General features: G+C 42.3%; 1 protein-coding gene across 2 annotated transcripts; it reads right to left on the minus strand.

The window, feature by feature from the left end:
* Window positions 1-5,423: 5,423 nt before the first annotated feature.
* Window positions 5,424-239,130, minus strand: LOC124554809 (regulator of nonsense transcripts 2-like). Of its 2 annotated transcripts, XM_047128466.1 has the most exons (23): window positions 239,015-239,068; window positions 237,579-237,624; window positions 228,305-228,432; window positions 192,840-194,127; window positions 183,985-184,146; window positions 179,510-179,740; window positions 170,136-170,331; window positions 137,385-137,530; window positions 133,896-134,079; window positions 128,317-128,489; window positions 110,037-110,124; window positions 97,366-97,525; window positions 97,102-97,249; window positions 87,862-88,080; window positions 81,930-82,259; window positions 81,684-81,842; window positions 67,487-67,666; window positions 53,834-54,215; window positions 52,609-52,748; window positions 52,345-52,525; window positions 48,857-48,996; window positions 48,646-48,738; window positions 5,424-8,194 (listed from the first exon to the last, which is right to left on the minus strand). In XM_047128466.1, the coding sequence occupies exons 4-23, from the start codon at window positions 194,028-194,030 to the stop codon at window positions 8,084-8,086; spliced, it is 4,614 nt and encodes a 1,537-aa protein (XP_046984422.1). In that variant the 5' UTR covers window positions 194,031-194,127; window positions 228,305-228,432; window positions 237,579-237,624; window positions 239,015-239,068; the 3' UTR covers window positions 5,424-8,083. The 2 variants fall into 2 exon arrangements, with proteins under 2 accessions (XP_046984422.1, XP_046984421.1); XM_047128465.1 differs by lacking the exon at window positions 237,579-237,624 and having other exon boundaries at window positions 239,015-239,130.
* Between the last annotated feature and the right edge of the window lie 22,384 nt (window positions 239,131-261,514).

Below are 261,514 nucleotides of genomic sequence, written 5' to 3' on the forward strand. Positions count from 1 at the left end.
TACATGCAAACACAGTAACCTAATTATCTTTGAAGAACAGTGAACTATACTTGTGATAAATTACACTCGTTAATGAGTTGCAAGTATGTTTTGTTTGTGAGAGTGAAGTAAAGATTTAATTTCACAGAGCACAATGTTGTATCTAGGAACATGCTCAGCTGTGGCTTGTCAGTTCAGTGGCTTTAAGTATAGAGGGCAAGTCAAGTTGCATGCTGGGTTTTTAGGGAGAAACAGTTGTTTTGGTCTCAACAAGATGGCAGACTGTCCTGATCTCTGGCTTCAACTAATGCCTGTTCTAAAAAAACACTTAAATATTTCTGACATGCAAGGATATAATTGTCCTCTTAGGTTCCTGCCTAAGCAGCAAAATACAGGGGTTGGACAAAAATATGGAAACACTATGAGAAATGAATGCTTGAACATAAATACAGATACTAGCCAAGCTTGCTGGTTGCACTGTTGAATTTGACCATGAACGGCACCTGTACAATGTCCACAAAATGTTGCACGTGGCAGTTGTGGCTAGAACTGAGTCCTGTGTAGTTGCAGCACATTGTATCGCAGGTAAGTGACTTCGAACAGAAGCATATTGTTGGCAGTTGTATGGTGGGTACTTCTGCAACCATGGTAGCTGAAGTGTTTGGTGTTTCAAGAATCACCATATCAAACATTTATACTGTATACAGGGAAAGCAGAAAAACATTATCTGCTGAGTCACAACAAGAATGAAATTTTGTGTTGAGTGGTAATGACATACTGTCATTGAAGAGGATTGTGACTAAAAATAAGACGACAACAGCTGCAAAAGTCGCTGGAGAACTGAATATTGCACTCTTAAATCCTTTCCGGGATCTCCATAGGCTGGGAATTTCAGGGAAAGCTGGAATTCCAAAACCGAGCATCAGTGATGCAAATGCTTGTAACAGGAAGACATGGGGCTGAAGCCATAAAACCTGGTCTATGACGCAATGGAAGAAAGTAACATGGTTAGCCGAGTCTTGCTGCACACTATTTCCAACTTCTGTTTGAGTTTACATCACAAGGGCGAAACATGATGGGAGTTCACTGATGATTTGGGCAGCCACACCATGTTATTCAATGGGTACTCTGCAAGGTTGTATTACTGCCAAGAATTATGTTACCGTTTTGGATGATCTGGTAAATATCATGCTATAATGTTTGTTTCTCAGTGATTATACAGAGTTCCAAGATGACAAGGTCCCTGTTCACACAGCCTGGATCGTGCACAAACTGGAATTGTTGCATCTCCCCTGGCCACTACTGTCACCGGATCTCAATATTACTGATCCTTTGCAGTCTACTTTGATTTTGCAGGAAGAGTGGCTTAAAATTCCCTTGAAAACCGCAAAGGACCTGTTTTTATCCAGCCCGACAAGACTTCAAGCTGTTTTGAATGCCCTAAATTGTATTATGCATGATAATGTGTTGTGCTTTTGGTGTTTCCATATTTTTGTCCACAACTTTATCTGTGGCAAGCGAGAATATAGATGTCACTGCTGCTCACTTTACTGGCAGCAATTTAAGCTGCCATATGGATGTTGGTGTTGTCATTCAGGTTCTGGCATGAGTAAAGAATCCAATAAGAAGAAGAAGCATTCATGTTGGATTTGGAAGTGGATTTTATGCAGATATAACACTGTGGCATCAAAGTCACAATGACTGTATCACTCAAAAATGAAGACCCATTTGTTAATTACTTCCCAATAATTAGAGATGCAGTCCTGACTCGAGAGAAACAAGAATTGACACTTTTATATTTGACATCTGGCAATTACACATCATCTTTCCAATATTTGCATCACATTCTCAAAAGTAAAATCTCTAATTTCTTGTAGGCTGCTATTTACGATGCACAAGAGACTAATTTCAAAGCTAGTATTTTAATTCTTGCATTCCACATTAGTTAAATAAGATCAAATATTACTCTATATCGAATTTGGGAGTTGCACTTGATGCAAGCGCACTAAAGACACTGCAATATAATTGTTTCTGATTTTCTTTATTAAAAGCTACACTCAAGCTGAAATTATACTGCCACTAGAAAGCTTATTATTCCCTTTCTCAAACATGCTGGGCAAGTGTTTACAGAGTACTAAAGTTGTTAACACTAGAATCTTAATTTACTGCCAGTACTGCATTAATTTTCTGCAACTGTAGAATTAAGTAACTGGCTGTTAAGCCACAAACCAAAATTTCATTAATTAATAATATTCACTTATTCACATAGAAATCTTATCCATACATCATATAATAAAATCATCCTATAATTTCACCACATAAATTAATCATTATGTGCTCATAACTGCAATGGCAAAATCTTTAACTATCAGAATCCTTGAAAGTACGAAGTTAATATTATATTATTGTCCTCCTTTTTCTTGTGCCTGGATGTCCCCTGGTTGCCACCTCATTACACAATGTGTGTACCCCAACAGTCTGCGTGTAGTGCTGTTCTTGTGAAAGGGAGAGAAAGTTTTCTAAATGTCTGGAAATCTTGAAGCTGAGGTGAGACTTGAGTACCAGCGCAGTATTCATCTAGGGCTATGTGGGAAACCGGCTAAAAACCACATCCAAGCTGGCCACTAAACCAGTTCTCATTGTTAATCCACCAGACAGGTCTGATCCAGTGCTGGCACTCCTCCCAACCTAGAAGTGGCACTGTAACACGCATGGCTATCTGGATGGGTTAATATGAGGCTGCTTCAAATATAAACACTACCTGTGCTGTGTACTGTGCAAGCAGTTCTGAGAAGGATAATGAAGTGGGTGGTTGAACATCAGCATGTTAGTGGAGTTTAGTTTGCTGCAGCACGCTATTCTGGCCTCAGTACAGACATGAGCGAACGAAAGTTTCCTTCATCTGTTGCACAACACATCATCATTAAGTTTTTAGCCCATGAAGACGTTAAATTCTTGGAGATTTAAACTTGTTTAAAGGAACATTTTTGGGATGCTACATTGTCCCAGAATCAAGTATTTACTACATCTACACGATTACTCTGCTATTCACAATAAAGATGCCTCTCTACCGTTCCACTCTTGAACGGTGCGCAGGAAAAACGAGCACTTAAATTTTTCTGTGGGAGCACCGATTTCTCTTATTTTATCATGATGATCATTTCTCCATATGCAGGTGGGTGCCAACAGAATATTTTCCCAAATGAAGGAGGGAACTGGCGATTGAAATCTAATGAGAAGATCCCGTCAGAAAGAAAAGCGCCTTTGTTTTAATGACTGTCATTCCAATTCACATATAATGTCTGAGGCACTATCTCCCCTATTTCACGATAATACAAAACGAGCTGCCCTCCTTTGGACTTTTTCGATATCATCCATCAATCCCACCTGATACGGATCCCACACCGCACAGCAATACTCCAGGATGGGGGGACAAGTGTGGTGTAAGCAGTCTCTTTAGTAGACATGTTGCACCTTCTAAGTGTTCTGCCAATGAATTACAGTCTTCGGTTTGCTCTACCCACAACAGTATCTGTGAGATCGTTCCAATTTAGGTAATTTGTAATTGTAATCCCTAAGTATTTAGCTGAATTTACAGCCTTCAGATATGTGTGACTTACCGCGTAATCAAAATTTAGCTGATTTCTTTTAGTCCTCATGTGAATAACTTCACAGTTTTCCTTATTCAGGGTCAATTGCCACTTTTTGCTCCATACAGATATCTTATCTAAATCATTTTGCAAGTTGTTTTGATCATCTGATGACTTTACAAGAAGGTAAATGACAGCACCATCTGCAAACAATCTAACGTGGCTACTGAGATTGTGTTTTATGTCGTTAATATAGATCAGGAACAATATAGGGCCTATAACACTTCGTTGGGGAACGCCAGATATTACTTCTGTTCTACTCGATGGCTTTCCATCTATTACTATGAACTGTGGCCTTTCTCATAAGAAATCACGAATCCAGTCGCACAACTGAGGCGATACTCCATAGGCATGCAATTTGGTTACAAGATGCTTGTGAGGAACGGTGTTGAAATCCTTCTGGAAATCCAGAAGTATGGAATCTATTTGAGATCCCCCGTCGATAGCACTTATTACTTCATGATGAATCCGTGCTATATGTCAATAAATCGTTTTCTTCGAGGTACTTCATATTGTTCAAATACAGTATATGTTCCAAAACCCTACTGCAAGTTGACGTTAGTGATATAGGCCTGTAATTCAGCGGATTACTCCTATTCCCCTTTTTGGTATTGGTGTGACTTGAGCAATTTTCCAGTCTTTAGGTATGGATCTTTCTGTGAGTGAGTAGTTGTATAGAATTGCTAAATATGGAGCTATTGTATCAGCATACTCTGAAAGGGACCTGACTAGTATACGATCTGGACCAGAGGCCTTGCCTTTATTAAGTGATTTAAGCTGTTTTGCTACACCAAGGATACCTACTTCTATGTTTCTCATCTTGGCAGTTGTTCTTGATTGGAATTCAGGAATATTTACTTCGTCATCTTTTGTGAAGGAGTTATGGAAAACCCTGTTTAATAACTCTGCTTCAAGGCCACTGTCATCAGTGACTTCACCATTGTTATCGGGCAGACAGGCTACATATTTTAAGAGCAGTTGAGAAAGTATAGAAAATTAATGTCATGCTCGATACACAAGGTCAAGTATCACAGGTGATAACACCTATACTGTTTGAGAACTTACTGAAGGTGATTGCCAGTGCATTGTTGAACAAACTGCAGCAGAACAGGGTATCAGCGTTAGGTGTACTCATAAAATTATCAGTTAACAGCCTGGCTTTAAAAAAATTAGTGCTCAACGGGTTCTGAAATTGTTAACGGAACAGCAAAAATAGGTCATGTTGGATATCTGAGAGAGACTTCTGAACCAATTCTGGCAAGAAGTGGAGGATTTTTTGAAGTAAATTATCATGTGCATGAGACATGGATTGATCATTACACTCCAGAATCCCACATGGTGAGTAAGGGGGGATGTTCAAGCTTCCAAATCAATGGAAAAAGTGTGTAGAACATTCAGTAGGCCATGCAGGAAAAAAACCGAAGGTTTCAGATGTGTAAACACTTAATCAATAAATGTATATTGCCATTTATATTTGAATCAGCCTCATAATATATTCCTGTTAAAACACACAATGTTGGCATACACAATGGAACATACCATTTACAATAAAAAAACACATACATAATGCTGTCAAGAGTTGTTTGTTACCACACTATGAAATCATTCTACAGATCTTTTTATTGTCATGATAAAAGTGAACTTAGCGTACATTATAAAATGATAACTTTCTTCAGTGGAAGTACAGCAATAACATTACTTTTATCAAATTTTCACAAAAATCTCACTTGTACTTTAAAGAAAATGCAGGATTTTTTCTAAATACACACAAAAGAAAGTAATAAGTATTTTCAGTAGGCTGGGATATAATTTATTTTATTTACAACAATAAGAACACATTTGGCAGGCAAATAAAAGCTAGTACAGCTCAGACCAAGTCAAATACAGCAATGGTAAGCATATAAAGGGGGTACACTCCATGATTTTACCAGAATATATAGTTTTTAAATGTTGTATTCCCAATGATAATTCAGTTTACACTTCATACTAACATCCCTGTGTTGCAGATGACATGGTTATGGCCCATACATCATTTGAACAATTCTTTTATTGAAATGGCATGGAACAAATGAGTTTACAGGATATGTATACATGATTGGTGTTAAGATAAATGAACAATTTTTTTAGTCCTACTCATACAATTACATTTAAAAACAAAGTTTTTTATTTTTCTTTCTTTTTTTATTGGCTACCAGTTTTTAAGTAAAAATTCATCAATGGAATGGAAAGAGTTATTCAGGGGAAATTATTTTAAGTTTTCTGACTTATTGCTTTAGACCTGTGGTTGATTTCTGTTAGCGGGCACAAGGCACACAATGTAAAGAAATGTGAAGTACATATGTAACATAAACAGCAACAAAATATGATGTAATGTATTCCAATCATACATACAATCTATGCGTGTATATTTCTGAAATAATAAAAGGAAAACCTACAGAGGATCACTGTGGTGAAACGTATGGGTATTAAACAAAATTGTTGTGTTCTTACAAAAAAGGCAGTCCCCCCTCCTTTAATTAATTGTTATTTTTCTACAGGCACATGAAAAGAGCTTAAAATTTCATTTTGATAGCATTGAAGTAGCAATAGAGTAACAGAGTCAGCAAATATTAACAATGAAAGGTACTAAATTGAATGAATAGCAGCATGTTACTTTTGAAGAAAATTATTAGATGAGGAGAAAGGAACACAGTGTCTAGCAGTTATGTATTATTCCTACTGAAAATTCAACAACTCATACCAAAAATAAATATCTGATGCTAACAATAAAAATGGAGATCACATGCCAACAGATGAAGCGACCACAGGAAATTTAATGACAATAATACAGTTACCTGTTCCATCAACACTCAAATGTCAAACAATGTGAAATATCTGCTATGACTGGTCACAATGAGCTACAAACAGTTCAAGAAGCTATGAATTCAGATTAATGAAAACAATGAACAGAAGTGATGAACTGATACATAACAGTACTGCAAGGCAACCAGAATTGAGGTTTAGAAGACCTCTCTTTAGAAAGAGAGAGAGATGATGATGATGATGATGATGATGATGATGATGATGATGATGATGATGGTCTCTGAATCAAAACCTTGGAAGGTCAATGCCAGAAATAAAAGTCAGTAAACAAATTGAAGAAATAATAATAATAATTGTAAGAAATAGTAAGAATGGTCAGCACGCATTTGTGCCAAAACAGAATGGATCTGCGATTGCAGTACCACCAATAAATTGTACTGTATTGTCATGCTTCTTGCTTGTAAAATAGCATGCCGAGTGCAAAACAACTTTCACAGTAACAGGTGTCTATGATATTGAACAGAACTTGTACAAATTTAATAAAGATGAGAGGTCCAACTCACACACAACAGAGGAGCACAATCTTTAAGGGAAATAGTGTATTTGTCAACAACCGGGTAGGGCTTACAGTCAGCCAATTGAAAGACATTAAGGTGAACACACAGGCTATAATCATTATAAAATCATTGCATACACTACTTGTTATAATTTAGAGGGGGCTCCAAAAACCAGACATATAATGGATGGACCAAGAACCAAACATATACTTTCCAGCAACATTCACTGTATACATGCATATCATAATCCAATGAAGAAAAGGCAGGAAGATGAGATATTATTAATCTAATTAATGAAGACAATTAATACCAAAATTATAAGAGTTTCCCACCAGGGCATAAAAGCTACACACTTAATATCAGATTGGTCAATACTGTATCTAGCATTTGCTCATTATGATAATCTGTTTTCAACAACCACTGAAATTTTCTGCACTTTTCAGGACTTCATACCCTTTCTGGTATTCAATGTGTTTTTGTTCCCACATCACTCTCTCGCAATCTTATATTCATAAGTGAGCATAATTCAGACCTGACATAGCATTTCTACTGGCTCCTGTTATATTTTGTTGCAGCCGACTAACATAAAAAATTATTTTTTCTAATTTATACATTTATTCACAAATAAATTAAATCATTTTGAAGAAGTCACTGTTTCAGATAAACTTGCATTTAAAGCCACAGAAAATAGATAAGTCAGCATAATCAGTACTTTTTTTTACTTTTTAAAACAGTCTTTTTATTGCACTACAACCAAAAGGTATTTACAGTGTCATGCATTAAACAGTTAATTCTGCATGTAACCAGAACAAACAGGATCAGCAGAATCTTTTCCACCACTCATATAGCAACAAACTCCATATTCCTGCATACATACAGATCGTCACTTATTACAATAACATAAAAGAGCTCTCAAATGTATACAATATTTATAAAATAATATGAAACAAATGAGCCACAGATATGTAAAGAATAAGAAACAGGAAGATACACAACCACCTTGCAATGTAGATTTACGAACAAGACTTTGATCTTACAAACACACGGCGATTCTGTAAACCAAGTTGCATCCACTACTTAGTTTCCAAACACTTCTCATCTTACTTTCTTTGGACCAAATATGAGATCAGCATCTGGTGCACCTTTTGGGTGCTGATATTTATGTCTTCGTTCACGGTTGAGGTTCATGAAGGCTGGACGTTGTGCCTGAAGCAGAAAGTGCAGTTATAAAACAAAATTTCAAAATAATAACCAGCACATTACATTTGAGATCTACAAGAAGCATAACGGAAAATTCTGTTGCCATGCTAATAGTGTGTCTATAGTTAAATGGATAGTCTGAAATGCACTTCGGTGGGGTGTTACTTTGTCCTTCCTCTTTATTTTCCATTGTTTGTACTTCTGACAGTGAAAGTGATACAAATTTTCACACAAATTAATACACAGGGTAAGACAGCTAAGACAGACCACCTCACTGACAGGAAATTTAATTCAAATAACAAAGTATAAATAGAACAGACCTCAAGGACAGAGAATAGTCCAGAATACATGAACAATACAAACATACGATATATCAAGAACCTTTCTGAAATGATAAATACTAAATAACAAATAATTGCTGGTGGTCTGATTTGAACTGGCAACCTGGAGCATGCCACCCAGTGGGTTAATCGCTACAATATAAATTGCATGCAGCACAGCTCGTGGCATTGCTCCCTCTCCTGGAGAAACAGAGACCCACTGTTCTAGATCTTGTCAACGGTCCTCTGTATGGCAGCACTGGTGGATCCTTGCATTCTAGCCATGTTGTCACTCATTGTACGAGAAGCCCCATAATCAATCTGCACTTCCGGAAGACTGTAGTAGGACTTCATATGGAGGACACAGATAACTTCCTTTTATGTCTCTGCACTTCTGTCTTCTTGATGATGGACCATAATACTCAACTTCATATGTGACGTCTGACAAGTGACGAAGGATATGTTACTGCTCAAAGCAATGATTTAGTAACTTCTCTGATGATTCCACTTTCTTAACAGGCATAAAAATTCATACCTAGTCTCCCAGGCTCTACCTCATTGTCTGGTGATTGATGATACAGTGTTCTTGGTCCTCATCCTGGGTGTCCACTGTACTTATGCAAGCCAGCTGTCTTGCTACTTCGATCCTGGTGATGAAGAGTTTCATGTAGTCATCCTGAGTGCCATGTGCTTGAAATGGGAACAATGCATCTACTGTCATTTTGGCCTTGTGTCCTTGGAGCATAAACAATGACGAGAAGCATGTAGTTTCTTGCTTAGCTGTGTTGTATGACAATGTCATGAAAGGCAGTATCTTATCACAGTCTCTCTATTCAGCATCAACATACATTGGGAGCATATCTGCCAATGTCTTATTATGGCATTCTGTGAGAGTCCATTTGACTAAGGTGGTAGGCAAATTTAAGATGCTGAAAAGGTGATAGCTTATGCTCTCACAGTACTCTCCAAGACTGAGATGACTGCAGTTGTTTGGCCCATCAACAACTATTTGGTTGACAACCTAGGCATCATTTTGAAATCAGACTGTGAGCAGTGATGATGACTGTATGAAAATCCGTTTAACAGAGACACCAGCTATGCCCTTAACAATGCATGGAAGCACGCACCTGTTAAAAAAAGAGCCCAGAGGAAGACTTCCTGTAGATCCCTGCCTGATACGAGTGATGGCGCTGCAAGGGACTCTGAATACAGAGTGCAGCCATAATCTATGGACATAGAGGGCAACATCTCCGTACATGCCATTTCCATTATGTAATTCAGCTACTTGGATGCCATCCTCGGCATGAAAGTGGTAGCCTTGCGAGTTTCATGACAGTCAGACTTAGCCCCTGACCATGACAATTGAGGCACTCATTGAAAGATTGGGATTTTATCTGGATTTGACATGGCAAGTAAGCAGACCTTTTTACCCAATTTCTGGAAGGTTCTCGAAAAGTCATATTCATATTTTCTCAAATATTTGATGTTCATGGAAATAACAGCACTCTCCATGCAGGATTCCTGTTTTGTCTGTACACTGGTGTGATTTCCGTGCTAAGTATTCTATTTCACTAAAGATATGGCTTTCAGATTTGGATCTGATTACGGCTATGACATGACACAACACTGTTCAGTAGAGGTGCCTTGTACTTAAAAGCCTCTTCATCACCATCACTCAAATTAGGTAACATAAAAGCTGTCACCTGCATTGTCTGGAATCACAATAAAAACAGTACATCATTCCCAAGGTCCATATATTCAGGAGAACAATGGATTCCAAGCCATTCATTACATGCTCCACTGTCTTTATTTCTTGGGTGGCAAAGAGGTTCGTTTTTTAATTCAGGCAGTAGCCTGCAGTCTGAACATACTTCAACATGGTTGTCAGGCAGCTTAGATATTCTTCAAATGTGTTCAGGGGAGGAGGGAGGGGGGATAGTTCATGAATTCTAAGAGGATGACAAGATATCAATTTATATAAACACAATCAACAATGTAACACAGGAATTAGCCAAATTTTTCAAGGAATGAGAAAACTCTTCAATTTAAACTTGAAAATTCATGGATTACTACTAAGATTTTTTAATTCTTGTGGTAGCTTATTGAAAATGGATGCAGCAAAATACTGCACGTCTTTCTGCACGAGAGACAAGGATGTGTGATCCAAATGAAGACTGAATTTTTGCCGAGTATAAACTGAGTGAAAGCTGCTAATTCTTGGGAATGGGAAACTGTAAAAACTGAGTCTTACTGTCATTTAGCATTAGTTTATTTTCTGCACGCCACGAACTTATATCTTGAATCGCATTATTTGTGTTGCACACAACATCCTTTACTAGCAAGCCAGTGTCATCAGCAAACAGAAATATTTTAGAATTACCTGTAATACCAGAAGACATATCACTTACATACATAAATATGCAACAGGTTGGCCCCAGCGCTGATTCTCCCCCCCCCCCCCCCCCCAATTTAACCGTGCTCCACTTGGACCCACATTTGGACCCACACTGTGTACAGAATGACCTTTTGCTGTCTGTTCTTTAAAGTAAGAGATGAACCAACTGTTGTGAGCTACTCCTCGTATTCCATAATGCTCCAACTTCTGGAGCAGTATTTTGTGATCAACACAATAAAATATGTTACTTAAATAAATAAATAAAAAAATATGCCTAGCATTCAAAACCTCTTATTTAATCCATCCAATAACTTACAGAGAAAAGAGAATATAGTATTTTCAGTTATAAAACCATTTCTAAAACCAAACACTACATTTCACTGCATATTACGTGAAATGAAATGACCAATTACAGCCTTTTCAATAAATTTACCAAACACTGATGGCAGAGGAATACATCTAAAATTGTCTACATTATCCCTTTCTCCCCTTTATGAAGCAGCTTTACTACCAAATATTTTAACTGTTCAGGAAACTGACCATTCCTAAAGGAAAAATTAAGGCTAAGTACAGGGCTAGCATGTGCAGCACAGCACTTTAGTATTCTGCTAGATACTCCATGATATCCATGAGAGTCCTTAGTCTTCAGTGATTCAATTATTGACTCACATCTCCACCTTGTCAGCATCATGGAGGGGTATTTCAGATGTAAGCCTAGGAAAGCCATTTTTCAAAAGAATTATATGATTCCCTGTAGAAACTAAGTTTTTATGTCATTCAGATAGCAAAGATACGCCACCCACATACTGTGTCAATGCAAGTTGCCCATCATAAGTTTGAAGGTGACTGGAGCATTATGTAGTCTCAATGGCATAACTTTTAACTCAGAGGCTGTCCAAAGTTATGAAGGCAGTCTTTCCCTCATCGACCTGGATTTTCCAATAGCCTGTCTGCATGTTCTCAGTTGAGAAATACCTTTTTCCTTTCCAGCAGCGTAGCATGTCGTCAATGTGCTGCAATGGGCAGACATCTTTTTTTGTGATTTTGTTTAGTCGACAATAGTCAATGCACAAAAGCTACCATACCACTGGGCGATTTGACAACCACACTGTTGAATTTGAGGTTGGCGTATCTGCGTGGCAACGTCCTTCAGGGAGTCAGATGTAGCAAGAACAGTATTGTAACTGCCAGATGGTAGAACACAAGGTTTGTGACTAGCCAATAACTTGTGAGCGATTCGGCAAGGCACTTTTTCCTTTACCCACATCTTCTGGACAGCCCGCTAATCAAGTTGCATGGGACAATCTCGAGAGGAGGCAGTATGGTTGCCGTTTAAGTTGTTACAGTGAGGAGTAGGAGGTGGACAATCGCCCTTGTGAGCATCCCCACCACATGTTACACATTTGGCCACGTGTCAACAGGACATTTGAGTGTGGTTGAAACAAGGACACTGGTAGCAGCACACTGGGTTTGGAATGTACAGTAGTACTGTGATAACTTCATAGCCTGCTTTGACCTCGGACAGAAGCACCACTGTATCAAAAATGAGAAAAAGAGTGCATGTGGGCACTAAGGATGCATCTATCTTTTTTCATCACCCGACGGACTGCAATGAGAGCCTGATGAGGTACGTTCAGATTTCTGCCCCCATCACCCATCGAGCAGCCTAGTGTAAATAGCACCACGGGAAGAATTCATGGTTCTATGGGCCTTGACACGAAAAGGACTGCCATGGAGAAGCAAAGCGGCATGCAGTAGTTGTGCTTCAAGTCAAAAGTAATCTCCAAAAGCAAAGTGCCATTACGTAAACAAGAGCAGGATTTCACAGGGCCGGCAATTGCATCAACAACTTTCTGAATAACAAACGGATTTAGCATTGCAAAGGACTAACTGTTCAGTCTGTGACACCACGAAAAACTGTGGTGCAGTTGTGAATGTCTTTGAATTGAGAGTTTTATTCCATTTACGTTCGCTACAAGTTGACTACGAAGAAGATAATTGGCTCATTGTGAGAAAATCCCCATGATTTCCAGCATCTCCGATAGCACGCAGCTTCCAACTGGCGACTCCCCTCAGAGGGCGGCTCGCCCACCTTAGGTGATTGCTCACACCTCAGGCCATAACTCCAGAACATTGGCAATTTGGGAAAAGTAGCAGCTCAGGAAATCACCCCTCCCTGGGCCTGACCTGTACCGGGGATACGTGCGAACCCTAACTGTCAACCCAGGTTGGGAATTACGCATTACCCAGTTACCTGTTGCCCATAAGACGTGTGGGCCAGCCTTCAGGAGTGCACAGGGAGGAAGAAGAAAAAGACTAACCTCAAATGCCGAAACGGAGGGAGGATAGGAGAAAGTGAATGAAGAAAGAAAAAAGAATGAATAACAGTGGAAAATATTCTGATACTGACTACTGAAAATGCAGAATACAGTTCCAAAAACAGCCACACATTTACCCCAATGGAGGGGACAAAGAACAGCAAGAGGATAGGCATGCAGTACTGAAGGGAAAAGATGCTGCAAAGGCTGGAGCCTCGTGGTAGCCAAGCATGAACATGCGAAAGAGCGGCGAGCCCTCTGCGGGGAGGGGGGTTATCACCATTATGACTGAAATGGGCACATGACAAATGGCAGTGTACTTTGCTGCAGTGGCAGAGCAGTCTGCATGGTCTGATGAATACTGATACCTTGTTCATCATGCCGATGGGAGTGTGCAAATCCGTTGTCTTCCAGGGGAACAGGCCCTTGCCACCTGTACTCCAGGATGGCAGTGGCTCCATTATGCTATGGGGAACATTAGTGTGGGCATCCATGGGTCTACTGGATTTCACACAAAGCACCATGACAGCAGACTACGCACACGCCTTCATGACAACCATGTTTCCTGATGGCAGTGACATTTTTCGACAAGATAATGCACCATGTCAAAAAGTCAGGAGTGTGATGGAGTGGTGTGAGGAAGACAGTGGCGAGTTCCAATTGATGTGCTGGTCCCCAACTCTCCAGATCTGAACCGAATCGAACACATCTCGGATGTGGTTGAACGTCAGTGTTCTTGCCCCCTCCCCTTCCCATGGCCCTTCTCCATGGAATTTACGGGAATTAGGTGGCTTGCGTGTGCAGATATGGTGCGCAAGTTGAGGAATCTACAGCCTACATGGTCGCAGAACTGTCTGAGCCTCTGATTCAGACCCTCTGCTTGGCTCTGTACCAGAGGTCCGCAATCGGTCCTGTTGACTATGCTGCAAATGGTCTGCTCTGCTTTCATCTTGCAAAAGCAAGACTGGCAGCCTTTATCACTCCTGATCCAAAGTGACACTCATCATTGGTACCGATGTTAGCCACCACCTGCAGTCGGCTGCACTCTGTGCTCTTCACGGCATCTGGGAGGAGCTGTTCTACATCTGGATTGACTCCACCCGGTACACACACAAAGTGCACATTGGCTTTCTTCCTCATCTTGGCAAGCATGTCCCTGACCCCATAACGCATCTAACGTTGGAGCTTCCAACTATTAATACTCCCACCCTCTGAAATTGTCCAGATATTGCAGGCTGAGAGGTTTCCTCTGAAACAAGACAGTCGATGGCATATGGCTCAGTGACTGTGTCAACCACAGACAGCATCTGGAATCTGTTTGTCAGACTAACTGGGGAGGCCTTACATGCAGCCCACTGGGAAGTCTTTCACTGCCTGCTACGCCCTGGGGCGACCTCAGTGTGAGCAGTAACAGGGCTGGCCACCGGTGAGGACCGATCGGAGGACTAGGACATGCTGGATGTATGTTGGATCCACATGGCCAGCCCACAACTGTGGTGCCCATCCACTGCAGCCTGAAGCTGTGTAACCAAAGCCATCACAGCCTGGAGCTGAGGGCAAAGTGTCACCAACTCGGCTTGCTTCTGCACACAACACTCACAGTCCCTATCCGTACTAAAGACCGCGGAAAACTAAAATACCCAGATATATGGACTGTCGGTATGTGCTGCGGAACTCTACTGTAGATACTAACTACAATGCAGGAACCGTATCTAATAAATTAGATTAATACGCAGAGATTCAAAAACCTATTTTCCGAAGCACTCAGGTGAAATCAAATAATTCGCCCCTGATTAGGAACTTGTAATATGACACAAAATCAGTTTACTTTCCGACGCCAACAAAAATGCAAGAACTCTGGCTATTAGATATTACATTAACATGCAGAAACTCAAGAAACTAAACTGTTAAAGCACACAGATGATATCATAAAATTCGCTCCTGGATAGGAACTTGTAAAAGTCACAAAATTGGTTACCTCCCTGTTGCTGTGACTATCTCCGCCAGCTGCTGCTGCCGCCTGAAGAAGAATAAGTCTGTCCCCCCACACCCTGGCCAATTGCCAGAAGGCATTGCCATTGTCCATTTAGCTGTGTTGTCTGTCCACCTTGATTGACAATGTGTCCAGAAGTGACTCATGTTTCTTCCTTTTCCATCCTCTCTGCCCTCCGTCTAACCTCCTGACTGCACCCAGCTGCCCTACCCTCTGTCCAACTCATCTCACAAACATTATTTTACAGTCTCCTGCTCTCCTCCCCCTTCCTGCTCCAGGCTCCCTCCTTACCCTCACCACCCAGACTGCTTCTCCCAGTTGCTCGCAATCTGGCCTTAGCAATCAGACACAGTGGTCGTGTGTGTGTGTGTGTGTGTGTGTGTGTGTGTGTGTGTGAGAGAGAGAGAGAGAGAGAGAGAGAGAGAGAGAGAGAGAGAGAGAAAGCTGTGTTTGCATGAATGTGGGTGTGTATGTTGTCTATTTCAGAACGAAGCTTTCTGGCTGAAAGCTTATGTATTTAGTTGCCTTTATGTTGTGCCTGTCTGCAAGTCAACATCTCCGCTATACGGTGAGCAGCAATCCACCCTTTTCATAATACTGTCATTCCATCCTAGGTTTTCTATTTTCTGTTTTATTTTACTATTTCCCAATGCCTTATTCATCTTTGTCTGAGCTGATGTCACCAGGAAGACTGTTAGTTTCAATGCCTATTGGTCATTCTGGTTTTGCACTAGTTGCCTAGCCAAATTTTTCAGTTAAAAAAGAGCAGGTGAGTTGCTTCTGCAGACAAGTAAATGTGCTCAAGACATTATTAACCCCATACAGTAGTCTACAGGCCATGTGACTGTTTCGGGACATGCTGAATGCTTAAAGGGTTGATATCAATGAGCACTACCTTATTTCACAAATTCCCACATAACATAGCAGTCTGTTATAGCTATTGCTCCTCGCTGATTCTTATATAAATACTATGATGGCCTAGAGAAGTTAATATCAAACCATCAGGTAACAACTTAAGAAATAACTGAACTGGTTGCGAGGCATTATTTTGCAAATGTGCTCCACACTGTACTAGATAAACCCTATTTTTGCTATTTCAGCCTCTTTCGTCATAAGCATATTGCAAATGGAACAGTTTCCTCGTAAGAACACTTTCGATTTTATGAAAATAGCATCAAAAATGACTGTTGTAGTCACTACGAGTACAATTTACTTTGTGTTGTTCTCATTATTATTGACCAAATGACAGTTTTACTTTAGCATGACAAACTAAAAATTGTCCTCTCACCATACTGTCTTCCTTTTTACAATCCCTGCTTTCCTTCTGTACGCTTTTGCAGTAGCACATTTTTGATAATTGAACACTGTTTCTTCATACAATTCACTTGAACAAACAATCTGAGACTTTATATTACTTTTAGCTTATGGAAATTCTCTGTTGATGTCCATTTTTTGCATTTTGTGCTCTGTTATTGTCTTCTCATTTAAATTCCTTTGTTTTGGCGGTAGTGCCATGGACAGTGTTCTCAAGTTTTTCTGTGTCCATAAAGATCTAGATATATGTTAAGTAAGTATAATGCTTAATCTTATAACTACCGAAGACACTCCAGGAAAGTGAATCACACCTTGTGAATGAACAGTTTTGGAGTATGATTGAGAAAGAAAAGTTAATAATAATTGTGACAGCTATTGATTTACAATTTTGAGCTTGCAGTCAATGCAACAGAGTGTTTCATTAGTATCTACGGTATAGCCCTTAAGCCTAGTTACAGAAACACGAGTAAAAGTCTCTCTTGGTATTTTGGCCCAGGGTCAACTTGGTAGTGGATTTTTGAGACACGAGCTACATTTTGCACTCCCAAGCCTGCTCAGAGAAACCATCGGCTGTGTAAATGCACTAGTCTTGTGGCTGGTAAAAGTAGCAACACTGCACAATATGTTTGGCAACTCTGTGAATGTCAAGCTGCTTCCAGGAATGGCACAGAATTATCCTACTAAATTCACTTGATAACTTATTTTCAGTGGCATTAAATAATATGAGTGATTTTCATGTAAGATGTGACATCAGTGTATCAGATTTATGGTTTTGAGTCCAGAAAGGTCATTCCATTGAGAAAATAAAACTACTCTCCTCTTTTACACCACAAATTATCTATATTAGCTATCACTACGGCAATTACACAATGGTACACAGCACTGGCTCATTAGTGCAATGGTAATGTGACCACTATCTGAAGCTGTGGGTTCAAAGCCCAGTGGAGGACTACTATTCTGCATGTATGTTTATCCTCTTCTTCCAACTCTCAAACCAAAAATTGGCTAGGATATCTTAACAAACCCTCTGCATGTCTTCTCATAACCTATGTTCAGTATGTTTTGGATCTGAACGTGAAAAGCTTATGGAATTCCTGAAGTACACAATTGTTAATACCAGCATTTTTCTCTTTGAGCCAACAATGTTTAAAATACCTTGTGAATAAATAATTTGATTAAATACTGAGTGTCTCTAAACAATTTGTTAAATAGGTAGACAACTTAATTTTGTTTGTAGCAGACTGAGAACTTGCCACGGTAACTATAAAGAATAGTTTCAGATGATCATTGTAAATTACGTTCCTGGATGCCACATGAAAAATGCTAAAGCAAAGGTTTGAGACAATATGAGAATGGAAGAGATTAAATATTTAGGCACCACAGGAAGTACATTACATCTGTTAGTTTTTCTATGTTTACTTGTCCCTAAATCATGAAAGAATCCCTAATACGTGTCATAGAAGATTTATTACTTTTGTAGCTCGTGGTCGTGGTGATGAGCATCAACACAGCCTGGTGCAGTTAAGGTATGGAGACTAATTACACAAGGCAATTACACCATTATGAGAAAAAATTTTCAGCGGACCTGGATCAACTTCCAACACTTGAGTATTACCATAATAATTCAGTCAAGGGTTACTAGCCTCAACTCTGCCAGTGCAATGAGGATAAAAATGGTAACACACAGATATATTAATATCAGCTCTGTAACAACCTCATTACATTATGTTAAGTTCTTAATGCCTCCCAGTGAACTGGAAATATTTATCATCACCAGTCCCCCTTAACTGACTCTGCTTGACTACCTGTTAAAACAGTGCAATGTCATCAAAAACCTAAGCAAATAAAAATTCTTAATATGATGTTCACAGCAAGAAAGATCCAAAAGTCACACAAAATTAAGCACATCAGAGCTCACAGAAACTTCGGCTACTCGAAGAAAAATATTTCAGTTATGGTGAAGCAGTAATGCCAGCTATTTCGTTACTCTAATACTCTATTTCACATTTTGGGTAAACATGTCTGAAACTTCACTGTCTTTTTCATTCTACTGAATTTGTACAAATGATAAAAGAACAGAAACATGTAGCATCAAACTTTACACCTTCAGATTGGCACTCCTCTCCTTTAACCATTATGGCATGAGAGATAGACATTAGGCCGGAATTACACTATCAAATTTCTTTGTCCAATATCTTTGTCAAAGGTATTTGATGGTGTAATAGGGACTTTGTCAAATGTCGTCCAATATTTGATCAAATCTACGGCCTCGCTGTAGATTTGATCAAAGAAATCGCCTGTCTTCTGTTCACTGCAATGTGACATGTTACCACATGGAGCACTAGCATCGCTGCATTCTGTCGTCTGTAGTGTTTTTATAAACATTGCCGGTAAATACAATTGGTGTGTGCCGACAACTACAAAATTAATAGAGATGTATGAAGCTGATGAGGCGCTTTACAACGTGATGCACCCTGAATACAAAAATAGATTAAGAAGATTGGAGACCTGACCTGACCTGACCTGACCTAACCTAACATAACCCTCTTCTGTAGCAAGGAATCGGAGTGTTACAGTGAGCCTGTCTTCTGAAGATGTAGCAGTTCTTAAGTGAATATTGTGCTTTGTGATATGAGGATACACCTCACAGAGCACATACAGAAATGTATGCTCATCCATTCTTAAGTAATTGATGTACAACTTGACGTCTTCCACTGTAAGCCCACCTAACAAGTTTTGTTGAATGCTTTTATCGTGTTGTCGTAAAACCCACGTCTTCACCCAGATTAGATTAGTTTTTCGTTCCATAGATCTGTGCTGAGGAGATCCTCGTGGATGTGGAACATGTCAATTTTTTTAAGCTGAAATAACAATACTAATAGTATGAATAAATACATAATTTGTTTCTATTAAAAATTTCGTCAATGGAGTAGAAGGAGTTGGCCACTAGTAAGTCTTTCAGGTTTCTTTTAAACTGATCTTTATTTGTAACTAAAATTTTTACGTTTGCTGGCAAATTATTTAAGATGAGTGTTCCTAAGTAGTGGACCCTTTTTTGAGCTAAAGTAAGTGCTTTGAAGTCCTTGTGCAGATCATTTTTGTTCCTGGTATTGTATGTATGAACTGAGTTGTTTGTTGGAAAAAGAGATATATTATTTAGGACAAATTTCATTAAGGAGTAAATATACTGAGAGGCAGTAGTTAGTATACTCAGTTCTTTGAAGAGGTTTCTGCAGTACGTCCGTGAATTTACTCCACAAATAATACGTATTACACGCTTTTAGACTCTGAAAAATTTTGTTTGACTTTAAGATTTACCCCAAAATATTATACCATAGGACATTATGGAATGAAAGTAGGCAAAGTATGCAAGCTTTTTCATTTTTAAGTTGCCTATGTCTGCTAACACTCGAATTACAAATACAGATTTGTTAAGGCGTTTCTGCAGTTCTGTGGTGTGCTCCTCCCAACTAAATTTGTTATCAAGTTGTAATCCCAGGAATTTAAGACTGTCAACCTTGTATGTATGGCTCCTTTTTTTCCCCCACTTCTTTTCCGCATGTGCACACAATGAATTGCGGTACGTGCAACTGCTGCGGTTAATAACAAGTTGTTGTCAGCCATCTTGAACTTTGACGAAAAATTTGATGACAGTGTAATACCCCTTCTAGCACTACGTCAAAGATCTTTGTCAAATATATTTGACGGAATATTTGATCACATCTTTGATCAAATCCTCGACAAAGAAATTTGATAGTGTAATACCGGCCTTAGGGCAATGTCCTCAAATGCTGGAGATCATACTCTCATTGAAGGCAATTTTGTGCTTTCATCATCTTTGTAAAATGTGCAGAGTTATCATTTCAAGTTGCAAAAGATGAATGTAAGCAATTTTATAAAAAAAAATTGTTGGTTAGACTGGTCCTTCATTCTTAGTAAAGCCTGAACAATAGATAGTAAGCTCTTATAATCGCATTTTTAAAACTTTTATAGCCTCTGTACCTCGTATTTGTAGGTATCCAGATGCTGTCACTGTGATTCGAACATTCAGTCAGGCCTATAATCTGTTTCTTAAGGTAAGCAATCCTTAGCACACGGGCACAGACTAACACAGAGTGATCGTCATCTCATTTCCTCAATCGATAATCCACTTCCTCTGTCCGATTTCACAACCAGCTTGGTTTTTCTGCTGCTATTGCCAAATGGTTCAATTTTTCTTCTATTCTGTGGCCTAGTTTTTTTACTGTTGAGTGTACGTAGATATGTCCTTTATCGTGATTATATTCATTTTATTGTGGCATTGGAAAGAGCCTATATGAAGAGGACAAAATTACATAACACGTGGAACTTGATAAAACAGTAGCAAGAATACAGAGCCACAAGCCACTGTATCAGTGTCAGGAGATGAGGTCTTACAAGCAATTGCCTCACTGAACTAAATGCAGGCAAACATGTAACTCATGTATTTAGCTGTTCACTTGAAGCCCATTAGTCTGTGCTCTCTACTCCTGTAGTGACCAGATTAAGACTTTCACAATGTATAAAACAGTCGCCAATTCATGAAAGCGGCAGTGAGGTATGTTGAAATGTACCCTGATTATACCCAACTAAAAAGGTAGCAATAACATCCACCTTGCAAGGCAACTCGAATATGCTAGTGGGATTCACCAAAGGAATGTTCTGTGAATACTATATTCAGACACATTTCATCTTTTCAACATTACATTGCATCAAAAGCTTCCTGGCAATGACCATAAAAATTAGTTACAGTTCTCCAAAAGGTCACCACAAAAATTGAAAAGCGATTCAAAAGTGAGATTTTATTTATAGATGGATAAACCACACTGATAATTTAAAATTTAACTAATTTCATGATACCTTTGTGAGTATATCTGAAAACAGTTTCTCTAAGAAAACAGAGAAACATTATTGTAACAAACCATCTAAAAAGCCATAGCTTTTTAAAAGCATAAAAAATCTTGTAAACAGAAAAGGGAAATGTGTCATAGCTAAAAGTAGTAATGATCCAGAAACAGACAAATATTATAAAAACTACTGCACTGTATTAAGAAAAGTTACTAGAAAGTCCAGAAGTATGTGCCTTATTCTGAAATTGCAGCTCTGATAATAAAACTAAAACAATTTGGAATATTGTTAAATGGGAAACAGGGCACGAGACAGCGCAGGAAGACTGTATTTCTATGAGACTCAATGAAAAGTCAGTTAACAAAAAGTCAGAAGTAGAAAATATTTTTAATAACCATTTTTAAGTGTTGTAGAGAAAATATCATCCAGCTGTTGATTAGAAAATGCAAGGCTGTATATGGAAGATGCAATACCTATGCAATTTCATAAAACTGAAATTCAACCCATCTCTCTACTAAAATTAAGAAAATAATAAATTCACGCAAAAGTGAAAGCTCCCATGGAATTGATGGCATTTCCAACAGAGCACTAAAATGTTGTTACCAACAGATACGTTTTTCTATGCTGTATGGTTATTTACCTCATTTATTTCTAGTAGTGTCATCTTCCTACTTTGCTGCACTTCGTGAAGCATGTCTCAATATATACCATATAATTTGTTTTCCAATACAAGATGTTTGGCAAAGGTTCAAAACTTCTCTACAATCTCCACCTTCTCATAGGTTCAAATAACCACAGCTCTACCTGACTGACAACTTTTGCAGATGATACTGTACACGATACTTAGTGCCTAAGGTCCGATGGTCTCAGAGACTATGACCAATAGCACGCATGAGGAACAATTGTCACGAAATCTCCAATTTTTCCATTGTGTTCATTTTGCAAGATGTCAAGAGGAAGCAATATGTCACCTCTGAGATGCTCCTGTGCTTACTAAATGATACCAACAATGTAACCACTCTTTTTTGGATCTTCTCTATCACTTCTATTAATCCTACCTTATGTAGACAATCCACACACAATGGAAATATTTTAGATCTAGTAGTTACAAACATGTAAGGCCTTATCGCCAGTGTTAGTATAGAGACAGGGATTAATGATCATGCTATTATAACAAGATGGTTACTGAAATTAATAAATCAATCAAGAAGACTAGGCAAGTATTTGTGCTGGAAAGAGGAGATAAGCAGTTTTTAGAATACTACTTGGACAATGAATGGACATTATTTAGTTGCAAACTGATGGATGCAGATGAATAACAGGCAAAGTGTAAATCGATTGTAAATCGCGCTCAAGAGAAATATTTGCCAAGTATGTGGATTAAGGATGGAAAAGACCCACTGTGGTTTAATAACAAAATTCGAAAACTGCTGAGGAAGCAGAGATCGTTGCACTCTTGGGTCAAAGAAGAACTTGAAAATATCAACAGGAAAAAAGTTATTTGAAATTCTAGTGGCTATAAAAAGATTGATGCATTAAGCATACATCAATTCCCATCATCATACCTTAGTGAAAGATCTTGATGAAAACCTGAGAAAATTCTGGTTCTACATAAAATCACTAAGCGGGTCCAGTCACTCATCGACAAGTCCAGTGTGTCAATAGAAGACAGCAAACGGTAAGCTGAAGTTTTAAATTTCACATTAAAGAAATCATTCACGCAGAAGGATCATATAAACATACCGTTGTCTAACTGTCACGTAGACTCCCACATGGAGGACATAGTAATAGGCACCCCTGGTATAGAGAAGCAACTGAAAGAGATGAAAACAAATAAGTCACTAGGTCAAGATGGAATCCAAATTCGGTTTTACAGACAGAATTCTGTGACACTGGGCCGTTACTGAGCTTCCATTTATCTGGGATCTCTCAGTCAACACAAAGTCCTAAGCAAATGGGAAGGGTGAAAGAAGACCCGCAAAATTACAGACTGATATCCTTAACATTGGTTTGCTGTAGAATTCTTGAACATGCTCCATGTTCGAATATAATAAATTTCCTTGGGATGCAAAAGCTTCCATCGATAAATAAGTGCAGATTTAGAAAGTATCACTCATGTGAAACTCAGCTTGTCCTTCTCTCACAATATCCTGAGAACCATACATGACGGGCAACAGGCAGATTCCACATACTTTGATTATCTGAACGCGTTTGACATGATGCCCCTCAGTGGACTGCTCATGGAAGTCTCAGCACACATAGTAGGTTCCCAGATATGCGAATGACTCGAGCATGTTGTCTTCAATGATGATGCTTCATCAAAGCGAACGGTACAGACAGGTGTTCCCCCAGACAAGTGCGATAGGACCGCTCGTTCTCTACATGCATAAATGATCTAAGAGATAGTGAGAGTGACTGTTTGCTGATAATGCTGTAATATATAGGAAAGTATCTTCATTGGCTGTAGAAGGATACAGGATGACTTAGAATTTCTATTTGGTGTGATGAATGGCAGCTTGCTATAAATGTAGAAAAATGTAAGTTGATGCACATGAGTAGGAAAGACATTCCTGTAATGTTCGAATACACTATCAGTGGTGTGCTGCCTGTACAATCACATCAGTTAAATATCTAGGCATAGCATTTGGAGTGTGATACAAAATGGAATGAGCATGTAAGGTCAGTAATATGGAAGGTGAATAATCGACTTTGGTTTACTGGAAGAATTTTTGGAGAGTGTAGTGCATCTATAATGGAGACCACATATACAACACTCGTGTGACCCATTCTTGGGTACTGCTTGGGCATTTGAAATCCCCCCCCAGGTCAGATTAAAGGAAGAAATTGAAGTAATTCAGAGGTGTGTTGCTAGACCTGTTAGTGATAGGTTCAACTGCTATGCAAGTATTGTGGAGATTCTTCATGAACTGAAATGGGAATCCTAGGAGGGAAAATTTCAAGAACCCACATCTGAAGCTGACTGCAGAGTAATTCTACTGCTGCCACCGTACAATTCACACAAGGACCGCAAATACAAGACAAGAGAAATTTGTGAATGGAACAAGGAAAGGAAATGATTAGTAGTGGTACAAGGTACCCTCTTTCATACACAATATAGCAGCTTGCGGAGTATGTAAGTATGTGTTAATGCAGATTCCATACTGATGAGGGGGGAATTAATTCAGCAAGAGCTTTGTGCCCCTTTCATAGATTAATGGTGATTCCAAAGAAATAAAATTTGTGTGTTTCATCAGAACATTAGGGGACTGAAAAATAAGATAGATGAGCTTCTTGTATGCCTAGAAAATGAGGTAAATTCTGAAGGTATTGATGGTTTGTGTCTCTCTGAACACCATGTAAGTGCAGGGATGGAGAAGTTAAATTTAAGGGATTACAGATTAGCAACTTATTCATGTAGAGCCAACATGGAAAAAGGAGGAGTTGCTACTTATATAAAAACTGGACACAAAGTCAAAAATATTGAAACAAACAGTTTTTGTGTAGATCAGATCCTTGAAGCATGTGCTTGTGAGTTGCTACTGCAATATACTTTTACAGTAATTGTAACAATCTACAGATCCTGTCAAGGTAACTTTCACCTATTCATGAAAAGTCTTGAGGCATTATTGAGCTACCTGTCAGATAAAAAGAAGCAGTTAGTGGTTTGTGGTGATTTTAATGTAGATTTCTTAAAAGATACGGATAGGAAAAATGAGATAGAATCTTTGTTTGGTTGTTACAATCTAGTATCTGTTGTAAATTTTCCAACTCATGTGCAGCAGGATAGTAGGTCACTTATTGATAACATTTTCATAGACAGTGCTAAAGCAGAAACAATTAATGTGTACCCAGTTGTTAAGGGGCTATCTGATCATGATGCACAGTTAATGGAAATAAAACACATAGCACCTTACAGGATTCAGGAAGGTTCATACAAGGCAGGGAGGCTTATTAATGCAAATAGGATACAAGGCTTTAAGTGCAGCCTAGAAGAGGTAGAATGGGATGAGGTATACACAGAAAATGATGTTGATGCCAAATTCAATTTATTCCACCGTAAATTTGTCTCAATATTTGAGAGTTGCTTTCCTGAAACGTTATCCAAAAAAGCCATTACAAAGTCAAGTAAGCCATGGATTACCGAGGGATTTAAGATATTGTGTATGAGGAAGAGGGAAATATATGGACAGGCCAGAATAAGTCAGGATCCGATGTTACTTGCTTTCTACAAAAGATACTGTAATATTTTAAGGAAAGTCATTAAGAAATCGAGAAGCTTGTGTGTTCTGACAGAAATCAATAATGCGGATAATAAGATTAAAACTATATGGAATATTGTCAAATGGGAGACTGGGCAGCCTGACAGTGCACAGCATACCATAGCAATAAAGCTAAATGATGCTGTTGTGAGTGCAAGTATTTTTAACAATCACTTTCTGATCGTAGCAGCAAAAATAGGGTTAAAGGGTTCAGTTGAAGATGCAAAAAAATGTTAAAAATGTCATTCCCCGGGACTTTCGACCTTTAAAAATAGCACCAACATCCCCCACTGAAATTAATAAGTGGAGTTCTTAACGATATATGTAATGCTTCACTGGCACAGGGAATTTTTCCAGGCAGATTGAAATACGCAACTGTCAAACTTCTTCATAACAAAGGGGACAAGAGTGACTTAAATAATTATAGACCAATCTCATTGCTGACTTCATTTTCTAAAATATTCGAAAAAGTTATGTATTCAACAGTAGTCTCACATTTAAGTGAAAATAATTTACTCAGCAAGTCACAGTTCGGATTCTGGAAGCGTTACTCAACTGAGAATGCTATCTACACATTTACCCATCAAATAGTACAAGCCCTAAATAACAAATTATCGCCAGTTGGTATTTTTTGTGATCTCTCCAAGGCATTTGACTGTGTGCATCATGTCACACTCTCAGAAAAACTCAGGTTCTGTGCAACTGAAGGCTATACACACAGCTGGTTTGAATCATACTTAATGAATAGAAAGCAAAAAGTTGTGCTGAATAGCACAAATAATGTTGGGAGGGTGGTAAATTCTAGTGAATTGGGAGTTATCACAAAGGGAGTCCCACAGGGTTCAATTTTAGGTCCTCTGCTGTTCCTTATTCATGTGAATGACCTCCCACTTAACAGTCAGCAAGCGGAAGCAGTACCTTTTGCAGATGACACGAGTGTTACAATAAATCCCATTCCAGAAAAAGCAGCTGAAGATACTGTTAAGGATGTCTTTCAAAAATTATCAAGTGGTTCTCAGGAAATGGACTGTCCCTTAAAAAAAAAAAACCTCACTATATCCAGTTCTGTACACCGAACAGAGTCATACCGACAATTGATGTAGCATATGAACAGGGCTCAGTTAAAAGGGTAGATTTCATCAAATTTTTGGGTGTTCACATTGATGACAACTTGAATGGAAGAAGCATATTACTGAGCTTCTCAAACAACTAAGTTCAGCTTCTTTTGCTCTTCGTATAATCACTAGTCTTGGTAATAAACAGATCAGCCTCCTAACATACTTTGCATATTTCCACTCAATAATGTCTTATGGAACAGTTTTCTGGGGTAACTCACCACTTAGCCATAAAGTATTGCTTGAACAAAAGAGAGCAATGAGAATAATTAGTGGTGTTCACCCAAGGACGCCATGTAGGCACCTATTCAAGAAGTTAGGTATTTTAACTGCACTATCAGAGTACATATATTCGTTAATAAAATTCATTACAAATAATTCACCCCAATTTGCAAAGAACAGTGATGTTCATATGTACAACACTAGAGGGAAAAATGACCTTTCCTATCCATTCCTGAAGCTGTCAGTTGCTCAAAAAGGAGTACATTATTGAGCAACAAAAATCTTTGATCATTTGCCCAACAACATAAAGTGTCTGGCAAGTAGCAAATCAAGGTTTAAATCTAGCTCAAAATCATTTCTTTTGGACAACTTCTTCTACTCCATGGACGAGTTTCTGTTTAAGAAATGGTAAAATAAATAAATAAATAAAAATTGAACCACTAAATGTAGTTACATGTGTAGAACTAACAATTTCATTAATATTAATACACTACTGGCCATTAAATTTGCTACACCACGAAGATGACGTGCTACAGATGTGAAATTTAACCGACAGGAAGAAGATGCTGTGATATGCAAATGATTAGCTTTTCAGAGCATTCAAACAAGGTTGGCGCCGGTGGCGACACCTACAACGAGCTGACATCAGGAAAGTTTCGATTTCTCAGACACAAACAGAAGTTGACTGGCATTGCCTGGTGAAACGTTGTTGTGATGACTCGTGTAAGGAGGAGAAATGCGTACCATCATGTTTCCAACTTTAATAAAGGTCAGATTGTAGCCTATTGCCATTGCAGTTTATCGCATCGCGACATTGCTGTTCGTGTTGGTTGAGGTCCAATGACAGTAAGCAGAATATGGAATTGGTGGGTTCAGGAGGGTAATATGGAACGCTGTGCTCGATCCTAATGGCCTCGTATCACTAGCAATCGAGATGACAGGCATCTTATCTGCACGGCTGTAATGGATCGTGCAGCCACGTCTCAATCCCTGAGTCAACAGATGGGGACGTTTGCAAGACAACAACCATCTGCACAAACAGTTCCACGAGCTCAGAGACCATGGCTGCGGTTACCCTTGACGCTGCATCACAGACAAGAGCACCTGCAATGGTGTACTCAATGACAAACCTGGGTGCACGAATGGCAAAACGTCATTTTTTCGGATGAATCTAGGTTCTGTTTACAGCATCATGATGGTCGCATCCATTTTTGGTAACATCGCGGTGAACGCACATTGGAAGCGTGTATTCGTCATCGCCATACTGGCGTATCATCCGGTGTGATGGTATGGGGTGCCATTGGTTACATGTCTCGGTCACCTCTTGTTCGCATTGACGGCACTTTGAACAGTGGACGTTACATTTCAGATGTGTTACGACCCGTGACTCTACCCTTAATTCGATCCCTGCGAAACCCTACATTTCAGCAGGGTAATGCATGACCGCATGTTGCAGGTCCTGTACAGGCCTTTCTGGATACAGAAAATGTTCGACTGCTGCCCTGGCCAGCACATTCTCCAGACCTCTCACCAATTGAAAACGTCTGGTCAATGGTGGCCGAGCAACTGGCTCGTCACAAAACGCCAGTCACTACTCTTGATGAACTGTGGTGTCGTGTTGAAGCTGCATGGACAGCTGTACCTGTACACGCCATCCAAGCTCTGTTTGACTCAATGCCCAGGCATATCAAGGCCTTATTACGGCCAGAGGTGGGTGTTCTGGGTATTGATTTCTCTGGATCTATGCACCCAAATTGCGTTAAAATGTAATCACATGTCAGTTCTAGTATAATATATTTGTCCAATGAATTTCTTCTTGGTGTAGCAATTTTAATGGCCAGAGTGTGTATTTTAATCTGACCTGTTCCACATCATATCTATAAAATAATCGGGAAAATGATCTATGGAACATGACATAACTAAAACTAAACTAAACTAAAAATTCCTTATGATAATGCCACATGCTCTCAGTCTGGAATCTGCTTATCCTACAACTAATGTTATGTGGTCATTTCATTTTAGCTCACTCTGAACCTGTAATGCTATATATTTTACGGTTGTTACAATTTCCAAAGACTGATCACCAATTACAGAACCAGTGTTGAGGGTCAACTGCCAGTCCCTGCATCAAGCACAGGACCTCTGGAGGTTTGTATTTTACTGCAACTTTCTGGATTTTTTGAACTTTCCGTGTATGACAGCAGAACCTATGAATACCGTCATGAAGTTTCCAACATTACCCACCACATCATTTTGATACACCATAAACAGTAATGGCTCTATAACAACACATGGAGTTCTAACAACAGGGCAGTCCTGAATCCAAACACGGGTACCACAGTCTTGGCTGATGGAAGCAAATGGTGTTAATTCCAAAGTCATTTTTTCACTGTAGCAATACCTGATCCTGTATGGTGCTACATAAATAAACAACTATAGTTAACAATCTCAGATTATTTCTATACTGTTCTCTATCAAATAAATAAAAGAGTGAAGCTCTGCATTCTGGCTCTGATGGGCCAATTGGGACTGAGTGACCACCATGTCATACCCTACCGATGGCGTCACTAGGTGCGATATGGAGGGGCAAGGGATTAGCATACTTTTCTCCCAGCCGTCGTCTGCTTTCTTGACCATGGTGCTGCTATTTGCTACTTAGGTAGCTATTCACTTGGCATCACAAGGCAGACTGCACCCTCCTCCACACCTCCTACCAAGGAAAAAAATCTCTGGTGGCACCAGGAATCGAAACCGGGTCCTGCGCATAGCAGCCAGACACACCGACCACTTAGCTACTGAGGTGGACATTATCAAACAGCATGTGGTAAAAATGAAAACCTACATCTTTACGTGTGAACTTCTATTTCTCGTACTTTATCATGACTGTCATTTTGATCTATGTAGGTGGGAATAAACAAAATATTTTAGAATTTGGAAGAAAAAGTTGACAAGTGTAATTACATGACAAGATCTTGTCGTAAATGACTTTGTTTTAATGATAACCACTCCAGCTTGCTTATATCCATGACACTCACTCTCCTACTTTGCAATAGTGCAAAATGAGCTGCCCTTCTCTGAACTTTTTCAATGTCCTCCATCAATTCTACATTGTCCTCGATGGCGAGTATTGTCAGGTGTGCCCCCAGGGAAGTGTAATAGGACTGCTGTTATCTTCTATGTACATAAATGATCTGGTGGACAGGATAAGCAGTAGTTTGCAGCTGTTTACTGATGATGCTGTGGTTTATGGGAAGGTGTTGCCATTGAGTGGCTGTAGGAGGATAGGAGATAACAAACTTTGTACTTGATGTGATGAATGGCAGCTATCTATAGATGTAGAAAAATTTACATTAATGGAGATGAGCAGGAAACATAAACCCATAATGATCGAGTACAGGGCTAGTAGTGTGCTGCTTGACACAGTCATGTCAATTACCGTATTTACTCGAATCTAAGCCGCACTTTTTTTTTGGTTTTTGTAATAAAAAAAAAACCACCTGCGGCTTAGAATCGAGTGCAAAGCAAGCGGAAGCTCTGAAAAATGTTGGTAGGTGCCACTACAACTAACTTCTGCTGTCGAATATATGTAGCGCTACACAGGCATGCTTTGTAGGCACAAATAAATACTGGCGCCAAAACCTCTGTGTCAGTAAATAAATTTAAAAAAAAAAAAAAAAAAAAAAGGTGGAAGACGAGCTTTTTTTTCTCCGCCCCGAGTTTCGACCACTGCATTTTCATACATTATCCAACGAAGTAAATACAAATTCCGTATTGTTCATCTTTGAATGTAGCAGAATTTCAATGTACTACGAAAATCCGACTAGCAAGACTGTTTAGGATGTTTGTCAATATGGCCAACTCCACGTTCTGAATTTTTTCCTACCTGTGAGAAGAGATGGTTGCTAATAGGAACCTGATGAAATGTGACTCACATGCAGTATTCTCTTGACCACAAGAATAATACGAATATAAACATTTTGCCATGTATTCTTTCGCGTTTGCTGCCCATTTAAATCCTGTCTGCCTAATAAACTACGAAACTAGAGTGAGAACAGCAACGCGGAAGAATATATGCAACGTGTCACGTTTATATTCGTATTATTCTTATGCCTAATAGTGATACAGTCAGAAATGAAGCACGGCAACTGACTAGATTTTTAAATCTAAAATGACTCTAATTTCTGTGCAGAATTTGATGTACTAAAGAAACAGCTGCAAGGATTTTCAAACGGAGAAAAATTTTCGCCTAACTCTCGTTCAGAACATGTTCTATCACACGCAGTCTATTATTTGGTTCTTGTTGATCATTATCAAAGAAAGCAGCAGTGTAAGTAACAAGAAATAGGAGTCTCTTGCCACTGTTTCGCTAATGAGACGATTCCTCTCTTTTTTTTTAATTGTAAGCGGCGGTAGCGCGCACAAAAGCAAGCTGTGCCGTGAGCGGCGACAGGCCGTAAACACGCACTATCAGAATGTGACAAACAATGCATGAAACAGTACAGTAATGCATTTTCAGCTTAGAGTGACATGAACACCTACAACAAAGAAAACAGCACTTATCAGATCAAAAGCAAAATAAGCAATCAATTCAAACCAGACGGAGCATGTGAAAAAGGAAGGATACTCGTATAAATACAGACGGAGCGTCTGACGCATAGCAATGGCTACCTGGTAAAGCTTAACTGCTAAGCTTACGACTCGAACCAAACTACTGTCGCTGTATCGTCATTCATTCGACGTGAATTGTGTCTCATATTACAATGGACCAACTATGTTTCGATATGGAGGTGCGGCCTAAAACTTTTCTTTCCCCTTGAATTTCGAGTCGCAAATTTCAGGTGCGGCTTAGATTCGGGAAATTTTTTTTTCCTTTATTTCGAGTCTCATTTTTCAGGTGCGGCTTAGATTCGAGTGTGGCTTAGATTCGAGTAAATACGGTAAATATCAAGGCATAAGCTTGAAAAGCAACATGAAATGAAATGAGTATATATTCTATTTGGGATATTAGAGTATGGAAGGTGAATGGTCAGCTTTGGTTTATTGGAAGAATATTAGGGAAGTGTGGGTCATGTGTAAAGAACATGGCATATAGGACACAAGTGCGACCCAGTGTTAAGCACTGTTCCATTGTTTGGGATCTGCACCAGATCGGATTAAAGCAAGACAGTGAAGCAATTCAGAGGCATTCTGCTAGATTTATTGCCAGCAGGTTTGAACAATATGCAAGTATTATGGAGATGCTTCAGAAACTCAAATGGGAATAACTGGAGGGAAGGAGATGTTCTTTTTGAAGAATACAACTGAAAATAATTTAGAGAACTGGCATTTGAAACTGACTATAGAATGATTCTACTGCTCCCCAATGTACATTTCACATTAGGACCATGAAGATAATATCTGAGAGATTAAGGGTCGTACGGAGGCATATACAAAGTCTATTTTCCTCGCTCTCACTAGTTGCGAGTGGAACACAAAAGTAGAAGTACAAGGTACCCTCCGTCACACACTATACAAAGGCTTGTGAAGTAGGTATGTCGGTAGGTACAGATGTACATTTAGATCCTGTACCACACAGTAATACTCCAGAAGTGAAGAGAGAAACGTAGCGTTGGCAGTGAAGTAGATACGTGACACTTTATAATTGTTCTTGCAATAAACAGCAGTCTTTGGTTAACCTTTCCCACAAATTCTATGTGTGATGGCTCGAATTTAAGTTGTTCGCAATTGTAATCCCTCCATATTTACATTGCCTGACAAAGTGAAGCACCCAGAAGCATTGGAAAAAACAAAATGGAACTTCTCAGGTCGAGAAGCAACTACAAAATCAAGTTAAATTTACAAAGAAATTGGCAGTATAAGCCCACTTATCAGTGTGGTGTTGCACTCCTCCAGATATGGATGCATACACTTATTTGGTTGGGAAGGTGTCCAAGCTGTTATATCCTCTCCTGAAGCGAGCTGGTTCACAACTGTTGCAACTGGTCCTCGGTATCCTGGATACTGGCATTGGGACAGAGTTGACATCTGAGCTGGTCCCACACATATTCCATTGGGGATATATCTGGGGAACATGTTGGCCACGGGTGTGCCTTAACAGCTTGCAAACAGTTTATAAAGACAAGTGCAATGTGTGGATGAGAATTGTCCAAAAATTGCACCAAGATAATGTCGCATGACAACTAACAAATGAGGATCCAGGATATCTATGACATACTGTTCTGCTATCAGAGTTCCCTCAATCACCACCAGCTATGATGTCAAATATAGCCTAAGGTTCCTCACACCATGATGCTAGAAACTCTCCAAAACATGGGAGAAATGGGACCTCTCTCCAGGTCACCACCATACTCACCGAAGATGATCATCTCGGGTAGCGCAGTTCTGCAATTTACTGCTGAACACTCTACAATACTGTACATCACCAGTCCGTACTTCCCAGTCACAGTACCATTCCAAATGTCACCGTTTGTGTTATGGTATTAATGGCAGCTTATGCACGAGACGGTAATTCCCTCGTCTGGCTGCTACTAGTCTCCGAGCACTGGTGCAGGATGAGAAGGAATGTAGCAGAGAGTCCATTATTTGTTCTTGGATGGCAGGTCCAGAAAGGAAGGGTTCAGGATAAGCTTCATGCACATTCTTCCTTGGGGTAGTCTGTAGTGGTTGACTGTAACCTTGAGCCAGGTCCTCAAGTCCCCCCCCCCCCCCCCCCCTGTGACTGATCCAGTGCTGAGGAAGGAAGTCATTTCAAATTAGCCTCGTACATCACAGTGCCAATGGGGTGGAGCATCATCCTGTTAGAAAATGAAGTCCTGGGAATCTTCCATAACTTGAGGGAACAGCCATTGTTCCAACATGTCCAGATACATGATTCCCGTTACAGTTCTTTCCGCAAAGAAAAATGGTCCATAAACGTTTGTACGGGATACAGCAAAGAACATGTTGTTCTTCAGTGAATCTCTTTCATGTTCACCCATATCTGACACCACCACCACTCGCCCGCCAAAAACTTTGAAACTTCCTCTTTTCAATGGTATAAAGCTTGTTCACTTTGTACTTGAATACATATAAATGTTTGAAAATGGGTCCATCACTTAGAATAACCCAGTACATTGGCAGCTGCAGAATCTTTCCGCAGTCAGCTTTAAATGATGATTTTCTAAATTTTCTGAATAGTGTTCCTCAAGAAGAACAATGTCTTCCAACCACGGATTTGCATTCGAGTTCCCAAAGAATCTCCGTAATACTTTTACATCGTTTGAACCTAGCGGTAACAAATCTAGTAGCCCTCTTCTGAATTGCTTCAATGTCTTCCTTTACTTCAACCTAGGGTGGATCCCAAACACTTGAGCAGTACTCAAGACTAGGTTACACAAGTGTATTATATGTATGGACTCCTTTACAGATGAACCATACTTTCCTAAAACACTCCCAATAAACTGAAATTGACCACTCACCTTCTCCCCTACAATCATTATGCATTCATTCCACTTCATAACGCTTCGCAACATTATGCCTAGACATTCAACTGACTTGACTGTGTCAAGCAGCACACAACTAATCTTGTATTCCAACATTACGGGTTTGTTTTTCCTAATAATCTGCATCAATTTACATTTTTATACATTTAAAGCTCCTACAGTCTCTTAACAACAACACTTTCCCGTACACCACAGCATCATGCAGACTGCTCCTCACCCTGTCTGCCAGATCATTTATGTACATAGAAAATAACAGTGGTCTTATACACTTCTCTGGGGGAATCCTGATGATACCCTTGGCGCTGATTAACACTTGCCGTCCATCAAGGAAATGTAATGGGTTCTTTTAGTTGGCTGGTTGGTTGATTTGGAGGGAGAGGGGACTAAATGGTAAGGTCGTCAGCCCCATGATCTAGGACCGCAGAAATCAAGGGAGAAACAGCACAGTCCAGTCAAGAGGAAGGGATAACATGCAAAGAGGGAAAAGGGACGTCAGAGCAGCAGGAAGAGGAAAGAACAGGAAGGCAATGGGTGGAAATGGGGAGAGTAGAGGTACCCCAGAAATGCTACGTGTGGTCCGCCACCAACCCGTCCCGACACCCACACCATACCATTACCATGATACAACTGGGACAACACCAGGGGAAGAAGACACAAGAAAAGGTGAAACAAAACAGCAAAACAGACCAGACAAAATGTAGGGTAAAGGTGGGAGGAACCTGGCCCATGTGGTGGCAAGGTCAAAACCTCCATAACCAACACCTAAGCTAACTGAGGGACACAAATTCCAGAGGAAAATTCAGGGACTCATACCTAAGAGTAAACTCAATTTTCACAAAGAAAACCAGGGACAAATGTAATCATGCAAGGGTCATCCACTAACACCTGAGACAAGGATGGTGAGAGGCTATATTTAGTGCGAATGGATGAAGGCAGGGGCAGTCCAATAAAATATGGAGCCCCGCAACTACAAAGAGGGGGAGGGGAGCCTCCTTGCAGAGTAAAAAACCGTGGGTCAACCTAGTATGCCCAATACAAAGATGGCAGAGGATGGTAGATTTCCACTGGGAGAGGCAGAGGGAAGAATGCCACGTGGTGAGAGACTCCTTCATGGTGTGAAGTTTATTAGACAGGGGGTAACCTCCCAACAGTCAGCCGACAATTGGGCGGAAAGGTGTGGTGTCACCGCCAGACACCACACTTGCTAGGTGGTAGCTTAAATCGGTCGCGGTCCATTTAGTACATGTCGGACCCGCGTGTCGCCACTGTGTAATCGCAGACCTAGCGCCACCACCAAGGCAGGTCTCGTGATACGAGAGAGCACTCGCCCCAGTTGTACGAGAACCTAGCTACCGACCAGATGTACGAAGCCTTTCTCTCTCATTAGCCGAGAGACAGAATAGCCTTCAGCTAAGTTAATGGCTACGAACTAGCAAGGCGCCATTAGCCATACAGTGATTGTACTTAAAGTCTCCTGTGTATCGTCAAGATCGATGTACCACAATGATTGAGTAAAGTTAAGTATTAAACCTGCTCCGTACTTTTCTTCCTAACATTAATTACGTATCCTGTTCCAGTACTTCACGCCCGTCTGCGTTAGTCTAGCTTGCCTTTTCAGCCATCTGAACTTCACGGTGTCGGCCCAGATACCGACACAACATTGGCGACGAGGGAAAAGAGTTCTTTCTGATTGCTTACATTTAATTGTGTCATGGCTTCGCCCCATTCTCCAGATGTACTGTCCGAATTTTATCGCTTGCAGAATCAGCAGACGCAGGCGTTACTGGATGCCCTTGGACAGCTCGTCCAGGGTCAACGTTCCATTCAAACCGATGCGGCCGCCGCCGCTTCTTCGCTACCGCTGCCACTACACGCTGTTGCACCTCCCTTTCGACCATACGTGGCAGCCGATGAGACCTGGCACGAGTGGTCTCGCCAGTTCAACTTTCATCTAGCAGCCTACAGAATTCAAGGTAATGAGCGGCAGCCGTTTTTGCTTTCTTGTGTCGGTGTGTCCACATACCGTGTGATAGTGAAATTGTTTCCCCGACGCGACGTAGCAACTCTGTCCTACGAGGAAATTTTGTCTGCATTAGATGCCTATTTCAAAGAAACAGTTAATGTGGTTGCAAAACGGTATACGTTCTTTCGTACAAAACATACGGCCGGTCAAACTAATAGGGAGTGGGTAGCAACATTGCAAGGACTTACTAGGGACTGTGCCTTTGAATGTGACTGTGGTCTTTCTTATTCAGATACAATGGTGCGTGATGCAATTGCACAGAACGTTTCTGATGTTCGCATACGGGAGCAAATTTTGAAACTAGTTAATCCCTCCCTTCAACAAGTGATAGACATATTGGATAGACAGGACACACTCGACTGTGCTCAGGAATCTTTTGAAACTTCGCCAGCCGTGTGTAACATTAACCGGCCCGCTGGACGCGCTGCGCGGCCCGGTAACCGGGCCTCGCGCACGTCCGCACAGCTGCCGCCGCGCGCTAAGCCACGTGTGCCGCGCCAGCCCACAAATGTAGTGAAATCGTGCCCGCGGTGTGCTACTAGACATTCGCGTGAACATTGCCCGTCACGCCAAGCTATTTGCTTTTTCTGCAATAAGAAAGGACATGTTCAAAGTGTTTGCCAGAAAAAGCTCAGATCAGACAATCACAATCATTCCAGGCCCTTTGCTTCGCGCCGGAATCGAACCAGGGACACTCAGGCTCGTGGACCTTCGCCTATGGACATTCATGTCGTTAATTCCGCTTCGTCCAGTGACACTTTCTCTAACAGTGACTGTGATCGTCCCACAAAAACTGTGCGTCGACGTCACCGGAAATCACGTCAATTAGCAAGTGATTCTGTACCAGTGTCTGTTCCAATTGCACAAAACAGTCGCTCTTGTCGTCAGCAAAACAATAAACTTTTTGTGGACTTAGACTTTGAAGGCAAAGTGATACCATTCCAGCTCGATACCGGAGCTGCAGTTTCATTGCTCAATCATGACACGTACAAACAACTGGGCAAACCTCCGTTGCGTTCCGCAAATGTTAAGCTAACTACATATTCCGGACAGACAATTCCTGTGTTAGGACAGTGCAGCCTTCTTGCAACATAGAAGGGACAAACAAAACTTGTGTCATTTTACGTTCTTCGTTCTTCTTCTGCAGTGAACTTGTTTGGTCTAGATTTGTTTCAGTTGTTTAACATGTCTATTGTAAATCAGGTCCTATCAGTGAATCAAACTGTGCCTTCAGACAGTGTTTCTAGTGTATGTGAAGAATTTGCAGACATTTTTGCACCGGGCTTAGGTTGCGCTAAAAACTATGAAGCACATTTGGAACTGGAAGGAAACGCGCAACCGAAATTTTTCAGAGCGCGCAATGTTCCCCACGCATTGCGTCAGGAGGTCGCAAGAACATTGAACAATGTAGAATCACAAGGTGTGAGTGAATGTGCGCAATGCCTCTTTCATTTCAGCTCCGCTTCATCGCTTACGCCGTACAGGTGTTCCGTTTCTCTGGACGACGGAATGCGAACGCGCCTTTCGCCAGTTGAAATCGGCGTTGCTTTCTAATACTTGCCTTACGCCATTCGATCCCCAGAAACCCCTTTTGTTGATGGTAGATGCATCGGATTTCGGGATCGGTGCTGTGCTTGCGCACAAAGTTGGCTCCCATGATCGCCCTATTGCCTTTGCGTCCAAATTGCTCTCGTCTGCGCAAAGCAATTATTCACAGATAGAGAAAGAAGCTTTGGCTCTCGTGTTTGGTGTTACTAAGTTCCATGATTTCTTGTATGGTCGTCACTTTACCATCATCACAGACCACAAACCTTTGACATCGCTTTTTCATCCGACCAAGCCTGTACCTCCACGTACAGCGCAGAAATTCATTCGCTGGTCTATTTTCCTCTCGCAGTACCGCTACGATATCTTGTATCGGTCCACTGCTAAGCACGGAAACGCCGATGCGTTGTCCCGTTTGCCTGTTGCTGAGGATAAAGCATTCAATTCTTCCGAACTTGCTTGCATGTTCATTGATTCGGAAACCGATGAAGTGGTCGAATCGTTTCCGATTGATTTTCGTCGTGTCGCTACAGCCACAGCTGCTGACCCTGTCCTTGCTACTGTTTTACGTTTTGTTGCTACGCAATGGCCTTTGTCAAAGTCTCGGATCGAGGATCCGTTGGTTCGCCGATTTTTTGCTCACAAGGAGAGACTTTTTGTTCGACGTGGTGTTTTGTTGTTGCGTTCTGATAATGATCAGTCCAGAGTCGTGGTCCCACGTTCGTTACAGTCCTCTGTTTTACGGCTTCTTCACCAAGGACATTGGGGTATAGTGCGAACGAAACAACTTGCTCGTCAGCACTGTACTTGGTTCGGAATCGATGCTGCGATTACGAATATGTGTTCTTCGTGCCCGGCGTGTGCCGAACAACAGTCCGCACCGCCGCGGAAGGTCTTTGCGTGGCCAAAAGCCACTTCCCCTTGGCAACGCTTGCACATTGATTTTGCTGGTCCATTCTGGAATGCTCGATGGTTGGTTCTGGTCGACACCTTCAGTAATTTTCCTTTTGTTGTCCGGATGTCTTCCACGACGTCCTCCGCCACCATCCAAGCGTTGTCTGCTATTTTTTGCATTGAAGGTCTGCCGTAGACTATTGTTTCCGACAATGGCCCACAATTCATGTCCGCAGAATTTCAGTCATTCTGCCAGGCCAATGGTATTCAACATCTGACATCCGCGCCGTTTTCGCCTCAGTCTAACGGTGCCGCTGAACGATTGGTCCGGACTTTCAAGTCACAGATGTTGAAATTGAAAGAGTCGCATTCTCGGGAGGACGCATTGTTGCTCTTTTTGTCTTCGTATCGCTCTCAGCCCCGAGATGGTCGCTCGCTGGCTGAGTTGCTCCACGGTCGTCCTCATCGCACCTTGATGTCCTTGCTGCATCCGCCGCATCAGGTTCCTGTGCAGCGGCAGACTCCTGCTTTTGCTCCAGGCGACGTTGTATTTTATCGCAACTATCGAGGTTCACGGCGTTGGCTCGCAGGGCGCACTCTTCGCTGCCTCGGCCGCGCGATGTATTTGGTTTTGGGGGCCTCTGGTGAGGTGCGTCGGCATCTCAATCAGCTGCGCCTCTGTCGTCGCTCGGGTTCTGCCGCTCCCCGTCTGCTTTCAGCGACGGTGCCGTCCGGTCAGCGCCCTGGGGACCCATCTACTGGCTCGCCTCATCCCCAGGTGTTACCGACGATGCCTTCCATTTTGCCCCACGGCGACGCGCCGCCGCAGCAGCAGCAGCCGCCGCCGCCGCCGCTTGTTCTCCCGCCGGCGCCGCCCGCATTCGACGCTTCGTTGCAGCCGCCAAACGCCTCCCAGGGTCACGCGCCGCCGATCGCTTCCCGTGACCAGCTGTCCTCCGCCATGGAACTCCCGCCCGCTCCGGACCACATGACGTCATCGCGCGTCGGCTACCCCGACGCAATGGAGGTTGATCCTTCGGTCCCTCCTGTCTCTTTACGGGCGCATACACCGCATGTTGACGTGCACCCTGGGCTAGTTTTTCAGGCGTTTCCTAGCTCCCCTCGGACCGAATGGCCGGGTGCGGGTGGCACAGCCTCGCCTGTTGTTAGGCTCCCCACCTCATCGCATACGTCAACATGTGGTCCTCCCCACGGCGGGCGGAAGCCTTATCACACGACCGTTCGCCGATTTGCGGGGGAGGAATGTGGTGTCACCGCCAGACACCACACTTGCTAGGTGGTAGCTTAAATTGGCCGCGGTCCATTTAGTACATGTCGGACCCGCGTGTCGCCACTGTGTAATCGCAGACCTAGCGCCACCACCAAGGCAGGTCTCGTGATACGAGAGAGCACTCGCCCCAGTTGTACGAGAACCTAGCTACCGACCAGATGTACGAAGCCTTTCTCTCTCATTAGCCGAGAGACAGAATAGCCTTCAGCTAAGTTAATGGCTACGAACTAGCAAGGCGCCATTAGCCATACAGTGATTGTACTTAAAGTCTCCTGTGTATCGTCAAGATCGATGTACCACAATGATTGAGTAAAGTTAAGTATTAAACCTGCTCCGTACTTTTCTTCCTAACATTAATTACGTATCCTGTTCCAGTACTTCACGCCCGTCTGCGTTAGTCTAGCTTACCTTTTCAGCCATCTGAACTTCACGGTGTCGGCCCAGATACCGACACAACAAAAGGAATTTGATGTAAAGCCGCAAATCTGACCCCAGAAGGGTCACGGAGAATAGGAGGTGGGTAGCTGCTGCACCCCCCCTCCCCTCCCCCCGATGATCATGGGGTGGCTGCTGCACCCCGCCCCCCTCTCCCCTGATGATCATAAAGTTCATTACCCGGGGTACCCACATAGCCAGGAACATAAAGGAAATCACTTGAACAAGCAGCATCACCAAGATCAGTGAGAATGTCATGGATGGAAGAGACCAAGGAGTGGCGGGAAAAACTCTTGAGCAATAGCCTAAAGGTTTCTCTTTGAGTCCATACATAACAATACTCGAGTGAGTGATGACTGTTTAATGAAGCAGAGGGCCCGATAGATGGCCATCAATTCCGCAGTATACACCCCACACACAGCGGGCAAGAGATGGCCCTCCATGCCAATAGAGGACATGAAGGCATATCCCACATAATCGGCAGATTTAGAACCATTTGTTTAAAGAACAATGGCATCCTGAAACTCTTGTAAGAGCATTCAGAACAAACAACAGACCACCACTGGAGTGATGGAGGCATTCAGACCCCAGAAGAGACCCATCTGAATCCGTGGCTGAGGAACTAACTAAGGTGCAGTGGTCAGGAGAGAACATGGGGAAGAGGACAAGGAGGTGAGATGGAAGTCACAGAGGAGAGAAGCAAGGTGGAGCCCAAACAGTATACCCACCCAAGGGCGAGCAGCGGGCGAGCAACAGCCCAAAGCCATGAAAAGAACAGAATAGAATGGAAAGGGGGAGCAGGGGAACAGCAGACAGTGATGACATACAGTACCAAGAGCTGGGACTGCTGAATCGAAAGGGGAGGAGTCCCAGTGTCAACCACGAGACTATCGATAGGGCTAGTGCAACAGGCAATGGTGGCTAAACAGATACCGCGATGGTGAACTGGCTCCAAGTGGAGCAGTGTGGAAGGGGCAGCTGATCCATAAGCTTAAAAACCGTAGTCCAGACAAGACAAAACTAATGCCTCAATAGGCAGAGAAGGGTCGAAAGATCTGCACCACAAGATGTGTGCAAGAAAGCAAAGAACATTGAGTTATGCACCACCCTCGACTTAACCAGAGAATTGAAAGACGTGTGAGAGTGTCCATGTGGAAGCATGACGAATGGTAGCCTGGGGCTGTCTACCCGCAGAGACCACCAAGTAGGAGCTTGCCCAAATACAGAAACCATCCACGTATAGAGCAAGGGGGTGACCAATGGTCTGGCAGAAGGCACAAGTCCAACACGTTAGACTGATCCCTGTGGCACACCATTCTCCTGGGTCCACAAAGAGCTGAGAACAGTAGCAACCTGGAGTCTGAACAACCAGTGGGACAGGAACTGGCAAATAAAAATTGGGAGGGTGCCCCAAAGACCCCATTCATGAAGCATAAGGAGGATGTGATGCTGCCAGTCTGTTGTAGGCCTTACAAAGATCGAAGAAAACTGCAAAAAGATGGCACTGCAAAAATGCCTGTCAAACTGCAGTTTCTCATTGAAGCAGATGATAGGTTGGAGACCGTCCCTCCCAAAATCCACACTCGTGAGGAGATGAAAGGTCCCGTGAGTCAAGGACCCATTTGAGCCACCCTGCATTCTAGTAACTTGCAGGGGACATTGATCAGGCTGATTGCTGGTAACTATCAAGGGACAATCGATGCTTGCCAGGCTGAAGGATATGAACCACAATACTTTCGCTCCATTGAGAGGGGAAAATGCCTTGGAGCTAAATACAGTTAAACACCTGGAGCAGATATTGATGTTGTGGAGGATTGAGATGTTGAAGCAATTGGTTATGAGTGGAAGCAGGGCCAGGAGCTGAATCGTGGGAGGAGGAGAGGGCCACAAGAAGCTCCCATTCAGTAAAAGGTTCATTGTAAGATTCCACCTGACAAGGGGTAAAACATAGGCAGGAAGCTTCAGCCCACTGTTTCCGGAGGAAGAAGGTAGCTGGATAGGAGGCTGACGCTGATGTTCATTGCAAAATGGGTCACGAGGTGTTCCGCAAGAACTGATGTCAAAACGAAAATTTCTGTTCCGACACTGACAATGTTGAGCGTTTACGGAAAAAGTTCAAGGCAATCGTAAGATGCGTTTTAGAAAGGTACGTGCCGAGTAAAACTGTGAGGGACGGGAAAAACCCACCGTGGTTCAACAACAAAGTTAGGAAACTACTGCGAAAGCAAAGAGAGCTTCACTCCAAGTTTAAACGCAGCCAAAACCTCTCAGACAAACAGAAGCTAAACGATGTCAAAGTTAGCGTAAGGAGGGCTATGTGTGAAGCGTTCAGTGAATTTGAAAGTAAAATTCTATGTACAGACTTGACAAAAAATCCTAGGAAGTCCTGGTCTTACGTTAAATCAGTAAGTGGCTCGAAACAGCATATCCAGACACTCCGGGATGATGATGGCATTGAAACAGAGGATGACACGCGTAAAGCTGAAATACTAAACACCTTTTTCCAAAGCTGTTTCACAGAGGAAGACCGCACTGCAGTTCCTTCTCTAAATCCTCGCACAAACGAAAAAATGGCTGACATTGAAATAAGTGTAACAGGTATAGAAAAGCACCTGGAATCACTCAACAGAGGAAAGTCCACTGGACCTGACGGGATACCAATTCAATTCTACACAGAGTACGCGAAAGAACTTGCCCCCCTTCTAACAGCCGTGTACCGCAAGTCTCTAGAGGAACGGAAGGTTCCAAATGATTGGAAAAGAGCACAGGTAGTCCCAGTCTTCAGGACGGGTCGTCGAGCAGATGCGCAAAACTATAGACCTACATCTCTGACATCGATCTGTTGTAGAATTTTAGAACATGTTTTTTGCTCGCGTATCATGTCGTTTTTGGAAACCCACAATCTACTCTGTAGGAATCAACATGGATTCCGGAAACAACGATCGTGTGAGACCCAACTTGCTTTATTTGTTCATGAGACCCAGAAAATATTAGATACAGGCTCCCAGGTAGATGCTATTTTCCTTGACTTCCGGAAGGCGTTCGATACAGTTCCGCACTGTCGCCTGATAAACAAAGTAAGAGCCTACGGATTTCAGACCAGCTGTGTGGCTAGATTGAAGAGTTTTTAGCAAACAGAACACAGCATGTTGTTATCAATGGAGAGACGTCTACAGACGTTAAGGTAACCTCTGGCGTGCCACAGGGGAGTGTTATGGGACCATTGCTTTTCACAATATATATAAATGACCTAGTAGATAGTGTCGGAAGTTCCATGCGGCTTTTCACGGATGATGCTGTAGTATACAGAGAAGTTGCAGCATTAGAAAATTTTAGCGAAATGCAGGAAGATCTGCAGCGGATAGGCACTTGGTGCAGGGAGTGGCAACTGACCCTTAACATAGATAAATGTAATGTATTGCGAATACATAGAAAGAAGGATCCTTTATTGTATGATTATATGATAGCAGAACAAACACTGGTAGCAGTTACCTCTGTAAAATATCTGGGAGTATGTGTGAGGAACGATTTGAAGTGGAATGATCACATAAAATTAATTGTTGAGATTCATTGGGAGAGTCCTTAGAAAATGGAGTCCATCAACAAAGGAGGTGGCTTACAAAACACTCGTTCGATCTATAGTTGAGTATTGCTCATCAGTGTGGGATCCATACCAGATCGGGTTGATGGAGGAGATAGAGAAGATCCAAAGAAGAGCGGCACGTTTCGTCACAGGGTTATTTGGTAACCGTGATAGCGTTACGGAGATGTTTAGCAAACTCAATTGGCAGACTCTGCAAGAGAGGCGCTCTGCATCGCGGTGTAGCTTGCTCGCCAGGTTTCGAGAGGGTGCGTTTCTGGATGAGGTATCAAATATATTGCTTCCCCCTACTTATACCTCCCGAGGAGATCACAAATGTAAAATTAGAGAGATTCAAGCGTGCACAGAGGCTTTCAGACAGTCGTTCTTCCCGCGAACCATACGCGACTGGAACAGAAAAGGGAGGTAATGACAGTGGCACGTAAAGTGCCCTCAGCCACACACCGTTGGGTGGCTTGCGGAGTATAAATGTAGATGTAGATGTAGATGCATCTGTACAATGGCCACCTGGAAAGGCAGGTCCAAATAGAAGACTGCCACTGACAACCTTCGGGTGTGTAGAGTGTAGTCCACACCCATGACGAAGGGACAGAAGGGCCTAGAGAGCAAAGCATTCTCAATACATAATGGGCTTTGGCGCAAAGACATTTAAAGGTAATAAGACCAGCAGAGAATGACAGTCGCTTAAGATGTTGCAAGGTGCGACAATGATCTTGGATAGTAGCAGCAATGGCCACACTCCATCATGCAACTGGTCGAAGGCAAACAGGACCTGTCAAGCAGGGAATGGCAATGCCAGCAGTATGGATTACCGTATCGGACATATCACAGATGACTCCATTAATATAACCTGACAAAGAAGATGGAAAGACGACCTGGGAGGTATATAGAAGCCAATCAGAATGATGGAAAGCCCAGCAGGTTAACCTGGTCATTGGGAGGCGGGAAGAGAACAAGAGAATCAATGGGAAGTGATCACTATCACAAAGGTCATCATGTGGCAATCAATGTAAGGAAGGAAGAAGGGGAGGAGCAAAAGATAAATGGCACAGTAAGTGCCATATGTAACACTAAAATGAGTAGGGGAACCATCATTAAGAAGGCACAGGTTGTGGTCCGTAAGAAATTGGTCAATGAGGAGCCCGTGACTACACTGAAAAGCACTGCCCCACAAATAGTGATGAGCATTGAAATCCCCAAGGAGGAGGAAAGGAGGGGGGAGATGTTGATGGAGGGGAGTTAGGGCAGCAGATGTAAGTGACATCCAGGAAGGGGAGAGAGATTGCAAACCATGACTGCCGAGCCCGAGATAATCCAAACGGCAACCACAGTCATCACACAGAGAGTCCGCCATACATCGATAAGACGTGCCTGAAACACAAGCACTGAAAACACTTCATGGATATGAATGGTGGGACATATAGCCTCACATCACACCAATAACACACAACCTCACCCTTCTCTGGGAGGATATCTCCCTCAAAAGCCAGAATAAAGATGCCACGATCAGTGCGATTGTCCTTACGACCTTTCTGCACACACTAAATAAAATGAATGCCCCGGCTTTCAGGATTGGTCTGGATTTCCTCATCAGTTTGAAGGATGAGGTCCCTATGAAAAACGACTCTTTTGACCATATTCAAAGACTGGTGGGGTGTAACGGACACTGAGATATCGCCAAGATGATCACAAGCGTGAAGAGCTGCAGAAGTAGTTTTGATCTTCATGGAACCCGACTGCACCTTACTGAGAGACTGCACATCGGCAAACTTGTCTTCAATATTTTCCACAAAAAATAATGGCTTTGTGATGGTGAATGTATCCCCATCCATCCTAGTACATACCAGGCAGTGGGGAAAGTGTTCACCCCAAAGCTGACGAGCCTGGCCCTCTTCCCAGGGTGTAGCCAGGGAAGGAAAGCAAAGGCCGCAGGGGCATAAAAAGAAGCATTCAATGATCTATTACCAACTGAAGAGAGAGCCATAGAAGAACAGCCAGATTTTTGGAGCTTCATACATTTCATATGGAAAGTATCTGCCCCGATACCACACACTCTGATAAGGGGCTCTCTCCCCATGGATGCCATCCAGCCACAGCGAGGACTGACTGGCACAGCATCTGTTGCCACTCCGGAATGACAAGCAACCACTCCTAGGCATACATGGGGAGGCAACAGCTCAGGTATCAGATGTGTGATCCCTGTGTTGTCAGGGGCTGAACCAGATGGATACGTAACAGCCCCACCACATGGATTGGCTACATGTGGTGGTGACCTGGTGGGGTGGATGGGGGCTACAGCTGGGAAGGAAGAGGGGAAGGGAGACGGGAGAGGAATCCACACTTTAGGTGCTAGGGAGGGAGTTCTTCTCAAAACAGTACACACTATGGAGAGAAAATTTAGAAGTGGAGGTCAAACCTCAACAAGGGACCAAAAACACCAAAAAGGGGGGATGACAGAGAAAAGGCAAAGGGAACAAAACCACAAGGAATACAGGAAACCATGTGAATACCCAGGTCAACGTAAATAAGAACACAAAGAGGGAACGGAGGGGGCAGTGGGGAAGGAGTGAGGATGGGGAGGGAGGGGCATGGGGAAAAAAGTGCAGCCTGGAAAAGAAAAATGGGCTGCAATAGCTTGGGGCCCCATGTACGCCGCATACGATCAAACGAAAGAGCCGTGAGCCCCATGGTGTGCGGTTCTTTTAGTTAAAAAGCCTTTGAGCCACTCAGAAATATGGGAACCTATTCCATATGCTTGAACCTCCATTGACTGTTAGCAATGGGACACTGTGCCAACCGCTTTTCGGAAATCTAGGAATATGGAATCTGCCTGCATCCCTTCATCCATAGTTCCAAGGATATCATATGAGAAAAGGGCAAGCTGAATTTCGCATGAGTGATGTTCTGTAAGACCATGCTGATTCATGGACAGAATCTTTGCCATCTCAAGGAAATGTATTATATTTGAAGTGAGAATATGTTGAAGAACCAGCATTCCTAACTAGTCCACAGCAGGCCACTGCCAAGTACTCCAATAGCAGACCACTGTCCCATCCAAATGCCCCACAAATTTGGATAATGCACAATTCGACTAGATGGCCAGATGGAGACCTGTAGTGAGACTGCTTTAAGCTCTGTATGGTGCTGATAATGCTGTCTCACACGAGAACAGGGCGTCTCTGTGTCCTTTACAGTGACCACTAAACTTCTGATGCTGTTCACAGCTCTCATATATCCTACCAGGGCTGGTAACAACACTAAATGTGAACAGAACACCACTAACACAGTCGGGTGGCCATTCTACCTGTCACAGTGAATTGCATCTCTAATGATTTACATACTTGCCGGTTGCGTGTTGGTGCACCAAATTACACTGACCATGTCTTCTGGATTTTTTTTAACACACACACACACACACACACACACACACACACACACACACACACACTACAGCCAGACAACTTGTTAGGCATAATGGGTAATGTTATTTAGGGGATACTGCACAAAGTTATGAATAAAAATCAGAGAACAGCATTAGGTAACTGAATATCACAACTTTCATAAAACTTAAAACGATTTAAGCAGCACAGACAAGAAAAGTTCTCAGGAGGCACGAATGTTGTCTGTTCCACATTTAATTGACATTTGGACTGACATCTTGTGGTAATTCTGGTATCCAGCTTTGTAGAAGTTGAATGCTGCTGAGTGGATCATGTCCAAATGATATTACAGTATTCAATCCTGCTACAACAACCTAGTGGTCACTAATTCCTGTAGCTGTCATGCCATACACTATTTGCTCGGGATTCTTTGCCACTAAGAGCTCCAGCAGGTTCCTGCAACCTCTTACTTTTTCATGTGGGCTGCTAAACTAACTACTCAAAATAATTCACAGAAAGCATATAGTACAATTTGGGATTATTTTTTATGCCTACCACCAACAATAATTCTGTGTGTCTCAAATCATACTTGAACCTTTCAGCAAGTAAACCATCTGAATTTGGGAGTGGGGTCGGGTCGGTAAAATGAACTAATTATTAATCTATGGTAATGGAAAATCCAGACAATTTATGGAATAAAGATAACAACTCAATGAACAGTAGCCACACTGTCATTGGGCAACGACAATGTGCCTTTTGATGGCTCAGTAGTATTTATCTTTAATACAAATAAATAATCCTTCAAAACAACAGAACACTAACACTGGAGTACACGGGATTCTTTTCAGGAAGATGATAGTATCCATAGAGCAACAGATAGCATTTCAAAGAGATATACAAATACTCCAATATTAACAAACACCAGCTCTTTAATCTCAGTATACAAAAGTATAGGAAACTTATCAATATATTACATTTTTCCTATGTAGGTCATATAAAACATACCTGTGCCAACATTTCCTGGTAATCTTCTTCTTCCAGTCTTTCATTTATGTCCAATGTCAAACGCTTTACTCTCTCTTTTTCCGCACGTTCAGCCTACAAAAGATAATACTGTTTCAGTGGCGATAACCTTTTTTCACAATTAATATGATTAGAAGCTATGAGCCTAGTTGTAAGGCTACATTATGCCAATACTAAAAAGTTCAGACTTTACCTCCTCCCTGTTCTTTAGGTTCAATGCCATTTCTGAATCAACAGGCACTGCCAAATTTTTGTACTGTTGTTTATGGCCCTTTCTCAACATTAATACGAAATTCATATTTGTTTTCTCTTGTTCCTCTTCCTGGAGTTGCTCTGAAAAGAGAAGTTAGAACATCATTGAAGACTTAAGACTTTGCAAGTGCATCAAATAATTACAACATTGCAACATCACTAGCATCCTCAGCATTGCCCATAGTACTTCAGCAAAGTGCCTACTTCATAAATGATCGTGTTCAAATTCAACAACTGTGTGTGTGTGTGTGTGGGGGGGGGGGGGGGGGGGGGGGGGGGGGGGAGAACTTCGTGAGAGATGCTACAGCAAAGCGAGTATCATCTGATCACAGCTCTCTTCCATATATTTGCTGTGTTGTCTCTTTTTGTAAGGATTTACACAAAAGTGAAAAATGGACCAGGCATTCTGGTGAGGGGCATACAGAATAAGTTAATAGGTGTGTGTGCGTGTGGGGGGGGGGGGGGGGGGTGTTCCACATGCACATGCTCACATGGTTCAATCCACTGTGGTTTGGTTCAAATTTGTAGCTGTCCTATGGTGTTGACACACAATCTCGAGTAAACTGCTCTTACTTAGTTATGTTCCTCTTTTCACCCTGCAGTCCAGAAATGAGCACACGGTGTGAGTGCAGCTGTATCACTGACAACTTTAATACTCACCTTCAATTGCATGTTACATACATAAATTTATTTAGTTACATCGCAGGATTAAGTGTGCATGTTTGAACATTTTTGCGAATATCATTGTCATTAAACAGGTAACTGTGGTACTCAAATTGCACCAGGATTAATACTGCTGCCATTAAAGAGTACTACCACCGTTATCTAAAATGGCTCCAGGCCCTAGAACTTAAGCTAATAGGACAATAAAAAAAACCTATAAATATTCGTAACTTTAGTATGTTGCAACAAAACTGTCTTTCAATTCAAACGTCAATCACACTATATGCTACAGAGCTGAATTTTCTGTAGGTGAAAAACTATTTATTTATGGAACATCAGTTAGTGATTTTCAGTATATAATTTCTCAGGGCACAAGTGCTCAGCATATATTAGCATCGGTGGTGGTTGTTTATTGTAGGGCACCCTAAGAGCAATTCTCAAGATTATATATAATTTAGAGAGAGAGAGAGAGAGAGAGAGAGGGGAGAGAGAGAGAGAGAGAGAGAGAGAAAACTTTGAACACACACTAAATTGTTATGTTGATGAGCAACATTTATAATATTTAGGGATATTTAGGTGCAAAAGAAAGGAAGATTAGGGCATATCTTGTTGAGAATAATGTCTTTAGAGATGGAGCACAAGTTGGTCAAGGATACGACAGAAAATTGGCTATGGCCTTTTAAAAGCAACAATCTTGACACTTGGCATTTTGAACTATGAGAAACATTACCAGTCTACGGTATGTTGATGATTTTCACTTATGGACCGTCTGACAGCAATTGAATAATTCAGTTGCTGTCAGACGGTCCATAAGTGAAAATCATCAACATACCGTAGTATTATGCGCAACTGAGGAGGACAGGACCACAAAAGTTGAAGATTACCAGTCTAGTTCACCAGAAGTTTAATCTCACTCATATAAAATTGAAGTATGAAATTATAACTGAACTTTTGTTATTAAAAGGATAGATTCCTACTCATCACATATAGGAGTTGTTGACTCACAGAGAGACACAACAAAAAGACTGCTAAACACGAGACCTCTTGGTCAAAAGGCTGTCTTCTGAAGTAGACAAAACACACACACACACACACACACACGACGTGTCAGGGTTAGGCGATTTTTTGGGTGTGGGGGGGGGGGGGGGGGGGTTTAGAGGAGGGGGACAAAAAGACTGTGGGTGCGTTGGTGGAATATAAGAATGCATAGTGCAGTAATTGAATTGAAGAACTGACTGCTTCAGACAGCGCCATCTGGATCCTTCCTATCAACACCAGTTTTTCTGAACTACACTATACATTCCTGCAACCCTCTGGCATCAACTTTTGGTAGTCACTGTTCTTCACTCCCAATACTTTTCCCTCTCCCACTCCAGCAGTGCAGAGCCTTCTGTTCTACCCACACACACAAAATCTCCTTTTTCAAGCCCTGTCCCTGGCTTAGCCTCCTCCTCTTTACCCCCACCACCCAGCCTGCTTCTCTCATCATGTGCAGTTGCTCGCAGTGTGGCACAGTGGTCTTGCGCACACTTGCTTCAGTGTGTGTGTGTGTGTGTGTGTGTGTGTGTGTGTGTGCGTGTGTGTGTGTGTGCGTGTGTGTGCGTGTGTGCGTGGTCCCCCCCCCCCCCCCCCCCCACCCGCACTGTAGAAGGACCTTTGGCTCAAAACTCACATGTTTAGCAGTCTTCCTGTTGTGCCTGTTTGTGACTCATCTTCTCCATATGGTAAGTAGCAATCTATCCTTTCCATAATATTGTCATTACTCTATTTATCCTGGATTTTTCATATTTGATATTAGATGAACATCAGATTTTTAATAATCTAACTTGGCTTGGAAAAAAGCTATGTAGAATTTGCATAAAACTGGTGGGCCTGCAGCTTTATTACTCTTCAATACATCAGCCAAGGAGCAAGGGTAAGGTTGCATGAAGTATTGTTTTGCTTGTTTTGTTTTGATTTAGGGTGCAAAAACAACTAGCTTGCATGAAGTAGCATCCCTACAAATATATCTGCACTGACAGGCTTTTAGTCTGTACAGCCAGAGCAAAATTAGGCTAGGATGTGACCTTTTTAAAAACTGGTGTTTCTTGAGCTGATGTGATAATGCTGAGCAGCAGCTTTCCCATCTCCATCCATCATCAAGTTTTCTGACACAAAGAGTGGACAGTCTATACTTCACATCAGAAGAAATACAGAAAGGCTATGCAGATTCGTGGTATGAGTATTATGTGCCTTATTTGTGCGGCTAAGGTACATTTTCACTTGTTCTTTACAGGCCTCGTTCCTGATCTTTAAAGCTTCTCATTCCATTCCAGATAAAAAAGACATTTTATTAAGACACACATATCAGTTTTCTGATCTATTCAAGTAATTTTAGAAAGTCAAATGTTGTCAACCAGGCAGCTGTTTTTACACGATAAGAGTTGATATTTTTGATAATTTTTGCTCACTGTAAGCTCATGAATTCACAGTTTTTGGTCTGTTAATAAGATGTAGCAATGTTCATAGCACCTTTGCTCATCACAATATCCACAATGAAATTTAAAGTGTTCTGTATGCTCATTATAACAACATGTGCAGGACCAACTACTTCAACTAGGCCATTATAGATACGAGTCAGAGATTTCAGATTTCCTGTCACTGTCATCAGATTCACACACCTGAACGAGGGTGAAATATAATGTCAGTGAGCAAACATAATTCCAATACTCCTAGCTTACATCATATAAATGTAAAGGAAACGTTACATCTTTGTTATATACTAACCATATGTCTTTTTTGAGCTTCCTTTTATGTGGAGGGGAACAGATATGTCAACTTGTTGTGGTTTTATTGTTTCTTGTAACCTATCTTGGATGTTATCAGAGACCATACGTTCAAATGCATTCAAAAACTCATCATCTTCTGGACACTCCACCAGCCTAGGTGCAAGACAACCATCAGTTTTCTGGAAAAGTTAAATTCAACTAATTAAACCGTTTCCAGAATGTTGATTTTAGAATCCATTACAAACAATAGTTTGTTACTTACCTCAGATTGTATGTGCACATCAGATCTTCCCGTGGTTGTATCTCCAACATCAAAAGTGTTCAGCATTTCTGAATAATTTTCATCTTTGATATTCTCACACATTAGATCGTATGTACTGTCAACTGAGTATGAATCTTCACCTAAAGGTGGAAACAAATGCTTCCCTTTAAATTGCATACTACCATGTATGATTGCAACAAATGCATATATGCTGGAGAAATACTGACATAAAGCTACAGGTAGACAGTAATATAGGTAAGAAACACAAACGTAGGATAACATCACTGGAAGGAGAGAAGTTAGATGCTGAAGTTTGAAGATAATCTGTCTAGTTCTAATCAAGAATAGACAGCTACAGGTTACATAAGATTCATTTTAATATACTATGGCAATTTCATATCATACAACTGAATCTTGTGCCACGTTATGCAGACACAACAAAAGCTTCAGTTATGTGATATGTGAAAATGTAAGCATGTGTTCGACAGGTCACACATCTGTGGGCATTCAGTTCTTCACAATAAGTTCATACTCATCATTTCTTATTCATTGCCACTAAATAAATGAGGCTTTGTATTAAGGCAACTTTGCTTTAGTATGTAATCAATATCAGCAGGATATGTCAGATTACATGCTGCAGTGAATGTTCAGTTTTAGTTAATGTATCACCACAAATTGAATTAGAGCCTTTTTCCATTTACTTTTCCATCTTTACCTGCCTCATAGCTTACCTTTTTTAATTTAATCATTCTTTTGGCCTGTCTAAGTGATAATTATATCTCACAACTTAATACAGTTTTACTGTTTTCTTTACATACCCTCCCAATGAGAAAGGTAATGTGCAGTAAAAAAACCACAGGTTGGAAATAATCAGTTGCACTATTATACATGTTTTGTTAACAGCTATGTCCTATACAATATTCAGCACAAAACATTGTGGCTATCCTTCAGTAACTACTGTGCCACAAAGTAGATACCAATGGAAGGTGAGAGAAGCGACATGATGCTACAAGACTGGAATCACAGTAACATAATGAAATATAAAATGGAAGAAAGAATGGAAATCTGGTATCTACCACTGAATCAAACATGACCTTGAGCCATTCTTTATGTAGAGAAAATTTTTGTCTCCACTACAAACTATATTCTACTCTCTTTGACACTATGCTGCCATTAAACACAACTTTGCATAGAAAGTCACATGCAAGTTGCTATGAAAAGTTACCTGGAATAACAAGCTCAGAAAGCCCTGATATCCCACTTGATGCTCCATCATCTGCATCCAGGTCTTCTTGACTTGTGTCCAAATCTGAAGCACCTTGCTCTGATTCATCATCAAATTCCACAGAATTGTCACCAATGCTTCCTTGTGAAGTAGTATCATCAGCATTATTTGAGCCTTGCCAAAATTTTTGCAGAGGTCCAAGATTTGCCTCCTGTTCAGCACGCAACTTGATAACTGCTTCTTCTGCTTCTTCCAATGAATTAAACAAGTGTATATTACGGCGCAGGTTAGTGATAGTTTCCTTAACCATATGGCTTATCCCGACTGGAAATGGCTGCTCAGTGGTCCACACAGGATGTAAGTATTTAAACCAGTAATAATGCTGAAATCAATGTCAATTGCACATATATGGTAACAGAATAAATGCTTATATTGCTCTGTACAAAGAGATTTGGAGCTGATACAAATGTGAATTATCAGATCATGAAACGAGGATATTTACACTCTGCAATTAACAAAGCTAATTAGAATCTGTACCCATACATCGAGATATTTAAAAGGCACTTTGAAACTGTGCAGTAAATGCTGTAGTTACCTGTGACTGATCAATCTAGCAATTTTTTTGCTTCGTTGTATACTGAAGACTCACAGACACAGGCAGGTTAGTATTTTCAAGTGGATATAATATTCAGGTGGCAGGTTAACAATCTATGCTACAAAAAGGATTTTATGTTGCACTTATCAGTCAAAGCCTATTATAAAGTTCACAGAATTTACGAAACTCAAGCCAGAAGTTTATATTACATGAATCCAGGCACGAAAAGTTAGAGATTCTGCTGTTAAGATAATAAAATTTGGTTATGTGAACATATTCCCATTAGTACATCTACAGGTATTAATACCACTAATCCTAGTTAATCGTAGCTATAGAAGTCTAAGATTATAAAAACCTCCTCCACTTCACCTGGTCCTCCTCCATCCATCATCATGCTCCCTAGATGTCTATCTCATCCCCTTGGATGGCTCCATCCACACCTATGTCCACATCAAACAGACCGACCACCAACAGTACCTGCACTTTGACAGCTGCCTCAGAAAGGCCTCTGCGGACAGGCAATACCCCCAGATCTAATACACAAGCAGATCTCCCACGCCATATCCCCACACACACCTGATCCTCACAACCATCTCTAGAACCAATCATAAACAAGCGACCCCCCTTGTCACCAAATATCACCTGGAAATGGAATGACTGAATCACGTCCTCCATCTGGTCTTTGACTATCTATCATCGTGCCCTGAAATGAGGGACATCCTACCCATGATACTTCCACCCCTTCCCAGAGTAGTGATCCGCTGTCCACCCAACCTCCACAACATCCTAGTCATCCCTATCTCAATCCCACCCCCAATGCACTGACACAGGGATCATACCCTTGTGGAAGACCCAGGCTCAAGACCTGCCCCATCCAGCCACCCAGCAACTCCTACTCCAGTCCAGTCACAAGCTTATCCTACCCCATCAAAGGCCAGGCCACCTATGAAAGCAGCTATGTTATATACCAGCTCCACCGCAACCACTGTACAGCATTTTACACTGGTATGACAACCAACTAGCTGTCAACATGAATGAATGCCCACCATCAAACTGTTGCCAGAAACAAGATGGACCACCCACTGGCACAACATGCAGCAGAGCACAACAAGCAAGATTTCAATGGCTGCTTCACAATCCATGCCATTTGGGCCCTCCCCACCACCACCAGCTTTTCTGAGCTGCGCAGATGGGAGCTATCTATTCTTATCCACACCCAAGAGTGAGTGAGTGAGAGTGTGTGTGTGTGTGTGTGTGTGTGTGTGTGTGTGTGTGTAAGGAGTGGAGGGGTGGGGGGAGCAGCACAAGCGCACATTTCTCCTACAGCTTGAGAAAGGAATTTCATTCCAACAGCTAGAAAAGCTCTATACCTTTTGTTTGTGTATCTGTTGACGACCCAGTGCTTCTGCCTTTTGGTGAGTCATCTCTTTACTCCTAAATAATGTGTTATTCTCAACAATGGTGGTGCTATTGGTCGCAGTGCCACTGAAGCAGAGTTACTAAACATGGTCATCCGAAAGTCAATACAAAAGAAGATGAAGTAAATATTCCCAAATTCAAATAAAGAACAACTGCCAATATGAGCAACTAAGTAGTAGATATCCTCAGTGTAGCAAAGCAGCTTAAAACACTTAAGAACAGCAAGGTTTCCAGTCCAGATTGTATACCAGTTCTGTTCATTTCAGAGTATGCTGACACAAGAGCTCCATACTGTCACATACAACTGCTGTAACCCAAGACTGTAAAGTTGCACATGTCACACCAATACTCAAGAAAGTAAATTGAAGTAATTCGCTGAATTACTGACACATATCACTAACTTCGACTTGCAGTAGGATTTTGGAACATATGTTGTGCTCGAACATTATGAATCGCCTCGAAGAAAACAATTTATTGACAAATAGCCAACACAGATTGAGAAAATATCATTTTTGTGAAACACAACTAGCTCTTTATTCCCACAAAGTAATGAGTGATATTGACAGGGGCGTCAGAGTTATTCCATATTTTTAGATTTACAGAAGGCTTTTGACACATTTCCTCACAAGCAACATCTAATTAAATTATGTGCCTATGGAGTATCGTCTCAGTTGTGTGACTGGATTCGTGATTTCCTGTCATAAGGTCACAGTTGATAATAATTGACGGGAAGTCACCAAGTAAAACAGAAGTAATATCTGTCATTCCCCAAGGAATTGTTACCTACATGACTTAAGAGACAATCTGAGCAGCCCTCTTAGATTGTTTGCAGATGATGGTGTCATTTACCATCTTGTTAAGTCATCAGATGATCAAAACGAACTGCAAAACAATTTAGACACAATATCTGTATGATGCAAAATGTGGCAACTGGCTCTAAATAATGAAGAATATGAAGTTATCCACAAGAGCATTAAAAAGAATCTGTTAAATTTAAGTTATACAATAAATAACACAAATCTAAAGGCTATAAACTCAACTAAATGCTTAGGGATTACAATCACGAATAGCTTAAAACTGTAATGATTACATAGATAAAGTTGTGGGGAACGGAAACCAAAGACTCTGTAAGGCAGAAAACTTAGAGAATGTAACAGCTCTACTTAAGAGACTGCTTACACTACGCTTGTCCATCATCTTTTGGAGTATTGCTGTGTGGTGTGGGACCTGCATCAGACAGAATTGACAGAGGACATCAAAAAAGTTCAAAGGGCAGCTAGTTTTGTATCATCATGGAAAAAATTTCCCCACACACTGCGAGAGTGGAACAGTAGAGAAATAATTTCAAGGTGGTTCAATAAACCCTCTGCCAGGCACTTAACTGTGAACTGCAGAGTAATGATATAGATGTAGACAGATGAACTGTCGATGATGTAGTAATTAGAGATGGAGCATATACTCGAATTATGTAAGGATGGCGAAAGAAATCTGCTGTCTCCTTTTCAAAGCAATCATCTCAGCATTTCCCTGTAGAGTTTTGGGGACCTGAACCATCCTATGCCCATCCTACACCCTACCACCCTTAGGGGTGCGTCACTCTTACAGCGCGGCAAAATCGTCAGATGTAAAAGTAACTTTGGGAGTACCCCGAGGGAGTGTTACAGTGGTGTTACTATTCACTATATTTATGGAAATAATATGTTGGGTAATGCCACAGGCTCCACAAGGCTGCTTGTGGATGATGCTGTCGTATATAGGAAAGTTGAAATGCCACTGCAGCAAAATGCAGGAAGATTGGCAGAGAACCGATGCTTGGTGCGGGGACTAGCAGTGCACCCTCAAAGTAGACAAGTGTAACATATGTGGAGTCACTGGCAGGAAATCTCATAACTGTTTGACTACACTATTGGTGATAAATTACTGAAAACAGAAACAAATATAAAATATATATGAGTGTGGCTCTGGAGTGACCTGCAGTGGAACATCCAGAGAAAACTATCCATGTGAAAAGTAGGTGTCAGGCCGAGTTTCAGTGGAAGATTTCCAAGGAAGTGTAACTCATTTAAGAAATAAGTGGCTTGTGAAACAGTCATACGAATGATGGGTGAGTATTACGAACCAGTCTGGGGTCCTTGAAAGGAAGATTTAATAGAGGAAGGAGGGTGAGGAGAGAGGGGAGGGGGGGAAGGGTGAAGAAAGATTCAAGGAGAGAGGCACTTTTTGTCAAGCGTTCTTTAGTATATGTGTCATCAAAACCGAAATGTTCATCAAACTCTGGAGGCAGATGTTTTAAATAGGGATATTGTAAACCATGGAGAGGATTGCACTTAAAATTCCATACATTCGAAGAAGAGTCAAGAAAGATTTACGTTTTTCCATAGACACCTTTCGAAATGATCACAACAAGAAAATAATATTAAAAAATTAGAGCTGATACAAAAGTTTACAGAGACTCAGTCTTCATTCACACCATTTGTGAATGGAACAGCAAATTTGGGAAAATATTCATTCCACTTGACTGCTCTTTCAATTTCCTTGCTGTCCTCTGATATATTTACAATGTCACTGGCCAATCTCATAGTTTTTAGCTCTATTCCCTGAACTTTCCAAATTTCTCCTTGGTTTCATTTACCACTTGCTCAATGTACAAACTGAATAATATTGGGGATAGGCTGAAACCCTAACTCACTCCCTTCTCAGCTACTTTTTCCTTTCATGTCCTTCAACTCTTACATCAGCAAAATATCTTCTATAGACGCTATGGATAACCGTTTGTTATCTGTATTTTATTCCTGCTACCTTCTGAACTTCTAGGGTGCATTCTGGTCCACACTGTTAAAATTTCTCCAAGTCTACAAATGCTATAACTGTAGGTATGTCTTTATTCAGTCAATCTTGTAAGAAAATGTGTAGGTCAGTATAGCCTTGCAGGTTCCTAAGTCTACCCAGAACCCAAATTGATTGTTCAAGTCAGCTACTACCAATTTTTCCAATTTTCTGTAAATAATTTATGTCAGTATTTTGCAACCATGACTTATTAAACTGATAGTTCAGAACTAATCACACTTGGTTGTACTATCTTCTATGAAATTATTACATTCTTCTTGAATTTTGAGGGTATTTTGTCAGCCTTATGCATCTTGTACACTAGGTGGAATTCTATCATGGCTGGCTCTCCCACGGATCTCAATACTTCTGAAGGAACTTGGGTCCTTCAGTGCTTTGTCAAAATCTTTTCACAGTATGATATTGCCAATCTCATATTCATCTAGATTCTGCAGCCTCGCATTTATCCTATAACCATTCCTGCTACAACATTGTCCACTTCGTCAATCAATCTCATTTTTTTCTACTGTTTTGGGGGGAAAGGATACACACACACACACACACACACACACACACACACACACATGCCCCTACACAGTGCTGGCTGGACACACAATGCCATGATTGCAGTTCGACAGGTGTACTGGGTGGGGTGGGGATGAATCGAGTGGGGTGGGTAGAGGGAAGGAGAGGCAAGAGGCAAGAAAAGGTATTTGGGTGGGTAGCTACTGGCTCAGAGGGAGTCAGCTGGCACATAATGAAGGTGATGTGGAGATGTGAATTAGGACAGAGGAAGGGAAAACTGTTCAGTGGCGGGTGTGGGGACAGTAGGTTCATGGAGACTGAGGCCAGGAGGGTTAGGGGAGTGAAGAGTGTGTTGAAAGGATAGCTCCAATCAGTGTACTTAGTGAAACAACCATTGAAATCAGCATGTTGTGCCACTACAAACAACACAACCAATGGATCACAGTTTTAACACTCTCCTAGCAACTAATCACTACATTTCATCTCCTGATCCAACAACCCCTCCTCGCACCTCACTCCAATTCAAATTTAATGTAATTCCTTTAACTCCTTATGTGGAGTATAGGGCTGCAACAAAGGATTGCCATCTTGTTCTGTCTTCTATTATTTTCACTTCTTCCCATCCTATTCCTTGCTGTTGACCTGCTTCAACTGATCATTTGCACGTCATTTTGGGCCTGCCTTGTCTCTGTCACCCCTGCAGGATCCAATAAAGTGCTTCCTTCACAATATGTTCATTTGGTCTCCTAAGTGTATTTCCTAACTATCTCCACTTCCTGCTCCTTATTTGCAGCTCAATTGGCTTCTGGCTGGTTCTTTCCCAGAGTGTTTCCTTGGAGATGACATTTAGCCACAATATCCCCAGGATCTTCCTCAGGCATCTGTTGTTGAATGCTGCAGCTTATGGATTAGCTGCTTTGTCACTTCCCATGTTTTACATCCATGTAGAAGCACAGATTTTACATTACTTCCAAATATCAGCAGTTTGGTACTCAATGTTATTTCCTTCGATCCCCAGATAAAACAGAGAGTTGTAAAATCACCTTTGTCTTTGTTGATGCAGCTGTTAATGTCGTCTGATGCACCACCATATTGTGTAATCACACTTTCAAGGTAGCAAAACTTACCCAACCTTTCGATTATCTGGCTCTCAAGCTTAAGATCTGTGGTGTTGTCATCATTTGGCTGCATGTCTTCTGTTTTTTGGACATTAATTTTCAAACTGACTTCCTTCACCACAGATTTCAGATCTTTCATGTCGTTGAGGCTGTGGAACAGAAGGCAAAGGTCATTTCCAAAATCTAGGTCTTCTAGATGTGTTCCACTCCTCCATTTTATTCCTCTCAATTTATCCATTGCCTGCACCATTACAAGATTCAGTACTATATTAAATAGTATTGGCGAGAGCATGCAGCCTTGCTCAACTTCTGTTTTCACTGCTATTGGATCTGAAAGCAGATCTTGATGTTGAACCTGACAAGTGTAGTTTTCATACGTGCACTTGACAAGAGCAATTATTTTCTTGGGAATTCCAAAATTTTGCAGTGAGCTCCATATTTTTGTTCTAATTATACTGTCAAAGGCCTTTTCAAAGTCTACAAACAGCATGTAAAGCGGTGACTGGTATTCATATGAATATTCAGCTATTATTGTCAAGGTGTTTATCTGGTGACCTTTCCTGAGTTCTGCTTGTTTTTACGTACGCTTTCATCCTATTTAGGATTATTCACGAGAGGATCTAGCTTGGGATTGACAGCAGAATGATGCCTCTCCAATGATCACAAACCGATAGGTCTCCTTCCGTGGGGCGCTTGATGAGGAAGCCTCTATTCCAATCATTTGGTACTTTTTCATTCATCCATATGGCTGTCAGGAGTGGGTGTAAAACTGTTATAGAGGGATCTACTTTAAGTAACTCTGGGCTCATGTTGTCCAAGACCTGAGCTTTCCCAGTTTTTATTTGTTGGACTGCTTTAGCAATTTCTTCTTTAGATGGTGGTTCTAAGTTAACTGACATATCTTGTGGGAGTCCTTCCCCATCCACATTCAGCTGAGTTACACCGTCATCTGCACTTCCACGGTTCACAACGTTCTCAAAATGTTGTTTCCACCTCTGGACTTGGTGTTCTCATTTTGTGATTATCTTTCCTTGCTTGTTCTTGATTGGCATATCACACCCAAATTTCTTATTTGACAGTTTCCTTGTAATGTTATATAGTGTCTTGTTATCGCGTCTGTTAGCTGCTACCTCTGCCTTAGCTGCAAGATTATTGATGAAGGTTCTCTTATCTTTTCTGAAACTCCTCTTCACCATCCTATTTAATATGCAGAGTTCCTGTTGAATTTCTTCTTTTACTTTCCTTGTCTGTGCACAATTTAGCCGGAGTTTTGCCTTTCTCCTCTGCTGTATTGCATCCCAAGTATGGCCATAGATTCAGTCTTGTATGCCATGGTCCTTCATTTCAAGAAATTTATTCAGCAGTCTGTGCATAGGTTGTTTCCACTGCATCCCATTGACCTTCAGTGTCATTCTCTTCGATTGCTCTGCTAAGCACCTCAAAACCATTTCTCAGTTGGGGTAGCAGAGGCTGTTGAACTCTCCGTTCAAAAGAGAATGCACAAATGATGAAAAGCTATGGATAGCAGAGATTCATGCACATGTGAAATGATCTATGTGCAAATCATATATCTGCCACTGTCATACCTTAATAGGAAAATTCGAACGCTATGTAAAATTGCCAAGCCTGTCAAAGGCTTCCATCCAGTCCCTTGTTGACCAGTCTGGTGTGGCAACTGAAGATAGCAAAACCATAGACCAAGTTTTAAATTTTGTGTTCGAGAAATTGTTCATGCAGGAGGATCGTACAACCATCATCATTTGACTACTGGACAGACTCCCATATGGATGACATAGTAATAAACATACCTGGCGTAGAGAAACAACTGAAAGATTTGAAGGAAAATCAGTCAGCAGGTTCGGATAGAATTCCAATTCGATTTTTCACCTTCAGTGTTTGCCCCTTACCTAGCATACATTTATTGCGAACCTCTCACACAGCACAAAGTTTCATATGACTGGAAAAAAGTGCAGCTGACTCCTGTATATAAGAAGGGTAAAAGAACAGACCATTATCCCTAACTTTGATTTTCTGCAGAACCCTAAAGACTGAGAAACTATGTCCATGAATCAGCATGTTTTAGAAATAATCGGTCATGCAAAACTTGGCATGCCCCTTTCTCACATGATAATTACTGTGAACTATAGATGAAGGGCAATAGGCAGATTCTATATTTCAAGATTTCTGGAAAGTATTTGACACAGTACCCCACTGCAGACCGATAACGCAGGTACGAGTATATGGAACAGGTTCCCAGATATCTGACTGGCCCACAGACTTCTCAAGTTATAGGACCCACTACATTGTCCTTGACAGCGAGTAGTGATCAGAGACAAGGGTATCATCAGGAGTGCCACTGGGAAGTGGGACAGCACCACTGTTGTTCCCCATATACATAAATGATATGGTGAACAGGGTGGGCAGCAATTTGCAGTTGTATGCTGCTGATGATGATGATGTGGTGTGTGGTAAGGCATCTAAGTTGAGTGACTGTAAGAGGGTGCAAGATGACTTACACAAAATTTCTAGCTGGTATGATGAAAGGCGGCCAGCTCTAAATTAGACTTATGAAAGTTAATGCATATGAATAGAAAGAACAAACCCGTAATATTCGGATACAACATTAGTGGTGTCCTCCTTTGACACCGTCACTTCCTTCAAATATCTGGGCATAGCACTGCAAAGCAATATGAAATGGAGAAAGCACATGAGGAAGGCGAATGGTTGACTTTGGTTTGTTGGGGGAACTTGAGGAAAGTGTGGTACATCTGTAAAGGCAACAACATATAGAACACTGGTGTGACATTCTTGTGTTTGGAATCCTTAAAGGGAAGACATTGAAGCAATTCAGAGGCAGACAGCTAGATTTGTTACTGGTAGGTTCAAACAACATTTTAGTGTTACAGAGATGTTTCAAGAACTCGAATGGGAATCACTGGAGGGAGGGCGATGTTCTTTCCAAGGAACACTGTTCAGAAAATTTAGAGAACCACATTTGCAGCTTACTGCCTAGCAAATCTACTGCCACCACCATACCTAAACAATTCTACTGCCACCAACATACATTGTAAGATAAGATACGAGAAATTAGGGCAAAACGTATAGACAGTCATTTTTCCCTTGCTCTATTCAGGAGTGGAACAGGAAAGGAAATGACTAGTGGTGTTGCAAGGTACCCTCGGCAACACACCATACGGTGCCTTGCAGAGTATCTATGCAGATGTGGAACACCTCCAACCAATTGGCCAAAACCTTGCCTCTTACATCAAAGATACTAAAAACTTCCTTCACCTACACACTGTCATCCCCACCCCTTTACCTCCTGTATCCTTATTCATCTCTGTTGATGTCATCTCCCTATATACCAACATTCCTCACATCCATGGCCTTACCACAATTGAACACTACCTTGTTCACCATCTTTCACACTTCGAACCCACAACCTCATTCCTCATACACCTTACCAACTATATCATGACATACAACTACTTCTTGTTTATGAAAAGTATATAAACAAATCTGTGGCAAAGCCATGGGCACCCCCATGGCACCCTCCTATGCCAATCTTTTTATGGGCCATCCGGAGGAAATCTTCCTAGCCTCAAAACTCCAAACCCTTTGATGGCTCAGGTTCATTGATGATACCTTCCTGACCTGAACTCAGGACAAAGACAAATTATACTCATTCCTCCACAACCTCAACACCTTCTCTCGCATCTGCTTCACCTGGTCCTCTTCAACCCAGTGTTGACCTCCTCTGCTCTGATGGCTCTGGATACACTTTGGTCCACATTAAACCCACTAGCCACCAACAGTACCTGCATTTTGACTCTGTCATACCTCTCTCTCTCTCTCTCTCTCACACACACACACACACACACACACACACACAAATAAAAAAAAATTAATAAAATTCCTTGCTCATGGAGGTCTGACAAGGGCTTTCACAGACAGGCAGTAGCCTCCCCCCTGTCCCCTAACCTAAATTTCCCATTCCATATTCTCAGACACCCTCAATTCTGGCACTGCCCTCAAAAATCAGCTAATATTATCCTGGGCTGTAACAACTGAACCATATCCTTTGTTAGGTCTTTCATTATCTATAATCATGCACAGAAATGAGGGAAATCCTACCCAATACCTTTCCAAACCTTCCTAAAGGGGTATTCCATTGCCCACCAAACCCACACAACATCCTCGTCCATTTCTATAGCACTCCCCTTCTAACACCTTGCCACAGGGAATGTATCTCTGTGGAAGACCCATGTTTAAGAGCTGCTGAGTCTACCCACCGAGCAGTTCCACCTACAGACCCGTCACAGGACTATGCTTGCTCATCAGAGGCAAGGTCACCTGTGAAAGCACCCATGTCATATACTAACCATGTTGCAATCACTGCACAGTTTTTTATGTCAATATGGCACCAAACCAGCTGTCTAATACAATGAATGTCCACCACCAAACTGTGGCCAAGATAAAGTCGACTGTCCAGTGGTACAACACGCAGCTGAGTACGGCATGCTCTATTTCAAGATTTCAATTGCTGCTTCACAAAACCTGGGCCACCTGAATCCTTTCCTTCCCCACCAGCTTTTCTTAACTACACAGATGGGAGCTATCCTTGCAACACAGCCCTCACTCCCATTACCTTCCTAGCCTCAATCTCAGTTAATCCACAGTTCCAACAGTTCCCCCTTCCATCATTCTATCACCCCCTCCCCCAATTCACATTGCCATGTCACCACCATGCACCCTTTTCCAGTAGACCTGGCAACTGTGCATCACATTCCCAGCCTGTACACCTGCCACCCCCCATCCCACATTCACAGCCAGCAAAGAAGCTGCCTCCCTCCAAGCTGCAAGCTATACTCCTCCAATTCACCTTCCTGCCTCTCCTTTCCTCTACCCACCTCTACCCACCCCACCCGTCACAATCCTCACCCCACCCAGTCCACCTGCTGAACTGCAATCACAGCATTGTGTATCCAGCTGGCACTGTAGGGGCACATGCGTGTGCGCAAGTGTGTGTGTGTGTGTGTGTGTGTGTGTGTGTGTGTGTGTGTGTGTGCGCGCGCGCGCGCGCGCGCGCGCGCGCGCGCGCGCGCGCGCGCGCGCGCGCGCTGTGCATGTATTTGTACTCTAGCTTGAGAAAGGATTGATCTTGAGGGCTACTAAGTTTTCTTTCTCTTTTGTGTCAGCCTCTTAACAAACACTTCTGATATTCAGTGAGTGATTTCCTTTACTCCTAAAACTATTTACATTTTACCAGAAGTTTTCCACAATATTCATTTTTAAACATCTACATATTCTCTTGTGCCTGCTTCACTTGCTGCATTTTTGTATTAACCCCTTTCGTCAATTAAGTTCAATATTTCCTGTGTTATCCATGGATTTCTACTAGGCCTTGTCTTTTTGCCTATTTGATCCTCTGCTGCCTGAATTATTTCATCTCTCAAAGCTACCCATTCAACTTATATGGTATTTCTTTCCACTAAAACTTTTTTTGCTTTTAATTTATTTATATCGAACTGCACAACTTCCCATGTTTCTCCAATTTTAATTTGCAGTTCATAACCAATAAATTTTAGTCAGAGTTCATAACTGCCTCTGGAAATGTTTTTCAGTCTAAAATCTATCTAAAACCTTTTAGCCTCCAGGTCTCTTCCATGTAGACAACCTTCTTTCTCGATTCTTAAACAAAGTGCTATCAATGATTAAATTATGCTCTGCGCAAAATTCTGCCTGGAAGCTTCCCTTTCCTTCCTATTAAAGAATTTCAATCTCCCTAACACAGTTCAATTTCCATCTTCCTTAATTACCTGGTTAATGTCTCATCATAAATCTTTTTAACCTCTTCATCATCTGCAGATCTAGAAAACTGCTGCTGAGTAAGTGTTCCAAGGAGACCAAACAGTGGAGACTGTCGGTCTCCTATTAACCCTGCAGGACACTAGCTGAGTATCCAGTCTGTCTGCATAGTGATAAACTTCTGTGTGTAAGTGCGAGAAAGTCTGCTAAATGCTTGCACACCATGTATCTGAGATGGAACATGAGAACCAGCCCAGTATTCAACTAGTGGGTTGTGGGGAAACTGTCTAAAAACCACATCCAGGCTGGCCAGCACACCGACCCTTTGTCGTGGAGTAGCCAGGCCAGATTGATCCAGAGCCGACATACTTCCCTGTTCCAGAAGTGGTCACGTTAACAGGCATGGCTACACGGGCAGGTAGCTAGCAGACGTTAGTATTGTGGTGGGTGTTGGCTTCATTTCTATCTTGGATACTACAATGCATTCACTACGTTGATCATATAAACTTAACCTCGTTTCTCTTTTCTTATCATTAGTAGATCTACTCCTGCACAACTCCTACTTGATTTTGTATTTGTAGCCCTGTATTCACGTGCCAGAAGTCCTGTTCTTCCTGTGATTGCAGTTTACTAATTTCCACTATATCTTACTGCAACCTATCAATCTCAATTTTTAAACTCTCTAACCAACCTGCCTCGGGAGCTAACATTTCATGATCCTGCCAACAGAATACCAGTTTTGTTTTTCATGATGACAGCCTCTTGAGTAGTCCTCAACTGGAGGTCCTAATGGGAGATTATATTACCACCTGAATATTTTACCTAAGAGGATATCATCATCAAGTCATGTAGGACATCTGCATGTGTTCAGGAAAAATAGTGGCTATATTTCCCGTTTGCTTTCAGACTTTTGCAGTACCAGCACAGCAAAGACATGTTGGCTAATGTTAAAAGGTCTGCTCAATCAATCATTGCAACTATGGGAAATGCTGCTGCCCCTCTTCAGATGGTATTATAATAAATATGTTTGAAAATTTGGAGCTCTGTATACTGCATAATTATTAATGACTTTGTGAGTGGCAGCAATTTACAAGCACAGGCTTACATTAATACACTCATCTCTTTATGCCAGAAAAAAGTTGTGCCTGGCTCTGAAAATCAAAAAATTTGTAACAAATAAAGTTTGTCTGCTCAGCTATTGTATGAATAAATGTATTTGAATCTACAATTTCACCAAAAAGGAACCAAAGGAGAAAACTAATTGAACATACATACACACTGAATAAGCAATATTATACACCACAAACTTTATTCATGTGTTCCAGTCATGGGTCATTGGTGTTTCCCACCAGTTTTTCTTACCTGAAAGTACACAAGGAACATATCAAGTTTCTTCTTGCTCATACCACTAACAAAGTACTGGCCACAAGTTTCAAGGAGCACACAGACAAGTCTTATTCGAAAAAGACTATCTGGTGGATCAAGCACAGAAGGAACGGTCCAGTCCCAAGTAACACCAAAGGTAATCAGAGTATAGAGAACCTAGAAAAAAATATTCAGTTCTGTACTTCAATGAACAAATTTCAAAATAAATTCCTTATCAGGATTTACAATTCCACAAACTGATTCTGTCACCAAAATCAACATATAGAATTTTTGAAAGAATAATGTATTTAATAGACACTTTCCCTCTACATGCAAAACTACATAAAAGTTTTATTCAAAAATGGAACTTACAATGTCTCACACACAGTCCACTAATTTTGCTCATTCAAACCCACATGAACATTCTCATTCTGGCATATTTCATTTAAAATATGATTACTGTCATAAGATAAAAAAACCTTTTACACACAAATAACACAGTTATTACTCAAACTTTTTGAGAAAATGGTTCACAGCCTCTACACAATATTTGATGGTAGCAAACTCTGTTTGCAACTCTCTTTCTTTATTAACTGTTATTGTGATTTCAAGATTTATGCATGCTCGAGTACAATCCATTTTTGCCACTAAGCGGTATAAATTCATGTAAGAAATGATGAGAAACACGGTATAACAAATTCACGTAACAAATCCAAGTACAGTGATGACTGTAACCATCAACATAATGATGTAACTAGTTAAGTCATGGTTAGACTTTTTAAAATAAGTGTTTCTTGCTTCTTCACGACTCAGACAATAAGCCAAGATTCTTATCCTCTGCGATGCACAATATCCTAACATTGTGGGTGGCTAACTATGGTCAACAAAGCACCGACAGAAGTTACCATAATAAATTGTACTGTATAGTCCCTGGATAGTTTACCAAGTCTGAATCCAGATATTGCTAGCTGAACTCCTTGACATGCTGGTTATCTGACATTAGGCAGCACACACACAGCTTGTGGAATGTTATACACCCAACCTTTACTCCCCCAACACCACAATCACAGGACAATGCACAAAGTATTGTACCACAAGTGAGGCATTGCATCCTGGAGAATTTAACACCTACCACATCAAATAATGAGAAATTGTGGAGATACAGAGAGACAGGGAAAAACATTCCACGAAACTCCAATATAAATATCAGGATATGAAGAAAATAAACTGTAAAGAGCTAAGACTTAAATCATATAATACTTCTACAATGTACTGGGGCAGCAAACTTTTTAAATATTTCTACTTATAAGTACAAGCAATGTTTTGAGAAACAATGAACTGTATATAGGTGCACCACCAGATCATGGGTACGGCCAACTAGAGAAAGCACTGTATGCCTCCCTCAACATTATGAGTTCAGAATGTAAATCTACTGATAAAAATATGCTTCTTCCATTTTGATCACCATCTCTTCCAGTACAAAAATCACATCATGTAATATACATGGTGTCTCACAGTTCCTATTACAGCTATCTAGGGGTTCTAAAGGGGACGTATACCTGAGCCACTGAAACAAGTCACTTGATGGCTTGTGTATAGTAGGCTATACTGCAAGTTCAAGATTGCTATAACTGCCACTGCACAGCCCCAACACTGATATCTCCCAAGTACGATTTTTAAATAGAGCTTGGAATGTGCATGTATACAAGTTGTTCCATAACAATGTATACATAAGCATAATCAGGAACATGTTTCTGACAATGGAGAAAATAACTACAGAGGAAAAGCATCTGACAATACATGAAACCATGAAATAAATAAATAACAACCCAAGTTAATAAAAAAGCCTATGAGAAGTTGTTCGGAATTGCTAGCATAATAGCTGCATACAAAACATTGTATACTAATTTAAACCAAAGAATAACAAAGAAAATGCTATCAACAATCTTAGAATGAAACAGGTGCATGTTGCAGAGTGAAAGAATTAATCCTGGATACATTTATAATCACTAATTTATGATGCCAATGGTGTACCCACTTCTCCATCATAACTATCATTCAAACCGGTGCCAAAACTGTTACCAGCATCATCATTATCCTCAAGAGAAATCGTGAACTGCTTGTTCTCATTTATAATACTGTCCAAAGTATTTGCTTCTCCAATAAGCTTACCAACATGGTCTACTTTCTTCCTCCCTGAGGTGGTGTCAACAATAGCAAGAACTTCACATAATAGCCTTTCCTCTTCTGTTACAGTAAAAGACTTATTGCTTCTAACATAGATCTTAACTTCATTCCAAACAAATACAATTAGGTTGAAGTGGCAGCAATAAGGCCTAATTACTATCTGACCCTGTTCCCTTGCAACTTCATCTACAACACATGTAGGTGTTACAGGGTTATTTTTGCTCCACAAGTGAATACAAGAGCAGCTTTGTCATACTCATGTCCACAGCAATGCCTCCTGCCAGTGACCACTGCACCATAGTTTCAGTGCAGTCACAAGTTGTTGTTGTTTTGTGTAATGGGCCATTCCCTGTGAAGTGCTATAATTTTGGAAAAAGTTCCCACATGATCATCACAGATTTTCGTGAAATTCAGTGGGAATTTTCACACATTCCCAGTTAACATTGATAAAGTTTCAAAATCACTAATTCAATGCTTCAGATGTCAGTTGTTTGACCCCACAGTGCAGCTATCAACAATGCACCTGAGAGTTTTTGACAAATTTGAGACATAAAATCTCCAGCAATATTTTCTTGAAAGAAACAAAACTAGGCCATCTTGTACAACTTTTTGTCCTATCATAAGCAAAATAATAAAAAAGATTTAATGGGCAATTTTCATATGGATAATTTGAAGCAAAGTCAGCTGAGAAAAAGTGATGCTTGAATACATGTAGTTTAGCTCTTCATGTTTCAGATGTAATTACAGGATATACCTGAAGCTCTGTATGTAAAAACTTATCAATAGAAGGTCTTAGAATATAAAATGTCATTCTCCTACCACTTTCCAATAGTTCTTTAAAAAAGAGTTTTCTGTAAACTCTTTTAAACCTCTTCAGCTTTTGACCGTGTTCCAAACCAATTAAAAACTAGATCTGGTTTTACGATGTGAGCATGTAAGACCCTAAAAATGACAAGGTAGAGGTGCATTGAAAATAGGTCCATATTGTGTTGGTATTTAATTAGTACTCTCTGTGGAAGACAATATCAAAAGTCCTGATGACTAGGTAATGAACTTCAGTTCAGAAGAACTGCAAGTATGTAGCCTATTTCAGTTTTGTAGACGTCTCTAGAGAATTCAGCTCTACAAAATCATTTCATAAAAAATGAAATGGAATAAGGAATCTAATAAAAAGAATACTTTTCAATTTTTTGTGCCTCTAATAATCTAAGGCAGTCACATCTGAATAGCGTTTTTTGAGTTTTTTTAAGTTCTGTTGCCAAGCAATCCTATTGGCAACATTATACGGCTGACTGGAAAGTGTTCCTCGTGAAATTCTACAGCAAATTAATGAAACCTGTAAAAAATTCAAGTAGCTTGAAGTAGATAAGCTTAAGATCCTAAAAGAGACCTCTTCATACTTTGACCTCTGAATATAAATGTATCATCAGGCTTGGGATCCTGTGTAAAGAAACCGTAATCAGGCTTGGGAGTATTGGGGTAAAGAAAACCAACCGCGGCTGATACCATAAACCAGAATTAAACTAGTGCATCAACAGCATCACACAATGAAAAGGCAAAATAATAATTCTCTATAGCATGAGTCCATTCCAAAGAATGTCAGGCAGACTGCTATGACCCTCACCAAAATTTACACAATGTTACAATGGTGTAAAACATGGTGGCTATTTATATGATGTGTGCTGCAGTTGTTATGCAACAATTTAACTACCATGACTTCAACTGCCTTGGCATTGCACAGTTAAATTGTGAAATTTATAACCAGTTTGATTTTGTACTTCTAAAAGAAAAATACACTGAAATATGTCATGATGAGTCGTGGCAAAAGACAACCCTCTTTTGAAGTTTCTCAAGTTATTTGGACTTTATCGTACTTCCTATTCATCAAGACATTTGTTATTGCCTTCCCCAGAGATTACTAAACAATCACAGTAAAATATGGCAAATTTAATTTGAGTAACACTGTAATACGTACTCATTTCCAATAGGTCGTTTTTAGCCATTTTTGGTATTTTTAGAAAGATCATCAATCGAAAAGGAGTAGGAGGCCGAAATTTTATATTCTAACACCTTGTACTTACTACATAGAAAGCTTCCAGTTTATCCCGCAATTAAATCTGGGATATAAAAATCTAAACTTCACTCCCTCCCCCCCAATGTCTTATTTCGGCCAACATTGTGTCACATTATCCATATAATTTTTTTTTCACTAAGAGAGCACACAATGTTGAACAAAATGGCCCAGTTTTGTTTCTTTCAAGAACATATTGCAGGAGATCCTATGTCTCAAAGTTGCCGAAAACTCACGGGTGCACTGCTGATAGCTGCGTTATGGTGTCAAACAAATGACTATATCTCCAGAAGAATTGAATTAGTGATTGTGAAACTTTACCATTGTTTACTGGGAACACATGCAAATGTTCATACAAAATCAGTTACGGTTATGTGAGTACCTCTAGACTCCTTGGCATGGAATGAGCATAATACCACTGAAAGATAAGCTGCATTATCAATTACAAACTCTACTGTAACACTAAACTGGAGCAATAAATTTTAAACCACTGCAGAAATCAGGAGTGGTACATATCCTCATGCTAATCACAGGTTTCTCTTGATCAGAATACTAAAGTCCTTCATGCACCAAACATTTTGAAGAACCTGTACGGACCTCAATTAATCAAGCTCCTCTTTCCATTGGCTGATGACCACTGCTATTTGGAGTGTCATTCGTCCAGCATGGATCAATTGCTTCTCCAGCATCAAAGCGAGGAAAGTCATGGGATAGTGATATGCACATATGCAGATGTCGGTAGTATCACGTACGCAAGGTATGAAAGGACAGTGTGTTGTCACTGGTACTCAGGTGATTCATGTGAAAAGGTTTCTGGCACGATTATGGCTGCACAATGTGAATTAACAGGCTTTGAATGTGGAATGGTAGACGCATGGGAAATTCCATTTTGGAAATAATCATGGAATTCAATATTCAGAGATTTATAGTGTCAAGAGTGTGCTGAGAATACCAAATTTCAGGTATTACCTCCCACCATGGACAATGCAGTGGTCGACTGCCTTCACTTAATGACCAGGAGCAGCAGTATTTGTGTAGAGTTGTCAGTGCCAACAAAGAAGTGATGCTGTGCAGAAATCAATGTAAGGAGTATGACAAACACACCCGTTAGGACAGTGTGGCGAAATCTAGTGTTAATGGGCTATGGCAGCAGATGACCAATGCGAGTGCCTTTGCTCACAACATGGTATCACCTGCAGTGCCTCTCCTGGGCTTGTGACCATATTGGGTGAACTGTAGATGACTGGAAAACCATGGTCTCATCAGATGAGTTCTGACTTCAGTTGGCAAGAGCTGATGGTAGGGTTCAAGTGTGGTGCAGGCAACACAAACCTATGGACCCAAGTTGCCAAGAAAGCACTATGCAAGCTGGTGGTGCCATATAATGGTTTGGGCTGTGTTTATATGCAATGGGAGCGTCCTCTGGTCCAGCTGGACTGATCATTAAATGGAAATAGTTATGTTCAGCTACTTGGAGACTATTTGCACTCATGGACTTCATGCTCCCAAACAATGATGTCACATGTTCGTGACTGGTTTATAGAACATTTTGGACAATTCGAGCAAATGATTTGGCCACCTAGATCAACAGATCTGAATCCCATTAAACATTTATGGGACATAACTGAGAGGACAATTTGTGCACAAAAACCTGCACTGTCAACACTTTTGCAATTATGGATGGCTATAGAGGCAGCATGGCTCAATAATCCTGCAGGGGTCTTCCAACGACTTGTTGAGTCTATGCCTTGTTCAGTCTACGCCACATCGAGCTGCTGCACTACACTGGGCAAAAGGTGGACCAACATGATATTAGGAGGTATCCCATGACTTTTATCACCTCAGTGTGTAAGTGAATAGAGATCCCTTTCTATAATATTATGAAGGAAGATACTATGAGCTACAACAACATGAGCTTTTTTTGAGTAATAGTTTTTGTCCATCAAATTTTTTAAAGGGAAAGCATATACTTTACAAGACCATTTAGATACAGACCCCCCCCCCCCCTCCTCCTCTTAAACTTCTCATTCTTTTAAAGAAACTACCAACTTTGCAACTGTGGGGTATCCTTTCCTACTACAATATCCATAAATGTAGCAACAAACTGCATCGGTTTAGAATGAATTGAGATCTGGAACTGGACATGGCTCTTCCCTCCCGCCCCCTTCCAGGGGTACTTAAAAATACACTGTTTTCTCCATAGGGCCTTTGTTCCACACGGTTTGCTACAGTATCATGTAATTCTTGGAGTAGCACCTCTTTCCTCGTTACACTTACTTCAGTAAGTCCTACAATTTTTGAGGTATGCTCTAAAATTTTATGAGCAGTAACTGACAGATGGATATGAAACAGAAACAATTCTTTTCTTGATCATAAAATTCACATGTCCTTCAAAGTAATTCTAAAGCCTGACTATTTAATGGCACACCACAAACTGATGCATTGGCACTCAGTGAATGACGTCTTTTTGGTGACTTTTTCAATAAGCAAAACCTGTAATCAAAGCAGTAAAAGAGCACAGCTATATAAAAGCAGATGGTTGCACAATGATAATCAATGTATATGTACTGAAAGCCAGTAATGTGCTTGCACTGACACAGGAACCAGCTTATGTTGCTGTGCTGTAAGTGCCTGCAGTGCCTCGTGTTCTTCATTTGTTTATGAATCGTACTGTCAACTTTAAGGTGTTTGTAGAGTGACCTCAAAGTGACATGTCTGACTGGTCCAAGTATAGTAGATACAGTTTTGATAAGAAACCCATGTCTGGAGGTATGCTGTTTGGATATAAAATAAGTTTCAAGATTCAATCGCTTTCAAATATCCCACTTCATGGAGTGCACACATCAATGACAATGAGCTCTGATCTGTGTGATCCACAGGAGCTGCTCAATGGGACAACACTGCTGTTCACTTCACAATATGTACTATGATGCATGTTCTCATATAAAACATCCAGGACCCCTGTTGTGCATACGGGGAGCACTATAGTCAATCCTCCTTGTTGCAAATGTACCAGTTTCTCACAGCAGTCATCGTAATTGCACAAAAATGAATGAGCTGAGTTTCAGTACACTGCTGGCATACACCAACAAGTTACAAAGTGTAATTCTGAACCTATGAGCATGAACAACACATATTCTTCCATTAAAAATAAAGGCACTAGGCCAGAAAAATATAAAATATAAAGAAACATACCAAACTTATTAAGAATCATGCCCAAGTACAAAGTTTTAGGCATCCTCATTACAAATTCTAGCATGTCAATATCAAGAACATGAAATACAAAAGTGTGCAAAGTCGGTCAAATGTGTTTGTAACCATGAATACATGTCCATCTATGCAACTAATTGAAGGCAGTTTGTTTATTGCCACACACATTTCACTTCTTTTATTTGCGAAGCATCTTTAGTGGCCTGTAATACATGTTTGTTTTTACAGTTAGAATCAAATTTTGTAGCACAAAATTTGTGATGTGAAATTATCATTTGATGTTACTTATGATTTCCAGTGCTGTTAGCCCATGTACGTGGTCTTGGAGATGTGTTCATTAGTCCAACTGGAGCATGGAGACCAACACACACATCTCCAGGACCACATACATAGGCTAACAGTGCTGGAAATAGTAAGTAACACTGAATGATAATTTCACATCATGAAATTCATGTTACAAAAGTTGATTCTAACCTGAAAAACAGGAGAAGAACATGTCAAAATATAACAAAGTATCATATTGTACCAACCACATAATACATTTATAATATGTATAAAAACAAACATGTACTACAGGCCACTAAAGATGCTTCGCAAACAAAAGAAAAGAATCGTGCATGACCATAAACGAACTGCCTCCAATTAGCTGCATAGATGGAACATACTTTCACGAACTCTGGAGCAACTATGCAATGACGTAAAACAAAAACAGTGTTTGTCACCATTTGAGGTCATTAGAATACTAACTGCAAAGTGTGCTTGTAAGAGCCAACAAAAAATTTGTGCTAGAATTGGTAGGTGATGTGCAAGTAAGCACAGTCACAATTCAACCAACACAATAGAATTATTTAATAATACGATACTAAGTACAAATTATGAAATAAGTATGACAATGGAAAAGGAAAGTGCAACTCACAATACAAATGCTATTTAAGTAGTAGCTATTTAACTGTATACAGTAGATATCACATGACAACTATTTAAACAAAGGTAGAATCAAGGAATGTAATACGAATGTTTTAAAACAAATGAGTACAGATTCAAAATATTATAAACAACTAATTAAAATGACAATTAGAGGCTTGTGGTCTGCCAATGTGACTTGAGGCACCACCTCCCAGTACATGTATGTAGTGGGGCCATGAGGAAGACAGCAGTGCAAGTCGCAGTCTTCCATACAGAACACATTCAAATCAGTCCACCACACGAAAGCCTCCAAAAACGAAACTTGCAACATGTTTATTACATAAGGCCATCAAAAATACTGAAAAAGGTTTTGATTCAGTTTGTGCTGTTCATTTAGTATTAGTACAGGAGGTTTTTTCATACCCGTTTAAATTTCTATTTCCTTAAACAAATCAAGCGTCCTTCCTTTGAGTGCATTGTGCAGCACCTCCACACTATGTCCAACAGCCTGCATTGTACGTACCTCAGTAGCAATGTGCACACCAAAAGCAGTTCTACTCTGGGAGTATATGTGCTCCTTAACACAAGCTTCAAACAGGTGAAGCGAAGTTCAAGAACAATTCTTTCTATTTCCAGAGTAAAATTAATTTTGGGGGCATATTGCTTAAGAGGGTAGCATAACTATTTATTTCACATTTGTTACCTTTAAACATAATCGAAACATCACTCACAGTATTGTTTCATTAATTCCTTTCACCTGGTTATCACTATAAAAATTAATAAGTGCGCATTTGGGATTTATAGGAAACTGACAAGCACAGACGTTACAAATGATGCACATTTTTAAAATTCACAATGGTATAACAAAGCCTTTTTCAATTTATGATCCACCATCTCCTGTGGTTGCCACTGCAGCAAGATGAAATTGGTAAAGGTATAGGATGCTAAAAACTGATAAAAAACAGTGTCGATTGCATTTTCGATTTTTTATTTATTAGCAACCGGTTTCAGCCCATTCCTCAGACCATTTTCAGGCTTATCTTCGCCACCACAGCTGTTGGTGGCAGCAAATAGAGTGAGATCAGTAGCAGTACTGTTTTCATTGCACTGCTCCACAAAATAAGATATATGCAATAAATTTATAATGACAGTTCTAACGGTCAAGTGCCAAAATGACTGAACCGTGCTTTCGAAAAACTAACATCAGCGGCGGTTTTCAAACAACTAACATGTGAAAAGCACACTTTCAGCACCTAATCAGTCCAAAATGTGATGGGTTTCATAATTCAAGAGTGTACAAGATCAAATGCAATAACTGTGACCAGCCAGATACGCTGTTCATTTGAAACTCATTTTAAAGTGCACACGAACCTCCCCATCAGAATTATAATGTGAAATGAATGAAAACTTTTCAATAGTTTTAATGAACTTATTACGAGGTCCGTTTTTTTTTTTTTTTTTTTTTTTTAAACCTCCAATCACTTAGTATAGAAGCTACGTGAGTGGCAGAAAGTGGACATGTACTGTAGGCTACTGCACAGCTTGTACTATGCACCCCACCATTGCCAACCTCAAGGCATTAGACTACGTTGCACTACAGCCACGTAAACATGGCTGCCATCATTGTTGCTCCTGCCAAGTGTGAATTACGAAGTGTAGTTCGGTTTCTGCAAGCAGAAGGGAATAGTGCAGCAGTAATACATCAGAGAATGAGCTGAGTGTATGGTGATAACTTTATGACTGATGGTGTTGTGCGTGAATGGTGCTGAAAGTTTAAAGACGGTTGAAATGACGTGCATGATGAAGGGGGGTCAAGGACGTAAGTCCATCGTTACAGCCGACCTTGTTGAACAAGTTGACAGAATGGTTAGAGAAAATCGTAGGTTCACCATAACTGCTTTGTCTATGGAAATTCAGGAAGTTTCAAGATCTGTCGTACACTCTGTTGTTAGTGCACACTTAGGCTACAAAAAGCTTTGTGGTTGTTGGGTTCCAAAAATGTTGACAGACACCCACAAAAGTCACCGAATGGCGTCAGCTTTGAATTTCCTTGACCATTATCACGATGAAGGAGAGAACGTTTTGAAATCAATTGTTACTAGAGATGAAACTTGGATCCAATACGACACACCAGAAACAAAATGAAAATCACAACAATGGATGCATCGAAATTCACCAAACAAACCAAAAAAATTCAAACAAACATTCAACAATAGGAGGTTATGGCTACTGTGTTTTGGGACCAAAATGGTGTGTTGCATGTAGAATTTATGCAGCCCAGAACCATTATCAATGCAATGCAGCTGCTTATTGTGCAACTTTACGATGTTTGTGGAGAGCCACTCAAAACAAATGAAGAGGAATGCTGACTTCAGGAATAGTGTTGATCCATGACATTGGTCGTCCAGACACTGCTGGCACAACCCAACGGCTCCTTGAACAATTTCAATGGGACATTTTCGATCATCTGCCATACAGTCCTACATCTACATCTACATCCATACTCCGCAAGCCACCTGACGGTGTGTGGCGGAGGGTACCTTGAGTACCTCTATCAGTTCTCCCTTCTATTCCAGTCTCGTATTGTTCGTGGAAAGAAGGATTGTCGGTATGCCTCTGTGTTGGCTCTAATCTCTCTGATTTTATCCTCATGGTCTCTTAGCGAGATATACGTAGGAGGGAGCAATATACTGCTTGACTCCTCGGTGAAGGTATGTACTCGAAACTTCAACAAAAGCCCGTACCGAGCTACTGACCATCTCTCCTGCAGAGTCATCCACTGGAGTTTACCTATCATCTCCGTAACGCTTTCGCGATTACTAAATGATCCTGTAACAAAGCGCGCTGCTCTCCGTTGGATCTTCTCTATCTCTTCTATCAACCCCATCTGGTACGGATCCCACACTGCTGAGCAGTATTCAAGCAGTGGGTGAAAAAGCGTACTGCATCCTACTTCCTTTGTTTTCGGACTGCATTTCCTTAGGATTCTTCCAATGAATCTCAGTCTGTTATCTGCTTTACCGACGATCAACTTTATATGATCATTCCATTTTAAATCACTCCTAATGTGTACTCCCAGATAATTTATGGAATTAACTGCTTCCAGTTGCTGACCTGTCACCTAGTGACTTTCACCTTTTCTCTGAACTGAAGATGTGGCTAGGAGGGCAGCACTTTCAAACCAAAGCAGATCTCCAAAACAACGTCAATGCTCATTTGAAATCATTGACGGCAACATTTTTTGAAGAGCGTATTGCAAAGCTTGGCCACAAGTACGATAAATGTCTCAATCTTTTCAGTGATTATGTTGAAAAGTAAGCATAAATGTACAAAACTTCTGGTAGTAAAATAATTGGTTTCTATGAACTTGTCTTTTATTTATAGCCTATCGGAGGTTGAAAGAAAAACGGCCCACGTAAATAAGCATAGTGCAAGCTTGGTTTTTGGGGGCTTTGTTGTGGTGGGTCAGTTTAAATGTGTTCTAAATGGAAGACCATGACTTGCACTAATACTATCCTCATGGTAAACTGCATGTACCCACATCGGCATTGGCCCCACTGCATACACATACTTGTAGGTGGTGCCTCAATCACACTGGCAGACCATTGTCCTTTAATTGACATTTTAATTTCTAGTTTATAATGATTTATTCGGTACTCATTTGTTTTTAATAAATGAGTATTACATTTCTTGATTCTGCCTCTGTTTAAATAGTTCTCTTCGGATAGCTACTATATGCTCTTATGTAGCCCTAAAATAGCTAGTATGTAATTGGTATTTGTACGGTGAGTTATATTTACCTTTTTCATTTTCGTACTTATTTCACAATTTGTATTTATTAAAAAATGAATAATAAAAAATTCCACCATGCTGGTCCCGAACCTGGTTCCTCATTGTGCAACTGATGAGGAAGGAGGCTGGGGAGGAGTAAAAACCTCATAAAAAAGCCGAGGCTCGCCAGGCCCAGGTAATTGAATCCTGTGAGGCCTCCATGGTAGGGTTACTGTGAAGACTTCACTGGTAGTGAATGTGGAAAGAATGGATCTCTGAGCAGCAGAACTAGCGGAAGAAGCAATAGACAAAAAAAATCCACTATGCGTCTGACCCGAGACAAGCAGCATAGTGGTCAGTGCCAGTTCATCAGAGGTGCACTAAAAAGAATCATGTGTGAGAATAATGAAGAAATGAAGGTTGAATTGTTTGTTCGTAAGCAGATGGCAAAACCTTTACATGTTTTGTTTTTGAACTCATGCAAAACCAGTCACTGCCTCGACATCTTTGGGTGAAGCATTTTACGCTCTTCAGGAATGGCAATATTATTTAGCTTTAGTTCACCATTATGGTGGTAAATCAAAATTAACTTTGAATGATACACATTTCTTTCTAGGGTTTGAAGGTGATGCTTAAAGCCATAGCTCATAAGTATCTAGGGCTGTATTCCATTTTTTATATCAATTTTGTACTGAGAACAGACATACAAGAAAAATTAATTTTTTTATGATGGATGTTGGTTGAAAATAAAAATCAAACCATACTGAATACGCTTAGTAAACTTGCTTACCAGTATGGTGTAACTTTTGAAATAACTTATCCTGTACGAGAACATGGCTACTTTCCTGACAATGCTTTTGGCAGGATAGAAAAAATGCTCAAAAAATAGAAACAGTCCTTATGCCAGAAGATTATAATTTGATTTCCTAAAAGGTAGGTCAGGTTTATGTGCTGGGTACTGATTGGGGATTTTTTGACTGGAAACACATTGCAAATTCCCATTTTAAGTCACAGATGGGCTTCAAAATCACTGGCATGAAGGTACTCATTATTGATTGAAATAAAGTTTAATGTAGACAGGAGTATACCAGTCTTGTGGTCATAGTCTACTGAAAAGAGGGAAAAAGTGGTCTTCCATGAATGTGCCAGACTTGTCATTGGGAAAAAAACTGAAACCAGCAAAAATAAGTGATGAGCAAAAACTCCTTTCCCAACTAGATGTAGAAGCAGATCACGTCACTATATCTTTCTATAAACAGACGTTCAGATTTGAAGGTGCTAATGAAAGCATGAAATCACATTAATATTCCTACAAGTCATCAATCTTGTATTGAAATACAGTACTATGTAGATTAAATGTGCATAAATCAGTACAGAAGTATTAAAAAGTTGTATTCCTGCAGTACTTATTTGTGAATAGTCTGTTGCATGTCCCAAATGGGACATTTTGACACATTTCAAAATAAGAGTTCTCTATTTCAATTATGTCCACTTAATACAATAAACAGTGCCTATAATAATTAATTAATTACTCTATTTTGCACCACATTATAATTAGGAAATATATTAAAGAATATTTTTTAGTGTGAAAGGGTCTTAACAAGACATGAACCAAGTTCCTCCACTTCCAAAAATCAATGATTTTAGAAACACTTCCACCAGACATAGGTAGATCATAAAGTCGGGTGATTAATTTCACACATACTTATTATACATTAAGAACACAATAAAACCTGTTTACTGGAGTTCCTTGTTTTACTGATATGTCACTATGGAAATACACTCTTATACTTGTTATTACAGTTTGTGTTTTTTAACATCATGCCGAGAGGGGCAGTGGGTGTAGGTAGATTTTTTTTAGTGATTTTTTTTTTTTTTTTTAGTGGGGGAGGGAGCATACATGGTAGGGTAGAGACCGGCTGGAGACAAGAGCAGATGGTGTAAGGAGGAATGGAAATAAGGAATGAAGAGGGGTTAGGGTGGGTAGAGGGGTGTAGGAAGTTACAGGATACCGACCACCTTAAAATAACCTTTTCGTTTTATGCATACCTGGAATATGTTGCTGCTTTCAACCATTCGATAGTTGTACAGTTCACCAAGGTATTTTATCATTGCTACACGTCGTTGATTGTATTTTGGAAGATTCACTTCCATACCAAGTCTAATGTCTTCGAGCACTCCATCAACAACATAGGTGCCAACAAATTCCTTGAAGACAAAGAGAGAGACAAGATATATTAACAAATTCGTTGGTTATTGAAAAATCAGCTGAGGTGTGTAGAACGAGTAGCTTACCTGATGAGCAACTAAACCTGCTAACAGATTTGCCAAACAGCGGATATTGAAATATTTAACCTTGAAAGCGTAAGTGAGACATTTAATAGCATACGATGCAACATCGGCTTGATTCCAATCCAGTTTCCTCATTAATCTCAGAATTTTGTCGATGTTTGTTTTTGTTAAATCCTGATAGAGGATCTTTCTTATGAATTCATGTTCTGGTGGTCTTTCCTTTTTGGATGACAGTGACGAGTCTGGTGGATTCACAAAGTAATATGCATTTTCAATCATTGTAACATATCTAGAGTCCAGAGCCATTACAGCCTTTTTACGCATCATTTGTTCCTAAAATAAAAATTGAGAAGTATAACTGTTAGAGGTTTCCTGCACCAATTAAAGAATAATTCTATGGAATTAATGGGTTACCTATGGTACTGTAATGGTTAATAACAACAAATCAAAACCAAAAACAAATACAAAGAAACTTATTACCACAGGCATTGTCATAAGTAGCATTAAGCCTTTAAGTAACACTGGTAAATATATATGCCACTAGCAAACAACTGGAATTACCATGTAAATTTTTCTCCTCCCAATTCATTAGTATGAATATTTACCACCCTATACCTTGTGGAAGACTTAGGAACACAAAAAATTAAGCATAGACTTAGAAAAACATAATAAAGTGAGCAGGTTTATTCACTGCTACTTCCAAAGAGTATATACTGACATGCATTTCATCTATATGCTGAACACCCTATGTCATTTAAAAGGTGTTACATGACCATGTGTGATTCACCATTCCTTGTGGACACGTCTGACAGTCTACAATTGATACATTGACAAATCAGGCAACTTCAGTGACAGTATGGTCATAGGCATGTTTAAATGTGATAGCTCCTCTCAGCCTTTTGTCACATTGCTCCACCTTACTATGCAGACTGTCATGGCTTATGTCAGTGGCAGAAGGTAACGTGACAGCCAGGTACCAGATCTACAATCTCTACAGAGCTCAAAAATGACCAGTGTGCTAATTTAAGGGGTGACTAATATCTTGTCCTGTGAGTTTAGCAGAACAATCTTAAAATTTAAATGAAGTGACCCCTTTCCTTCCTGTTTGATAAGTGCTATTAATAGCACCATAACCAAGGAAAACAACAGAAAGGAAAAACAAGAAGGCTTAAGTATCACAGAATGACACGGACATAGGAATGACATTCCTCTTATAGACAGGAATGGTCAGAATATAGAGAGCTGATGCACTGACAGTGTCATTTCTTTGATTATAAATTCTGTTCAGAGTCAGAAGTAAAGTTTGAGTGAAACTAGAAATGTACTAAAATGTCTCATTAAGACACCACTCTCGCACATAATATGAGAAGAAGCAGTATATGCAGTAGCAACTGAGCACTCTGTGTTAAAACAGTTAAGCAAAGATGTCTGAATGGCTCTATTTGCGATAGTGCTGTCGAGATATCAAATAACTCCACTTGCAGCTTAATTATGCACGACACTTTCTTACCTACAGTATTTCCATGTAACATAATGGACATATGACCACCATCTACCACTAACATTGTCAAATCCAAAATTAATGTGCCAAGCCTGTGAAGATACAGGTAAAGGACAGGGAGAAAAAAAGAAAGAAAGAGGTCAAATAAGGGTGTGAAAAGTGAATACTTGTGTTTCCTTCTTACATTAACTCTGTGAAAAATGTAGAGTCCTTCAAGACCCTTACAAGATGAGAAATGTTGCTAACATATGTCCACAAAGACGCACATGTAAAAAAAAAAAAAAAAAAAAAAAAAAAAAAAAAAAAAAAAAAAAACAGAGATACCAACAGACGAGTAAAGTCTAACATTGACAGTTAAGATAAATATTTTGCTGACTTCACTCTGTGTCTTTACTTAGCAAACATTCGAAAACAAAGAATGACACCACAAGAAATGACTAACTTCAATTCTAAAACATAATTTCATTATCAAATTTAGTATTTCCAATATTAGGGATGCTACTGTATGATATTACTCATATGGTTCTGTACAATTCAGATTTAAGAGTTTGACAACACTCAAAAAAGGAGTATTTCCTCTCTACTTGTGCATAGCATGTAAAAAGCTGTTACTTTTAACTGTTAATTTGCTGATTTCTACTGGCACAGACTTCAGAAAATGGAAAACTCAGATAGAAATCTCCAGAGTCGAATCCTGGCCATTACTGCATGTACACTAATACATAAAATAAGTTCTCGTAGGCACAAGTAGATTCATTTCATTTAGTCAGGGAACTGACAAAACTGTTGTTAGCAGTTTCTTTTGTACAGGGCAGTGAACAAGAAAATATATGTAAGTCTGACAAGAAATAAGAAAACAGCTCTTTACCGAGGAACAATCAAGAGAGATGAAGAAGGAGTGGGATTTATTTTATTTTATTTTATTTATTTTTTGGGTGGGGGTGTGGTGGTGGTGGTGGGGGGATATTGAAGAAATATTTCTGAAATAAGGATATTGGCAATTTTCAGACATACAAATTTAAAAATACAACATAAAAGGCCTTGTACAGTAAGTGATAAATAGAACACTGCAAGAATTTGGAGAGAATGTGAGAAAGACTTACATAGGAAATCACAAGTTATTCTGCAGCATTTTCAAAGGCACAAGGAAAGGAGAAGGAATGCCCTCCTACAATTCATAAACAACAAAAAAGGAAACATCTTAACAGACGCAAAAATAAGCAATACATTTCCATGAACTGCTGAATTTGTGAAACAAGCACTGGAAAGAGTACCGGAGAGGAAGGTCTTGGTAAGAAGTGAAGCTGAAGAAGATATGGAGTTAAGTTGCAGACAGGCACAATTAAAAGACAACTACACACAACCTTTCAGCCATAGCCTTTGTCAAACAACAAAGAAGATCATTCACCAAACAAGTACACCTCATGCACAAATGACCACCAACTCCAGCAGCTCTGACCAGAATGGGCATTCTGGTACAAGCTGCCAAAGTTGGCAGTCATGTGTGCGTGAGGTGTGCTTGCTTGTATGTATGAAGGGTATGTGTTTCTCTTTGTTGTTCTGATGAAGGCTGTGGCTGAAAGCTTATGCATAATTGTCTTTTAATTGTGCCTATCTGCAATTTAACATGTCATCTTTACTGTGAGTAACAATTTATCTTTTCCTACATTGTTGAAATTCCAACCTGGAATTTCCATTGTTTGAAGATGTGAATTAAGTGAAATGTAGGTAGCTGTTAAAGGATACAATCGAGAGGTTGCAAGGAATGATGTGTAGGAATGTTGGTCCCTAACTAAATAAATTATGTAATCCACATAAAATTAGCTAAAATTGAGCAAGTGGGAACAGGCATGTTTAGCACTGGCACAATAAATATTATCCATGAGAGGTTTAAGACAAAAAGAAACTGTTTTCTTGAATTAACTAACCACTACAATCTCAAGAATTAATAGTTCTCAATTGTTCTTGAAAGCATGAGGCACAGTATTCATTTCCCTTGCTAATCTGATGATTACAGTGAGAATATCATTCTTAGTAGCTATTTGCCCAGAGAAACACTCTGCACACAGTCCAACACGAGAGTGGAGCCATAGAAAAAAAGTCACTAATTCAGTGGCTTCAGCTAACAACAAGTGATTTAACAGCACCAAGTGCAGCAAAAATAATCAATTCTCTCATGGGAGCTTGAAATACAGAATTTACAAACAATATTGGAGACAGTGTGTATGCATAGTAACCAGTCATCCAGTGTTCAGCAGCACCAACACACATTTGGAGCCACAAGGCTCACAACTAATTAATGTCTGTCTTGGGGAAATGGCCACAGGGCAGGGTTCAGTTGAATGATACACTATATTCACACAGGGGTATTGGCCATGGCTGGCAGGAGCTTGAATCTTGACTAGTACCCACATGGGTACACACACTTGCCAGTGGAACAGATTATCTTGCTGTGTGATGTGTTGCTTCACGCACCGTGCTGTGTTGCAGGTGTCGAGATGGAATGGCACAGGTTATTCTCAACACTTCTGCCACAAGCAACTAAGAATGGACCCCGTACCATGTACTGAACTATTTGAGATAAAAAGTCCACGCCACATGGCGTATCTGTCACAGTGCAAGCACAGGACCAAAGTCTGGTGCTGTTGCCTCAACAAGATGTGAACTGAGAAAGTTAAGCTGACAGAAGCGAGGTGCGTAGCTAATGTCTTCATCGTGTTAGCCAGCCTCCATAGTTGATGTCTGCCACAAGCAACTAAGAATGGACCCCGTACCATGTACTGAACTATTTGAGATAAAAAGTCCACGCCACATGGCGTATCTGTCACAGTGCAAGCACAGGACCAAAGTCTGGTGCAGTTGCCTCAACAAGATGTGAACTGAGAAAGTTAAGCTGACAGAAGCGAGGTGCGTAGCTAATGTCTTCATCGTGTTAGCCAGCCTCCATAGTTGATGGTGTCCAGTTGCACAGCAGAACTGAGAGCTTCGGGCAGAAGCAGAGGCACATGAAGAAAAAACTTCATCGTATGAGCAGATGGCTGCAGCGAGCTACATGCAAACAGGATGGGGTCGGACTGCTAAAACCGATGTGCAGCGAAGGGCCACCACAATGGCATCACAGCAAAAGTAATTAAAATCTTATATGAGGAGGTAGAAGTTCTGTCATTTAAAATTACAACAATCGGTAGACAAAGAAAATTCCGCACAACTGGAAAGATGGTAATAATTTCCACATTTATGAAATAAGAAATCGTGAATATATCAGTCATAGAGATATTTCTTTGCTGTTGATGATGGAACCTTTCCTTGGAGATTTTAGAAGATAGACTAAGAAAAGAGCTGAGAGGCAAATTAGGAGACGGGCACTGTGGCTTTGGCTAAATAAAGGCACTGGAGATCTCATGTTCACAGTCAGGATGGCTACCTGAAAACTGTTGAAGAAGAACAAAATCTGTCACGCTGCTGTTTAGGATCTGGAGCAAGAATGTGAGAGGGTACCACAAACTTAACTCTTAATTTCCTACAGGAAAGTGGAGTATGTGAAGATACATTCGGAGCCTGTGCATACACTGTAGGAGCCACGAGAAAATGGGAAACCAGGTATCTGCTGAAATTATTGTAAGGCAACGAATTCAATTAAGCTGTTGCCTCATTACCCTGCTTTCTGCAGTATACACTGACTGTATTATGAAGTTAACCTGACCATTTTGGCATTTGTAGGAGATCTAATGATAGTAGCTTCTATTGGAAAAAACCTACAGCATATAAATTTCTGTGTGTAGGAGCTGAGGAAAGGAGGAACAGAGATAAATGCTGGAAAGTTGATACCGCAATTACTAGGAAATGTGATGCAGGATATTAATTCCCACTCATGGAATGCTGTCAGAGCAGGCAGCCAAATTTATGTACTCAAGTTAAATCAATAGTGTGAGCAGAAAAAGGGAAGAATACATTAGGGAAGCATAAGGACAGCAGACCACTTGTTTAATGGGATCAAAATGAACTCTCTCCACAAGGGAGGAGACATGTAACTGCAAACAGACTTATCTCTATCTCGACACGGAACTATAGCTCCAACTCTTGTAAACAAAATGCTAAATACGGGCAAACAAGATAAGTAGAAAATGCAACCACAACAGACAGGAAGCAAAAATCAACCATTTGGGTGAAAAGATTAAGCACAAAGCTGCTGGTGGAGATTGATTAACAGTAGAAACTGATGTAATCTGGACATAATCAGCTGGTATCAAAAAATCACTTATGAAGGTTAATGAAGAAGGTAAAGATGGAAAGTAAGAAAGGACAAGGACAGCTGGTGAGAGATGGGCAGAGGTGGAGATCCCTTGCATATGTAGACCGAGGTACATTGGATTTTATTTCAATAACAAATAAAGACTACTTTTTATGGAATCACACAACTATATTAATACTTACCAAATAAACTTTCATTCTTTGATGACAATCATGATGCCGGATAAGAAACCTTCCACACGATTCTAGCAGATTGCAGCACATTTCAATATGATGATGAGTAAAATCCTGTACTAACACTTTCAGGCAATATAAGCTTTCAATTTTGGAGTACATGCGGAATTTCACTAATTCCCCAATAAATCTAACAACTTTAACTTTTGATTCAATGTTCATTTGATCCTAAAATAAACACAAACAGCAAAAATTACTTTACATTATGGGAGTTTTAAGGGCACAGTACATGTACATTAGTTACTAATATACAAAAACACAAATACTCTTATACACGAGTATAGTACAATTAACCTAAAAGTACTTCTGCACACACTTCTGATGTCTGGAAAACAGGGTACTGTGGATAGAGCTTCAAATGAAGTGAACTATGTAGTAAAACATTAACCACATCAAAAATACTTTAATACAGGAGTTCTTCACAGTAGTGGCTCACAACCATTAATAAAAGTTAGGCATGAGGAAAAAATTCCCTCTGCAAATGATAGCAAAATTACAGATAAAACACTAGAACTTCCAGTAGAGAAAGCAAATGAAAACCTCTGGGATGTTTACAGCAGATCAAGAAGTAATAAATTAACACTGAACATAAATAAAACAAACTTCTTGAGTTTCAGTTTGAAGAGGGAAAATAACACTGTCACATTAAATGCAAATGATAATTTCACAGATTGTGCAACAAACATACATATTTTAAGGATGAATACTGACTGACAGCTGAAGTGGAACGAACACATGAAAATAATAGCAAAGACACTTACCATCAGCACATTACGCCATTCGAGTCATGTCATCAGTGTCCAACAATAACTACCTCACATTTACATACTATTCCAAGACACATTCATTTCTTAGCAATGGTGTCATACATTGGGAATCAAATGCACAGAACATGGCCTCAATATTAACACTACACGAAAGGGCCATATGAACAATAAATAAAAAGAATAATCAAGCCCACTATAATTTTTTTGTAAAGAGTTAGGGATTCCAACAGTGCCATGTAAGTACATCTATCAAAAAATTATAACAAGGAAAACAATCAATTTTTGACAATATAATGTAAGTGGATAGATAAAAAACCTATTCACCAAATTGTGGGAGAAAACACACAAAAAGAAAGTTGTATTTAGCCAAACTTTCTGAGCCAGTGGCTCCTCCTTCAGACAGAAGGATTCAAGGTGAAGCAAGAAGGGTGAAGGAAACAGACTGGAGAGGTCTAAGAAAAGGGGTAAATTTTGGAAAAGTCACCCAGAACTCTAGTTCAGAGGAGACTTACTGGACAGGATGAGAAGGAAAGACTGACTGTTGGAGACTGCACCAGGTGAGATTTGAAAACCTGTGCAATTAAGGGTGGAAAGACAGGGTAATAGGCAAGATAGAGATTACTGCTAAAACATCATGTAAGAGCTAATAAGAGCGAAAAGCTAACTGCTTTGTTGTAACAGAGGTGGTGGGGGGAGGGGGGATAGACAGGCAAGAAAATGAAAGATATAGAAAACTAAAACGGAGTGACTAAAGGAGTTGTTACTGTGAAGAAATGCTGAGACGGAAGAAATTAATATAAATTAAAGGCAGGTGCGTGGTGAGAACCAAGGGCATTTTGTAGATCTTGTTTCCACCTGCAGAGTTCTGATAAACCAGTGTCTGAGGATACGGTCACAGGGGTATGATCCATAGGGTAGTTCCTGCTTCTTGATGCACTCCTACTCTACTCCAGGCTCTTTCACAGTTTCAAATACAGCAATCTCTTGCTCTTATACAGTTAATCTGTGGCCTATATGCCTCACCAGCCAATTTCCTCTGCACCAGACTTCTCTCCTTCTACAAAATCATGCAGTTATCTCCCCCTCATGTTTCCTTGGATGGTATCATCTGCCAAGCCAACTCCAAACTCCAATAACATGCCAGGCTTCACCTCAAAAACCCATCCCACTTTCTCCTGAGCTACCTGAACAGTGGTATTTTCCTTACTGTCCTCTGCAGCTCCCTAAACAGCCACACCATCGACCACCACTCCTCTCCTACAAACCGAGCCTGGCTAATCTCCTTAACACCCCACCTTCACCACTGCCTCCCAGACCAAGAATAACTCATAACCACAAGAACCAGTCACAACAGTATAGTGTCTAAAGCACTCTCCACTCCTGAATTATCTGTATTACCCAAGGGTCTCACTTTCAGCCCTAAACCAGCATTTGATCACACTGCTTTGTTGAAGGACCTACTTTCCTTCAGACAAAATATCAACTGGAAATATCATTTTGCAACCCAATCCCAAAACCTTTCCAACAGCAAAAACCTGACATTGGACTTTGCTTTGAACAGTTCTGACCACGATCCCAACTTGATCCACCACCACTACTTCAAAATCATCCCTTACAAGCCTTTCAAGAATTCCTCAAATCCAGCATTGCTTCACAACCCTTCCTCAGGTCCCTACACCTTGACCATAATGTGCAGAATACCAGGCTCCATGTTCCCTAAAAGCTGATGACTCCATCATTATCCTTCCACATACAAAGGTTCTACCACTATGGTACTTGACTGAAAGGAGTATATTAGCGATGATCTAAGCCAGCTGTCTGACACCTCTACATACAGCATCTGCCAACAACATCTCATTCCCATGATTTAAATTGACCTGAAGTCCATCCATAAAACCTCAAGCTCCTCAAAAGGACTAATACATCAAGCCATAAGACTTCTCACCCCACCCAAACCATGCACCCTACCTCTTACCTTCTTCCTAAGATCCACATACCCAATCATACTGGCTGCCCTATACCTACTGGTTTAAAAGCACACCCGAACGTATATTTGCCTTAGTTGATTAGCACCAGCAATCTATAGTACAAAGACTTCCCTCCAATATCAAATATACCAGCTATTTCCTACATAGTCTGAAATCCATGCCCTTCCCACACCCACCACACACCTTGTCTGTCAACACTGACGCCATCTCCCTCTACAACACCATCCCCCACAAGCATGGTCTGTCTGCTGCTGAACATTTCCTCAGGCAGTGCTCCCCTGATTCCAAGCCTATGACATCCTTTCTACTCACCTTAATCAGCTCTATACTTACCAACAAGTACTTCACCTTTGAGGGGCAGACATACAAAAAGATTGGGGGTACGGCCATGGGAACCAGGATGGCTCCTTCCTATGGCAACCTTTTCATGGGTCACTTGGAGGGGGCACTCCTGGGATCCACGGGTCTGCAGCCCCTGGTTTGGTTTAGATACATTGATGACATCTTTACCATATGGACTCACAGTGAGGCTGACCTGTAAAAATTCCTGGAATCTCTGAAGAACTTCTCCCAATTAAATTTCACACGATATCCCATACCATTTTCCGTGATGTTGACCTCATCCTCACCGCAGGCCAGCTACACACTTTTGTCCAAATTGACAAACAACAGTACTTACATCTTGACAGTTGCCATCCTTCCAGGTCAAACGTTCCATCCCATAAAGCCTTGGCATTCGAGGCAAACATGTTTGTTTGGATGCAGACATTTTACAGCAATACACCACCATTCTCACCTCAGCCTTCTCTGGACGTAGAGCACACCACTTGTCACTCAGTATTATCCTGGTCAGGAATGTAGTACTCAGCTACATCCACAAGGCCACGACTTCCTAAAATCATGCCCTGAAATGAGATCTATTCTGTCCGAGACTTTGCCCACCACACCTCGAATAGCTTTTCGTCACCCTCCCAATCTTTGCAATATTCTTTTCAGACCCCGTGCTCCTTCTGCACCCATCTCCCTACCCTATGGCTCCTGCCCCTGTGACCGTCCCTGTTAAAAGACTTGCCCTGTGCACCCTCCTACCATCACCTTTACCAGCCCCGTAGCTGGCAAAACATATACTATGAAAGGGAGAACAACCTGTGAAACGACTCGTCATATACCAGCTGTTATGTAAACACTGTTCATCCTTTTACACCGGCATGACTACCACAAAATTACCAGTTAGGATGACTGGGCAGAGACAGAGGGTGTATACCGGCACAACACACAATATCCTGATGCGGAGCATGCTCTACAACATGACAATCGTGACCTTGGTGCCTGTTTCACCACACGCACCATCTGGATTCTTCCCCAAGACACCAGTTTATCAGAACGCTGCAGGTGGGAATGAGCTCTACAAGATATCCTTGGTTCTCGCCACCCACCTGGCTTTAATTTACATTAATTTCTTCACTCTGTTTTAGTTTTCTACAGCTTTCATTTTCTTACCTGTCTATTTTTCACCATCCCCATCCCACCTCTGTTACATACAATGCACTTAGTTTTCCACTCTTATTAACTCATACATGATGTTTTAGCAGCAATCTCTGCCTTCCACATATAAGCTCTCAAGTTTCCAAATCTCGTCCGCTGCAGTCCCCAGCAATCAGCCTTTCCTTCTCATCTCATCTGGTAAGTCTCACCTGACCTGCAGTTCTGGGTGACTTTTCCAAACTCTACCCCTTTTCTTAGACCTTTCCAGTCCTTTGCCTTTACCTGTCTTTCTTCCCCTTGAGCCCTTCTGCCTGAAGGAGGAGCCGCTTGCTCTGAAAACTTGCCTAATTACATCCTTCTTTTATGTGTGTTCTACCACCGCTTGGTGAGCAGATTCTTTTTAGCTATCCAAATAAAATTATATTGTCAAAATTTGATTGTTTTCATTGTTATATTAGCCTATGTGGCCATCATTCCTTCTTATGTAACTCTCTTGACAGTCCTTGTTGTCACCTGTCTTGCTCAAACTGTCGTTTGTTTTCTACCTTATGTGCTAATCCGTTCATTTATTTATCTGTATCATCAAGATTAATCAAAACTTTGCCCCTATATCTTTTCTAGTACTGATTTCCATGCATGTAGAGGGGTCTATTTTTATTTGCACAAACTATTCCATTGTTATATATGAATTTGACTGTAACAATTTACAGTTCAGTACACTGCAGGGACTTCTCCTGACTGTCTTTCACAAATTAATTCGCAAATTTGACAGCTATTTTCTTTCCCATCCTCCCCGTATCTTGTCTATGTGTAATTCTTTCACACTTTTGTGTGTGTTTTTTGTCAAAATGTTCTTTTTTCTTAACTGCCAAACTAAGTAGTTTACATGTTTTCCTATTACTTTCTCTTTCTGTTTTGTCTCTTTTCAAAACTTTTCCAATCATTTTTTCCATATCATATAAAGCACTCTTCTGGTGAGAAATTCTCACTCACTCATCACCTCTTGTTCACCATTCTCTGTTCTCACAATTTTTGTATGAATTTTTCCGAATTTTTTGCTTGATTTTATTCCATTTTTCTATCTTTTATCCACCCTCTGCTTATCCTTTTTGCCACTCCCACAATTTTTAACACTCCAAACTGTCCTCTCTTGCCATGACGAATCCCATCATATATTACATAGCTCCATGGAGTGGCCGTATGGTTCGAGGCGCCATGTCATGGATTGCGCGGCCCCTCCCACCGGAGGTTCGATTCTTCCCTGGGGTATGGGTTGTAGGTGTTATTTTTAGCATAAGTTAGTTTAAGTAGTGTGTAAGTCTAGGGACCGATGACCTCGGCAGTTTGGTCCCTTAGCAGTTCACACACATCTGAACATATTACATCCATTCTTATAAAAAGGTGCTTCTGCACTATAAAAACTAAGGTCTTAGATCCCACTTCTTGAAACCTGCTTGTCTACATCTACAGCTACGTAGATACTCTGCAAGCCAATGTACAATGCATGATGGAGGGTACCCTGTACCACTACTTGTCATTTCCTCGCCTGTTCCACTCACAAATAGAGTGAGGGAAAAACGACTGTCTGTCTGCCTTCGTATGAGACCTAATTTCTCGTATCTTATCTTTGTGGTCCTTACACAAAATGTATGTTGCTGGCAGTAGAATCGTTATGCAGGCAGTTTCAAATGCCAGTTCTCCAAAATTCCTCAATAGCATTTCTCGAAAAGAATGTCGCATACCCCCCACGGATTCCCATTTGGGTTCCTGAACCACTCTAACACTTACATGTTGTTCGAACCTACCGGTAACAAATCTAGCAACCTGCCTCTGAATTGCTTCAGTGTCTTCCTTCAGTCCGACCTCGTACGGACCCCAAACACTTGACCAGTACTCAAGATCAGGTCGCACGAGCGTTCCACATGCGGTCTACTTCACAGGTGAACCACTCTTGCTTTAAATTCTCCCAATAACTACAACAGTTCTAATATGTTTGTTACACCTCATATTGCTTTGCACCATTTAAACGACTTGATTGTGGCAAGCAGGGCACTAGCAATACTGTATCGGAATTATTACAGGTTTAATCTTCCCACTCAGAAGCATTGTCCCTTGACAGTTTCAAATACGGCAATCTGTTGCTCTTACCCACCTAATCTGTGACCTATATGACTCATCAGCCAATTTCTACTCCACCAGACTTCTCTCTTTCTACAAAATCATGCAGTTATCTCCCCATCATGTCTCCTTTGATGGTACCACCTGCTAAGCCAACTTCAAACTCCAACAACATGCCAGACTTCACCTCAAAAACCTATCCCACTTTCTCCTGAACTACCTGAACAGTGGTATTTTTCTTACTGTCCTCTGCAGCTCCCTAAACAGCCACACTATCGACCACCGCTCCTCTCCTACAAACTGAGCTTAGCTATTCACCTTCACATCCTACCTTCACCACTGCCTCCCAGACCAAGAATAACTCATAATCACAAGAACCAGTCACAACAGTATAGTGTCCTCAACCTCTCGTCTAAAGCACTCTCCACCCCTCGATTATATGTATTATCTGAGGGTCTCACTTTCAGCCCTAAACCTGCATTTGATCACGCTGCTTTGTTCCTTCAAAAGGAATGTCAACTGGAAATATCATTTTCCAACCCAATCCCAAAACCTTTCCAACAGCAAAGCTGGCATTGGACTTTGCCTTGAACAGTTCTGACCACGATCCCAACTTGATCCACTGCCACTACCTCAAAATCATCCCTTACAAGCCTTTCAAGAATTCCTTACATCCAGCATTGCTTCACAACTCTTCCTAAGGTCCCTACAACATGACCCTAACGTGTCCTCTGCAGAATTCCAGGCTCCATGGTCCCTAAAAGCTGACGACTCTATCATTATCCTCCGCCAGACAAAGGTTCTACCACTGAGGAACTTGACTGCGGTGTACGGGAAGGTGTCGTCATTGAGTGACTGTAGGAGGATACAAGATGACTTGGACAGGATTTGTGATTGGTGTAAAGAATGGCAGCTAACTCTAAATATATATAAATGTAAATTAATGCAGATGAACAGGAAAAAGAATCCTGTAATGTTTGAATACTCCATTAGTAGTGTCAATTAAATATTTGGGCGTAACAGTGCACAGCGATATGAAGTGGGACAAGCATGTAATGGCAGTTGTGGGGAAGGCAGATAGTCGTCTTCGGTTCATTGGTAGAATTTTGGGAAGATGTGGTTCCTCTGTAAAGGAGACCGCTTATAAAACACTAATACGACCTATTCTTGAGTACTGCTCGAGCGTTTGGGATCCCTATCAGGTCAGATTGAGGGAGGACATAGAAGCAACTTCCTGGCAGATTAAAACTGTGTGCCGGACCGAGACTCGAACTTGGGACCTTTGCCTTTCGCGGCCATGTGCTCTACTAACTGAGCTACCCAAGCATGACTCACGCCCTGTCCTCATAGCTTTCTGGATCTTGTGGATGAAAACAGTGAGCTGGGTTTCACGTGGTCATTCTTAATGGAATCCATGCCGCTTCCTACAAAGGAAACTTTTCGGTCTGCAGAAAAGTCATAATATGTGAGCATAAAACATATTTCAAAGTCCTTCATTTGAGAGGTGATACTATTTTCCACGCCTTCTGGGAAAAGTTGTACTTTATCGTGTTATATTATAGGCCTGCCGCTTCTAACTGAATGAGAAGAGTAAGATGGTTGCATAGGAGTTCTTGCTTGTTTGTCCAGCTAACAACTGAACCACAACTAGTGAATGCTGCGATGGGTTGCATAAGTTACTCTGGTATAATTGAAAGAAGGCAGGTGTGCTGGAAAGAGGGTGGGTGTCAAATGGCAATATCTACAAAGGCCTAAAGAGTTGCTGATTACTGTTTCTGTTTTGGGTTAACATTAAATTAGTCTACAAATTGTGATTATGGTGCCTCCTTACAGTCAGTGCACCATATCATTGCCGATTGTCCTCTTCAAGCATACAAAGCAATGATAATGGACATTCACCATGCATCAGATGACGCAATCTAATGGATCAGACGACAACATATGAAATATAAGCTTCTACAACCTTATCATTGTGCACATTTGTCCACAAATATTGTATATAAGTATTTGCTTTCATCATAATACAAATAAAAGCACTAAATTAATGGTGTTTATGCTCCTGAACTACCTTCACTTCATAATTGGTACATAATAGTAATTTTTGACTTTAATAACCCCTCCCCCCCTCCAATAAATTATCAGTTCATTTCATGCCAGCCATCAATAAATCAGACAGCAAAATAATGCTCCTGTCCCCACCATTTCACCTGCATCCCTCCTTTCCCCACAATGTCTTTACTCCTACCACCACACTCCATTCACCCCCCCCCCCCCTCCCCCTTCCTCGCACTTTAGTTTGGTTTATGGGTCTATGAATCAACATCTGCAGTCTTCTCCTGGCAGTACCCCTCTGCTCTTCTATCCTGTTTCCCAACCCTCATCCGCACCCGTCTCTTACATCAGTGAGTGCAACATGTTACTTTCAATGCTTGCACCAGGGTGAACCCACTCCAGTGTTGGTTTTTGTAGCAGCACTGCGAGTCCATCACAAACATAATGAGAATTTCAACACTTGTACATATATTTCATATTTTTTACTTTCAATACACAACACTATTAAACCATAAGATAAATACATTATTTGGAACTTCTAATTTACATAATGTAGTTATTGGTAAACGGTGGCTTTCTTCCATAAAATGAACTAAAACTAGTTACCATGTAGTTTTGGAGCTAATATAGTTTCGGTACCTTAAGACTTCTCTTGCAGAGTATAGGATTCAGGAACTTAATAACAAGCATAAATATAAAGAAAAGATGAACACTATTTCCATCAGCAACTTCTAATTATTATTTCACAAAACAGGCTACATTAAATTACAAACACAAACCTTTTTGCGGATGTGATATTTAAAGTCTTGCTTCAAAAGCTGGCAAAGATCTTCCGAAATGTCTGGTTGCACAGGGTGTAACGTAGCAACAAATCGTCCATAAAAAGGCAGTAAATCTAAACGAATACGAGGTACATTGAACAGTGCCCTGAAAACCATGAAAGAGGTGCACAGGTTGAGAACCTAAGAAATTCATAAATTCGTAAGTCTAAAACATCCTCGAACAAAGCCGTAATACAAATTTAGAAACAATTTGTCTCTCACCTCACAACTTTCTTCCTGTTGTGTTTGGTATTCAAGTTCATTGCAAAATCAATAGCTGCACTGTCTATCATTTCTTGGTTTACACAGTTGGGAAGAGCAGACAGAAATGATTCTATTAAAACTTTATTGCTTACAGCTGAAGGCTCAGTTTCTTCTATTTCTGGAAAATTCAGTTACATACAGATTAAATTTGGTATCACTAAAGTAATGACATGTGGTTGATAGTTACTGCACATCAAGATGGTTGTTACAATAATGAAAATTAGAGAACAACAAAAAATACTGAGAAAATGCAAACAAGCAAACACACAGACACAATTAACATCAAGCTGCCACCCAGTATGTTTGGCATAACAAGCAATTTGCACAGACCCTGAGACAGAACTGAACAGGATTTTGTAGTCTTGTCCTCAGTAGCAGCAATTTTGATCACCTCGAAGCTGAAAGTTTAAATGAGTGCAGGACAGTGTTTGTTCAAAGATGTACACAACACCATTTTTTAGATGACATCAATACACATGCATTTTATTTCTTTCAAAGTTCAACTATTAATTATGGTGACAAGTTTTTACAAAACAAAAAAATTATTAGTGTAACTATCCAGGTCAGATCCCACAACACCTAACAGTCACCATCCAGTGGTGAAGTTGATTGTCCTTGCAGTACTAAAAAACACTTCACATTTACATAAAATCTACAAAGTTTGTAGATTTGGTGCATGCATGGCTTGCATGCACTGCAGTGTGAGTGTGTGTGTGTGTGTGTGTGTGTGTGTGTGTGTGAGAGAGAGAGAGAGAGAGAGAGAGAGAGAGAGAGAGAGAGAGGGGACAGGTGGTGGGGGAGATACCATTCACAAACAGTGGTGGAAATTGCCTAGTAGCTGTGTGAGCACTTCTTGTCGACAGCCTCGCACTTGTCTGTCACCACGCAGATGGCAAGTGCTTCCACTCACCTTGGATATTAGCTGCGAATTTACAGTGTGCGCATGAGTGATGCACTACATTTACCATTATACTATCTGTTTCCTACCTTTTTCAAGTCAGTACCATTAACATTATCAACTATAATGACAGTATTAGTTCATTTGCTCCATTTAATCATGAGATGAGTGAACAACAGCACAACGACAGTGCAGGGCAATCCAAAAAGAGGATGATGTATGAATTAGTTCCTTGTTTTAAGTGGCTATCTTACGCCCCTCTTTCCTCTGGGTTTGTTTTGTAAGGCCATATTTAGAATCCTTGTTTCTCACTTGTTTCAGACATTCCTTGCAGTTTTGTTTATATTCTTACATTTTGTCATTTACTGCAAACATATTCAGTTCTTGACTTATGTTTTTGTGCTGGCGTAAGATGTTGCCAGCACACCAGTCAGCAAAGATGAAAGGCAAAGATCAATAGTAGGCACTGGATCAAGCATACCTATCACGAGAGAGGCCAGAGACACACCAACAAGCAACATGACACCAAAGCCCTCTCAAGAGCAAGAATTTAGGCCACCACTGCTCACCGGAGAGCCTCACTGACTCACTTTTCCAGTTTGGCATCTGCCAGTTATTCGCAGAGTGGGTCACAGGCTACAATCGTACATAGAGACCAGATTGCTGACCACAGTGCGGCTAGCAGTGAGACTAAAGGACGTAAAGGCAAGATTACTGATATTGTCTGCCGGTGCACTATTACTAATGAGCTTGTACCACAACACATGGAGTCTGTTCCAGTTACTTAAAAGTTCATGTAAATAAAGAACCGTATTAATCCATGTGTGCATTTGCGATGTAGAAAGAGGTTACTGACTACCCACAACAACATCCTCTCCCTTGCTTCACTACAGTACAAGACTCTCCAGTTTTCATCAAGAATCCTGCCTAACGTAGTGCAACCACTGACTGCTCATAAAAATTTCATTTCAGCCAGCTGAACATAATTAGAATCCTTTCTGTTCATGACGCAAGTGTCACTGCCATAGGGTGGAACAGGTACAGCCACCAGCTTATAGAATTTAATTTTTGTTGTTGTTCTTCTTTTCAATCCTCTACTTATAGTGCTATTTCCTCTCTGATATCTGTAATTTAACATCTACATTCTTATTCTCGTTAAAAGTGATATAGCTTCCAAGGTAAATGAAGTGTTCAACTTGTTCCAAAGTATCATCTTGAACTACAATTTGGTTTCATACTGGGTTTTTCCCATGGAATGCCATTGCCTTAATTTTATGCAGTGCTATTTTAAAATTATAATCCTTTCCAATAAAGTTGGAAAGGTGGATTGATTTTTGTAGTTCGTCTTCAGAATTTGCCATTAATACAATATCGTCAGCATAATCAGAATATTAACACATTTAGTCTTGTTTATAAGGATCCCTTATGGTGCTCTTTCTTCTCATTTTCTGATGGCATTGTCTAAATAAATATTAAAGAGAGTAGGTAATAAAGTACACCCTTATCTCTCACCTTAGTTTATTAAAATATTTTACCCTGTGTAATATGTTATACAATTATATTTTACATAAGTGCCAGTTTTGATTGTATTCTTCATATTATTTGTTGAAATTTCTCAACATATCTGTCCAGCTGTCTGCACTTGTTCAGGCCCAGTTATTGACAATGTATCTTCACTCTCACAGCTGTCTCTCTCCCAAGCATACTCACTGGGACTGAGCTGAGAGGTGGGGGAGGAATGAAATGAAAGGACTACAATGAGACTCACAGCAGTAGCCACACAAGATATATGGAAATACTGCTGTGGCAAGCTGTGTAGACAGCTGTCGAACAAGTGCGGTAAGTGGGGTGCACCCAGCTTCAAACTTCATGTGGTTGGTTGGTTGGTTTAAAAGAGGGAGGAAGGGACTGAACTATGAGGTCATCAGTCCCTTGTTCCTAATAAAACAATGCCACAAGTGTGAGAATAAAACAGACGAGACATATAACAGAAAACGGAAAGGAAAAACCACAAGAACGAAGGAAAGGCAACGAAAACCAAAAGGAACAAAAGAGGACAAGAAACAGAAGAGAATAAAACAAGAAACCAGATAACAGTGGCTGGCCGACCATGAAAATATAAAGGATAAACCAGCCACTCTGCAACACATTAAAACCTCCACCCTAAAAGCACAAGGGTGTAGGACACAGAGGGACAAAGGACATGCATTAAAACTTCGATCAAATGATAAAACCCACTCTCACAAATAAAACGCAAAACTAAATCAGCCAATGACACGTTGTCAGATAAAATGAGTGGCAACGAGTCCGGTAACCCACGATTTCGTCGCTGGGCAGTCAAAGTGGGACAGTGTACCAGAATATGGGCCACTGGCAACCGGGCGCCGCACTGACACTCAGGCAGGTCTTCACCGCGCAAGAGGCAACTGTGGGTCGCCCACGCATGGCCAATGCGGAGCCGGCAGTAGACAACTAATTCCCTGTGAGCGGCCTGCATGGAAGACTTCCACACATTTGAAGTCTCCTTAATGACACGCAGTTTGTTGTGTATACTGTTATGCCATTCTGTCTCCCAAAGCTGGAAAACCCTGCGGCGTAAGTCAGAACACAGGTCAGGTTCAGAGATGCCCATCTCCAGAAGCGGTTTCCGCATAGCTTGTTTGGCCAGCATGTCAGCAAGTTCGTTGCCTTGGATGCCGACGTGTCCTGGGGTCCACACAAACACTACTGAACAATGGTCCAGGGCATAGATGGACTCCTGGATGGACGCCACCAAAGAAAGGCGAGGGTAGCACTGCTCGATACCTTATAGGCTGCTCAAGGAGTCAGTACACAGAAGAAACAATTCCTCAGGGCATGAACGGATATACTGAAGTGCACGACATATGGCCACCAGCTCTGCAGTGAATAATACACTGCAGCCATCAGGAAAGAAATGCTGTTCAAAATGGCCTCTGTGGACAACGGTGAAGCCAACATTACCATCAACCATCGAGATCTCAGTGTAAACCACTTCAGAGCCCCAGAACACTTCAAGAACCGAGAGGAAGTGACAGCCAAGAGCCGCACGGTTAACGGAGTCCTTAGGGCCTCGTGAAAGGTCCAGGTGAAGCTTCGGCCTACAGCTACACTACGGATGTGTACATGAATGGACCTCGAGGAGAGGTGGTGAAGGGAAGAACTCCAGATCAGACAGAAGTGATCGCACACGAACCGCAATTGTTAGCCCTGACCTTGGCCGCCTATGCAGGAGGTGAACCGGCATGGTTGGGAAATGAAGACAGTAATTAGGATGTTCAGGAGAGCTATGAATGTGTGGAATGTAACTGGTGAGCAGTTGTGCATGTCTGATCTTCAATGGAGGGACTCAAGCCTCCACCAGTACACTTGCCACAGGACTCATCCTAAAAGCTCCTGTCACTAGTCGAACTCTGCAATGGGTCGAGCAAACGCAATGCTGAGGGCGCCGCTGAAACATAAATCACACTCCCATAGTCAAGGCGGGATTGAACAAGGGCTCTGTAGAGCTGCAGCAGCGTGGAGGGATCTGCACACCAGTTGGTGTTGCTCAGGCAGTGGGGGGCATTGAGGTGCTGCCAAACACTTTCGTTTAAGCTGACGAAGATGAGGAAGCCAAGTCATATGAGTGTTGAACACCAGACCTAAGAGTCGATATGTCTCCACTACAGTGAGTGGATCGTCATTAAGGTAAAGTGCTGTTTCCGGATGAACGGTACGATGCCGACAGAAATGCATGACACGTCTTCATGTCGGTAAACTGGAAGTCAAGGGCTAGAGCCCATGACTGTGCTTTGTGGATGGCTCCCTGTAGGCAACACTCAGCAACACCAGTACTGGGGGAGCAGTACGAAATGCAGAAGTCATCTGCATACAGAGAAGGTGGGACGGAGGGCCCGACAGCTGCTGCTAGACTGTTAATGGCCACTAAAATTAGATAGACACTCAGTACAGAGTCCTGCGTGACTCCATACTACTGGATATGGCTGGAACTATGGGAGGCACCAACTTGGACACGGAAAGTGCAGAGTGACAGGAAGTTTGGATAAAAATCAGGAGTGGGCCCCGGAGACTCCACTCATATAATGTAGTAAGGATATGACGTCGCCAGGTCATGTTGTATGCTTTACATAAGTCAAAAAAGACGGCAACCAGGTGTTGGCATCTGGAAAAGGCTGTTCGGATGGCAGACGCAAGGGACACAAGATTATCAGTGGTGGAGCGACCCTGGAGGAAACCGCCCTGACATGAAGCCAACACACCATATGTTGCAGCTGCTTACAAAGAACGTTGGTAAGGCTGATGGGTCAATAGCTATCCACATCAAGTGGGTTTTTACTGGGTTTGAACACCGGAATGATGGTGCTCTCCCATCACTGCGATGAAAACATGCCATCGCACCAGATCCGGTTCAAGATGATGAGGATATGTCGCTTGTAGCCAGGTGAGATATGTTTAATCATCTGGCTGTGGATCCAATCAGGCCCAGGAGCTATGTCAGGGCAATGTGCAAAGGCACTGAGGAGCTCCCACTCTGTAAATGGGGCGTAATAGGATACACTGTGGTGTGTAGTGAATGAGAGGACTTCCCCTTCCCGGCGCCATTTAAGAGTGCGAAAAGCTGGGGCTTAATTCTCCGACACAGAGGCTCGAGCAAAGTGCTCAGCAAAGTGCCTGGCAATTGCGTTTGCGTTGGTAGGTAGCATGCCATTTATGGTAACACCTGTTGGGGTCTGGTACCCGAAAAGACGTTTGATCTTTCCCAGACTTGGGAAGGTGACATATGGCACCCAATGGTCGAGACGTATTTCTCCCAACACTCCTGCTTCCGTCATTTGATAAGTTGGCGAATGCGGGCACAGTGCCGTTTAAAGGCTATGAGGTGCTCCAGGGAAGGGTACCGCTTATGCCGCTGTAGAGCCTGCCGACACCCCTTAATTGCTACAGCGACTTCCATCGACCGCCAAGGGACTGCCTTACACTGGGGGCACCCTAAAGAGCAAGGGAGCAAACTTTCTGCCGCAGAAATAATTGTTGTAGTCACTCGCTCAAACATCACATCGATGTTACTGTGTGGGGGAGATCAAATGGTAACAGCTGAGGTGAAATTTTCCCACTCCAATTTGTTTAAAGCCTATCTGGACAGGCTTCCATGGCCCTGACGCCGGGGCAGTGACAGGAAGATGCGGAAATGGTCACTACCACAAAGGTCATCATGTGCTCTCCAGTGGATAGATGGGAGAAGTCCTGGGCTGCAAACTGATAAATCAATGGCCGAGTAACTACCATGAGCCACACTGAATTGTGTGGCGGCCCCAGTATTTAAGAGGCAGCGGTCGAACTGAGACAGTAAAGTTTCGACATCTCTGCCTCGGCCAGTAAGCACAATGCCATCCCACAAAGGGTTACGGGTGTTAAAATCTCCCAAAACTAGGAAAGGTTTAGGGAGTTGATCAATAAGTGCAGTTAACACATTCAGGGGTACTGCGCGATCTGGAGGAAGATATACATTGCAGACAGTTATTTCCTGTATCATCCTTATTCTGACAGCCACAGCTTCAAGAGGAGTTTGAAGGGGCACAGCGTCACTACAGACTGAGTTAAGGACATAAACACAAACTCCACATGACACTCGATTATAGTCGCTATGGTTCCTGTAATACCCCTTATAGCCGCGGAGGGCAGGGGTCCGTAATGCTGGGAACGAGGTTTCCTAGAGGCAATGCAGATAGCAGGCATAAAGTTTAACATTTGCCGTAGCTCAGCAGGTGGTGAAAAAAACCACCACAATTCCACTGCAGGATGACATCATCGTGAGACTGGGAAGGCATGGAACATTCAATGAGGCAGTTTATGCCTCATGGTCACCTGCTGCCACTGACCTATTGCCTGAGCAGTCTATATCCATTGGGTCTGAGGATCTGGAGAGATATAGGTCTTCAGCGGACACCAGAGTCTCCACGCCATTCTCAGACGCCGAGCTTGTAGGGAGCAGTGGTACGGGTGCCACCGCAATTTCTTTGGTCTTGGGGGTCTTCTTTTTGGATTTCTCTTTCTGTTCCTTATGTTTCCCTGTCTGGGAGGACTTCACTGGCTCAGTCTCCAGGACTGAGGATGAGTGTGAAGCCCTCCGACCAGCTGCTTTTGAGCTCTTCAGTAACTGGCAGGTGTCATCTTTCCCACTAGCAGAAACCTGGGAAGCGAGTGACCCAAGGGACCCCTTCCTAGAGAGAGAAGCTGAAGACGACTTACGCATCTCTGGCTTAGAAGTGGGGACGGATGTCCCCGATGGTTGGGGGTGTTGCTCCCAAAGTAGGTGGTGTGGGAGCCAGTGTAGGTCAGTCTGTCCAGGGTCTTGTGCTTTATGATTTTCCTTCTGTCTAGAGAATCCTGCAGTCTGGCGAGCAAGGCGAATGGTGCTCTCCTCAGTTGATACAGATGGGAGGCGGGGCACATGGAGTATTGGGATGTGATGGGCATCCGCAAACTTGACATGTGATGCTGGAAGTAAAGTTGGAAGACATATGGCAGAACTTGCAGCACCCCATCAGGGGCTTAACATCACAGGGGTAGATCATCACCTTGACCTTCTCGGGCAATGTATCACCCTCGAAGACCAAGATGAAAGTACCAGTGGCAACCTGATTATCCCTCAGACCCCGATGGACACGTTGGATGAAACGTACACCTCGCCGCTCTAAATTGGCACGCAGCTCATCAACAGACTGCAAAAGAAGGTCCCTGTGAAATATGATACACTGGACAATATTTAAGCTCTTATGGGGCATGATGGTGACAGAAACATCCCCCAATTTGTCACAAGCAAGTAACGTCAGTGACTGGGCAAAGGATGCTGTTTTGATCAAGACTGAACCAGATCTCATTTTGGACAATCCTTCCACCTCCCCAAACTTGTCCTCTAAATGCTCAACAAAAAACTGAGGCATCATTGTCCTGAAGGATTCCCCATCAGCTCTCAAACATACACTCCTGGAAATGGAAAAAAGAACACATTGACACCGGTGTGTCAGACCCACCATACTTGCTCCGGACACTGCGAGAGGGCTGTGCAAGCAATGATCACACGCACGGCACAGCGGACACACCAGGAACCGCGGTGTTGGCCGTCAAATGGCGCTAGCTGCGCAGCATTTGTGCACCGCCGCCGTCAGTGTCAGCCAGTTTGCCGTGGCATACGGAGCTCCATCGCAGTCTTTAACACTGGTAGCATGCCGCGACAGCGTGGACGTGAACCGTATGTGCAGTTGACGGACTTTGAGCGAGGGCGTATAGTGGGCATGCGGGAGGCCGGGTGGACGTACCGCCGAATTGCTCAACACGTGGGGCGTGAGGTCTCCACAGTACATCGATGTTGTCGCCAGTGGTCGGCGGAAGGTGCACGTGCCCGTCGACCTAGGACCGGACCGCAGCGACGCACGGATGCACGCCAAGACCGTAGGATCCTACGCAGTGCCGTAGGGGACCGCACCGCCACTTCCCAGCAAATTAGGGACACTGTTGCTCCTGGGGTATCGGCGAGGACCATTCGCAACCGTCTCCATGAAGCTGGGCTACGGTCCCGCACACCGTTAGGCCGTCTTCCGCTCACGCCCCAACATCGTGCAGCCCGCCTCCAGTGGTGTCGCGACAGGCGTGAATGGAGGGACGAATGGAGACGTGTCGTCTTCAGCGATGAGAGTCGCTTCTGCCTTGGTGCCAATGATGGTCGTATGCGTGTTTGGCGCCGTGCAGGTGAGCGCCACAATCAGGACTGCATACGACCGAGGCACACAGGGACAACACCCGGCATCATGGTGTGGGGAGCGATCTCCTACACTGGCCGTACACCACTGGTGATCGTCGAGGGGACACTGAATAGTGCACGGTACATCCAAACCGTCATCGAACCCATCGTTCTACCATTCCTAGACCGGCAAGGGAACTTGCTGTTCCAACAGGACAATGCACGTCCGCATGTATCCCGTGCCACCCAACGTGCTCTAGAAGGTGTAAGTCAACTACCCTGGCCAGCAAGATCTCCGGATCTGTCCCCCATTGAGCATGTTTGGGACTGGATGAAGCGTCGTCTCACGCGGTCTGCACGTCCAGCACGAACGCTGGTCCAACTGAGGCGCCAGGTGGAAATGGCATGGCAAGCCGTTCCACAGGACTACATCCAGCATCTCTACGATCGTCTCCATGGGAGAATAGCAGCCTGCATTGCTGCGAAAGGTGGATATACACTGTACTAGTGCCGACATTGTGCATGCTCTGTTGCCTGTGTCTATGTGCCTGTGGGTCTGTCAGTGTGATCATGTGATGTATCTGACCCCAGGAATGTGTCAATAAAGTTTTCCCTTCCTGGGACAATGAATTCACGGTGTTCTTATTTCAATTTCTAGGAGTGTACAAGGTACTGGAGCAAATAAGATCCGCTGCCATCCCTGTGGCCAGGGAGGGGAACGATTTGGGGGTCATACTTCTGTGCGTTGAATTGAGCTCGTGAATGCTAAGAGACTGCTAGTGTTTCACCACCAGCAAGAGATGATGGACTACGGTTCATCGTGTGACATCCACCCTGATGCCATCCACTCTGACCATAGGCCCTCCCCACTGGCGCCACCCAGCCGCAGCAAAGGCCACCTTGCAGGATGGCCACTGCTGGGAGTCCCGATGCCCCAGGGTGACACTTATCTACTCCTTGGCATACATGGGGAGTTAACGGTGCAGGCATCAGCAGAATGATCCCCGTGTGATCAGGTGGCTACAACCAACAGGGTACATGGCGGTCCCACCACAACGGACTGGCTACCGTGCTGGATATCAGGTGCCAAGAAGTCCATAGTCATCGTCGACGCAGATAGCGACACTGCATAGTGCATGGTAGAAACCCAGGAAGGTGACATCGCCCAAGAGATGGAGAATGAGTAGGACTGAAATGCGAGAATGAGAAAGTGGGTTAAAGATCTCAACGCACGATGGACACGATGCATCACGTAAGGCACCCTTCCCCAATTGGCTCGCTCTTCAGAAAAATTTTGAAGAATGGAGGTCAAACCCTACAGGGGACCAACACATAAAGGCCAAAATGTGTGAAACTCCTTTTAGTTACCTTGGGCCAATTCTTACCCCCGGACCCGCAGGAGTAAACTTCATGTGGACCACACACAGTCTAATAGTACAGTGCCTACTGGACTGGTGTGACATAACTGCATCTTCTGGCATTCCACATTACTGCCAGATGAATGTGGCATGCTGCTCTTTACTACATAATACTCCTTTTGTTGTGCGATTGTATTTGTACTCAGGAGAGTAAGAAATGATCCTGAACCCAATACTCATTCTGTTGGTCTTCTGTAGGAATACTCATGTATTTATGATCACAGTAGTGCTGAATACAGCATCAGGAACACAGTACATGAAGACTGAGAACTGATTGCAAATGAAGTATCAGAGACAGGTACAATAATCAAAATTAATTTAAGGAATTTCCAGAAAAGAAAGAAAACATAGAACTAAACAGAAATATATAATGTGGGGGGGGGGGGGGGGGGGGCGGGAAGGGAAGGGACTACTGATATCAGCTGCATTGGGACATTATGCAGAATTGGCAGCAGCAAGCAAAAAATGTGTACTGGACCGGGAACCCAGGATCTACTGCTTGCTAGGCAAGTGCATTAACCACTGCACCATCTGGGAAACAGTATTATCGCAAATATGTGGCCCAGGTCAGCATGGCCCACACTCCGACCAAGTGCCACCTATCCGCAGTCCCTCTCTATTTCTACCATGCTCACTACTCAGATTCTCGCAGGAGGTCGGACATACTTGTGCATCTGCACTGAAGAAGGTAGATCCATTGCCCATCTAGACGAATCAATTAGATGAATGTGTGATATCTTTCTTTTGATGAACAACTAAAACTAATGTGATTCTGTGTCATAGAAAATGTTGTTGGTTCAAAATTCAGAAATATGTATGGTCACCACCATCCTTATGCAATGTAAATTCTCTGTTCATATGAATGAGTCCTGTATTGCAAATCAGAGTGATTTACACGAAATTATTAATTTGTATGTTAAATGAATCACTGTTGTATGTAATTTTGTACAGAAAAAAATCAAGTTAACAAAAGTATGTAGTCAAAGTTTGGAATATAACAGTGGTCTTGACAAAATTTACAATGAAAAATGGGACTGCTTATGAACTCATAGTTTAAGTATCACAGTTTCAGGTAATTTAATATATATTACTGGAAAGTGGGAATGCTTAACTTTGGAGTGGTGTATTTTACTTTCCGCAACTATCTTGATTAGCTCAAAGTTTTGAACATAGCAAAGTATATTACAGCCATCAGTTAGTTATAGCTTTTAATTATGAATGCCCTAATGAAAGCTAAGTACAACAGAGGAATCAGAACAGCCAAAATAATAATCTGAACAATAAGTTCCTGTGAAATTCACTCTAAATAAGAACTTAAGATTTTCTGTTGTGTGCCAACAAATAGATGTATTGAAAATAGACAAAAATCAGCAAAAAGATTTACTTATTTATGGCAGTAGAAAAACTGCAACAAATGGGGAGAATCCAGCTGTTATGTCACAGCTCCTCAACAGTTTCGTCAACAACTACACCATGTTGCTGCCTCTGGATCACAGGGTCCCGGGTTCGATTCCCAGCTGGTTTGGGGATTTTCTCTGCCCAGGGACTGGGTGTTTGTGTTGTCCTCATCATTTCATCAACAGCATTCATGACAATTGCTAAATGGGACTGTGTAAAAATTGTGACTTTGTATGGGTGCTGATGACCGCACAGTTGAGTGCCCCACAAACCAATCATCATCAGCAACAACACTGAGATATATCCGGGTACGTTATACAGCAAAAATTTTACATAAATAAAGGCTAATATATCCTCAATATTAATTAAATAGAAACAGTACTCAGAACATCAGAGGCATTCATGGTAAATCCAGGCTGCAATATAATACAGATTCCCATTCACCAAATAGAAGAGAGACTGACCTGCTATCTTCTATGCAGTGGGTAACAACCTATCTTCATCTGCATATTTAAAAAATTATATTTCTAAGCAAATGAAAGAAGGCACCCTTTTAGTATGGTGCATGACAATAAATAAATTAAAATGAATTCTGTAACTAGATTGCAGCATGACAGCACAAAATGCATTGATAATGTTTAAAGGTCAAGACTTAGGTCTCAGTTTTCTTGAATTACCTATATTTATGTATAATTCTTATTACCTGCAAACTTTTTTGTTAGGGATATGCCCAAGAAATCACAGTTGGCCATGAAAAATTTGCACGCACACTAAATAACAACATGCAATTAATAAAGGTTACATATGATGGCATAATGACAAACAGTTCCAACAAGAAAAGCCAATGTTTGTATGACGACACAGTTACATTGCTGACAGCCAACTGATATTCAAATAATGAAGTACAGGGAGAAACAAAATTAGCGGCATGTTCTACCCACATGCATTACAAGTGCACAGGAGGTAGAAAACATAGGGGTTGCGATTTCTATTGCATCAATCCAACTATTTTTACATTAAGTTGACCTCATATGTATGAAGATTGGCAACAAAAATACTTTTAAGTAAAAAATGTAGGAAACAGAACTACTGTATTATAATGTAGTGCTGGTTTCGGATATGGAAGAATAGTTATTAATAAAATTTTACAAACCTTCAGGCTCAGGAGGGAGTGTTTCTTCCTCTGGTGAAATACAGTTCAAATCTTTCTCAAATTCTGCATCCAGTGCTTCTTCTGAGACCTGTGACATTACAACCACTAATAAATGTCTGATTAGAATGGTGATAATTCACAGAATTATTTTACAGGAAAGGCAACACCAAATCACAGAATTAAAAACACTGTTCATTAGTGAAACTGGACTCAAAACATCATACACTTATTTCATCATCTAACAGTGTGTATGCCTTATAGCAAGTGTGGTATAAGGTGTGTTTAAATCCAGAGGAGCTTGCTTTCATTACTATGAGTCTTTGCATAATTTTGGGGGCCATCATAGCATATCTATATCTTAGAATTCACAGAATGCAATCTGTTTTCCTGCATTAAAATTGTTTATGGACATGCCGCTTATAAGAAAGAAAGTACTTCCAGAGGTTCAGCAAGTAGTTACAGATAATCAGTTAAAGGCTTCAATTCTATAGTCATTTAGTGATAAGTTGACCCTCTGGCAGTGGACTCCCTATGTATTGTCACTGATATCACAATCAAAAGATTTTGTGGATATGAACTTTATCACCTCAGCTTCAAATTTGAATTCAAGTCCTGATAAATTCCTCACTATCTCACAAATCAAACCTCTTCTTGCTAGATGAAATCTCTCTGCTTGGCCCCTTTACTACCCATTCCTCTACTCACCACTGGCCTCCCTTTCCGACAATGCCAAGAGACCGAAAGACATTTAAGTTCTGGCATAAACCGAACACATTTGCTTCATAAGAAGAGCAATAAAAGAAACTTAAGTTTATTTGTACAATGTACAAAAATGCCAGTGAATTTTAAAATCAAGCAAAGGCCTAATTTCTTCTTGGGACAGACAAGCTCCCTTAATATTGTGCAAATGGAGATAGATCAGAGTACATAGAATATTACCACATTTAAATGATATAGGAATTATTCATTCTTTTGCCATTAGTTATACTTGTACTGCTATCAACAGTCCACCTCAGTTACAGGATTCACAAACACTTCAAAAAACGTTCTCACACTTTCACGTGGTATAACAATAGATTCAGGCATGCAGGCAGGCAGAACATAAAAATTCCATCCTGAAGGGAGAGTGGAGGGGAAGAGGAGGGGGGTGGCAACAGGAAGGGTATCTGGCAATCCCTACTACTGCCAATGCCATAATCCGATCAACATTCAGGCCCCACGAAGATATGGGGTAACGCCTGGGGGGGGGGAGAAACCCTTACCTGCAGGACTCCTGCAATGTTTTTTCAACAGCAATTCACACAAGTTTAAGCATAATGTGGCACTAGTGATTAGTGTGTGTGTGTCAGTGTCCTTATGGAATTGCTCTGAAAACTGGGGTTTTATATTCACTTGCACAGTGCTTACTTGCTGCAGTTTTACCTTTACCTGCTGAAATATTGACAGTTGTCGATGATGCCCCCAGACTGCATTCCTGCATGGCTGATGTTTTTGACAGATGTGGCACTTACAAAACTGATTAGTTACTATTAGAAGAACAGCCATTCTCTTCCATTTAACTTTGAAATTTCACTGAAGCAGCAGCAGTTGTCTTCAGTCTCAAGAGTGGATTGATACAGCTCTCCATGCTACACTATCCTGTGGAAGCCCTATCATTTCTGTATAATAATCACAATCTCCATACATTTGAACCTGCTTACTGTACTCATCTTTTGGTATCCTCCTGCAATTTTTAGCCCCCCCCCCCCCCCCCCCCCTCCTCATCACACTCATTTCCTCATATCATCAAATTAAATTCTTTGATCCCTCATTTTGTTATTCGATCCACCCACCTAACCTTCACCATTCTTCTATAGCACCACATTATGAAATCTACCATTCTTCTATAGCACCACATTATGAAATCTACCATTCTCTTCTCTGGGCTGCTAGTAGTCCATGTTTCACTGCCATAAAAGGCCACACACTGGACAAATACTTTCAGAAAAGAATTCATAAAATCTGAATTGATATTAGATGTTCACAAATCCCTCTTTTTCAGAAATGTGTTTCTTGCTACTGCATCTTCATTTTGATCCTCTCTACTTCAGCAATCATCAGTTAATTTGCTGCCCAAATAGCAAAACTTATTGACGCTTCCATCTAGTGGTCTAGATGCTTAATGATGTTAATATCCAGGAAGGTCCGTATAGTTAGCTAACTTTGTGATGGTTAACTGAATGTTTTGATGGAATTATGGAACTGGCCAAAAAATATATGAACAAAAGGCAATAACTGAAGAACCACTGCCTTTACTGCTTGTCTGGGCAAAAATGAATGAATGAAAGAAAATACACTATTCCTGACTACAAATTTCCCCTGGAAGAAGGTGTGCGGCTAAGTAATGACATGAGCAGAGCCAGAATGACTACTCGAAGTTCGTGACCCGCACGTGTCCTATACGGATGTCCCTCTCAGATGACTGTTCTGAACTGTGAAATTCAATTCAGCCCATGTTTGCCCTACAAGAAGCCTCTCTCAGGTGACTGAACTCTTAACTGGCTCCAGGGTGTCTCACCACTGCCTTATATTCCCTCACAGTGGCTGTGCCCTTCTGGCCACACCCTGCAGCACTGTGAGTCTGTATATGGTTACCCAATCCTCACTGGTGACTTCTCATTTGTGACCGTATATCGTCAGCCCGCATGAGGCCTGCGCCCCACTGCTCTTAGCAATTTTATCACACAAGTCTATGTAAAATTTCCGGCCAACACCTTAATCTTTGTACTCACAATCAAAATCATTCATTCTGGCTTATTCTCTCATTTCATTATCCACAAATAACACAACACCCCCCCCCCCCCTCCCATCCACCCTCCTGAGGAACAATGTATAGGCACTGTCTTCAGAGAGAGAATTGCTTCACAGTGATTGAATGATAAGCAATAGAAACATGCAATTGCTTTAAAACAATAAACAAATCTTTTTCCTGGAAGAGTGGAACTTTTGTATTACAATTAATAGAAATGTTCTATCAATATTACAGTTCTGTTTTCTGCGAAGAATGGCTACAAATTTTATTTACAATCAACTTTACAATAATTTACACTTCATGGTGGGATCACAAGTTTGCTTTTAGTGTTTTTCTGTTCTTACAGAAGGCAGATTTGGTGTTTTGCCTGAAAGACGAAGCATCTAACATCACTTTGCACATGCCTAACAGATGTAAGGAATCTATTAAAAATTATTTCTTCACTGTCTTCCAATGTCCTTCGAGTAGGATGATCCGTCACTATATCCCTATCTGGGCAATGATTAACAATAGTATTTTTATATTTCTAACACTTATTATTCCACAGCAACTGTCACCTAATGGTTTGAAAATGTGTGTTCAAACAAATTTTGAGCATTTACAGTATTCACACAGAGAGCATAGAGTCACTATAACCAGTATGCCCGAGACTATGTAATGCCAGAAAAAAGAAATGACATATCAAAAATTTGCTAAAAGCACTTCTCTCCTGATACTCGGTCTCACTCCTCAATTCACCGAGCTTATGCCCTGCAGCTGCTATGTTATCTAATTGCCTAACTGCATGCTACATTGGCAAATCCAGCTAAGTTCACTGATATTTTTCATCTCATTATTTACTATGCTCAAGTTCAGCACAACGTCACTGCTGACATTTGTTTGTATCGAATGCTCAGGGTCTATTACCATTTGGGCAGTATATCCATGACATTTTCCTAGAAATTTTAATTTTTCCAATGTCTTGCTGGATGATGATTATGGGTCTTCCTTCATGACAGATGCCAATAATGCCTCCATCCATTGGGGCAAGAAACAGCCATTCTACGTTACTCAGCAGTATCCACAAACTTTTGTATAACACTATTAGTTTCTGGAAGCAGCCCTTTGGAACTTCTTGGACTGGTTGATGCATCATATCCTCACACATCTCATGGTCATATGTGCAAAAAAGAATGAACACTTGCTTACATATTCTGAGACTTTAATCTACTCTTTTACACTGTAACTGTTCACTAATTAGCTTCATATTCTGGCTTCTTGCATCATCAATAAGCAGTAGCTTGTTTTTGAGGGCAATGTACACAAACAAATGCCTTACTCCATCCTGTTTTGGCAGCAATGGTTGTGCTCATACAGGCTGTACAAATCATCATCTACTTGCACGATACTGAACACATAACTAAAAATTTTCCCAGGAATGAAAACAGCCAGGTCAATAATTCTCGTCATTTGGTAATCACTGTATGCCATAAGGGTGACAGAGAGCTGTTCGTCATGCTTGATCAGTTCTAGGCACAATCTGAAATGGACTGATCAGATTGTTGTTATTATGACATCATATTCCTGCTCTAATTCACTGAAAGTGCCAGTAAGTTGTATTAAGTGTTCATTAACAGTGATATCAGAATTACAGCTCTCTCTAACCATCTGTCAGTGTGGTTTCTTATTCTCCTACGTCTCGGCTCAACTGTTTCACTCCCTGCTTATATCTGTTCATTTTTGGCAATGGGACTTCCCATCTTATTCAAACTAGCTAGAGTTCATTTAACAATTGTTACTTGCTTTTTTGACAGCTGGAGTAACAGTTTCTATTCCCCTTCGAACACATCTATTTTTGCATCAAGATATGTGGCGCCACATTTGTCCAGCATTCAGTTTAAGCTTCCTTGCTTCTTTATATGGAATTCATTCTGCGCCAGTTGTCTAATTAGACTTGTGCTTTTCTTAACCTTTCCATTGTGCAAATGTAATGCATGTTTCGTACCTTTGCATTCTGCTGCACTCAAATTCAACACTGACAACCATTCTTTAAAGAATTCGATTCTCACCTCACTAGAATCTCAGTGTGCTCAAATTTCTTTAACAGCTCTAGCAAACTGAAATAACTCACTCTTCTCCAAGTTACACTGAAATTTATCATTTTCATGACAACATGGGCATTGTGTTTGTTACCTTTGTATATTGTTGTTGAGTACACCGAACAACTACAGCTAAAATATCTCCTTCAGTTTGCTGGCATGGACTCTAAGATAATTATTTCATTTTAGACAGATTACTATGTTAGGTCCCTTTGTTCATGCTATGTGGTATGGACTTTGCTACTGTGTATCTAATTTATGTCATCTGCCTCACTGTACGCCCTCATCAAACAACAGAACCTTACCACAAAAATGGAATTGTTTCTACATCTACATCTATACTCTACAAAACCATTGTGAGGCGTATTGCAGAGGGTATGTCTCATTTTACCAGTTATTAGGATTTCTTCCTGGTCCATTCACGGATGGAATGCAGGAAGAATGATTGATTGAATGCTTCTGTGCATGCAGTAATTACTCTATCTTACTCTCATCATCCCTACATGGGCGATATGTGTGGGTGGGGGGGAGGTGGGGTTTACTATATCCCTAGAGTAATCCTTTAAAGTTGGTAAGTCGGTTCTTGAAACTTTGTTAATAAGACTTTCTCAGGATAGTTTACATTTGTCTTCAAGAGTCTGACAGTTCAGTTCCTTCAGTATCTCTGTGACACTCTCCCATGGATTAAACAAACCTGTGACAATTCATGCTGCCGTTCTCTGTATACGTTCCATATCACCTGATAGTCCTATTTGCTATGGGGCCCACACATTTGAGCGATATTCTAGAACAGGCTGCCCAAGTGATTTCTAAGAAATCTCTTTTGTAGAATGATTGTACTTTCCCAGTATTTCAATAAACCTGCTTTACCCATGACTGAACCTATGTGATCATTCCATTTCATATCCCTACAGTGTTGCATCCAGATATTTGTATGAGTTGGCCGATTCCAGTAACTCACTGATATTATAGTCATAGAATACTACATTTTTTCATTTTGTGAACTGCAAAATTTTACATTTCTGAACATTTAGAGTAAGTTGCCAGTCTGCACTGCATTTATGCAGTTTCTCTCAGATAGTACTTCATTATAGATAGCTGCATTATCTGCAAAAAGCCTGATTTTACTATATTGTCTGCAATGTCATTAATGTACAACATTAACAGCAAGGGTCTTCACACACTTCCCTGGGCCACACCCAAAGTTACTTCTCCATCTGACGACGACTCTACATCCAAGATAACATGCTGTGTCCTCCCTACCAAAAAGTCCTCAATCCAGTCACAAATTTCACCCGGTACCCTACATGATTGCACTTTTGACAGTAAGCATAGGTGTGGTACTGAGTCAAATGCTTTTTGGTAATCAACAAACACTGCATCTACCTAGTTGCCTTGATCCAAAGTTTTCAGTATGTCATGCGAGAAAAGTGTGAGTTAGGTTCCACATGATCAATGTTTTTGAAATGTATGCTGGTTGGCATTGAGGAGGTCATTCTGTTCAAGATACTTCATTATGTTTGAATTCAGAATATGTTCTAAGATTCTATAGGAAATCGATGTCCAGGAAATTGGATGGTAGTTTCATGGATCACTTCTACTATCCTTCTTATAGACAGGTGTGACCTATGCCTTTTTCCAAGAACTGTGCATGGTTCTTTTTGAGGGATTTAAATAGATTATAGTTAGAAGACGGGCTAATTAAATGGCTCTGAGCACTATGGGACTCAACTGCTGTGGTCATAAGTCCCCTAGAACTTAGAACTACTTAAACCTAACTAACCTAAGGACAGCACACAACACCCAGCCATCACGAGGCAGAGAAAATCCCTGACCCCGCCGGGAATCGAACCCGGGCGTGGGAAGCGAGAACGCTACCGCACGACCACGAGATGCGGGCAGAAGACGGGCTAACTCAACCACAAATTCAGTATAGAATCTGACAGGGATTCCATCAGGGCCTAGAGTTTTGTTCAATTTTAATGATTTCAGCTGTTTCTCAAGACCACTGACACTAATACTTATTTCATTCATCTTTTCAGTGGTACGAGGATTAAATTGGGCCAATTCGTCTGTGTTTTCCTTTGTAAAGGAACATTTGAAAAGGGAGGTAAGCATTTCAGCATTTGCTTTGCTACCCTCAATTTCAGTTCTGTCTCGTTCGCTGGGGGACTGGACACTAACTTTGGTGCCACTAACAGCCTTTATATTCGAGCAGAGTACCTTTGGATTCTGCAAAAGATCACATGACAATATTCTGCTACAGCAGTCACTGAAGACATCATGCATTGCTCTCTTGACAGCCAAACATGTTTCATTCAGCATCTCTCTATCTATAGCCCTAAGCTTTGTTTTACACCAATTATGCAGTAATCTCTCTTCCTTGAAAAGTGTCTTTACAATGACTGTATACCATGGAGGTTACCTCTCATTATGAACTATTCTTCTGGGTACATATCTATTCATTTTGGATTCTGTGCCTTATCATAATATTCCTTCTTCCATATCTTGCACTGTGCCCTGTGGTCTCTCTCACATTAGATGATGATGATGATGATGATGATGATAGCTTTGTGGGGCGTTCAACTGCATGGTCATCAGCACCCTTACACATTCCCAATATGTACACAGTCCAATCTAGCTACGTTCATGAATGATGATGGAATGACGAGGACAACACAAATACCCAGTCCCTGGGCAGAAAAATCCCTAACTCGGCCAGGAATTGAAACTGGGACCCTGTGATCCAGAGGTAGCAATGCTAGCCACTAGACCATGAGCTGCAGGCTCTCTCACATGAGTGCGTATCTTGCACGTGCTCTGTCAATTCTGCCACACAGTCACCAAAATTATACATCAGTCCAGCCTGATCCCTTTGTAATATCCCTGAAACATTGCATGCTGTCCCAAAAACAATTCATGTGATGTATATCCCACTGCACTGTGTGGTGTTGTATTATACAGAAAAACCATCTGTGGAATGCAACTGCCCCAATCTGTGTCACAATGTCTCTGTTAATGTTTGGTGCGAACTCTCTAACACTCCAGTCATTTGAGGATAGTTGGCAGCCTGTATCTACTCTGTTGGCAACAATTTGCATACTCTTTTCATGATTTCACTCATAAAATTACTTCCCATGTCACTCAACAGTATTGGCAGTGTTGAGTACCTCAGTATTTTTTCAACTAGATTCCACACTACTGTAATGGTATTTTGCCATTCAATGGGTTCAGCTACCATAAACATGACCAGCACATGCTGAAGTGTAAGGATATACATATTTCCTCAGTCTGACTAGTCCAAAGGACCCACCAAATCAAAGTCATATCTTCCAAATATGTGTTTCAGAGTCTTCATGCTCTCTAAAGTCATCTTCATGTGTCACCTAGTGAGTTTATTCAACTGACATCTCTTGAATTTCCAGATATATTCATCTAAATAAGTCTCCATACTGTTCCATACTCGATTCTTTTTTATTCATTCATAAGTTCATGATCCGCTAAAGAGAGGAGGCATTACTTTACACAAATAGATACATAAACTTATCTGTTTACTCAGGGATCAAGAAAGAATTCCAGAAAAATGGACTACAGGTATAATCCACCCCATACATAAGAAAGGTGACAAGGTGTGTTACTCTAACTTCAGAGAGTTCACTCTGTTGAATGTGGCATATAAGGGTTTATTCGAAATCTATATAATAGACTTGTCCCGAAATTACTGTCTTTCGTTTGAAGTTCAAATCAGATGTCTCAAGGCAAACATACCACTTTACTTACAGCTCGTGTCAATTATCGAGAGCCCTCTGCTTTACACGTGTGTGCACACTAAAGCACGAGTTTTAATTATTAGTGGGTTCATTTCGAGGTAGGCAGAAAGAATGGAAGAAATGTACGTGAAAAATTGTGTCTGTGCGCACAGTATTTAATACGGAGTGAACAAATATGTACTTTTTATACTGTACGACAGGTAAAGTAGTTTGATTTGCCACAAATCAATTGTAGATGTAACAGAATATAATATACGATATTATTTTGAATCAAAATGTACTAATTTGGCGAAATTGAATGATAATAAGAGGAAAATCAAGGCGTCAAATTTGCTAAAATCTTTGTCCAGTCCACTGCTATTTTTCAAGAATGCAAAGACAGAGAGTGAAGCAGCTACAAAACTAAGCTGCTTAATCTCTAAAGAAACTGCTGCTGCTGAAAAACCTTTCACGGAGGGTGATTTCTTAAAGTGCATGGTGATTGTTGTATCAGAACTATGCCCAGAAAAAAGTAAAATTTTTGTGAGCATAAGCTTGTCCGAGATGACAGTTCAAAGAAGAGTGCAATGGTATCTCTACCAACCTTAACAACCAGTTAAGAAAGAAAGCTTAAGAATTCAAGTATTACTCATTAGGCCTGGATGACATTCTGACGTAAATGATACCACATAGCTTTTCGTTTTCATCAGCGATATTGATAACAATTTCAATACCACAGAAGAACTGAGTGGATTGTCTTCCATGAAAGAGCAAACAACTGGTGGATACATCTCTAATGAAGTAAATGAATGTCACAAAGAAACTGGGTCTGACTTTAGAAAATGTTGTGGCCATTTGCACGAATGGATCACCTTTTAGGTGCGGAAAGAAGACTGGTGCAGTTTCACTGCTGAAAGAATATGCCAGAAAAACAATAAGCAAATTACACTGAATTATTCATCAACCAAGTGTTATGCAGCAAAGTTCTAGGATGCAACCCTATCATGTCAACTGTGGTTTTTGTTATCAAGTACACACAATCAAGAGGGCTTAAACATTGAACATTTTTTGCATTTCTTGAAGAAACAGCGGGTGCAAAATTCAGGGATTTATTGTATCATAGGGCTGTTTGTTGGCCAAGTCATGGGAAAGTACTGTAGCGCTTTTTTGCACTGACAGAGGAAATAGTTGATTTTATGAAAAATGATCGAAAGGTCTTTCCTTACTTGAAAAATGAAAACTGGATCAATGACCTGTGTTTTCTCACAGATATAACAGCTCATTTAAATGAACACTCAAAACTATAAGGAAAGTCACTATTTTCCATCTGTTTGAAGAAACAATTGTTGAAAGGAGACATGACCCATTTTACTAATTGCAAAACAATTTCTTGATATACATGCAGTGCTAGGAATGAAATTTTCTCGTGACACTGATAAATTAACTGAAGAATTCTACAAGACGTTTGCATTGTCAAAAGAGGAGGAAATCATGTTCAAGGTGGTTGAAGATCCTTTCCCAGAAGGGATTCCTGTGGACATACAACTGAAGATCATATAAATTCTGTGTTCTCCAATCTATAAAAGCAAGCACAGAAAATATGGTCTTTTTGATTTCTATAAAAAGCTTGGACAAAAATAAATTTAATAACCTAAGAGATGAAGCAATAAAAGCATTCAGTATAATTGGCAGCACTTATATATGTGAACAAATATTTCCTCTTCTGAACTTAAATAAAAACAAATTTCACTCTTGTTTAACTGACGAACATTTAGAACACATATTAAAAACTTCAACATCAAATATGACTCCAGACTTTGAAAACCTTGCAGCTGACAGGAGATGCAATGTATCTAATTAAAGCTTTGTTTCAGTTTATCATCATTTTATACTGTTTTCATAAGTAATAGTCTGTCATGCTAGTATGCTACTAAAACATTCATTCCCTACTGTCATTAAATGTGTCTTTTAATAAAAATATTCTGCAAATGATGTATTTATACAGGACTTCAAAAATAAATTTTGTGTAGTTTCACCAAGTTTCAGTATTTTTGGTTGCTGTTTGCATTACATAGTCTTTACCTATACAGTACGTCAGCCATTTCTACATTACAGTTCAAGGAAAATATACAGGGTGATTCAAAAAGAATACCACAACTTTAGGAATTTAAAACTCTGCAACGACAAAAGGCAGAGCTAAGCACTATCTGTTGGCGAATTAAGGGAGCTATAAAGTTTCATTTAGTTGTACATTTGTTCGCTTGAGGCGCTGTTGACTAGGCGTCAGCATCAGTTGATGCTAAGATGGCGACCGCTCAACAGAAAGCTTTTTGTGTTATTGAGTACGGCAGAAGTGAATCGACGACAGTTGTTCAGCGTGCATTTCGAACGAAGTATGGTGTTAAACCTCCTGATAGGTGGTGTATTAAACGTTGGTATAAACAGTTTACAGAGAATGGGTGTTTGTGCAAAGGGAAAAGTTCTGGACGGGCGAGAACGAGTGATGAAAATGTAGCACGCATCCAGCAAGCATTTGTTCGCAGCCCAGGAAAATCGACTCGCAGAGCTAGCAGAGAGCTGCAAATTCCACAATCAACTGTATGGAGAGTCCTACGAAAAAGGTTAGTTATGAAACCTGAACGTCAACTACCCGAGGCGATGGATCGGCCGCCAGGCAGCCCGTGACAGAGCACTTCATCACTGGCCTCCAAGAAGCCCTGATCTTACCCCCTGCGATTTTTTCTTATGGGGGTATGTTAAGGATATGGTGTTTCGGCCACCTCTCCCAGCCACCATTGATGATTTGAAACGAGAAATAACAGCAGCTATCCAAACTGTTGCGCCTGATATGCTACAGAGAGTGTGGAACGAGTTGGAGTATCGGGTTGATATTGCTCGAGTGTCTGGAGGGGGCCATATTGAACATCTCTGAACTTGTTTTCGAGTGAAAAAAAACCTTTTTAAATACTCTTTGTAATGATGTATAACAGAAGGTTATATTATGTTTCTTTCATTAAATACACATTTTTAAAGTTGTGGTATTCTTTTTGAATCACCCTGCATAATAAAGTAATAATTAATCATTGGAATAGTGATTAATTTTTATTGATTTAAAGATTATATTTGACACAATTGAGCAAGTCTACTGGGCCCATGCATTAGATTCTAGTTTTGGTTTAGCCCTTGAGTACTTTTGAATTGTGCAATCCTGGCTAACAGTATCTGTTTAATTTAGCACCTAATACTATTTGTAGACGATACTTTGTCTCTTAGCAAATGGAAAACACTGCTGTGCGTGGTCCACAGCTCCATAATGGCTGCTTTCTCTTCTGTGTTCAAATGACTCACATGGATATTCTCTTTTAGTAATAGTCATTCACACTTTCACATACGGCTTCAAAACAAAGCAAGTTGACATTATTCCACTGGCTATTGTTCTACTGCTTTTAAAAAGTATTTTCCTTGTACTTCTACAATCATAGCATTTGCCACATAAACAATAATGATTAATTTCTTATTTACATAGTATTTCATGCAATTTCTCGCTTTTGTTAGAATCTACCAGCTGCTGATGATAGTGCTACATTCAGTTTCACTGAAAAACTTGGTTTCCTGTCAATGGTCACTGTTCATTGTAACTGACAGTTAGTCAGAGTAAAACAAAGTGATACTGCAATTCCCCAAACAAGTTCATAGGCCCTCTGCTGTTCCCAATCCATATGCATGATTTAGGAGACAATTTGAGCAGCCCTCTCAGATTGTTTGTAGATGATGATGTCATTTGCTACCTCATAAAGTCATTGTAATGATCAAAACCAATTGCAAAAGGATTTAAACAAGATATCTACATCATCTGAATAATCCCAACTGACTCTAAATAATGAGAGGTGTGAAGTCATCTGCAAGATTAATAAAAGGAATCAGCTAAATTTTGGTTACACAATAAATCACGGAAACCTACAGGCTGTGAATTCAACAAAATACTTGGGTTTACAAGTACAAATAACTTGAATTGGAATGATCACATAGATAATGCTTTGGGAAAAGCTAAGCAAATACTGTGATTTATTGGTAGAGCACTTAGAAGATGCAACAGATATACTAAGGAGAAAGCCTACACTATGCTTGTCCGCCCTCTTCTAGAGTATTGCTGCATGTTGTTGGACCCCCATCAGATAGGACTGACAGAGAACATAGAGAAAGTTAAGAGAAGGGCAGCTCTTTTGCATTATTATGAAAGAGGGGGGAGAGCCTCATGGATATGATACAACAGCTGGGGTGGCAAACATTACAACAAAGACATTTTTTGTTGCGGCAGGATCCTTCCACAAAGTTTCCATCACTAACTTTCTCCTACAAATGCAGAAGTATTTTGTTGGTACCCACCTACATAGGGAAAAATGATAACTGTAATAAAGTAAGAGAAATCAAAGCTTGCATGAAAAGATTTAAATGTTTGTTTTTCCAGTGCGCTGCTCGACAGTGGAACGGCACAGAAATGGCTTCAAGACTGCTCAATGAAACCTATGCCAGGCATTTAACTGTGAATTGCAGAATCGTCATGTAGATGCGTATTGTCAAAAGACTTATAGAAATCTACAAATGCCTAACATAAGTTTGTCGTTCTTCAATCCACCTTCTACGATAAGTTGTAGGGTTCATACTGCCCTGCAGGTTCCTACAGATCTCCAGAACTCAAACTGATCTTTCCTGGTGTCAGTTTCTATTTCCCATTGTTCTCAAAGCAATTTATGTTAGTACTTTGCAACCATGACTTATTAAATTGATGGTTTGGTGGTATGCACACCTGTTAACACCTGCCTTCCTCGGAATCTGAATTATTATACATTTCCTGAAGTCTGAAGGTATTTTGGTATTTTGCATGTCTCACATAGTTTGTACACCAGGTGGAATAGTTCTCTCTTGGGTGGTTCTCCCAAGGATCTCAATAATTATGAGGGAAAGACATGGGCCGTGTTTCCAATTAGGTCTTTCAATGCTCTGCCAAACCCTTCTTGCAGAATTCATCTCCAATCTCATCTTCCTCTACTTCCTCTTCTCTTTCCATAACACTGACCTGATTTGCCATTTGTGCTCTTAATATTTGTACATCTGCTTCTCTTTTTTCCAAAAAGTCTGTCTAATTTTCTAATAGACAGTATCTATATTTCCCCTAGTTATTCATGTTTCTACTGCCTCGCATATCCACAGCCACATACCTACTCTGCAAGCCACCATACACTACATGGTGGAGGTACCTGGTACCACTACTAGCTATTTCCTTTTCCATTTCACTCACAAACGGAGTGAGGGAAAAACAAACTGTACAAGCCCTAATTTCTCTAATCTTGTCTTTGCAGTTCTTACGTGAAACATACATTGGCAGAAGTAGAATCTTTCTGCTGTCAGCCGCAAATGCTGGTTCTCTAAATTTTCTGAACAATGATTCATGAAAAAGAGACATGTTCCCTTTATTTGTTTCCAACTCTTTCCGTTGCTTCTTTACTCTAGGAATGCCTATTACTATGTCCTCCACACAAGAGCCTGTGCAATGGTCAAACAATGGTATGGTTGAATGATTCTCCTGCATGAATGATTTCTTTAATGCAAAATTTAAAACTGCATCTTTCCTTCCCTCTGCATGTACCACATGGAGATTTGCAGGGTATAGATATACATGTAGATGTTGCCACACCAGACTGGATGACAAGTGACTGGATAGAAAGCCTTTTATGTAGAGAACAATTTTCTTCAATTCTCGGCATGATCTTTCATTAAAGTATGATGACTGAAGTAGTTATAAGCTTTGCACATTGATCGTTTTATAGAAGCACAAATTTCTACCAACTTTTGCCCAAGCAAATTTCAACAGTCTATTTTGAAACGAAGGTGTGACAATCTCAGCTTCCTCAGCAGTTTCAGAATTTTGTTATTAAACCATGATCCATCTTTCCTATCCTTAATTCACTTACTTGGCACATAATTCTCCAGAGCATGATTTACAACCAGCTTAAACTTTGGCCATAATCCATCTACCAGCACCATACTGGAACTAAATGATGTCCATTCAAGTGTCTACCGTATTTACTCGAATCTAAGCCGCACTTTTTTTCCGGTTTATGTAATCCAAACAAACCGCCTGCGGCTTAGAATCGAGTGCAAAATAAGCAGAAGTTCTGAAAAATGTTGGTAGGTGCCACCACAACTAACTTCTGCCGTCGAATATATGTAGTGCTACACAGGCATGCTTTGCAGGCACAAAGATAAATACTGGTGCCAAAACCTCTGCGTCAGTAAATAAATTAAAAAAAAAAAAAAAAGGGTGGAAGACGAGCTTTTTTTTCTCCGCCTCGAGTTTCGACCACTGCATTTCCATACATTACCCAACAAAGTAAATACAAATTCCGTATTGTTCATCTTCGAATGTCGCAGCATTTCAATGTACTACGAAAATTCGACTAGCAAGACTGTTTGGGATGTTTGTCAATATGACCAACTCTATGTTCTGAATTTTTTCCTACCTGTAAGAAGAGATTGTTGCTAATAGGAACTTTTATGAACTGTGAATCACATGCAGTATTCTCTTCGCCATAAGTATAATACGAATATAAACATTTTGCCATGTATTCTTTCGTGTTTGCTGCAATCTCATTTAAATCCTGTCTGCCTAATAAACTACGAAACTAGAGTGTGACAACAGCAAACACGGAAGAATATACATATCATGTCATGTTTATATTCATATTATTATTATGCCTAATAGTGATACAGTCAGAAATGAAGCAAGGCAATTGACTAGATTTTTAAATCTAAGACGACTCTAATTTCTGTGCAGAATGTAATGTACTAAAGAGGCGTCTGCAAAGATTTTCAAATGGAGAAACATCTTCTATCATACGCAGTCTATTATTTGGTTCTTGTTGATCATTATCAAAGAAAGCAGCAGTATAAGTAACAACAAATAGCAGTCTCTTGCCATTGTTTCGCTTGATACAATTCCTCTCTTTTTTTTTTAATTGTAAGCGGCGGTAGGATGCACAAAAGCAAGCCATCCCACGAGCGGCGACAGGCCGTAAACACTCATTATTAGAATGCGACAAACAATGCATGACACAGTACAGTAATGCATTTTCAGCTTAGAGTGATGTAAACACCTATAACAAAGAGAACGGCACTTATCGGAACAAAGAAAAATAATCAATCAATTCATACCAGATGAAGCACGTGAAAAAGGAAGGGTACCCGTATAAATACGGACGGAGCGCCTGACGCATAGCAATGGCTACCTGGTAAAGCTTAACTGCTAAGCTTACGACTCGAACCAAACTACTGTAGCTGTATCGTCATTCATTCGACCTAAATTGTGTCTCATATTACAATGGACCAACTTTGTTTCGATTTGGAACTGCGGCCTAAAACTTTTCTCTCCCCTTGAATTTCGAGTCTCAGATTTCAAGTGAGGCTTAGATTCGGGAAATTTTTTTTCCTTGATTTCGAGTCTCATTTTTCAGGAGCGGCTTAGATTCGAGTGCAGCTTAGATTCGAGTTAAATACAGTACGTATGATGCTAACAATTGCTGATTTGCTCTTCCTACCATAAAAACTCTCCTCACCTTCAGGATAGATTTATTAACTTTAGTAACCATTGTCAGTATGATGATATCATCATTGATCCCTGCCTGACACTGTTGATAAGGTCAGATCTGTTTGTAGCTATAGTGTCTAAAATATTTCCATTGTGAGTGGGTTTTCGCACTAGCTGCTATAGATAGTTTCCAGAAAATGCATTAAGAACTACTATGCATGACCGTGTATCCTCCGAAAAACCTGCAATGAATCCACAGACATCTCAGCCTATAGAACTAATATTGCAGTATCGGTGTACTTTGGCACTACTGAGAGTACAATTTCTTTGACTGGTTCTACAACTATTACAGTGAAATCGGGCAGCTGGTAAAAATAACCAATGATTAACTTGAGACCACATGGGCCGGTTACTTGTGTCTAGACAACGTCACAGGCAGCCTCAATTTTGATATCAATAAACACAATATATTTGTAAACTGCAATGAACACTCCCCCACCCCCCTCTCCAATGGTGTTTAGCCTGTCTTTTCGAGATACATTCCAAGTCTCATTAAATATTTTGGAACTTTCTACTTCAGGATTCATTCACCTCTCGTCATTTAGCCATTCCTGCTTCTTTCACTCACTTTATTTGTTGCATTTTTATATTTCCTTCTTTTGTCAATTAAATTCAATGGCACCTCTGTTATCCAGAGATTTCCATGAGGCATTGTCTCTACCAATCTGATCCTCTGCTGCCTTTGCTATTTGATGTCTCAAGGCTATTCATTGATATTCTATTATGTTCCTTTCTCCTGCATTCGTCCAATGATGCCCAACGCTCCCTCTGAAATTCTCTACAACCTCCAGTTCCTTCAATTTACCCAGGTCCTGTCTCCTTAATTTCTTACATTTTTTGCAATTTCTTCAGTTTACATCTGCCATTCATAAATAATAAATTGCGGTCAGATTCTACAGCTGCTCCTGGAAATTTCTTATAGTATAAAATCTGGTTCCAAAATTTCTGTTTTACCATTATACAATCAATTTGAAGCCTTCCAGTATCCCCAGGTCTCTTCCAAGCAGATAACCTTGTTTTGTGATTTTTAAGCCAAATGTTGGCTTAAATTAAATAATGCTTTGTGCAAAATTCTATCAGGCAGCTTACTCTTTCAATCCTTTCCCCAGTCCACGTTCTCCTACTATTATTCCATCTCTCCTTCTACCAATTTGTGGTCACCCATTACAATCAAATTTTCATCCTCTTTAAAAATATGAACAGTTTCCTTTATCTCATCATACGTTCTTTCAATCTTTTCGTCTTCTGTGGAGCTGATTAACATATTAAGTTGTAGTACTGGGGTGGGTGGTGGCTTCATGTCCATTTGGCATCGACAACGTGTTTAGTAAGCTGTTGAAGCAGCTCATCTACATTAGTATTTTCTTATTCACTACTAGGCCTACTCCTGCATTTACCAGACACCCCCCCCCCCCTGAACCCACATTTCATTTTGTTTCATAATCCTGTACTGACTTATCCAGAAGTCCTCTTCTTCCAGCCATTGCACTTCACTAATGTCCTCTATATCAAACTTCAATCTCAAGTAAGGAATCAAAAATTCCACACTACAATCACTACAAAGCCAGTTTTGTTTTTCTTCATGATGACAACCTCCTGAGTAGCCCTGCCCATGGGTCTGAATGGGGAACTATTTTACTTCTGGAATATTTTACCAAAGATGATGCAATCATCATCATAAATCATAATACCCACGGTGAAAAAAATAATGTCTCTTGTCTCCCCTCTCTTTCAGTTGTTCACAATACACAGCAAGGTCATGTTGGCTACTGTTACATGGCTAGATCAATCATCTGGACTGTTGGTCCTGCAACTACTGAAAAGGCTGCTACCCCATTTCAGAGGTCACAGGTTAGTCTGGCCTCTTGACAGAGATCCCTTTGGTGCTGGTATTTGTATTGCTGAGGCATACAAGCCATCCCAGCTTGGCAAGGTCTACAGCCAGTGAGGGACAGTACATTTGTACATTGTAATTATTAACAATATGGTTAATAATACATAAAGTATGAATATTTACCACTGGTTCTGGTTCCACAGCCCGCACTTGAAGGCTCGGTATGAATTCCTTAAGATCGGGAAAATTTTCATAAAAACGCTTAGTTTCCTCATCTTCCCATAGATCAGGGGGAACAGCTCCTTCTTCATTTTCGCTGCTTCCATTCATTGCCATAATATCATGTTTCAAAGATTCTGCAAAAAGATATTTGAAGTTGCCAATGAAACTTTATCAACTGCACAGTACTACAATCATAGCCATACATCTACTATAAACAACTCGCTATTCGCATTAAGTATAACCCAGCGGGATACAGGCTGTAACTTCCGACTACTTAACTTTTATTTATTTATTTACATGTCTAGTTCGGTAGGACCAAACTGCAGAGTAAATCCCCTTGGTCAAGGGGAAATTAACCACAGGAAAGTTAGTGAAAAAATTCTTTCCCAGAAATTACAAGAATGATTTGGTTTCCTAACACATCTCTCTGACAGACTAAGTGCTACTTATGTAATAGGCTTCTCACTCGCACATCATGAAATTTGTGGCAGGTACGCGAGATACACTTGCCCACTAAGTAACACTATCTTACTACATCCAGGTTGAATTCACTAGGTCAGCTCATCTACTTACAGCATTTCCAATTTGTGCCCATTTCAAATTTTGGTGTAAATTCTAAAACTTAGACTTCTCTATTTTTAGTGTAGAATATGATGGAGTACTTTCCAAAAGAACATTCATGTCAATCATTATGAAAATGATAAAACCTAATATTACAATATCTGAGACATTATTACTGTCTTGTCAAACTAATGAATGGGATTTATTTAAAATGACTTCACGAGCTGCATGTTTGAGAGCTCACATGGTGTCACAAAGATTCTTGCTCCTATGGTTCATATTAATAGGATCAAGAATATTAGCCTACTTCCCAAACAGATTATATTTGCAACAGTTGCAGACCTTCCTCCACAGCAACAAACACCTGAAACACTTATATGTATTCTGTACCAAAGTACAAGTAGATACTTTCAGGCCACCATTACCCTCAGAGCCATGCAAAAAATATTTGTTTGTGTGTTTCAAAACCCAAGTTTTGTCCACATATACCACAGGCCTATTTTCCTCTGTATGTAATACATGCGCAGCCCACCAAAATGTAGCTCCCAAGGCAGCAATATCCCTTTGCTTCTTAAGAAATTTGGTACTTCATTACATTTTCTGAACTTAAAAGTGATGTCTTTCAGAAGATGAGGAATGGTTCTTTCTGACTCCTCATACTCTATTGTGTGTTGTAGTTGGGCAGGGACTTTTGTGGCCATAGGGTACTCTCCTCTATTTTGATATTCTAATACTATCTTGTGGATCACTTCTTTATTAAAATTGTCCATTTGAGTAGCTCCACTTTCCCATTTATAAGCCTTTCATGGTGAATGGAAGACAGTACTCACATCTTCTTCTTCTGAAGAAGAAGAAGAAGAAGAAGAAAGTACAATGACACAGACATGTCACACTGTTCTTTCTGAGACTCTACACGCTTCTGCTGTCAGTCTGCATGTTCTGGCAAATTTAATGTTCCATATAGCTTCTTTATTACAAACAAGTTTGTCAAAAAAGTTTAAGACAACACATCTTTAGTTTGTTTTCTTAAGTCCAATCAGTACTAATTTACCACTTTCAGTGTCCCATTTCCAAATCTAACTCCATCAGCACTGCCCATTTTAATTCAACTACATTCGACATCCTACAATTTGCTTTTACTGGTGTTCGTTTTGAATCATCCTTTCAACACACTATCCATTCCATTCTACTGCTCTTCCAAGAGTGTTGCTGTCTCTGACAGAATAACAATGTTATCAGCAAACTTTAAAAGTTTTTCTTTTCCATTAACTTTAATTCCTTCTCCAAATTTTTCTTTGGTGCCTTTACTGTTTGCTCATTGTATACATTGAATAACATTGTGGATAGGCTACAACCCTGTCTTTCTCTCTTCTCAACCACTGTTCCCCTTTTATGCCCCTTGACTCATATAACTGCCATCTGGTTTCTGCACAAGTTGAATACAACCTTTCGCTTCCTGTATGTTACCCCTGCTACCTTTGAATTTCACAGAGTGTATTTGCGTTAACATCATTAAAACCTACCTACAAAAGGTGTTAACATAGGTTCGCCTTTACTTAACGTATCTTCTAAGATACGTTATAGAGTTCAGTACTGCTTTTCTGCATTTCTCCAGAATCCAATCTGATCTTCCCTGAGGTCAGCTTCTAAGAGTTTTTCTACTATTCTGTAAATAATTCGTGTTAGTGTTTTGCAACCATCACTTATTAAACTGAGAGTTTGGTAATATTCACACCTGTCAGCACATGTCTTCTTTGGAATTGGAATTATTACATTCTTCTTGAAGTCTGAGGGTATTTCACATGTCTCATACACCGTGTGTACCAGATGGAATTGTTTTTTACTCTCTCAGGGATATCTGTAGTTCTGACAAAATGTCACCTACTCTAGAGGACTTGTCTTTCAGTGCACTGTCAAGTTGTTCTTGCAGATCACATTCCCCATCTCATCTTGATCTATGTCCTCTTCTATTTCTATAATATTCTCTTGAAGCACATTTCCCTTTTTAATTTTGCTATAGGCAGTGTCTATCTAATCAAATATATGCTTCTATATATGCTTCCTTAAATTTGCCCTCTAGCCATTCCTGCTTAGCCATTTTGCACTTCCTGTCAATCTCATTACTGTATTTTTATTTTATTTTCTGTTTTTTATTTTTGGCATTTGTATTCCCCTTTGCCTGCTTCATTTTTATATTTTGTCCTTTCATAGTTAAATCCAGTATCTCCTGTGATACTCAAAGGATTTCTATTAGGCCTTGTCTTTTTACCTACCTGATCCTCGGCTGTCGGGTCTTCACTATTTCATCTCTCAAAGCTACCTATTCGCCTTCTACTGCATTTCTTTCCCCTGTTCTAATCAATCACTGCCTAATGTTTCCTCTGAAGCTCTCAACAACCACTGGTTCCATCAACTTATCCAGGTCTCATCATCTTAATTTCCTACCTATTTGCAATTTCTTCAGTTATGATCTACTGTTCATAGCCGATGAATTATGGCCACATCTGCCTTTGGAAATGTCTTGCAGTTTAAAATCTGGTTCCAAAATTCATCTTACCCTCATATAATCAAAATGGCACCTTCTGTTGTCTCCATGTCTCTTCTACACATACAACCTTCTTTCATGATTCTTAATCCAAATGCTTGCTATGATTAAATTATGATCTTTCCTCGTTCATTCCCTTCCCCCTGTCCATATTCACCTCCTTTTTTTTTTTCCTTCTCTTCCTTTATCTACTACTGAATTCCAGTCCGCCATCAAAAGTAATTTTCATTTCCCTTAACTTCTGAATAATTTCTTTTATCTCATCACACACTTTTTTCAATATCTTCATCTGCAGAGCTAGTTGCCATATACTACAGTGGTGGCTGTTGGCTTCGCGTCTATCTTGGCTGTGATAATATGTTCAATAGGCTGTTTGTTGTAATTTACCAGCATTCCAATGTTTTTTATTCATTATTAGATCTACTTCTCCATTACTCCTATCTGATTTCGTACTTACAATCCTGTATTCACCTCACCAGAAGTTTTGTTCATGGTGCCATCAAACTTCACTGATCCCCACTTATCTACCTCGAGCCTATCCATCTCACTTCCAAAATTTTCGAACCATCCCATCCGATTAAAGGATCTAACATTCCATGCTCTGACCCATACATTGCCAATTTTGTTTTTCCTGGTGATGATATCTGCCTGAGTAGACCCTGCACACAGATTCAAATGGGGGACTATTTTTATTACAGAATATTACACCCAAGAGTACATCATTATTATTTAAGCACACAGTAGAGCTGCATGACCTCAGGTTAAATAATAGCTGTAGCTTCTCCTTGCTTTCAGCTGTTCAGTAACAGCACACTAAGGCTACAATGGTTAATGTTACAAAGCCAGATTAATCAGTCATCTGGACTGTTCCCCCTGCAACTACTGAAAAGGCTACTATTTCTACTAGGTTGGTGCATAAATTTGTAGCATTTTTGTTTTGCATGTTGATATTCCTGTTGCTATTGGTGCATTTATTGATTGTTATTTTTTACTTGTAGTTCACTGTTGCTATTTTGATTGCATATTGTCATTCTGACATTTGGAGATGGTGAGTAGACCTGTGAATGTTAGAAAATGGAGTGCCAAGTGGAGAAATTGGGACATTTTCAACATATCCTTCTGTTTGATTTCAACAGAGGGGTGACAGCAGTGGAGGCAGTCAGAAACATTTTTTCCGAGTGTAGAGATAATGCCATTGGACAGAGCATGCCAAGAAACTGGTTTTCTTGTTTTAAGGAGGCATTAGTGACTCTCCACGTTCAGAAAGGCCTTCAGGGTTTGAAGAAGATCATTTGAATGCATTAATCAACAATGATCCACTGTCAAATGTGACAATTCCATCATTGTGCAACATTTGCATGCAATTGGGAAGGTTCAAAAATTTGGTGTTTGGGTACCACATGCTTTAAGCCAAAATCACAAAAATCAGCAGGTGGCCATATGTGCATCTCTGCTTGCTCGTCAACTGGCTCATCAACAACACTGACCATTTCTATCCTATATTGTTATTGGTGATGATAAATGGTGTCTTTATGCTAATGTAACAAAAAGAAAGGAATGGTGGAGCCCAAAAAATGCAGCAACTCCTCATACAGAGACTTGCATGCACCCACAAAAGATAATGTTAAGCATCTTGTGGAACAGTGATGATGTGGTGTACTATGAATTGCTTTGTACTACAAGTTGCTTCCCCGAGGTGTTACCATCACGTGCTGACATTTATTGTTAACAACTGAGCCACCTTGCAGATGCAGTCCAAGAACAACAACCAGGAAGACAGCAAGAAGCGATGTTACTCCACAATAATGCCCAACTGTGTTGTGCTACACTGGCAAAAAAAAAAAAAAAAAATAAATAAATAAATAAATAAAAAAATAAAAAAAATAAATATATAAATAAATAAATAAAAATACAGGAACTGGGTCTGGAGGCCATTCTGTACCCATCTCATTCACCCGATCTTGCGCCCTCAGATTTTCACCTTTTCCACTCTCTATCAAACAACCTTCAAGGAACTTCCTTTCCAGATGAAAATACACTCTGAGCATGGCTCAATGAGTTGTTTAACACAAAACCATATGATTTCTACAGTGACAGAATCAAAAAGTTACCCCGGCACTGGCAGACTGTTGTAAATGGTGAAGGAGACTATATTATTCATGATTAAAATCTCTGTTATGATTATCTGATGTGTTTATTAAACTTAATGGAAAATGCTATAAAATTATGCACCAATCCAATACATCTAATACAACTCCTCCAAATGTTCTGCCGAGACCAGGCAGGTGCATTCATAGCATATTTCTTATTCACATGTCCTGCACGGTCTCATACCACGTGTTAAATTTAATTTTGTTCCAGTAATTCCACCATGAGGTTTTAGTTTTAACATTTATGAGTGTAAGAGTTTGAACAGTTAAGAACAGGAACCAACCGTCCTCAGGAAGTGCTGGAATGTCTTCATCCAAGGCTTCTGCAAACTGTTGTGTTCCAACATCAATACGTTCAAAGGATGCCTGTAAAGCTTCTAATTTTTCTTTACGTTCACTGCTTAACTCTCCCTTAGTCTGCAATATTTTTCTGTTCTGTCTCACAAAATTCTGAAGCTCCAGATGTTCCTATAGTGAAACAGAAAGAAAAAGCTTCAAAAGAGAGAACTTCACTCCCAACATTCAGAAATTTGTGATTAGAACATTGCTAAATGAATCCTCCAAAAATATCACCAAACAAAGTGAACAACTGTGTGAAAAGAATGCGTGGGCTTACATTAACATAGCTCAAAGTACAGTTTTAAATTTTGTAATAGACTGATCAATCATTGAGTATTCACAATTTCCAAATAGATTATGTAGTTATTTGAAACTCCTTTCACCAAGTTTGGTAATGTACTCGTTATACCACACAGTGACTAGCTCCTCTCAGGGAAAGAAAGACAGAGGAACAACATGGTGTATAATAGAAGGCTCCATGGATAAATAACATACTACATGCTGCTACACAGGATAATTTTATGATGACAATTACATACTTTCAAGAAATCAGTATATTTTAAAAGATCATGGCAGCAGAGTCAAAATTATTCAATAATGCAACTTTGATATTTAAAAAAGTCAGTCATTTACATCTATTCGTACTGAGTCCTTGGGTTACACCTTTAAGATTTATGAAACTGAAATTCAGTTAGGTAAAAATGGAACACTGATACCTGGAATCCAGTGTCCATCATCATGAAATATACAATGCTAAACCGTAATTAGGCTCATAAACAAGATGTTATCTTAAAGCTACTTCCAACTGGTCCATAGCAATCGATTAAGCAGACAGAGTTCAGTTTTGGCACCAGTTTGTTCAACTTATATACATCTGATCTCCCTGAAACAAGAGTCAAGGAAGTTCATTTACATGGACAATCCGACTTTGGCAACTCAACAGAGAAGTCTTGAAGCTAGTGAAGAGATACTCCTCGCAGATCTAAGTACAATGCATGAATACGTCAAAAAGTGGAGATTAACACTACTTCCAACAAAGACTGAAGTTAGCTGTTTTCATCTTAAAAATACACTGAAGAGCCAAAAAAACTGGTACACCTGCCTAATATCATGTGGGGCACTGTTGAAGATCAATTCGGGGATGGCGATAGCATCTTTCAACACGATCGAGCACCTGTTCATAATGCATGGCCTGTGGTGGAGTGGTTACACGACAGTAACATCCCTGTAATGGACTGGCCTGCACAGAGTCCTGACCTGAATCCTATAGAACACCTTTGGGATGTTTTGGAATGCCGACTTCATGTCAGGCCTCACCAACCAACATTGATACCTCTCCTCAGTGCAGTACTCCATGAAGAATGGGCTGCCATTCCCCAAGAAACCTTCCAGCACCTCACTGAACGCATGCCTGCGAGAGTAGAAACTGTCATCAAAGCTAAGGGTGGGCCAACACCATGTTGAATTCCAGCATTACCGATGGAGGGCACCACGGACTTTTAAGTCATTTTCAGCTAGGTGTCCAGATACTTTTGATCACATAGTGTAACACCACATTCAAACTCACTTAAATCTTGATAACTTGCCACTGTAGCAGCAGTAGCTGATCTAACAACTGTGCCAGACACTTGTCTTATATTTTATGCATTGCCGATCGCAGTGCCATATTCTGCCTGTTAACATCTCTCCGTATTTGAATACTTGTGCCTATACCCGTTTCTATGGTGCTTCAGTGTATAACAGCCAATGCAAAGTTGCGTGTCATCTTTAATGGTAAAAGCCTCCACCACCAGCACTTCCCGAAACATCTAACAAGGGGAGGCCGCCAATTGTGAAATTCAGATTCGATTCATACTGCGCATAATAAAAGCTCATGGCCAGAGGTGTAATGTGGCAAAGCACCAAGATGCACTTCTCAGCCGTTGTCGAGAAAATCGACAGTTAAAAGAAACCGCTGCGGTGAAATACTCTCTACGATTAATATGTTTTCTACAGCGTCCCGGCAATCTGTTGCAACAATTATGCATATAATAAGTTGTTGAAAGTCGTTTGTCGTGGAAAAACTGGCGACTTCGAACATCATTATGTTTTCCACAAACAAAGTTGTATTTCATAAATGTTATTGTCCTCATAATGTTAACCACGTATAGTTAACGGAAGACGTGGAAACGATATTCCGAAACGAATACGTATAGCGTAAGTCAAATGTTCGAATTAGAATATAGACCCACGAACACAAATTTGCTGTGGCAGGTATGAAACATAAACTCCGTTACTCGCTCGTTACACTTGAAGGACAGATGAATGGGCCGAAACGAGCCGCCGCATAACAGCGTAGTTGCCTGCTAACTTCGAAGATAGATGCAGTCCCTAGCACAACTTATAACATCGTCGAAAATCGATGCGGACGTGAGAGCTTTGGTACACCCTGTTAAACGAAAAACTAATAATACAAATAATTGCATGGCGCGAGATTCGATCCGGCGACCTTCGGATTACGAACCCGAGCCCTTACCGCTGCGCCACGACGCTGTAGAAAATTATTAATCGTAGAGAGTATTTCACCGCAGCAGTTTCTTTTAACTGTCGATTTTGTTGACAACGGCTAAGAAGTGCATCTTGGTGCTTTGCCACATTACACCTCTTACCATAAGCTTTTATTATACACAGTATGAATCGAATCTGAATTTCACAATTGGCGGCCTCCCCTTGTAAGAGTAGTTGCTGACAGAATCTTGTTGTAAAAGAAACACACAGCGAAAACTGCAGCAAAGCTGAGATTGAACAGCAACAACCTTACAGAAGATGAATGGTACCTCACAGAGTGCTAGAGCTACAGCACTACAATGTTCTTCCTTAGCACTTGCATATTCTGCTGCTGAATACTGTGCTCTAGTGTGGATTAATAGTACACATGTGAGAAAAATCGATGTTCAGATACATGCAGCAATGAGGACAGTAACAAGTTGCATCAGACCTACCCCTCTTTACTGGTTATCTCCTCTAAGCCACACACTGTGCCACCATATCTTTGAAGACAGTGCCCTTCTCAAGAAACATGAAAAATTAATTAAAATTTCTCATCTCCCAATACACTGTGATGTACCTTCATTTATAATGAGCTGATTAAAATCCAGGCAGTCAGCTATCATACTGGGAGAATCACTGCAAACAATGGATTTCAACACAAGCAGGACATTGTCAGAAACATGGAATATTATTACCAATGAGGAATATCAGACCCTCATTAGAACTGGCACAAGACCAGCTGGCATGGAATTATCATGGCTTCCTTGGGAAACAATTAGTAGGACTCGTACAAATAATAATTACATAATATCAAGAAAACACTTCAGTTTAAATCGCAAAACTGTACCGAGCAGCTAAATCAGTAATATAAACAAGTATCTGGCTCATATTAAACTGATACCCACCTTCAATCTATGCTTGCAAAGAGAACTGTAGTAATCCTTCAACAACAATTTTACATTGCGTTGTTTCTCTTTTGACAGCAGATTATATTGTGGAATTGCAATTCCATGTCGTTCTGAAAGTATGCGAAGTCTTCGTGGGACCAGTCCTACAAGAAAAAGGGAAATTGTCATTTTTTTTTTTTTGCACAAAACAATGCAATGTAAAAATACACAACAATAACAGCTGCAATGCTCCCCTTAGGAAATATATGTGAGTACACACACACACACACACACACACACACACACACACAAATTAAAAGCCATAATTTTTCTACAACAACCAACACAAACAAAGGGATGAAATAGGTAATGAGAACAGTTTCAACTTTAAAAATGTAAAAATACACAACAATAACAGCTGCAATGCTCCCCTTAGGAAATATATGTGAGTACACACACACACACACAAATTAAAAGCCATAATTTTTCTACAACAACCAACACAAACAAAGGGATGAAATAGGTAATGAGAACAGTTTCAACTTTAAGATAAAAATGAAACAACATTGTCAATTACAACAAATATTGTATTCATGTAAAATTGGAGTGATTTGAGCACTGTTGATAGTATACGAAAGAGTCAAAATCTTCAGTTTGGGATCAGAGATTTCTTCCTGGGAATGAAGATTTGAAAAAAGGTGACAGAATTTCTAAAGGTCATTATTATTAAGAAACCTGCATTGATTGATTGACTGAAGGGGGCATGGAGCTAAATGGTGAATATATCAGTCCCGCGATTCCAAAGTTACACACGGAAGAGAGAGGCTGCTAAAAGTGGACAGGAGTCAAACTATAAAATGAGGAAGTTAAAATACACACAGTAAAAGGTATAAAAGGGTAGCCCAAATCTAAAAACTGGGAAAACAGAGGGATAAAAGAGCGGTCTTTGCAAAGAAGAGTGGTCCTGGGTCCCAGAACGAGAAAACATGAAGAGAGGCCCCAACCACAACCACCTGGCCCCTGATCAAGGAGCAAAGGAAAACCTTATATCTGAAAATAAAAACCACTTTCACAGAAGTAACTGGGGACCAGTTAAACTATCCGTGAATCATCTGCCAATATTAAATTTAAGAAATCTGGAAAACAACACTTAGGACAAAGGGCCAACAGAGGGGGGACAGTCCACCAATATATGCGGTACTGTCAGTCTGGCTCCACAACCACATTGTGGGGGTGGTTCGCTACACAAGAGGAAACAATGAGTGGGGCTGGTATGACCAATGCGTAGACGGTATGCCATCTACTCATTGGTGAACTACTTCCGAGAGGAACAGAAGGAAGAGTGCCAAACTGCAGTAGACTTCTTGACTGTGCAGAGTTTATTACTGTGAGCAGTAGTGTTCCAAATGTCATTCCACTTTTGGGAAAAAAGAGATTTGATGTAGATCCACACATCTGCAGCTGGAATCATGAAAAGGAATGGGGTAAGTATCTGCATCACTAGCCAAATGGTCAGCCAGTTCATTCCCTGGGATGCCAATGACTTGGAACCCAGAGCAGCACAGCCAAGTCCAGAGAGAAGGTCATGGATAGCAGAGACCAAAGGGTGACGAGAGTAGCATTGGTCGATAGCCTGCAGGCTGTTCTTTGAGTCTTTACAAATTACAACACTGTCGAGAGAGGCCTGAGAAACAAAATGGAGGGCTCTGTAAATGGCTAGGAGCTCTGTTGTGAACACACTATGTGATACCAGCAATAAAAGATGTTCTACACCAGTAGGAGACATGAAAACATATCCCACCTTATCTATCATCTCAGAACTATCAGTGTAGAAGAAGGTGGCACCCTGGAACTCTGCAAGGGCGACAGAGACCTTAGGACCCTGGAACAAGTCGGTCCTAATCCGTGGTCTAGGCACTATCCAGGGGGGGAGGAAATACACGGGGTGCATTCCAATGACTCGAGATACCGACAGAGGGAAGTGGGACGCATTCCAACCAGCAATTCCTCCCATGGGCGGTTATCAGGAGAGAGACATTCGTCATTCGCAAAGAGGGCAGAGGACACGGGATGGTCAGGGAATTGGCGAATGGCAGTTGGGTAAGAAACCACGAGTTGGCTCCACCATATTTGTAGAGAGAGAAAGAGAGAGAGAGAGAGAGAGAGAGAGAGAGAGAGAGAGAGAGAGAGGAGAGGGGGGGGGGGGGGAGGGGGGGGAGAATCCCTGCTTCTGCTATGATACTGTCAAAAGGACTAGCACGAAAGGCACCAACAGCCAGATGCACACCACAACGATGAACAGGGTCAGCACCAATAGCCAGATGCACCTCACAATGGTGAACAGGATCAAGTATTTGCATAGTGGAAGGAGCCACTGAGCCATAAACCTGACTACCATAATCTAGTCTGGACAAGACCTGAGCACATTAAAGATGGAGAAGAGTGGAACGGTCTGCACCCCAAGAAGTGTGGGCCAGGAGGCGGAGAGCATTAAGGTTTAGGAGGTGAATATGGGGCAGCCAAATCAGCTTTTTATCAAAAATAAGGCCCAAGAAATGGGACTTTGCTACAACATCAAGGAGCTGGTCGTCTAAATGAAGTTCTGGATCGGTGTGTACTGTGAGTCGACGACAAAGATGCATGACCTGTCTTTTGGAGGGACAAAACTGGATGCCATGGGAGATGACCCATCAGAGTGGGAGCTGCACTAGATGCAAAAATCATCAACGTACAATGCCGGGGTAACCACTGGCCCAACAAATGTTACAAGTCCATTGATGGTTATGAGGAAAAGTGTGACACTTAACACAGAACCCTGTAGTAGGATACTGAGTGAAGTGCCAATTCGAATCCAGAGGAGCCAGTGAGATAAAAACCTGCAGATAAAAATCAGAAGGGGGCCACAGAAGCTCCAGTCATGGAAGGTAACTAAAATGTGATGGTGCCAAGCTGTGTTGTATGCCTTATGTAGGTCAAAGAAGACCACAACAAGGTGCCGGAAGTTAGTAAAAGACTGCCGGATCACTGTTTCCAATCTGAGTAAATGGACAGGTGGAGAGCATCCTTCCCAGAAGCCACACCAATACAGGGAAAAAAGGCCCCGAGACTCGAGTACCCAACACAACCTGAAGCTAACCAGTTAACAAAGTAAATTTGTCAGGCTAATTGGATGGTAGCTGTTGAGAGATGTTGGGTTCTTCCTGGGCTTAAGGACGGGGATAACTATACTGTCTCACCACTGCACCTGTGAGCCAAATGTGGTTAAAGATGGTTAAAGACCCTGAGGAGGTGATGTCTCTGGATAATGTCTAAGTGTTGGATCATCTGGTTGACGATGGAATTCGGGCCTGGAGATGTGTCTTGTGAAGAGGTAAGAGCCTTCAAGAATTCCCATTCAATGAAGGATGCATTTTAGGGTTCAGCATGGTGTGGGCTAAAACAGAAGGGGGTCTGTGCAACACGGCATTTCTGCAGGAGAAAGGTAGCGGGTCAAGAAGAGGATGCTGATGCCGTCGCAAAGTGTGCCACAAGCTGTTCTGCAAAGACCAATGGATCAGTGCACAGAGCACCTTAAAGGTTAAGACCCTGGACAGTTCACTGTTGCTGGTGGCCCAGAAGGTTATGGAGCTTGGACTAACACTGCAATGAAGAGGCATTCATCACCAGGGAGGAAACATAGCACATATCCAGCTTAATAAAAGTGAGGAGGTTGGTCAGTGAATGGTGTCATTTACATTTACATTTACATTTACATTTACATCTACATCTACATCCATACTCAGCAAGCCACCTGACGGTGTGTGGCGGAGGCTACATCTACATCCATACTCCGCAAGCCACCTGATGGTGTGTGGCGGAGGGTACCTTGAGAACCTCTATCGGTTCTCCCTTCTATTCCAGTCTCGTATAGTTCGAGGAAAGAAGGATTGTCGGTATGCCTCTGTGTGGGCTCTAATCTCTCTGATTTTATTCTCATGGTCTCTTCGCGAGATATACGTAGGAGGGAGCAATATACTGCTTGACTCCTCAGTGAAGGTTTGTTCTCGAAACTTCAACAAAAGCCCATACCAAGCTATTGAGCGTCTCTCCTTCAGAGTCTTCCACTGGAGTTTATCTATCATCTCCGTAACGCTTTCGCGATTACTAAATGATCCCATAACTAAGTGCGCTGCTCTCCATTGGATGTTCTCTATCTCTTCTATCAACCCTATGTGGTAGGGATCCCACACCGGTGAACAGTATTCAAGCAGTGGGCGAACAAGTGTACTGTAACCTACTTCCTTTGTTGTTGGACTGCATTTCCTTAGGATTCTTCCAATGACTCTCAGTCTGGCATCTGCTTTACCGACGATCAACTTTATATGATCATTATATTTTAATAATTTATGGAATTAACTGCTTCCAGTTGCTGACCTGCTATATTGTAGCTAAATGATAAGGGATCTTTCTTTCTATGTATTCACAACACATTACGCTTGTCTACATTGAGATTTAATTGTCATTCCCTGCACCATGCATCAATTCGCTGCACATCCTCCTGCATTTCAGTACAATTTTCCATTGTTACAACCTCTCGATATACTACAGCATCATCCGTAAAAAGCCTCAGTGAACTTCCAATGTTATCCACAAGGTCATTTATGTATACTGTGAATAGCAACGGTCCTATGACACTCCCCTATGGAACACCTGAAATCACTCTTACTTCGGAAGACTTCTCTTCACTGAGAATGATATGCTGCATTCTGTTATCTAGGAACTCTTCAATCCAATCACACAATTGGTCTGATAGTCCATATGCTCTTACTTTGTTCATTAAACGATTGTGGGGAACTGTATCGAACGCCTTGCGGAAGTCAAGAAACACGGCATCCACCTGGGAAGCCGTGTCTATGGCCCCGTGAGTCTCGTGGACGAATAGCGCGAGCTGGTTTTCACACGATTGTCTTTTTCAAAACCCATGCTGATTCCTACAGAGTAGATTTCTAGTCTCCAGAAAAGTAATTATACTCGAACATAATACGTGTTCCAATATTCTACAACTGATCGACGTTAGAGATATAGGTCTATAGTTCTGCACATCTGTTCGATGTCCCTTCTTGAAAATGAGGATGACCTGTGTCCTTTTCCAATCCTTTGGAACACTACGCTCTTCTAGAGACCTACGGTACACCACTGCAAGAAAGGGGGCAAGTTCCTTCACGTAATCTGTGTAAAATCGAACTCGTATCCCATCAGGTCCAGCAGCCTTTCCTCTTTTGAGCGATTTTAATTGTTTCTCTAGCCCTCTGTCGTCTACTTCGATATCTACCATTTTGTCATCTGTGCGACAATCTAGAGAAGGAACTACAGTGCAGTCTTCCTCTGTGAAACAGCTTTGGAAAAAGACATTTAGTATTTGGCCATTAAATCACTGTAGCACCTGTCGATGTTCCTGGATATCGACTCTATGTTCTCAGTCCACTGTGGTACTGGTCGACAATGAGGGGGACCTGTGGAGAGGGGGATAGCAGTGCCAGCGGAATGAAAGATAGCGTCAGAGACGTCTTGCATAACCACAACAATGCAACCCAAGAGAGAAGTATTGAAGTGCACAGCACACGTATACAAAGGCCAACAGCTCTGTGGAATGCCCAATGTGGGAGCCTGTCTGACTGGCGGCAGCAGGGAAATGCCAGAATTACCGGACAGTGGTCATTGTAACAAAAATCATCATTGGATGACCGATTTAGGGAAGCCATGAGAGGAGGGGAGGAGATCATGAGATCGATAGCAGTAAAGGTGCCATGAGTGGCACTGAAGTGGGTAGGGGAACTGTCACTAAGGAGACACAAATCGAAGTAATAAGTTAGTCAATTACTCCTAATTGACTACCCATTGAAGTGGCACACCCTCACAGTGGGTGGTGGGCACTGAAGCCCTTGAGGAGGAGGAACGGGGACAGGAAATGCTGTATTAAGGTAGAGAGTTCAACATAAGGAAATAGTCTACCTGGAGGGAGGTAGACATTGCAAACGGTGATTGCTCGAGTCGTTTGCACTCTAACCACTATTGCTTCCAGGTTGGGATGAAGGGGGATCCAGTCACTAATGACATAGGAGTGAACCAAAGTGCAGACCCCACCAGATGCTAGTCCGGGGCCAGCACGGTTCCGACAGAATGCCCAATAACCACAAAACATTGAAGAGTGGTCACCAGGGAAGTGCATTTCTTGAAGAGCAAGACGGAACGAAGAATAGGAGGAAAGAAGACATCTTACTTCTGGTAGACGGCTGTGGTGTCACCGCCAGACACCACACTCGCTAGGTGGTAGCCTTTAAATCGGCCGCGGTCCATTAGTATACGCCGGACCCGCGTGTCGCCACTGTCAGTGATTGCAGACCGAGCGCCACCACACGGCAGGTCTAGAGAGACTTACTAGCACTCGCCCCAGTTGTACAGCCGACTTAGCCAGAGATGGATCACTGACAACTATGCTCTCATTTGCCGAGACGATAGTTAGCATAGCCTTCAGCTACGTCATTTGCTACGACCTAGCAAGGCGCCATAGCATTTGATATTATTTTATATTGTGGTTATAACATGTACCGTCAAGAGAGATGTTCTACAATTGTGGATTAAAGTTAAGTATTGCATCAACTACGTACTTTATCTGCTGCTATTAATTCCTTTAACTGTTCCAGACCTCACGCCAATCTGCGTGAGCTTAACGCGTGCCTTTCGGCTTCCTCTCATTGTGACTTGGCTGTCTTGCCAAGTCACAACAATGGCGATAGTATGCACTGCCTTTCCACTGGGTGATCATGGGGAGTGAGTCCAGGCTAGACATAAAGAAGCCTGGAGGAAGTCATATCACTCTGTCAGTGGTTGTCACTGACAAGGATGTGATGAAATTCATAAATAAGATGTCAGACTCAGGTTGCGAGAGGGGAGATGGCACCTCTGGGGGCACCGGAGGGGCCTTGTCTTGGTACTTGAGTGTCATCTTCTTCTCCTCTGTCACAGATGGAGGAGGGCAGGGCAGGGCAGGGCAGGGCACAGATGGAGTACAGGGTTTGCAAGATTAGGAACCGAAAGAGAGCGGGCAACCTTGAGGCGCACAGATGGTGCATCTTGTGACCAAGTTGTGCTCGTAGGCTTTCAGCCTGAGACACGCTGCGGACAGCACCATCACCAACAGGTGCTGAAAAAGGGGGGCACTTCTTTGGCCGGGGAGAGCGGTTCCTGGAGGGGAGGTTGTGGGAATTGCATGGGAGGGGGAGGGGAAAGGGGGAGGGGAAAGGGGGAGGGGAAAGGGGGAGGGGAAAGGGGGAGGGGAAAGGGGGAGGGGGCTGGGGTAAGGAAGAGGTATGAGGTGGGGAAAGAATGTAACAGAGGCAAAAGTTGAAGAAAGTGACACTGGATGGACTCTCTTATATTTTTGGCGAGCCTCAGCATAAGACATGTCATTGAGAGACTTGTACTCTTGGATCTTCTTTTCTCTCTTGTAAGCTGGCCAATCTGGTGAGCAAGGGGAGTAGCGGTCATGACAACTGACACACATGGGCGGTGGAACACAGGGGCTTCCCTCATTGAGTCACCACACAGAGGGTCTGACGAACAGCGGGAAGACAAATGCCCAAAACGCGAGCACCAAAAGAACCTCACAAGTGGTGGAACATACGGCTTTACGTCACATCTGTACCACATAACAGTGACCTGCTCTGGGAGGTTATCCCGCCTCAAAACCTAGAAAGAAGGCACCAATATTGGTGCAAGTGTCTTTGTGACTCTTCTGTACATACTGCACAAAATGAACACCACGCAGCTCCAGATTAGCCTGGAGTTCCTCATCTGTTTGAAGGATAAGGTCCCTATGGAAAATCACTCCCTGGACCATATTCAGAGATTGGTGAGGGGTAATACACACTGCGACATTGACAAGATGATAACAAGCACGAAGAGCTGCAGGCCGCGTGGCATAAGAAGCTTTGATCAACAGGGAGCCCAAACGCATCTTACTGAGACACTCCACTTCATCAAACTTGTCTTCAATATTCTCTACAGAAAACAATGGCTTTGTGTCAACGAGTGTGTCCCTATCCGTCCCAGTATAGACGACGTAGCAGGGAAAGCGTTTCGTACCAAGACAGCAAGCCTGGCCATCCTCCCATGGTGTAGCCAGGGAAGGGAAGGCTGTTGCATTATACGAAGCAACGTTCAAGGATCCCTCACCATTCAAAGAGCCGGCCAATTGAGAACGGCGAGATTTCTTGTAGCTTCATGCGCCAAGCATACCACCCACTCCAATCAGTAGCTCTCCCCATGAATGCAACCCAGCCACAACAACAGACATGGCGGCCGTTGCCGGGTCTTCCAATCCTCTAGGAAGACAAGCAACCACTCCTTGGCATACATGTGGAGGCAACAGCTCAGGTAACAGTAGTGTGATCCCTGTATTGTCAGGGGGCTCAGTGAGATGGGTACATAGTCCCACAAAATGGACTGGCTACACCTGCTGATGATCTAGCAGGGAGGAAGGGGGCTACGGTGGGGAAGGAAGAGGGGAATCCACAACGCAGACACTAGGGAGGGAGTTCTTCCCCATATGGCTCACACTACGAACAGAAAATTTAGAAGTGGAGGTCAAACCTCAAGCGGGGACCTAAATGCCAAAAAGGATTAAAGGAACCGGCAGAAGGAACAAAATCAAAAGCAATTCAGCAAATCAGGAGGATAGCCAGGTCGATGTAAATCAGAACTCCAAGAGAGGGGAAGGAGGGGGCAATGGGGAAGGAGGGAGGGAGGGAGGGAGGGGCGGGGTGAAGGAAATGCAGCCAGGTAAGGGAGAATTGGCTGCAACTGCTAGGGGATGTGTGTGTGCCATGCACAAACTCATGAAAGAACCGTGAGCCCACTGGGGGGAGAAACAGCTCTTAAGAAATATGCACAGAGCAAATTATGAAGCAGATGCAAGAAAAAATTACATCCGTTAACAACAAATTGTTTAAGTGAAATAGACCATTTGTTTGGAGTACAGTGGATACTGGTGGATACGAGGGTAGTTTGAAAAGTTCTCAGAATCACCACAAGAGGTCAGTGCTAGCACAACGAGTTGTTAACATGATATTCACTGCACTACTGCCTGTAAACACATGCCACGTCAGTGCTCTTGGAAGAGAGCTGTGGTGGTGATGTGGCTCTGTTGTTCCCGTGTAGTGATTTATGAAGATGGAGGGGGAGGGGGGGGGGGGGGGGAAATTGAGATTTAAGAGGTGATTAAGTACTTCGTAAAGAAAGGTATGAAAGCAAAGGACATTCATGCTGATTTCCAGAACACACTGGGGGACTCTGTTACTTCATATTCAACTGTTTTCAAGTGGACAAATGAATTTAAATTTGGTCAGGAGAGCTTAGCTGAGGCTCCGCGCAGTGGTCAGCCAAGATGTCACTACTCCAGAAATCATAGCAAAAGTGCACAAAATGGTCATGGAAATGCAGCCAGGTAAGGAAGAATGGGCTGCAACTGCTAGGGGATGTGTGTGTGCCATGCACAAGCTCATGAAAGAACCGTGAGCCCACTGGGGTGCATGAAATTGCTCACACTTGCCAGATGTCATCTGAAAGGGTATATCACATTTTAATTGAAGAATTACAAATGAAAAAATTATCTGCAAAATGGGTGCCGCGACTCATGACGCTGGATCAAAAACACAAGAGAATGGGCATATCGGAACAATGTTTGGCCTGTTTTAGGAGAAATGAACAAGATTTTTTGTGCCGGTTTGTGACCACAGATGAAACTTGAGTGCACTACTATACCTCAGAAACAAAACAACAGTCAAAGCAGTGGAAACATGCTGATTCTTCGCCACCAAAGAAAGCAAAGACAATTCCTTCGGCGGGAAAGGTCATGGCATCATGTGTTCTAGGATGCGAAAGGGATTCTGTTGGTAGATTATCTCCCCACTGAGCAAACAATTACTGGAGAATACTATGCTAACATCATAGACAATATGCAACAAAAGATTCATGAAAAAAGGCCAGATTCAGTAAGGAAGAAAGTCATCTTCCATCAAGACAATGCACACCCGCACACGTGCCATCGCCATGGCAAAATCACATGAACTAAGGTATGAATTGTTGTGACACCCGCCTTATTCACCTGATATGGCTCCGTCAGACTTCCATCTCTTCCCAAAACCGAAAATGTTTCTTGGTGGGCAAAGATTCACTTCAAACAAAGAATTGATAGCCGGAGTTGACAACTATTTTGCAGGCCTGGAGGAAACACATTTTTGAGATGAGATCAAGGTACTGGAACATTGTTGGACAAGTGCATTAATCTATAAGGACACTACATTGGAAAATAAAAAAAAGTTTCAGTGATGTAAGTACTTTTTTTCTATTCCGTTCCGAGAAATTTCCAAACCACCCTCATAGATAATGGTCCTACATGAATAATTAAATGTAAAAGAGATAATGGTCCTACATGAATAATTAAATGTAAAAGAGTATGTGGAAATGAATGCTAATAAAACACTAAGAAAGATGAACACAGGGCCAGAGTGGGAGGGGTGGAATCAACAGGTCAGTTGTCAATGCCCTCTGTGAATACAAATGTGCATATTTTATGTATTGACCAAAGAATTCTTTCTTCACAAATAATGTAACTGTGATGGAGTACAATGGAAATGAAATAAGTAGTTTTCTGACAATCGGTGACTACACTCGTTTCTGGAAGAGCACAGATGCCCACCTCTATAGTAAAGATGTGCATCGAAGCATGCACCCACCAATGCTGACACTAAAAAGTATATGGGACAAGCAAGCCTAAAGGTTTATAGGAGATAAACAATTAAAATTATTTATAATGGGTGTGCTTTTTTCTGAAAGATGTGTGTTTGTAAACACGACAAGGCAAGTGTTTTATGCTGTAAGTGCAAACAGTTGTCATCAGAGTGGAGAGAGCTTCACTCTCCTGTCGGTGAAGAGATTGAGGCAGCCAGTTCTCTCACTCTCTCTGCCTCTCTCTCTGCTGGTGCACCATACGTGCTCAGCTGAGGAGCAACATACAACCTGCAGTGCTGTGTGTGTGTGTGTGTGTGTGTGTGTGTGTGTGTGTGTCAGCGGTGAGGTTATCAGTGCAGTGCCCTGACACATTTTAAAAGGAATGAATGTGGATAAAACTGTTGTACACAGTGAGGATAAAACCTATAAAATGACATTCATGCACTCACTCCCACCTCACTAGCATTCATTCACAAACTTACTCTATCTCAAACACCTTAAGACAATGCAAAAAGGGTGAAAGTTGCTATACCACCAATTACAATATAATTAAAATGACACACAAGCTAAAACAATGGCACAGGCAAATGTGACAGGCTGACCATTCACAAAAAACATGGGCGAGGCAGTCGCTCTGGCAACACTAAGACCATCCTCATGTTCCGCAACCCTCTGGTCTGAAAATGCAACACAGCCTAATAAAATGTGATGCACAGTGATCTGTACGCCACAAGCACCACACATTGCAGGGTTGTCTCGCCAGAGCAAGAAGTCATGTGTCATAGGGCTGTCGTCTATGTGAAGATGAGTAAGGAGGACCTCGTCCTATCGACGTGGCTGGAAGGAGATGTGCCAAGGCCATGTCATGGGCTTTACTAGACGAAACTTATTGTCTGTCACTTCAAGCCATTCAGCAGGGCTATAGCACGCCGGGGGATGGTGCACCAAACTAACTGAGGATTGCGACATGCCTCCTTGGCTCCTACATCTGCCCTTACATTCCCTGCAATACCCCCAAGTGCCCTGGTACCCAGCAGAAAGACACTTCCTTCCCCAGCTGTTGTAACTGGAGGAGGCGTCCTGGATATTCTGGACTACTTTATCTGCTGGGCACATGCAATGTAGAATGTGAAGGGCATTCATAGAATCTGAACAGACAAGAAATTTCGTACCTGTATCGCTTATCATCTCCTCCAGAGTCCCCAAGATTGCACATAATTCCACATCTCTTCTAAAGACAGGTGTAAAGTTGTGGTGCTCAGTTAAAATGTCCTTAAATAATGTATTAATAACATGGGCCACAGCACATCCTCTATAGTAATGCATTAAATTTAAAATTACTATGGGCCTATGCAGTAAGCAAAGTGGCAGACAGTTAAAACTCTGGATTTGGGGTTGTACTTGCTCCACACCAAGTGACTCCAGCACACACCGCATGCAGATCCCAAACAGCCTTGTTGCTTGTGGACAAATGGAGAAAAGGCTTTCCAGAGGCAAGTGAACAACAGTATGGCATGCAGGTGAAGAGGAGCTGTGAGGTACTTGCATGCCTGATGCACTACAAGGAGCTGTCATCAGACTGTAAGTGGCGGTTCACCAGCCTCGGCACAGAGACTGGGTATGGGGCTGGGTCCTATAACCACCTGTTGCTAGTCTAACCTCCTCATGGTGGAAACTGTCATCTTCTGATAAGAAAGCCTTGCTGATCCATACACTGTGCACCCATAGTCTAGGTGCGAACGCACGAAAGTCCTATACAACAGGAGCAGACGCTCCCTGTCCCCTCCCCGAGACCTGTGGCTAAGGCACTTTATGATATTCAGTGCCTTCAGGGTTCTGGCTTTCAGGCCTCTCAGGCATGGCAACCATGACAATTGGGAGTCAAAAATGAGGCCCAGAGACCTCGCTGAGTCTTTAGAATATGGAATGGTGTCGCTCACATGCAAGGCAGGTAAATAATGACAAGAACAATTAAAACACACACACACACACACACACACACACACACACACACACACACACACACACACACACCTGCAGAAAACTGAAACCCCGTCTTTGCAGCCCACTCCTCTAATCTCTGCACAATAAGTTGCAACTCGCAAGTTGCTGTTGCAACACTGGAGGAGGAACAGAAAACAGCAAGATCATCCACAAATAAGGAGCATTGTACAGGACTCCTCACTGAAGACGTGGTACTGTTTACAACTATGACAAAGTGGGTAACTATTAAAACACTTCACTGAGGAACACCATTCTCCTGTTCCAACCAATCCAACAGCATGTCACTAACGCAGGATCTAAAAAGCTGCTTAGACAGGGAAGACCATATGAAGACAGTTGGACTTTGGGAGGTGGTGGGTGCCTGGAAAGATACGGTACAGGAGATCTGTATGTGTACACAGTTGGGAGGGTAATTATGGTCTGCAAATGCCTGAGTGAGACCCTCTGTATACTTTAAGAGGGACTGCTCATCACTACAGATGCAACTGCCATGGATGGCTAGGCTGTATGGAAGGGATTTCTTGCCATGGAATGGGTGGCACCTGTCAAAGTGGAGATATTGCTGGTAGTTGATAGGTTTGATATGGACAGAGGTACTAAAGTAGCCATCTTTGAGGTGGAGGTGAACATCAAGGAAGGTGGCTTGTTGGGTTGAGTAGGACCAGGTGAAGTGAATGGGAGAGAAGGTGTTGAGGTTGTGGAGGAATATGGACAGGGTGTCCTCACCCTCAATCCAGATCACGAAGATGTCATCAATGAAATTGAACCAGGTGAGGGGTTTGGGATTCTGGGTGTTTATGAAGGATTCCTTTAGATGGCACATGAATAGGTTGCCATGTGGGTGCCCATAGCCTTACCCCAGATTTGTTTGTACGTAACGTCTTCAAAGGAGAAGTAATTACGGGTGAGGATATAGTTGGTCGTGGCAACCAGGAAGGAGGTGGTTGGTTTAAGGCCATGGGTTCAAATGGTTCAAATGGCTCTGAGCACTATGGGACTTAACGTCTGTGGTCATCAGTCCCCTAGAACTTAGAACTACTTAAACCTAACTAACCTAATGACATCACACACATCCATGCCCGAGGCAGGATTTGAACCTGCGACCATAGCAGTCGCGCGGTTCCGGACTGCGCGCCTAGAACCGCTAGACCACCGCGGTAAGGCCATGGGCATTGGGGTGTTAGTGTAAAGGGAGGTGGCATCAATACTGCCAAGCAGGGCACTGTGTGGTAAAGGAACAGAAACTGTGGAAAATTGGTGGAGGAAATGGTTGATATTTCTATATAGAATAGTAGGTTACAGGTATAGGCTGAAGGGTGTTGGTTTAAAAGAGCAGAGATTCTCTTGGTGGTGGCAAAGAAACTGTCCACAATGGGGCATCATGAGTGCCTTTGCTAATAGCACATCAACTTCAGTGCCTCTGCTAGGCTCATGACTGTATTGTTTGGACACTAGATGACTGGAAAACCATGGCATGGTCAGATAAGTCCCAATTTCAGTTGGTAAGAGCTGATGGTAGGATTCAAGTACAGTGCAGACCCCTCTAAGCCATGGACCGAAGCTGTGTTTACATGGAATGGAGTGTGTCCACTGGTCCAACTGAACCGATCATTGACTGGAAATGGTTAGGTTTGTCTACTTGGAGACCACATGCAGCCATTCATAGTCTTCCAGTTCCCAAACAATGATGGAATTTTTATAGATGACAATGTGCCATGTCACAAGGCCTCATCATCAGTGTTCTGCCAAATGGCAGGTTTTCACGTGGTAGTTCTTCACGCTCTCCGGTCTTCTGCCATCCTCTTCAGGTGTGCATAATTTCCTCTTCCCTTTATGTCATCTATCATCTTGTATCTCCTTCTTTCTCTCAGTCTTCTCCCACAAACTGATCCTTCCAAAGCATCTGCGGGCAAGCACTCCCTTCTCAATGAATGACCCAACCAGTTCTTTTTCCTTTCTCTTACAACCTTCAGCAGACATCTTCTCTCACCTACCCTTTCCAATACTCTTTCATTACTCACTCTTTCCATCCAGCTTCTCCTCTCCATTCTCCTCCACATCCACATCTCAAATGCTTCTAACCTTTTTTCATCCTCTCATCTCAGTGTCCATGTTTCTGCCCCATATAGGCCACACTCCAGACAAAACATTTGCCAAGCCTTTTCCTTAGTCCTTTATGTAATTTGCCACAAGGCCACAACTGTTCACAATTGGTTTAAAGAACAATTTAGACCATTCAAGTGAGTGATTTGGCCACCAAAATCGCCTGACATGGATCCCATCGAAGATTTATGAGACATAATCAAGGTCAGTTTGTGCACAAAATCCTGCACCAGCAACACTTTCACAATTCTGGATGATTATAGATGCAATATTTCTGCAGGGGGCCTCAAAAAACTTGCCGAGTCCTGCCACGTCGAGTTGCTGCACTACGATGGGCAAATAGGAGGTATCCTACACGACTTGACAGCTCAGTGTATGTGATTACTGTTGTTACTTTGTACTCAACAGAACATTCTTCATCAAGACATGTCCACAGGCAAGAGTATCCTTTTATTACTGACAAATGTCAAAGTCACTTATGAATATCAGAAACACGTTTCATACAAGCTAGACGAAGTATTAAGTAGTGTATGATATATTTTTGTTTTGCATTTTCTTTATTTTTATATTTTTGTCGAGGAATTGCATTTCCTAGCATTATACAATAAATATGTATTGTTTTCTTTATTTTTACTAAAACATTCTTCTGTTGCACATTACAAATCAACCATTTTTTTAATAAAACCTGAATTAAACATTGACAATTTCAGTCTTTCTATAAATATTGGTTATTTTTAGGTAACAGAGAGGAGGATAACTATGTAGGATAAAAATATTGTGCAAGTTACCCGTCCCTTTATATATCCTGACTCACTTTCTATACAATTCACCGTGTCTGGTTTTTAAGGAAATTTATTACGCCACTGATCGCATATGTAAAGAAAGCAATTATTATGAACTATCGTCTGATAACTACGCAACACACCTGATGTATAGCCAACGCGGGTGCGACCTTAACTGACCAAAGCTACTCGGAAACTACTGTAGTCTACACTTACTTATGGTAGTCTGTGGCAGCCTATGGTAGTTTTACAACTCAACTTACAGGGTGACAATTACGAAATAAAATCGTCATAACTTATAAAAGGATTGTGTTAGGGTGTTCGAACTGCATGGTTGGCCGCAGAGCATGATGAGAATTAGTATGTGCATTATGGTTTGGTTTAGTGATGAAACCCACTTTCATTTGGATGGGTTCATCAATAAGCAAAACTGGCGCATTTGGGGGGGACTTAAGAGTCCACATTTCGTGATCCAGAAGTCTTTTCACCCTCAACAGGGGACTATGTGGTGTGCAATGTCCATTCATGGAATAATTGGTGTGATATTCCTCGATGACACGGTGACTACCAAACAGTAAATGAAGGTTTTGGACGATGATTTTATCCCCATTATCCAAAGTTACCCTAATTTTGACAAGATATGGTTCATGCAAGACAGAGCTTGGCCCCATCAATGCAGGAGTGTGTCTGATGTTCTGGAGGAGTACTTGAGGGGACTGCATTCTGGCTCTGGGATACCAAGAAGCCACTGGCATGGGCCTCAATTGGCCACCATATTGTCCAGATCTGAACAAATGTGACTCCTTGTTGCGGAGCTACATTAAAGACAAGATGTACAGCAATAACACCAAAACCATTGCTGAGCTGAAAACAGCCATTCAGGAGGTCATCGACAGCATCGACATTTCAACACTTCAGTGGGTCATGCTACTCGTCTGTGCCACCTCATCGCCAATGATGGCTGACATATCGAACATGTCATAACCTAAATCCGAATACCTGTAGTGACATTTACATGTTGAATAAAGTGTGTTGTATGCCATAGTTTGTAACTAATTTACATTTTTTCCCCCCGTCCACATAGTTCAATAATTGTCACTCTGTATGATAGAACGAGGCTCTCAATATCTCAGTCTGTGGTATAGTAATGAATGAAAACTCTTTTTGTCAGTTTTTGTGCGGCCACGATATAATTTCATCGTTTCACTCTATTGTAATAGCAGCAAAGGAGTAAGATAAGTTGAGGAAAAGAATGTGATATTTATCATTTCATTGTAAGTAAACTCTATGATGACAGATATGTTCTGGAAAAATCCGTACTGTATCCAGCCCCACAAATAGACAGACAGCAAAGATCATCTATGCATTGTTGGCCGACAGCAGAGTGTGGGCGCATCCAAGATCAACTTGGGCGAGTTGGCCTCTAGAAGAGCCATGGGTTTCTTTATTTTAATTGTTAAGAAATAATTGCAGCACTCTACATTCATCTGAACTAATGGTTCATCCGTGGTATTGAAGGGGGTTTCAGTCAGTCACTATTGAGGGGCTGAGGAGAAAGCGAGCTTGGGTCACTAAGACAACGTATGTGACTGCATCAGAGTTAGGAAATGTTTACAACTGTCATAATCAATAACCACATGGCGCAAAATTGTATCCATTACTTCATCAGTGCAGAATTTTCTGTGATTTTATTGAAGAGTATAAAAAATTGTTCTTGGACGGAGTTGCGTTTAAAATGCAAGATATTAGGTGTGCAGTAACTGGTCTAGGACCTGATAAGTGTAATTATTGTTTCAATTTTGTCGGAGTTGGGCTTCTTGCATTTTGCACGACATTAGCGGAAAGGTCAAATGACTTTAAGTTGGTATGGGCGCTTTTTTTGGAGTACAAAGTCATACTATGGGGTAGTAACATCGTACATATGGAGCCATTGCTTACCGAACATTATTTTCAAAGTTTTCTGGAACAGTAAATCAAGCACAGGAACACACGGATCGGAGGTGAATTATCATAGACAGTGTATTTTGCCCATACATATTGTTATTGATGTAACCAACCGAGACCACATTGCCCTAGTTGAACCATTTTAAAGCAGAAATTCCAACTACTACCATTATTTCTGTAGTAAAAGTCACTTCACAACTAGGATTTGTTATTCGGTCACATCTGAGAGGCCAGCATCTGAAGAGGATTATACTTCGAAAATCTGCAATTTAAGAAATTTACTTCTCATCCCACCCGTAAGTCTCCCCTGACCCACAGTTCTGGGCCACTTTCTCAAAATCTATACCTTCTCCTAGACCTCTCCAGCCTTTTCCTTCACCCCTCTACCTTTCCCTGCAACCCCTTCTGCCTGAACAAGGAGCCATCGACTCCGAAAGCTTATCTAATGAAAACTCTCTTTTGTTTGCGTGTTCTGCCACCATTTGGTGAATAGATATTTTTTATCTATGCAATTAAATTATTTTGTGAAATTTAAGTTGAGATATAGAGTGGTGGTGCACCTATGATCTACCACACCCCTCTCACTTTATGTGGGGCTAATAGTTCTTTTGCGGCACGGGGAGCAGAGGGGCGGCACGGGGAGGGGGGGAAAGAGTGGGGGCACGGGGAGGGGCGGAAAGAGTGGGGGGCACTGGGAGGGGGGGAAAGAGTGGGGGGCACGGGGAGGGGGGGAAAGAGTGGGGGCACGGGGAGGGGGGGAAAGAGTGGGGGCACGGGGAGGGGGGGAAAGAGTGGGGGCACGGGGAGGGGGGGAAAGAGTGGGGGCACGGGGAGGGGGGAAAAGAGTGGGGGCACGGGGAGGGGGGAAAAGAGTGGGGGCACGGGGAGGGGGGAAAAGAGTGGGGGCACGGGGAGGGGGGAAAAGAGTGGGGGCACGGGGAGGGGGGAAAAGAGTGGGGGCACGGGGAGGGGGGAAAAGAGTGGGGGCACGGGGAGGGGGGAAAAGAGTGGGGGCACGGGGAGGGGGGAAAAGAGTGGGGGCACGGGGAGGGGGGAAAAGAGTGGGGGCACGGGGAGGGGGGAAAAGAGTGGGGGCACGGGGAGGGGGGGAAAAGAGTGGGGGCACGGGAGGGGGAAGAGTGGGGGCACGGGAGGGGGAAGAGTGGGGGAACAGGGGGTGGCGAGGAGAGGGAAAGAGTGGGGGAACGGGGGGCGAGGAGAGGGAAAGAGTGGGGAAACGGGGGGCGAGGAGAGGGAAAGAGTGGGGAAACGGGGGGCGAGGAGAGGGAAAGAATGGGGAAACGGGGGGCGAGGAGAGGGAAAGAGTGGGGAAACGGGGGGCGAGGAGAGGGAAAGAGTGGGGAAACGGGGGGCGAGGAGAGGGAAAGAGTGGGGGAACGGGGGGCGAGGAGAGGGAAAGAGTGGGGGAACGGGGGGCGAGGAGAGGGAAAGAGTGGGGGAACGGGGGCGAGGAGAGGGAAAGAGTGGGGGATCGGGGGGCGAGGTGAGGGAAAGAGTGGGGGAACGGGGGGCGAGGTGAGGGAAAGAGTGGGGGAACGGGGGGCGAGGTGAGGGAAAGAGTGGGGGAACGGGGGGCGAGGTGAGGGAAAGAGTGGGGGAACGGGGGGGCGAGGAGGGCGAAAGAGTGGGGGAACGGGGGGGCGAGGAGGGCGGAACGGGGGGAAAGGAGGGCGGAACGGGGGGAGAGGAGGGCGGAACGGGGGGAGAGGAGGGCGGAACGGGGGGCGGGGAGGAGGGGGAAGAGTGGGGGCGGGGAGGAGGGGGAAGAGTGGGGGCGGGGAGGAGGGGGAAGAGTGGGGGCGGGGAGGAGGGGGAAGAGTGGGGGCGGGGAGGAGGGGGAAGAGTGGGGGCGGGGAGGAGGGGGAAGAGTGGGGGCGGGGAGGAGGGGGAAGAGTGTGGGCGGGGAGGAGGGGGAAGAGTGGGGGCGGGGAGGAGGGGGAAGAGTGGGGGCGGGGAGGAGGGGGAAGAGTGGGGGCGGGGAGGAGGGGGAAGAGTGGGGGCGGGGAGAGGGGGGGGAAGAGTGGGGGCGGGGAGGAGGGGGAAGAGTGGGGGCGGGGAGGAGGAAGAAGAGTGGGGGCGGGGAGGAGGGGGAAGAGTGGGGGCGGGGAGGAGGGGGAAGAGTGGGGGCGGGGAGGAGGGGGAAGAGTGGGGGCGGGGAGGAGGGGGAAGAGTGGGGGCGGGGAGGAGGGGGAAGAGTGTGGGCGGGGAGGAGGGGGAAGAGTGGGGGCGGGGAGGAGGGGGAAGAGTGGGGGCGGGGAGGAGGGGGAAGAGTGGGGGCGGGGAGGAGGGGGAAGAGTGGGGGCGGGGAGAGGGGGGGAAGAGTGGGGGCGGGGAGGAGGGGGAAGAGTGGGGGCGGGGAGGAGGAAGAAGAGTGGGGGCGGGGAGGAGGGGGAAGAGTGGGGGCGGGGAGGAGGGGGAAGAGTGGGGGCGGGGAGGAGGGGGAAGAGTGGGGGCGGGGAGGAGGGGGAAGAGTGGGGGCGGGGAGGAGGGGGAAGAGTGGGGGCGGGGAGGAGGGGGAAGAGTGGGGGCGGGGAGGAGGGGGAAGAGTGGGGGCGGGGAGGAGGGGGAAGAGTGGGGGCGGGGAGGAGGGGGAAGAGTGGGGGCGGGGAGGAGGGGGAAGAGTGGGGACGGGGAGGAGGGGGAAGAGTGGGGGCGGGGAGGAGGGGGAAGAGTGGGGGCGGGGAGGAGGGGGAAGAGTGGGGGCGGGGAGGAGGGGGAAGAGTGGGGGCGGGGAGGAGGGGGAAGAGTGGGGGCGGGGAGGAGGGGGAAGAGTGGGGGCGGGGAGGAGGGGGAAGAGTGGGGGCGGGGAGGAGGGGGAAGAGTGGGGGCGGGGAGGAGGGGGAAGAGTGGGGGCGGGGAGGAGGGGGAAGAGTGGGGGCGGGGAGGAGGGGGAAGAGTGGGGGCGGGGAGGAGGGGGAAGAGTGGGGGCGGGGAGGAGGGGGAAGAGTGGGGGCACGGGAGGGGGAAGAGTGGGGGCACGGGAGGGGGAAGAGTGGGGGCACGGGAGGGGGAAGAGTGGGGGCACGGGAGGGGGAAGAGTGGGGGAACAGGGGGGTGGCGAGGAGAGGGAAAGAGTGGGGGAACGGGGGGAGAGGGAAAGAGTGGGGGAACTGGGGGGAGAGGGAAAGAGTGGGGAAAATGGGGGGCGAGGAGAGGGAAAGAGTGGGGAAAGGGGGGGCGAGGAGAGGGAAAGAGTGGGGAAAGGGGGGGCGAGGAGAGGGAAAGAGTGGGGAAATGGGGGGCGAGGAGAGGGAAAGAGTGGGGAAATGGGGGGCGAGGAGAGGGAAAGAGTGGGGGAACGGGGGGCGAGGAGAGGGAAAGAGTGGGGGAACGGGGGCGAGGAGAGGGAAAGAGTGGGGGAACAGGGGGCGAGGAGAGGGAAAGAGTGGGGGAACAGGGGGCGAGGAGAGGGAAAGAGTGGGGGAACGGGGGGCGATGTGAGGGAAAGAGTGGGGGAACGGGGGGCGGGGTGAGGGAAAGAGTGGGGGAACGGGGGGCGAGGTGAGGGAAAGAGTGGGGGAACAGGGGGGCAAGGAGGGCGAAAGAGTGGGGGAACAGGGGGGCAAGGAGAGCGAAAGAGTGGGGGAACGGGGGGCGCGGAGGGGGGAACGGGGGGAGAGGAGGGCGGAACGGGGGGAGAGTAGGGCGGAACGGGGGGAGAGGAGGGCGGAACGGGGGGAGAGTAGGGCGGAACGGGGGGAGAGTAGGGCGGAACAGAGGGCGGGGAGGAGGGGGAAGAGTGAGGGCGGGGAGGAGGGGGAAGAGTGGGGGCGGGGAGGAGGGGGAAGAGTGGGGGCGGGGAGGAGGGGGAGGAGGGGGAAGAGTGGGGGCGGGGAGGAGGGGGAGGAGGGGGAAGAGTGGGGGCGGGGAGGAGGGGGAAGAGTGGGGGCGGGGAGGAGGGGGAAGAGTGGGGACGGGGAGGAGGGGGAAGAGTGGGGGCGGGGAGGAGGGGGAAGAGTGGGGGCGGGGAGGAGGGGGAAGAGTGGGGGCGGGGAGGAGGGGGAAGAGTGGGGGCGGGGAGGAGGGGGAAGAGTGGGGGCGGGGAGGAGGGGGAAGAGTGGGGGCGGGGAAGAGGGGGAAGAGTGGGGGCGGGGAAGAGGGGGAAGAGTGGGGGCGGGGAAGAGGGGGAAGACTGGGGGCGGGGAAGAGGGGGAAGACTGGGGGGGGAAGAGGGGGAAGACTGGGGGCGGGGAAGAGGGGGAAGACTGGGGGCGGGGAAGAGGGGGAAGACTGGGGGCGGGGAAGAGGGGGAAGACTGGGGGCGGGGAAGAGGGGGAAGACTGGGGGCGGGGAGGATGGGGAAGAGTGGGGGCGGGGAGGATGGGGAAGAGTGGGGGCAGGGAAGAGGGGGAAGACTGGGGGCGGGGAGGAGGGGGAAGACTGGGGGCGGGGAGGAGGGGGAAGAGTGGGGGCGGGGAGGAGGGGGAAGAGTGGGGGCGGGGAGGAGGGGGAAGAGTGGGGGCGGGGAGGAGGGGGAAGAGTGGGGGCGGGGAGGAGGGGGAAGAGTGGGGGCGGGGAGGAGGGGGAAGAGTGGGGGCGGGGAGGAGGGGGATGACTGGGGGCGGGGAGGAGGGGGAAGACTGGGGGTGGGGAGGAGGGGGAAGAGTGGGGGCGGAGAGGAGGGGGAAGAGTGGGGGCGGGGAGGAGGGGGAAGAGTGGGGGCGGGGAGGAGGGGGAAGTGGGGGCGGGGAGGAGGGGGAAGAGTGGGGGCGGGGAGGAGGGGGAAGAGTGGGGGCGGGGAGGAGGGGGAAGTGGGGGCGGGGAGGAGGGGGAAGAGTGGGGGCGGGGAGGAGGGGGAAGAGTGGGGGCGGGGAGGAGGGGGAAGAGTGGGGGCGGGGAGGAGGGGGAAAAGTGGGGGCGGGGAGGAGGGGGAAAAGTGGGGGCGGGGAGGAGGGGGAAAAGTGGGGGCGGGGAGGAGGGGGAAGAGTGGGGGCGGGGAGGAGGGGGAAGAGTGGGGGCACGGGGGGAGGGGGGCACGGCGGGAGAGTGGGGCACGGGGGGAGGGGGGAAAGAGTGATGGCACAGCGGGAGAGTAGGGCACGGGGGGAGGGGGGAAAGAGTGGGGGCACGGGGAGCAGAAGGGGGAAAGAGTGGGGGCACGGGGGGCAGGAGGGGGAAAGAGTGGGGGCACGGGGGGCAGGAGGGGGAAAGAGCGGGGGCACGGTGGGCAGGAGGGGGAAAGAGTGGGGGCACGGGGGGCAGGAGGGGGAAAGAGTGGGGGCAGCAGGGGGAAAGAGTGGGGGCAGCAGGGGGAAAGAGTAAGGGCATGGGGGGCAGGAGGGCGAAAGAGTGGGTGCACGGGGGGCAGGAGGGGGAAAGAGTGGGTGCACGGGGGGCAGGAGGGGGAAAGAGTGGGTGCACGGGGGGCACGAGGGGGAAAGAGTGGGGGCACGGGGGTAGGAGGGGGAAAGAGTGGGGGCACGGGGGAAGGAGGGGGAAAGAGTGGGGGCACAGGGGGAGGGGGGAGGGGGAAAGAGTGGGGGCACGGGGGGAAGGAGGGGGAAAGAGTGGGGGCACGGGGGGAAGGAGGGGGAAAGAGTGGGGGCACAGGGGGAGGGGGAAAGAGTGGGGGCACAGGGGGAGGGGGAAAGAGTGGGGGCACAGGGGGAGGGGGAAAGAGTGGGGGCACAGGGGGAGGGGGAAAAAGTGGGGGCACAGGGGGAGGGGGAAAGAGAGGGACACGGGGGGACGCGGAGGGAGAAAGAGGGGGCATGGGGGGAGGGGGAAAGAGTGGGGGCACGGGGGGAAAGAGTGGGAGCACGGGGGGGGGCGAAGAGTGGGGGCACGGGGGGGAAGAGTGGGGGCACGGGGGGCCAGAGAGGGAGCTGGGGGGGGGGGGGAATGATTGGGGGCTCGGGGGGGAATGATTGGGTGCTCGGGGGAGAAGGGGAATGAGTGGGGGCACGGGGAGGAGGGGAAATGAGTGGGGGCACGGGGTGGAGGGGAAATGAGTGGGGGCACGGGGAGGAGGGGAAATGAGTGGGGGCACAGGGAGGAGGGGAAATGAGTGGGGGCACAGGGAGGAGGGGGGGATGAGTGGGGGCACAGGGAGGAGGGGGGGATGAGTGGGGGCACGGGGAGGAGGGGGGGATGAGTGGGGGCACGGGCGGGTGGAGGGGGGGATGAGTGGGGGCACGGGGGGATGAGGGGGAAAGAGTGGGGGGAGGAGGGGGAAAGAGTGGGGGCACGGGGGGAGGAGGGGGAAAGAGTGGGGGCACGGGGGGAGGAGGGGGAAAGAGTGGTGGCACGGGGGGGAGGAGGGGGAAGCAGTGGGGGCACAGGGGTGGGAAGAGCAGGGGCACAGGGGGTGGGGGAAGAGTGGGGGCACAGGGGGTGGGGGGGAAGAGTGGGGGCACAGGGGGTGGGGGGGGGAAGAGTGGGGGCACAGGGGGTGGGGGGGGGGGGAAGAGTGGGGGCACAGGGGGGGAAGAGTGGGGGCACGGGTGTGAGGAGGGGGAAAGAGTGGGGGCACGGGTGTGAGGAGGGTGAAAGAGTGGGAGCACGGGGGGAGGGGGAAAGAGTGGGAGCACTGGGGGAGGGGGAAAGAGTGGGAGCACGGGGGGAGGGGGAAAGAGTGGGAGCACGGGGGGAGGGGGAAAGAGTGAGGGCACGGGGGGGAAGGGGAAAGAGTGAGGGCACGGGGGGGAGGGGGAAAGAGTGAGGGCACGGGGGGAGGAGGGGGAAAGAGTGGTGGCACGGGGGGGAGGAGGGGGAAACAGTGGGGGCACGGGGGTGGGAAGAGCAGGGGCACAGGGGGTGGGGGAAGAGTGGGGGCACAGGGGGTGGGGGGGAAGAGTGGGGGCACAGGGGGTGGGGGGGAAGAGTGGGGGCACAGGGGGTGGGGGGGAAGAGTGGGGGCACAGGGGGTGGGGGGGGAAGAGTGGGGGCACAGGGGGGGAAAGAGTGGGGGCACGGGTGTGAGGAGGGGGAAAGAGTGGGGGCACGGGTGTGAGGAGGGTGAAAGAGTGGGAGCACGGGGGGAGGGGGAAAGAGTGGGAGCACGGGGGGAGGGGGAAAGAGTGGGAGCACGGGGGGAGGGGGCAAGAGTGGGAGCACGGGGGGAGGGGGCAAGAGTGGGAGCACGGGGGGAGGGGGAAAGAGTGGGAGCACGGGGGGAGGGGGAAAGAGTGAGGGCACGGGGGGGAGGGGGAAAGAGTGAGGGCACGGGGGGGAGGGGGAAAGAGTGAGGGCACGGGGGGGAGGGGGAAAGAGTGGGGGCACGGGGAGGGGAGGGGGAAAGAGTGGGGGCACGGGGAGGGGAGGGGGAAAGAGTGGGGGCACGGGGGAGGAGGGGAAAGAGTGGGGGCACGGGGGGAGGAGGGGAAAGAGTGGGGGCACGTGGGGAGGAGGGGTAAGAGTGGGGGCACGTGGGGAGGAGGGGTAAGAGTGGGGGCACGGGGGGAGGAGGGGTAAGAGTGGGGGCACGGTGGGGAGGAGGGGTAAGAGTGGGGGCACGGTGGGGAGGAGGGGGAAACGGTGGGGGCACGGTGGGGAGGGGGAAACGGTGGGGGCACGGTGGGGAGGGGGAAACGGTGGGGGTACGGGGGGGAGGGGGAAACGGTGGGGGCACGGCGAGGAGGGGGAAACGGTGGGGGCACGGCGGGGAGGGGGAAACGGTGGGGGCACGGCGGGGAGGGGGAAACGGTGGGGGCACGGCGGGGAGGGGGAAACGGTGGGGGCACGGCGGGGAGGGGGAAACGGTGGGGGCACGGCGGGCAGGGGGAAACGGTGGGGGCACGGCGGGCAGGGGGAAACGGTGGGGGCACGGCGGGCAGGGGGAAACGGTGGGGGCACGGCGGGCAGGGGGAAACGGTGGGGGCACGGCGGGGAGGGGGAAACGGTGGGGGCACGGCGGGGAGGGGGAAACGGTGGGGGCACGGCGGGGAGGGGGAAACGGTGGGGGCACGGCGGGGAGGGGGAAACGGTGGGGGCACGGCGGGGAGGGGGAAACGGTGGGGGCACGGCGGGGAGGGGGAAACAGGGGGAGGGGGAAACGGCGGGGAGGGGGAAACAGGGGGAGGGGGAAACGGCGGGGAGGGGGAAACAGGGGGAGGGGGAAACGGCGGGGGCATGGGGGGAGGGAGGAAACGCCGGGGGCACGGGGGGAGGGAGGAAACGGCGGGGGCACGGGGGGAGGGAGGAAACGGCGGGGGCACGGGGGGAGGGAGGAAACGGCGGGGGCACGGGGGGAGGGAGGAAACGGCGGGGGCACGGGGAGAGCGAGGAAACGGCGGGGGCACGGGGAGAGGGAGGAAACGGCGGGGGCACGGGGAGAGGGAGGAAACGGCGGGGGCACGGGGAGAGGGAGGAAACGGCGGGGGCACGGGGGGAGGGAGGAATCGGCGGCGGCACGGGGGGAGGGAGGAATCGGCGGCGGCACGGGGGGAGGGAGGAATCGGCGGCGGCACTGGGGGGAGGAATGAAACGGCGGCGGCACTGGGGGGAGGAATGAAACGGCGGCGGCACTGGGGGGGGGGGAGGGGGAAACGGAGCGCGGCACGGGGGGTGGGGGAAATGGGTGGGTGCACGGGGAGAGGGAAAGGGTGGGGTCAAACAGCTCTAAGAACTTAACTTAACTTCTGAGGTCATCATTCCCCTAAAACTTAGAACTACTCTAACCTAACTAACCTTAAAGACATCACAAACATCCGAGAGACGATTCGAACATGCGACCATAGCGGTCGTGCGGTTCCAAACTGAAGCACCTGGAACCGCTCTGCCACTCCGGCCGGCAAAAGAGTAGGGACATGAGGGAGAGTGGGGTGGGGCAAGAGGTCAGTGACGGGCAAGAAAGGTGGGAGAGGGGGGAAGACGTGTAAGAGGGGGAAGAGGGGGGATTGTGGGTAGAGGGGGAGGTGTGGGTGGAGGAGGGAGTGTACGTGGAGGAGGGAGTGTACGTGGAGGGGGGTGTACGTGGAGGGCGAATGTGGGTGGAGGCAGGAGTGCGGGTGGAGGCGGGAGTGTGGGTGGAGGGGGTGGAGGGGGGAGTGTGGGGGGAGTGTGGGTGGAGGGGGAGTGTGGGTGGAGGGGGGTGGTGGTGGAGGGGGAGTGTGGGTGGAGGGGGTTGGTGGTGGAGGGGGATGGAGGGGGAGAGTGGGTGGAGGGGGGTGGTGGTGGAGGGGGATGGAGGGGGTGTGTGGGTGGAGGGGGAGAGTGGGTGGAGGGGGAGAGTGGGTGGAGCGGGAGAGTGGGTGGAGCGGGAGAGTGGGTGGAGCGGGAGAGTGGGTGGAGCGGGAGAGTGGGTGGAGCGGGAGAGTGGGTGGAGCGGGAGAGTGGGTGGAGGGAGAGAGTGGGTGGAACGAGAGAGTGGGTGGAGGGAGAGAGTGGGTGGAGGGAGAGAGTGGGTGGAGGGAGAGAGTGGGTGGAGGGAGAGAGTGGGTGGAGGGAGAGAGTGGGTGGAGGGAGAGAGTGGGTGGAGGGAGAGAGTGGGTGGAGGGAGAGAGTGGGTGGAAGGGGAGAGTGGGTGGAGGGGGCAGTGTGGGTGGAGTGGGGTGGAGGGGAAGTTTGGGTGGAGGGGAAGTTTGGGTGGAGGGGGAGAGTGGGTGGAGGGGGAAGTGTGGGTGGAGGGGGGAATGTGGGTGGAGGGGGAGTGAGGGTGGACACTGGGTGAGTAAAGGGGGAGGATAGGTAGTGGAGGAGATAGGGGATTGGAAAGGGGTTGTGGGGGAGAGTAAGAGGGGGAGAGACAGGGAAGGGGAAAGGACGAGGGGGAGGGGGATGGGGAGAGGACGAGGGGGAGGGGGATGGGGAATAGGATGAGGGGGAGGGGGATGGGGAAGAGGACGAGGGGGAGGGGGATGGGGAATAGGATGAGGGGGAGGGGGATGGGGAAGAGGACGTGGGGGAGGGGGATGGGGAAGAGGACGTGGTGGAGGGGGATGGGGAAGAGGACGTGGTGGAGGGGGTGAGGAAGAGGGGGTGAGGACGAGGGAGAGGGAGTGAGGAAGAGGGGGTGAGGAAGAGGGAGAGGGAGTGAGGAAGAGGGGGGGAGGACGAGGGGGGAGGACGAGGGGGTGAGGAAGAGGGGGTGAGGAAGAGGGGGTGAGGAAGAGGGGGTGAGGAAGAGGGGGTGAGGAAGAGGGGGTGAGGTAGAGGGGGGGAGGAAGAGGTGGGACTAAGAGGTGGGAGGAAGAGGGGGGAGGAAGAGGGGGAGAGGAAGAGGGGGGAGGAAGAGGGGGGAGAGGAAGGCGGGGGGAGGAAGAGGGGGAGAGGAAGAGGGGGGAGGAAGAGGGGGGAGAGGAAGGCGGGGGGAGGAAGAGGGGGGGAGAGGAAGAGGATCTTGCATGCTTCTGATTTCTGCACACAGACCACCATGTGCATGTGCAGGAGTCTCCCCATCCCAGACATGGCGCCACGTGCAACACTGGTGCTCTTGTCTGTCATTCTCTGTATTTGGTGCTTTGTTTTAATGTGTCCAATTGTTAAAAGATACACATTCTCGCACAAATTCAAATCTGCTTTTGTGTTAGCTCTTTAGCCGAGTGGTCTAACGAGAAACACACGGAATTTGAACAGTATTTGTGTATTATAAAGACAGACTGAAATAAATTAACTGTCTATAGTGCCTCACACATAAGAGCAATCTAGAAACAACAAAGGCAAACCAGAACAACATAAAAAGCCTCTGTTTGTATTTCCAAAGAAAATATGTGTTAGAAGAGGAGTGATTTTGGATCATTTGATGTACCAAAGCAGTCCCGGACGCTTTATAAGCCACTTTAATTCAGTCATAACCTGTGTGGAAGACAGGAAACAAGAAATGTGCTTCAATAAAATCCTTTTTGATTTGCAAATGGTATTGGAAACCTACCAGTGGTACTTCTTCATTTGCTGCCCCAATTCTTGTACGTTTCAGATCCATATATTGCAGAAAATGCCTCTCAATATGCTTTACAAATTTCATCTCCAATTGCATCCTGCTTAGCCAGCAAATCAAATTCATCACCGCAAAATGTCCAGATGTTTTAGACTCTTTCTAATGGTTCACTCGACAATCTCTACACATGAAGCAAAAATATTCATTCACAATAAAAACCGAAGGGCATTACAAGGATGGTTGTTACATTTTTCGTAACATGAAGTTTTCTCTTGTTTAGATGGTTGGTTGGTTGGTTGGTTGATTAAGGGACCAAATTACTAGGTCATCAGTCCTTTTTGCTCGAACAGACAGGTCTACATTACGGTACACCAGAGATGGCCTACTGCGCAAAATCCAGGGCAAGAAAACCCAAGGCCTACCACAGGTCAACAAAGGTGGGACAAGGAACACAAAAGAAGAAAGGAAGACAGAGGAAGAAAGCCACGCAAGCTGCCATATTTAGGGAGCAACCAGAAGCCCCCGAAAGCAGAACACAATGTGGCGACATACATCCCCACTTCACACCACTTACCAGAGGTACCACACTCAGAAATTCACCTAGGAAGCACTAGCAACATGGACAGGGCAAGAGAAGCACAGGTAGACATAATGCCACGGGCAGCAAGTCAGCGAGATAGAGAATCTGCCGCAGGGCTGCACATATGACCACGAGTCAGCCAAGTATGGCCGATGCAGAGCTGACAAAGAGGATGGTAAAATCCTTGTGAGACACCTGTATGGAGCACCTCCACAGATTGATAGTCCCCTTTATCACTTGTAGTTATTTTGGTGAAGTCAGAGTATGCCATTCCAAATTCCGGATCCCTAGGACTTGATTGGCTTTATACCGATTGGAGGCCTGTGTCCTGAATACTGATCTCAAGAGCCAGCTTACTCATAGCCAGTTTTACCAGGCTATCAGCGAGTTCATTCCCTGGGATCTTGATGTGTACAGGGTCCAGGTGAAGAACACTCAGTGTTCACATTGTTCAAGGACATAAAGGGAATCCTGGATGGCAGTGGTAACAATGGTTGAGAGTTTCCAGACTCTTCAAGCAGTCGCTGCAAAAGAGAAAGGACTGAATAGTGCACAAATGGATATGCTCTAGAGAATTAGAAATGGCTACCAACTCCGCAGTGAAAATACTACAGCTATCTGGTAAAGAGCATAGTTCAGTAAGTCCCACCTGAGTATAAGCAAAATGTATGTGTCCAACAACATTCAACCCATCAGTGTAAATTACTTATGAAATCCGTGATGCGTCAAGGATGGAAATAATTTGGTGGCAAGGGGCCTTGGGCTGAACCCAGTCTTTCAGATCTCATGAAAGGTAAAGACGAACCTGTGGCCAAAAGATGCACCATGTAGGTGCGGTCGCAGGGGAGCAGGTCAAGGGTGCCGTGATGTCGGGGGGGGGGGGGGGGGGGGGGGGGGGGGGGGACGGCCGTGGCAGGGTGTGGCAGAGGGGGGGAGCGGGGCTCGGCGGCAAGGGGGATGCGGGGCGCGGCGGCAGGGGGGATGAGGGGCGCAGTGGCAGGGGGGACGAGGGGCGCGGCGGCATGAGGGCAGGGCGGGCGCTCTGCAGGAGTGCACTACTCTGCAGGCGTGTGCGATTCTCGTGGGGGCCCGGGCATGACTTCTGGGGGAAGAGCCAGGCGCAACTTGGGTAGGGGGGAGGCAGGCGCGGCTGGAGCAGGGTGCCAACCGCGACAGGGGGGGGGGGGGGGGGGATGGCGGCAGCAGGAGCATTGGGGGTTGAGGTGCAACAGAATGGGTGGTGGGGGGCAAGGTGATGCAGCTAGGGGCAAGGTGGGGCGGGGTGGGCATGGGCGGGGTACGTGCGGGGCAGGGGTCAGGGCCGGGGGCAGGCTGCGAGGGTGGCGCAGGAGTCTGGGGGGTGGAGTGCACTGGTGAGGACGAGAGGCGAGGTGGGCCAGCAGTGGCAGGGCAGGGGCGAAGGGCAAGGCGCACCAGCAGTGGCAGGGGAAGGGCAAGGGGAGAGATGCGGCAGCCAGGGCGGGGGAGAGGGCGAGGGGAGAAGTGTGGCAGCAGGGGTGGGGGAGGGGTGCTGTGGGGCTGCATCAGGGATGAGGTGCGGCAGCAGGGATGTTGGAGGGGCGCTGTGCAGTTGCATGGGGGGGCACTGTGTTGTTGGGGGGGGGGGGAGTGCTCGGTAGCAAGGGGGGGGGGGTGCTGTGCGATTGCATGGGGGGAAGGGCACTGTGTGAGATGCGCCAGCAGGGGGTTGGGGCAGGGCGCGATGCAGCATCGGGGTGGCGGGGCGAGGTGTGGTGTAGCGTCAGGGTGGTGGGGCAAGGTGCGTGAGTATTGTGTATTATATACAAGGTTCGTTCAAAAAAATTCCAGAAGTTTGCCCACAAATTTTTCTACATTTACATTTTATAGAGCATGGGGTACTTCAAAATACTCTCCTCCACACTCGACAAACCACTCCAAATGCTGTTTCCACTTCCAGAAGCAATCTTGGTATGTCTGCTGCTGACTTATGCAAAGCACCGTCTGGGAATTTTCTTGTATCCAATCTGTCATTGCAAATCTTTGTCCTTTCAACAGGATTTCCAACTCTGGAAATAAAAAAAAGTCTCATCACCAGCTACAATTCTTTTAAGGAACATCTCGTTCTCATCAAAAAGCTTTTGACAGATTGTGGAGCGGAGGTCTTTCTGGTCTTGACTCATGAGCTGTGGGACAAATTTGGCTGCAGCACGAATCACTCCAAGATGATGGGTAATGATTTCATGACATTATCCAACTGAAATGTTACATTCTTCTGCAGTCTCTCAGTCAGTCTTTGATTGGCATGTACAATTTCATTGAAGTTCCAGACACCAACGTCATCAGTAGACATCAAAGGGCGTCCTGAACAAATGTCACCTCTAACTTCTGTCAATCTATTTCTGAACCATGTGAAACATTCGTAACACCGAGTATGGCTTAAGCACTTATCACCGTAGGCTTCCGGTATCATTTGGTGTGTCTCTCTCTAAAGTTTTTCTCGGGTTTCACACAAAATTTACTGCCATCTCAAAATTTGCAAACTGTGCGAAACAATGTTCCGCTCAATACAGCACTGAACAATACCTAACAGACATACAATGAAACTTCTGGCAGTTATGCATTCAACACAGGTGTGTGCAGGGATGCCAACTGTAACTCACTCCAACACATTATTGGCACGAAATTACGAATGTTCCAGAATTTTTTCAACCGGCCTTGTACATATCGATTGATATCTCTACACAGTCGTGCTCTGGTGCAACGATATTCATTGCTACCATGGCTGAAAGGGGCATTATAAGTATGGCACAAGTGTAGAATGGGAGGGAGAGAGTGGACAGTGGCAGAGACGTGCACTTCAAGTCTCCAAGGTGAGCTTAAGGCAAGGGGCAGGGCAGGTAGAGAGGCACGTGCGGCATCAGTGAGAGGTGTGTGAGCCGGAAGCTCTAGTTGTGTTTTTCGCATCTGAGAAGTTAATTTCTATCTGGTGAACGGAGGGGGGAAAAGGGTGGGGGTTCAATTGGAAACAAATAACTAAGCCTTAAGTTGGGCTAACAGGGAAGACATTTCTACAATATGTATGTCCATGTGAGGTAATAAAGGTCTCCTGTGGGCTACCTAGTTGAGGACCTCCAGACCCCCTTAAGTCAGCTCACGCCTGGTGGTGGGGTACAGAACCATTTGTAAGTGATGTACCCCCTTAACAACAAAATTATCTGGCAGCATTTCCTTTTTAGATTGTTTCATTTACAGTGCAAAACCTCAATTATTATGACTTAGAAATTTCTGGTTGCAAAATTAACTAGCCTGAGAAATCTGTAGGATCTGCATCACCCCTCTCACGTCTCCACATGGCACCCCAGCCCCTACTCTGTGACCACGGAGGGCAGACTGTGGCTGCTGCTCAAAGGCCCACACTCACCTGCTTGCGGAGTTCAGTTGCTGGGAAGCCCTGATGTAATGCCTCAAACAGTAAAGTACCCTCAAAACCAGTTTCAAAAGAAAACAGGAGTAAACAGAAGTATGACGCAGTAGCACATATTCACATGCAGCATTGTTTGTAGCACAAATTAGTGCCAAACAATATAAAAGAAATTGGACGGTGCCATTTCTTAGTGCATGCATTGAATGGTTTCCTAAATAACCAACTCCAATATAAAGAGATTCAAAGCAGTATTATACTTTCCAAAATCAAACAAAGGATGACCAACAATATTAAGACTCAAAACAAAGATAACTGTAAAATTTGTTTACATATAGTTACTCACCTGCATAATCATCTCCACAGTGTCTGCAAAAGCTGAGTATGATATTGATGTTGTGATGTTCTTCACGGTCCATATTCGTTAACACTGTTAGAATGTTGCCCAACAATGGTAAACCTTCTTTATGTGTGAATATGCCAACACTAATAAGTTCAGCATAGAACCTCAAGTCAACACGAAGTTTGGCCTGATTTGCTATCTACAAAAGAAAAAGACAATGCAGTGGGTAAAAAAATCTGATGTTCCACACTTATTTTACAAAAATTTATACAGAAGTCAGACTAGCATCTACAGCACACCACAAAAACCACAAATAAAAACCTCGAAACAAAAAGAAGATGGAAGGAAGAGCATGATTTAACATCCAATTCATAATACGGTCTGGAAACAGACAACACCTTACATGAGACAATGATGGGGGTGGAAATTGTCCACATGCCTTTTAAAAGAACCATATGACATAAGCCTTAACTAATTTAGGATGGAGATGGCTGGATGTGGAAGTAAACAACAGAAATCCTGCAAAATCAAGTCACCAGTAATGACGTCTCTTTCACCCACTCTCAGCTCTTGTAGCATATCCTATTTGGTTGGTATTTGAGAAGCCCAGATGAAAAAGCCACTAATTGCATGATAAGTGAAACAGATCATCGCAAAAAAATCGTCCCACCGATATTATTATAGTTAAAGACTTCAATTCTTTTTTAAAAAATAATTATTTGCTCAGTATTAATGGCTGAAATCTGTGATTATGTTTCACACCTTACAGTCTTAAGTGAAATATTGACTTAGCGGATTTGGCACCTGATTTATGCTGTTAGCAGGTTTCGCAAACGTATCGATCCAATTACTAAACAAACATTCGGCTCAAAAACCTGCTATTCTGTATATGTTAGGAATGAAAGAAGGATGGAATTTAATTATTGCAAATGTAAACAAAATACATTTTATTTCTCATGTAACTGCGTCAAGGGTTGACGGAACTCATCTAGCAGTGTCCATCCACTGCTCTGGAGTTGGAAGATGACTCTTTCATAGAGTCGAAACCACTCACTCACTCCAATAAAAAAATATTTTAACAAGATTGCATTCAAGACTGTTTTAAATTTAATTTTAACAATGGCTGTAGCTGACATTCCTGATTCTCCAAGATGATGGAAATCTACTCCTTGGCATGCATAGGAAGTGAATAGCTCAGGCATCAGCAGTGTGAGCCTTATGTTAAGTGTGTGGAGGGTGGGAGGTTCAACAAAAATGGTATATAATGACGCTACCATATCCGACTGGCTACAGCGTTGTCTTTGAAGCCCAACACCGGTACTGTGCGCAGATGATCTGTAATACTGCACACAGTTCGGTTTTGTTTAAGATGTCCTTCCCCAGTCAGTCTACACTACAGTAAAGTTGGAAAATGGTCAAACCCAGAAGGGGACCAACAAATTACTTCAGCCAAAACATGGTGAATAAAAGAATATTCCAAGAAAGGAAGGATAGCCAGAGACAAGAGATTGCAGCACACAATAGCAAGTACATACTGAAATAGCTTGGGCCCCAACGCTCACCACACGCATACTCACGAAGAGTCTTGAGCCCCCTGAGGGCTTGCAAGAACTGGACTCCAATTGCTCCAAGAAGCATTCCATAGTTTCTGTTAATTTGTGCATTGATAGCCTTCACAAAAAAAGGGGGAGGGAGATGGGAGAGGGACTATGTTTCAAAAAAGATAGGTAAATTGCTTTTTAACAAGTCCTATGAAGGATTATTGACTTACAGTGCGTGAATTATTCTGTGTCAAATGAGAAAGTGAAATTTCTTAATGATGAAGCATTTACTCCAGCTTTGAAAATGAACCAGCAAGTCTCTGTATGTCAATCTTTTTAGAGATGGTTGCAGAACTCAGCTGTTCGATATAGGATGTCAAATTAAACACCTTTCAGCTGTCAAATTTCCAACCTGCCCTTGACAAATGTGTAGGAAGAATCTACCTCAGTTGTGATCAAAACAGGGGCCAGAAATACTGGTATTAGTAGATTTTTGCTATAGTGATCACTTCAACCATCTCCTGTCTAAAGATGCCATAGTAAGACACTGAAACTGGTCCCAAATAAAATAAGGTTGGAAATTTGACGGCTGAAAGGTGCATAATTTGACATCCTGAACTTGTACGGTTTGAACATAATTGCCTAATATAAACACTTTTCCCATTTAGGCTGACCTGACTGTCAGAAATACCATATTTATCCAAACATAAGATGATCTTGAATATAAGTAACACCCTATTTGTAAAGAGGTTCTCAGAGAAAATTTTATTTTTAAGATATTCTCGCTAATCAAAATTACAAACTGTTTCAATGATAAAAGTTAACATTATACCTATCCTAAACTTATGCACTTTATTGACTGTCTACATTTTGACAATACAGGGAGAAAAGAAACAGTTTGCACTAATTTTTATTTTCACTTCCTTCATTGGTTTACGGTCTAAATCAGCCATAAGTGGTACTACCATTTTTAATACTAATAATAATAATTATAATAATAATAATAATAACCATCATCATCATCATCATTACTGGTATCATTATCTGGGATGATAGTTTCACATAATCAATTGAAAGGTGAGAACAGATTAGGGAAGGATGGGAAAGAGAATTGGCTGTGTCCTTTCAGAGGAACCATCCTGGCATTTGCCTGAAGCAATTTAGGGAAATCACGGAAAATCTAAATCAGGATGGCCGGGCGCTGGTTTGAATCGTCATCCTCCTGAACGCAAGTCCAGTGTGCTAACCACTGCGCACCTTGCTCGGTTCTTATATACGAGCAGCAATGAACTTTATCATCTTGGTTGCCACAAATATTTCACTGTTTCTTACAAACATGTTGCGATACCCGAGATTGTGGTTATAGTGGTACATGAAAAAACAGCTGATTCCACAAATACATAGTGGATTTCAGTTGTCTACTGACGTGAGAATGTGACTATATCTTCCTTTGTTTCTTGCTTCCAAACATGTCATCTGAACATGGCTTTCTCATTGGCTGTATAGAAGCAGCAGCTGACACACCCTCTTTCATTCCCGTTATATCTCACGGAGAGTGTTAACAACATTGATGCATGGAACACATAAGTACATCAGTGGCCCCCTATCTAGACTTTTACCATTTCCTGTAGAAATGTACAGTATTGTTGAGCATTTGTACAATTTTAAAAGTAATTGAATTCCGACTGCAAATGGAAAGGCAGCTAACTCAGAAAAAGACATAGCTGCCATCTCTTTTTCACCACTACTACGTAAACAATTGCATAATATATTTTGGTAAAATAGATATTACATTTTGCTCAATACAGCTAATTAACAAGTGTTACCATTTTTCTGATAACCCTCTCCTATCAATCCAGACAAACAAAAATGCATTGTTAAAACGAACAGCATCTATCCAGAGCATGGAGGTTAAAATCTGTTTTAACCTCATCAATGCAGCTTCATGGTGCCCGTCTTCTCAATATCTTTGGACTGTGTGGCAGGGGCAACTGTGTCCAGTCTGCATTATGCAGCAGATGAACAATAGTCTGCCAAGGTGCTCGCTTGTTGTGCACGAAATAAAATAAAATGAATAAAAAATACAAATCCTTGTGAAAGAAATTGAACATATTAAATAGGAGTCTATTACATGGATGATAGTCAGATTAGACATTGCCTGTGACTGCACCAATGTCAAGAGCACAAACACTAGTGTCAGCAAATTTGTGACACCACACAACCTCTCTGAAATCTTCAAAATAAATGTTCATGTGATGTCAATTGACAAAGCTTCATCTGCAAATGTAAGACAACCCCTAGATTAATTTATTTTACACAACATAAAAATGTTGAACTCAGCAGTAATACACTCCTGGAAATTGAAATAAGAACACCGTGAATTCATTGTCCCAGGAAGGGGAAACTTTATTGACACATTCCTGGGGTCAGATACATCACATGATCACACTGACAGAACCACAGGCACATAGACACAGGCAACAGAGCATGCACAATGTCGGCACTAGTACAGTGTATATCCACCTTTCGCAGCAATGCAGGCTGCTATTCTCCCATGGAGACAATCATAGAGATGCTGGATGTAGTCCTGTGGAACGGCTTGCCATGCCATTTCCACCTGGCGCCTCAGTTGGACCAGCGTTCGTGCTGGACGTGCAGACCGCGTGAGACGACGCTTCATCCAGTCCCAAACATGCTCAATGGGGGACAGATCCGGAGATCTTGTTGGCCAGGGTAGTTGACTTACACCTTCTAGAGCACGTTGGGTGGCACGGGATACATGCGGACGTGCATTGTCCTGTTGGAACAGCAAGTTCCCTTGCCGGTCTAGGAATGGTAGAACGATGGGTTCGATGACGGTTTGGATGTACCGTGCACTATTCAGTGTCCCCTCGACGATCACCAGTGGTGTACGGCCAGTGTAGGAGATCGCTCCCCACACCATGATGCCGGGTGTTGGCCCTGTGTGCCTCGGTCGTTTGCGGTCCTGATTGTGGCGCTCACCTGCACGGGGCCAAACACGCATACGACCATCATTGGCACCAAGGCAGAAGCGACTCTCATCGCTGAAGACGACACGTCTCCATTCGTCCCTCCATTCACGCCTGTCGCGACACCACTGGAGGCGGGCTGCACGATGTTGGGGCGTGAGCGGAAGACGGCCTAACGGTGTGCGGGACCGTAGTCCAGCTTCATGGAGACGGTTGCGAATGGTCCTCACCGATACCCCAGGAGCAACAGCGTTCGTAATTTGCTGGGAAGTGGCGGTGCGGTCCCCTACGGCACTGCGTAGGATCCTACGGTCTTGGCGTGCATCCGTGCGTCGCTGTGGTCCGGTCCCAGGTCAACGGGCACGTGCACCTTCCGCCGACCACTGGCGACAACATCGATGTACTGTGGAGACCTCACGCCCCACGTGTTGAGCAATTCGGCGGTACGTCCACCCGGCCTCCCGCATGCCCACTATACGCCCTCGCTCAAAGTCCGTCAACTGCACATACGGTTCACGTCCACGCTGTCGCGGCATGCTACCAGCGTTAAAGACTGCGATGGAGCTCCGTATGCCACGGCAAACTGGCTGACACTGACGGCGGCGGTGCACAAATGCTGCGCAGCTAGTGCCATTCAACGGCCAACACCGCGGTTCCTGGTGTGTCCGCTGTGCCGTGCGTGTGATCATTGCTTGTACAGCCCTCTCGCAGTGTCCGGAGCAAGTATGGTGGGTCTGACACACCGGTGTCAATGTGTTCTTTTTTCCATTTCCAGGAGTGTAGTTTAATCTTCAAATGTAAGATGACCTCATTTTTTTTAATGATGAATTTGGGAAGAAACCTCTTCTTATAATTGAATAAATATGGTAGGGTTCCAGTATCTCAAAGGTTTCTAATTTATAGGAGTTCTCATTAAGTTGTTTCCTGTGTGTCAGCACTGCTTTACAATATTTGTTAATATGGCAGATTACTAACATTTTACAGGTTACAGTAAAACTTTACACTTTTATTATTTTTCCTTTGTAGTCACAGAGGATTCTTTACACTAAGATTTTGCTTTGACATCACTGTAGCTGTTCAGAAAAATCCATACTTTTCTGGGTAGACGTTGTCTATGGCTCTCCTGCTGATTGATATGCCACAAAAACAGTATGGGATCTGAGAGTACTCCAGATTGAAACACTTCGTTGTTTTATAGTTTTCCTCCTTAGCTCCTTTTTTTTTTACTTTGGAGAACTTTTGTTTTTCTAATTATTATTGTTTTCTTTTACTCTGCTACCAGTTCTATTTTTTGTATTAAGGTGGACTCATGTCGGCTGGGAGACCCTAACGAGTAGGTTCAGCTGCCTAATTGGAACGGATTTTCTTCCTTCATCCTCTTCCATCTTTCCTTTGCAAAGACTGAGAACTGTGTCTTAATTGTGTCTGTTGAATGAGTCTGTCTGTGTAGTGTGGTGTCATATTTGTGCCGCCCCACAGCCTACTGCTCTCCTATAGCACTGAGGGGGCCGCCAAGCTAAATGTTCTCACCCAGTGAAGAGATCACTGTCATCACTGCACACCCTCAATGTGTGACATACAGTGGTACAGTCTGTTATTTAATACTCAGTATCAGTGCAAAGTCTGGCAATTGAGAATTTTAATCTGTCACCTGCACTCTCCTTACTGACGAAATACTGGTGGTGAAAATTTCTTCCACCACCACGGTTTGAACCAGCTACCTAAGAGCTGAGTGCTACCGTGCATATCAAACTACCATTAAATTTTGAAGACAGTTTACAGCATCCGTTATTTTTTGTGAACATTGTTTGTTCTTGCCTGGGCAATGTGAATATTACATATATTCTGTTATTCAACAGTCAGCTACAGCGTTAATGGCCTCTGGCTACGCAGCTAGCAAGGAGTGCTGCATTTTCAACTCAGCTGAAAGTGCATAGACAGCAGCTATGTTACGTTCCTGCATTTCGGTAACATTCAGACCTGAATCTGCCTCACATTTGGACAACGAGTACACTGTAAAAATAAGGTCTCTTGCCTGTTCGTGAAACACTTGGTACCTTGTACATACTTCAGCCATTATGACATAACTTGCAGAAAACACAGAATACAATGGAAATCAGTCAATTGTAGTTTTGCGCATCTAAAACACAACAGAACACTCGAATATGATGGAAGTTTACACAGCACTTGAACATGATGGAAGTTTACAGAATACCGAATGCGGAAACAGACTGAGCAACAACTGGCTAGCTGTGCAGCTGTCGTCTACTGTGCATCACCACTCCAGGGGCAATAAACTCTATTGCGAACTACAATAATAATAATAATAATAATAATAATAATAATGAAATCAGCATTTTTAATGCCCTAATACCCTCTGCAAGGATCACTCTTTCTTGTTGTTGTTGTGGTCTTCAGTCCTGAGACTGGTTTGATGCAGCTCTCCATGCTACTCTATCCTGTGCAAGCTTCTTCATCTCCCAGTATCTACTGCAACCTACATCCTTCTGAATCTGCTTAGTGTATTCATCTCTTGGTCTCCCTCTACGATTTTTACCCTCCAAGCTGCCCTCCAATACCAAATTGGTGATCCCTTGATGCCTCAGAATACGTCCTATCAACAGATCCCTTCTACTAGTCAAGTTGTGCCACAAACTCCTCTTCTCCCCAATTCTATTCAATACATCCTCATTAGTTATGTGATCTACCCATCTAATCTTCAGCATTCTTCTGTAGCACCACATTTCGAGAGCTTCTATTCTCTTCTTGTCCAAACTATTTATCGTCCATGTTTCACTTCCATACATGGCTACACTCCATACAAATACTTTCAGAAATGACTTCCTGACAGTTAAATCTATACTCGATGTTAACAAATTCCTCTTCTTCAGAAACGCTTTCCTTGCCATTGACAGTCTACATTTTATATCCTCTCTACTTCGAACATCATCAGTTATTTCGCTTCCCAAATAGCAAAACTCCTTTACTACTTTAATTGTCTCATTTCCTAATCTAATTCCCTCAGCATCACCCCATTTAATTCGACTACATTCCATTATCCTCATTTTGCTTTTGTTGATATTCATCTTATATCCTCCTTTCAAGACACTATCCATTCCGTTCAACTGCTCTTCCAAGTCCTTTGCTGTCTCTGACAGAATTACAATGTCATCGGCAAACCTCAAAGTTTTTATTTCTTCTCCATGGATTTTAATACCTACTCCAAATTTTTCTTTTGTTTCCTTCACTGCTTGCTCAATATACAGATTGAATAATATCGAGGAGAGGCTACAACCCTGTCTCACTCCCTTCCCGACCACTGCTTCCCTTTCATGCCCCTCAACTCTTATAACTGCCATCTGGTTTCTGTACAAATTGTAAATAGCCTTTCGCTCCCTGTATTTTACCCCTGCCACCTTCAGAATTTGAAAGAGTATTCCAATCAACATTGTCAAAAGCTTTCTCTAAGTCTACAAATGCTATAAACGTAGGTTTGCCTTTCCTTAATCTAGCTTCGAAGATAAGTCGTAGGGTCAGTATTGCCTCACGTGTTCCAACATTTCTACGGAATCCAAACTGATCTTCCCAGAAATCGGCTTCTATCAGTTTTTCCATTCGTCTGTAAAGAATTTGCGTTAGTATTTTGCAGCTATGGCTTATTAAACTGATTGTTCGGTAATTTTCACATCTGTCAACACCTGCTTTCTTTGGGATTGGAATTTTTTTTTTTTTTTTTGTCTCAATTTCTAATTTAGCTTGTGCTATCATCCACAGTTTCATTCCTTCATCGAATTTGATCATAACTGTAACAACTATTTTTGGCACAATTTGCAAATTTCTCTCTATAAAAGTTGTTCCTTAACAAAGACTTCAACAACTGAACAGGTTATGCCTTCAAACTCTTGCCTCTAGCCAGTCACCTCTGCAACATTACCATTTCACGAGTCACCGTGGAGTTACCGACCGGCTCGACAACCGCAGAAACAGATCTCACAGAACATGGCAGCATATAGCAAACACCAAACAACTCGCACACCCTGCTCGGTACCAATGACATAAAAATTCAGTACCACTTGAAAATTACTGCTAATTTCATGCTTGGCACTTTTGACGATTTTGATGGTATTCCACTCTGGAACAGTCATACTTGTTCTCAGGTATCAGAGTACCAGTACCGTCCTGTATCAAATTGGACAGAACCTATGTCATTTCTGACTATTATGTATGGAGCAAACAAATTTCACACACAGTGTACACTGTAAAGAGGGTGTGTGAACAAAAATGCTTTCTTCGGTACAGTATGGCATAAACAATTAATTCGGAGCCAAAGTTACAGAACATCCAACAATGGCAACTGCAGTAAATGCCAGGTTACTAGCAGTTTCCTCATGTGAACTACGGGTCAATATTGTGTCACATTCAGCCCCTTTGAATACTTGACATATGAGGCTGCCGCAAATCAAATATGTGACACATGAGTTCATCATTTCCTGTGTTGTTGGCATTCAGATGAATGCACCTGCAACTGTCAGAAAAAGTGGGTAAGTTGATTCCAATAGTACGGCAATAAAAATTTTACTTTTAAGAGGACTGTTGATGTTGTCCAGTTAGCAGACAATTTGAAGTGTAACCTTTAAGGCAGTTTTCATTAAAGTTATCCACATAAATGAAATTACACTTTCTTATCTCTAATCGAGGAGTAAAGATAACAACTGACAGAACAGTAGATGCAGCTAATCACCGACACACACACACACACACACACACACACACACACACACACGCACACACACACAGACAGACAGAACAACCAATAAGATAAGGACGTATGTCACAGGTACTTTACCTTTTCATCCTTTTTAAGAGACAATACTTTCTGCCAGTTATCCAAGAGAAATGGTCCAAAATCAGCATATGTCTGATGCATTAATGAACACAGTTGAACAGCAGGCCACACATCCACCATTTTCAACTTCGCATCGACCAGTGCCGCCGCTACTTCGCTGACGTACTTCGACAAATTTAGTGTCGACATGTCTCTTAGGAGGGATGGAAGCTGGCTTCCAGTAAATGTTTTCTGAATGAGATATAACACACAAAATTATCCTTTTTCAAATATTTTCTGGTAATGACATAAACAGAAAAAATGGAAGTGTGAAGGCAGTTATAAATCGAGAATGTTAGATATAGGCAGATAAATAAGCGAGATAGAGTATAGGAATGGTGGTGGAGGAGGACTTATATTAGGATCAAATATCTGTGTCCACAAATTTATGAACCAAAATGAGTGTTTTCACAATACTTAACGTTTACATATTTAACAGTAAAATTAGACAGAAGTAGTATTATATATCTCCTTACAAACAGCACATTCGTGTGAATCCATATTTTAAATACTGGTAAATATACAATGAAACTTAGTACTCCTAGCTACTTTTAACAGAGACCCAGTGAGGCTGCAGAATGTTCCATGCCTGTTACCACATATATTCTTTATTTATTTGTTTATTTTTCTTTTTTTTTCACATGCAATTAAGTAATTTAATTTTTGCATATTTATATCTTGCATTTCTAATTGATCATGCACAACTTGTTCTCTTGCACAATTTGGGGATCTGTGATGCGTGTGTTTGGAGTGCAGGTGCAATGCGAGTGATGATCAATCGTTACTTTGTTAAGCACACATCATATTATATTATTTATATTAGTGCTCCTCTTGGAGCGGAGCTGCAAAATACAGTACCTGGGCCCTTCAAAACAGGGCCAGCGAGCAAGTAACTGCTCGGTGTTACAGAGTTACATAATAGACCATCGCCATCAGCCCATCCTCCTATGCCACTTTGTTGGGCCCCAGAAATGACAACATCTTGACGATGGCTGACTCTGAGTGTTTCTATACATGGGTTCTGCTTTGCGTGGGGCACTCACAGCCAAGTGTGTGAGGACAATGCAGGGAACCACTGAAAAGATTCTCAGGGAATTTTCTTCCACCGTCTGGAAGTGAGCCACATGCAGGTTTCTCATTGGGGGGGGGGGGGGGGGGGGGGTGATTGTTCAATGGCTTTCATGGGTGGTGACATGCAGCTCAAGATGGTTGGGTCCTGGGAACAAATTTCCATGGTTTCAATTGGCTTATCAGTTAACCCCTTTTGCTCACTGGCTGTTTCCTGTGCAAAATGTGCAGTTCCAAGGTGTAGAGAAAAGCAGAAGGAATTTTTCTCGCGGTCCCAGGAGTTTTGCTTTATTTTGACACTAGTTTTTGGACTTAGGCCATATGTCTAGTCACAGACAGTACTGGATGTATCTCTGGTGTGACCACGACTTCTCATTTGTGTCAGTTTTCCCATGAAGATGACAAGGAGGAGTCCATAGAGCCAGTGCACTCTAGCCAACAGCACCTGCAATTAACCACCTTTCTCCACTTCAATCACTCCAGATACGGTAGGGTGGCACTTTTGATGTATTTCAGTCCTTACAGGGCATGCACCAGACCACAACAAGGGAGGTTTAACCTCTGACCGTAACTTGAAGTGGCATTCTGATATACTACACTGACAGTCATGAAGTCATGCAGCTCCATCCCGCTAAATCAGTTAAACCTCATTCGTACTGTTCCTGCCTGTGGCTTAACCTTTCATGTCTCAATTATCACATGGCGCTATCAGCTATAAATATACAGAACGACAGTAATGTTCATAAAATCTTTCTATTTCAAATCTTTCCCTGTCCACGTACATTATTGGTATTTGTGCAGTTTCTACACTACTATACATCACTGTTGAGATTGAGAATCATGTGCCCAGAAATTATTTATGGTCAGTATGTCACTCAAATTTTCCAGTAGGAGACTGGTGATGGGCTTTTTATTGAACTAATCGTGCATAAGTTTAAGGAGGAGGAGAAGGAGATTAGTGTTTAACATCCTGCTGACAACAAGCGCAAGCTCGGATTAGGGAAGTGTGGGGAAGGTAATCGGCCGTGCCCTGCCAAAGCAACCATCCCAGCATTTGCCTGAAGCAATTTAGGGAAATCTTAGAAAACCTAAATCTGGACGGTCAGACGCAGGTTTGAACTGTCATCCTTCCAGATGCAAGTCCAGTGCACTAACCACTGTGCCATCTTGCTCGATGTATAAGTTTGTCTAAGGAAATCACATTTCTAATCATTTCAATTCAATGGGACTCAAGAGTTTTATTTCTGTTTGAAATTTGTGAACAAATTCAACTATTTACCAGATCAATACCCCTTTTATTTTTTAATAAATAAAATTCCCATTAACTGAATGCCCAACTTCTTGAGCCATAAACAAGTGGACAAGGCCCTTGCAAAATGCAAGATACTTAGTTAGTGTTTCCTATGCATCACAGTTGGAACTTCTCTCAAGTCAGATTGTTTCAGGGGGCAATTTTGACATTATTCATGATCTGGGGTGGCAAATCTGTAAGGCTTGAGCATTTGCATACCATCTGAGAACTGAGAATTCGTTGAAACAATGCTTGAAATCTATCAGCACTGACTTCTAGTATAATTTTGATCTGAACCAAGTGTTTTCTGAATCTTTAACACAAATCTATGTAATAGTAGAATTACACAGAAAAAGTATCATACATCTCCTTACTAACAGTACATTTGTGTACACACCCAATTTTTTACCCTCCCTCCCCCCTTCTCTCTCTCTCTCTCTCTCTCTCTCTCTCTCTCTCTCTCTCTCTCTCTCTCTCTCTCTCTCACACACACACACACACACACACACAAGCACATACGTGTAATGTTACTTTCAAAGACTATTAATATAAAACAGTAATAAAGAAACAAAAGAACTAACTAATTACACAAATTTCACCTCCAGTTCATCCTGAATGAATTTTCACCTAGTGAATGATAATTCGTTATCTCTGAACTATTCAAGATTTTCAACACAGCATTTTGCACAGGAGAGATGATTCGTAATCTAATGATACCTTAAAAGTATCCTCATTAACAAATCCTGCATATTAATAATAAAAGAAATATTTAAAATACTGAGAAATATACAATGGAAAACTTGGTACTCATAAGAGAGAAATTTTACAGTTGTGCAAGAAATTTAAAATGATTTGTCTGACTCCTTCCCCAGTACATTATGTGTTCATTATACTCCCTTGGCTCCGTAAATGACTATACATGCTCCAATCATATTCCTGGTAATCATAAGAGTCAATGTTCTTGTTTGTCAGAAATCAAACACATTTTAACTGTGGGTTTTTAAAATTATGCCTTCTGCAAAATACAATGTTCCTTCTGTTTCCCCCCCCCCCCCCCCCCCCCAAACATTTTTCACGCTCGCTTGTTTTCTTCAGTTAGTCTCAATTCATTTCCATAAAATAGTATACAATTTTTTTCCATTTTGAGGCTAAAACTATGAACTGTGAATTTTTATTTTGTTGTAATTGTTCATCTGAAACTGAATTAACTTTAAATAAAGATGTGATTGTACAGGTTGTTTTATGTATTTTATGGCTTGACAGCATGTCACCTGTGAAATAGTTTGAAGAAGGTGTTTCCTTGTTCCAAGTGTAATACTTTTCCAGAGAGTAAAATCAGTGGATGTTCTAAAATTATGTTGTCCATCATATTGTATTTAGTGTGTTTCTTTGTGAGATGTAATTATATACAATTTGTTCACACCTTTTCACTTTAGTCTCATCTGGTATCACAAGTTTTCATACAAAAACGAGATGTAGGAAATTTTTTTTGACACATTCATCGAGAATTTATGTCACTGTCACGGTTCACTTATTCACTGTTTTATTTTTGTGCAGTATGGCACTGATTTAAAATATCTGATGCAACTATTTTGTGATGTACAAGCTAGGGTAGTACATACTGCACATGGGAACGATGGAAGGAGGCAGGGAGGAGGGTCGTGGAAAAGGGTTCTCTGAGGAAGTGTTTTGTACAATACATCAAATGTTTCAAACTGAGTTTTGTTGCAAACTGTTTTATATTCATTCAAAACTTTCTATCTTCTATAATTACTTTCTGCATGTGGAAGTTCTGCTCTATTGTGAGTTTCTGGTAGAGACCACGGCACTGAAGTTGGACACTGAGACAGGCTTCAGTACTCAAATAGAAAACCAACAGGTTATGTTTAATAGCAAGATGCACAGTAGATCATGCACATTGAAAAATAATTGGGTAAAGATTAAAACTAGGAAAAATCTTGTGTTTGGCAGAACACACAGTTTTAAAAACCCACATATAATTTCTGAACACAGAAAAGTGGCAAGTTTACCAACTCACCTTATATTGTATTTATTTACTACAAGAAGATAAACTTACCAGTTTTCTTACAAAGGCTGTATTTTTTTTTAAGCTGGAATCCAATTTCGAGAAAAATGTCTCATCTGGTCTACAATTTGTAAGATTGTAATTGATTTTTCTCAGCTCATTTTTTACAAGTACACGAAGATGTGTCTGCTGGACGTAGGTTAACAAATTTCTCTGAAACAATGCAAACAATCAATTAAATAGCATTAAAAAAATCAGGATGTGTATATTTAAAGTAAGGACTTTTTCTGTTAACATTGAACAAACTATAACACAATGGCAGTTAAGAATATTTTTATTCAGATGGAATTATCAAAAGCTTGCTTTCTTTCTTTCTTTTGGTTCAGCAGGAATGAATCTAGTGAACTGAGCCACCATGAATCAGCATTACTGTATTGGAAACTGAATTGTCCCCACAGCTACACTACTTAGAACTACATTTTATTTCAAATGATAACAGCAAACAGTACTCTTAAGCAGTGACTTGCAGAGTATTTATGTTGTTTTAATGTAAACATAAACTAATAAAGGAGTGCGAGGCAAAGAATAAGAATAAATTTATAATATTTATACTTAAAATATGGAAATAAGCTCTAAAATAGCAGCTCAGTTTAAATACATATCTCTGCCAGCCTAACACTATAAAGATAATTCTTAAATAAAAACTTCTGTATCTTTTAAATCTTCTGTCTTGTATACATCTATAAATGCTTTAAAACTTACAGAACATCTCAAAATATTAAAAAAAAAGTGAAATTGTTTTATAGAAAAGCCTCATTATAATAATTACATCCCACATTTGTAGCTACCATCTTCACATAACCCACAGAGTGTCATGGATCAAGAACAAGGTGCCAAGAGCTACACAGAACATATATCACAGAAGCGGTACACCAGTCCATGTGAGGCAAAAATTCAAACCAGTCAACTTACTAGCAGCTCAACAGTGGGTGACACCAGTGGATGGGCCAGCCTCCGATGTGCGCACACAGCCCCAAACAGCTCGTGCAGCCTGAATTATTTCCTACGTCCACCAAAACTAAGTTTCAGCCAGTCGAACAGAAGTGTAACTCTGTGAGATGACTATTTAGGCCCACGCCACAATGGCACCTGGCAGTTACAGCGCAACCAGCTGCCTTGGAGAGACCTCACCTCGATGATGTGCTACCAAAATCGACTCCTCTACTCCTCACTGTCACAGTGAAATGGGACTTTGCCAATTGGATGCTGTCGAGTGGAGAGCACTTCCCCCACCCCCCAAGTTAGTTATTGTGTTAATACCAAAACTGTGAAGTTTTTTCCTGTGTTGCAAATAAAACTGTTTAATGGTATACCTGGTGAACGTTTCATGTGATATAACCGAAGTAAAGGACATATCACAAGGGTACGTCACTGTCCAAGGTAGTGCTGAGTATCAAGCAAGAAGTACACAACAAGAACCATGAGAGGCTACCAACACAGTGGCACAACCACTCGCCTGGCTCCTCTCGGTTCTGTGTAGCAGCCTCCAGATGGCTCTCACAATCCAGATATCTTTCTGCTTCCACATGACATGCTTTAGCATGTCGTACTCTTCCACCAATACTGAGGACAGCCGCCAAATAGAGCACTGACAACCATGGACTGCACTGCTTCTTCCAGCAATGGGCAGATATGATGACGCACTGTGGTCGCACTCAACAGTTCCTATTCAATCGTCAGACAGTTCAGTTCAGTGTACACAGCCAGCTCAGTACAGTTCTCTGAAGACTAGATTCTGACTTACCAGTCACTACTTACTGAGTTATTGGACAATCAAGAGTGTCTACAACATTACTTTCAGCCACAGTGACAATATCAGAGACTGACTGCCAAGAGACAGGTAAGTTATTTGGATATCATACTATTATGCCCCAGGATAATGTCCCTGGCAGACACTAAAAATTCAATGAAGTCTTATGTCAGCAATTCCTGGAAGCCAAACCACCTGCCAATGACCAGCTAGGGGGAAATGCTGAGCCAGTATTGCAGCACCATAGCATGATCGAGCAACCGAGTCTACAAGCAAAGCATATTGTCATCGCGGTAGCCAGGAGACACCATCATACTAGTATACTAGTGGCAAAGCAGAATGTCACAAGGAAGGCCTAGGCAAAATGCACAACAAGTATTTAGGCCGAACCAGCAGAAAAGAGCATCTGCCAGGTGAAATTGCTCAAGTCTGAAGCCACTAGCAGAGCTGATGAGGAAAAACCAGGAACAAGATGTCACTGGCACTCACACTGCCGCAGAGTGCACAGAAAGTGGCAACATAAATACTCCATCCTTCTTAACAAAAGTCTCATTTCCCGAGTGCTGATTGCTGACTGCCCAGCGCATAGTCTCAGACCTTGTCTCAGTTACAGACAACCAGCGAGAGAGGAGGCTACAGGGGTTGACCCTCAGCAAACCTAGCTATCTTTGATTGTCTACAAAGCCACAAGTCGTCCTGGAAGGATCTCATTGCTGACAGCTCCAGTACCAACTTCCAAGGCAAAACTGACGGAACTGTCTTCACCCTGCAGTCCTGCTGGAGGCTAAGCCTGCATGACCAGGATACAGTCTATCATCCACCTTCAAGAGTGAGGGCCACTACTGCTGCTCATCCCATTCCTGTGGCAGACATCAATGCTGCTGGCTCCTGTCCCCTGAACAGGAGCTGAGGGCTGATCCCACATAACAGTGAGTACTTCAGGTGGACCTTGGAGCGTGTCTCCCAAGTGCAAACCTGTGCCATCAATGAGAGTATTTAGGAGATCAATACATAGAGCTGAAGGTCACTGGCATCCACAGGTCTATAGCTGTCCAGTGATGTAACTGCTGCTACCTGTTGCCTCGCTGTGCCTGTGGAAATGCAGATTGAACACATGCTTGCGTTCCCTTGCTGACGAGTCTGCCGCTCATCCAGCCTGATTGTGGTGTGGTGTCTCATGAGACAATCCCGTATTATTGCTTCTTATTGTCAATATTCTCTCAGTGCTCTTGAGTGTAGCTAGGCCCTCACCACCACATCCTGGTCAGTGTTCTGCTGGTGACTGCTGGGGTTTGGGACCAGACCCCTATAATTGTATTATGTTTAGGACATCAAGATTCATGCACAAAACTGTACCACAATTAAGTACTATTTTGTAACACACTATTAATACCTTTGTTGTTACATTTCTGTTCTATTCAAGCCGGTGGTTCAGTTGATAGTTATTGTGTGCAATCGACGACCACCACCACCTTTAAAGAACTATAGCAGTAAACCACTCTACTATCACAGATGTTTGGGCTGGATCAATAGTAGCATTCAGTTACAGCACTCCCAACTGTCAGCAACCCAAGAGCTCATGGTAGTGTGCTTGGCAAGACTTGAAGAAAGCGAGACCAAAGGTCAAACACAACCACTGCAAGTTAAGATGAGGCTGACATTTGATTGGAAAGTCGAGTCCTGCAACAATCATATGCAATGTCTGGAGCAGGACCACATCAGGTGTCAAGGTATCAGGTGATGTGGAACGAAAATCCTTTATCTTAGCATATGCAGGCCTCATTGCATTTCAACTTCAGAAACCGACATCAACTTGTGAACCTGTGACTCCCTCTTAGTTTAATGTTTAAGAAACACTTGCAAAGTATTTTGACTTAAGTTAATGTTGTTGCTGCCACATAAAGATTTTATCAATGTTTCAGGAAGTTAAATCGAAGCTATAAAGATTATTACAAATCCTGACTCATGAATGGAAGTTTCATTGGAAAATCATATGCACACTCGCTAATTCGCGACATGCTTATCGTGCACTCCCCTGTCAAGAAATTCACATAAACAGCCCACACATCCATGCAACCAGCATGGCCAGACCGACATAGCACAGAACATGCACACTATTTGATAAACAGTAAGTAAACAAATATAGAAATACTAAATTAGAAGCTTGTTCATGCCATGGTGTAAACCACAAAGGGGAAAAATGTTTATATCCCAACACATGTTGTAATTCCTGTAAAAAGACTGGACACTGGGCACAGGTGTGCAAAATAAATCACAACTGACAAAAACAGCACACACTTAAGCATACTGCAATGGTTAACAATAAAATGTCAAGTACACTCCATGTATATATCTAAAAACTGTCAAGGACGAAACCTTACACAAATGCTATGTTTTCTGGGAATACAAGTCAGTATCCAAAACTCTTAGAGTATAAGTGCTCATCGACTTTCAATTTGACTCAGGGTCATCAGTTTCAATCATTAACCTGCAGGCATACCGAAAATTAGGAATGCCGAAGTTAAAAGCTTTTCAAGGAAGCCACAAAAATGTTGAATGCCAGCACACAAACATGCAAGCATTGTGTCGTACAGGTGCCAGATGTCAGTTGTGGGATAGAGTTCCATGCCTATTGCACTTTGTCCGTCAATACAGGACGGTTAATGCTGCAAATGATGCTGGAGTTGTCATTCAATGATGTCCCATTCATGCTCAGTTGGAGACAGATCTGGTGATCAAACAGGGCAAGGCAACATGTCAATACTCTGTAGAGCACGTTGTGTTACAACAGTGGTATATGGGTGAGCATTATGCTGTTGGAAAACATCCCCTGGAATGCTGTTCACGAACAGCAACACAACAGGTCAAATCACCAGACTGACGTACAGGATGGATCTTACGGGTGCTCAACAGCGAGGTCATCAGCGACTGACGTACAAATCTGTAGTCGAGGTACATGGGATAACCACAAGATTGCTCTTGCTGTCATATGAAATTGTATCCCAGATCATAACTCCAGACATACACTCCTGGAAATTGAAATAAGAACACCGTGAATTCATTGTCCCAGGAAGGGGAAACTTTATTGACACATTCCCGGGGTCAGATACATCACATGATCACACTGACAGAACCACAGGCACATAGACACAGGCAACAGAGCATGCACAATGTCGGCACTAGTACAGTGTATATCCACCTTTCGCAGCAATGCAGGCTGCTATTCTCCCATGGAGACGATCGTAGAGATGCTGGATGTAGTCCTGTGGAACGGCTTGCCATGCCATTTCCACCTGGCGCCTCAGTTGGACCAGCGTTCGTGCTGGACGTGCAGACCGCGTGAGACGACGCTACATCCAGTCCCAAACATGCTCAATGGGGGACAGATCCGGAGATCTTGCTGGCCAGGGTAGTTGACTTACACCTTCTAGAGCACGTTGGGTGGCACGGGATACATGCGGACGTGCATTGTCCTGTTGGAACAGCAAGTTCCCTTGCCGGTCTAGGAATGGTAGAACGATGGGTTCGATGATGGTTTGGATGTACCGTGCACTATTCAGTGTCCCCTCGACGATCACCAGTGGTGTACGGCCAGTGTAGGAGATCGCTCCCCACACCATGATGCCGGGTGTTGGCCCTGTGTGCCTCGGTCGTATGCAGTCCTGATTGTGGCGCTCACCTGCACGGCGCCAAACACGCATACGACCATCATTGGCACCAAGGCAGAAGCGACTCTCATCGCTGAAGACGACACGTCTCCATTCGTCCCTCCATTCACGCCTGTCGCGACACCACTGGAGGCGGGCTGCACGATGTTGGGGCGTGAGCGGAAGACGGCCTAACGGTGTGCGGGACCGTAGCCCAGCTTCATGGAGACGGTTGCGAATGGTCCTCGCCGATACCCCAGGAGCAACAGTGTCCCTAATTTGCTGGGAAGTGGCGGTGCGGTCCCCTACGGCACTGCGTAGGATCCTACGGTCTTGGCGTGCATCCGTGCGTCGCTGTGGTCCGGTCCCAGGTCGACGGGCATGTGCACCTTCCGCCGACCACTGGCGACAACATCGATGTACTGTGGAGACCTCATGCCCCATGTGTTGAGCAATTCGGCGGTACGTCCACCCGGCCTCCCGCATGCCCACTATACGCCCTCGCTCAAAGTCCGTCAACTGCACATACGGTTCACGTCCACGCTGTCGCAGCATGCTACCAGTGTTAAAGACTGTGATGGAGCTCCGTATGCCACGGCAAACTGGCTGACACTGACGGCGGCGGTGCACAAATGCTGCGCAGCTAGCGCCATTCGACGGCCAACACCGCGGTTCCTGGTGTGTCCGCTGTGCCGTGCGTGTGACCATTGCTTGTACAGCCCTCTCGCAGTGTCCGGAGCAAGTATGGTGGGTCTGACACACCGGTGTCAATGTGTTCTTTTTTCCATTTCCAGGAGTGTAGGTCCAGTGGTCTAGGCCCCAGACAGGGTTGTTGCAGGCACTCACCTGGCCTCCTCCTAACCAACACATGGCCATCAATGGCACCGAGGCAGAACCAGCTTTCATCAGAAAACACAACAGACCTGCACTCCGCCTTCAAATGAGCTCTCACCTGACACCACTGAAGTAGCAAATGGGGGTGGTTTGGCGTCAATGGAATGCAAGTTACAGGGTGACCGGCTCACAGCTGTTCTTGAAGTAACTGATATGTAACAGTTCGTTGTGTCACTATGGTGTCAACTGGTGCTTGAATTGCTGCTGCAGGAACAATATGATGCACCACAACCATATGCCGAACATGATGGTCATTCCTTATGGTAGTGTCATGTGGCCACCTGGAGTCCAGTCTTCTTGCGACCGTACCTTCGGGTGATCACTGCTGTCAGCAATCATCTACGGAGCTACATTCCTGCCAAGTCTTTCTGCAGTATCATGGAAGGTACATCCAGCTTCTCATATCCCTATTAAATGATCTTGTTCAAACTCTGTGAGCTGTTGATCGTGGTGTTTCCGTCATCTTAAGGGCATTCTTGACTAATATCAACTCGTTACACCCATCTAAAAGGAAACTAATGCTCTCAACCATTTTAATATATCTTTAACACAAACCTGATTTGCATCCTCATAGTGGAAGCTTGCAGATCGGTCTGACGGAGGAGATAGAGAAGATCCAAAGAAGAGCGGCGCATTTCATCACAGGGTTATTTGGTAACCGTGATAGCGTTACGGAGATGTTTAATAAACTCAAGTGGCAGACTCTGCAAGAGAGGCGCTCTGCATCGCGGTGTAGCTTGCTCGCCAGGCTTCGAGAGGGTGCGTTTCTGGATGAGGTATCGAATATATTGCTTCCCCCTACTTATACCTCCCGAGGAGATCACGAATGTAAAATTAGAGAGATTAGAGTGCGCACGGAGGCTTTCAGACAGTCGTTCTTCCCGCGAACCATACGCGACTGGAACAGGAAAGGGAGGTAATGACAGTGGCACGTAAAGTGCCCTCCGCCACACACCGTTGGGTGGCTTGCAGAGTATCAATGTAGATGCAGATGTAGATGTAGTGGAACTACTAGTGCCACCCTTATGTGTTTAGAGTGAAGTTCAAATAGACATCATCCTCCAGATGTAGAAACACACCAACCATCTTTTGTTTATCTCAAACAAGTTGTTCTTGGTGTTGGCATTTTTTTCTGTCGATGTGTGAGGGCTGTTCAAAAAGTAAGGCGACTTTTCAAATTGCGTGCGATTATCGATTTTTTTTTTTTTTTTTCTGTTGGTACACAGGTCCCGAACATATGTTCACAGTTTCAAGTGAACAGCCTTTGTTTGTTTTTGACAGATAGAAAGGTTAGACATTTTTTAGTGTGATCGGCGATTTTTGATTATTTTAAAAAATGGAGCAAAGAATTTGCATCAAATTTTGAGTGAAAAATGGAATTAAGTGCTCTAAAACACTTGAAATGTCAGTGGCATACAGTGAGCCAGCTCTAAGTAAAAGAAAATGTTTACAAGTGGTACAAGCTCTTCCAAGATGTCCAAGATGACGTCAATGACGAAACTCGCTTTGGACGCCCCAGCACATCAACAACAGATGATAACATCAAAGCTGTCAAGACAGTTGTTTTGGAAAATCATCGAATTACCATAAGAGAAGTTGCTGAAGATGTTGGCATATCGGTCGGCTCGTGTCATGCAATTTTTTTTTTATTATTTGGGCACGAAACAAGTATCAGCGAAGTTTGTTCCAAAACTTCTCAATTTTGATCAGAAGAACCGTCGCATGAACACTGCTCAGGAGCTCTTGAATGACATCAACAATGATCCTGATTTTCTCAAAAGGGTCATAACTGGTGACGAAACATAGCTTTACAGTTATGACATTGAAACCAAAGTCCAATCGTCCTCAGAGAGCCAAGACCAAAAAAAGGATGCCAAGTTCGATCAAATGTCAAAGTTTTGCTCACTTTTTTTTCTTCAATTACCGTGGCGTAGTGCAGCATGAATTTCTTTGCCTCAAGGTCATACGGTCAATAAGGAGTATTACCTTGATGTAATGCGCCGTTTGCGAGAAGCAATACGCAAAAAATGGCCAGAATTGTGGAAAAACAATTCATGGCTTTTGCATCAAGCAATGCAAATGCTCATTCATCATTGCTTGTGAGGCATTTGCTGGCCAATAACAACATGACAATCATGCCTCAGCCATCATATTCACTGGATTTGGTCCCCTGCGACTTTTTCCTGTTCCCAAAATTGGAGAAACCTATGAAAGGACTAAGATTTTCAAAGATCGAGGAAATAAAAACTGCACTGCTAGAAGTACTCAAGTCTGTACCAAAAAGTGCTTATGAGAAGTGCTTCGAGGATTGGAAGAAGCGTTGGCCCAAGTGTATTGTATCTGACAGGGATTACTTTGAAGGGGACAACACGAATACTGACGAATAAATAGTTATTTTTTCATAAAAATATGAAGTCACCTTACTTTCTGAACATAACTCGTATTTTTAAGAAAGAAATGGCTGTATATGTTATATCAGACTAAAAACCAGCAGAACACAGCAGTACACATAAAAAGCAAAAATTGTAAGAGAAAATGAAAGTAAATGGAGTTACCTGTTGTTCATCATCAATGTCGAGTGTAGTCTCTGGAAACCAGTCAGATGTTACTTCAATTTCCTTCACAGTCCAATTGGAGTCCAGTATTTTGTAACTAGTAACATTCAGGCAGTTTGTTTCTAAAAAGTACTTCATGGCTTCTTCAGGGCTAAGGGCAATTGCAGGTTTTGCTTCACTGTTGCCTTCCTCAACAGTACTCTGATGAGTGCTACTATCTGCAACTGAAATACCGTATGGTACTTCTTCAATGGCATCTTCGACATTTTGTTCAGATGAGCTGTTGTCGACATTATTAACGTTCTCTATGTCTAAATGTTTTTCACTAGCATCAGTTTCATCAGATGGAACGAGTGCCTTCTTATCATGAGACACTGAATTGATTTCTCTATCCGAGACAATGCTGTCATAGTTAAAACTTCTATCTAAATCAAGGGAAGAAGCAGAAGGCAGTCCAGCTGATAAATTTCCATTCTGGGCTAGTGTTACAGACTTGCCCTCGGTAGTACTGGCAGCAAAATCATAATATTCTTTTCCTTTCTCCCTGCTCTCTGCATACATAACTGATTTTTCTGCCAATTTTACAACAAGGGCTTCAATAAATTCTCTGTCACATGGATCAAATGTATATTTCGGTGTATATTTCTGTGAATAATTTCCCAACTGTGAAGAATCAGAATCAGCACTGTGAAGTTTTACAGAGTTTGTACACTGATCTGTAACTGTTGCTGGTGGATAAATAACAGGATAAGACGGATCACATTCTTTCATAATGTTAGCACTTGCAAGGTAATAAGCTGCATGATTAGGTACAGCATCTGATGCTGCATAATAAAATGAGTTATCCTCGGGATCATTATTGTCGTATCTGAAGTCTTTAGCATTGCACACATCTTGCATTGTGTGTGTGCTAAAAGTAGGTACATCATACATGGAATGAAATGAGTCAGAAATTCCTTCACAGCTCCCCAAGAAATCCTGTCTCAAAGGAACACCACCAAGTCCACTATTTTCTCTCACTCTTTCATTAGCCAAATCAACACCTGTCTCTCTATAAAGGAAAGGGGTACTGCTGTGTTCATGACTCATGCTGTTTGCAACTGCAGAATCGATATGGTCACAAAATTGATTACCTGAGTACGTGTAGTCTGTATCATAATACTTATTACGTGCAAACTCGTAGGGATCCATTTTCAATTTATGACCTGTATGTCTTTCAGTAAGCACTTGGACTCTGATGCATCACCAAAACATGCACAGCTCTGCTGAACGAGTTCGTCCACCTGGCCTGTAAAAGGCAATAACAGTTTTAGTGTGTCAAAAATTCCAATAATACATTTGTGCAACTATTAAAATCTCTCAGCAAAAAACATTGGAAATATAAAATTTTAAGTTACTTAAGATGTACTATTTTTGCCTAAGTTGTCCCATATAAAATGCAGATAAGGATAACTTAACACTATGTACACTGTCACAGCTCAAAGGTAAATTTAAACCTCACATTTATCTGGGTGCTGTTCTACTTGTGGTGGTATGCTATCATCGACTTCCCATTAGTAAATAGTTCACCTAGCCACACATAAATGAACTTATAATTGAACATGGAATCTGAACACAATTACAAATGGTTCAAATGGCTCTGAGCACTATGGGACTCAACTGCTGTGGTCATAAGTCCCCTAGAACTTAGAACTACTTAAACCTAACTAACCTAAGGACATCACACACATCCATGCCCGAGGCAGGATTCGAACCTGCGACCGTAGCAGAACACAATTACAACTCAGGTTTTTGAACTAAAGTTTCACACAGTGTCCAAATCACAATGCAAATTTGCTTCACCCTTATACAAAGAATTGACCAGCGACGGAAATCACTCCCCCCCTTCCCCATTTGACTAGCAGATAGTATGTAGATGAAAATGTGTCAGAAATCCCTGTGTAATTATAAATTTCTCTGATTTTACAATTATGACCATTAAGCATGATAAATGGCAAAGGAAGTAATGTGTTTCTTGATACATACTGGAATATTGGCTCTTGGAATTTTGAGAGTACCACTGACAAATTCACACTGCTTTTTTTGAAGTGTCTCTTACTGTGGTTTGTTGATCACTTCTACAACACTGAGTAAACAAAACAGTCCAGCTATGGAGTTAATGTAGCTGTGCGCATAGTCAGTCTTACCACTCTCGACATATATGCTTACAGCAGAGTCGGTGAGAGAAGATCTCCGACAGCTGTCAGCACTGTTGCAAACTTTCAACTACCAAGTGCAAATGGATGCAGGCCAAAATGTGTCGCCTATAGAGCTGTGATGACACTGTGGCATTTCCATAGATATGTATATAAAACTTCATTACTCAACCAGTTAAGAAAGATATACAGAACAGCCACAGTGAGAAATGAACCCCCTGCAACTGTCAGGAATCTTCTTTAGGCAACTATGCTATAGATACTTCATGGTTGTCACCTGATTTCAGTGACTCATCACAGATCATTCATTCAGAAAATATCAGGTAATTTCATCTATTTACATGGTTACATTTTCATTTATATGTGTTTTGGGGTTAACTGACACGCTTTGCACTGTGAACTGATCACGGTTGATTGGTGCAATGGGGGGTAGGGGTAACAGACCAAACAACAAGGTCATTCATAACATCAAGGAGACTCATTATAGTAAAAGAGAGAGGGCTAAAATGTAATGGGCATCTTTTGTACCATCAATAATACAAGCAAGATGAAGGAAATAGGGGAGTCAGCAGATGGGCTCCTGGGGCTCTGCATGTGAAAGGAAACGTTCCACCCACAGCTATCCTACCACTGACCCATTATGCTCAGGAACGTCAACTATTCAACAGAGTGCAACACCCAGAATGGATGCAGCAGCAAGGAGGCAAACTGAATCTACAAGTGATTAAAACAGAGTAAAAGAGGGATGAAAGAGTAGCCAGCTCAAAGAGGTAGGGTCAGGGAGCACCCAGACCCAACATACAGCAGGAGACACCCCACCCCCAACCACTCTGGCCTGCTCCACACGTAGGTTTAAAACCTTATAACCCAGAATACAAGGTCTGTTCAAAAAACTCCAGAACTTTGTAAACAAAATTTTTCTACACTTACTTTTTACTTATTGTGTATGGTCTCTTTTGAAATACTCTCCTGCACGGTTGATATACCATTTCCAATGCCATTTCCACTTCTGGAAGCAGTCTCAGTATACCTCCTGCTGGATCGCGTGAAGTGCTGTCTGCAAATTTTCCTTTATCTCATCTACCATTGCAAATCTTCATCCTTTCAACAGGGTTTTCAACTGTGGAAATAAAAAAAGTCCGCAGGGGAATGTGCAGGTGTGTTATCTTGATGCAACAGCCTTGAATTGTCTCACCACATTTCAGGCCGTTTCCTTCTCACATTTTCTCTCAGGCATCCTGATTGTACCATTGATTAACACTTTGTCCACATGGCACGAATTCATGATGAATTAATCCTTCAAAGTCAAATAAAACTATCAGCATGGCTTTGACATTCGACCTGTGCTGGTCTATTTTGGTCTTGGAGAACTTTTCCAGACCCATTGTGAAGACTGAACCTTGGTCTCAACATCATAACCATAGACCCACATCTCATCACCAGTTACGATTCTCTTAAGGGACATCTTGTTCTCATTTGCGTGATCCAAAAGCTCTTGACAGATGGTGAGGTGAAGGTCTTTCTGTTATTAACTCATGAGCCATGGGACAAACTTGGTGGCAACATGATGCATTCCAAGATGCAAGACACTATCCAACTGAAATGTTACATTATTCGGCAGTCTTTCTGTCAGTCAGTCTTCGATTGACATGCACAGTTTCGTTGACGTGCCTAACATGAGCATCATCAGTAGGCGTTGTAGGGCATCCTGAACAAGGGTCATCTTTAACTTCTGTCTGGCCATTTTTAAACCGTGTGAACAATTTGTAACAAGGAGTATGGCATAAGCACTCATCACCATATGCTTCCTGGACCATTTGGTATGTCTGTGTACAGGTTTTCTCGAGTTTCATGCAAAATTTAATGCAGACGCTTTGCTTCTCTAACTCTGCCATATCGAAATTCACTAAGTGTCCGGCACGATGTTCTACTCAATACAGTACTGAACAATGACTAACAGACATACAAAAATGAAACTTCCAGCAGAGAGAGAGAGAGAGAGAGAGAGAGAGAGAGTGTGTGTGTGTGTGTGTGTGTGTGTGTGTGTGTGTGTGTGTGTGTGTGTGCAACCGCATTTCACTCCAAAACACCATAGGCGTGAAATTACAAATGTTCCGGAATTTTTTAAACAGACCTCTTAAAAATTACATTCACGCAGAAAATTGAGAACGAAGTCAACCACCTGTGTAACATCTACCAATATTAGAGGCAATAATCTGAAAGTTCATACTTAGCATGGCGCAAATCACACACCCTTGAATATTAAGCTCATGAAGGGCAGCACTGGCGCAGATCGCACACGCTTCAATATTAAGCTTGTGAAGATAAGTAATTAATTCTATAATAACTGTCAATTACATGAATATTACACCATAACGAAGTTAATTAGAGTCTGTTTTATATTATCTATTGAAGGTATCACTTGTTTCAAAGTATTTCTCAAAAAAAAAAATATATAAGTGTACGTTTCCGCGCACTTTAGATGCAGATTTACATACAAATTTAGGCCATTTCTTCAAGTATTAAGTGAAGAATTTAGGTTGTTTTCATTACACATACATTTAGTAGCACCGTATCTACTCGGGGAATTAAAAGTTTTATGTTCTATCTATTATTTCCTTTCAAAACGCATGAAGTATGTATCGCGCATACACGATCTTAGGCCTAATTTTTTGGGTATACAAGTTTTGATTTTTAACATTAGTTTAACTGCATTACGTTACTATATGTACACTATGTACTATATGTACACTGACTTGTAAGTGTTGCATGTGAGTTCATACATTCATATTGTCAGTGCACATAGGACAAACATGCAGAAACTTCAAAACTAGATATTCAGAACATCTCAGAGCTTTAAAAAGCAACAGCTCCCACAGCACATTTGCTGACCACCTTGTAGCCCACAATCACCACCCAACTACAATAGAAACTGACTTAAGAATACTAAAACCCAGCCACAGCCTATATAGTAAACTGACCATTGAGGAAAACTTCCATATACAGAAGGCAATAGCAGAAGGAAAACAGGTCTCTGCAAGGGCACACTATTTAACACATTAAAGGAACTTTACAAATAAAAACAGAAGAAACAGATGAAGTCTACACACACACACACACACACACACACACACACCTAAGAAGCTGTACAGAAAACACACACACACACACACACACACACACACAAAGATAAAATGCAAACAAAATTCAAATTTGGCGCCGAACTATCTGGTGAACAAATGACCACTGACTGGGCTCGGACATACAACAAACCACAATCACATTGTGTTTTGGTGAAGTGAAAAGTGTTTTACTATGTTATTTGTGGAAAATACTTGTTATAGTTACGTGTGCATCACAACACCTCAGCATGATGTGGAGAATGAAAGTGCTTGCCACACGAAAACGTAAGTAAAAACGAATACGGGCACTAAAACATCGTGACAAACTAAGTTAAATTCTAGAAGATAGGTTAACTCCCAGCAAAAAACTTTCTCATCAACATTGTTTGATTGCAGATGACAAGCTACCTGTAGTAATTAACACACAAGTGATCCGGAAAATTCACGCACACCAAATGTGAAGGTATTTACAAAAAGAAACGATCTATTGTTTGAAATAAACGTCCACATAATTTTATAATAATTTAACAAAAATGTTCACATTACAGAATAAATAAAAATTAAAACCCACTGATGATGGCACAGTGGTGCCGAAACATGTTTGGGTACTGAGAAAAAAACGGTGTTTTGAATAACTGGTGGACCTCACATCCAACAATTTTAACTGCAAACATGGCCAACACAAGGAGCTGCAAATCAAAATGATAAATATTAAGAGAGAAAGTATTCATTGCACAAAAGCGTGTAATCAGAATAATAGCTGGAGCCCACCCAAGATCACCTTGCAAACATTTATTTAAGGAACTCAGAATATTCACAGTACCTTCACAATACATATATTCTCTTATGAAATTTGTCATTAATAACCCATCCCAATTCAAAAATAACAGTGAAGTGCATAGCTAAAGCACTAGAAAAAAGGATGATATTCACTATTCTGGATTAAATCTCACATTGGCACAGAATGGGGTGAATTATGGTGTCACAAAAAACTTTGGTCATTTGCCAAATAGTATTAAAAGTCTGACAGATAGCCAACCAACGTTTAAAAGCAAATTAAAAGAATTTCTGAATGACCATTCCTTCTAATCAATAGATGAATTCTCAGATATGTAAAAAAATTAATCAATTAATTATTTTGTGTGAAGAAAACCTATATTAAAGTGACACGTTCCAAGTCATTACGAAATGTCGTATTCATGATCTATGGAACAAGCATTAGTGTATGTATGTTCCAAAAGGAGGGGGTATTCCACCAAGAAATAAGCTACTATCCACAAGGCTCCAAAATCACAATTTCAGAGTGGCTCATTGCACAAAATAAAACTATAGGTTAACCTGATATGGCAGATGTGGAGACAACATAGGAGTGTGGATTCCTTCTTGGAGAAGCAGAAGGGAAAGTACAATACTGCAGTAATGTCCTCAATTGTGTGGAGTGTATTAGATGGTGCAGTAGCCCACCAGATGTCATTCCACTTCCAAGTGAGCAGAGATTGCATGTGCACTTGAAATCTACAGCTGGGATCAGCAAAGCAGATGGGGAGTGAGTAAGTGCTTCTCCACTCAAACACTCCGCCAGTTCATTCCCTGGGATACCCACAGGACTTGGAACCCTGAGAAAGATAACTGAGCAAGGCCAATGAAAAGGTCATAAATGTCAGAGACCAAATGGTGGCACAAATACCATTGGTCAATAGCCAGGAGAATTTTCTTTTCTTCTCTTTTTCTTTTCTTTTTCACTTGCTGCTTCCATTTACCAACTCGCCATATATGTCATTTACGTCTACTGCCCGCTATGACTGGTATATGGGATCCGAGTGGAGCTGAATAGCAATCCCACCTGTTGCCCACATCCGGTCATGCTGCTGCCCACATGTCATGCCACGTGGAGGCAGGCCTTTGACCTGGAATCTAAAAATCTTTTTTATACTTGTTACTGTTAGAAACAGCACTGATGCCTAAAGTAGTCGATTCCATTTTTAGGCCCTATTTCTTTTAGAATTCGTAGTCTTCTAGTTAAAAAATATAGATGCAAAGTTCCCTTTCCCACCAAAAATAACTTGCAAAAAAATCTTATCCACAATCTCAAGTCCACAGTGTCCCGTTTATTATACAGGACAAACTGGAAGATCATTCAGTGTCAGGTGCAAGGAACATTTATTGGGAAAATGATGCACTAATTTGCGTAATTCCACTTTTCCTGATCATCTGTTAATTTCTGGTCAGAAACCGAAAAGTGCTCAAGAAATTTCCATTTTACACAGGGAAAAGAAAGGTCACAGGCTCGACATACTCTAAGAGCTGGAGATTTTCAAGCATATTACTAAGAACAATGGCTTCATCCTCAATGACAGTTACAGTAAGGTAACAAAAATTTTTTCGATGGCTTTAATTCACTACTCGCGGAATTTTGATGTCTTCATTGATTACTATGTTTGTCTGACCCTAGTCCTGAAACATCTTTCTTTGAATCTCATAGATGTGTACTACTAAAGTTACCTTGAGGGTTGGAACCTTAATAGTGGCAACTATTTATTTACAGCTCATACAAAATAGATACATGTTTCCAAGTTTTATTGACCTTCAACGTAGTCACCAGCATTGTGTATAACCCGTTGCCAGCGATGTGGAAATCGTAGAATACTCTTAGCAGTGCCATTTGTGTTGACAGTTTGAACGGCGCGGTCTACTGCCCGCCAAATTTGTAGCAGTTCTGAAGCGAACGGCGTGAAGTGTTTTTCCTTCAGTTTAGAAATCGAGTTGAACTTATGAGGGCTTAAGTCAGAGGAGTGCAGTAGGTGGTATAGAACTTAGCAGCTCCATCAGTCAAAAAAAAATCAGTAACAGCTTCCACTGTACATGCTTGAGCATTGTCCTGCAAAATAATAATCAGGTCCTGCAGAAAACATAATCACTTCTGTCTCTAAGGCTGGTCGTAGGTTATGTTCCAAAAATGAACAGCACAGAGACAGAAGTGATGACACTTTCTGCAGGACCTGACTATCATTTTGCAGGACAATGCTTAAGCACGTACAGTGCAAGCTGTTATTGATTTGTTTGACTGATGGGGCTGCTAAGTGATATACCACCTACTGCACTCCCCTGACTTAAGTCCTCATAAGTTCAACTCGATTTCTAAACTGAAGGAAACACTTCATGGCATTCGCTTCAGAAATGCTACAAATTTGTCAGGCAATAGACCCCGCTGGTTGAACTGCCAACACAACTGGCACTGCTAAGAGTATCGTACGACTTCCACATCGCTGGCAACGGGTTATACACAATGCTGGTGACTAATTTGTAGGTCAGTAAAACTTTGAAACATGTATCTATTTTGTATGAGATGTAAATAAATAGTTGCCACTATTTAAGTTCCAACCCTCATATTTTCTGGATCATACAGCTGTTTGTATAAATATTTTATAGTATTCTGTGCTTCACATAACAGGAATTTCTGTCAAGCCTAATAGACAGCTCTTAGTTATAATTGATTTGCCTGACTACATTGTATTTTCAAAAAATACAGTAAGCCCTCTTCTTTTGCATTTTGTTTTATAATTAACTGTTGTTAATTCAATTATTATAGTGTCTCAAATGGGTACATGTCACTGTCCTCACTCAACAGGTGGTGCAACTTGTATTGTTTTTGTGGCAGCAATGTAAGTCACTGGGCCGATCAGTCTGATGATGTTCATAGCAAGGCATACGTGCCAAAGGCTGGAAGGTCTTTATTAATTCTTTACTTGAGCATATCTGCTCTAAACTTTGACCACTGCCTTCTCCCAATGTAACTTTATGTAAGTAACCTTTGTATGTCATGACAGTTGTCATCTTGGTTAATGTTTTCATCAAACTTAATTTTCTATGTATTATTTTATGTGTTTTCTTAAAATTTCATTGTGATGAAGACATCCTTAGAGGTGTCAAAACCTGGATTAATATACCAAACAATCATTTGCAACCAGTTCGCTGTATGATTCCTATGTTGAGGCAAACTATATTACGTGAGTTTCAAAAACAAATATAGAAATGTTTTATCAATGTTAAGAAGAAGCAAAAAGAAAGATAGGAAAGAAATACACATGTTAGTACCACCATCTGGATATCTGAGGGTGAATACCTCGGTATGTGCTTCAAACCACTGACCTTCAGATATCTGGTTGTTAGTAGTAAGGGAGTTCTTTAAATTATAGTACATTATGGTAATTACTGTGTCTATATACATACTGAGAGGTTTATAATGCCCGTTGCAGTTGGCAATTTGCGACGATACAATGGCACTTCACTAACTATGTTAGCCTAACGTGCACTTCTCAAGTGACACTGATTGCTTGTACATGATATAACTAAATGTACCTATAGTTAATTATTGTCTAAAATAAAGAGTTGTCTAGTTATTTGTTCTTTATTGTATTATCATTTTATCATAATCCATTTCATCACCTGTATCATCATCCATCCTATGCAGTCTGTTATCTTTCTGTCTATAGACTTGCCTTCTGTACGTCTGTGTATGTAGGTACTCCTTGTGTGTTGCCTTTGAAATTTTGTCTGCTAATGAGTTTAATGGTTTCCATTCTATTTCATTTCTAAGGGTGTCTTGTGTTTGGCATTTCGTGTATGTATTGTGAACTTGTACTGTGTCACTGACGTGTCTGTAGTTCCTGCAGAATAGGACTGTGAGTGCAAACTGATGTCTGCCTCAAACTTATTGTGGTGTAAGTGTGTGGATAAGTTCCATGTCCCGTTAATAAATGCACCATGTCATGGCTGTGATCAATGAGTTTCATTCTTAACCATTCCAATATGTCAGGAAAGAAAGTATAGACTGACTGTCCCTTATAACTTGTGCCCCACTCACCCTGGCAAGTTTCCATTTGACAGAGCTTAAGGCACTTTTTGTTAAAAGTACACTGGTTATTTGGTCAATTCAGTCTAGTCAAGAGACTGCTCATTGAGTTGCTACATGACAAAACTAGGTCAAGGGAAGGCCCTTTTAATAAAATGGAGGGCTCTGGTAACGGCTATCGGTTCTGCCATAAACAAACAGCATGTTCCCAGCAGTGAATGGCATTCTACATCAACAGAAGATGTAAAAGTATTAAGAGCCAACTTTGTAAGAGCTCAGAGCATCCTGGAACTCTTGAAGAACTGGACATAACAAAAGTTGACAGGTCATCAGGTCATGGGGGTGACCAAGACTTTAGGACCTTGGAAAAGATCGATTCTAATCTGCGACCTGCACACGATCCATGGATCCAACACGATGTGTGAGAGATAATGCAAGGAGCACAGTCCAGGTAGTGGAGATAGAGATCTTGGCAGAGGGAAGTGAGGCACATTCGAACTGATAATCTCACCGGAGGGCGTGTATCAGGATGGTGTCAGCTTTCATATGCTAAGGGAATAGGATACATGGGATCATCAAGCATTTGTCAAATGGCGATTGCATTGGAGACCAAGAGCTGGTAACATCGAACCTGAGTGGGAAGATCCCCACTTCAACAAGGAAACTGTCTACAGGACTAGTCCGAAAGGTACCAATGGCCAGATGAACGCCATGATGGTGGACTGGGTCTAACAGTTTGAAAGTTGAAGAAGCCATCGAACCATAAACCTGCCAACCATAGATCAGACAGGACAAAACCAGGGACCGGTGAATATGGATAAGAGTAGCGAGATCCACACCCCAAGGTGTGTGGGCAAAGAAGCAGGGAGTGTTATGCTTCTGCATGCACCTAGTCTTCAGGTGACAAATTGGGGCAGCCAAGTCAGCTTTTTTATCAAAAAGGAGGCCCTAGAAATGGGACTGTGCTACAATGTCAAGGTGGTACCTATGTACAGTTCCAAGTCAGGATGAACTGTGGTACGACAACAGGCCACGTATGACTCACGTTTTTATAAGAGAAAACTGGAAACCATGAGAAAGAGCCAAAGCAGAGACTTACCAGATAGGGCGGCAGGGGTGACCAGCAGCTCAACAGAGGTCACTAGCCCACTGATGGCTATGAGGAAGAGAGTGACATTCAACATAGAGCCCATTCTTTTGGATCTGTGAGGAGCTGAGCGAAGTGCCAACTCTAACACGGAACAATGAGTGAAATAAGAACTGACAAATAAAAACTGGTAAGCATTTTGAAAGCTCCAGTCATGGAGGGTAAGTAAAATTTGATGATGCTGACTGGTGTCATATACCTTATACATGTCAAAACACACTGTGATAAAGTGTTGGTGTTTAGAAAAAGTGTGGCGGATTGCTGCTTCCAACCTAAGCAGATGGTCAGCTGTGAATCGTCCCCCCAGAAACCACAATGATTGGGGGACAAAAGACTTGGGGATTCGAAAAGCCAGAATAATCTGTCGGCAACCATCCTTTCAAGCAACTTACAGAGGACATTGGCCAGATTAATTGGCCGGTAACTGCCAAGAGACATTGAGTTCCTGCATGGCTTAAGGAATGAGACAACTATGCTACCTAGCCACTGCGAGAGGAACACACACCTTGGAGCCAAATACAGTTGAAGACCCTGACTAGATGTGGCCTTTGGGGAATATTCAGGTGTTGGAGCATCTGATTGTGAACTGAATCAGAGCCTGATGTAGTTCCCAATCAGTGAAGAGTTAATTACAGGGTTCAGCTTGGTAGGGAGTGAAAAAATGCTGTTGCAAGATGGGTCGCAAGGTGTTCTGCAAGAACTGATGTACTGGTAGAAAGACCACCCAGTACGACAAGACTGCAAACAGCTGTTGACCGTTGGTGGCCTCTAAGACCACAGAGCTAGGCCCACATCTGAGATGAAGAAGCATACGTCCCCAGGGAGGAGACATGGCGCTTCCAGCATACCTTCTTACTACATTTGATTAGATAGCAAGCCTTAGCACAACATTGCTTAAAAGTGATAAGGTTAGTCTGTGAAAAATATCATTTGAACAGCAGGGTTTTACAGCAATTGTGAATAGCTATCGCAATGTCTCTGGTACACCACAGCACTGCCTGATGGTGGGAGGGACCTGTAGAAAGGAGGATAGCGGTTCCAGCAGCATAGGTGACCATGTCTGAGGCATCTTGCACAAATCCATCAATGCAATCAAATACAGAGGCAGCAAATTTAGCAGCAGAAGCATACAAAGGCCAGTTGGCTCTTTGAGGTGTCCAACATGGTGGTCGGTCTGTCTGGTGGTGGCTAGGAAATTACAGGATCACGAGAAAGTGGTCACAAAGGTCATAGTGTGGTGACCAATGTAGCAAAGCCACTAGATTAGAGGAAGAGATCATCAGATCAATAACTGAAAAGGTACCATGGGCAGCACTGAAGTGGCTAGGAGAACCACTATTGAGGAGCTACAGATCATGGTCTGTGAGAAGCTGTTCAATCAAAAAGCCCATACTTGATGGTGTGGTACTCTACCATAGGGGGCGGTGCATCCTCAAGCAGGAGAAAAGGGAGGAAAGTTGTTGGATTAATGTGATGAATTCAACAACAGTAAGTGGCATTCCTGGAGGTAGGTAAACATTGCAAATGGTAATCACTGAGGTCATCTGCACCCACACTGCTGTAGCCTCCAACAAGGTACGAAGGGGAATCCATTCACTGATGACATCTGTATGAACCAACATACAGACCCCTCCAGATGCCATCTCAGGACCAGCATAGTTTCGATAGAACATGCGACAATCACAGAACATTGGAGAATCATCATCAGAGATGTATGTTTCTTGGAGATCAATGCAAACCGAAGAAGAAGAGAAAATACAGTGTTGTAGTTCCGCCAGGTGACAGTAGTAACCATTACAATTCCAATGAAATATCACTTGACTGGTGGCCAGGTTAGGAGTTAAGGGGACAGGAGAACTTATCACATCACAGTACCACTACCTGTCCCCAGTGGGGATGGAACCACATCCACAAACATGGACTCAGGACCCGACTGTGTGGAGGGATCTAGTGCCCCCGAGGGCACTGGAGGAGCCTTGTCTCGATTCCTATTCTTCTTCTTGTTCTTCTTCTTTTCCTTCATAACCATTGATGAACAAGGTTCGTTCAAGGGGGCTATCCACAGGGAGTGCAGGATGGATGAGCAGGCAGAGCTTGGACCCACAGACTGTGGTTCCTTGAGCCATTGTTCGGCATCGGGCCTTCAGTCCAGTGATTGCTGGGGCGAGGGATCCCAAGAGGGAGCCCTGTCAACAGTAGGTGCCAAAGAAGATGAATCTTCTCCAACTGGGTGTGTGAAGTGGTTCTCAAGAAGGTACCATGGGAGAAGAGGATGGTAGGAGATCTGGTTTGGGGAAAGGCAGAGGTGATGGAAGACAGAGGTGGGGGAAGGAGATGTGGTAGTGTTGTTCACATAATAGATCGTCATATCCACAAAATGTATGTCTTCAATAGATTTGTATTCCTGGACCTTCTGTTCTTTCTTGAAAACTGGGCAAACTGGCGAATGTAGAGGTTGATGTTCCACGCTGTTGACACAAAAAGGTGGACGTTCACAAGGACTACATTCATTCATGAAGCCAACATCCACAGTTGTCGCATTTTGGTCCATTGAGCAATGGGTCGACAGATGCCCAAAACGTAAACATCTGAAGCACCTCACATGCAGACACACAGTTTCTGATCACACCCCTACACCATGACCTTCACTTTCTCCAGGATAGTCCCTTCAAAGGCTAAGAAATTCCCTTCAAAGACTAAGAGACAGGCACTTTTATCCATACAATCACCCTTGGACCCTATTTGTTCACATCTGATAAAATGTGCGCCTCACTGCTGGAGATTAGGTCGTAGCCCCTCATCTGCTTGGATCCTAAGATCTCTGTTAAAGATGATTCCTTGGACCATGTTCAAAGTTTCTTGTGGGGCTATGGTCACACATGTATCACCTAAACACTCATATGCCTGAAGAACTGTGTAGATTGGGTAGCAAACAACGTTTTAATTAATAATGAAGCAGTTTGTATTTTTCCAAGAGACTCAACTTCCTCAAATTTCTCTTCAGTGTTTTTGACAAAAAATAATGGTTTCATTCCAGTAGAAATACCCCCACCACATTGAGTATTGGGTAAAGGGTTTCACACCTATGTGTCTGGCTTGTATCTTTTCCTGTGGTGTAGCCAGGTAACGAAACATAGTGGAGTCATATCCCTCTCCTTTATAATAATCTTTCCCACCTGAAGAGATTGCTGGGGCCTTGCGACCACCAGTGGCAAAAAGTTTAATTTGCTTCATGTGTGATTCTCACAATGGTACCACCCACCCAGAATGGGGGCTCCTCTCCACAGGCTCCACCCAGCCACAGCAATGGTTCTGGCCAGTAAACTGTTGCCCAGAGTCCCCATGCCCCAGCCACAATGGGCACATACACATTGACTTGCACGAGGAAACACCCCTCCCCCTCAATAAAATGACTGCTGTGCTGGGTTTTGGGCACAGTACCTTCGCAAGAAAGGAAGTGCGCAAAAGACAGACATGAAGGTGGAATATACGCCATCCTGGGCTATCTTCTCTATGCAATCCACTCTTTTTTAAAATAGTAGTAAGGCAAACCCAACAAGCAAGGGACCATATAGTTAAGAATGAAAAGTTGTACAGTGCTCGAAGAGAGAAAAACTAGTGTCCAAAATCACAAACCATATTTAAGCACAATCGATACCAAGAAGATCATCCAATCGAAAGGCAGAGAGGAAAATAGAATGGTGGAAGTATAGACTTTCAACACAGAAAGTGAAGTAGCGCTACAAGGGTTGGGGCCTCATGGTGGCCAAGCACGTACTCGCAAAAGAGATATGAGCCTCCTGGAGGGGTGGGGGAGCTGATCATCTTCACGTTGTGCTCATTTCACAATTTTCTAACACTGTGCACACAATGGCATCATCTGCAGAGACCTTGACAGAGCTGTAAGTTATATATTGTCTTATTTACCTATATAATGAACAGTGACAGTCTTAAGGACCAAAAAAAATCCTGTGACTCACACTCATTGGCTTTCTCTGGCATGCAAGAAAATTAAGATAATTACGGTAAAAGTTATAGTCACTAGATATCATGGGTGTCCCACTTGTATTGGGCTCCAGGAAAAGTGTTACAAAAATCTTTGTAAAACAAGTTATGAAGCCAAATTTGTACATTGGTGTACTTTTACGGTTGAGAATAAAGGTACATTACAAGAGGTGCAGTAAGTGACCTCCCCCAACCGGTATACACAGTTCAACACAGAGCTGCACATTTGTGAACAGGCAGAGCATCGGATTGACTGGCAGATGTTATCACATAACTCATTGATGGTGTGATGCTGTGTGAATGCCCAGATTCCTGCAATAAACAGAGAAGAGATTTTGGGGGCGACACCTGACCCACATTTTCTTCTGATAACTGCAAACAGTCCCTACTGTGCAGATCTAACACAGTTCCCTTTGTCTCCAGCTTCATCACCAAGTCTTGAATACAGAGTTTAGATGGTTTAAATCCATCACCAAAATGTTCTACAAAGAGTCACAAACATATATTAAAGGAACCACTTATCCAATACTGTTTCACAAGAAATGCGTGCTCTTCTCCAGAGTATCAATACACCATCAGAATCAAACAGGAATGGAAGAAGCAAGTGACATGCAACAACATGGGCATCCTACACTGAAACAGAGACCCATGCACAGCTTGTGGAATCTCATGGTTGCCACATTTCACAGATGCTGTCATGTTGATGAATGATGTGAGAACATCTGCTGTGAAATCCAATACTCTGTCAGCAATAACCATGAACGTGCAGCACTGCACTGAACTGTGTGTACAGGTGGTGGGTGGTCACTTCCAGCACCTCCTGTAATGTACCTTCATTTCTCAACCATGATGGTATATCAATGTATAAATCTGGTTTCATAACTTCTTTCATTACGATTTTTGTAACGCTTCTCACAGGGCCCCTTACGAGTGGGACATCCTGTATTGTGAGCTTGTTACCAAATCAATAAGGAAGCCAATGAAAACAGAAAACATGGGAAAGAATACTGCCATAAAATTAATGGTGATAACTCAGTAAATTAGTGCACATATTCATTTAGGTTGACTGACACAGTAAGTTCCATGTTTCATGACATGGTAGCAATGATGTTCCTGAAAGAAATTTACATCTGCATTTTCTGTGCAGTTATAAAAATATCCCACTTATAAAATTATTCTGTTTATGAATGTAGTGTGATAAAAATAAAAGAATATAAATACTACACTGCTGTTCAAAATTAAACGAACAAACTGCTATTTTCCCGACCTGCGTCTAATTCATGATATACTCACACAAACTGTCAACATACATCATTACGATCATGTTCTGTACAGAAGATGGCATTCCGATCAATGGACAACCATGCCAGTAATGACGTCAGGGCACCTAAAGGGTGACAATTATTGAACTATATGGGAAAAAAAAAACATAAATTAGTTACAAACTACAGTGTGCACACACTTTATTCAACATGTAAACATCACTAGAGAGATTCAGATTTAGGTTATAACATGTTCAATATGCCTACCATCGTAGGCGATGAGGTGGCACACACGAACAGTGAAATTCTGCATGACCCGCTGAGGTGTCGGAACATTGATGCTGTTGATGACCTGGACAATACAGTGGCCAATTGAGACCCATGCCAGTGGCCTCTGGGTACCCCAGAGCGAGAATGCAGTTCCCAAAGCACTCCTCCAGGATATCAAACACACTCCTGCTTCAATGGCGCCATGCCCCATCTTACATGAACCACATCTTGTCGAAATTAGGGTCACTTTGGATAATGGGGATAAAATCATCTTTCAAAACCCTCACATAACGTTTGGTAGTCACTGTGCCTTCAAGGAATATCACACTGATTATTTCATGACTGGATATTGCACAGCACACAATCATCTGTTGAGGGTGAAGAGACTTCTCAAACGTGAAATGCAGATTCTCAGTCACCCAAATGGACCAGTTTTGCTTATTGATGAATCCACCCAAATGAAAGGGGGCCTTGTTGCTAAGCCAAACCATACAGTGCATACTAATTCCCAATATGGCTCCGGCCACTTGTGCAATTTGAACGTCCTAATGCAAACCGTTCAGGAGTTATGATGATTATATTTCATATAGTTCAATAATTGTCACCCTGTATCAAGTGGGGTAGTGTTTGCAGGGTAGTCCCATATACACAATTGCTGTGTACACAGTCACAGATGGTGCAGTTTGGCACAGATATGACGCCTACAGACACTCTGCTGTGGAGGGCCACAGGAAGAATGGAAGTCGGAGAGTCACAACTGATGTGGCCCAATGGCTTAATGTGAATTGTTCTGTTGTTTCTCAGATGAGACGACAGTTTATAGAGACCGAAACTATATCCCGGAGACCAGAACAGAGCCGACCACATGTAACACCAGAAAGAGTGGACTGTTATTTGGCTGTAAGGGAACGACAGTACCGTCTTACTACTGCACTGCAATTGGCATATGACCTCACAGCATCCCCTCGACTTCTTGTATTGAGACAAACGGTGTACAGAAGGCTTCAGCAAAGTGGCCTTTATTGTTGGAGACCTGCTGTCTTTTTACCTCTGGCACGTCTTCACAGAAGTGAATGTCTAGAATGGAGCCGTCAACATGCCACCTGGACGGTCGAACGGTGAGCTAATGTTCTTTTCACAGATGAGTCCCAATTAGGTCTGGAGAGTGATTCTCAATGGATTCGCATCTGGAGGGCACATGGAAGACGATTTCAGGACCTAAACATTGTGAAAGACACCGATATCAAGAAGGATCCCTAACGGTGTGAGTAGGTATTATGTTGATTACTTAAAAACCTCTTCGTGAAATTGTACAGGTGAATCATCAAGATTCAACTGCTGTCAGGTACTGTGAGGAGATCTTGCGATCTCATGCACAGTTCTTGTGAGGTGCTGTAGGCCCAGACTTTGTATTGATGGACGATAATGCTCGACCTCATAGAGCATGGCCAATTTAAACCCCGTACGGCATGTCTGGGATGCACTAGGGAGATGGGTTCCATCATGTCAGCATCCACCAACCACTCTCAAAGACTTGTGAGCAGCTCTGCAAGAAGCACAGGCATTATTGCCTAAACATGAGATTGATGAAATTATTCACAGCATGTCCTGTTGCTGTCAGGTCTGTATTGGTGCCAGAGGTAGTCACACCCCATACTGAGCACATTAACCAATTGTCAGAGTGCGTGTACAAACTCATTAAGTTGTATAAAAAAATTTGAACAACATTTTTGTCCACTATTATGCATGTTACAGTTGATTGTGTTCTGTATTCTTTACATTGTTTCTACTTAACTATCATCTGTTTATACTGTTTTGTGGCAAAATAATTGTAACCTTGCAAAATTTCCGACTGTTGCTTTAATTTTGGACACCAGTGTACCTTGAATAATCTGTCATACAGTACCTTATATCATGTTTTGATAATGTATTACATCAATTATTGTGACTACAAGTTTGAAAAGAGGAAGGTATGCATGTTTCTTGAGACAAACAATTTTTAAGCATGTGACTTTACTGAAAGTTCTATATGCATTCAACTACATTATGTGATCAATAGTATCCCGACACCCCTAAGGAATGCGGAATTGGCCACATCTGTTATGAGAGACGGACCCACCGTATAAAAGTAGGCAGGGAGCATTGTGTTGTCAGCAGAGAAGCAGTAACGGCAGAATGGGTCAGCTAGGAGAGCCAAGTGACTTTGAAAGTCATTGGATGTCACATGAATAACAAATCCATCAGGGATATTTCAACCTGTCTAAAGTTGCCGAAGTTGACTGTCTGTGATGGTTTTCTGAAGTATAAACATGAAAGGAAAAACACATCTAAATCAAGATCAGGTAGACTCCATTTATTGACAGACAGGGGCTGTCAAGCACTGACAAGGGTGATTGTAAAAAATCACATGAAATAAGCGGAAGGGATCACTCTTGAGTTACAAAGTGCTACTAGCAGTCCAGCTAACACAATGACTGTACATACAGAGTTAAAAAGAATGGGATACAATGACCAAGCATCTCCTCATAAGCCACTAATTTCTGTTGCCAATGCTAAGTGACAATTTAGTTGGTGAACAAGAGACACCACTGTACAGTGGATGACTCGATGTGAATGACTTGGAGTGAAGAATCACACTATACCCTGTGGCAACCTGAAGGAAGGGTTTGGGTCTGGATTTGGCACATACCTTCACAATGTTATCTGCCATCATAGGTAGTGCCAACAGTGAAGTTCAGAGGAGGTGGTGTTGTGGTATAGCTCAAATGGCTCTGAGCACTATGGGACTTATCATCTATGGTCATCAGTCCCCTAGAACTTAGAACTACTTAAACCTAACTAACCTAAGGACATCACACAACACCCAGTCATCACGAGGCAGAGAAAACCCCTGACCCCGCCGGGAATCGAACCCGGGAACCTAGGCGCGGGAAGCGAGAACGCTACCACACGACCACGAGCTGTGGTATAGCAGTGTTTCTTGTGGCTAGGGTGTGATCCTCTACTGCACTTAGGAAAATGCAAAATGCAAAAGAATATGAACACCTTTTTCTTAAAATAGGACAGCCTTAGTTGCAAACTGTTCTATCTATTTATTAGTAATGATATATTCTGCCCTCATGGGGCATATTCAGATTAACCTAGGATTGTAAAATAACATTGTGCGGCATAGGTACATTAAAAACAGGGGATAGAGGTAGTACAAGGCCAAGTTCCAGGCTGTGTAGCCATCTCTACAACTAACAATATAGATGAACTAATGTAAGAAGTAATGCAACATCCGTCCTTTAATGCCAGCATATGGCATTAAGATAAAAATTATAAGAAAACATCATCCCATCATCATTAAGCTAATAAAAGCATAAGGAACTTCCGCTAGGTTGAATAATATTTATCTGGGGATAGTGATCTCTGATTCCTATCTGTTGTTCAGCTTGGAGATAGGTTTTCTGCCCCCTCCTCCACCAATTTCAATTTCTCACCAACCTCTACTCTACAACAGAATTTCTGAATAGATAATATCCAGTCAGGTTAGACATATTAAATTTTACAAATAATAGGGGGCTTACGCAGTCTTTTTCAACTGTGTAGAACATTTTTTTTTTTTTATCACACTGCACTGCACTAGCAACAATATTTTCTCATTTGCATATTTTGGCTTATATATCCACAGCAGATGCAAATAACTAACAAACAACTTACCGCCATCGACGTATATATAAGCTGAATCGTGCAAGTGACTGGTATTGTGACTAGTGCAGTGTAGTGTTTTGAAAAACATGCCTGAGGCTAGGAGAACACAACGGAATAATGGAAGGAGCCAAAAAAATGTACCAATGGCAGAGCTTATAACTAAAGTGAAATGCGTGAAGTCTAAACAAGTATTTATACAGTTGCAAAAGATGGCATAATCTCAACATTATTTGTAAAAACTGCAATTGCAAAAGAGAGGCCTCAAAAACAAAAAGGCAAGACATACATTAAATTTTAGTGTAGATTAAGAGTAAGTAAAAATCCAACTATGTAAATGACCAGCACATAGCCCTACCAAAATATTCATCTCCGTCTTAAGTTTTTGCAAATATGATCCACAAAAGACACAAATAACTAACAGACAACCTACAAGCATTCACAATGTCTCTCAAAAACTGTGCCTTACATATTAAATACTTTTATTGTTAACTTTATTATCAACATGCAGTAAAGAATTTATTCCATCACAATCGTCATGACAGATTTCAGTAAAAACAGAAAAAGACTGAATCCTCCTTGTGCTACTTCTTTAACAAAGTTGGACACCAAACACCAGATGCAATAATCTAAATCACCAGACACATTTTGTGTGTCTGTACTAACATTCATTTACTACTGTTGATACATGCAAAAATATTCCAGTTTTCAGAACTGAGGATAATGTGATAGGTTGAAGGTTTCATTGACAAGAAAGATTCCCCATCAACTCTCGCACATACGAGGTACCGGGGTGAACAAACTTCGCTGCCATCCTTAGCCTGGCGTTCCTCCCATGCTGTGGCCGGAGGGGGGGAGGGGGACAATTTGGAGTCGTATTTCTTAGCACTGAAGTTAGACCTTGACTGCATACAGACTGCTGGTGTTTGACCACCAGCAAGAGATGATGTACTACGCTTCTGGCGTGTCATCCGCCCTGATTCCACCCACTCTGACCAGGGGACCTCCCCACGGGCACCTCCAAGCCGCCGCAAAGGTCACTTGGCAGGATGGCCACTGCCAGGAGTCCCAATGCCCCAGGATGACCGTTATCTACTCCTTGGCATATGTGGGGAGTTAACGGTGCAGGCTTCAGCAGAGTGATCCCTGTGTGGTCAGGGAGCTACAACCGACAGGGTACACGGCAGCCCTACCACAACGGACTGGCTACCTTGCTGGATACCAGGTGCAAACGAGCTAAGAAGTCCATTATCGTCGAATGCAATACCGCACAGAGGATGGAGGAAAACGCATTCAGGAGAGTGATCTCGCCCAACGGCTGGAGACTGAGTGGAAGAGTAGATCCATGTCGACGAAGGATGCGAGAGGTCTCAGTGCATAATGGACAACACTATGCACCGTGTAAGGCGCCCTACCCCAATTGGCTCGCTCTTTGGGAAAGTTTCGAAAAATGAAAGTCAAACCCTACAGGGGACCATCACATATAGGTCAAAATGTGAGAGACTCCTTTTAATTGCCTCTTACTGACAGGTTTCAGGTAGATTATATAATGGTAAGACAGAGATTCAGAAACCAGGTTTTAAATTGTAAGACTCTTCCAGGGGCAGATGTGGACTCTGACCACAATCTATTGGTTATGAACTGTAGATTAAAACTGAAGAAACTGCAAAAAGGTGGGAATTTGAGGAGATGGGACCTGGATAAACTGAAAGAACCAGAGGTTGTAGAGAGCTTCAGGGAACGATTGACAAGAAAGGGGGAAAGAAATACAGTAGAAGAAGAATGGGTAGCTTGGAGAGACGAAATAGTGAAGGTAGCAGAGGATCAAGTAGGTAAAAAGACGAGGGCTAATAGAAATCCTTGGGTAACAGAAGAGATATTGAATTTAATTGATGAAAGGAGAAAATATAAAAATGCACTAAATGAAGCAGGCCAAAAGGAATACAAACGTCTCAAAAACGAGATCGACAGGAAGTGCAAAATGGCTAAGCAGGGATGGCTAGAGGACAAATGTAAGGATGTAGAGGCTTATCTCACTAGGTCTAAGATAGATACTACCTACAGGAAAATTAAAGAGACCTTTGGAGAAAAGAGAACCACTTGCATGAATATCAAGAGCTCAGATGGAAACCCAGTTCTAAGCAAAGACGGGAAAGCAGAAAGGTGGAAGGTGGAAGGAGTATATAGAGGGTCTATACAAGGGCGATGTTCTTAAGGGCAATATTATAGAAATGGAAGAGAATGTAGATGAAGATGAAATGGGAGATATGATACTGCGTGAAGAGTTTGACAGAGCACTGAAAGACCTGAGTCGAAACAAGGTCCCGGGAGTAGAAAACATTCCATTAGAACTACTGACAGCCTTGGGAGAGCCAGTCCTAACAAAACACTACCATCGAGTGAGCAATACGTATGAGACAGGCGAAATACCCTCAGACTTCAAGAAGATTATAATAATTCCAATCCCAAAAAAAGCAGGTGTTGACAGATGTGAAAATTACTGAACTATCAGTTTAATAAGCCACTGCTGCGAAATACTAACATGAATTCTTTAGAGATGAATGGAAAAACCGGTAGAAGCCAACCTCAGGGAAGATCAGTTTGGATTCCATAGAAATGTTGGAACACGTGAAGCAATACTGACCCTACGACTTATCTTAGAAAATAGATTAAGGAAAGGCAAACCGATGTTTCTAGCATTTGTAGACTTAGAGAAAGCTTTTGACAATGTTGACTGGAATACTCTCTTTCAAATTCTGAAGGAGGCAGGGGTAAAATACAGGGAGCAAAAGGCTATTTACAATTTGTACAGAAACCAGATGGCAGTTATAAGAGTCGAGGGACATGAAAGGGAAGCAGTGGTTGGGAAGGGAGTAAGACAGGGTTGTAGCCTCTCCCCGATGTTGTTCAATCTGTATATTGAGCAAGCAGTAAAGGAAACAAAAGAAAAATTCGGAGTAGGTATTAAAATTCATGGAGAAGAAATAAAAACTTTGAGGTTCGCCGATGACATTGTAATTCTGTCAGAGACAGCAAAGGACTTGGAAGAGCAGTTGAATGGAATGGACATGGTCTTGAAAGGAAGATATAAGATGAAAATCAACAAAAGCAAAAGAAGAATAATGGAATGTAGTCAAATTAAATCAGGTGATGCTGTGGGAATTAGATTGGGAAATGAGACGCTTAAAGTAGTAAATGAGTATTGCTCTTTGGGGAGCAAAATAACTGATGATGGTCGAAGTAGAGAGGATATAAAATGTAGACTGGCAATGGCAAGGAAAGCATTTCTGAAGAAGAGAAATTTGTTAACATCGAGTATAGATTTAAGTGTCAGAAGTCGTTTATGAAAGTATTTGTATGGAGTGTAGCCATGTATGGAAGTGAAACATGGACGATAAATGGTTTATACAAGAAGAGAATAGAAGCTTCTGAAATGTGGTGCTACAGAAGAATGCTGAAGATTAGATGGGTAGATCACATAACTAATGAGGAGGTATTGAATAGAATTGGAGAGAAGAGAAATTTGTGGCACAACTTGACTAGAAGAAGGGCTCAGTTGGTAGGACATATTCTGAGGCATCAAGGGATCACCAATTTAGTATTGGAGGGCAGCATGGAGGGTAAAAATCACAGAGGGAGTTCAGCACCCCTTGTCAATGGTGATTTAACCACCCGCCCATCACTAGTTGGCCCAATTTGGTTGCAGACTTCAAGAACGTCAGTACTGAGTAATAGGAAGAAGATACTTAGCTTGTGTTGTGCAAGTAATAATTGCGTACAAACAAACGTAACTACATGTTGGAGGCACAAGAAGCACATCGAGCCACCTCATAACAAGAGGTTAAATTACGTTTCTTTTCCTTTTAGAAATAAAGTGTCCTATAAATAAGAAAGTTTAATGTATAGATCGTTTTGGATTCCTGCCACCAGCCATTGCAGCTTCTCTCCTTCCTTGTTTGTTTCTGTGCTGACTGCCACAGTAGCCAATACAAAACATCTGGTGCTGTCGATTCCGAAACCGACGCTGCCTTTGCTCTTCACCGCTCTATCACAGTGTGTCACTAATAAGTGTCTCTTTTCTTTCAGAGGAAAATTGATATTCATTGTCTTCTTTCTTGCAGACTAGCCACAACACTTCTGCTCTTGCGTATTTGCTTTGCTTCCCAGGTGTAGAAGTATGAAACCGGAACTTCCCTATAGATGGTGCTAGCTGTCAGTGTAGGGCCTGTGAGACCACATCTGCAGCACTATCTGCTTCCTGTAATGACGGACGACAAATGTCAACATACAGTAACTCAAGTTCCACATATCAGTATCTGTTTAAAACCCATAAACCTGTCGAGTTCTGTGCCTAAGAACTACGATTAGCAGACAGCATTGGTTTTCTGTTATCATTTGACGAAAATTGCTGCAGAATCGCATTGAATGCTTGTCGAAGCTTTCAGTGAACACGCTCTTGGAAAAACACAATGTTTCAAGTGGTTCGAAAAATTCAAAAGTGGTAATTTTGACGTGAGAAACGACGAGCGGGGAAAACAACCGAAAAAGTTCAAAGAGAACGAATTGCAGGTTTACTGAATGAAGAGGATACTCAAACTTAACAGGAACTTGCGGAATAATGGAATGTGATGCAGAAAGCCGTTTCTCTTCGGTTGAAAGCTATGAGAAAGTTGCAGAAAGTGGAAAATGTGTTCCACATGAACTGAATGAAAGACAGCAAGCAAATTGAATGACCACTTTTGAAATGCTGCTTGCCGCCAGATACAAAAGAAAGTCGTTTCTCCATTGAATAGTGACAGGTGACGGAAAATGGATATATTTTTAGAATCTTAAGCATCGTAAACCATGGGTGACTACAGGCAAACCATCGACATCCACTAAAAGACCAAATTGCTTTGGAAAGAAGACAGTTCTCTCCATATGGTGGGATAATGAGCAGCAAGAGGAATGGCACAAGAGGTAAGGTCAGTTCAATGGTCTTTGTGCTACACATAAAGTGCAAGGTTTGTGAAACTTTCTAAACAAGTGTGTGTGTGTGGTTGGTTGGTTGGTTTGGGGAAGGAGACCAGACAGCGAGGTCATCGGTCTCACCGGGTTAGGGAAGGACGGGGAAGGAAGTCGGCCGTGCCCTTTGAAAGGAACCATCCCGGTATTTGCCTGGAGCGATTTAGGGAAATCACGGAAAACCTAAATCGGGATGGCCGGACGCGGGATTGAACCGTCGTCCTCCCGAATGCGAGTCCAGTGTCTAACCACTGCGCCACCTCGCTCGGTGTGTGTGTGTGTGTGTGTGTGTGTGTGTGTGTGTGTGTGTGTGTATGCGCGCGCGCGCTGTGACATCATGTCCCCGCTGCTTTTCCATGCATAAAACACAGAACAGTAAAAATGCCCACATAGAACTAGGGACAGAAAGTTGGCTGAAACCAGATGTAAACCGTAAGGAAATTCTAAACTCAGATTGGAATGTATACCGCAGAGACAGGCTGGACAGTGAAGTGGGAGGCGTGTTTATAGCGATAAAAAGTACAATAGTATCAAAGGAAACTGACGGAGATCCGAAATGTGAAATAATTTGGGGGAAGGTCACGGTTAATGCAGGCTCAAACATGGTAATTGGATGTCTCTATAGGCCCCCTGGCTCAGCAGCTGTTGTGGCAGAGCACCTGAAGTAAAATTTGCAAAGTATTTCGAGTAGATTTCCTGACCATGTTATAGTTCTGGGTGGAGATTTTAATTTGCCGGATATAGACTGCGACACTCAAACGTTTATAATGTGTGGCAGGGACAAAGAATCCAGTGAAATTTTTTTAAAGTGCATTATCTGAAAACTACCTTGAGCAGTTAAACAGAGAACCGACTGGTGGCGATAAAATATTAGACCTTCTGGTGACAAACAGACCCAAATTATTTGAAACAGTTAACGCAGAATAGGGAATCAGCGATTGTAAAGTGGTTACTGCATCGATGATTTCAGCCGTAAATAGAAATATTAAAAAAGGTAGGAAGATTTTTCTGTTTAGCAAAAGTGACAAAAAGCAGATCTCAGTGTACTTGACGGCTCAACACAAAAGTTTTGTCTCAAGTACAGATAGCGTTGCGGATCAGTGGACAAAGTTCTAAATCACTGTACAATATGCATTAGATGAGTATGTGCCAAGGAAGATCGTAAGAGATGGAAAAGATGCACCGAGTTAGAAAACTGCTGTGGAAGCAAAGGGAACTTCACAGCAAACATAAACATAGCCAAAGCCTCGCAGACAAACAAAAATTATGTGAAGCGAAATGTAGTGTGAGGAGGGCTATGCAAGAGGCATTCAATGAATTTAAAAGTACAGTTCTATGTACTGACTTGGCAGAAAATCGTAAGAAATTTTGGTCTTATGTCAAAGTGGTACGTGGATCAAAACAAAATGTCCAGACACTCTGTGATCAAAGTGGTACTGAAACAGAGGATGACAGACTAAAGGCCGAAATACTAAATGTCTTTTTCCAAAGCTGTTTCACAGAGGAAGACTGCACTGTAGTTCCCTCTCTAGATTGTCACACAGATGACAAAATGGTAGATATCGAAATAGATGACAGAGGGATAGAGAAACAATTAAAATCGCTCAAAAGAGGAAAGGCCGCTGGACCTGATGGGATATCAGTTCGATTTTACACAGTATATGCAAAGGAACTTGCCCCCCCCCCCCCCCCTTCTTACAGCGGTGTACCGTAGGTCTCTAGAAGAGCATAGTGTTCCAAAGGATTGGAAAAGGGCACAGGTCATCTCCGTTTTCAAGAAGGGACGTCGAAAAGATGTGCAGAACTATAGAACTATATAACTATATCTCTGATGTCGATCAGTTGTAGAATTTTGGAACACGTATTACGTTCGAGTATAATGACTTTTCTCGAGACTAGAAATCTACTCTGTAGGAATCAGCATGGGTTTCAAAAAAGACGATCATGTGAAACCCAGCTCGCGCTATTCGTCCACGAGACTCAGAGGCCCATAGACACAGGTTCCCAGGTAGATGCCGTGTTTCTTGACTTCCGCAAGGCGTCTGATACAGTTCCCCACAGTGGTTTAATGAACAAAATAAGAGCATATGGACTATCAGACCAATTGTGTGATTGGGTCGAAGAGTTCCTAGATAACAGAACACAGCATGTCATTCCCAATGGAGAGAAGTCTTCCGAAGTAAAAGTGATTTCAGGTGTGGCGCAGGGGAGTGTTGTAGGACCGTTGCTGTTCGCAGTATACATAGATAACCTTGTGGATAACATCGGAAGTTCACCGAGGCTTTTTGCGGGTGATGCTGTGATATATTGAGAGGTTGTAACAATGGAAAATTGTACTGAAATGCAGGAGGATCTGCTAAGAATTGACGCATGGTGCAAGGAATGGCAATTGAATCTCAATGTAAACAAGTGTAATACGCTGCGAATACATATAAAGAAAGCTCCTTTATCATTGAGCTACAATATGGCAGGTCAGCAACTGGAAGCAGTTAATTCCATAAATTATCTGGTAGTAGGTATTAGGAGTGATTTAAAATGGAACGATCATATAAAGTTGATTGTCGGTAAAGCAGATGCCAGACTGAGATTCAGTGGAAGAATCCTAAGGAATTGCAATCCGAAAACAAAGGAAGTAGGTTACAGTACACTTGTTCGCCCACTGCTTGAATATTGCTCACCAGTGTGGGATCCGTACCAGATAGGGTTGATAGAGGAGGTAGAGAAGATCCAACGGAGAGCAGCATGCTTCGTTACAGGATCATTTAGTAATCGTGAAAGCGTTACGGAGATGATAAACTCCAGTGGAAGACTCTGCAAGAGAGACACTCAGTAGCTCGATACAGGCTTTTGTTGAAGTTTCGAGAACATACCTTCACCGAGGAGTCAAGCAGTATACTGCTCCCTCCTACATAAATCTCGTGAAGAGACCATGAGGATAAAATCAGAGAGAGCCCACACAGAGGCATACCGACAATCTTTCTTTCCACGAACAATACAAGACTGGAATAGAAGGGAGAACCGACAGAGGTACTGAAAGTACCCTCCGCCACACACCGTCAGGTGGCTTGCAGAGTATGGATGTAGATGTAGAACTGCGCTTTGCAGCACGCGAATTGCTTTTCATGTGGAAAGTCAGGTCATGCACAGTCTGCGTATTTGCAACAGAGAAAGAACCCAACCCAAGTTTGCTCTTACAAGCGCAGAGCACCTTCTCACTTAGTGAATGTAGTTTTCTCTAATCCAGTTACCAGTACTAGTGATGACCAAATTCAGGATGTGCCTTTACCCTGCCCAAGTGCTATGCAATGACAGTTAAACAAACTGTTTGTGAACTTAGTAATTGCCAGACAATTTGTGCAAGTTCAGTTAGATACCGGTGCTTCCATTACATTGCTTAATCGTACCATTTACGAACAGTTGGGCTAGCCACAGTTGACAAAATCTTGCACACAACTCAATAACGGTCAGGACATTCCACTGCCTGATATGTGTAGTTTGCCTGCCACATTCCAGTCTCACACCAGAACAGTGACATTTACAATTTTGCGTGCGCCAGACTGTATTTTTGGGTTGCATTCATTTGCTTTGTTTGGTCTCTGTCTTCAGGACAGTGTACTTCCTGTTTCTGCTTTCAACCCACAATACAATGTTACTCAACTGCTTGAGGAGTTTCCTGATTTATTTTCTGATGGACTTGGCAGAGCAAATAATTTTGTGATGCACATATCAGTGAAGGACAATGTGCAACCTAAGTTTTTTCAGGCATGTCCCGTCCTTCATCCACTTCAGACACAGTTGCAAGCAAACTTACAGAATAGCAAGATGATTGTGTTATTGCTCCTATTCAGGCTAGTCAATGGGCTTCTCCCTTAGTCATCTTACCAAAGATTTCTGGAAGACTTCATCTTTGTGTTGACTTCAAATCCACAAATAATAACTGATACTTATCCATTGCCTTGCCTTGAGGAACTATTGAACAGGCACGGTGCAGGCCGCTATTTTTCAAAAATTGACTTACGTGATGTGTATTTGCGAAGTCTGCTAGATGAGGAGTCTCAGAAAGTGTCTGCGGTCAACCGCATTTAGAGTTGTTAAAAGTTTTGAGTTTACCCTTTGGCAGCACTTCCACACCTGCCATATTCCAACACTACTTTGAACAGCTCACTGTAAAAGTTCCATTCTGTTCCAGTTACTTGGATGATACCAAACCATCAACCTCACACTGACCAATACAGAGCCACGAAATGGCATCAAGGAGGTGCTGACCCACGCACCAATGGAAAGAGCGGGCAGCAGCACACCTCCAGGAAGACTGAGTTCAGTGCCCCCTGTCAACGCTGATTTAAACACCTGCCCATCACTGGTTGGCCCAGTTTGGCTGCAGACTTCGAGAGCACCAGTACTGACAAGGGAACCTCCCCATCGCACCCCCCTCAGATTTAGTTATACGTTGGCACAGTGGATAGGCCTTCAAAAACTCAACACAGATCACTCGAGAAAACAAGAAGAAGGTGTGTGGGTCTACGAAAAAAATAAGCAAAATATACAAACTGAGTATTCCATGTGGAACATAGGCAACATCGGGGATAATGTCAGCTCAAGAGCGCCGTGGTCTCGTGGTAAGCGTGAGAAGCTGCGGGACGAGAGGTCCTCGGTTCAAGTCTTCCCTCGAGTGAAAAGTTTAATTTTTTATTTTCAGACAATTATTTTGCGAAGCTGCACAGGTAAACAGAGCAGTTCTGTTTACGTGATCGTGTGTCAATTATCAAAGTTCAGGCACTCACACATAATCAACTTCGCCCTCCAAAATTCCAGGACATGTTCAGATTTGCTTGGACATATGCAGGATTTGACGGTCTACACACGGAAAAATTTGAAAACGTTAAAAACATATGTTTTGACAGAGCACAGGGAAAACTGTGCGACTGTGAAACTGTTGCATTCATTTGTTGCACTTCATGTGACAAACTCTTATGTTTTCATCACCTTTTTGAGAGTGATTATCACATCCACAAGAAAACCTAAATCGGGCAAGGTAGAAGAATCTTTTTACCTATTCGCCAAGTGTACAAGTTAGGTGGGTCGACAACATATTCTTGTCATGTGACGCACATGTCATCACCAGTGTCGTATAGAATATATCAGACGTGTTTTCCAGTCTAGGAATCGCAGGGTTTTGCGGTGCGGTCGCAAAACACAGACACTAAACTTATTACAGTGAACAGAGATGTCAATGAACGAACGGACAGATCATAACTTTGCAAAAATAAAGAAAGAAAACTTTTCACTCAAGGGAAGACTTGAACCAAGGACCTCTCGTTCCACAGGGTCTCACTCTAACCACGGGACGATGGCGCTCATGCCCTCAGACTTTGCTTGATGTTGCATATTCTTTGCACGGACTACTCAGTTTGTAATTTTGCTTATTTTTTCATAGTTCCACACAACTTCTTCCTGTTTTCTCGATTGATCTGTGTTCAGTTTTTCAAGGCCTATCCACTGTGCCAACTTATAATTAAATCTGAGGGGGGTGCGATGGGGAGGTTCCCTTGTGAGTAATAGGAAGACAATACTTAGCCTGCACTCTGCAAGTAGTAATAGTGTGTAAAAGTAATTGCATGTACAAGGCACATGAAGCATCTCAAGTCACCACATAACAAGTAGTTACGTTATGTTTTGTTTTTAGAAATGAAGTGCCCTATTAACCCATTAGCGCCGTGCGTTGCCATATGGCAACGTTTGTAACACTTTTTTAAAATCGTTGATTCCACGACATCAACGAAGCAAGAGTCTTGGCAGCACCGGATTCCGTTCCGCACGACTGTAAAGATCACTACAATGCAACAGTTTTAACAATACATTTAAATTCTGTGGCGTAAGCAGTGCTGGAAGTCGTCATTTGCTGAATGACGAAGAAAAATGGAGTATAAGTTCGAGTAAGTATGTTTTACAGAGTAACTTACGATTTATAATTTGTTTTTTTTTTTTTTTTTTAGTATGGTTGTGCTTTAAATACTCAAATATATATTCTCTGAAGGTTACTGCTTGCTGTGAAATAAATTACATTCATTTAGGCTGTTTGAATGTCGGTGTTGCCATATGGCATCGCTGCGCACTTGTACTCAGTAAACGGACGAATTTTCTCTTTTTGTTTTAGAAGAGGTTTCTCGCTTGCTGAGGCGCTGGAGATTCTTTATAATGACGATATTGAAGGTGATGTGTTTGCTGAGCCCCCCCCGATCCGAATAGAGAAGAATGATGGATTATTGTATGTGTGGTAGCTGGACAACTCAGTTGCCACAATGATTTCTTCTTCATGTGGTGCACAAGAAGTTGGCCAAGTCACGAGATTCTCGCAACTAAAAAAGCAAAATATAATGATTCCCAGACCAAAACTGGTAGCAAAATATAATACATATATGGGCGGTACTGATCAGATGGATTAGAATCTAGCATGCTATTGCATTGCAATAAGAAGCAAGAAATGGTACTGGTGTCTCTTTACATGGATGTTAGATCTCGCCATATAAAACAGTTAGACTCTGCATAATAAAGCAAGAAACCAAACTATTTCTCAGCTTGATTTCAAGAGAGAAGTAGCAGCAATGTACTTGCAAAGACACTAAGCTTTACCAAAAGGAGCCGGGAGACCATCTGCATCAAGGGCATGTTCCGACAGCCGTATCAGATTCAATTAGGTTTGATAAGACTGACCACCTCGTCCAGCACACAGAAGGAAAGAAGAAGAAAAGGTGTGCACACAAGGACTGTAAATCTATAAATCTATTCTGAGAACAATGTGTTCGAAGTGTAATGTGGGATTGTGTACTGAGTGTTTTATTCCATTTCATGTAAAGTAATGCCGAGTTCAAGGTTTGATTTTTGATTATTAATTGTACTTTGTTATAAAGTATCAATTGTATGATGAAGACTGAATAATAAATTTGCACAAAACTTGTATATGTAATAAGAAATTTCAATAACCTACTTATTTTAGTTGAAGTTGTAATCCATATAAATTTAGGTAGTGAAAGCGCCTAGCGTTGCCATATGGCAACATCAAATATCTCGCTAATGGCAGTAATTACTTTCGTTGAAACAACTCTGTTGTGCAATTCATGCCTTTTACAGACATAATAACGCAATTTTTTTTTTAATCACTAAAAAATTATTTCCGGCGCTTAATGAGTTAATTAGAAAGTTTAATATATAGATCATTTTGGATTCTTTCCATCGGCCATCGCAACTTCTCTCCTTTCGTGTTTGTGTTGGTGCTGACTCCCATAGCAGCCAACACAATATGTACCAAGAAGGCATCCAACTCCTTTGCAATATGTGTCCATACTACGAAATCATCAACAACATCATGATAGCACCTAACTGATCCTTTACTGGCAGTCTGCATTGCCTGTTGTTCAAAAGTCTGCATAAACAAATTGGCCACAGCTGGACTACAAGAACTGCCCATAGCTACCCTGTCAATCAGTTTTTGAAATCATTGTTCTGGAAATAGGCTGTGGTGAGGCACTGTCAGTTAACAAAGTTATATCATGCATAGCGGATATTTTTCCAACTGATATAATGGTGTTATTCAGACATTGCTTCACTACAACCTGTTTCCAATACAACACTGATGTTTATGAAAAGGCTAATACGGTGGCTATGGGTAATCCTCTTAGTCCACCTATGGCCAATTTGTTTATGTGGGCTTTTGAACAACTGATGCTGCATATTGACAGTGAAAGACTAGCTAGGAGATATTGCTACAATGATGATACTTTCATAGTATGGACACATGGTACAAAAGAGTTGAATGCTTTCTTTGTGCATCTTAATAGTATCAATCAAAAAATCTAATTTCCTATGGATACAAAGAGTAATGGGTAACTTAATTCTGGATGTGTTAGTAATCAAATGAGTGGAGCGACATTGGGCCACATGGTGCATAGAATAGGCACGCATACGGATCATTATGTTCACAAAGATTCTAACCACCACCCCACACTAAAAGGATGGTTGGTTTGTGGTGGTGGTGGTGGGGGGGGGGGGGGGGGGGGGGAGTTGAAAGAAGGACCAGGGACCAGACTACAAAGGTCATCAGTCCCTTTTTCCACAACCATGAAAACCCACAAGGAATAAAAACAAGCAATGGAGGTAACAAGAGACAACACAGAACAAGAAAGATACAGTCAAAAACCAGACAACAACGAATTAAAAGCACACAGAGTTGTACAGTGGTTGGCCGACCATGGAAACAAAAAAGGAAAAGCCAACCACCAAGAGACATACTAAAAATCCCAAACTAAAACCATAGGCCAAAGGCCAGACGCAACACACAAAAGGGACAAACCCTCAGATTGAGTGATAAAAGCCCCCTGCTGGAATAAAACTGAAAACTAAGCCTGCCATTCACTAAAAGGAGGTTTTATAAAATCGTTTAATAAAAACCTTGGTGGCCAGGGTAGCAAAATTTGTGAAGCATTTTATTTACAAGATGAGGCTAACCACCTACTGTCAACCTTTAAAAAGAATGGTTATTCAAATAAGGAGATAGACTGAGCTCTTCCCCCTAGGAAGAGAATCAGAATCGAAGAGGAACGACATCAGTCCAACAGAAATGTTTTCCTTCTGTTTAATAGTAAGATTACAAATTGCTTGGGGAAGTGTTGGGCCAGTATTGAGTTGAAACTATTTTCATACCAACCAGGAAGATAAAACACATTTAAAAACAGCAAGGATATATGACATCCTTTGGCTACATTGGGTGCATATAAAATTTCTTGTAGTTGTGGACTAGTTTATGTTGGTACGACGAAAAGAAGTGTTAACACCCACATAGTTGTACATCAACAGAATTGCTCTCTAGGACATAGAGATAAATTGGCCATAGCAAAACGTGTACCAAGAGGGTAATCATGAAATAAAATTCACATAATGAAAACATCACATTATCATTTGCGCATGTATAGAGATGCTATTGAAATTTATGATCATCATCATAATTTTAAGAGAAAAGAATAAGGTGCTGAATTAAATAACATATGGATGTTGACTCTGCACCGACAGAATGGCAATTGATTACTTTTGATCAGGAATGTTGACACTATCAGAGATAGTGCCATAGCCAGTGTCACGTTATGGGCTTTGGAGGTCTTTCTACTCCCTGGTATTTGGCACTCACTCAAATTCTGATTGCAGTTCATCGTTTCACCTCCAAGGATATCTCCTGCAGTTTGGGATTAAATGTTTGGGAAAAGTTTTACATATCAACCACGGCCTGTCAACCAGGAAGTATTAAGTGAAACAAATGGCTGTGTTTGGTGCGGTGTCATGTCTAGGAGGCAAGGACTGTTGATGAACAGTGTTGCGGCAAACTGGGGAGAAGTCTCTTTCTTACAATGTTATGGAGAGGCAGTGATGTTACTTCCAGTGTCACAGTGTGGGGAGCCATCAGATACGACTTCAATTCATGATCAGCAGTGGTAGCGGGAACTCTGATGGCACAATGCTACATCGCAGATATCCTGTGTCCTGAAGTGCTACAGTATTGTGGAGTCATTTCTCAACAGGTCTCACACAGCACATGTCTCTACAAACTGTCTGCATGACGACGAGGTACTCCGTGGTTAGCAAGATCGCAAGGTTGATCCTGACAGAACACACATGGTACCAGTAGCAATTTGCAATGTCAAGTCTGTCCCGGTGCCAGTATTTGGGATACTGGGAACCAGTTACAACAGTTATCAGTCAGCTTGCCTTGGAAGAGGATACAATGGCTTTACAATATCCTTCCCATCCAAATTGGGGCATGCATCCAGGCCACATGGGATGCAATCTCATAAAGATATGTGGGCTCATACTGCCAAGTTCCTTGCATATTTGAATAAACTTTGTAATCACTGAAATGACATCACATACCTTCTAAATCCACGAAGTTTCATTTCGTTTCCTCCTCCTCTTCTGACCGTTCCACTCTTTTTGTCAGGCAGAGTAGTTACCAATGCCATATGTGCCTGGTTTTCCCTTCATTCTTTCTGTAAGGTCCACTGTAATTATACGAATAAAGGATTATGAACTGCACTTGCTCAACTTGCAACAAGAGGTTAGCTTAAGAAATGTCATGTCAGTGATTGGGTTGGCATATGACATCAAAGGAGGGTGTGCCAGGCAAATTTTGCACATGCCTGCATCTAAAATTAGGAAGCGGGCACATGATCTATGATATACCTAGTTATTTTGGCCTGTACTAATGTCACAAACATATCTGTGGATGATATACAAAGAGATTTGTTGGAACATCTGCTAAACTTGGAAAAGAAGCATACCCCTCTATTTCTTATTGAGTTTGCACACAGCAGTACTACTTAAGAACACTACTAATGAATAATGTTTGTAGGTGTGCAGTGTGACGACATTAGAGTGATTGCTAGTGTATTTGTGGATTCAATTTTAGGGCAATAAATGTATTTCTAACTCAAAATTTTTTATAAAGTATTCTCTCAATACACACCTGATCTCTTCCTCTATCTGCTACTGTTTCGTATGAAAGACCTGAAGCGTCTGATGACTACATAAACTAACAAAAGAAAAATGGAAGGATGATCCCGATTCAAAGTCCCACTGACTAAGGGATCATAGGCACAGAGCACAAGATTGGATAGAGCCATAATGAGGGCAGAAATCTTCTATATCCTTTTTAAAGGAACCAACCTGCATTCGTGTCAATCAAATTAGGGAAACCACAGAAAATGTAAATCAAAATTTGAATTACGCTCCTCTCGAACGCAAGTCCAGTTTCACAGCCATCTATCTCTATCTCCCCCCCCCCCCCCCCCCAAGCAGACCATTTTTACACTCAGCCACGGAACAGTAGAACAGTTTCATAACTAAATGAGTGCAGCTAAACTATAACATGAAGGAATTTCTCTTGTCTGTTAATGCAGTCATCACTTCCCAGATCACAGAAAATGATTCTACTGGAGACCCATTCCCATCTCCATAATACCTTGAACGATTGATGTCACTTTCATTAGCCACTATGTTAGCTACTTAATGCAAAGGACCTTCAGCTGCTAAGTATTTTGCATCATCCACCCATTCTTATACTTCATTTTCACCAATTAAATGCTCACAGATCATACACAACTGCGTGATGACCCTGAGAACACAGACAGTTTTCGGTTATGTCACCTTTCTTTGAATCAAGGAGTTAATGGCTTCTATTTTGTAGAAGTTCACAAGTGAAACCCCTTATGTTCAAATTGAGCTGTAAATTTCTCCAAAAACTTAATCGTTCTCCTCAAGTCCAATATCTTCACTCCTTTTCCACCCCACATCATATTTTTCCGTGTTGACTTCTATTTCCTTGCAAATACTTTGAATGGGATACTTCAATTCGAATTTGTAACTATAACCCAGCTATCAAAATCTATGCTTCATATCATTTTCATCCATTTTAAATACTCCTTTCCCCATAATAACTCAAGTTACATGCGACTCTGCTTGCATTGAATTTTTTCACATATACACTGACAATGTCATCACTATTATTGTAATGCGAAAAAAAACCACTCATACACCATACCTGCATGGATTTTTGCACGAAATCTTTGCCATGACCAAGCTCAATAATCCCGTCACTAACAGCAGACAAGCAGACCTTGGACAATACTGACATAAATCCAAGTAATGAAACCCTAAATTTTAATTGTAACTCAATATAATGCATATTAACCCTTTAAACTGGAGTTCAATGGCTTACAACACACTAATATAAACTCTGTAATGCATAAATTCCTTCCTACTTCATACAGAACAGATTTGGTCATTCATAAAATTTTTACAATATTCTCAGGATGCAATACAAATCCTTAAAATCATTTTATTTAGCCTAGCAGATGTTTTAATCTAACAAAAGCTTATCAATAGTAAATACTAAAATGCACCCTGTAGCAATAACGTACTGCTGCCATCCTAAGCAAACTCACTCACCTCATTAGGGGTCATTCCATATCAAATCACCCAATAAAAAATAAATTTTACACCCACCTCCTTAGATTTTCATGAAATTTGGCTCAAATGGTTCTAATACCATCCTGACAACACCTGCAAATTTTTTTTGCTGTATCTCTTATAGTTTTTTTTTATAAATCTTTAAAGTTTTTATGTTTTGCGTTTTCCGAACCTTCGGAAATGGTAAATTTAATTTGTATTCAAAACTTTAAAATTGCTTGTCTTAAAAACTCTTTTAGATAAAATCATGAATTTTCGCAGCAAGTTTATTTATTATACATATTTGAAGATAAAAATGATACTATTAAAATATATTAATATTTTCTATGAAAAAAATATATGTATTTTTTTCTTTTTTTTAACGGATGTTTTGTTTTATAAGAATTGCAATATCTAGAGTCTCAGACCTGATAGAATGCTCAAATTTGTTTTAATTTACTCTTAAACATATAGGCTACTTGATAAAACAAAAATAATGATGGCTTTTTAACATGTTTATTAATTATAGTAGATTACATTAGAATTATGTAAAAAGATAGTGTACTTACGACACTCATGTATAACCCAACTGATTGCTTGAAACATTGAATTTTTCGAGTAATTTTGTCTTTTTAATAAACATAATAATAATGCTGATTCAAACTGTTTTTCCACTTCATCCAACAGCTTTCAGTTCTTTTCATACAGTCTTTTTTGAAGTAATACATTCTTCCAGTGCCGCTTGATTGAGGTGCGTCTACTACACAGACTATGTGCTCCAAAGGCACTATGCAAGAATCTTCTCTTTCAGGCCAATAAAATGATGCAGCTGGTCCTGAAGGATGTAGAAATAGAATTTCTGCATCTTCATCAGCATTGACTATTGTTTTTACCAGTCCAAAGTACCAGTTACCATCATAATTTGCAGCCACATAGCTATTTATGGATGGTTCAACATGAACCCAATCAGAAGAAGAATGGAAAGAAGACTAAGTAGGGTTTTACACTATCTGTAGTCCTTCTAATTTCAAGGTTGTTTGTTTTAAGTGGTTTGAAGTTATGAAAACTTCTGGTTCCAGGAATGGTTCGGGTTGCTGAAAAACGTTTTTCTAGTTTTAACCGTAGCAAATCAGCTTCTTTTTTGTCAATACACTGAAAATGAATGTTTTCAATATTTTTTTCACAAAACTTGTACACATCGATTGCTGTCATTATTTGTTCTTCGTCTGAAAGCTGTAGACTGGCTTTCCTTAAAATTCTTTTAATAGTTCCTCCTAGGCCATCACAAATTGACTTCCCATGACTTGTTGCAAAAAAAAAGTGTGTTGAGCCTTCAAATTAAAGTCTCTCAAGTGTCCAGTCAAATTTTTAAAACTGTTTCTATATTTGCACTGCCCAGCACAACCATCTGTAAAGTAGTGAACTGAGTCAATGCAGTATGATGTAATGACAGCCACTTTGTAATTTCTTTTTGTACAAAGTTAACAAAACCAGTGTCATGTTCTTGGTCATCACTAATAAAACAGTGGTTGGAAACAAAAACATTGTTTTCCTCATTTCTTAGAAAAACTTCAACTGGGTGTAGAGTACAACCACCTCTATTCCAGTGGTAACTTTGGATCTCATTTTGTATAACAAAGGAATAATTTTCACTGAAATCCATCACAATAATTGCTGTTTTGGGTGGTGGGTCTTCTTTCAATCTTTTAAAGGCTGCTGATTGGGATTTTGCTATAAACAAGTGCGGGGTGAGCTTTCTCCAATGACCTAACCAATAAAGAAATGTAGCCTTCAACACTGATAGACTGTTTGATCATTTCTGCCCCGTCTGTGTTAACCCACTGACTGATTACAATTTCTTCTTCTAAATAATAATCTTCACTTAGTTTTTCAGTTAAGTACTCAGTTAGTGCAGTATTTGCAGGACAGCTGTCACAATGATGTAGCATGCAGTTTTGGTTTTCCATGTTGCACACAAGCATCTTAATTAGGTCTTTATAAGATTCTTCAATTTTCACAGCATCCAGTAATAGTTCAACATTCTGGTGGATACTGCATACACATACAATGTGTGTGCCTGCAGCACCAGCAAGGATACACCATTTAGAAACAAAATATTGAAGATCCTACTTCTACCTCGGGATTCTCCCATTTGAAATAATAATAGAGTTCTCTCAAGTTACACAAAATGAGTCTTTTTTGCATTGACACACTTTTTTGAACACTTACTTTGTCTTTTGTTCCAGGAAGCACTCTGGAACTGTCATCCTTTTCACAAAAATCTGTTACAAGTCTTACTGTATTTTCAGAAAGAGTTTTACCTTTTTTTGGACCAGGAGTTTCCAAAATACCCTTTTCAGATTTTAGCTTTCTAGCTTGTCGCACCATGTACTCACTTACATTAAATTCTTTCATCACTTTATTTCGACTCCAAGAATCTGGAGCCAAGGTCAAAAATCTGGATTTTTCTAGACCTCCCAACAGATGAAATCTTCTCTTTCATAAGAGAAATCATTACATCAAAATCCTTTGCTTTCTCAACCACACTTGTATCTTCTTCGTCATCATCAGAACTTGGTGCATCATATTTTAATGCATTTGAAACCGCCTTTTTTGCAGTCTTTTCAATACTGCTAACCTTCCTTTTAAAATAAGACCCTTTACTTTGTTCTGACAAGCCATGAAGCTTTATCGGTGTTAAACCTAAATTATCAAGAGCAATGTTTGTTTGTACGAGGGATTCATTTCTGGATTCCAATGATTCTAATTCAACCATGACTTCATCATCTGTTTCACTTTCATTGACTTCAGCTCTTAATTTTTCCTCACAAAAGTTACGGCATGTTGAGCAAGGCTTTAGTCCAGGTTTTATGCTAATATTTTTTGTCAGTAATTGTTTAGAAAGACCCAAGCCTACACTTCTCAACGATTTTTTGATGGGCTTTTTGTGTTTTTTTTAGTTGGTCTACACATGTTGTTTGATACTTTTCAAAAACATTTAAAAAGTAGTAGCTGTGGTGTGGACATATATTCTTAAATTCACACAGATTAATTCCAGATCGTAAGTGGATCAAATCTTTTTCTTCCTCACTCAATTCAGATACTGGTTGTAACTTTTTTGAAGGTGTGTAGGTTGTTTGGAAACAGTCAGATTTTTTAAATAACCCTACGCTACAGGTTTGAATATCTGACATACTGATTTCACTTTTGGTCTGATTACTGTTCTGGTTACTTTTATAGGATATTGGAAAAGAATCTCTGTAAACTAAGTAACAGTACTTACTGAAAGTTTGAATAAACTTAATAAAATACTATCCAAGCACTATTTAACACTGTAATAATTTTTTAATTCAAAACACAGGAGTAACAAAACAAAATCCAAGCGTACATTGTTACTACAAGAAGACAAAAACTTATTTTCGGTGTCTAAGTCACTTGGTACTTTTTATTTTTAAAATATAATTAGTATTATTTTAAAAATTAGATAACTATTAAACAGGTTAAAAAGCCAACATAATTTTTCTTTTATCTAATAGCCTATACAATTAAGAGTATTTTAAAACAAATTTGAGCCTCCTATCATCAGGTCTGAGACTCTAGATATTGCAGTTTTTGTAAAACTAAACATCCGTTAGCTAAAAAACAAAAAACAAAAAAAAAACCAAAAAAATGTAATTTTTTTTCATTTTGAAGATTTTAATACATCTTTATGGTAATTTTTTTAACATTTAGATACAATACACAAACTTATTCCAAAATTTCATACTGATATCTTGAATATTCTTTAATATACAAATTTTTTTAGTTGTGAGGACACGTTTAAGTTACGATTTCCGACTGCTGAAACAACGCCAAATCTGAAAACTTTAATAATTTATATTTAAAAAAAAAAAAAACTATAAGAGATAGAGCAAAATAATTTTACAAGTGCTTTCAGGACGATAAAAGAAGTAATTGTACCAAGTTTCATCAAAATCTGATATGGTTGGTGTCTAGGCCTGGGTGACTTGACATGGAATGACCCTTAGAAGATTTAATAGTTGTTAGACGTATGTCCTATCTCATATACAAACTCCGTGTACCATACTATTCCCACAAAGTTTTGAGATCAAGTAGAGACAAAATCAATATACAGTGGACACTCATTGTGCTGTAACATATTTCCTGACTGTTCCAACCTTTCACAGCACACACAGGTAGAAATTTACTCCAGCGTATATGTTTTTCCTCCAGGCATCGGGTCACCCGACACCCGTGATTCCACCTGTGGGTTCTGACCTGTGACATAACTGTGTTGTGTGATGTCATGGAGGTACAGCATGTTTAAAATTGATGGCATTTGAAGAATGTGAGTAAGTGGTGATGCACTCTTTGTGTTTGATATTTGATTTTCTAATTTGTTTCCGAGTAATCGTAGAATCGCATTGGATTTTTCTGGTGTTGTATATTGTGTTTTTGGAGGTAGCTGTTGGTTGGTGAGTGAGTAATTTTTAATTTCAGCAGTTATTGACTACCAATTTGTCTTCAGTTTATTAGCTTTAAGTTTGGAGTTTGAAATTTGATCATTTGTTACATTTAATTATGTGTGTTTGTTGTTTGTTTCTAGGAATGGATCCAACAGTTAAATTTAATAGTCAGTCATTAGTGGCTGCCATGGGGGATGATATGGCTGGTGTAACACAGCTATTACAGTTATTTGGTTTGCTCACTGGGTGTGTTAGGTGCTGACAGTTTGGGGACCTGATGAAGTTAACTACCCTTCCCCCTTCTTGAACCATGGATCTGTATATGTGGAGGTGTCAATGAGATAATGTTTGGAGATCAATTAGGAGAGGTTTCTGGTTCATGCAATCTAGATTGGCCTTGCGGGATATTGTGTAATTTACACTGTTGGTGTTCTGGACAAATCCATGGATCTCAGTTTGGGAAAGTTAAGAATGGAAAGGGGTTCATCCAGTGGCAACTCTGGTCAAGTGAAATTTGCAGTACACGATATTCGATTTGTGTGTGGGTTGCTGGTATCACTAGCTTTGTTTGAGCTGTATAAGACAAGCAAAATTTAGATACCAATGGTGTGTTTTTTGCATTCTATTGGTTTGGTCGATTGTTGAAAATTTTGAGGGCACCATTTATCAGTTAATATTTGTTTTGGAATGATACTGTGTTTCTTGTTGTCATATATCTGGTCAGACCCCACCTAAAATCATGTACTTCCCATGGTTGTCCTGTTAGTTTCATTTTATTGCTAGAGTTATATATTTCACCTGTCATTTGTGCTTTTTACTGGTGTAATAAGTGATGTGGATGCTATACTGTGTACACCTGAAATATGGGTGTCTGCCATCTGGATGACATCACAGGTCCAAGACGAAGGGTGGACTCTGAACTTTCGGCAATCCCCTGACATCTATCTGGTATTAACTTTTTGTTACTCCATACAATGTCCCACACAGTTCCTCAAATAATTTACTGATTCCATTCGCATTTCACTACTTTACATATTGTCATCATTCCAGTATACGTTTCAACAAAAAGAGTCTCCTTTCTTATTGTTTTGGCCTTTTATTGTAACATTACTTTTTAAATTTCATTAATCACCTCATCCGCCCCGATAGCAGAATGGTCAGCGTGACGGACTGCCATTCAAAGGGGCCCGGGTTCTATTCCCGGCAGGGTTGGGGATTTTCTCTGCTCTGGGTCTGGGTGTTGTGTCGTCGTCTTCATAATCATTTCATCCCCATCCAGCACGCAGGTCACTCAATGTGGCGTCGAATGTAATACAACCTGCACCAAGGCGGCCGGACCTGCCCTGTAAGGGGCCTCTCGGCCAATGACACCAAATGCTCATTTCCATTAGCCACCTCCAACCCACCACATTAATTTTGATCACTGTACTTTAGGCTACTCTTAACATTTTCTCCTTGCTAATCTCCAGCTGATCAATTATATTCGCCGTCACATCAATGTATCAGTTTGTCAAGAACATCTTTCCTGTTACATTCCACAGTAACTGCAACTGCAACCAATATGGTCTCTCCAAATTTTAGTTCTGAAGCGACATTTTCATTTTAGGCATATTTAAGCCATGTAGGACATGTAAAAACATAACTGCACTCCTACTAAGTTACATAAAGTGTGCAGCAAAAGGTAAGTGTACCATTATCACATTAATCCAGTAACAAACAATGCATGGGAAAAACTGTTACACAGAGATTCATCTGGGGGCAAAAAAATTTAAGTATCTTTGGAGTTTTATACCTCATATTCCAAAAAAATCCGAAAATATCAACAGTTATATTCCTCAACATTCAACACTGTTCTGTGAACACAAAGGACAATCAACAAAACCATAAATATTAACAGTCTGTTCTTCAACATCACACATATTAAAAACAGCAGGTTGACATCCAGCTGCCCGACTTAAGAAAATCCACAACAGACACAAACAGATGGCATTATAATTTTAATGTGTATGAGTGTTTATTACATTATGATGGTAATTGTCATATCTTCCTCATAATTTGCGGATGTATGTATGTAAATGAAATGGCGCCAGCAGCAGTTATATGCTTAAATACAGACCAATAACAACAACAACAACAACAGGCAAAAGTTATGCAACACCCTTCGTGGATTCTTGGCGTTCTTCCACTGAAATTCAATCCAGCATCTACTTTCTCCACAACTAGATGTCACCATCACACTTTAAATCAAGCTGTATATTTAATGGTTCTGAAAAATTCCAGTAGCTGATCAGAAGCAAAAAGTACAGGTGTACTCTTCCTTATTTATATATTTTCCATTACATTCGGTTGGTTTGATGCTGAGTTAGCAGTTTTACAGATGACTTGTTATCCAAGGACAGCATCAGCGGGCTACCAATGTTCACATACATTGTACTGCGAACTGAACGACTGCATCACTTTTCTCTTAGTTGCACCAATGTTGTGACTATATGATAAAATATCTTCACTTGCTTTACATGGAGGAAGATGTGAAAAAATGTGGGTACATCCAACTTATGTTATTAAAAATGATACTTATGTACATTTGTTTGTGTTGTCACTGAAACAAAGTAAATGTGGTCTCTCCAGTGACACCACAGATATGAGAATGTGTTTAAATATGGAAACTAACAACATCTGAAAGTAAATAATGGAAAATTTGGGATAGTAGGAATTGGGATAAGATTGCTACTCACCACATTGGTGTGAAAGTTTATTCATCTGATGGACTTTCTCCAATAGCTGAAAAACACCCAACAGTCTACTTTTAAATGTGCCCATCTGCTGCTCAGTGTGGTGAGTAACAATGTACCGTAATTCAATATTTATAATAAAAATTTTCACATAAGACTTAGCAACAAGTGCAGCATTAGCACCAAGTACATGTCATTTCTGTTTACTTCTGACTTGCACTTTAAGAACTTGAAAAATAGAAACGTGTGGATGTTTTGGATACTTAGTCTATTTTCCACACCACCTAAGGAAAATTTAATTACATTGATCAAGCAACTATTCTTACCGAATGGACGGCAAGGTATTTAAAAGTCAGAACAAAGTTTCTATTATAAATATTTGATCGTATATAACAAAAGTCAAACAACATTTTTATCTTAGAAAGTTCTCTTTGCATTACGTAGAATCACAAATCTTGAGATGTAAGATGGTTCCCTTGATGATAGCGAACCGGATCAAGGTAAATGTAAATCTGCAGGTCTTTTATACCTGGTTAACACTATATGTAAAGGACAATTTCATTTAATTATGGGAAAGGAGGAGGGAGGAAATATATATCTTCCAAGCTGGTTTTATCCCGAGAAAAACAATATGCAACAACCTGATCAATCACCTGTGCTACATGGTGATTAATATGAAGTATGCAGTTCCTGCGGGTCCGATCAAAAATGTAATAGAGGGTTAGATTTTACGCAGTTCTTCTGTGTATCACCACTTCAAATTACATAGTAATTGCACAATTTCGAAAACACTTTAGCGAAGTTTACGTTTACTACTTTCTTGCATTTAACTTTCTTCTAGACTGATAACATTGTAACACAATGGAGCAAATATTACTGAAAAAACAAAGTTTTCCGTTAAAATGACTAATTCAGTACTGTAATACACGAAATGTATAAATGGCACATTTAACCACCTAACATTACTTAACATTGCACAACGTGGTACTCTGTGTCTGTCAATAAGGGTGTATTTCATCAAAGATACTTTCAGGGCTGCGTAAAACCAAAATGTATTCGAACTAGTGAATTGCTGATTGCATTGGATATCTTCTGGCGATCTCCAAACTATTTTACAAATTAGCACCTTTCATGATTCCGTGAATACTACAACGAACTTCCAACTATGCGATTTTAAAGAAAACTGTACGTACTGTGACCATGCAGTATACAACAAAGTGTCTACACAACAGAGGTTTCTACGCAGGCTTGACAAATATGCCGTGTTCGTTTTTTTCATGCCACTACAAGAAGCGACTTGCTCTCTCTGCGCATATGGGCAAAACACAAAATTATGTTTGGACAGCATTCTCCCACGCCACAAGTTGTTTGATACATTAAGTGAGTACACTACGATTACGGCAACCGTAACGAATTCAGTACTCCACATCTACACTTACCAGTCTTTAATAACACGAATGCTTCTCACATGCGTAACTACAAACATTCCAATACAAACTTCACACGACTGTTTTCGTCTTGATCAAACCAAACAGTCAAACACCAAACACTAAACAGAAGTCAGTCAAAGATAGTCAACAAGCGCTGAGCGCACATACTGTGACTCTCTTTCTTGGTAACTAATTCATTATATCCGTGAACCGACATTTTATACACTGAATCAATCTGAGCAGCAATGTTAATTGTGCCAAACATTTTGTATTTACAAGCATTTTCTACTTTCTTCATGCTTCTTAATTCATCCATTTAAATACTTTAGATCCATAGAGCCAAATGTTGTCCACAATTCTTTGCCTCCAGGTAACACACAACAGAAACAAAATAATTTTTGTTTCTCTTCACCCACCGTTAACTAAGACTTTTTACAGAATTAACTGTTGCAGAAAGTTCTCGTCTTTTTCCATCGAGTTGACGCATCAAGGAATCTTTTGGTTGATATGAACCTAACCGCTTGATTTCCAGCTTCTTGTCCATTCTTTATAAATGGAGGGGCGTTTTAAGCAAACAATCTACTTTATTTATTTTAAAATCATTGTACGAACATTCGAGTTTTAACCACACAGCTCCAGAAAACGGGACACTACTGAGAGGTGGCCTCATTTGCTGTTTTCCGTATTTCCCATTGATGAATGGCAGTAGTAGTGGGGGGGGGGAATTGCAGTAAGGCACATGACAGCAACTACAGTTAGGTATTATGGGCCCAAGGTGGCTGGCTCCTAACATTGTGAAGACTTGTGGACAGGTGGGCCAGGGGATGAGAGTGGGAATGCTGAAGGGACTGCAGGGTTTATTAGGGTGTGGAGAAAATGGAGTATGGGTAAGGTGGTCCTTCCTCCGAGCCCACTCTAGCTGGCCATAAGCTGAACTAGGCTGAAACCCAAGGTATAGAAAGGTAAACAGCTTGGTCACATCACTGCGACTTCAGTTTGAGGAGCTGGAGTACGGGGGGAGTAAAGGCCATCTGCTGCTGGTCCCACGACATGACTGGGATGCAAGGAAAAAGGGATACATGTGCAGTGGCCCATCCACTGGGCCCCGTGCTTGCTGGCCTGCAGCTATGCATCAGCAAGGTGCAAGGTGGAGAAGAGGAAATCACTTGGTCACGTGACTGTGACTGGGAGCCAGGGGTGAAGAGGAAGTATGGGGCAACGGGCCACTATACACAGGCGCTCGGCATTGGATAAATCGGATGTGGGAAGGGAAAAATGGTTCATCACTGCAGAAGGATGCGCTTTGTGTGTTTGTTGTTTGTTTGAGAACAGAGAGAACTGGCCCTAATTACAGTGGGTCTTTGTCAGTCTTTATATATCATAAAATTGTTGGTGGGGTGAGGCCCAATTGGCCGTTTAGAACAAATCTTTCCAGTCTCCTCCACTATTTACAGCAGTGTGCCAGTGCTGGGATAACTTTCCAATTCCATGATTGTAGAAATCACACGGTTTTGAAGCAAAGAACGCTTCGAGCCATGTTCAGCACACATTTTCATCTGGAAAGGAAATTCTTTGAAGGTTGTTTAATAGAGAGCGCAAGATCTGGTGAATAAGGCGATTGTGGAATGACTTCCCAAACCAACTCCTGTATAGTGTTTTATTGTCAGTCTAGCAGGATGTGGGCATGTGTTATCATCAAGTAACATCACTTCACACAGTCTTCCTGGTCACTATTCTTGGACTGCGTCTGCAAGACGTCTCAGTTGTTGACAATAAATGCCACCAGTGACAGTTACACCTCGTGCAAGCAATTTGTAGTACACCACACCTTCACTGTTCCATCAGATGCATAACATTATCTTTTGTGGATGTGTGCAGGTCTTCGTATGGGGAGAGGGTGCTGACTTTAGGCTCAACCACATCTTTCTTTTCCTTATGTTAGCACAAAGACACTATTTATCGACATCAGTAATGATGCAGGGTAGGAATGGTCAGTGTTGTTCATGAGCCAATTGGTGACAAGCAAACAGAGGTGCACCGGCCGCGGTGGTCGTGCGGTTCTAGGCGCTGCAGTCTGGACATGCGAGACTGCCACGGTCGCAGGTTCGAATCCTGCCTCGGGCATGGATGTGTGTGATGTCCTTAGGTTAGTTAGGTTTAAGTAGTTCTAAGTTCTAGGGGACTGATGACCTAAGATGTTAAGTCCCATAGTGCTCAGAGCCATTTGAACCAAGCAGAGGTGCACATATGGCCACCCGCTGGTTTTTGTGATTTTTGGCTTTGAGCATGTGGTAATGATACACACGAGTTTTCAACCTTCCCCATTGCATACAAATGTTCCACTATGGTGGAATGATCACAGTACATCACAACGGTGAATTCTCGAGTACACTGACGTGGATCATTGTGGATTAATGTATTTAAACGATCTTCGTCAAACCTTGAAGGTCTTTCTGTATGTGGAGAGTCGCTAATGTACAAAAAATCCTCCTTAAAACGAGAAAACCATTTTCCTGCCATGCTCTGTCCAGTGGCAAATGATGTTGCCTCTGCTGTTCTCACCCCTCTGCTGAAGTCAAACAGAAGAAGATGTCCGAAATGTCCCGATCTCTCCAACTGGCACTCCATTCTCTAGCGTCCACACTTTCATTCAATATCCCCAAATGACGAAGTGATGATACATAAACTCAAATAGCAATAGTGAACTACAAATAAAAGGTGACAATCGATAAATAAACCCATAGCAGTCGGAATACTAACATGCAAAACAAAAACACTACGAATTTATGCATCAACCTAATACACACTCAACAAGCCATCTTACGGCGCGTGTCGGAGGGTACCCTGTATCACTACTAGTCATTTCCTTTCCTGTTCCACTCACAAACAGAGCGAGGGAAAAATGACTAGCTATATGCCTCCGATTGAGCCCTAATTCCTCGTATCTTATCTTCGTGGTTCTTACGCGAAATTAACGTTGGTGGCAGTAGAATCGTTCTGCAATCAGATTCAAATGCCGGTTCTCTAAATTTTCTCAATAGTGTTCCCCGAAAAGAGCGTCCGAAAGCATCTCGGTAATCTTTGTGTTCGAACCCAGAGGTAACAAAACTGGCAGTCCACCTCTGAATTGCTTCGATGTTTTCCTATAATCTGGCCTGGTACGATTCCAAACACTCGAACAGTACTCAAGAACAGGTCGCACTAGCGTTCTACTCGTAGTCTACTTTAGAGATGAATCATAATGTCGCAAAATTCTCACAATAAACTGAAATCGATCATTTACATTCCCTACCATAATCTTCATATACTCGTTCCATTTCATATCGCTTTGCAACATTAACCCCAGTTATTTAAACAACAGGACTGTGCCAAGCAGAACACTACTAATGCTGTATCTGAACGTCATGGGTTTATCTTTACTACTCATTTGCATTAACTTACATTTCTTCTACAGTTAGTGCTAGCGGCCATGCATTACACCAACTAGAAATTTTGTCTGCATTAGGGTGTCCATTCGTGCCGTTTTTCTCGGGACAGTCCCGTTTTTTACCAGAATGTCCCGCTGTACCGAAAGTTTTTTTGGGGACGCTCAAATGTCCTGTTTTTTTATGATTCCGCTTGGCTAGAGTATTTTACGCTACTGGTTGTTTGACTTGCTATTAACTGCGCAATTATTTACGCTACGAAGCGTGTGATAACTTTCAGCATACCCCAAACATGTACCGAACTGTCAAAAATTGCAAGTAATTTTAAACGCACTATAGGTTACGAATAACAACGAAGATTCTTCTCTCCTAAATCGATCCACTGAATCCGTCCTTTCGGTCCAGAGATACTCTACACCACTGATACTTGCTCTCTGGCTTTCGTCACCACAATGTTAATGTTTTGCACTGGGCAATCAGCGTTTCATTATGCCAAAACGAAAGTGTAATTTTAACAGCAATATAAAAAGCGAGTTTCCTTTCATCACTGGCAGTGGAGAAACTGTAGAATGTACGTTGTGCAGATCAAAATTTGAAATTGGTCATGGTGGAAGGTCTGACATTGTGAATCACATTAAGACAAAGAAACATCGCATGAGTGATCAAACGAAAAGAGCAAATAAATGCGTGAGTGACTACTATGTAAACTTAAAATCAGTAACAGAAATGGACAGGCATTGGCAGCACATATTTGCTTACTTTAAAAGTAAAAGCATTAACATAAAAAACATGATTCATTTGGTGGAGTTTTGTCTGGCAATTCCTGGGTCAAATGCTGCTGTGGAACGTGTGTTTTCGTTAGTGAACTCTTTGTGCTCAGATGAAAAAAACAGAATGAAAGTTGAAACAGTGAGGGCCTTGCTCATTGTCAAAATACACTTAAATGGTGTATCGTGTACTGACTTTTGAGTACAATTCCAAACGAAAATGCACTTCTTGATAAAGTGCATAAAAGTGAAAAGTACGGTGATAGTGTGGCAGAATAATTGTAAAAAGTGATTTGTGATCATCTGAGTGCACGTTGTAAAGGTAAACTTGTATGTGTATTAAAGTTAGTCAATACAATATTTATGTCCCGTTTTATTCCTCATTGTCCCAGGGTTTTCCTCTAATTTAGTTTAAATGTCCCCTTTTTCAATGAAAATGAACTGGACGCCCTAGTCTACATCATCTTGTATCCTCCTACAGACACTCAATTTCGACATCTTTCCATACTCAACAGAATCATCAGCATACAACCGCATATTGCTGCTCATGCTGTCCTCCAAATAATTTATGAATAGAGAAAATAATAGCAGTCCCATCGCACTTCTCTGGAGCACTCCTGATGATACCCTTGTCTCTGATGACCACTCGCCGTCGAAGATAACATACTGGATTCTATTACTAAAGAAGACTTCAAGTCACTCACATATCTGATCGTACTTCTCTTAACAGTCTGCAGTGAGGCACCATGTTAAATGCTTTCCAGAAATGTAGAAATGTGAAATCTGCCTGTGGCCCTGCAATCGTAGTTCACAGTATTCCATGTGAACAAAGAGAAAGCTGAGTTTCGCATGAACAATGTTTTCTGAAACCGAGCTGATTCGTGGACATAGGCTTGTTGTATTGGAACTGAGAATGTGTTCAAGGATTCTGCAGCAGATGAATCTTAGGATTCTGGTTTGTAATTTTGCGGATCCGTTCTTTTAACCTTCTTATATACAGGAGCCACATGCATTTTTTCCAGTCGCTTGGGACTTTGTGCTGGGCGAGAGACTCGCAATAAATGCAAAGCTAAGTAAGGGGCCAATGAGTAGAGGGAACAACCTTCGTGTCAGGCCACTCTGCATTGTTGCCTAATTTATTCAAGATGGCGGCGATGACGTCATAGAAGATGGTGGCATGTAGACTTGGCAACAGCGCATGACATCATCCAAGATGGCGGGTTTTGGCGGGAAAATAGGCCAACTGTGCTATGTCCACTAACCTAACCTCCAGAACAAATGGCGAGAAGTTTGAATTTTGGCGGTAAAACAGACCAATTGGGCTACGTCCACTAACCTAAGCATCCAGAAAGAATAGGTGCGAAATTCGAATTCCAAAAGGATAATGCATGCAAAACTGTACTTGTCTTTATTATTATTCATTATTATTGATTATCATTTATTAACATTCATTATCATTTAGTATTATTTATTATCATTCATTATTATTTATTATTATGACTTGCCACCACTAGCAAATTCCATCCAAATTCAAATTCCAACACGATAATGGCTGCAAAACCTTACTTTTGTTTATTATTATTCATTATTATTCATTGTCATTTGTTAACATTCATTATCATTCATTGTCATTCATTGTCACTTATTATCATTCATTATCATATATTGTTATTATTATTTATCATTATAGGTCTACCTCCACTAGAAAATTGCGCCAAATTCAAATTCCAACACGATAATGTCTCGAAAACTGTACTTCTATTTATTATTATCATTTATTATTTATTTAAACTGACCAATTTTCTCAGCGAGAAAGCCATTTTCCTTACATCCATAACAAAAATCTATCACAACTTCAAATCCCAACACCATAATCGATCACAAGTACGAACTTTCTCCATCACTTATCTTTTTTCACTGGTAACCTATCAGAATCGCGTCAAATAATAAATTCTCCAACACATCTTTGATATGGCAGAGCAGTCACCATGGCGTAAGCGCTCCAACCGAATTAGTTCAAATCCTCACCACCCTCTGGCCCCGCCTGTCACGTGAGGCGGCCGCATGTGCTGGGGGCGAGCCCAGCGATCGCTCCCACGTTGTAAACATGTCTTCGCTGGACATGTTGGAACTTGCCGAGTTTGACGTTACAGAGGTTCCTTGTCCGCTCACCACGTGTATTCGTCGCCTCCTCATGTTTCTCGCCAAAAATGTTTGCCTCGGAGCTGAATCACACAACGGTCGGCTGTTCCCTGCCACACTTTTGGCGCCAAAGTTGTTTTCCTGAGCATGTTCAAACCTGTCGATGCCGACCACTCACCATCCATCACGAGTCCCTGTGCAAGTGAGAACGCAGTGCTACACTTTTGGCGGCAAAGTTTGCTCGACATTGGAAACCGCCATGACTGTATAACAGCTCGTTTGGTCCGCACTAGAACGCTCGCTAATTGACTCTCTTTCTCGCGTCTGCGTTATAACTGTACAATCGCTGCGCCGCCACCCACACTTAACGTCACACACCCTCCATACACGCGACAGACATAGTCTTCTGTAAATACCTAAGTACTAAATTCCATTTCGTTTTTAATCATATTAAATAATTCAATTTACAATTTCATATATGTATGCAAAGGTGTTCAACTACTTAATTTCAACTACTTTTCGAGGACCAGACAGCCACCTCTCCCTAGGAACCAGCGCCGAGTTTGAATTCTGGCAGTAAAGAAAGGTCACTTCCGTTTTCTCTACCAACCTAACAAAATTGTTGCAAAGAAAAGGCACATGTACTAACCTCAGCCACCCGACCGCCACTTCCTCCTAGGAACCAGCGCCAAGTTTGAAATCTGCCAGTAAACGAAGCTCACTTGCGCTCCCACCACCAACCTAAGAAAATTGTTGCAAACGAAGCTCATCACCACTAAACTAAGCCACCAGCACTCAACCTCTTCCTACACATTTCGGGTAAAAGGACTCACCCTGCACTGGGCCCATGGATGGAGGAACCAATTTACTTTATTTAAGAATGGAGTATATGTATCACACCGACATGTTCCACGCCATACAGGCCTGCAAAACACTCCTACATAACTCATTTATAATGCTCTAGACACACACTTGCTAATTGTAAACAGTTAAAAATAACTCATAGCACAGCCTACAGACATGCGAACTGCTCGTAAATAATGCAAAACATTTACGTCCAAATAGCCAAACAACTCCTAATTTTCGGACATAATTTCAGTCCATAGGCTGATGGAAGGTGGAAAGAGTGTACTTTATTTATTTGGGACATATCTTTTTGAAACTTTTGCATGTCATAGGTTTCGATATGTAAGGCTGACATAAGGCAGTTTCTGAACTCCAGTAGTGCACTACACGTGCCAACACAACCACACCCATCAAGATATTCATTCCAATCCAGACCTCTAACTCCTCTACAGATAAATTTGTCCAGTTATTTGTTGACTCACTCACAGTCTGACCAGATTGCAGTTTTTGCGCAATAACCACTCAGACTGCGCTGTGCTGCTTGGGGAAGTACAGAAGGACCGCACTCTATTTATTTGAAGCCCTTTTTTTTAGTCGTGGAGTATATTTGTCAGAAAACACCCACACTGATCCGACTGTGGTCATGTGACACAGGCCACAAACACGTAAACAACTCTTAATTTCACAACACAATAGCAAGCAGCTCTTAAATAATGCAGTACACAATATCAGCAGACGAGCTCTGTACTCTTAAACTCTCCAAATAAAGCACAGCACAGTGCACAGACATGCTCGCAAAATAGTGCAACAGACGCGCCCAAACACCCCCAGCTGCCAAACCGACCAAAAGTCTCTGCTCGGCCTCCCCCAAACATGACCTCAACACAGTCGCATTCACGCCTAACACTGGAGAAATTGATATCGCCTATGCGCCTTAGATTACGCTCCAAGGCAGGCCGCGCGCGCCTGTGGTCGGGCACTCTTCTCTGACACATGTGAAAGCTGCACTGTTCTTCTCATGCATACCGCTGGCGTCTCAGGTCTGCACCTGCCTTCACGTCTCTTGTCAGAATAGCTCATAGCTCGTTGACACACACAATTAACGCGGCCGAGAAAACATTTACTACTCGCATGCAGCCGAGATGGTGACGGAAAACCAATCACTCTGATCTGCGCTGCAGGTGCGTGTAATCATTGAGAACACTCTATTTATTTTTTCGAACAACTTATATAACCATACAGTATATCTATCAAGCTATCACAAAACACCCACCCAGATGTGCCCTGGGCCATGTTGCACAGCCCACAGACATGCACCCAATCATAATTTCAGTACACACTATAGCAAACTGCTACTAAATAATTCCTCACACAGATGTGTAGATACGCTCAGTACTCGTAAACCATCCTAATAACGCATAGCAGAGCCTGCAGATTCGCTCGCAAAATAACTCAGCAGATGTGCGCAGGTACCCCCCACTCCGCACCCTGCCCACAGGATCGTGAAGTCACCCATCCGTCTGACTTCAGACCTCGCACAGCTCCTGCTTGGCTTCTGCAAGTGTGAGTTAGCGCAGTCAACGCGCTCGTGAGTTGTCAAAGCACACACATACGTCCGTCCAGGACCGCGATCCGTCACAATCCCGAGCTGCGACCACCGAACGCGGGTGAAAGTCACCTTTATATCAACGTAGCATAATTCCAAACCGCAGCCTCCATACTCTAGACACATCATAACAGCACATGTCTTTACCTCCTATGACACAGTAGCACACTGCGCATTGCTCCTGACACAACATTACACGGCCCTTTAACTAAACATAACTACACATCCCTGCTCTCGCCTCGTCGCGTGACCAGCCATCTAAAACCTTCTCAATATTATTCTTACTTTACAAAACAAAAATATACTTTTTGTAATTGTACTCATATCTATAGAAACTTGTGCTATTTCTCTTTAGATACTGTTATTAAACTAAATTATGAGACTATTTTGGGTGGTAAAACTTTAAAATTAATTATTGTTTTGTTGTCCAGCAGACATCTGAGCTGAATTGCACATCGGAAAGCACGGTTTGAGCAAGACAGATTGTTGCACTGAAAACTGCAAAAAGTGGAAGACGGCCAGTTTGTAAAAGGGTGTTTTGCAGAGTGCTCGGACGTAATATGCCCGTCTGCAGTGGCCCAATTTGAGGCGTTAAGCTTGTCTCAACATAAAACTTCTTGATGAGTGCAAGAAATTGGTGCGGAATTAAAGGAGCAGTTGCACAATAAATGTCATAACGTCGTTTGCCCTCGATCAGAGCGCTGGCAATCGCAGCATAGCTCAACTTGCAATTTTCGTAAGTGGTGTCGAAACGGATTCCATTGTTATCGAGGAACTGTTGGATGTTATTTATTTGAACAGTAACACAACAGGAGAAGATATTTTCCTGGCTGTAGAGGAGGTTTTGAACGTAATGCACTTGTTACTTGAGCGCCTGTACAGCAATGAAACTGATGGGGCTCCTGCAATGTTGTTGGAATGAGTAGGTTTTGTAGGGCGCATGCAAAAAATGTACACGAAGCTAGCCTTCCCCAATTTTGACAATACACTGCCTTTTACGTCAAGGATAGCTATGTGCAAAAGTTTTCCACAAGTTAGGTCCATCGCAGATAATGTTGCAAAAATTGTGAATTTTTGTAGAAAGCAAGGCTTGAATCTTCAGGAATTCAAAGGATTTTTGGAGGATCTTGAATCAATTCACAAAGACATCGCTTTTTATTGTTCCACACTATGGTTAAGTTGCCCAAAAGTACTCTCAGTCTTTTTCGATATGGGACAAGAAATAGCCCTGTTCATTGATATGAAAGGTTCTCAAAAGTCAGACTTGGACGATGAACAATGGATCTCTTTTATGAAAGACATCACAGCATATTTACATGTTTTAAATATCTCATTGCAAGGTAAAAATAAATAAATTGGTATTATGTGTGACCGTATCGAATGTTTCAAATTTCAGTTTTTGCTTTTTAAAAGTCAGCTTCAAGGAGCAAATTTGGACAGTTTTCCCTCTCTGAAATCCTTTAATTTAGGTACCTATGAACACATCAGTGATGATGACGATGATGATGATGATGATTATGATGTTTGGTTTGTGGGGCGCTCAACTGCGCAGTCATCAGCACCCGTAGAAAGTCCCAATTTTTACCCAGTCCGATTTTTCACTCAATCCATTCGAGCCACTGTCACAAATGATGGTGAAATGATAAGAATAACACAAACACCCAGTCCCCCAGCAGAGAAAATCCCCAACCTGACCGTGAATAGAACCCAGGACCCCATGATCCAGAGGCAGCAACGCTACTCACTAGACCACGAGCTGCAGACAAGACACATCAGTGAGCATACAAAAGCGTTACAGTCATTGTATAAAGAGTTTGAAGATAGGTTTGAAGAAATAAAGCAAGTAAAACCTACACTCAGACTTTTTATGATATCTTTTTTGGTGCGCCCAATGGATTCCCCATCCAGTCTCCAAGTTGGGCTGGTGAAACACAGTGCGATTCAGTTTTGAGAGACCGCTATCACCATTACATTGGTGATTTGATTTCGTTTTATTAAGTTGTTGATCAACAAGAATCCCTGAGGATTCATGCCTTTGTTCTGAAATGTATTGTTGTGTTCAGAACAAATTTTTTGTGAACAAATGTTTTCCATTATGAATATTAGCAAAACGAAAACGAGGTCAACTTTGTCTGAACCTTCGTTGGAAGCCATAATTCGAACTGAAACTGCCAAACTGATTGTTCCAAATATCGGAAAATTAGTGGCTTCAAAGCGATGTGAAATATAAACAAAGAATGTTGTAAATTAGTGCAATATATGGAGCACAATAGAACTATTCTTTCTGTCTGCACACAAAATTGCCATTATTATTTTATTGTTATTGTTATTATTATTATTCATGTTAATACTGGTACGCCACCTGATGTGCACTGATTTGCCCAGCCCCATTCACCAAACAACAACACGACTCACCTCGCTAAGTGCTGTCACAACACGTTCCTCTCCTACCACTGCCACAACAGTGCTGTGTCTGCCTCCCTCACCTTCCACCACCCCACCGGCGATACAGCAGGGCACCAGTACTTTTGCCGGTGCTGGCCAGTGCTCGCCAAGCACCTAAGTTGGCGTGGCCTGATCTAGAGTATGATACACTGATATTATTACAGTCTTAGTGTTGGAAGTAGCAATGCAGCTGCTTCAGTCACATTTTCTGTACAGTAATCAGCAACGTTAAGGTCACTATATTGCAGATCTACATCATTACTAATATGTAATGAAGTTTCACCATGCTGTTATGTTTTTCTACAGAAGGTTGTGACTAAATAAAAGCCAGGTGATATGTACAAATCCAACTGATCTTCACTTAACCAATGTTCACTAACACATATATGATGTTTTCGTCCTTTCTTTAAAGGCAATGACAAAAAACAGATAGAAAAGCTCATATAAAAAACCAAAGAGAAAATAAGTGAAAGTATAACTATTAAATTACCATTACTTGAATATGTGTGCTACCTATTCATTTCTGAAAGAAGATTTCCAAATCTCTAAAACAAATTGATAAGCTTCTAACATTTGTCCAATAGAAAGCTGCGGTGTTCATTGGAGGCGTAACATCTGTAACATTTGAGTACCTTTATGTACTTCTGATTGGGTTACCACAGTCTCAAACCCGAAAATGAGGACGCCTGCAACAGGATTGATCATCACGCTCTTAGGATGGTTCTAGTCTGGACGTCGATAAAAAGGTAGAATAAGGCAAAGATTGCTGACGTCATATCATGTATAGTTCTTCTAAAAAGGTTTTTTTAATGAAGATGTGTGACTACCATAACTCTTATCTGTAGAATAGCCAAGGTAATCGGTACTAGGGTTTTTTTTATTAGTCGAAAAGGAAGTATGGTTGCTGCAAAACAGTAACTGTGATGTTTATATCGAGATCCAGACCAAACTATTCAGGACTGCTGAATGGAACATCGTTAGTTCAACTCTATGATGATGTCATATGCGTATATTAGATATGAAAAATACAAAATAAAAATGTTACACCCTACACATCACACATACCTTATCTCCTGTGTATTTTTCACTGGACTGAATCTTGTTTAAAAGTACCTTTTGCTGGCATAAATAAAATTTTACTATTTTACACATTCAGCTGTCAATTTGTTTCTCTCCTTTGTCCATTGTGGCTGTATTAAGAACAACCTCACAACACAAGCGTTATGGGCTGTAACTTCAAAGAAAAAATTCGCCATTTTAATTAATTCACTAAACTGTTCTTCACTACTAGATGACTCAGCGTACTTGTAATACTTCTTTTGGCTTGCTCCAGATTTTATATCATAAGTGGCCATGATTTCTTTTTTAAATTTGAAAACTGATCAATAAACTTTTCGTCATAAATTTCAATATTTTTATGAAACAAAGATTTCTACATTCTTCCACGTAAGTCTATGATTAAATTCAATAGCTTAACTAATAAGCATGACAAGATGTGGCGAAAACAAATTCCCAAAACTAAAAAAATATGGACATTAGCAGAAAACGTAAACATTCTACAGAAGAGCGATAAGTCAACAAAGGGGCACATTCAGTTTTGATATGCCCCACTAAAGAAATTATTTATACGACATTTTTCATAAAACCAAGATATTGATTTCAGTGAGGAAGGTGATTTGCTCTATGTAGATACTGATCAATGGCATGTCAACATACACTGGAGTGCCAAACTAACTGGTTCAGGTATAAAGAGATACATAAACAGGTACAATACAGCACTGTGGACAGCAACGCCTATATAAGACAACAAGCATCTGGCGCAGTTGATAGATCGCTTGCTACTGCTACAATGGCACATTATCAAGATTTAAGTGAGTTTGAACGTGGTGTTATAGTTAGTACATGAGCCATGGGACACAGCATTTCCGAGGTAGTGAAGAAGTGGGGATTTTCTTGTATGACCATTTCACCAGTGTACCGTGATATCAGGAATCCGGCAAAACATCAGATCTCTGATATCGCTGAGCCAGAAAAATATCCTACAAGAACGGGACCGACGACTGAAGAGCATCGTTCATCTTGACAGAAGTGCGACCCTTCCTCAAACTGCTACAGATTTCAATGTTAGGCCATCAACGAGTGTCAGCGTGTGAACCACTCAGTGGAACATCATCGATACAGGCTTTCGGTGCCGAAGACCCATTCATATACCCTTGATGACTGCCTGACACAAAGCTTTACGAAACACCTGGGCCCATCAACACAGATGTTGGACTGTTGGTGACTGAAAACATGTTGCCTGGTCAGACGAGTCTCGTTTCAAATTGTATCGAGCAGATGGATGTATACAGGTATAGAGACAAGCTCATGAATACATGGACCTGCGTGTCAGCAGGGGACTGTTCAAGCTGGTGGGTTCTGTAATAGTGTGGGGCGTGTGTAGTTGGAGTGATATGGGACCCCTGATACAACTCTGACAAGTGACACATATGTAAGCATCCTGTCTGATCAGCTGCTTCCATTCATGTCCATTGTGCATTCCGAAGGACATGGCCAATTCCATGATGACAATGCGACACTCCACACGTCCAAAATGGCTACAGAGTTGCTCCAGGAACACTCTTCTGAGTTTAAACACTTCCGCTGGACACCAAACTCCCCAGACGTGAACATTATTGAGCATATCTGGGATACCTTGCGACGTGCTGTTCAGAAGAGATCGCAAAACCCTCGTACTCTTATGGATTTATGGACACCCCTGCAGGATTCATGGTGTCAGCTCCCTCCAGCACTAGTTCAGACATTAGTTGAGTCCATACCACAATGTGTTGTGGCTCTTCTGCGCGCTCGCGGGTGCCCTACATGATATTAAGCAGATTTACCAGTTTCTTTGGCTCTTCAGTGTATTACTTTGTACCACAATATGCAAAACAGGCACAAAACTAAATGTAATGGTGCACATTACAGCTAGGTGATTACATGGTATTGCTTAAGATTTTCTCTCTCTCTCTTGCCACGGATAGTGTCTGGAGTCATTTTTTAAATATTTTTAGCCTTTCACATATCCAAACACCATGAGAGAGAGAGAGAATTAATTCAAATATTGCATTGCTTTCAACTGGTGAGTAAATACAAGTCAACTCCCTCACATGCATTTTTCATGAACTCACTCTAACTTTTTACCATCAGAGTATGTAAAGCGTATTGTGAACTCAATACAAGTAAGAACAGTAGTTGGGCTTTTCAAGTGTATATGTCCATCTTTCACAAACCTGTTCTATATTGCAATGTAATACTCTTAGCAACAATCATAATGTGTCACTAATGCTTTATTACGAGTTAATGGCATTATTAGGTTTATATTTCAATATACTGAAAGCATGTGAAGACTGATAAGCACCATACACTATTACAAATGCATAATTCTTTGTTGCAAAATGTTTTCATTGTATACACATTGTCAGTGGAACATTATTCCCCATCTTTGCTACAACATTCAAGTCAAGTATCGCAAAGGCACCACTTTTGAGTTTTACCTGCAGGGTGGATTATTCCTCTATATCTGAATGAAGTAAGGAGGTACATAATATTTATCTACCATAAACAGAACAGTTGACCAACAGTTTGAAAACTATTTTATCAAACAATAAAAATTGGTTTTCACACACTTTAAGAGACATCACGATTATTGTATCAATAATTGTACATAGAATTACATTACAATACATTATTTTAACAAAAAGGTTGATGAAATGTGGGATGTATAAAAGTTCAACATTTATATTTTTTATTTCAGTTTTTCATGACTACAGTTATTACTTTATTTCTACATGAGACACTGCCTTGCTTCTGGTGATTACATAACATAAAACATGATACTTCTAACATTAATGGTGTTTCTAACTAGCCTAATCACCGATAACTGGATTCAGGGAGCAATTCCAACATGAAACAATCTACAGTTTTTTTGAAGAAAAAAATATTTCAAAGCATTAATTAAGTGTTCATAATGGAGTGACTTTATAAGTGTGTATCAAATAGCATCTGAGCAGTGGGTTGTGCAATACATAATAAGTATATCCATACATTGAATTAATAGAACTTTTGATACAAGTTGTTTTCCTTGGAGAATGCCAGGAATTTCTTTTGAGATGGCTTCTGTTGGAGTGAGAGACACAAACTTTGACACAGCTTTGCCCTGGGATTTGCCAACAGGTTGTCAGGAAAATGTCACCTTTAAAAAACCGATAACAGGACGACATCTGGCATCTCTACTTTCACTCGATTTATAATGCAATACAATGTCTTGAGGACATCTTTGGGTTGACAACTACAGCAGGTTGATCACAGCAGTGGGTCAGTAAGAGCAACAAGTCGCTGACAGCATAGAGATGGTAATAGGGACATGGTTCTCTGTACTCTTCAGTATCTGACGATGGTGATCATCTACATGTAACAGACTGTGCTAAACATATTAGTTTCATGCCACAGTAACAATAACAGGGTCTCAGAAGCATTCACAGACCCATACATTCATATTACACTTGCTTGAAAAATATAAGGACAAAAGTAACTTCAACATGTCACTGCCAAGTAACATAGCTCGATAAAACTATAAAAACAAATAACTACTTGAATATTGTACAAAACGTAACTGAAAGTAATGCGCTATGACAAACAGAAATGTCACTATGATTTATGATAGATCCCTGGACATTACAAAAGACATAACATGGTTCTTGATAGGATGTGTGATCATCAAGGATGGCAATGCATACTCTGCAACGTGCTCACACGTTGGTCACAAGGTTAGTAAGGATTTCTTGTGATAGGGTGTTCCATTGCTCCACCAGTCTGGCCGACAACCGCAGGATGGTCGTTGGCGCATGTGGCAATGCTGCAATGTGTCTCCCCAACATGCTCAATAGGATCCAAGTCAGGGGAATGAGCAGGCCAGTCCAGTCACAAAATATCCTTGCCTTCCAAGAGATCCTCTGCCTGCACTGTCATCCATAAAAATGGAGTCATGGCCGAATGCGAAACATCGGGAAGGACTACAGTGTAATATTGACTGATGAGTGTACTTGGTTCAAAGATTTGAAGGCAGTATGCCCTTGCAATATTGTGCATCATTACGTCATAACAACTAGACCACCAAAATGATAATGTCAGGAAATGTTTTAGGGTTGAATTAGTGATCCCATCATGAGGCCACACGAAGTGCACCAAGGAACATTGTTGAAAATGATCATTTTGGTGGTCTAGGTGTTTGGTGTGGAGAACCATAATGTTGCATGGGCGTACTATCTCCAAATCTTTGAACAGTATGGATTCATTACAGGTGGTACAGATAAGTCGTCGTGTAAATTACTTTTGAATGCATTATCCGAAAACTGTCATGAGCAGCTAAATCGACAGCCAACCCGTAATGGAAATATTTTAGATCTGGTAGCCACGAACAGACCAGGCCTCATCGACGGTGTCAGTGTTGAGACAGGGATTAGTGATCATGATGTCATTACGACTATGGTTACGAAAGTTAAAAAGTCGGTCAAGAAGGCTAGGATAGTATTCTTACTTGAAAGAGCAGAGAAGCAGTTGTTAGCATCCAACTTAGTAAATGAATCGACTTCATTTACTTCCGGTACGATGGACGTAGAAGAATTATGGACAGATTTTAAACACATTGTAAATCACGCATTGGACAAGTATGTGCCGAAAAAGTGGGTTACGGACGGAAAAGACCCACCGTGGTTTAACAGCGCAATTCGGAGAATGAGGACAGGCAAAAGTTAGTAGAGATTCGTGCTGCTGTAAAAAGAGCGATGCGTGAAGCATTCAACCACAACCACCGTCATACCTTAGCAAAAGATCCTGCTGAAAACCGAAGGAAATACTGGTCTTATCGTAAAATCGGTAAGCGGGTCGATGGCTTCCATCCAGTCACTCACTGATCAGTAAAGCCTGGCAACGGAAGACTGCAAAACGAAAGCTGAAATTTTAAATTTAGCATTTGAGAAATCTTTCACGCAGGAGGATCGTACAAACATACCGCCGTTTGAGTCTCGTACAGATTCCCGTATGGAGGACACAGTGGTACACATCCTTGGGTTTGTGAATCAGCTGAATGGGTTGAAAATAAATAAATCGCCAGGTCCTGATGGGATTCCAATTCGGTTTTACAGAGAGTACTCTACTGCATTGGCTCCTTACTTAGCAAGCTTTTATCGCGAATTTCTTGCCCAACGTAAAGTCCCGAGCTACCGGAAAAAAGCGCAGGTGACGCCTGTATATATGAAGGGTAGAAGGAAGGATCCTCATAATTACAGACCAATATCCTTAACATCGGTTTGTTGCAGGATTCTCGGACATATTCTCAGTTCGAATGTAATGAATTTCGTTGAGACGGAGAGGAGTTGCTGTTCATGCATCAGCACGGCTTTAGAAAGCATCGCTCCTGCGAAACGCAACTCGCCCTTTTTTCACATGATATCTTGCGAACCATGGATGAAGGGTATCAGGCGGATGCCATATTCCTTGACTTCCGGAAAGCGTTTGATTTGGTGCCCCACTGCAGATTCCTAACTAAGGTACGAGCATATGGGATAGGGTCCCAAGTATGTGAGTGGCTCGAAGACTTCTTAAGTAATAGAACCCAGTACGTTGACCTCGTTGGTGAGTGTTCATCGGAGGTGAGGGTATCATCTGGAGTGCCCCAGGGAAGTGTGGTAGGTCCGCTGTTGTTTCCTATCTACATAAATGATCTTTTGGATAGGGTGGGTAGCAATATGTGGCTGTTTGCTGATGATGCTGTGCTGTACAGGAAGGTGTCGTCGTTGAGTGACTGTAGGAGGGTACAAGATGACTTGGACAGGATTTGTGATTGGTGTAAAGAATGGCAGCTAACTCTAAATGTAGATAAATGTAAATTAATGCAGATGAATAGGAAAAAGAATCCTGTAATTTTGAATACTCCATTAGTAGTGTAGCGCTTGACACAGTCACATCGATTAAATATTTGGGCGTAACATTGCAAAGCGATATGGAATGGGACAAGCATGTAATGGCAGTTGTGGGGAAGAATTTTGGGAATATATGGTTCATCTGTAAAGGAGACCGCTTATAAAACACTAATACGACCTATTATTGAGTACTGCTAGAGCGTTTGGGATCCCTATCAGGTCGGATTGAGGGAGGACATAGAAACAATTCAGAGGCGGGCTGCTAGATTTGTTACTGGTAGGTTTGATCATCACGCGAGTGTTACGGAAATGCTTCAGAAACTCGGGTGGGAGTCTCTAGAGGAAAGGAGGCGTTCTTTTCGTGAATCCCTAGTGATGAAATTTAGAGAACCAGCATTTGAGGCTGACTGCAGTACAATTTTATTGCCGCCAACTTACATTTCGCGGAAAGACCACAAAGATAAGATAAGAGAGATTAGGGCTCGTACAGAGGCATATAGGCAGTCATTTTTCACTCGTTCTGTTTGGGAGTGGAACAGGGAGAGAAGATGCTAGTTGTGGTACGAGGTACCCCCCGCCACGCACCGTATGGTGGATTACAGAGTATGTATTTAGATGTACATGTAGAACAGTACACTTACAGGTCAACTCATTGTGACATTACTACTTTCAGATGATTGTCTTTTCAGGAGTGCAGTCAGCCATGACTTCATTTTTATGGATGTCTGCGTGCCGAAAAGTATAGGTGCAAGAGCTCTAGGAATGAGAAGATATTTGGTGAATTGGCTGGTCTGCCCATTGCCCTGAATTAATTCCGATCTGGAATGGGTGGGTGAGTTGTGGAGACATACTGCAGCACATACACGCACATACACATGTACCAACAGCCATCCTACAATTGTCAACTGCACTGGTGAATGGAAAGCCCTGCCACAAGAACTATGCGCCAAATTTGTGGGAATCATGGGAGCACATTGCAGAGCATGCATTGCCATCCATAGCCATCACAAGAGACATGTCTTGCCTTTTGTAATGTCCAGAGTTCTAATTGAAACTCTAAATATATAAATATCAATTGCGATAAATTATTAGTCGCTCAACAGTTTTGTAAAATTGCCTTCCTTAAGAAATCGCATTTAATCCTGAAATAAAATCAATGTAATCGTATTTCATAATTGGGCAAAAACTTTATAGCATAATGAGAACATGAGTTTGATTCTTCAACTTAACAATTAATCCTGAATCAAGATATTTTTCTCTTTTTTGGGATGGCAAGTGGAAGAAGGGAGGCTGTGCTGTCAATATCACAAAAGGAGTAAAACATTTACAGCACTGAAGACTGTAAGCAATGAAATAAGCTACATGCATTTAACAAAACGTTAATTACTGGTATCTACAAATATTGTTCTTGCCTTTCTTTTATTCTACGAAATATGGCTAATGTGTGATTGTGCCCACCACTATCCCACAGAATACCTGGCTGAGGTGACAAATTATCTGTAGTGTACCCTGTAATCTAAGTTAGGTTGATATGTGGCACTCTGTTTACGAGTCTGAATGCGGTCTAAGTAAAAGATTATGGGATAGCCCAATGTCAGAGTTTCCTACCCCAACAGTACAAACCATTACAAATACAACAAAACACTTTGTATGAGTGTTTCCTTAACTGCCACAGGCCTAGACAAACTTCAGTTTTATCACCATATCTTTACCATGTAAATTTTCCAAATGGGATCTTAATTCCTGCCATTTCAAGCATGTGTAAGCTTCACATTCTGTGCACGACAAGATAAAAACGAAACATGATATGTGGTAAGCAACTTCATAAAGCAAAGGAACTAATATATTATTAACAAAGGAATTGGACACATGGTAAGCATGTTCTTAAAAGAAACTAAGACATTACCGTCGTTGGTACAAGCCTAACATTACAGTACATCGTATTCTATTCAATAATTCTCCTACCTCTCCTTTCGTACACCTGTGTGTTTTCACATGTTTTAAGAGCCATCACAAATCTCACATTGTTTTTCTTTGCCTTGCTGTTGCCATGGCAAATGCTTATATGTTTCCATAAGTTATGACTGTGGTCAAAAATATTTCCCCAATCACTGCAGAACACTACACATTTGATCCGTATTTAAAGCAAAGTAATCTACTAAATACACAACTTATATCAGAATGTCTCCATTGGCTAACTACGAAATGAAGCACAAATCTTGTACTGGAATTACCATTTATGGTCGGAGAATGTAGTTTCTTGCCTCTGCAATTTCTTTTCTGCACTGACAGATGGCGGACGAGTGGTAGATTTGAAGTTGTGTCATACGAACAAACCACATTTGCAGCACTCGCTCGGTGACAGCTGTACTTTGCAGTTCGTGTGTGGAGCTACAGGAGTACATACGGTACTGCACCGAGCCACAGGGACCTGCTTTTAGGTTACGTCTCAAGGGTGCGCAAAGCTTTCAAACCTTGGCTACCAAGGAAGCAGGAACGACCCACTGCGTTTTCCTTAAAATACAGTTTGGCGGTCAGGAAGATCATCTGTGGGCGAGGAACCTTTGGAGACGCCGGAAAGCAGAGTTGTGCTGTCTCTCCTTCCGGGACGTCGAGCGCTAGTGGTGCCTTGAGATCGCCGCCATCTACCGCTGTTGACAAGAGAACTGTCCTGTTGTTGCCGTGGGCCACGTCGCCGGCCGTTTCGAGCACCAAAGCTACCACAGAGCCAGGCTCCGCCCCCCCCCCCCCCAGGGTTAGGTAAACTGTGGGCCAGGAGCTGGAAGCTGGCTGCGGAACCAACGAGAAGTTTTCTGCCACTGCCATCCAGACCTTCATGTCGACCAGCGCATTAGGGCCAGCAATGCAACCGGGAAACCTAACGGAGTCAACGAAGGTTTTAAAAGGCACTTCCCTGGCAGCAGATACCAATAAAATCGAAGCAGTGGCAGTAGAAGCAACCACTGCCACAGGACCCCTAACAATAGCTGCAATCTATAGACCTGAAATGACGAGATCAATAAGGGAGATACAGCAAACTAGGGCAATTTGAAGGCAGACTCACTTTGGACACATCAATGGCCCCCCTGGTGCACACCACAGAATATGTAGACGACACAGCCTTCTACACACGAAATGCGAACAAGGATCTGGTCATCCATAGGCTACAAAGGGTTTTAGATGACACAGAAAGTTGGGTGTGCCGCTGGCACATCACCACTAACTCTGAGAAGACGCAGGTTATGCTGATAACCCAGAGGTTCGGAAGTCGCTGGCCTCCTCAACACCCCCCATTCCACCTTCACCTAAACAGAACCCAACTCCTCTGGCACAGAACTGCCAAGTATCTTGGCGTAACCCTGGACTCTCATATTACGTAGAAGCCTCACGTAGACGAGGTCTACAAGAAGGTCTGTGGCAGACTGTCCATCCTATACCCAATCCTTAACACAACTAGCTCCCTTCCCTGCTCTGTAGGAATAAATGTCTAGCAGGCACTCATACACCTAGTATGCATGCCCTGTCTGGGGATACGTGGCGAAGCAGGTTCTGGGCAAACTCCAGAGGTTGCAGAACCGTGCCCGTGGGAGGCCACTGGAGCTATCTCTAGGTTTACCCACTGATGATCTGCACGCCACAGGTGAAATCCCTTTCCTGAAACAGCCTTCTGTAGAGCTCTTCCAGATCTGGAAATGGCCTCATCCGCTCGATAGGTTGGTACGACATGTCCCGCCATAATCACAAATGCCCGATGACGATCTTTGACGACTGAGTTTAAGGGAAAATCACTGTCTCCAATTCCTATTCCTTCTCCCCTAAAATCAAATCAGCTCGCCTACCCCGGCAAGTACCAGACACACACAGAACATTCATCAATATACACAGACATCCAAAAACCATAGAAAACACACACACACACACACACACACACACACACACTTTAACTCGTGAAGTAAAAGCCAAAAGGCTACACACTCCGCCACACATTTCCCCAAAGAGGGGAAAGTACCAGATGACAGGAAAGCAGTGTTTCGCACCCACAGATAGTTGTACAGGTACCTGCACAGACAGATCGTTGCATGTGGATGGGCAACAGACATGTCCGTGAAGCTTTGCTCACCCACATTAGGCCAGTATACACTATCATATTTCTTTGACAAATATCTTTGACGTGGCGCTAAAAAGGGATATTAGTCTGTCGTCAGATTTTTCATCAAATTTCAAGATAGCGGACAACAACTTGTTATTATGCGCTGCAGTTGCTTGTACCAGTAATTGCATTGTGTGTGTATTTGGAAGAGAAGCGGCGGAAAATA

Source organism: Schistocerca americana, chromosome X (genome assembly GCF_021461395.2).
Source record: "Schistocerca americana isolate TAMUIC-IGC-003095 chromosome X, iqSchAmer2.1, whole genome shotgun sequence".
NCBI classification, from domain to species: domain Eukaryota; kingdom Metazoa; phylum Arthropoda; class Insecta; order Orthoptera; family Acrididae; genus Schistocerca; species Schistocerca americana.

Bases quoted from the DNA above. Each gene is read 5' to 3' on its own strand.
- LOC124554809 (XM_047128465.1), bottom strand. From the start codon at position 194,030: ATGGATCCCTACGAGTTTGCACGTAATAAGTATTATGATACAGACTAC. The intron at 134,080-137,384 runs GTGGGTATCAGT...GTTTCACTATAG, and splicing joins TTTGCAAGCATAGATTGAAG to GAACATCTGGAGCTTCAGAA. The intron at 48,739-48,856 runs GTAAAGTCTGAA...TATCTTTTGTAG, and splicing joins ACCTAAAGAACAGGGAGGAG to GCTGAACGTGCGGAAAAAGA.